General features: G+C 29.9%; 20 protein-coding genes and 1 long non-coding RNA gene across 43 annotated transcripts; 12 read left to right on the forward strand and 9 right to left on the reverse strand.

Annotated features, from left to right (window-relative positions):
• Nucleotides 1-2690: 2690 nt before the first annotated feature.
• On the forward strand, nt 2691-11695 carry LOC148232221 (anoctamin-2-like). Of its 8 annotated transcripts, none has more exons than XM_088191782.1 (21): nt 2691-2784; nt 3302-3358; nt 3649-3684; nt 3975-4010; nt 4301-4324; nt 5618-5893; nt 6002-6058; nt 6349-6372; nt 7272-7423; nt 7564-7768; nt 7833-8077; nt 8139-8296; nt 8572-8801; nt 8874-9233; nt 9302-9418; nt 10175-10204; nt 10275-10371; nt 10442-10647; nt 10714-10878; nt 10952-11077; nt 11136-11695. In XM_088191782.1, exons 1-21 carry the CDS (start codon nt 2767-2769, stop codon nt 11268-11270), a joined length of 2754 nt encoding a protein of 917 aa, XP_088047908.1. In that variant the 5' UTR covers nt 2691-2766; the 3' UTR covers nt 11271-11695. The 8 variants fall into 8 exon arrangements, with proteins under 8 accessions (XP_088047908.1, XP_088047909.1, XP_088047910.1 ...); XM_088191783.1 differs by having other exon boundaries at nt 2692-2784; nt 5627-5893; XM_088191784.1 differs by lacking the exon at nt 3649-3684 and having other exon boundaries at nt 2692-2784.
• A 4192-nt stretch (nt 11696-15887) lies between these two features.
• LOC148232222 (uncharacterized) lies at nt 15888-26857 on the forward strand. Of its 3 annotated transcripts, none has more exons than XM_088192386.1 (7): nt 15888-18784; nt 25150-25234; nt 25299-25456; nt 25521-25655; nt 25880-26087; nt 26161-26305; nt 26379-26857. In XM_088192386.1, the coding sequence occupies exons 2-7, from the start codon at nt 25150-25152 to the stop codon at nt 26578-26580; spliced, it is 933 nt and encodes a 310-aa protein (XP_088048512.1). In that variant the 5' UTR covers nt 15888-18784; the 3' UTR covers nt 26581-26857. The 3 variants fall into 3 exon arrangements, with proteins under 3 accessions (XP_088048512.1, XP_088048510.1, XP_088048511.1); XM_088192384.1 differs by having other exon boundaries at nt 15888-16045; nt 25131-25234; XM_088192385.1 differs by having other exon boundaries at nt 15888-16045.
• On the reverse strand, nt 26601-31918 carry LOC148232223 (arylsulfatase B-like). 4 transcript variants are annotated; one of them, XM_088192381.1, is made up of 6 exons: nt 31079-31918; nt 29008-29234; nt 28687-28942; nt 28471-28610; nt 28274-28409; nt 26601-28216 (listed from the first exon to the last, which is right to left on the reverse strand). In XM_088192381.1, the coding sequence occupies exons 2-6, from the start codon at nt 29230-29232 to the stop codon at nt 27486-27488; spliced, it is 1488 nt and encodes a 495-aa protein (XP_088048507.1). In that variant the 5' UTR covers nt 29233-29234; nt 31079-31918; the 3' UTR covers nt 26601-27485. The 4 variants fall into 4 exon arrangements, with proteins under 4 accessions (XP_088048507.1, XP_088048506.1, XP_088048509.1 ...); XM_088192380.1 differs by having other exon boundaries at nt 28471-28628; XM_088192383.1 differs by having other exon boundaries at nt 28032-28212; nt 28471-28628.
• Nucleotides 31919-32495: 577 nt separating this feature from the next.
• On the reverse strand, nt 32496-38916 carry LOC148232224 (arylsulfatase B-like). Of its 5 annotated transcripts, none has more exons than XM_088192379.1 (9): nt 38840-38898; nt 37277-37505; nt 35293-35452; nt 35008-35234; nt 34688-34946; nt 34454-34611; nt 34186-34321; nt 33492-34117; nt 32496-32718 (listed from the first exon to the last, which is right to left on the reverse strand). In XM_088192379.1, the coding sequence occupies exons 2-9, from the start codon at nt 37388-37390 to the stop codon at nt 32701-32703; spliced, it is 1698 nt and encodes a 565-aa protein (XP_088048505.1). In that variant the 5' UTR covers nt 37391-37505; nt 38840-38898; the 3' UTR covers nt 32496-32700. The 5 variants fall into 5 exon arrangements, with proteins under 5 accessions (XP_088048505.1, XP_088048504.1, XP_088048503.1 ...); XM_088192378.1 differs by having other exon boundaries at nt 37277-37555; nt 38840-38892; XM_088192377.1 differs by lacking the exon at nt 38840-38898 and adding an exon at nt 37721-37860 and having other exon boundaries at nt 37277-37623.
• An 18580-nt stretch (nt 38917-57496) lies between these two features.
• LOC148232225 (arylsulfatase B-like) lies at nt 57497-86472 on the forward strand. The gene is made up of 10 exons (XM_088193151.1): nt 57497-57754; nt 63399-63525; nt 67110-67269; nt 72323-72546; nt 77144-77258; nt 78176-78328; nt 80772-80929; nt 82045-82180; nt 85210-85590; nt 85719-86472. The coding sequence occupies exons 1-10, from the start codon at nt 57744-57746 to the stop codon at nt 85937-85939; spliced, it is 1686 nt and encodes a 561-aa protein (XP_088049277.1). The 5' UTR covers nt 57497-57743; the 3' UTR covers nt 85940-86472.
• A 6220-nt stretch (nt 86473-92692) lies between these two features.
• On the forward strand, nt 92693-122033 carry Grd (gamma-aminobutyric acid type A receptor subunit Grd). Its single transcript, XM_088192416.1, has 10 exons — nt 92693-92980; nt 111477-111701; nt 116525-116592; nt 117310-117533; nt 118855-118937; nt 119012-119179; nt 120055-120341; nt 120404-120643; nt 120709-120835; nt 120895-122033. Exons 2-10 carry the CDS (start codon nt 111521-111523, stop codon nt 121086-121088), a joined length of 1572 nt encoding a protein of 523 aa, XP_088048542.1. The 5' UTR covers nt 92693-92980; nt 111477-111520; the 3' UTR covers nt 121089-122033.
• On the reverse strand, nt 121945-124926 carry LOC148232227 (phosphoglycolate phosphatase-like). The gene is made up of 5 exons (XM_088192417.1): nt 124584-124926; nt 122996-123156; nt 122796-122933; nt 122382-122728; nt 121945-122318 (listed from the first exon to the last, which is right to left on the reverse strand). Exons 1-5 carry the CDS (start codon nt 124762-124764, stop codon nt 122132-122134), a joined length of 1014 nt encoding a protein of 337 aa, XP_088048543.1. The 5' UTR covers nt 124765-124926; the 3' UTR covers nt 121945-122131.
• A 1978-nt stretch (nt 124927-126904) lies between these two features.
• On the reverse strand, nt 126905-129574 carry Alg-2 (Apoptosis-linked gene-2). 2 transcript variants are annotated; one of them, XM_088191507.1, is made up of 4 exons: nt 129481-129574; nt 129112-129218; nt 128779-129047; nt 126905-127279 (listed from the first exon to the last, which is right to left on the reverse strand). In XM_088191507.1, exons 1-4 carry the CDS (start codon nt 129534-129536, stop codon nt 127178-127180), a joined length of 534 nt encoding a protein of 177 aa, XP_088047633.1. In that variant the 5' UTR covers nt 129537-129574; the 3' UTR covers nt 126905-127177. The 2 variants fall into 2 exon arrangements, with proteins under 2 accessions (XP_088047633.1, XP_088047632.1); XM_088191506.1 differs by having other exon boundaries at nt 126905-127492.
• Nucleotides 129575-130746: 1172 nt separating this feature from the next.
• Nucleotides 130747-136479, forward strand: LOC148232229 (uncharacterized). Its single transcript, XM_088191767.1, has 13 exons — nt 130747-130826; nt 130986-131232; nt 131299-131469; nt 131541-131798; nt 132414-132531; nt 132595-132889; nt 132962-133137; nt 133203-133352; nt 133420-133547; nt 133610-133757; nt 133828-134053; nt 135640-135827; nt 135895-136479. Exons 1-13 carry the CDS (start codon nt 130801-130803, stop codon nt 135963-135965), a joined length of 2202 nt encoding a protein of 733 aa, XP_088047893.1. The 5' UTR covers nt 130747-130800; the 3' UTR covers nt 135966-136479.
• On the reverse strand, nt 135829-139592 carry Exo70 (exocyst complex component 7). Its single transcript, XM_088191768.1, has 16 exons — nt 139525-139592; nt 139284-139449; nt 139101-139216; nt 138946-139020; nt 138758-138875; nt 138463-138695; nt 138338-138402; nt 138170-138270; nt 137715-137902; nt 137473-137652; nt 137275-137413; nt 136820-136936; nt 136634-136743; nt 136469-136575; nt 136298-136400; nt 135829-136233 (listed from the first exon to the last, which is right to left on the reverse strand). The coding sequence occupies exons 1-16, from the start codon at nt 139561-139563 to the stop codon at nt 135997-135999; spliced, it is 2094 nt and encodes a 697-aa protein (XP_088047894.1). The 5' UTR covers nt 139564-139592; the 3' UTR covers nt 135829-135996.
• An 830-nt stretch (nt 139593-140422) lies between these two features.
• On the forward strand, nt 140423-142087 carry LOC148232231 (polyprenal reductase). The gene is made up of 4 exons (XM_088193786.1): nt 140423-140827; nt 140892-141089; nt 141532-141830; nt 141901-142087. The coding sequence occupies exons 1-4, from the start codon at nt 140497-140499 to the stop codon at nt 141991-141993; spliced, it is 921 nt and encodes a 306-aa protein (XP_088049912.1). The 5' UTR covers nt 140423-140496; the 3' UTR covers nt 141994-142087.
• Nucleotides 142081-144944, reverse strand: Ostgamma (oligosaccharide transferase gamma subunit). 2 transcript variants are annotated; one of them, XM_088193783.1, is made up of 6 exons: nt 144803-144944; nt 143454-143744; nt 143249-143389; nt 142893-143184; nt 142295-142508; nt 142081-142229 (listed from the first exon to the last, which is right to left on the reverse strand). In XM_088193783.1, exons 1-6 carry the CDS (start codon nt 144875-144877, stop codon nt 142214-142216), a joined length of 1029 nt encoding a protein of 342 aa, XP_088049909.1. In that variant the 5' UTR covers nt 144878-144944; the 3' UTR covers nt 142081-142213. The 2 variants fall into 2 exon arrangements, with proteins under 2 accessions (XP_088049909.1, XP_088049911.1); XM_088193785.1 differs by lacking the exon at nt 142081-142229 and having other exon boundaries at nt 142239-142508.
• A 3337-nt stretch (nt 144945-148281) lies between these two features.
• Nucleotides 148282-162105, reverse strand: Nrt (Neurotactin). Its single transcript, XM_088192788.1, has 7 exons — nt 162005-162105; nt 151758-152056; nt 151514-151691; nt 151210-151451; nt 151058-151139; nt 150338-150491; nt 148282-150259 (listed from the first exon to the last, which is right to left on the reverse strand). The coding sequence occupies exons 2-7, from the start codon at nt 152034-152036 to the stop codon at nt 148852-148854; spliced, it is 2343 nt and encodes a 780-aa protein (XP_088048914.1). The 5' UTR covers nt 152037-152056; nt 162005-162105; the 3' UTR covers nt 148282-148851.
• Nucleotides 162106-164444: 2339 nt separating this feature from the next.
• Nucleotides 164445-172071, forward strand: LOC148232234 (protein OPI10 homolog). Of its 2 annotated transcripts, none has more exons than XM_088192233.1 (5): nt 164445-164756; nt 164930-165059; nt 171118-171240; nt 171301-171410; nt 171488-172071. In XM_088192233.1, the coding sequence occupies exons 1-5, from the start codon at nt 164715-164717 to the stop codon at nt 171683-171685; spliced, it is 603 nt and encodes a 200-aa protein (XP_088048359.1). In that variant the 5' UTR covers nt 164445-164714; the 3' UTR covers nt 171686-172071. The 2 variants fall into 2 exon arrangements, 1 of the variants encoding a protein (XP_088048359.1); XR_015810652.1 differs by having other exon boundaries at nt 164650-164756; nt 169576-171240.
• Nucleotides 172072-173503: 1432 nt separating this feature from the next.
• mRpL23 (mitochondrial ribosomal protein L23) lies at nt 173504-174328 on the forward strand. Its single transcript, XM_088192064.1, has 3 exons — nt 173504-173613; nt 173756-174035; nt 174103-174328. Exons 1-3 carry the CDS (start codon nt 173600-173602, stop codon nt 174262-174264), a joined length of 456 nt encoding a protein of 151 aa, XP_088048190.1. The 5' UTR covers nt 173504-173599; the 3' UTR covers nt 174265-174328.
• A 2303-nt stretch (nt 174329-176631) lies between these two features.
• TTLL1B (Tubulin tyrosine ligase-like 1B) lies at nt 176632-179194 on the forward strand. Its single transcript, XM_088191230.1, has 8 exons — nt 176632-176681; nt 176758-176955; nt 177020-177219; nt 177293-177479; nt 177544-177745; nt 178559-178722; nt 178803-178979; nt 179041-179194. The coding sequence occupies exons 1-8, from the start codon at nt 176632-176634 to the stop codon at nt 179192-179194; spliced, it is 1332 nt and encodes a 443-aa protein (XP_088047356.1).
• Nucleotides 179195-179201: 7 nt separating this feature from the next.
• On the reverse strand, nt 179202-190530 carry arr (low-density lipoprotein receptor-related protein 6). Its single transcript, XM_088192065.1, has 19 exons — nt 190350-190530; nt 189008-189219; nt 188687-188874; nt 188332-188622; nt 188075-188259; nt 187779-188002; nt 187527-187700; nt 187085-187454; nt 186863-187024; nt 186550-186691; nt 186350-186477; nt 186132-186285; nt 185790-186064; nt 185458-185709; nt 183190-183592; nt 181883-182065; nt 181644-181815; nt 181371-181570; nt 179202-181297 (listed from the first exon to the last, which is right to left on the reverse strand). The coding sequence occupies exons 1-19, from the start codon at nt 190432-190434 to the stop codon at nt 180334-180336; spliced, it is 4764 nt and encodes a 1587-aa protein (XP_088048191.1). The 5' UTR covers nt 190435-190530; the 3' UTR covers nt 179202-180333.
• Nucleotides 190531-193532: 3002 nt separating this feature from the next.
• Nucleotides 193533-195885, forward strand: LOC148232238 (uncharacterized). Its single transcript, XR_015810580.1, has 2 exons — nt 193533-193673; nt 195515-195885. It is a non-coding gene; the product is annotated as an uncharacterized LOC148232238 (long non-coding RNA).
• An 852-nt stretch (nt 195886-196737) lies between these two features.
• On the forward strand, nt 196738-198023 carry CRIF (growth arrest and DNA damage-inducible proteins-interacting protein CRIF). The gene is made up of 3 exons (XM_088191419.1): nt 196738-197235; nt 197463-197695; nt 197758-198023. The coding sequence occupies exons 1-3, from the start codon at nt 196908-196910 to the stop codon at nt 197953-197955; spliced, it is 759 nt and encodes a 252-aa protein (XP_088047545.1). The 5' UTR covers nt 196738-196907; the 3' UTR covers nt 197956-198023.
• A 1956-nt stretch (nt 198024-199979) lies between these two features.
• Nucleotides 199980-205807, forward strand: LOC148232240 (U3 small nucleolar RNA-associated protein 25 homolog). Of its 3 annotated transcripts, none has more exons than XM_088191414.1 (9): nt 199980-200512; nt 200576-201199; nt 201270-201512; nt 202023-202297; nt 202370-202525; nt 202586-202781; nt 203638-203814; nt 203892-204063; nt 204592-205807. In XM_088191414.1, the coding sequence occupies exons 1-8, from the start codon at nt 200063-200065 to the stop codon at nt 204054-204056; spliced, it is 2286 nt and encodes a 761-aa protein (XP_088047540.1). In that variant the 5' UTR covers nt 199980-200062; the 3' UTR covers nt 204057-204063; nt 204592-205807. The 3 variants fall into 3 exon arrangements, with proteins under 3 accessions (XP_088047540.1, XP_088047541.1, XP_088047539.1); XM_088191415.1 differs by lacking the exon at nt 204592-205807 and adding an exon at nt 204131-204145; XM_088191413.1 differs by lacking the exon at nt 204592-205807 and having other exon boundaries at nt 203892-204114.
• Nucleotides 204132-216139, reverse strand: inaF-D (trp-interacting inaF-D). Of its 2 annotated transcripts, none has more exons than XM_088191421.1 (2): nt 215677-216139; nt 204132-204462 (listed from the first exon to the last, which is right to left on the reverse strand). In XM_088191421.1, exons 1-2 carry the CDS (start codon nt 216002-216004, stop codon nt 204242-204244), a joined length of 549 nt encoding a protein of 182 aa, XP_088047547.1. In that variant the 5' UTR covers nt 216005-216139; the 3' UTR covers nt 204132-204241. The 2 variants fall into 2 exon arrangements, with proteins under 2 accessions (XP_088047547.1, XP_088047546.1); XM_088191420.1 differs by lacking the exon at nt 215677-216139 and adding an exon at nt 207536-208963.
• Nucleotides 216140-217023: the final 884 nt, after the last annotated feature.

Here is a 217023-nt window from a genome sequence, read left to right on the forward strand (position 1 = left end):
ATATTTTACAAATACTTAAAATAATATAATAGTAAAGTTTCTTCGAAGAAAATTATTGCATATTGAATTATATATGTATAGTTTTAATTATATTTTATAGATGGGTAACTCCATGTACATGCTAATGGCGCTTTAAAATAGTATGTTTATAAACCGGTAAATGCATGAATACTATTTATGAAAATATTCCATTTATTAAATAGTTATGATTAAAATTAAATCATTTCAATACACATCTTCATATCATTTTCATTTATTATTTACCGTTATATATTTATATATATTTATAAGGTGTAAAGAATATTAAGGGTGGCATTAACAAAAGCTTGTTTATAGAAAACCGTACAACTTATTAAGTCAATAAAAAATAATGCAAGCTGTCTTTACTTTACTTTACCTATAGTTAGATAAGATGAATTTGATTAGTCGAAAATGTGACGAAAAACTACTATCACGGAACGAGCTCAAATATATTTGCTTTTTTCCCCCCTTAATATTCTAAACCTATAGCATATATAAATTTATAAAAATATTTTTTTACATTATATTATTATGTAATATATGTTTATGTGTCTATATAAATATTTTTATACTTTAATAAATTGCTTTAAATTAATATTTTATATTATTGTGTTATTTTTAATTCAACGGCAATGTACGTAAATTGATATAATAATATAAATATTTACTTAATTTGTCTGATAATTCGATACTAACGTTATCATGTAAATATCCATGTATACCTAGTTTAGTAACTTTAGTTTGCACAGCAGTAGATAAGGGCGTTTCCAAAGTTAATAGTAAAATATTTCTTACAAGTATTATTACAATTCACGAATTTTCAATTAAAGAGCTTTCCTTTAACTTTCAGCTTATATAGACTCTTATTTATTATTTCATAACCTAATACTAAATCACGGAGTTTCGAAGCGACCTTAAATCAAATTGCCATAAAATAAATTGTTTATACTTTGTGTGAAAATTATAGAGGAATCACTATTCTAAATGCAATATAATTAAAGAAAATGAATTTCAACCGATATTCTTACACTAAAAAGAGAAATGAAAACCTATTAGCAAGACGAGAGATTAATCTCAGTCAGGTGATCCGGTCTATACCAAAGGGACGACATTTATATTATTATGGACAGCTGAATGACTTCAGAATGAAACATTCAATTTGAGAACGTGTACGCCAACGGACGATGCTACTTCCGACACTGTCAACTTCAGACACTTCCTCTCCCTAATATTGACGCAGACAGCTCGTGAGAGAATATTACGAAACCATCGAACTTAAGCGTCCACTTGAACGAAGCTATCGTGAAAAGGAACAGGCAGCTATAGACGATTTTGCGATTGGCCATAAATTCCCACGTTGATTAAATATAAACTTATACAGTAAATAAATTTGTATATATACAATCCCATCATGCGTCTGTTTTGTTGGTCACCACCTTTTTTGTACTTGTTATTAACATATACATCCGTGCACCACTATTGTTGGTTTAATTCTGTAAGCTAGTGATTTCAAACTAACAGTAAATACTTAGTCATAATGAATCTATGAAAAAAAAAAAATGGAAAAAATAGCCATTAACATCGAATCCTGTCAGCAAGTATGTCCGGCTATGCTTCGAAAGTAGCACCAAATATAAGTTAAAACCTTCCTATTTCAACCGTAAGAATTGGTCCCGTCCAGCTGCCACCTTTGAGTCACCACGAATTTCCTACAGATTCAACGAAGAGCCACACCATTAACCAATCATCAATGTATCTTTATCTGAATGTAAATTTACTGTACACATTCGCACTCCCAGAATAAGAACTGTTGTGACATTAGAGTAATTTATATTTGATCTAATATCAACTTAGGCGAACTAATAAAAATATAATTTCGTTGAATAAACTAGACCTGTGGTGGTTATATTTTATTTTGTACAGTTGTGCTGGTCTTCTCGAAATATTTTTAACTCGAGAAAAATACTTATTTCTCAATAAATCGCCCAAACACTTTTTATTGGCTCAGCCTCTTCACATGTTGTTATTAAAATGTTTTTTTTTAATTATTTATAAGCTATCAACAATGAAAAATAACTATTGTAATCAATATCATTTTATTTGTAATACATATACAATATTTTCTTTGAGCTGTATTATCTCATTATTTTCAATACCAGATATGTACGACACAGCTCGATTTTAATTAATCATCACGATATTCATGTGGGAGATTAGGAAAATCTGGGTAAACCTGATCTGTCATGATAGATCGGAATTTTAATTATATAATAATCACTAATTACGATCTCTCAGATACTATAGAATTTTTTTAAATCACAGGTCCGTATGGGATTCGAACCCAGGTCTTTCAGGTCAATAATCAGACACTTATACCACTCGTCTAATTTTAGATGATTGAAAATTATATTATTAATTATATAATTCTACAATTGTCGCTCACGTGCTTTACAATATATCGATTTAATTTGTCCTTGAAATAAAAATGAAACACGTGAATATCGTTATTTCAAGTACAGTATGTTTGTTTAAAAAATATATTATCAACGTATTTTGTTGACGTAGCAATTTAAAATGTAGATATCAGTTACTGTTGTAAATCTTAGATTGATAAATAAAATAGGGGAGATAAGTAAAAGCACTGTTATAGTATAAATATAATGTGTATGCGAAATTGTTATTAGTTAAAGTTAGGATCGTAGTTTGGGAAGAAACAAGGCGACATAAATATTAAGATTCAGAACTATGGTTGTACGTTTGGAGGTATGTTATATTTTAATATTTATAGGGTTCGAAATATGCCAAGTGTGATATTAAAGGACACTGGTAATGAAACTATTTGTTGCATGTGATAGATTAGCAGAAAACTGATTGCGGATTATTACTTGAAAATCTAATTATGTTTTTGCTTAATAATAAAATACTTATTTATTACAAATTGGGAGTTCAAATAAAAACAAAATTTAAATCGGATATTTTTACGTTTTCATTCAGTTCGTGCGGTACCCATTGGTCAGGATTTCCCCTGCTGAACTATTGGATTACTAACGTCTAGCTTTTGTTAAATCTTTCAAATTGTACTGTATTTTAAATAATGCATACAGTTGGTGGTTATCAAATGGAGATGGCTGCTCATGACTTATTTCTCTCCTCGTCTTTGATTTAATTTAATAAGCCAATACTGTAAATAATACTACATTATTAACGGAATTCGAAAAATAAACTTTAAAGTCATGTTTAAATAAATACAATTAAATGACGTATTTTTCTACCATTTCAGATTGAACCAAATAAGAAAGTAGTTGATCCTTTGGTTCCACTAAATGACCAAAAAAATGTGAGTAAATGTTGATTTCTTATGTTATAATTTTTTTAGACTCTCTAGTTCATATGAAATAATCTAGAATCTCAATAAAGCATTTCTTATTGATAAATGCCTGGGATGTACAAGAAATTTATTTTATTTATTTAATAATGCCACGTGGATTCGCTTATATATATTTACCATCTTGCTCAGATAATGATTTTTTCGAGAAATCTAGAGCACTTATTGAATAATGCGTGTCAGTGTTAAGAAATGAAAATAACATTAATTTTTTTCTACCATTTCATATTGAACCACATAAGGAAGCTGAAGATTTAATACCAAAGAACCAAACAGGAGTGAGTAAATGTTGATTTCTTATGTTATAATTTTTTTAGACTCTCTAGTTCATATGAAATAATCTAGAATCTCAATAAAGCATTTCTTATTGATGAATGCCTGGGATGTACAAGAAATTTATTTTATTTATTTATTAATGCCACGTGGATTCGCTTATATATATTTACCATCTTGCTCAGATAATGATTTTTTCGAGAAATCTAGAGCACTTATTGAATAATGCGTGTCAGTGTTAAGAAATGAAAATAACATTAATTTTTTTCTACCATTTCATATTGAACCACATAAGGAAGCTGAAGATTTAATACCAAAGAACCAAACAGGAGTGAGTAAATGTTGATTTCTTATGTTATAATTTTTTTAGACTCTCTAGTTCATATGAAATAATCTAGAATCTCAATAAAGCATTTCTTATTGATGAATGCCTGGGATGTACAAGAAATTTATTTTATTTATTTATTAATGCCACGTGGATTCGCTTATATATATTTACCATCTTGCTCAGATAATGATTTTTTCGAGAAATCTAGAGCACTTATTGAATAATGCGTGTCAGTGTTAAGAAATGAAAATAACATTAATTTTTTTCTACCATTTCATATTGAACCACATAAGCAAGCTGAAAATTCAGAATCAACAGTAAGTTAATATTGATTTCTTACGTTATAATTTTTTTAGACTCTCTAGTATCTAGTTCATATGAAATAATCTAGAATCTAAATAAAGCACCTCTTCTTGATAAATGTGTGTGTAGGCCAAGATTAATATTAATTACTTTATTTTTGCCATTTTCGTGGTTTAGAATCATGGTTTAGAATAAATGAGATTACTTTATATATAATTTAAAACAGTGTTGTCATCTTAAAAATGCCATCGATTTAAAACTCATTGTAGTTTTTAGGTTCAAATTGTAGAATGTTTGAATTATCAGTTCATCGGATTTAAACTCTCGTTAACAATGTTCAGTTAGTCTACGAGCAGTTTGTATAATTATTATTGTAGCTTTGTTTACGTCTGAATTATCCAGTCATCACCAAAGATCAGATAAAAAGCTGGATTCCGGACGTCTTAGCTGGATAAGGTTAAGGCGTAGAGCTCGGATGTGTTCAATTTGGAGAGCTCAGGCAGAAGTTTTTGATAAAGTGCCTTTAGAAGCATATTTCGAATGGAAGTGCTGACATAAATGCTATGTATACGATTTTATATTTTTGGTCTACCTAACCTTGTTTTCGTTGCGTTACCGCTAAAGCTTAAACTGGTGGAAGATCTAGTTACCTATCAACACGTATTGCTTTTTAATCTACTGGCGACACGTGTAAGACGCACCAATGGCATTTGTCGGACAAAGGCCTAATAACTTCCTGCATATTATTATTAGGATTGATTTGATTTGCTAACACGGAGCTACTTTTTGTAATAATATCCGATAACCTAATTATTTAATATAATTATTTAAATCGGATATTTTTACGTTTTCATTCAGTTCGTGCGGTACCCATTGGTCAGGATTTCCCCTGCTGAACTATTGGATTACTAACGTCTAGCTTTTGTTAAATCTTTTAAATTGTACTGTATTTTAAATAATGCATACAGTTGGTGGTTATCAAATGGAGATGGCTGCTCATGACTTATTTCTCTCCTCGTCTTTGATTTAATTTAATAAGCCAATACTGTAAATAATACTACATTATTAACGGAATTCGAAAAATAAACTTTAAAGTCATGTTTAAATAAATACAATTAAATGACGTTTTCTTGTGAAAATTAGAACTTAGAACACATAAAACCACATTTATTTCCCCAGTAACCCAGTATAATCTAAATTATTGCTTTTGAAGAAATTTTGATACCAAGGCATGTGTCTTAAATATTGTTATACATTATTACAATTATTATGATATAATATATAAAATAGTCTTTATAACACTTAAGATTTCGCAGGAAGATAAAAGAAAAGTTGACTTTGTGTTGGTGTACAACCAAACAACTGAAAACAACAACAAAAAACAACAAGAAACAGCAACAACACCAACAATTCCTGACTTTGAGCAAATAAGAAAAATATTTGAGAAAAATATTATTAATGAAGGTTTATCGATATTGTCAACAACGAAAATTAAGGATTCACCGACAAGTTTTGTGAAAATACATATACCTGATAAAATATTATTTAAATATGCAGAAATCAAAAAGATCAAAATACAGATGGTAAGCATCTTCTTATTGATTATTATTAAAAATCTTGAGCACATCTTGAAATATGCGTGTTAGTGTTAAGAAATTAAAATATAATTAATTATTTTTCTACCATTTCAGATTGAACCAAATAAGAAAGTAGTTGATCCTTTGGTTCCACTAAATGACCAAAAAAATGTGAGTATATGTTGATTTCTTACGTTATAATTTTTTTAGACTCTCTAGTTCATATGAAATAATCTAGAATCTCAATAAAGCATTTCTTATTGATAAATGCCTGGGATGTACAAGAAATTTATTTTATTTATTTATTAATGCCACGTGGATTCGCTTATATATATTTATCATCTTGCTCAGATAATGATTTTTTCGAGAAATCTAGAGCACTTATTGAATAATGCTTGTCAGTGTTAAGAAATGAAAATAACATTAATTTTTTTCTACCATTTCATATTGAACCACATAAGCAAGCTGAAAATTCAGAATCAACAGTAAGTTAATATTGATTTCTTACGTTATAATTTTTTTAGACTCTCTAGTATCTAGTTCATATGAAATAATCTAGAATCTAAATAAAGCACCTCTTCTTGATAAATGTGTGTGTAGGCCAAGATTAATATTAATTACTTTATTTTTGCCATTTTCGTGGTTTAGAATCATGGTTTAGAATAAATGAGATTACTTTATATATAATTTAAAACAGTGTTGTCATCTTAAAAATGTCATCGATTTAAAACTCATTGTAGTTTTTAGGTTCAAATTGTAGAATGTTTGAATTATCAGTTCATCGGATTTAAACTCTCGTTAACAATGTTCAGTTAGTCTACGAGCAGTTTGTATAATTATTATTGTAGCTTTGTTTACGTCTGAATTATCCAGTCATCACCAAAGATCAGATAAAAAGCTGGATTCCGGACGTCTTAGCTGGATAAGGTTTAGGCGTAGAGCTCGGATGTGTTCAATTTGGAGAGCTCAGGCAGAAGTTTTTGATAAAGTGCCTTTAGAAGCATATTTCGAATGGAAGTGCTGACATAAATGCTATGTATACGATTTTATATTTTTGGTCTACCTAACCTTGTTTTCGTTGCGTTACCGCTAAAGCTTAAACTGGTGGAAGATCTAGTTACCTATCAACACGTATTGCTTTTTAATCTACTGGCGACACGTGTAAGACGCACCAATGGCATTTGTCGGACAAAGGCCTAATAACTTCCTGCATATTATTATTAGGATTGATTTGATTTGCTAACACGGAGCTACTTTTTGTAATAATATCCGATAACCTAATTATTTAATATAATTATTTTGATGTAGATGTAGAACAAAGTAAGCAATTTTTCGGAAACTTGCCTGTGTAAAAAAATATTTACATTACTTATATAATTTTCAGAGTTGTTCAAGAGCATTAGAAAGAATACGAAGCGTTTTTAAATCGATTACTAACGCTTTGAAAAAGCCAGAACATATAACGGAAAATAATGGTTCCAATCCAAAAAAGAATGAATCCCTCATGGCTGAATTTCGCACGGATAGAAAACATTTGTAAATACATACATATATATTTAATAAATGAGAAAGAACCCACCTCTTATATTAACAAATTTTGACCTATAGCATTTTCTCAATAATTTCAAATAAGGTACTAGCGATTGCTGTGATGATATTTTTGTATTTAATTATAGATTCGAGAAAGAAGAAGAACTATTGTTTTTAGATTCTGTTAGAATTAATATTACGCACTACATTTTGGAACGCGTTAGTTTTGCAAACAACTATGACCACAACAAATCCCAAGATACAACCGAAAACAAAACATCCAAGTTTGACGTTGGTATCGGAAAACTAGTGAGCGATAAAGTATATGATGCCGCTTATCCTTTACACGACGTAAATATTTTTTTTTATAAATTCGTTTAATTTATATAAGTTTAATAATTTAAATTTGTTTAAGGACTTTAAAGAAAATCTCGAAAAATTCGAAAAAAGTGATAGAAAAAAACTGTTAAAGGAATGGGCTGACATCAAACATTGGATCTACTATCAGCCCAAAAACGAAATAAAAGACTATTTTGGAGCCAAGATTGCTTTATATTTTACCTGGCTTGGTTTTTATACTAACATGCTTATTTCGGCTTCTGTTGTTGGACTTTTTTGCTTTTTATGCGGTCTTATCAGTTTGAGCTCAAACCAACTAAGGTTCGTCGAATATAATTAATCAATATTCATGAATTTTTTTATAATTTCTATATAATTTCAGTAACGACGTATGTGATCACACCTTGAACATAACCATGTGTCCGACGTGTGCAAAATGCGATTACTGGAAACTTGAGAAGTCTTGCACAAAAGCTAAAATAACGGCTCTCTTTGACAACGATTTTACTATATTCTTTACCGTGTTCATGTCAGTTTGGAGTAAGTTATATTTTTTTAGAAATATATAATAAACAGTGGCGGAACTTAACTCTCTTTTCAAAATTAAAAAAAAAATATCCAGATTAAACAGTTATTTTTGATACTCAAATTCATCGATTGCATTTGAGTAGCCTAGTTTTTTTTATATTTAAATAAAATAATTGAATTATTATAAATATGTATTTGTAATTAAAAAATCGCTACATCCTATTCTGAAAACTTTTCAATCGCTCACAATAAAGTTAATTATCTAAACTTTATGATTTAATATCTAGGTACGTTATATTTATCACTTTGGAAAAGATACTCCGCCAAAATTATACACGAATGGGGCCTGACTGATTTTGACCATTACTCTGAACATCCGAGGCCCAGATATTTGACCAAGTTTGGCAATTGTCCTATAACTAAGAATCCGGTTACGGATAGGAATGAACCAAAAGTATCATTTTGGATTAAAGTTTTACCTTTCAGAGTTATAAGTTTTTCAATGGTCATGTTTATGGTATGTTATTATTTTATCATATCGATAAACTTTTAATTATGCTATATTTATTTAAGATTGAGTTAATTTTAGGTGGTGATCGCTAGTGCCAGTATTTTTTCTGTGATACTCTTCAGAATGTCTCAAATGACTACTGATAGTCTTTTAGGCGGTTCAAAATACTCTACCGTTATTTTGTCCTGCAGTACTGCTTTAATTGACTTGTTACTAATCTCACTTTTAAATATTTTATACGACAAACTTGCGGTGAGACTGACGGAGATGGAAAATTTACGCACACAGACCGAATTCGACGATAGTCTTAGTATAAAAATTTATTTTTTGCAATTTGTCAATTATTATTCGTCTATATTTTATATTGCCTTCGTGAAAGGAAGATTATTAGGTAGTCCAAAGAGTTATAATACAATATTTGGCATCCGACTTGAACAAGTAAGTCTTATGAGTTTATTTTGTATTATAACATCGTAGTATTATATAAAAACAACATTTTATCATAGTGTGATCCGGGCGGATGTTATGCAGAATTGTTCATTCAACTTGCAATCATAATGGTCGGTAAACAAACTCTAACTACATTTCTTCAAATACTACGACCGAAGATAAAACTATTATGGGTATGGTAACATTTTAAATGTCGATATCTCGTGAACTTCAAAAAAATGCATTTTAAGCCTGTTCTGTTGATGGAAGCTTTAAAATCAGATTATTGACTATTCCAAAACTCTAATATATTAGTAAATATTCTAATATTCTATGTAGGATCTTAGGTGTATAAAAAACTCTTGTAGGTGTAAAACTCTTTCTTAAGGTAAACTTAAAACCACAAAGAAAAAAGCCACGTGGACCGAATAAATATTTTCCTCAACACTTTTGAGTGAAAGTTTCTCACTTAATTCAAGAGTCAACATCATTTGTAAGAATGCAATTTTATGGGTTTCAAACCAAGGTTTTTCTGGTATTGGTACACTACTGGTCTATTACTGTCTTGGTAACTTGATTGAATAGGTGCTATAGAATATAAATTTGAATGAATTATGTATTCGCTCTGTAGATATCTGAGAAACTTTCTACGAATTCTCTTTAAAAATAGGGAGTACATATTTTTGCCCAAACTATTGAGGAAGCAAACTTATTGTTCAGAAAAAATAATGTTGAAAGTTAGAACCTCGTTGACTATTTTGGGTGGGAATACATATAAAGAGCTCTTTTGTAATTACAATACCGAAAATTATTGACAATACTGGTTATATTAAATTACAAAAATAGCATTAAATTATATTTAACGGTTCACAAGATATCGCCATTTAACCTTATGTTTTGTGCTATCCAGTATATTAATTGTAAAACTAATAACAAATATTTTAAAATAGAAAAAAAATATACGAGAAAATTGTGAAAATGTAAGTTATGAAATAATATTTCCATATTTAGTTTATATTATTAATTATGATTATACTTATGTGCATATAGTATAAAAGGTGTGATAAAACGACGAAACAATGCATTGATGATTATAATCTATTAGAATGGGATTCAAGAGGTTTGATCAATGAATATTTGGAAATGAGTATGTTAATAATAATTTGCAAATAATAATAATTAAAATATTGTTAATAATTATTTATGTCACATTTCAGTAATACAATATGGATTTGTAACTCTCTTCGTGTCAGCTTTTCCTCTCGCTCCAGTATTTGCTTTGATTAACAATATATTTGAAAGTAGATTGGATGGAAAAAAATTTCTTGAAAATTATCAAAGACCAGTGCCTCATCGTGACAGTAATATTGGTGTATGGTATTCCATATTAGATGTATTGGGTAGATTATCTGTTATTATAAATGTATGTTCAGATTTATATTATTTTAACATATTATAATTAATCAATAATTGCGTATATAATTTTCAGGCATTTATGATAGCATTTTCGTCAAATTTTATTCCTCGTTTAGTATATAAATATACTGTTAGTACTGATCATTCAGAAGCAGGTTTCTTAAATCATTCATTGGCGTATTTTAACATTAGTCATTCTACTAACATTACACCAACATCGATTTATAAAAACCTTACGGTGATTATTATAAAATGTATATGTAATCATACGTATAGAAATAATAATAATGATTAAAATCATATTTTGACAGATGTGCCGCTACTCCGACTATAGGTATCCTAGTGGATATCATCTAGGAGAAAATTTAGAATATCAAAGACCTTTAATATATTGGAGAATTATGCTAGCGAGACTTGCATTTATTGTCCTGTATCAGGTATATGAAAATAAAAACAGATTAAATATTTAGAATATTGATTACAATTATTTTTTAGAACGTCATTACTATAGTGAAAGTTATAGTCGAATGGATACTACCTGCTGTGCCCCAAAAGCTAAAAGACCAAATCAGAAGAGAAACTTATAAAACAGAAGATATTTTAATAAATGAGGGCAAGAAAAATACATAATAATATTAAAAAAAAATTTTTTTTAAATAAATAATATCTTTTGAATCGTAATATGTATTTTTAGGTACAAAAAAAGTAAAGATTTGCCTAATATTTAAATGTAAACAATTAATTTTTAGCTTGTAAACAATTCGTTCTTTACTACGTAGTATGTACTATATATTAATGTTTTTATTACAATAAAACTATATAATTATTATTATATTAGTGATAAAAAAAGTTCAGAAAATGAACTCATATTAATTTTTAATGCGATGTTTACTTTTTACTTACATATAAAATGCTAGTTTAAATATTGCTTTAAGCGATACTTATATTTAATCTGTATTTTTTATTTTTAAAGCATTTATTAATATAGTATTTTATATAATGATAATTGTATATTTGGTGATTGGAAGTAAAGTATAATAAAATAATAAAATAAATTATTTTTTTATTTTAGAATAATCTCTTGTAAATAGTTTTATTTTTAACTAGTATACGTTTCGACCTTCAATATTGGGGTTAAAATCTGTTGAGTCTTGATCTTATTTCTTTTGACGCAGAAAAATTATTTTCAGCTTAAAAATAACAATTTCTACTATAGGAAAATCGTTCTTATAATGGTTTGGTTCTTGAAGGACTACAATCTGATAATGGTCATGTAATACATCAGACTCTCCTACGTATGATTAAACTTGCATCTAAAATATGTACGTGTTAACTACAATTTTTGTTGCTGTTTATGTGAAATTAAAAAAAAATGCTACCCAGCAAAAATCTAAGATTGTAAAACTTTTACTTATAAATTAGTATTTATTATTAAAATTGGTTTATGAAAATTAATATTTTGATAAGGGGAATAATGTTAATAAAAATGCAAGGCCCTTTAAATGTTAATTTTAAATTGCAAATTATTTAAATATCAGATTAGATATATTTAATATACGTGATTATTTCTATACTAGATTATTATTACTACATCTTTTCGTACATTTTATACGGAATAGCGTATTTGTACACGGAATAGGGTAGTCCGTAACTTCTCAGACTAATAACTCTGAAGTTGCGGGTTCGAGCCCCGGCAGCGGCACTCGAATTTTTATCAAAAAAAATGGAATACAGTGTAGGAAATATATTTAATTATAATAATAAATAATAATTAAAATAAAAATTTAATTTGCTTCATTGCTTACCGAGGCACCGGTAATGCATTTTGTTGTTTCGACCAATACAAAATAAGCATTCAAATATAAAACAAGATGGCCGACATCAACATGACAACAGTTTTAAATAATTATTATTTATAACAAAATTTTGCTACGCGACGATAATTTCCATTAATTTGTCATGTGCGTTGTTCGATTTGACTGAATATAAATATTCGGATTGCAAATTAACTAGGTATGTTATAACTAGGAAAATTAAATATATTCATAATGTGTGTAAGGATTATAATAATACATTGATTAAACTAGATAAGCAATCATGAAACAGTTTTCGTAATGAAATTTTCAAATTTTGAATTTCAATCAACGGGCTCCGAAGCCGAAAAGTGAGTTTTTTCTTTTATAATATATAAACATTATCATTGCTTATAATTTAAAGCACATATACGATAGATTTGACTGAAATAAGTACGTTTTAAACGTGAACATGTAATATATACTTAGTACGTATGAAGATTGAGGTTAATGTCGATCAAACTATATAAATGCTTATAAAACGTATTTTTTTGACTATTGATATTTGGGGATACTATCTTTTGTATGTGTAGTTTCTTGGATGTTATCTAATAGACGACATTTCACAATGATTATAAATATGTAATTGCATACCTGGAATAATCGATAATCAAAATATCTAAGAGTGGCTTTTTAATATGTATTCAAAATATGTTTCTCAACCTTAAAAATAATTTTTATTTTATTATGGATTTCAAATATTTAAAGTTTATGATAGATTTTTAATATGTTTAGTTTATTATAAATTTAAAATACAGTGAAAACTTTTTGCACTTATTAATTATTAAAATATATAATACTGAGCGTAAAATACCTTTACTGTAAAAAAAATATAAATCAAAATTTTTTTTAAATAAAATAGTCCATGATCTCAAAATTAATAATATTTTTAAAGCGCATCTTGTGTTTACTGTCCACTTTTGGTCTAAAGCAACGGATTATGTGGTTGATATTTTCAGTTTATTGTTACTTTCTAATAAGTCAATTTGATTTAAGCTGGTTTTTATATTTACACATAAAACATATATTTTTTTTATTATTATAAAGTAGCTTATGGTATAACTAAAAAACATTCTTATTACTAACATTTAAATGATAAAATTGTGTTATATGTAAGTTACATTCTACTTATATCACATAGTAAAATAGAAAACTATTTTTTTATACTGATATATTAGTTATTCAAACAAAAAAACATTTCGAAAAAACGGGCCATCAAACCCTTGAAATACGCAAAAACACAATCAATGACTTATAATCGCTCACATTGCACCAACTGTAGGTAGTCGATTGTGTTGTAGCGTCAGTAAGATGTAACAAAATATTTTTTTAATATCATATATTATATATAATAACATATCAAAATAAACCTTAATAGACTAAATATTTAAAAACGTAATACAGTGAAATCTCTTAGTAACGAATACCGAAATAATGAAATTTCCACTTTAACGAATCTTCAATTTGTTCCCGTAAATCTTTCATACAAAATGTTTTATTGTAGTGAAGATTGATCTCAGTATACCGAAATATTTTGATCCGAATTTAAGAATGACGTTACAACTTCACGCAATATTTTTTCGAATTCATTTCAACCTTGACTTGGAGTGTGCTGGGTGTGTTCACAAGCAACAGTCAAGGTGTTTTGCCGACCAACAATTTTTTTTTATAAAACATTTTTTTAACAAATTTAATTGTGTTCATTACACTATCCTTACAAATGAACAAACAAAAATTCATCTGTCAATCTTATAAGAGGTTATATTGATGTTGTAGTAATATGGTAATTGAATATAAAATAAAAATATATAATTTTCCTTACATTCAATGTAACGAATTTTCAGTATAACGAATTTTTTCTTCGGTACCGTAAGCTTCGCTATACTGAGATTAACTGTTTTATTATTATCTAGCTAAGTTTTAAACCATTTGGACTATCATTGAAAATCCCAAATATTAATGTCTAATTTTAACCATTAAATTTAAAAATAGATTCAAAATAATCTGAACGAAGCAAAAATAATATTTAAAATCCAAAAAGTTGAAGGTCCGGTATTCGTACACTCGTTAGCTTCGACTTCACCGACAGCTAGTTATAATGATTGAATTAAGTAAAATAATAGACTGAAAAAAGTGATTAAAATATTTATTTTTAATAATGTATTGTGTACACAACAGATATTTATGAACAATTTTTATATCGTATTGGTGTTACTATCATTCATACATATCTATATTTCACAACTAAATGAAAGTATAGCGGTATGTTAATGTAAAAATTTGCGATTGACGGAAAGCAAAATAAAACCGCAACAGGATAAATATGTGAAGGAAAAACCCGATAAAGATAAAAGAAAATGGTTCAAGGAAAATGCTATATGTAGTACAAAAAAATAACGCGACAATAATAATATATTTTGTGTCACAATAATTACAAAAACATATTTTTGCATTCTGTATATCAGGTGCCTTCAAACTTTATCATCAATGATTTCTAAAGCAAAATTTCTAAAGCAAAAACATTTGGTGCGTCTCTTTTGCCTAATATTTTGTATATCTAAAAATCATTGCTAAAATTTCTAAACAATAAGTCCAAGTGGTCCAGCTCTAAAAGAAACTTTGTCATTTTGGATGTTATCATGGCTATATCGATTCAGTATTTTAGCTGCCTAGTTTTCATCTAGACTGTATGTATATATTTTTTATTTCGTAGAACTCCGTTTACGTAGCAAGTGTAGTCATGTATTTTATATTTGCACAGCCTGAAAAAAATGTTTTTCTGATGTCAAAACTTATTTCTGAATCATAGGATAATTTTGTGTCACTCCTTGCCTTGTTATATCTTTTGAAAATGTATCTCTTATCTAAATTTTAGCATGTTGTCGTGAGTGAAAATTTGTGAAAAAACTTTTTTGTTTTTTTTTATATCTTTATTTTATTGATGTTTTGGATTCAGCTTTTTTATTATAACTGTTCTTCTTACTTCTTTCCCATTAAGTAAATTTTCATCTCATGAACTTATAGGCGATTATCGCTAAAGAGCTCCTCAGCATTGTTAGATTTTTAATGATGAGTTATATTAAGTTAATTTCTCGATCGTTTATGTCAGTCTCCCTTTTTTCGCATAAATGTTTTGCATTTTTTTCTTGTATAAATAAATTTCCTTCTCTAAAGCTTAAAACACCTCTAGCTGTGTTTAGTAATGTAGTGTTTTATCCATAAAATTATAAAGACTTAATTAAGCTCAATAAAATAGTGTTATAAAAAGAATGCTCGCGAGCCGCACTTTTATTTTACTTCATAAATATTTCTACACAATACGATCTCTTTTAAAGATTACATATATACATGTTTATTTTTGTCATTCGTTATTATTATGTGACACGTTGGGTCAAACAGTTGTATGTATTCAAATCAAGATATGTTTCACGTGAAATAAATTAAATAAATCACATTATTATCAATATCCAGTATCGCTTGAACGTTAAAGCTCATTGTGTTATCGGATAACGACGACGACAGTTGTGTGGTGATTCATTAACCGCTTTAAAGGTAATCTAATCTTAGCTAGTTTACATTTGCAACATGATTATACTGTATGTTAAAAAAGCGCCAACGAATGCGCTCAAAAATGAATAATCTATAAAAAATATGTTTCCAATCGACGTCATTGATTCAAACGACATGACGAACCGCCTTATTCTTCTGAGCTCTTTGTCGTTTTGTTCTTCTGAAAGTAATCAATATTGTTAATAATGCGTTTTCATTCAATTTGATTAAAAGTAAGAGTAAACTGTACATAGACTTTTTATAAATTATCTATCAAAAACTAAATGATATAAATAAATAAATGGATTTCTTACTTGCTTTTGCATTTAAGCATCTCTTGAATATTATGCATCTAGCTTCTTGGAACTTAGCATTGAGTGTTTCGTACAGAATGGCCACTGATACCATTAATACCATTTGATTGATACCCCACAACGTGTTGTTAAACATATTAAAGTAAAATTCACTTTTAGTCATGACTGTTAAAATTTTCGCCTGAAAAAATCCATTGAAATTATATTACCACACAAAACCTTTTGATTTTTAAAATTTATTATGTACAAAATAAAGGTTCAAGTGCAACATATTCTTGGCCCTTTATTCACATAGTTTTCGCCGAAGATACTAGAATGGCGTCATATGACTCAGCCTTATTCTCAGACATAATTTATTAAGTATGTTCATGAATAAGAATAATGCTTTATTAGCTGGTGGAATCATTGGTCCTTATTTCTTTTAAAATTATGCCGGACAGAACGTTACAGTCGATGATTACTGCTATTTTTCGTTCACCAATTTGATGGCATTAATGTGGTGGTTTTAACAAAATGGCGCAACATGTCACACAGCGCCCGCCACAAGGAAACATTCGATGAACGCATAATTTCGCGTAATTGACCTGTGATTTGGCCTCCAAAATCGTGCGACTTAAAACCTTTGGATTATTGTCTGTGCGCATATGTGAAGTCGCTAATCTACGCCAGAGACGATGAACGACTTGGAAGCCAACATTCGCCGCGTTATTGTCGATATACGGACCCAGCTGTTGATCGAAAATTGGACTTCCATATTGCGTTTTATTCGATCCAGTCGCGACGCCATATGTCCAAAATCATATTTAAACACCAATGGAATTAAAGTACTTTTCCAATAAAGTTAATACCATGGCCATTACCACAATTTATATGTGTTTTATTACATTTTCAAGTTCCATATCTCTAAAAAATCACACTTTATTTGAGAGTTTTTTGAGTCAATCAAGTTCTACTAGATTTAAAGTTTTATTGGGTATTGACGAATATAAACTATGTTTAGTAAATTAGTATTTTTTTCAAATATCATGGTTTTCTTCAACGATATTGAATTTAGTAATTATATTTTTTTAGTAATTATAGATCTTGATATTTTGGTATACATTTTAACTAACTAATTTTTTAACGGCAAATACGATTTTCTATCAGTGACATATTTTTACGACTTACAAAGACCAACTATTAGTTAAACAATTTTTAATTTTTAGGCCTACCTACCGCTTTAAGAAATCCTATAATATCATTGAATGTATGTGACGATTAAGTAAGGAAATCATTACGTGGTTTAGTTAATATTATACTCGAAAATATTGTTAATAACGTAAATCTTAAAAAGGAATTTTGGGTTACGTTAAAAGATATTGGTTTTGGATTCAAAAACAAGATTTAATTCAATTAGCACTGCTTCTATGGATATTTTCCTATCAAACCTCATTAGGAAATGTCCACAGCTCGATGCAATTAATAGCTAAAATGAAACGTAGGGTTTGTACTCAGTTTATGAAGAGAAATTTTGATTGTAGATAGGTATTATAGACATTTTATGAAAAAATATATACAATTATACAAACATGATAAACCAGTGGTTTCAGTTCATTACAGCTGAGGTTTTCCTAGATTTAATCGCAGAAAATAATGTTACAATAATTAATAAAAAATTAAGCTAGATTAGGCATAGTGATATTTATTGTTTGTAAGCTGCTATAATAGTTTATGATTATTTAAATAGGTGTCACTGATTTACAGACTTAGTAGTTGTTGATTGTGTTAACTTGCAATGCACTTAAAGATTTATATTAAATAGATAAATAAATTACACTTACTCTTGATGATTCTTTTAAGAACAAGACGCAAATTAAAATTTCAAAACCTAAATTTCCCAACTGGAAGAAAAATAACTGAAAATATTCAACTTTTATTAACTTAAAAAAATATATAATATAATATATTACATACCGTCACAACAACCATCGATTTAGACAATCTGAAGTTTTCTACAATCGTTAAGTAGTACTTCAATACGTCATGTAAATAATTAGTATCGCTTCTTTTCTTGTGCATATTAATTAAATTTAATTCAAGCAGTTTATTCAACGTGGAAATATTTTGGTTGATTACGAACATCTCCGCAAAAAATTTTAAGACCGCAACATTACCCACAATCGTCGCAAAGTATAAGGTAATAAAGGAAAAATAATTACCGGTGTTCATAAATAATTGGATCATTAGCATTCCAATACTGAACGAAAATTCAAGAGCGCATATTATGGTAACTAATTTATCACATTTACACGTCTGGTTTTTTGGTGCGTGTGTCATAATAAAAACTTTACATCTTTCGTCGTTATTCAAGAATCTCTTGGAAATCAAAGAACGGTCGAAGATAAGAGAGTTCATCCAAATGTGAATTCCTGGATATAATTGGGATACAGTTAGTAAGCCCTTGATGATTAGTTCCATTGCTTTGCTTATTTCGAATATTTGCCATAACCTGAATATTATATAAGACAAATTTGCAAAGAATAGCAAAGAGCCGGAGAGCAAAATCAGCTTTCTTATCTTAGAAGATCTATCTTCGTACACCGAACAATTCAGACCGTAGTAGTAAAAATATCTGTATAACTTTCGAAGCGGGCTTTCTACGTTAGGGTACATCCTAAATGACTCCCGGTCAATACATTGTCGATGAAGTAAAACAAACATTTTTTAGTGATATTAATTTTCTTGTTATATTAGAAAAATGATACATTATTAATTCCATTATCGACATACTATTGTCCTACTTTGCTTTGCGGTAATGACTTGTACCAATTATTTTCAATGTCATGTGTGTACAGGAGTTTTCGTACATAAAAATCACGTGGAAATTGACTATCAAATATTTATACAACATTTTAATTAACTAAAAACGTCGGTATACCTTTATATATATATAGAAATAGTTTATCGATAATGACTTGAAAACAAATATGTTTTTTTCTTCAAGCAAAATAGAGTAAATGTTAAACTTGAATTACGAAATTATCGGCCTACAATAAATTCTAAGAAATGCTTCCAAAATTTACATTTGGCAGCCGGTCAAAAGAGCGTGCGACAAATGAGCGTGTGTCAAAAGAGCGCTGCATTATAAGAGCGCTTAACAAAGTAGCGCTGTAACAAAATAGCGTGCGTCAAAAGCGCAGAGAGTCATATGAGCGCTTTAAAAAAGAGCGCACGTCATAAGAGCGCAAAAATACTTGAGGAATATCAAGTAATGAATATTTTAGGAATAAGGTATATAAAATATAAGTAAATTGTGAGAATAATACATATATTTTGTACTAAAATGAAACGCTGATTTCAAATTTATCATTAGATTTGTTCTGTAATTTTACATTAAATTGACAAATAATTATCGACTGGACTTGCAATGAATGCGTACAGTTATAAGGCAGGTATATTGCCCGCCAGACCTTTTTTTTGCTATTTGACGATAAACAAATAGCAAATAAAAATATCGTGAAACTTTTTTCAATAATATATTTTTTAATTATATGCGATAAATAAAATACAATAATCAATTTTTACAGCATCACGGTTAGATTTTGGGTTTCATTGGTTCAATGAATTTTTGGAACTTTTAATTGATATATTTTATAATTGTTACTTACACGAAGATGTCACGAAACCTAATTCTGATCATCTCAGAAGGCGGGCACACGTGAGAATACATGCTTTTACATCAGCGGTTTCCAACCTTTTTATTACCACGCCTCCCCAAAAAAAAAAAAAATTTCCGCGCCTCCCTTACCTTTTATTTTTTTAATAGATTAAATAATATAGACACGTTTTAAATAATAAAAACTTTATTACAAAAATAAACTGAAAACCACAATTAACAGAATAATAACAAGGTTTAGTTATAACATACACATACGTGTATATTTATTTTTATATATAAGTTTTTTTAAACAATTAAACCAACTACATCTATCGCATAAAAATTTAATGCGACGGTTGTTGTTGTTTATTAGCACAAAGCTTATCAAATTTTGGGGGCAATGTGGAGAGTGCCACTCGTATCTCTTTTTCGACTACTAACCTGTTGCGATATTTAGTTTTCATTGCAGCCAGTGCCGAAAAGCCCGTTTCGCATAAATACGACGTTACAAACGGTAGAAGCACTTGCATTGCTTTGCAATACAAAGATTCATACTCTCCTTTAAGATTCATCCAAAATTGAATTAAGGTTTCATTTTGAAACTTTTGTTTTAGTAGGCTATCGCATGATAATTCTATAAGTTTTTCCTTTTCAATGGTTGTCAGCTCAAATTTGTCGTTTTCATCGTCGATAAATGGATTCTGTACCCACAAAAACTTTGAGAAATCAAGGTCTTTAAAATAATTTGAAAAATGCAGCACTAGACCATCCAAGTGTTCAATAAAAAGATTCCCAGAAATCTTTTGACAGTGAAAACATGTCCAACTCATTCTTTTGTAAATTTGACTTCCATAACTTCAACTTTTTAATGAAAGCTTTTACTTTGTCTTTTTGAACAAGTGGATGCATTTGTGATCCCTGCATTGATTTATTCAAACTGCTCAATTTTCCAAAAATTTCAACTAAATAGGCAAGTTTAACAAGGAAATTATCGTTCGTCCACAAATGTGCCTCTTCGTGGTGATTTTCTTCGAGAAAGGCTGTTATTTCTTCTTTGAGTTCAAATACATATGCAATTAAATGGGCATCTTTAGCTATATCAGTTGCCTCATCTACTTGTATGGTGAATTTCGAAGTACGCAGCCGAGAAACTAATTGATCGCAAATATCTTCAGATATATCATTGATTCTTCTTTCGACTGTATTATCAGCAAGCGGAATTTGTTGCAACTGTTTTGCATATGATTCACCGAACATTATTCGAACCATATCAATAGCTGCTGGTAAAATTAGAGTTTCTCCTATTGTATGTGGTTTCTTACATTTTGCGATTCGGTAAGAGACATGGTACGAAGCCAATAATGCATTTGGTGATACAGAAAGAATATTTTTGAACGTTTGCTTTTGATTATTAAGCTCATCCAATTTTCTTTCAAAATATTCTATGGACTTATCAACGTATTCAGAATGTAGAGTTTCTCATACTATCTGAAGCCAAAACTTTCGAACACAACAAACACATTGGTTTTTCCAAGCCATCTATAATGACACTAGTGAATCCTAATGATAAATAGAATGAACTGTATTGTCTTTTCTTGGTAGCTTTACTTCCTTGTACTTTTTTGATTTTATTCCCACTAGTATCAGCATCAGTATCTTCATTATTGTTGACTTTTCTCTTGTAACCACTCAAAAATTTATCCATTCGTCTAAAAAATATTTTATTGATATAAATTAAAATCAATGATAGTTTTTCAAGAAGAAATCACGTCAGAAACAATTAAAAAAAACAATATCACGCCCTGCCGACACGAGTGACATTTAAATTTGAGGTTATTGTTTTATGCAACTAGCGGTCGTTTTGTGTATTACCGAAACAGAGCGTTTGCAAACGCGCCATTTTTAAATTTCTCCGCTCCAGATAATTTTTTTAATAGGAATTAAATATATGTAAATGTAAAAAAATGAACATTCATGCACTGAATTTTCACTGTTACGTTAATATATCAAGTTTTATTCATTTGTAGATATTATGGTATAAAAAATAATTCATTAAAAAATGTTGGCGCCTCCCCTGGCAATAGTCCGCGCCTCCCCTGGGAGGCGCGCCTCCCAGGTTGGAAACCGCTGTTTTACATATAAAGCGCTTTTATGACGCAGCGCTTATAATGCAGCGCTCTTTTGTCACACGCTCATTTGTGACGTTGCCATATTTTCATATATTTTTTTCTCTTTATTTATTTTTTATTTTATTTCTCTTTTCTTTTTAAAATTTGTAAAAGGTTTTATGTGTTTTTTCTTAAATTTAGTAAACTTCCGTATAATTTATTATTCTTTTTTATGTTATTGTATAACTTTACTAATTGTAAACAATGGAAATGATTATGAATCAGTATTGCGCATTTAATGTACTTTTATAATAAAAAAATGTTGAGGTTACAGTATTATTTATTATTACTTAAAAGATCATGTACCACACAATATATTACAGTGAAACTATGAGCTTGGCGCTATCTTTATAAACAACACTGCCTTGTCAATATAATTTTAAATTAAATTTTTATTAGAGATTATATAATATTTTTAATTAATTTTGATACAGTTTATATGTGTAAAAATAAAATTAGAACCAATCGATATAATAATGAGCTGTGTCATAAATCAATTAAGCTAATGGTTATATGCACCAGACCAAGGTCAATATTTTATTTTATTCTGTCCATCCCGATAGTATAGTAAGACTGAATCGTGTCTTATGAGTGTTTAATTTACTCTGGTAACGTGATCAACGAAATAATTTCGTTCCAAACCATAATTTTGCAGCATGATAATACTATATGTTAGTATAGTACTGATAAATGTAAATATGAAGGAATAATCAACAAAATACATATTTCCTATAGAACTCATAGAGTCCCAGGACATGCTGAATATTCTGATCCGTTTTAAATATCCTCTGCTTATTTGATCTAAAATGAAATTTAATAAATAACTTTATCAGTTTTTATAAATATAATTTGTTTACTAACGTGTTTTTGCATAAATACATTTTTTGAGAATTATAGTCCTGGCTTCGATAATCTTTTCTTCGAGTTTTTCGCTTAAAGTTGCCGTAATAAACAACATAAGAAATTGATGTAAGCACCATATAGAATGATACAATGCATCTATGGTTGTCACTCCAGTGTTTGCTGGCTAAAAACATATTTTTTATTAATAATTTTATCATACAAAGTGTGTCATAAAATAACTTACAAATCCAGAAAATCTATGTAGTATGGAATAAGCGACTAGTACAGAAAATGATAAACTTAATGTGATGAAATATATGAGCTGAAAATAAATATTCAAACATAACTACATTAATGCGTCTGTAGTCAAATCTATTAAAATACTATTTTCCAACAAGAAATGTAGACTTAGTTTTTTAGATATAAGAAATTGTTTACGAGTACCTACCAATGAAGCTACCATAGATTTCGATAACAGAATATTTTTCACAATACACGAGAAACACTTCATTATAATTTTTATGTTGATGTCATAATGTCTATGAGCATCATTATTCAAATTACAATCAAGGAGTCGATTAAGGATTGATAATTTTTCAACCACTATGGTGATTTCTGTTATGAATTTCAATACCGATGCGTTCATCATAATGATAACAATAAAAGGCATAACCATAGACATGAATTTTACAGGGTTAAAATATAACTGGATAGATATTAAAAATATTGAAAAACAAAGTTCAAATACGTTGACAACTAGCAGAAATAATATATAATCAAATCTAGTAGATTTTCTGTATTTTTTTAGATAAAATTCGCACTGCTGGTCATTTTTAAAAAACAGTGAGCTTTTGGAACTGTCCATAAACGTCAAATTAAACCAGAAGTGAACACTCAGAAAAAAAATCGTTCCGGTAACGATTAGTCTAGTTATTACGATTAAAGTGCCATCTTTGGAGATCTCCCAGAATTTAAGCACGTATAACAAGTTTACAAAACTATACATAACCATTAGGATAAATGCCGTAAACAAAATTTTCCTAGCACGTGACGGCTTAGTGTAATTTATAAGACTATTAATGCCGAAGAAATAATAATATTTGTACAGAATCTCAAGAATGTTGTCTATGAAATTCATCTTAACACTAGAAATGCTCTTTAGATTGTGATCTATGTATTGAATATTCACAAAGTAATATATTAATATGTCCTATATTGTATACATTATTAAGCTATATCAAGTAATTGATTGATTTTTTCACTCTTTATTAATGAAAACGTTAGTATACATGTGCTAGAATAGCTTTGATAGTATAATATTGATTATCAATTAAATACAGTGCTTGAAAGTACTTTGACATTAAAGTTATCATTATTATTTATTTAATATATAAGTTCATACCTTTATTTAGATTTGTCGTTCATAAAATTTAATGAAATATTGGGTAGGCCTTAAGTAATTTCACTTTGAAAATTTTGTATGATAATGAATGTTAATTTCACTAAAAGAACATAATTTGGTAAATCATGTCTTAAAAATGATGTCTTGGTTTTATAACACTATGACACAAAGCGCATGGGATCTCTTGAGTTTTCGCTTTATGTTGGGTTATTGTGGCTGATTTATTCTATTTAACGCGACTTTTAAGATAATTCCATAAAATATAACACATTGACTCACACTGTGTAACAGGCGTCGAACAATCACATAAGAATCGTTGTTTTTGTATAACTGTTTTACGCAGAATGCAAGTCGTTTTCCCGTGATGCGATCCATTGCGACTAAATTTCCAAGGGCCAAACTCACGCACGCGTCTCCCGCGCCTCTCCTTTGCGCGGTTGTGTATAATTGTAATAAAAATATAACGTATCTATTTAGTATCATTTTTTTAAAAGTATTATAAGGTTTTTTCATTTAGATAAATGTTCTGGTTTATAGACTATAGTATAGTATATATGTTAGTACATATTATGCCGCATCTTTTTTGCAGTATATTATAGTAGTATTTAGTTAATTATTATCCATTTTTGCTACTCTTACTTGAACTAATATTGATTTCAGTTTAATATTATTATATTTAAATTATTTAATTGTTGTTCTTTTGTCACATTATTTTTTATTACAGAAAAACAATTTTTTTAAAGATGTATAAAAACTTACTGGATATGTCCAATTCGGAAGCCTATACATTTCTCGATTCATTCGATACAATCGTAGCGGATATTAACGGTAATTGTTTATTTGAACGGTTTATAATGTTTATAAATATTTTAATTAATGAGTAAATTTACAGGTGTATTATGGAACGTCAAAGAAATACCTGGTGTCAAAGACACAATGTTGAGACTCCAGGAAATGGGTAAAAATATACGCTTCGTATCAAACAATAGCAGTTTTACTGTTGAAAGTTACAAAAAACAATTTAAAAAAATCGGAATAGATTTTAACTCAGTCAGTACAATATGAATGATTTATTTTTTAATATGTAATGTATTTAATCTTATTAATATTTCAGGACGACATCATGCACCCAGCTGTATCTTTAATTGACTATTTAAAATCTATCAATTTTAACCAAAAACTATTTTGTATAGCATCTGATATTACAATGGCAACACTTACAGATGCTAAAATCCAGTGTAAAACTTTAGTGAGTGATTTCTATGCGATGATAATTGAAAGACATCTAAAAACAGTTCTTTCTTTAAATATAAACAATTTGATGTTTTTATCACTATAAGGATAATCTTGAAAAACGGTTTCATCAGAGTAGAACTAATTTTTAGCGATTAGTTTTAATTAACGAACAAATCTTTTTTGAAAAATTATATTTACCAACTAAAAATAAAAAAAAATTTACTTGATTTTTTTCAGGAAAAGCACACTGCTCATTCTTTTCAAGAAGTTTTAGAAGAAATATCTGACGATCCTGAAATAGGAGCTGTTTATGTGGACGGGGACGCAGGAACAAACTATTTGAAAATATCAAAAGTGATAACACTTTTGAAAAGATCAGATGTGAAGTTATTCTATGGTGCTACGGATAAATTTATGCCTATTTCTTCAGACAACTTCATACTTGGTAAAAAAAATAAGCAAGCAATTTCATATTTTGAAAAATATCTATACTAAGAATATGCTATTTTATTGACTAGGTCCTGGATATTTTCAAGATATAATCACCGAAGTTTCAAAGAGAAAACCGATTATTTTAGGAAAACCTAGTGAGAATTTAAAACCGATCATCATGAACAGGTTCAACATAATCAATCCGAGGCGAGCAATATTCGTCGGTGATATGTAAGATTTTTTTTTTAATATTTTTAATAAATTAATACTATTATATATATAAAAAAATAATTTGAAATTTTAGGATTGAACAGGACATGTTGTTTGGTAGTATTTGCAATTTTCAAAAAATGCTAGTGCTATCGGGGGTGACTTCTTTAAGCGATTTGAATAATATTAAAGATCCTAAGCTGTTACCAGATTATTACATTACTTCATTAGGAGATTTGACAAAAGTCATGGATAAAGCTGTAGATTCTGTACAAGTTCAACAAACCCAGAGTTAAAATTATTTTTAAATAATATAAGGTTAATAGTATTTAAAAATAGTTACCAGCTAACAAAAAGATACCTATATATAAACTGAGCAGAAATCTAACTGCTAAAATCTCAATCGAATTTTTCTCTATTGCTATACAGTATAATGCTTGTGACACTACAAATTTATTAGATCAACAACTGTTTAATATAATGTACTATAAAGTTAAAAAATAAAAGGATATACTTACATGCCATAGTAAAATTATATTATAGACGTATCAAAAAGTCTCGCGATTTGCAAAATTTACAAATCATAACATAATGATAAAACGCTTTTCTTTTAATGGCTTTCGCTACTTATCTAAAATGTACGTCTGGATACTTCAAAAACACATAAATTATTCACTTTATTAAATAACCTTTAAAATATGACAGTATTTTGATGATTTTGTTGAAATTGTATCGCTTTAAAGTACTCTCATTGGTAAAACAATAACAAATAGTTCTATTCAAAGAGTTACCAGATAAATCGGCTAACCAAGCTTTATGCCAATTAAATATGTAAATATCACAAGATTATTGTAGTTTGATATTGAAAAAGTTCGATATTTTAATGTTTTTAACTAATTTTATTACTGCTATTACTCCTAAATTATATAATTTTAAGTTTAGTTTATTTTATAAGCTAAACAATAAATATAAATCATTGGCTTACATTTAATTCAATGATGTATTATATGTAGTTCTTAGTATTCCTAATTTTGTGACAAAAATTTTTTTTAATGAAAAATGTAAAAATAAAATATCGGTCTGTAATAAATTACTTGATTTATATTTTAATAAAATTATTTATTTACATTATTTTTAATTAAAATAATAATTATACATGGATAAAAATGTTAATATATGTTATTAAAATAAACATTAAATTTTAATTAGTCGGTGATTTATTATTATAACAAAATTTAACACTTATAATAATTACTATAATTATTCCAATTATAATAAAGAAAAACTTGCAAACTCGTAATGTATATGGTGAAAATAAATCGAAAAAAACTTTTTTTGCTTTAATACTTTTATCCAACCAATTAACCCAAGCTCCTCCAAAGTTTTTTGGATCAGCATCGAGATCTAAATTTACATTATTAGGTTTAACTGTAGACGATTCAAATTTTGTCATTAAACTCATTAACATTTTATATTCTTTTACTCTTTCGTGTGCAAGGTTTTTCTTCTCGCAAGGATCTTCCTCCAAATTGAACAGGCATGGTGCTACTTTTAAATCACACTTGTATTTAACTTTAACATTTTCAGGACATCTAATAGTTGCAGACTTTCTCAGAGATATAATATCATTCCACTGCAAAGTATCAAGTCTTCGGTAGTATTTAGAAAACGATGAGAAAGTCTTTGATTTTAGAATAGATTCCACATTGTATGGTCTTGTAAAGTTTTCAACATTTCCATACCATTCATTGTATAATTCAGAATAATTAGAGCCTTTAATAATCTTCCATTTATTTTTACGAACAGCTGCATATCCATCACTTGCTGGATCTATATTATAGACAAATTCTTCTCTTGGCGAAGGTAAATTGTTGTTCAAAGAGTTCCAAACACTTACACCATCAATATCTCCCAATTCTTTGACATCTCTACCTTGAATTCAAGTAAATGGTTAAAAATAGTTGATGTTGAAATAAATAAATCTCATACCAATAGCTTCCCAAAAAGTAGGCATCCAATCAGTTATATGAACCATACTGTTATAAACTCGCTTCATGTTTTTAAGTAGAGGACTCCATATAGATGCAACTCCTCTGACGCCACCTTCCCAAGGCGAATCTTTTTGCTTAACATAAAATAATTCTCGAGTCTCTAAAGTATGCATAGATAGATAAAAATATACCTACTCCTCTCAGCGGATAATTTGATCCTTTAGTTGAATGAATACCGAGCGAAGGAGCCCCATTATCACTGAAAAACAGTATAATGGAATTATCTAACATTTTCTTCTTTTGCAAAGCTGAGATTACCTCACCTACTCCTTTATCTAATGCGAACAACATTGCTAAAACATAAGTATAACATAATAATAAATACAAGGCGATGAGTTACAACAAATATACCTGCATATGTTCTTCTTTCAGGGTCTTCGATATGGGGAAACATAGCAATCAAATCATTAGGTGCTTGAAAAGCATTCCCCTCATTACCAGCGTGAGTAGCCAGATGAGCCAAATAAAGAAACAACGGTTTTGAATCATCATGCTCTAAAATCGTTCTAACAGCTTCGTTTGTATACAGATAAGTTGAATAGTTACCCATAGATTCATAGTCTAATTCAAAATCTCTTCTCAGATCAAAGCCTATCATGTTATTGAACTAAAAAATAATTTTAACACATTTATAAGAAATTTATAAAGATCAAATTGGATGATACTGCATACTTCTGATTTGAGGGTTTGATTAAAGTAGTCCTGATAACCGTTCCAATACCCGTAATGACTATGAAATCCTCTGTAAGTGGGCGTATATTCTTTATTGCAGTATCCCAAATGCCATTTCCCAATGGCGTGCGTAGAATATCCAATGTTTTGCAAATATTGAGGCAAGAACTTCTCACTCAATGGAACGCCTCGTGGTTCTATTTCTAAGATTACGCTGTGTTGCATACCTTAAAGTATATTGTAGAATGTTAAAAAGCAATTTTATTTTTAAAATGTTATGAAGCAATGTTTGGACATTGCATTTTGTTATATACATACATATGTTATGTCATAAATAAATAAATTCAATATTTAATAAATATGTAACAATTTAAGTATAAGCTAATAAATAGCATTCGTAGATAGCGAACTATGAGAATAGTAATATTTAGGAGATTTTCTCAACTTACACATAAAATCCATAATTATGAAAGTGGTCTAAGTCAAGACATCGAAAACAATTAGTTTATTAATTATTTCGTGTTACACTATTTTAGATTAATATAATAATATGCAAAATATAAAGCGTTATACGCAGTGTATTGTTACAATATTCAACAGTATTTCGCTAATGTTTATTTTGATAGTGGACTAAGTCAGTTTTCCGCATGTCAGTTTCCGTGACACAGTGCTTGTATCATTGTTTTTATCATTACTTGCAAATCTGAATTTGATTTTACATTATAATCAGACAGTGACTCAAGTAATTAATATATATATTAAATATTTATCACGTATTTATATTAATAAACTTATTTTTTATGTGGTTTATAGACATACGACCACTACATTTAAATACCCCGTCAAAAAAATGGAAACGAATAAGACAGGTATCGTCTTCTGATGAATCTCATTAAGATGCTTGTTCATGCCAAAATTGTAACATCAAAATGGCAGTAACATGGTTTAAGATACTACATTTTTTTAATAATAATATTAACATTGGGACATTCGCTTTTGCCAAATGATTGTAATTTTGGTTTGATAGAAACGAGACTAAAAAATGAATTACTTATACATTCCTGAACAGTTTTATGGATTAATAAGACAATTTAGTAAAAACAAGTCATTTTCGATTTAAAGAATGTTGCAAAAGGATTTTATTTCGACCAATGAGTTAAAAGAATCAATAACAAAAAGAACTAAAAATACTGCCGGAATATCTGTTTCTTAGCTAAAATTACAATGAATACGTTAAAAAAATGCCTCATATAAGATGTTTTATGAAACTTATTTAGAAGATAATTGCCATATAAGCTGACTGCCATATTTTAGACCTTTTAATATCTTGAAAAGAAAGAAGCATGACTTAGTCGACTTTCATAATTATCGGCACATATGTCTTCTGTGTTTTTTCGAATTTGCTAAAGTCTAATTTTGCTACATACACTAAAATGTATTATTTTTAAAATGAGGTATGTAAATTCTTTATTAATATTTAACACTTTTATTATGCCATATACTTCTTAATACCGTGATTATTTTTAATGTGACAATAATGATAACGTATATCTGAGTAGATTCAATTATTTTTTTTTATCGAGAATAATTTTCTGAGTAAAGACGATTTTTAGAAGATTTACGATTAATCAATTGATGAGAAATGCTAATTCAGGACATAGTACTCAATAATTTCTACGCATCGACTCTTCGACGGAGGTAAAAAAGGATATTTTCCTTTAAAAAATACAGCAAATTTCTAAAATATCGGTTTAAAAATAATAGGAAATTAGAGTGATGAGCAATGAACCAAAATTGAGCATGGCTGTACTCCAGTAGAGGTATTATATCGTTCCGAATATGCGTTTTCCTAGCTTTTCTTACGGATAAATATCGTGAAGAAAAATTAAATTAAAATCGAGCTAGATTATGCATAGTAATATCTATTAATTGTAAATATTAAAGTTAATAATTAATAATAATATATGTCACAAATTTACGGATCAGTCTGGTGTCCCACTATTTATGTACTTCATAAGTGTTGTATTTACGGTTACCATTTTACAACGGAAGCTCTTAAATAAATATTTACCTGTGTGAATGGGATATTTTCCAGTAAGGAATGCAGATCTCGATGGCGTACACAATGCCTGGACATAATGGCTGTTTAAAATGACTCCACTGTATGCCAATGCATCAATATTTGGAGTTGATAATTGGGTCGTTCCATGGAAACCAACATCGTTCCAACCCTGTAAATATAATCCAAAACATCTTCATAAGAATCTATTTTTATTTATATTTATTTACATATCTATTTAAAAGTTTTTATTTTAACTTTACAAAAGTACAAATAAAAAAATATATATTAGAACTATACTTTTCATACTGTTAACATTATTGTAAAGTCTACAATGAAGATCACTTGTTTTTAATAATAACAGAAAAATAATAAGGAAATGAATTTTAGTTGTTTCATATTACTCTCTAAATAAGATATAATTGATACTAGGTTTTATACATACAATTATAATCTATTTTTTCTGGCACTGCTAGATATAATTTGACAACGTTAATTATAAACTAGTGGATCTATGCACATAGTGTATCGGCCGTTTAGACGTATTATAAAAAAAATCTGCCACTTAGCCGTTATTTATCCATCATCCGTGATAATTCAGTACTCCCTGATCAATTCAGGCGCTCACGGTAAGATACGTTCCCTTTCGCTCGCTCACGCCCACTTCTGCTCACTTACAATGCGAGCGACCGAAAGGGAATGTATCTCATCGTACGTGCCTATTCGCGGACCGCATTAAAATAGGCAGCGGGCTGGATTTGGCCGTAGTCTATTATAATAAATTTTTAAACTGCAATTTAAAATAATTTTTATTCTATATTTCTTTACATAAAGGGTGCAATTCGTGCAGTGTATTTTTTATTCTATTAACTTACCAAATCATCTGCTATTATTGTAATAATATGAGGTTGTTTTTTTATTGGTTCGCCATTAGTAGACTTAATTAAAATTATGAGCAGTAGTAAGTAGACAAATCTCATAATAAACCACATGTTAATAAAATATTTTATTGAAACTGGTTCTATTTTTAAAGAAAATGTTACTCGATTGAGATCGATTTCAAAAGTGAATAAAAATTTAGCATTCAAGTTGCATTTTAATTATTTATTGACTGGAAAGTAACATTTATGTATAACTTTATCGCTATTCAATTAATTTTTAATTTTATTACTTATTGTGTTCATATGCTTTAATAAGTAAACATAACTGTGATACAAATAAAGCAAAAGTTACGAAAAATATTATATAAAAGTAATTAACGTTTTTAGTAACAAATTTATAACAAAATTATCAATAAATAATTTATGTATAATACGTATACAATTATTACCTGAATTTATTTTATCATATGTTCATTAATTCTGCAAATATTATATTATATGTTTTGTGGTGTTTATATTAATTTTTATGTTAAATAAAACACCAGATATTTAATATCATGCTTATTTTATTTAAAAAGTCAAGTAATTTATAGAAATTATAATAAAAATATGAGAATAGTAAATTTTTTTATTTATGAGGCTAAACAATTATTGCGATTGTTTCTTATAATACATAAGATACGATGGAAAAATTAAAACAATAAAACTAAATAAAAAATATTAATTTTATTCCAATGAACTTCCATATCGATTTCAATGCTGTGAAATGATCTGAAATTATTTAATATTAATTATATTTCATTCATTAATTTATGTTAAAATATTGACATACGTCCCTGTTAGTAAAAAATAATTTATTATTTAATGTTACATCACATTAATAGAACAACTATAAATATAATATTAAATGTATATTATATTCTAGTTATATTTATATAAGATATTTTACAAGTCCAAACTTACTGTCTATAAAAACTAGTTATAGAGACAAAAGTTGTGTTGAAGATATAAGTATAATAAAAGTATAATATATACAAGACATCATTAGGAATATATTTATAATAGTATTTCATAATACTTATAGTTAGTAACTTGAAAAATGTTTCTCAATATATCATCTTAAAAATATAAGTTTTAATTATTTTCTATATTTTACTTTATCACATAAGCTTATGGTACTTACTAAAACATGACTTATAAATTGAGAAACACTGTGTATAGAGAATATATATTTACAGAAAAAAGCACAATTAAACTTTGTTAGAATCCTTCAAAAGACTGTGATCCAAGTCTTCAAACATCACTACCCTTTGAGCCACACTAACTGAAGGAATAATGAGATTTCTATCTCGGCTTATCTTACTTTCCAGGGTGAAATTTCTGAAGAACTTCTTTTCACCATAGCTGTCGTTTGCCCTTTCGCAACATTTCATCTTCAAAATTTGAGCAAACACCACGATAGACACAGACAAAGCGGTTATGACGCAGAAGGCTTTGAAAGCTGTTAAAGCAGTTGGCGAGAAGTCATCGAAGACACTACTTACTTTCTCTTCTTTTTCGTCTAACCAATTCACCCAAACACCTCCGTATTTCTTAGGATCAGCTTCCTCATCAACCATCACGTTATTAGGAACAACTGATGTTACTTCATATGATTCCATCAAGTCCATCAAAACCTTGTAAATTTCCCCTCTATCGTTTATTAAATTCTTTCTCTCGCAAGGGTCTTCTTTTATGTTAAACAAGCAGCGCGTCAGATCGCATTTATATTGATCTTCCACTTTTTCCGAACATTTTAAAGTGGCTAACTTTTGAAGAGACAGCAATTCTTCTTCTAGCAATGGTTTCATATTAAAAGTGACATTGTTTTGAATGGATTTGATTTGATTCTGCGTAACGAATCCAGAAATCGCCGCTGACGTCTTAGACGTGAGAACGCTATTAAGGTCGTACTTTTTGGTACTGTTTCCGAAATTACCATACCAATTGTTGTACTTCTGTGAATATTTGAAACCTTGTATCATTTTCCATTCGTTTTTGCGAACCGAAGCGTATCCGTCGATTGGGTCGATGTTGATCACAAATTCTTCTCTAGGCGATGCCAAATTATCCTTCAATGCATTCCAGACACTTATTCCATCAATGTTTCCCAACTCTTTAACGTCTCGACCTCAAATTAAAAATATTATAAAATTAAATCCATTGTTTTAAATATGATATACATAATAAAAATTATACCGATTGCTTCCCAGAATGTAGGCATCCAATCTGTTATATGAATCATTTCATCATAAACTCTCTTCATGTTGTTAAATAAAGGACTCCAAATAGCTGCTACTCCTCTAATACCACCTTCCCATGGAGAATTCTTTTGCTTAAATTATAAGTAAATTTAGATTTTAGTATCTGTATTGACTTGTTATAAATGACATCCTTTAATTATTTCTCTGTCCAACTATCAATATTAAGAAAGATATTTTAGAAACATGGTGTAAAAAATACTTACTCCTCTAAGCGGATAATTTGAACCTCTATTGGCATGAATGCCATATGTAGGTGCACCATTATCACTCATAAAAAGAATGATAGAGTTTTCTAACATTCCCTTTTTTCGAAGGGCTGATACTACTTCTCCTACTCCTTGATCCAATGCTGAGACCATCGCTGAAACAATAAAGAAAAAGTAATGCAACCATCATATGTATTATAAAATTAAATTCAAATTAAATAATCTATGAACCAGCATAAACTCTTCTTTGAGGATCTTCTATATGCATAAACTTTGCAATCAGTTCATCTGGAGCTTGAAAAGCATTTCCTACATTGCCAGTGTGTGGCGCCAAATGAGCCAAGTAAAGAAAGAGTGGTTTTGAATCATCGTGATCTAATATATTATTCACGGCTTCGTTGGTGTACAAATATGTCGAATAGTTACCACTGGATTCATAATCCAAGTCAAAGTTTCGCCTCAAATCGAATCCCATCATAGAAGGAGTAAACTGTAGCACACATTTATTATAAAATATAATTTAAACTTGACTGAATTTGGTTGATACGTACTGTAGCTTTTACACTTTGATTGTAATAATCTTGAAATCCGTTCCAATACCCATAGTGACTTTCAAACCCCCTATAAGTCGGTGTATATTCTTTTTTGAAGAATCCTAAGTGCCATTTTCCGACGGCTCGCGTAGTATATCCGATACTCTTCAAGTGTTCAGATAAAAACTTCTCCGACAATGGAACACCTCTTGGCTCTGGTTCTAAAATGACGCTGTGTTGCATGCCTGAAAATCGATACTAGATTAATCTACCTATCTATGAGCAAATTGTGTATATAGATACCTGTGTGTATAGGATATTTTCCAGTGAGAAAAGCAGCTCTTGAGGGTGTGCATAAAGGTTGGACATAATGGCTGTTCAAAATTATGCCATTGTATGCTAGAGCGTCAATGTTTGGAGTAGACAATTGGGTTGACCCATGAAAGCCAACATCGTTCCAGCCCTGTAAATAGTTATATATAAATAAATATTATGTGATTAAAACAAGGTTAATATTGTTGACGATTCAAGTGATTGGACAATTTGTATTCGTGGAATTGTATGAACATTCATTATGTTAAATTTAGACAACAGGAAAATAACTGCTAAATGTTATTAACGAATATTTTTATATGATACATACAGATGACTAAAACTCTTCTGTATTGTTAATGATATAGATAATAAACTCATAACAATTGTAATAAACATAAAATTACTAAACTCGTAAAAATGGTATTTTTTAAAACAGTCGTTTAAATAAAAGATTCAGACATTATATAAAATTAATTTAAAAAAAATATTTTACAGAAATTTATCAAGTTTTTTTGTGTTTAATTTAATTAAAAATAGTTGCTATGGCAATGTAATGTGTGCTTCAAAGCATACATCGATAAAAATATATTGAATTGAGATTTTTCTGAATGCTTATTGATTGCTAGTTTAGAATTACTTTTGTGGTGGATATGTTAAGAAATAAATATATATGGTATTTTATCTTGAATTAACCATTTTTATTATTTTTTACAAAAAACTGTAGTTAATTCCAAAACAACAGCTTAATCATACTGCAGTGTGTAACTGATAAATAATTTAGTAAATTAAAAATACCTTATTTTATTAATTATAATTTAGAAATGTTTTAGACATTTTGTTAAAAACATTCAATGTAAATAAATTTACGTCTTATCTAAATATTTTACAAATTTATCTAATTGACACTGAAACTGTCTTAAATAGGTTGCAACATTTAATCAACAGCACATGTATGCAAATGATATACATATTTGGTTCCAATAGATAAGTGCAGTTACGTTTTACAAATTACGTATAAAATTATTTTGTGAGCTAATTCAAGAGAGCACATTAAAATTATTCTTGTAAATATTATAATTATTTTTTTACATACAATATATGTAAGTCTTATAATAAAAATTATTTAATTTTTTTGCTGTCTGATTTTATAAAATACAACAATATTCTTAAGCATATTAATCGATTGAACATTTTTTCACATTATTAATATACGAATATTATATGGCACTTTATAAATGTTTGTATTAATATATATGTTTTATGAATAAATTTCTGTGGGTATTAAAAATTAAAAAACTTTCGGTTAGTTTAATATTTTTATATAAATACTCTACGTTGATATAGTAAAGTTATAATCATATTTAATTGCTTACATAATTGCATAAGCATACACGGCTATAATAACCAGCTTGGGAATCATGACCGATTGAAAAAATAGTGTCAAGTTCATGTAAAAAAACAGTCTGACAGCTAATAAATATTATTTCGAATATCATAAATCGTTTAAATATATGTATTGTATAATGCGTTTTTCTGGCTATTAATTCGAAATTACATAACTTTTAATAAGTTCATATAATGGTAGTTGTATTAATAAATAAATATAAATATTAATGTGTTTTGCTGTTTTTTTATTTTATAGCAGATTACTCTATTTTTATTAACCTGATGCTGTATTTATTATAGTAGACATATTCCATTGAGCTCATAAATACATATAAAAGGCTCTAATGTATATATGTGCAGTGTTTCAATTTTAATCTATAATAATAATGATCCATTAAAAATCCGTTTATTTTTAGACCATTTAGATTAAATTTATCACTGTTTACTTTCATTGATAATTTTATGATATTAATGATTATTGATTCAAAGTAAAAACTACTATCTTTCATATAAAATTGCAAGACTTAAACAGCATATACACTAATAATTTTTATATAATATATAGAATACAACAAAATATACTTACTAAATCATCAGCTATGATCGTGATGATATGAGGTGGGCTTCTTGTCTCGCATGAAGAAAAAAGATGAGCTCCAAACATCAGATACACAAAGAACGAAATATTGTTTAACTCCATTTCATATAATCACTGCACGTACAACCATAAACAAACAATTACAAAATTTTCGTATCTAAATTATGGTTACAACACTCGATATCCTTGGCACTGTGTCTATATAGACGTCCGAGCACTATGAGGTAGTCTTGATAATATTATTACAAGTGCATCAATGTTGCGAAACTAAATTTTAAGAATACGTGATCCATGGGTGGCAAAACTTTTTCTTGTGACACAATTCACAGATAGTGCTGATTCAAACAAAGCATGATAATTTAATGTGTCAACATAGTTCAAGTGTGATATTGAAAAAAAAGGTTGTTTTATTTTAAAATGTCTTATATTTACAATGGAAATCAATGGTTGAGAAATGAGTCCTTGTTTTTTCATTTATTATTCCAAACCGCATTAGCAGTCATCTTGGCAACTTGAGAGGTTGAAGGTTTTTTTCGGTTATAAACCGGTTTTGCCAATGTGTTTGAACAATATCATTCTAGTGTGTTGGACGATGATTAAGGTTTATTTATCATAATAAAAAATATGTAAGCTGATGAATTTTTATGCAAATTTAGTATGAAAAAAATCATTGGACAGCAATTATGTCGTCATGTTTTAAAATATAGGTATCATTGTGTTAAGATATAAAGCAAAAATCGGTGTTAATGCAAAAGTTATATACAAGGCTATGAAGTGATACATAAACAAATTTAACCTTGCTCATGATATTCATAATGTCCATGTTATTATACTGGTGTTATGATCGAAGTTACATTGCAGTTATTTATAATCTTATATATATATATATATATGATTAAGTGTTTTTTATTATAAGAAAAATCTGTTTAGACTTATTGGAATGATTATGATATAGTAGATGCCCAAGTTATTTATTGGACCCTTGAGAAAACAAATATAATTATAAAAAGAATAAGCATAAATGGATCATTTGCGTACTATGAATGCTACACAAGATGAAATTAGTGTATTATAAAATGTATAGGTACGTAATTTAATTTCTAAAGATAGAGAAGTTATATAAAAATCTATTTATACTGGATATAAAAAATATGTTCATGGCACATATATGAATCAATATATTTATCTAAATTGCTGAAACAAATATTTATCTTCACTATATATGTATATACACTAAAGAAACTATATATGCGATAGAAAAAATATTTTTAATGGCTTGTAATGAAAAAATATTAAATGTGATTGCTTCATATTTAAGAATTTATTAAAATGGTTTTACTCGTTTTTTCCAGAATAAATTTTGATTTGCCTTTGAAAAAGTTGAGTGGCACTTAAAATAATAATGATAAAGTGAACATCAAATTTATGCACTGTTTTATTAATTTAATTGCCGACGGGTTTAAAACACGTCTTTACTCTATTGGATTTAAATTTAGACAAAATTGTAATAATGTCATCTAAATTAAATAATGAAAATATCGATTCACGCACAGATCAAAAAATGTAATTCACACGCACTCGCGATGCGCTCAACTGTCAACGCTTAACTGAACGCCGCAAAAAAGATCACCGACGTGACCGCCGTTAAGATCGAAACGGAGGTGATTTATGAATCAAAATCATAATGTCGATGCTTATTTTTTTTTAATCGATGGCCTGGACACGGTACTCGACAACCATAACATTGACGGTGAATTTCCTCGACGACGACAACCTTCGCGGCGCAAATTGAAGCATTGCAACGGCGACCGAAGCAATTGACCCCAGAAATGCGCTAATTTTGCATTAAATGTTAATAATTGAAAAAGCAATAATGCATTTGCTCAGAGTAATACAAGGTAAATAATAATAAAATCTGCAGCGGTGCAGTGTGACAATTTAAATTAACTTCTGAAACCTCGAAAGTCGGAATCATTTTTGATTAGAGTTTTCGGAATCTGACTATAGTTTTAACTAAAGATTTTTATAGTTGAAATCTAAAATATTAAATTATCAAGATACGGTTAGCTTAACGCATTTTTGCTCAATTATTTTTTACTTAAAATTTATAAAAATTTCAATAAAGCATAATGATGTTTGACACACAACGAAATATTTTCTATTTCTTACATTTGTGTTGATTTAATAAGAGTTTTTAGAAATGTTCCGAAATTGGAACACAATTAGATTATATAGGATATACAAATATAAAGTAATGTAAATATAATATATATAAACATAAAACTCGGTTTGCGTACAGGTGCGATTTTTGACGATTAGCTCAAATACGATTAAATTTCCATCCTTATATTTATTCAGAGCTGTGCCTAAAATTTCAACTGGCGATTAAAGAATAAATATAGAAGTAAAAAGGCGATTCATAAAAGTAATTAATTAAATATTTGCAAAATTCGTAATCTTTCAGCAATCAAAAGAATAATTAGTTTTTCTTTAATGACAGAAATGTGTAAGATATACCTGATATACCTGGGTTTGAATCCCAAATCGACATTAGTATTTTTTAATTAATCATTCCAATCAATCATCACAGATTTGATTCACTCAGATTTTACAAATCTCGTGGATTAATACCGTAATGATTAATCAATCTAGGTCATACATATTAGATATTGAAAACACTCTAATAATGACCTACATAGATAATACATTATGTATTCAAGAGTATATTTTACGATTACAGAAAACAGCAATTGCATTTCTGTATATTTGCTACACTATTCTCAGTTCACATCGACGCGATTCCTGTGAACTTGCAAATATAATGTTTAGAATTGAAATCGGATATGCAATTTTAAGAATTATTTATTCTTATTATATTAAAAATGTCTTTAGTAGTCATTTTACGTTTATAAGTTAATAACTGTATAGTTAAATATATACGCCACTCAACAAATATTATTTGTTAATGATGACTCTTTTTGAGAGTACGTTTATTTTTTCCCGTTTTAAACATTCTAAAAAGAAAATCAGAACCAGATTTTTTTTTCATATCAAAAGTGGAATTTTTATATTTTATATCATCGTAAGTTATTTAGCCACACAGCAAAAATAATTACGAAATTTTAATAAAGCTTGCTCAATAAAATATTCTGATTTTTTTCTTAATAACCCTTATTAAATAACATAAATTATTTAAGCTTGCGCTTACAATAAAAATTACATTATCTATTTGACTATCTTGAATTTATTTAAATTTGGCAGACGTTTAAAAGATTTCGTCACTGACCAAAGTTTAAAAGACAGAAATTTGAGACTCTTGATGTAATTTAATGTCTTGCAATTCACATATATAAAGGAGTCGGAGTCCATTTTATATATATTTGTTCAAACCAACTTTATCTTAATACAATTTTAAATATACAAGATGACTAAAAACCGACAAATTAGCAAAAAAATCTATTTTTTCTATCTATTCTCATATATTTAATAAATATTAAATATTATTTATGGCAATATGAAGTAAAAATAAAATTGAAATTCTGTGCTTGACGATGAGATAATTTAATAATATTCAGAGGCCATTATCATTTTTGTAATTTTCAATACAATACTTGTTTACTTATTACTTTGCGACTAATAAGTGTTAAACATATTTGATTTAACGTTTTAGTTAAAAAGTCAAACTAGTGATTATTAGTAAAAATAATGATATGCAAAAAATAAGTGGTTTCTAAATATTTTTATATATCTATTGTTGCTGAAATTGTACATATGTAAAAAATACGCATTAATTTTTTTAATATATGCCCAATTAATTATTGAATGTAAAATTATGAACAAACGTAACATTGTGGTTTTTAGCAACGAAGTTAGCATTTCGAGAAAATAAAATGATTGAACAAATCACTATAAATAGTAATAATACAAAACAATGATACGATTGAAGTGAACTTTAAGTTGCATTGTAAACCGCAAGATTGAAATAGCAACGCCTATTAAAAGTATTAATTAGCGAAAATATAAACTAAAAGAATTTCAACTATGAGGTTACATTGACGAATTTTCCCATCGAAATGACGTACATTTCAATATTTTCAACTATGCACTAATTGTATGACCTTTGGTTATAAAATAGAATGGATCAGGTTACATTTTTAATGCGCCACTTATTTTAATTGGGATATACAAATAAAGTTATTCATAAAAATGTACACGGTTTCGTAAAAATAACATTTTAATGCAGTATTATAGTGTAAATACAATTATTTCTTAAGCTTTCGGTAAAACAACTATGATGGAACAATAATTATTATTTTCAAAGAAGAGATGTATCGATGCGGAAATTTATTTAGTAAACTAAACATTCGTTCCTAATCAGGCTAGCCCCGAAAAGTCTCGGTTAGAGAAGGCCATTATGGGCCGAATTACATTCGCAACGATTGCAATAGCTCCGTCTTAAAATCATTTATTTTCATGCGCCTAACAGCATACTCTGTATTGTTCTGTTGGGGCGGTGTTTTTTTTATTACCTATATTTATGACTTAGACCTTGAAGAATTACAATTTGGCCTAAATATGCAATACCCAAGACTGATAACGCATAATGGTTGCACGCATCATTTACGCAAAATGTATGTGACTGTTGATTGGATTATTTGCATTGCGATTAACGAGAGCACCACTTTATAAAAAGTTAAGTTTAGTTTCTGGCAGACATTTTAAGAAAAATAATCTTTCGCTAGATAACAAAGTGGATTAAATACTTTTCAGAGTTTAACATAAAAGATTATATTTTATTGTAATTTTGTATGTAGCCTTTTATATGGAAAATTCGGCTTTAATTGTTTTCGAATTATAAGTTTTTTCTCGAATTTCCTCAAGATTATTAATCAACTCTTCCATGGCTTTGTATACAAACACATTCATTGTGTTTGATATATTCTAGAAAATATATTTTCAAATAACTTATTGATTTCATTTTTCGAAGCAAGTGAAAATATAGTGGATCTATATTTAGTAATATTTCGTGGATTTTGCAAGTATAATAATAAAGTTAGTAATACACTTCTCTCTTGAATTCGTTTTTAATGGGATTTAATAATTTGAAACTAATTTTGTTTAAAAATAAGGCAACCCAAACTTGCCATCTCTTTCACAATTATGAATATTAATGAAATTGATAGTTTTTGAACTGACTCTGTTAACGCAAATAGGTATACATATTATTTTATTAAAACTAAATTCGTATAGAAAAATTATTATCGACACGTGTTACAAATTAATCAAATTTTATGTAATTAATTATTTACACATGTTGCGCATTAATGTACCATTATGGTAATTTACACGTGTATCGAATTAAATATTTACTATCAATATGGAGTAATTTACAAAAATAAATAGAGTCACTAGAACTACCGTCTATCATTTTTGGAGCATCTGTTTCCGCCTTCACAGCGACCCCTTGGAGAGTAGAAGCTAAAGTGGTGATCCACCGACGTGATCTGGACATGAAAATCTAATTTGCGCCTTGCCGTTTTCTAGGTTCCGCTAACAACAGCGCCCATCTGGAGGACGGGCGCTGTTGTTAGCGGAGTTTAAGAAATCGGTTTTCAGACTATGAAAAGTTAGTGAAAAAACGGGTTTTCAAACCTAGTTTTAAAAACCGCTTAGACTTCACTATGCACGACCAAACTCGATTTTTTTCTTAATTCATTTATCAAGATATTTATCCGTGAAATTAGAAAAATCCAGAAAAAACAAATCTGTGATGATCGATCAGAATTATAATTATATACTTATTTCTATCTCCCAAGCACGATAGAATTTGAAAAAATGGTTCATAAGGTATTGGAACATAGACCATTAAGATATTAGGTAGCATACCACTGATCTATGGACTGATGTATTGTAACGTACAACGTACTATGGTTTGACAAAAATGAAAATCCAATGTGTATCGTAAAACCGAATTTATATAAAAATTTAAATTATGGTTTGTGCTCGATATAATCCACTACAATTACAATTGAGAATTACCGTGAAAAAATCAATATAATGTACCAATTAATATGGCATTTGGTCCCTGCAATCTCTTAACTAATTAATTGGCAAAAATGTCTCGAGTCTAATGGTGTTTATTTTAACTTATAAAGCTAATTATTAGCTGAGAAAATTGTATATGAATTTGAAGGTCATAAAGCGCAATTATGTTTCTAGCGACCTAATAATAATAATCAGTATTGTTTTAATTTGTAGATAGTTCTTAATCAATTATTTTGTGTAATTAGCTATTTATTGTATATAATGTATTTATATATTAAAAGTCATGAAATTAATAATTTTAATGAATAAACACTTATTATTTATTTGAATATGACGTATTTACATACTTAGTAAATTTAGTGCTTAATATTGGATTTTTATCTTAGTGAAATTGCATGTGTTATCCTCAATATTAAATGGCGCTAGTGTAGCAATTGCATAGCAATATATAAGTACTGGTAGTTTAAATGCATTCGCTTACGTCACTGTGCAGTCGTTATCGCTCTCTCCTACCTATTCTGTTGCTCTGCTATTTTACTTCGTTACACAACGGTGCGCAGTGAGACTAAACGACCTAAATCATGACAAAAATATATCTATAAAATAACATTCATGGAATCTAATATGTAATACTAGCGTGTTTATGTTATTTTAATAATTAAAAATAGCGTCCTAAATATGGGTGTTTATTTCATGATTAATGAAAAAAGTGATTAAAAATTATTTTATGCACTAAAAAGTGCAAATTTAAATATAATATATAACAATTAATAAATTATTCAAAAATATTTATTTAATTATTAAATGCATTTTTAACCTAAAAATAAAATACGCATACAATTATTATTTTTTAATTCGCAATCGCCAATAAAATAAATCACACCTAACCGATTTTCTGATATGTTCTTGAAAAGGTATTGATACATTTTTTTGTCTTTAGTATGATTTGAAATAAAGTAGCGCGTTATTAGAAAATTTTCCATACCTACCATACAACCTAGCTCGATTTTTTTAATCAACATGATATTCATCCATGAGATCATGAAAATCTAGTTAAACCTAATCTGTTTAAAATAATATAATAATCACTAAATCTAATCTCCCAGACACGATAAAAAATTATAGGTCCATAAGTGATTCTAACCCAGGTCTTTCAGATAAATAGTCAGCTACTAATACCACTTGTCAATTATGTCGTTAAAATATTAAAAACAATGGTCAGGTCTTGAAAATGTCATTAAATTAAAAATTAAGTAATGTTTTCAATACAATTTATTGTAGACATTCAATTAAAACCTAAGGGATATTAATTGAAATATATAAACAATAACTCAAACCAAATTTAGAGAGAATCGGATAAGAACAATGGCAAACTTTTTAAATAGTTATTATTCTTTGGTAAATAATAAACTTGTTATTGATCATTAACTTGTTTTTAAAATACAACAGCATATAAAAATAAAAAAATATTAGTAACACGCTTTTTTTTGATGTTTTGATAAGAACTATAATAATAATGCATGCACTTTAACACTTTACCAAACCAAACGCCTATATATTGCTTTAGATTAAAGTGAAGAAAATGACCAATACCTAAAAAATACAAATTCAGAGTTTTATTACTGAAACCATTACTGTAACTGACAAGTTATTCAGAAAAAAAATCGCGTACAAAAACTCTCCTGATAATGTATCAAGAAAGATGTAGTGCACAGTGCACACGTTAATATACACTTTTGGTCTTAATATATTTAATTTGATTTAATTAATAATTTGTTTATTATTAAAACAATATGCCAATGCTACACAATTGATAGATCCAATTGCAAACGAGACATAAAAATGTAAATTTAAGTAGAATGAATATATGGAAATCAAATAAAAAATCAAGGACTGTTTTGTTTGTAAAAACATTGAAAAAGACTGTAGATACATTTTAAAACAAACGTTATAAGGATTTAGAGACCATTAATTAAATTTGCACAAGCACGTGATTTTAAAGTCTTACAAGAGCTATCAAAACGACCAAAAAATATTACCACAAAAAGGTTACATGTTAAAAATAAAAAGTTGAATTTATTTTAAGCTATGATAAAAGCTTATAATTAAAGTAGATGTTACTGATTTACAGATTTTGAGAGTCTGATGTCTCATTACTTACTCAGTGGTTGTTTATTGTGCTTTCCATGTTGTAACACTTTGACTTGCTCCTGTCATGTTGCAACATATGATTTACAAAAAATAAATAAATGAATATATTAAATATTTTAAATAAATCGCGACTTAATTATTTTTAAAACAAATAAATTATTTTATTTAATATGACAAATATGGTTTATTTTAAGCAACTAAGGTTAAACTATTATTGCCTATTTATTTTTTTAAATTTTTAATTAAATGTTTTTCAATAGTTTCGGAGATAATATTTTTCCATGAAGTAGTATTTTAACCGTACTGTGCGCTGGGTGCACATTCCGGCGCATGCTCGTGGCAGAAACGATACGACGGAATCCCATTGGAAATATGTTCTCCTGCTCTATATTTAGGGGTGGTGGCGCTGATGTCACTTCTGATTGATATCGCCTCTTTCTCGCATCGTACGTCACCTAAAAATCAATAGAAGGTATATCCGCAATGCTGTGGTCCTGATGCACTTAGCTCGGATTCGCTATTCAAACCAAGTTACCAAGTTTGTGCTTTAAACAATTAAAATTAAAATTTAAAAGCACACTTTATTTTTTTTGCACAAAAATATGGAGTTATTTTATTTATTTAATTGAAATTTTTTTAGATATTTTATAAAATATTTTTTTAATATTCTGATAATAATTACATAAATAATTTTAATCCAAATACTAACATATTTATAAGTACTTCTACTTTTAAACAGGGAAGGGAGGAATTGGGGGCATTTGCCCCTCCCCCTTAAAATTTCCAGAAAAATCGATGTCATTTTATGAAATACTATGAATCTTAATGAAATCTAAATAATAAAAAAAAAACTTTTACCGCCCCATGGAAAAATCTGAAATGACGTCTCTGGTTCTAAACCAGAAATTATTTTGTTAATCCTCAAAGTTAATCCAAGGACATCATTTGGAGGGGGCAGATGGAGGCATTGCCCCACCCCCTGGCGAGAAAAATGCATATCATTTAATGAAATCGAACTATTAAAAAACAAACCCTGACTAGCCGACTTTTGCCGCCCCCCCCCCCCCCGCAAAAACCTGAAATGATGTCGCTGATTCTAAAAAGTAAAAAAATTTAAGATTATAGATAGATACAGAGTATTCAGTTAACATAAAAAAGTGGCTGATTCTACGACCTTTTAAAGTTAATCTCGGTCGATTTGGCGTAACTCTACTTGGGAAATGTTCGGGTAAACTCTTGATAATTTCAAATCAGAAACAAAGTAGTTTTTCTGTCCTAATCCTTAATTTTTTTTATTAAATTTTCAACCAAATAAATTATACAAAATTAGATATTTATGATTTAGTTTAAAGATGGAAATTATGAATAACAGCAATATTACATATTTTTTATATGGAATAAACCGTTTTAAATTCCGATTCGAGTTTTATAAGTCATTTGTTAACAACAATTGTTATTTCATATTTATTTAAAAAAAAATTAAACCTTGAACCGTAAATATGAGAAGCTTTATGGCACAGATATGTGCTCACTAGATATTAATTTAAACTTTAAGGTGTTATGAGCACGGGTACAGCATCTACAATAATTGAAAATCATCGTCCATTGTCATGAACTAATTGTTGGTAACTCAATAAGAAGCCTAATTAATTAAAAAATATTATTGGTTTTAATTGACCCAAGGTGAAACAGCGACTCCGGGTGAACGGATGACCGGCGCTGGTTTTTTCCTTCCTGAAAATGCTTCGAACTCTGGCTTCGTGTACTATAATTAAGCGGATCCGTGTAAAATCCGCATCTGTTAGACCAAGAGAACAACAATTAGATATAAAAAACACGCATACACACAACAATAATCAATCCGTTTAATTGTGGCTGGTAATTAATTTCAACAATGCGATCGATGTTCGGTACAATGGCACCACAGCCTTTGATATTTTTGTTTTATTGTGCGAAGTGTTGAAAAAAAATCATTTCATAATAACCGTTTGACCTTACGAACGCCTTCCATTATGATTGTTGACGATCGCTGTGATTGATGCGTTAGTAATATTATCGCGTGTAACGTTCGCAAAGCTTAACATTTACAGTATGAGTTTGAACGATCAAACAAGAGATGGCAGCACGATCTTCTCTTGATCGGTAAAATAATCAACTGCTTTATCGGTAAAACGTTTTTCAGATCATATTTTTTAAATTTTTCAAACATTATAATAATATAAATAAAAATAATGAATCAATAATTCAATCATTTAATCGTTATGCTAAAACTAAATTTCGTTCTTTTCTTTCACCTAAAAAAATCTTTAGGTATATATTTATTCAATACATGTATAATAGTTGATTAAACACTAAGAGTGATATATATATATATATATATATATATATATATATATATCAATAATAATTTTAGGAACAGTTTTAAAATTATCTCCAACGAAATTTGTAGTTATTAAATTTGTAGGAAATTAAATCTAAATTTGTTTTTTCCAATAATCACAACGATGTCTAATATTTGCTTTAATTCACAATATATCGATTAGGAATTTAATATAAAGCATGGGCTTAGTAAAATAAAACTATCAATAAAACCTGTTCCAAACTTCTTATATTGTAATAACTTCATATTTTGCTATAAAGGGTAATGAAAAGTCATATTAAATCTTTCCCGTTTATTTTTTAGCTTTATGTTATATGTATTATTATTTTAAAAAGATATATTTTAAATTACTGTAATTAGTATATCGTTTATCAACAACACAAATTAAGTTATAAATATTTTACTTTCACCAAACTATCAACATTCACTACAATTTGTTGAAATTAATACTCAAATTACGCAAGATAAACGGACTTCGAGAAAGTTTTTGATAAAGTAAACATAGATTGATCCATCTCGGAATTTTAAATGATTTAAAGAAGTTCTTCCACCGCTATTTTTAAAAATTTTTGACAGTACTCAAAATACAAGAAAAATAAATTTTCTCTGCTTATAAATTGTATAAAATCAGTAATTGTTTATTATATGTCTTTACAAGATGATTAAGATTTATTGTAAAGATGGACTTCAATTAATCGTTTGTAGTAGAGGTTGGCAATTGTTTAAGAGGGCAGGCTGGATTGACTATTTCTTGGGCCAAAGCCATAGTCAAAAAATATAAATCAGCAACGTACTATTTTTAACGTGCTGCAGGATTTTTTTTAAATTACTTACAAAATTTCAATTTTTTTTTTGTTGAAAATTCTAAATTCCAAAAAAAATTCTAAGAATTTTCTGAAATGTAAATTTAGTATTCTTAATAATTAAATCATAATCCTCAATACGCTGGCAATACACATTGAACTGTTTAATGTTAGCTACGAGGAGCTGGTCCAGTTCGTATCGTTTAATTTTGATATTTTATTTTATTTTATTTCAGATTTATTAATTTATGGATATGCGTTCATTAAGAAACTGATCATACGACCTAATTAAATATCGTGATAAACTCTTTAACGATTTATTAAAGCTACTCACAGTGAACATATATAAATTACTAGCACGATATATCGGTGGTGTATGTTGTAACACATTGGGTTTAAGCCTATCATATTATAACAGTAGATTTATATTAAATAAATAACAAGAACTCGGCCTTTTCGAAAACTTGCCACTTAAAAAACTACTTCGAATCTCTCGCATTTGACACCGCCGCCCGATACTGACACCTTAAATATCTACATAAACATCAGCCACACATCATATACTTATTAGCAATAAAAAATATACCAGACGGACTAACCAAGCATCTTAGTGGCTGTCAAATTCATAACACTACTATTTTATTTTTATTTAGTATATACTTTGCTATAAAATATTATACGCATGTATTTATCAATAAATAAAGATATGGCATATAATCAAATGTAAGATAAAAATAGTACTATATATTTATCAATATATTTGTTCAAATTCGTTAATCTAAAGCTGTTTTTTCATTACTATGTGAAGCGAAAATTGAACCAAATATTGTGAATCAGTTTTGGGTAGATTTGCAAACGTGTTTTATTCAAATAAACTGTATATGTGTCGATTCTATTCTACCTTTTCCACGCTACACACATTTAAAGTGTTTTTGGTTGAGACTAGGGATTCCAATCCCGGGATCCCGGATCCCGAGATCCCGGGATCCCGAACGATTTTCAATACCCGATGAGTCCCGGGATTATAAAACATAATCCCGAATTTTTTGGATTGATTGATTTATCAAGCACAATCGAATTATTATTGACAAAATCGTTATATTTCGTATACAAACTTGCGCGAGTTGCACGTGTCATCTGTGAATCTTTGAGGCTGTGAGTCTGAACGTGCTTTTTCAGCTGCAGGCTGCTTAGGAACCAAAATCAGATCAAGGCTAAATGATGAAACGCTTGATGCTTTGATGTTACTTCGTGAGTTTTTTCCAAAATAATGTTTTCCATTAATTGTGTCTATGAATGTACATATGTACATACATTGTCAAAAGTTCATTTTTTATCTTCTCAAATAAATAAATAAGACCTTCCCTTTTTTATTTTTATTATATTATTTTCTATTTTAAGTCCAAGACTAAAATTATACGTACTTTATACATTGTACGTTATAAAAAACGGATGTAAAAAAATATTGTATTATTCATTTTAAATTATTTTTATCGATAAAATAACATGAAAATTATCCCGGGACTGGTCCCGGGATCCCGGGATCGCCTAATTGCAATACCGAAATCCCGGGATTAAAATTTTGGCCCGGGATTGAAATCCCTAGTTGAGACAAATGTTATAGCTTAAGGTAGGTATATTTAATTGCATTTTAATATTTTAAATTAAGATTTGCGCAAAAAAATCCATACATATAAATATATGTATATTTGCGTGCTCATTGAGTTTTAATTTACTTACAATTTTTATGTAATCAATATTTTCTCGAACGAAAACCATTTATCGCCAGCTGAATGTGCCACACAACCTATTTCAGTGATGTCTGCAGTGCATTATCAGTACAACCGAATTTACTCTCCAAGACAAAACTTGATACTAGATATTCTTAAGACTTATAAACGAATGTCGCATCGCGTGGATACTGTATATACATTTTCTTAATTGTCACTGACCTGTTCTAAATTTGGCCGTTAAATCACACAAATCCCTAAAAATAGACGTATAAATTATGTAAAATTAAAAGTAAAATATAAATGATATGCCACTATATTTATATAAATGTTGAATACCTAGATAACGTCGCTATTAAATAATTATATATTTTTTAAATGTTTACAAGACAAGATCAATCATTGGCACGCAACGATTAAAAATATGAATGGTTCGATTTGTTATCAATGAATCAAATAATTTATTTAAAAAGCTATGCGTTATATCATGCATTTGCATAAATGTCTAATCAATAAAAAATTACAAAGACACGAACGTTTTTTAGCAATTTTCGCAGCTTTTATCAATGGATGTCATCTCTGATTCTCTTTTGCACGTTGGTTTTGCATTAATGAATAAAATTATTCTATTATTACGAGGCACTTCATTCATAAAACTTTTTTCGAATTATTACTTATAATAAACACGTTCGACAGATAAATATTTATATTTTGTTCTAATTATGTTTTGATACAGAGATAGCGCAGTCCTTCAACGTTCTTTACAATTTTTCCGTTCTTTTCGGTCCTTGCCACCGAATCGTTTGAATGGCATTTAAATTAAATTAAATGTATTAATTGTGCGAACAGTCTTGAGTTTGTTCAAGAAAACATTGACACCTTGTTTAATGGTAAAATTTTGTTACCGTATCTCCTTGCATAGATTTTTTATGATTTACGTTCCGTCGATTTGAATTTAATATACATAAAATCTTTTCATAATATACGTTATCTATTATCCATTTTATTTTTTAATGTTAATATAACGAAAATACAACGATTATTGCAAAACAAGCTAAAATAGTCAATTTGTCAGGAACTATGTGCAAAAAATATAAAACCAAGTACAAACTAAGTGTCGTTTTTATCAATGTCGTGCAAAAACATATCTTGATTTACATGATAGTTTTGCTATTATCAAGCAGGGTTTTTGTGTTATTCCAGATATAATAATATAGAATTTAAAGTGTATATATTATCCTTAATATTTGTGTACCATTCAAATAATATTGTATTTTATAATAAAAAAAACAGTTGAATAAATAACATCAGATCAAGAAGCTCTGACAAAACTCATCAGTTCTCTTTGACTTTTATTGTAGAATAGCCAAGGTGTGTAATTGAGGCTGTTCTATATTTTTAGTGGCTTTCCATAGTGAATAGGCAATAGCCTCAGTGAACGATAGTCATTGCAGATAAACCTGTATCAATTCATTTCCAAGGTAATACAATAATTTATAGTATTTTTTTATTGCTTGGTTTAGTTTATTTTTGTGTTCGAGTACTCTACCACATTTTTGTGATTCGCCATATTTTAATTTTTTTGTATTTAATTCTTATATATAATGGATATACCTCTCGTGTTTCTAATTTCTTAGATTTTGTTGTGTTATTAGCAATAGTAGTCAGAAAATACTTAATTAATCAACTATGAAAAATATTTTTTTGTTTAATATCACAAAACAAATCAAAGACAATTGAATTGAAAAGTCAAATCAAAAAATTATAAATATATAATAGGAATTTTTACAATTTCTTATATATAGTTAATGCAGATTTTATGTACAGTATTTTCTGCAAATAATAGTTTTTAGTGAATACGATAGTGCAATTAAAATATAAGACGTTTAATGTTTGGGATGCCTAATGATTAAAACTAAACCAGTGGTTACATAAACAATATTTTTAAGTTCTTTAAAATAACGTAATTTAAACATATTTATGGTTAAATTACATTAGTTTGCGAATTATTTTTTCAGTTAAAAATATTATGTTCATATAAAACTCCTTCTTTAGAATGCAGTAAAATACAATACAGTGCACCAGATGTACACTAGCCGAATTAATAATAATATCAATTATCGGTTTTATGTTTTTTACAACTTTTGTAAAATGTATTCCCTTTTATCTTAATTTTTTTATAGAACAAATTTTTTGTATTTAATTTTTTAATGTCCAAGTTGTCACGTTCTCTTATTAGCTTTAAAGTTGGATATCTATGCTTCACAATATAGTCTTGTGCTGTATTAGGCTCGTGTGTCTTTGCAATTGCCATCTAAGTGAACATTTTTTTGTTTTTTAATAGGTAGTTATACAAACGAGTAATTAACATTTAATGATAAAATATAATTGGTTAATAAATTTAGCAAAGTTTAAAACTAACTAATTAAAATTGTTATTAGTTCACATTTTAATAAATACAAAATATTTCTATGACCACCTGTTGCAACAATTAGTAGAAAGGACTTGCTAAAAGTTTATATATGCTATATTTTTGTCCCTCAGACTTTACAAGATGGTTTTTCGACATCTCAGACTAGTAACTCTGAGGTTGCGGGTTCGAGCCCCGTCAGCAGTACTCGAATTTTCATTTATAAATAAATGCGCTATTATTAAAAAAACATGCCCCAACTGCAGTGACATCTATTGGTTATAAATTATATTACACATATTAATTTATAATAATTAAAATATGTAGATGTCACCAATTCCCCGACTTTCTGTTTGAAGGTTAAAACTTCCTTGTAGGTATTCATTATATCTGATTGGCTTACACGATTTGTACAGATTTCCCCCGTTGTAATGCCTTGGGCTTATGCCTGTCAAGTTACAACGGAAGATTTATTAAAAAATAATAAAATGGATGGATATGTTTAACGAAATATATTAATAGATTTAAAGCACTATGCTAAACAATGGCAAATTCAAAGCAGTGTATACCTCCCCTAACATGTATCAAGCATGTCTCTAATCCATATTACATAGAAATGAGACTTTTAAATCAACGTCTATCTAGATATTTATTAGACAATAACAAATAGTCTGGTTCGGCCCTAAATCATCACATTGGTCAGATGACCGAGAACTGGAAATGTCATTGGATTTTTCCAAATTCAGGCCAAAATATGGCCAGAGTAAATCTTTCTCACTTTAGAAACCTATTTCAATCACTGCGGTTAAACTCCATCCAAAACAGCATTTTCTCCGACTTAAAACAGACGGAGCTACGCCGAGTATCGACCGAGATGACTCTCATAAAGCAGCCGCTTTTCACTCCAACGGTCATTCAGCTAAAGTCCTGACAAAAGTAACATGTATACGTAAGATTTTAACTTATATACTTATACATCATGTATTATATTAAACGTATTAGTGTTTATTATACTTAAATAAGTGCTCGCATCGCCTAGATTTAGCACAATAGGATAGATCATAATATTAATATAAATGATATTAAAGTGTTTTTATTTTTTAAATATACTAAAAGTCTAGATTAGTGCAAATTGTAGGTTATTTTATTCTTGAATAGTTCGAAAAAAAACATAACGAGAGTGCCATAGATAAAACCTCAAAGTCTGAAGGTAACTTAGCATATGTTAAAATCTGAGCATTAATAATAGCAAAGATGTATTCATATATATGTATGTAAAAATAATCAAAAGTCTAGACCTCCAGACAATTTTAACAACGGCTTTAAAATAAATTAATGGATACAACTTTAACACGTAGTTAAAACCAAATATTACAAATACTTCACATCAAATTTTAAAATGTTTAAAAAAATTATCGTATAGAAAACTCTAATCTCCCAGTAATTGAGATTTAATTATAGTATATTACTTATGGTATTTAAATATCTTTAAGATAAGGTGTTAACATACACATATTTTTTCATTTTAACATAACTTATGCAAATAAAATCATGAAATTATTTTTTATCATTTTGTAGCATGTGATTTAGTTATTCACAATAACTTAAACCATAGACACATTAATATATTTGCATGTAAAAACCTGATTTACTGCTATTATTAATGGTTGGAGGAATATATATGATAAGTTAGGTGTAAAAAAATATTTTTGCTAGTACATATCATAGATGTTTTTTTTAGTATTATTTTTAAAAAATATGTATATATTATAGTAAAATCTTTTTTTTTATTATTTACAAAATATTGTTCTTTCGATTCCATAATTATCCGTGCTTCTTGAATTATGTTTTCATTTAATTCATAAACATGTTTTTAATTTCGTTTAGCTATATTGTTCAAAGAGTTAAAGTTCAATATGATTATATCGATATTTTTTTTAATGTGAGTTTCTTAAATCAAATTTATTGTGTTTTGTTTTAGAGAATAAGATAACATTCTTATTGTTATTTTTAACTTAATCTATCGATTTTTTTCCCGGTTCCTTTTAACTATTGTCGAAACTTTCACTGGAAAATCTCTATATTGTTGATTTTTTTTTCAGTTTTCATTTATACAATATATAATTGCTTAATATTTATATTAGACAATTATATGTTGCAATAAATGTCTCTTTTAACGACCGGACTCATAATTAACAACGCAAATTATTTGCTTCGATTTCGCTACCGTTGGGAATCGAACCAAGGATCTCTTGATCAATAATATCAGCATTTATCAACTACAGCAAATACCGACCCTAAAATGATCACCAGTTAATATAGTGCCATATTAACTGGTAATTTTAATAAATTTTGAATCTAGGCCTTGGTAAAACAATGATTCCGGGCCTCATGACAAAAATTCCATTTTATATATTTTTAACATCGTAATATAATTTTTTGAATAAATGATTATTATTTTCTATGCTACAAATAAATATAAATATAGACCACCGTTGCGACATATTTTCTGAATTCATATTTTATGCGAAATATTTTAATTAGGGATTAAAAATTATTAAAAAAAATCTACTTATAATATTTACTTGATAATTAGTCATGTTTTCTTTGCTGCTCAGTGTTGTATATAGTGAATTTCTAGTCCAGGTCAAAACTAATAAAATCGTGCAGTTTTTACTAGCACCAGCCAGATAATTTATATTTTTACTAGTAAAAATATATATCTACTGTTAAAAATGTATTCGGATATAATTTTTCTGAAATTTCATATCTTAAAAAATATGTTAGGAATAGATTTAAAAAGTAATAAAGTCAACAATAATTTTCAAACAAATTTTAACATCAACGGAAGCACGTAAAAAAGCTACAATCTGTCCCTTTGAATAATAATGTTTATTGTTAAACTACTACTTATAAAGTGGGAGCTTTTGAAGGCAATGTTCCGCTCCTTTTATTTGTTGTATGTATACAAAGGGCTGAAAGAACTTATATCGGAAATACATCAGTACATACATCTCAAACAATTGTAGTTTAGTTAAAATTCATTATTTGAAGTCGGTTTTTACTTTTATATATAAATATATACTTGCTATGTTTTTTTCAAAGTCGGGCCCCGGGAATTTGTCCCTTCCCCCCCCCCCTCCCTCTCAGCAAACATAGGTACAGCCGATTAATAAAACATATACAAAGACAATGCATCGAGATTGTGCTTGTGATTAAGTGCAATTTTTTTATTTTGACTAATTATATCTAAGACTTTTAATGTCAGGACAAATATATAAGTATATACTATGTTCGACAAAGTAAAGCGAATTTGGCAAGGACTTAATTCTAATAAAAATATATTTTCACTGGAATTTCACTGAAAACATATCGGAATATGTTTTCACCGGTAGATATATATTTCTTAAAGTGAAAATACAATTTATTTGATAGGTGTAAGCGGTTTAAGCTGTCACTTAACAGGCAAGAAACCTGTAGAAAAGTGACGTAAATGATGGTCCTAAACTGAAAGTTACGCCACCAGCGAATTAGGTTTCCAAAAATAGTTGGAGGGCGAAACATTACTTGTTAAGTCCAAAATGCTCCAGACGTACCTGATAATTCGCATAGTAAATAAATATTGTTTCACTGATGATGCCATTATTACCGGTGAAAATATAAAACAATTGTTTAATAAATCTTAACCAGCTTAATAAGTAAAAATATAACATCACTTAAAATACACATTCACTGTAACAGTTAACCTAACCCAACTTAAACCAAGGGAAGTTTTAAAATCAACTATGGTTTTGTAACTTTCATTAGGTTCATTTGTATATGTTAGGTTTGGGCTTGAACAGCAAATGAACGTTTTGAAACTGTCAAATTGAGTTTTATAAACATTAATATTCATAATATACTGAAAGTGCTATTTTGTCACATGATTTTAAGAATAGATTTAAGAAACTATAGTTGACTATAAAATTTAAGACAAACTTGCAAATTTAATGTAAGGAATTAAAATCAGATGTACAATTTAATCAATTATTTATATAAGGATTTTTTTGAACTTTCATAAGTTATACCTGCATAAAGAAAATACCACGCACATGGTTTCTCTTTTGGAGATTTAGTATATGTGCGAGGAACTATTTTTCTGTATGAAACCTACAAAAAATGTAGACGAACATTTTTTAAATATATCGCTACTTCTTCTATTAAACCAGATGTGGATTCACTACTATTTAAAAAAATAGTTCCTTCTATTGGTTAAACGATTTACTTAAAGGACGCAAAGGTATATTATAGAATAGGGTATTGTACCGATTTGTAACCTTTGTTCCGCCACTGGTTTGATACTTGAACCAAAGTCTGAACATGTTCGGAGGTCTTAAGCCCAGAAAGTCGACCATGATTATAAGTTTTATGAAACACCCGAGTTTCAGCAAGACCCCACAGTCCCTTTCGGCAGCGGCCCTGAACGCTCGAAGACCTCGCCGCCCGATAGATCACATCGGTTCCGCCCAGTCCAGAAACGCGTACGATTACAATCCACAAATTGGTAACAATGGCCACCATTTTTTAACGATCGTGTGAGAACGAGCCGACGACGGACGGGCGTGCAGAAAACAGTCCATTGTGTGCGAAAAACTCTACCGACGAATCTGGTGGGAGGGCGCACGTATATTTACGCGACGTACCAGTGACTCGGACCTCACATCGTTCTGTAACCTCTTCGGTCGCGAATCCGTGTAGTGGTGTCGTCCTTTGCCCGGAACCGGATTTGGATTTTTTCAACGCTGGCCACACTGGCGTGACGCGCCGGAACCAGTTTCTGGCGGAAAATCCGGACTTAGTGGCGCGCGCATGTTCTGTTCTGTGTTGTTATTGTTGTGATTGGTAGGGGTACATCGTCAAAATACAAATCTGAGTGACTGAACAATCGACTGTCAAAATGTTTCCAAGGTAAATAAATAGTGAAAAATCACTATCATTTGTGATACCAAAATAGTGCACCATTAATGATTATAATAATGGCAATATAATTTAATGAGCTTAAGTAAACTTAGTGTGTGATAAAAACCTAAATTAAAAACAGTGTCATAAATCTTTTCTATAAAAAAAAAACTTTTATAACCGTGGATTTACAGATTTTTATCTATTTTTTGCTATTTTAATACAAGAACATCGTAGTGCATTGTTATAACAAATATGAATTTTGCTTATAATAATAACACTATAACTTAATTATTATTTATATAATTACACGATGTTTTTAAAAATAGGTTTAAATCTATCATACAGATAACCCTACAATTTTTCAAATACAGTAAGTTAAATCTTGTCAATTGTAATCATAGTGAAATAATTAATTAATTTGCGCGTAAACTTCATATGAGTTTTTAATAACTGATTACAAATAACGCAGATAATAATGAATCGTTTACTACTTTGTCTAATATTTTATTTCAAATGTAATTTCTTTTATTGCCATTTACACACAATAAATCATATAATAAATTTAAATTGACTAACTGAAAAAGTTACACTTACTAGCAAAAATAAAATTACAGTAGTTGCTACAATAATAACAACTGTTATGCAGATTATTTTATTCTAAAGTCCATTCTTAAATGTACAAAACTTATTAAATTATTAACTGTTATATAAATTATTTGCGAATATGTACTAAGTAAATTCACCATATAAAATATAACAAACTCAAAATATTATTTATATAATGTAAACCTTTGATGATTTACTCCTGGCCTACATGGTCTTAAATTAATATTTTTATATTCACTGATCATTTCCAATGTTATAACTATTATAATCTGCAATAAGCTACTAAAATTATCTTTTAAAAGGTCTGTCCAAAGCATTATAAAATGTTTGTCCAAAGTATTACAAAACGATTTCAATAACAAAATCGCGATATCAATAAAACGAGTGTAATTTTACATATTGATATAGGTATGTAATATATATAATATCTTTGCGGTAAAATAAAAGGACTATAGTAACGTAATCTAGTTTCAATAATTGCAAGCAAACTGGTTTAATTTTATTATACAAGTATAGAGATTAAACCTGCTATAAAATATTATAATAAACTATTTTATATAGAAAATAAAAAAAAATTGTAAATCCAAGATGTACCTAATAAAAATATTTTATTCAATGTAAAATATTGTTTTTATAACCGTAGATTTACCATCATAGCATATCAGTGGACGATTAAGTAGAAAAATGTCTACTTTTAGATGAAAATTACTTATTAATGATCATTCAACATCTTCATAAAATTGAATATTTCTATTATTAAGTATAAAAAGAACTACTAGAAAAAATAAAGTATACGTAGTGATTTATTAAAAAAAATGATTAATATAAATAAATTTAGAAAACTATTTTAATGGCCCTTCATTCATACTTATTCTAAATTGACAATTATATAATATATTATTATATGGACTCGTGTTAAGTAAATTCAAATATATTGATTCGTTAAAATCATCTATAGTTTATCTTATGAAGTTCTGGAATATTGTAAAATGTGATACTATTTTAATATAGTTGTAGAGAATTTAAATACTTCTGGTATGTATCATTCAAAATAATAACAAGGCATTGTTAGTCTAATCCACTGTAAGATTAACATAAAAAATAACAAAGTCTGGCTTCTTTTAAAATCTAAGAAAAACATATTTTGCAACATATTCAAGGCTTAAATAAATTTGCATTTATTTTACAACTTGATTGTCATAATATTTGATAGTTTTTCTGATTTTTACAAATTTGTATTTAAAGTTAAAATCTATTTTTATTTAGAAAAAAAAATTTGTAACATACAATAAATGCATTAAATACGTATTGTAAAAAAAGATTGATAGCTAGTATTAAAAATGACTGTTTTTAAGCAATTACACCAATGAAGTGTCAATTTAAATATACTTTTACGTTTTAATCAGGTGTAGTGTTGAAATTAAAAATTAAAGCAAACCTGATTATATGTTTAAAATTAAAATAAAACTAAATAGAGCAAAGAGATAAAAAATTATATATACAAGTATTTCTTTATATCACGTTAAATGAATGGTTAATAATTAAACTTATCTTTCGTTTTAAATAAATACTGTTCTTGTTTATCAGATATTTTGGTAACCTTAATTACCATTATAAATGTGTGTGCATACATAATGTGACTTAAAAGATGTGATAGCATATTATTATTGTTTACTTTATGTTTTATATAAATACGAGTAACTATCAAGTCGCCGACTATTGACCTAAAAGACTGGGCCAAAAATCCCATATAGACCTTGATCGTGTCTGTGATTATTACATAATTATTATAATGATCGATTATCACAATCTTTTCCTATATCTTCTACATCTCACGGATGAAGACATATTAGGTATTTAAATTAATCTAATAATTGCTTATTTCAACTCAGTGAAAATATCTTAAATGTATTTGAAAAAAATGGTTATTTTATAAAATGATCAGCAATGTAACTTGAATTAGTAGTATGTATTAAAAGAAATCAATAGAGTATGTAATCATAGGTATTGATTAGGTAAACTGGTAATTTAACTTATTGCCTAAATTTTATGAAACCTATTCTAATGCACTTATTGTAATCGACAATACTTTCATTATATATTTTAGCAATATATAAAAATGACGATAATTGACCAGTAAAACTTACTATAATACAAATGTCGTATATCAGACACATAAATCATGTACAATTTTTAATAAATTATATTTGATACAAATAATATATACGATTGCGAAAATTTATTATTATAGCACACCAATCAAACTTAATAGCACATATAACTCAGATCCGTGAGAAGAACATTCCATGAGGAAAATCCCATTTTTTGCTACCACCCACCACGTGTTGAACGATCTAATTAAATCTGAATATTTAGAGACATCTAAATATTCTAAATCAACGTGAAACATAGCGTTGTTAATTAATTAAAAAATGCTAAAAATTAATCACAAAACCGAGTCATTAGATTCACCATAACTTAATTGCATCGATAAGAGTGTTACTAATGAGTCAATTAGTATGTTTTTTCATGGTCGCCGTTGCAAAACACACCTCTAGCATCCTTTCAACAGCTTTTAGTTGAAGGCATTATTTTGTTTATATATATACTATATGTATATTTATTTTTTATTCTTCGTTACGCATTATCTTTAGATCTTCTCTATTGTTCGTTCATTAGCACTACGCAATTATCGCTAATATAATGGACAGTTTATTCAAATTATCTTCGATGTAAGCATATACAAGCTCATCGGCTATATCTAGTCTAACAAATAATCTGGTCAAAAAGTTATGATACACCATAAAAAAATAATCAGTAATTTAAAATTAAGTCAAGTTCATACAAATCTTTATTACTTTTTTATTATATTATTTATTAAAATATGTTATCATTGTGAATAACAAAAAATATTACATTTATTACGAATTGGGCTAATGCATATGGTGTTACATTACTACTTAAAATAATAATATATATAGATACTATAATTTAATACATATCAGTATCCGTGTTGATAATCGTGAACGCCATAATAAATTAATATATTGAGCCATAAAATAGGCATGAATTAAAAATCAAATTAAGTTAGTGAGCAACACTATAATTTAAAAATACATTGAAAGATTATAAGTACATTTTTTCAGTTTTCTATGTACTATTATTATATATTAGTAATAATAATAGGTTTGTTATTATTAAACTTTTTATTCATGGACTTTTTTTTATTTTATTAACGAATTAATTAAAATACCTAAATTATAAAAAAGACAGAATAATGCAGTCCGTAACGTCTCAGACTAGTTAATCTGAGGTTTTGGATTCGAGTCCCAGCAACGGCACCCGAATTTTTATTTATAAAATTGCACTATTATTAAAAACTGTACCCAGTTGCAAATTACATTATACATATTACTTTATAATTAATGATGTATAATTGCTGTCACCGATACTCAGACTTTCAGTCTGGTAGTTAATACTTACTTATAGGTATAGGTATTTATAATGTTTGATTCACTTACCCAGTTCATACAGATTTATCCCGTTGTAACTTATTGCGCGTACGCCTGTCAGATTGCAACAAAAAAAATAATAATTAATGTGAGTTTTTCATTCATTGATTCAAACGTCATATAAATATCATATCTGTTCTCTTTTATTGAATTTTTGTAGAAATAAAAACAGTTACACAGTGCATTAATCTTTTTAACTTTTTTTAATAGATACAATAATTAAAATCCTATGGATGACTTTAATAATAAAAAAAGTCGCTTATTCCTATTTTAAATATGATGTTTAAATACAGAAATAAACTAGGTATAAAATTCTACGGTGGTTTTTGCTTTCTCGTAGATGAAACAATTTGCAATTCGCAATCCTCTTTATACGAAACTCATACTTGGTGAAAATATTAATTATTACGGCTATTTTAGACACACCGCAAGCACAACGTTAAGGCTCTGTATTTAACTCTAATACAGATCATAGCTGAAACGATTGCTTAACGAATAAAAAAATACTTAATTTTTAACAAATCTTTTAACATTAACTTGTTTGGTGTTTAAAAAGAGAATTTATGAAATATTTTTTTTATTTAACCGTTTGAATGCCGTAAGGACACCGGTGTCCGCTTATGAACAACGTGAATGCCGTTTGTAGTTTTGTATTTTATTTTATTTTTTTATATGAAATAAAATTAAATTATAATTTTTGTTATGCTTTATAAACTAAATTTAATTTTGTTCCTATAATAAATAGTGGTTCACATAAAAAAATCTAAATTTTTAGAAATATTTTTTTTAAATATATAATATTTATAAAATCATCTATTTTGCCCAAAAAATGCTTGGCATTCTAAGCATACACCGCCTAATTTTGCTTGGCACTGAAAGGGTTAATTAAAAACTGCACAATAAAAAATAAAATAAATATGCACATAATTATTAAATTTAAAACTTCTTAAGGTGGAAAATAATAATAAAATACATAAAATTGTTGAAACAATAAACCATTACTAGCCTGATGTTTTATTTTTTTATAATGGCTCATTAGTTTGCTTATAAAACAATGCTAAAGTAATAATTTCATTGATTATTATTTATTTTTAAGTTCCTATTTGAGTGATTGGAATTTATAGTAGTGCTAATTAATATTTGAATCAAGATTTTGGTAATTTTTGATGAAGTTTATATATTTTGTTTTTGTTGAATACTCACAGAATAATATATTTAATCTAAAGTAGCTCATTATTAAATATTTATCGATAGCTCGATTTTAATTAATCATCACGATGTACATTCTTGAGATTTGGAAAATCTAGGTAAATCTAATCTGTGACAATTGATCGGAATTATAATTATATAATAATCACTAATTTAGATACACCAGACTAAATTCCATATGGAAGTTGAACCCAGGTCTTTCAGGTCAATAGTCAGCGACTCATACCATTTGTCTATCTGGCTAGGCAATATTATAGTTTAATAGTAACTTGTATCGATGTCTTAATAAGTATTAAAATTTAAAATATATTTCTTGATTTCAGATTACAAACAAATTCAAGAAGTACAGCATGTTTCCTGATAGTCGCCGCCTTGGTGGCAAAATTAGGCGACGCTATCACCACAATCACTGGACAACCACACATAGTAGTGATAATTGCCGATGATTTGGTAAGTCAGCGACCGAAGATTTAGTATCGTGGGAAAACGGCTGTAACAATAAGATGTCGGGTGCTAACTCCATTGATAAAACATTTAGCTGCGTTAGAAACAATAGCAATAAAAAAATGTTATTATCTAAGTTATAGTTTTTACATAGTTATTTGTGGTATGATTTTAGTCATAATTATTATTTGAAGCAAATTATATTGCATGGCACTCGAATATTATTTTTAAATCTTACATATTTCTAAATCTTAGAGAGGTAATTTAAGTTGAAATTACTATCTTTTTTCCCAAATAATATATTTTCATTGGACGCCTTTAAAATATTAAACTTTGTTTTTTTGATCAATTAACATTTTCTAATATTTTATTAATGAAAACTCTATAGCAAAAAATATTTTTAGTATTTTTTTTAACAAAAATAAATTACATATAATATTGTGTTTATTATTTAAATAAATATAATCTCATTGCTTACAAATTAAAGATACACTAGGTAAACATCATAGAATCTAAATTAAATATTTGCAATAAGACGGTCTTAAACTAAACACATTCTACTCTCAATTTTTATGTCATTTAAAGAGTGTCATGCAAAAATGCATCTAGAACTTGATTTTTTTTTTAAGTAAAAGATTGCCACAGAAATCAGTGTTGTTAATAGATAGTGCTTATTGTTATCCAAATCAAATCTTATTAAAAACGAACGAGTCTTATGGTTTAAAATTTTACCACCTAAGCTTAATTCAATTCATATCATCAATGAAACAGCTTTGTCGTTCTGGCCTTTTCAGAACTCTTGCTGAAGAAGATGATTGCTAATTCTATTTCTGGGAAAATCTTAGTCAAAAGTAAAGTCAATAACACTTGTTCTACCTTGGGAAAAGTTTCCTTCTAGCATAGAAATAGCTACATTGAATTACAAAGAGACTGAAGCAATTAATAATTCTAAAATATGTAGATTCATATAAATTATAAAATTCTTTAAAAATGTCGTTAGAAAAAACATTAAATAATGGTTTGATCACGCTTCAAATTATCCAGGTTTTTAATGCTTGAATGATACGGATATTGTTTCTATTGTTGTGAGTGATAGTGAGAATACAAATGAAGAAGATACTAAAAAATCATTAGTCATAAGACGGTACAGACTTCTGTTGAAACTTTACTGGACTACATTGATCAAAGGGAATTCGAATATAAGGATATAATAGCTGTTGTAAAAATCGTACTGATATTTGAAAATTATTGAGATTTTGAATCACAAATTTTATTAATAAGTAAAAAAATATAGTTCAGATTATCTGTGTTTTTCAATTATCCGTGCTTTCATCTCCAGCATTAGTTCCATCCAGTGTTTTGGCACCAATTTTTACAGTATTTTTAATGTTTAAAAAACATTGACAATCTGCGTAACGTTTCATTTCTTTATTTTTACGTAAATATTGTATGACGTTATTATTTTCATTTTACTTATTTTTAAGTGTAAATTTTAACTCCATGTTTAAAAATGAAAGAAAATTTCTGTTATTTCTCAATCTCCGATCCCACTAAAAAAGGAACAAAACAATAACAGATACGACGACAGAAATTATAGAAATATTGGTATGATAAGAAGCTATTAAAGTATGGATACAAAATATGGAAAGTAAAGATGCTACAATTTAATTTACGACGTTTTTACAATATTACGATTTTAAATATCTAAGAATATCTAAACTAAATTTTGAGCAATAGGAGAGTGCAAAAACCAATTATCCTTTCTCAAAACTCAGAAATCCACGTCAAACGCAATAAAATCGTGCCATCGCCGACACAATTTTATTGCTTTTGACGTGAATTTTTAACTTCTGAAAAGTGATAATTCTTTTTGCGCCCTCATATTGACCAAAATTCGGTTTAAATACACATTGATCAATACTCTCATATCATAATTTTTGAAATAAATTAATCTCTCATATCATTTTTTAAATTTTTTTATGTGCTTCGTGGCATAAGAAAAGCTGCTTTAAATTTAATATAAATGATATTTGAGTATATTTATAGCTTCGGCACGTTAAAAAAAGCCCTGATAAAGAGTATACTGCAGACGCGTACATTGACATATATTATCTTTCACTCGCTCGCGTCTTAAGTGACGAGAGAGAGTGAGAGATAAGGGCGTGCGCTATCTGCGTTCCGCACGCTCACTCAACGTACGCGCCTGGATACTGTACTTTAATTAGATTTATCATCTGGTTCTAGATTTGTATGTGTTATTTTTATTATCGAAAAAACTTTTAAAAAAAAATAAAACGGTTGTTTTGGCTTATAAATATGTAGAAGAATTTGGTAAGACGTAAATTTATTTTCATTAGTTTTCATATTTTATCAAAAAATATTATTTTGAGTTCTTTTTGCATATTTATTTATTTTAAATCTTATGTTGTAACATATATTTTTATAACTAAAAAAATGATATTATCATAGATTACAATCAATCTAGCTCGATTTTATTGTAATTATTCATCACGATATTGCTTTATAAGTTCAAGAAAAACTAGAAAAGCCTAAAATTATAATTATATAATAATCACTAATTTCGATCTCGCAAAAACATAGTTCATATTGGTCTATCTTCAAACCCAGGTCTTTCGTGTATTAGTCGCCGACTATATTTGGTCTATCGTGCATGTGAATATAATTAGCTGTTTTCAATGAAAAGTTCTCAAAACACATTACAGAAATATAAACTCAGTTGTCTTGAAAAAATATTATTTTATATTTTCGTCCATTTGTGACGTTTTAACAACTTTAAACAAAGTTTACATCAAATATTTTTTTTCTAAAGTTTAAAAAAATTAGGATGCGATTAATATTTTTAATATGACATAGATACAAAGTTTATTGAACTGTTTACTCGTCTGTCAAAACTTATTTTTAATGATCTCGTATTCAAGATTGTTAGTTGTAATCATAAGTATTATGTAATTGGTTAATTAAAAAATAACACAGTTCTGGATAACATTACTACTAATTAGTTTTTCCATTATTCATATTCTAATAACGATTTGTCTTAACGGTCCAATAATTAATTAACAAACAACCTCGACAATAAATCTAAAAATACATAATTAAAAAAGCAAAACTACGAATATTGATTTGATGAATACTACAATGAAGAAAAAATCAAACGTTTTATAATTGCCAAGCGTCCAATTGAAATCTTGTGCTTCTGGTAACAATGGAGGCGTTCAGAAATTAAGGAAACACACCGGCGAGTTTCGGCGAGGCTAAACGTAATAGGTTTCCGGTTTTTAGGCCACTGTTCTACAAGCTATCTGCCAATTCATAAATATTTGGACGTGTATAATTAATTCACACAATCCCAGCCTTTCGACTGCAATTATTGCAGTTCCTTTTGACGAACGACCAAATTAAAGTCGCTCCTCGTTTTGTTTCGTTTTAAATTGCTACCCATTTTAGTTGCATTATGCCACTTTTCAATCTCGTCCCACTCAAAGTTGTAACTCTTTATTACATTTTACTCTTCGTTATATCTTATATACGTACTATACTAATTTATTAATGAAATTTATTTTTATTTATAGGGCTGGAACGACGTCGGATTTCATGGATCAAATCAAATCCCAACACCAAACATTGATTCCTTGTGTTATAATGGGATCTTATTAAATAATTACTACACCAATCCAACATGCACACCTTCCAGAGCATCATTAATGACAGGAAAATATCCAATTAAACTAGGTAATATTTTTTATTTATAAATAGCATCTTAATAAATTAATTTTATTTAAAAAAGTATGCTACAATCATGTGCCTTTAAAAATAGATGTAACATCATATTGTATTTAACAGCAAGATAATAGTTATATTTTATTTTATGAAACTTTTCATAACTTCCATTTTTCTTTATCCTATATCTTTTATATCATAACTATATGCTCAAATTTTGCTAATTACTCACAGGATTAACGTAAACCTTATTAACTTAAAATATATTTTTAATGCTTTATAATTATCCTTTCATTCTCTTTAATGACCTAATATTATTTCAAAGGACTTACTTAATTAATAATTATTTTATAAAGGATTAAGAAACATTATTTAAAATTGAACTATATATCAGAAGAACACTTGTTATTCTTTAAATTCGATCCTTAAAAGATGCTATAGTTATATATAATCTAGGAATACAGCTTCGTTAATCAACGTTAGTAAATAATGTTAAGTAAATAATCTGCAAACTAGAGCGAAGAAAAAATAAAAAATAATCGAGACGCATCTGTCAATTCTTTGGAGTGGAATCCCTGTGCCGCTGTAATTGAAATATGCAAATACTACTTTGGGAACATCTGATTGAACACATAATATTATATAATAAAATTTACCACTCATTTATTTTGCTCATGAATTGATTAAATGGCAATTTGATAGTTTAATATATTAAATATAGATAGATTAAATGCCATATTGATAGTTTAATTGCTAAATAGTACTATTTAGCAATTATTATTACATATAGGTAATTAATGTATCTTTAGATATTCAGAAAAGTATGACAAAAAGCTGCTGTCAAATTCACTTTTCATTAGATAATACCTGTCTCTCTATATACAGTAATCACACATAGCGTCGGTGTGTAGGTATATAAAAAAATGAACAGGACGCATCTGTCAATCCTTTGGGGAGGAAAAACGGGTGCCGCCATAATTTAAATATGCAAATGCTAAAATTCTGTACATTGCTAACAGATTCGCTGGGACAGAGGTTCGCAACATTTTTTCCACACTTGCAGAAATTAGACTTTCCGCGCGGCTCGGTTCGAATCCATATGTACACATTACCACAAGAAAAATTATGCTTTAGGCTGTCAAAATTTAAATTTATACTGATTCATTTCAAGGTTCATGTATAAGCAAAAGATGCTGCGCCACAGATTTAATGTTAACGTGTGATATTAGTAATACCACACGTTTTATGCGTGCTCTCGAGGATTTCATCAGAAGTAATTTTTTATACTGCTTCGTTTTTATTTTATGTGTTACACAATGCATCAATTGAATTAGCAAATGTCACACAAAATAAATGCAAACGTGTGGAGATTTTTTATCATTTTATTTTAACTGGGGCATTATCGTTTTAGATTTGCCTGTAATTAATACATAAATTATGGCGAATAAATAAAATTTAATAGAATAATACTTTTTGTTCCAAACAAAATATTTACCACTAATTTAGATTAAAATCTATATTAGTAAAGCATTTGAAAAAATCATATTAGTAATATTTATTTGCTCCTTCATCATTGGCATTGATAAAATATTTTTAACATATCATATACTATTTATTTACAGATGGAAGGTGACAATTTTCTAACTTATTTTTTTACTAGTTTTTCTCGCAACTCAATTATTTATTAACATTTATGTTGGATTACCTTTTTCTTTTAAATATGCCACAGATGCTTCAGAATTATCCAAAACATAAAAATTATTTAAAACCAACTCTTAATGTCATGCAAAATTAGTAAAATCGAAAGCTTGCATGGACTTATTTTTATTAAAACCTTTGCAAATGAATATGAATTGCCAATACGATAGACCAGTGGTGACAATAGTTGGTGACAAATACCCAAAAGATCTAGGTTTGAATCCCATATAAATCTTGGTGATTTTGAATTTCTATCGTGTCTATGAGATTAGAATTAGTAATTTTTATATAATTTTAATCGATTATTACAGATTATGTTTTCCTAGATTTTTCTAATCTTTTTTAATGAATTTTGTGATGATTAAATCAAATCAAGCTAATTAGTACATATTAGGTAAAAAATTCTAATCTTGGGTTATTTCAATTCATAGAAAATATCATATACATATTTATAAAGAAATCTTTAATACTGCCATGTAACATAATGAGCCCCAAAAATAATTGTAATGCTATTTTGAGTTAAACCTAATGATAATTTAAATTCTCAATACAAACAACGATAATTTAAACAAATCACAATGTTGAATTTAACGGACCAAATAACTAACACAATTTTTTCTTCTGAAAGTCGCAGATTATGCTAAAATTTACAACCTCTAACCAACCAACTTTGAACTGTATTTTTTCCTTTCCTTCTAATTTTTGGTTTAAACATTTTGATTAGCATAACAGCATGAAAATTAATTTTCAAATGATATTGATATGATTGATATGAAAATTATACTTATAATTTAATCTTCCCTTTAATCGGAATTATTTTATATTCATAAAATGTTTATACATTAATCAAAACACGATAACTGTTTTTATCAATCAATAAAAAACGTATGATATTATATCAAATACCAGTTTAAGCTACCCTTTAAAAAAGTTCTTAGATATAACTGCAATATGTACATAATAATTTTTTATATATTGTTTATTTCATATATTAGATTTATACGTGCACATGACATGTAATGAAATACTGGTTTATAACCACTTTCTTTTTTACAAATAAGTAAAATACAATAGTTTTTTTGTAGATTTATTTTTAGTTTAAGGATAAATAAAGTATTAAAAAATGATTAGCAATAAAAAAATATTACAATTTTAAGTTAGTAAAGCCAAAAATTTAAGTTGGTATTTAAAAACACTAGGTCAAATTAATTCGTGAACTGAGACTATTATTTTTTCTGTTCAAATGTCCTAAAGAAAATGTGTTTTGGCATTTTGTGTATATATTTAAATTTAGTCCTTTTTTGTCGTAGTTACCAATACTAGATATTGGTGAGTTAGTATTTTATCGTGAAATATTTTTATAATATTTATCCGTGTGATAATAACTATGATCTTTTATTGTTGGAATTTTATATTTTTTATGTATCTTTTTAAGATTTTTATTTTTAATTACCTATTACTCGTGTGCTCCATAACAGGCATAAGTATATGTTAAAACCAGTCTAATTAACTGTTTATAAAGAAGAATTTTATTTTTGGTTGTTAGCGCACTTTTTCTACGAAATATTAATCGATGAGCAATAATTTATTTTATAGAGTGCACCATTTTTATGGCCAATGTTGTAAATTACTCTATTATTAATAATAAAAAATTATTGTTTTCAGAATGTGAGTGATCTGTGAAAAACTCATAAAAATTCAAACATATAAGAGACAATAAAAAGTTAATATACGATCTTATGCTATAAAATTTATATTAAGGAGATCTAGTTTAATTTTAAATTACTGTAATTATTCAAAAGAAATAAAATTCATATTATCCTTATAATTTGCCTTCTAATGTGAAACGACTGGTTGTACTCTATTCCCTATTAAGCTTAATATGTAACTATTTATGTAACATAGTAAATCGCAACCTACTGAAAAAGGCAATGCCATATATATATTATTAACATATTTCACATAAATTAATGCTCTATATATAGATTAAATTTTGTTGTAGTAATCTGTTAATTTTATTTCGGTCCATTATTGAAACAGTTAAATCAAAAATATACATTAAACCCAAAATTATAAATAAATAACATTTTTCTAGAATTTTAAATTTTATAAAACTACATATTCATAAATTTAAAAATAGTATTACAACACCAATCAATAAATGTGACAAACAATTATACAGATATCAAATAATCTTCGAAAATATTCGTCACTTAAGCTAATAATGATAAAAACAGATATTTTTTAGAGCTTTTCATTAAATAAATGTTGAAATTCTAAACTCAACTTCATTCAGAATTTAAGCTCCTGTGAGGTTTACATGGTATTAAATACATAATATCCTGATCAGTAAATTTGAAAAATTAATGCTTCTAAAAAGAGGATAGAGGATATCGTTTTTAATTGCCCAAATTTGACAAACAACTTTGCTATATTGCTTAGTCAATGCACCTGGTTATGAAAAAACAATCTGTAAATTCTAAACTAAGCACAAATAACTCTTTGATTTATTAACGATTAAACTTGTATCTGTACCTGTTAAAAAACACACCCTTGAATTTGTGTTTTATATCGGAGCAAATTATATATTATTTTATAAATTTTTCATCAGAAAATAGTTTTTTATAGTTGGAAATTGTATGAGTCATACTAACCGTTCTATTATTATTTAATTCACTTAATGAAATAAATTTGAGTTGCATTTTTTTCTATTTTTCTCTCTGTGGATATGTGGGATTGATTTGCTAAACTTTGCTGTAGACGGGTATATATTTATATACTAATCATTGAATGAGGTCAATATGTTTTTTGACAAAATACATATAAGTTATGTTCTCATGTTTGATATCATTACACAAATTAGATAATCACAGAAACACGCTGTATATTTCAGACGAGCTTAATTCAAAACAGTGAAGTAAAATTTACATTTCCACATCTCATGTTTAATTGCATTTGTGCATAGCCACTTTAAATGTCCGCATTTTGAAACTCAACTCTTCTGTATTGGTTAGTATATTAAGATATGTTAAATGTTGATGACATATTTTTGGAACGACTTATCTTTGCGGTTTGAATTAATATTTATATATGTTTTATTGTTTGACCAACATTGAGGATAATATTATACGTTCTCCTCGTAACAGATTTTTCGCCGAGGGCGCCCGAGCGTGCAATGTTTGGAAGCGCTGACTCATGCCGATTGTGCACAGAGTTAGCATACACATCACGGAGCCAATTCCGATTTTCGTCATACCTTCTCTTATTTTTCTTTCTTTGAACGAATACACACATATGCCTAATTCGACGCAGATGTCTATTCGTATGTTAATAAAGGCTTCGATTTGAACGTGTCTCGATGTTTCAGGTTTACAAGGACCGCCGTTGAGCAGTCTCAACAAGGGCGGTCTACCCTTGACTGAGAAGATTCTACCAGAGTACCTGAAAGACTTGGGATATTCAACATATGCTGTTGGAAAATGGCATCTAGGCATGTCTCGCACTGCCCACATGCCGACTTATAGGGGATTTGACGCTCATTTTGGATATAGGGGTGGAATAACCAGCTACTACGACTTTCTATCTGAAATGGTAAGTAATTTTATATTTAGGTGTCTGTTATAGTCATTTTGATATCATACTGAATAACATACCATTAAAGCAATATTTTTTAAAGAAAATAATCTAAGAGATTAGATGCTAATTATTTATAATGCAACTTAGGTATATCTAGCAGTTTTATTTGCCTCATAGATCTCATGATTTACTTTGGATGATTATTGGATGAAATCCTAGCATATTGAATCAATTTTTTTCCTATTTTGCAAACACACACATCTTTATTTTGACTAACCTCTTGGTATAGTCATCTGATTTTTGTTTCATTGCATTACATTTTTAAAAGCTTTACACTAACTCTCTAAAAAATATTAAATCGTAATTATGTTGTTCTATTATATATAATAATATTGGTAGTGTTTCTAATAATATTATCATCCACTCTGGCATCAAAATTTGTTTGCTTTTCTATCTTATCTGTTCTCACAGATACATATTAAGAACGGGATAGCGTAGTCCGTAATGTCTCTGACTAGAAACTCCGAAGTTGCGGGTTCAAGCCCCGGCAGTGGCACTTTTTTTTTAATTTTATATATAAAATAATGTGTTTTTATAAAAAAAAACGGCCCTAGCTCTAGTGACAACTAATGGTTATAAATTACATTACACATAATAATTTATAATAAATAATATAGATTTTCAGTCTGATGGTTAATACTTACTTGTAGGTATTATTTAAATCTGATTGACTTACTCAATTGGTACAGATTTTTTCCCCGTTGTAACTCATTGGGCTTACAACAGAAGATTTAATAAAAAATATATATAACTTCTTAAAAGCGGTATACTCATGAATCATTATTTGAGTATCTTTCTCTGTCTTAACATATTCAAATTCATCAGATAGATAAATAAAATATTTTTTTTTTTAAAAATCCATTTACTTTTTTGGAAACGCTGTAAAAAATCTGTTGCTTGCTTTTCACAATTTTTATACTTTATCGTTTATTTTTTTCTTAATGCATATATTAATTGCCGCATAATTATTTTTTGGAAAAGTGTATTTATTTTATTCAACTCAAAAATACTTGATATTAAAAATAAAATAATCTAATTTATCAAAATATTTTACATTGCGTTGAAAAGGCGATAATCAAATGGCATTAGATCTAAGAAATACGTTAATGGATTCTTAAAGCTCAACGTTTTTTACGGCATTATCCTTGTCACCAGACGTAAAGCTTGCCTTTCACAACCATCGCTTTCTTTGAATAAGATGTAATTTTATGTCGCTATCTACTAGCTTTGCGGATTGTGGATATTGCAAATATTTGTTCTAATCTATTAATAAGGTTTACATAAATTATTATTTCTTACCAATTTATTTTGATTAGTAATAAATTAACTTATATTTTATATAATTAATCTGATTATCTGATACAATTATAATTTGTATTAAACAACTCATTTTTTTATGTATTTCTAATCATATAGATCAAAGGCACATAACAAAAGTTGAGCTAATGAGATATGATTATTACAAATACGTATTTTTTACAATTCATTACATAAAAAAATCAATATTTTGATATTTTTTATTGATTTTTATTTTAAAAACCTTACTATAAAATTCCGTAATTATAACCTTAACCTTACGTTATATCCATTCATTGTGATGCCATATCATTATACTATGAATATAAAAAAGTGTACTTTATAACATTTTTTGATTATTTCATTAAAGCAAAAGTTACATATTATATTAAACTACGAATTTTAAAAAGCATAATAAAAAATTTATAAACTAATTATATTTTTAATTATTTTTATAAATAAGAATAGCAAAGTGCCAAGTATGTTTCACGCATAAGTAACGTTATTTTTTTTAAATAATATATAGTCATATGATATATGATACTAAGCATGTTTCTTACGCGTATAAAATCACAATTTAACTCACGATTTCCATTATCAAATAAAAGTATAATATAACACGTGCACACAATAAGATCACAAGCTTGACAATGCAAATGGTATCTGATTATTCCGACGTTGTGAATATTCATGTGAGCACACACGAGTGAGCAAATTTGGCTTGAAATCGAATATTCCCCAAAAAGGACGACGATTATCAACTTTACTTCGATTTTGTACAACTAAGAAACATCTGCTCGTTTAGAGAGTACCAATGAAAAAATTATGTAATAATATTTGCATAAAAAGTAATATTGCGATTATTTTTTCCATATATCAAGATGTCGTCAATCCGATAATCTTCCCATACTAATTAGTATCGCCGGCGATGGTGATAAATTTGCATTAAAAGGTTAAGCTGTGGTAATTGCTGATGGTTAATTTTGCTCAATTCGTTCATTGTTTTAGTATTTTATTACACCGCCCTTGACTTGCGGACCGACCTTGTAATAGAAGAAACAATGATCCCTTTGAAAGTGACATTACACGTCTTCGGAAATTTTCTCACAATTAATTCGAGTACTTCGCATTTTTTTAAGATAAGATCTACGCGTCCATTGAGCGCGGCGAAAATCAACAGAAGACGGTTTAGTGTAATTTTTAGGGTCACGCTAATTGTTCACACGATATTATGAACAAGCGATCGCTACTCGTGTTTGCTATAAATTTCGAATAGAACAACGTGTCGAGTTGTCAAAATTTGAAGGTTAGATCACAATAGGTAACTTTCTTGGAAATACTTGAGATTGAGAAACACTAGCTATAGTTCTGATAGCACGCAATTATTGTATATTATACTTTATATGTTACATATTTTCCCGTTCCTTATTATATATTTTAATATTAATATTTGTGGTCCTTAAATATACTTTTTATCTTAAATATCTTAAGCAATTATTATACAACTTTTACTATATTTCACATATATCTATATCCCTTCGGGAGTTCCTCAAGGTTTCAACCTGGATCCTTTGCTTTTCTCTTAATTTATTTATGCCACAAATAAAACAGTTGCTGTTGATTTAAAATTGTTTAAATGCATAAATGATTCTCTCTATATAGTGATTTAGATTCTCTATGGAGATGGGCTCCCGTCAACCTTCTGCCTTTTAGTATCGAAAAATTCCATATTATGTAATTTTACCAATATCATGTTTGTAGTATTCTTAAATCGGGATTTATATTTCTCGAGTGACCAAATACTCTCTTAATTGAAAAAAATCATAGGATATTTTATATTTGGTATTATCCATTCTTACATAGGGTGTATTTTTAATGCTATATTTACTTCCACTTAATAGTAGAGGTTTTTGATTAAAGTTCAATTTTTAAATACCGTAATTGAGCGTATCCTTGTCTGGGTTCTTAAGATTATTTTGTTAAAACTTAAAAATAGATTCTTATATGCTGTCACAATTATAAAATCAATATCGCTTGAATGGTATCCTCCCAGAAGAGTTTCTAATATGAAACGACTCATGGCAAAAGCTTTCACACACATCAGTACATCTATTCTATAAATACACATTATTTACACACACTCCGATCTCATTGTAACGTCTCAAACGAAAAGCTCGCTGACAATTGCGCGTTACGCTATTGAATAGCAGGGGCTATTCAATAACAATGACTCATAATAATTAATAAACGAAAAATATCAAAGCGATAGGCTTTCAATGTCGTCAGCCCCGACTAATTGCCACAAACAATGAACTGCTAGAGGAGCAAGCGGTACCAAGAAAATGGACTGCCGGGGAAATATGGCGAGGAAGGTCGAGACTATCGTCAGTTGACCGACCAAGTCCTTGGCTCTGGAGTCTCGAACCGGAACTTGACGAAGACCACCTTCTTGCCAATCGACACAATGAATGCTATACAGTCAATGACGGTAGAACGCAGTGTAATTGAACGATGAGTAATGGATTTACCTGAGATGCTTTCCGGAACTCTCTGATCTCAGTATAGATCAGAGATATTCATCGTCGGTTATCGCCCTTGCTTTATTTTTATTTTTATATTGCGCAAAATAAAGGCAAGTCAATGCGACAGTTAGATTGATTTTTATTATGTATGTGTAACTTTTTAAATTTAACTATTGTAAATAGGTAAATTTAAAGGCATTGACTGTAGCATTTAAGTAAATATATATTATTTAAGAAATATATTAATCTGCCATTATTCGATACAATATATAAAAAAAAAGAATAACCCCTAACCACTGCTATACATTATAACTTTCTGTACATATTATACTACATAATTTATATTTAGTACTTTAGATCTTTATCTGACATGCTTGTCATAAGATAATATAATCATAAACAAAATGTCAATATTTCAAAAGGGCGTTTAAATTTATTAAGGCAATAAGTTTCAAAGTTTCAATTTGAATATATAATAATTTCCCTCGTGGTGTTTAACTTTTGCGCTCTATACTATATTATATATCAAAAAGTTTTAACCCTTATTACTAAATTACTAGTTTATATCATTGATTAATATTTTATATTTATGTAACATATGGTTTATTCATTAAACATATTTTTAATGAACTTTATAAAATCAATATGTTTTATTATTTTATAAAATCGGACAGTATGTATATAAATATTGAATTCTTATAAAAGGTTAACACTCATTAAATACATTTCTTTAGTTCTATGACGATGGATCCTCAGCATACGGATTCGACCTCTACAGAAATCAAACTCCATCTTGGGAAGACGTAGGTACATACGCGACAGATCTCTACACGAGAGAAGCTATCAAAAGTAAGTAATATATGCAAATACGTATTAAAATTTCATTCAATGAATAGAAAACGCCATTCAGACAGGTTGTCTAAAGTATGGGTCACGACCCGGGAAACAAAAACTTATATACCGTGACTAAACAATTGGGATACTGGGTCATGAACGACAAAAAATGAATGGAACCAATGAAGCGAAAAGTTTCCTAATCGAAAAAACACACAAACGTCCGTTTTTGTGTGGTATTACAATGGGAAATTGCTAGTTAATAAAGCTCTGTTTAAGTGCAAGAAGATGCTTTTAATTACAATAATTTTTAATAATTAAAAATTTATTTGCAAAATAATTTTACTTGAGTTATGTTTTTAATGATACTTGAGTTATGTTTTTCAAGCTATAAAAAATAATTGTCTTATATCCCCAATTTTTGCAATTTTTTTATTTCACCTCACACATGAACCGGAATATCAAAAGATTTGTCTCACATTTTATTTGTATATAAATTTATTAAATTATTTTATCAGATATAATTTATCCTGAGAAAATATACCCAATAGATTTAGCACCTCTGGTCTATAGATTCGGTCCTCTTTCGTATAGCAAGAGGCAAAAATACACACAAGAGATGCGTCAGCGTGTTCGATCGAGATACCGATCAAACAATCAAACAAGTTGCCGGTTAATTGTGATTTGTCAGGCGTTAACCGGCTGTGTTCGTGATTAATGACAATGCCATGATGCAATAAAGGCACATGCCATCGAATCTGTGGAAACTGGCACAAGTTTAATATATGACTTGGTACCCACACTTCGAGTCAGCGATATCATCTTTATCGCGTCTCCTCATTTTCCCTTTCATTAAGCCGTGACTGATTAAAGATGCTCAGGTAATTGTAAAGTATATTTTTTCAGTAATACAATTGATATTTTTATTACAGACATCAGGAATCACGATCCTAGGACACCGATGTTTTTGTATCTATCGCATTTAGCAGTTCACGCTGGCAATGAAGGAAAGAATTTGGAAGCACCACAAGAGACGGTCCAAAAGCTCAGTTACATCGTTGATGGCAATCGAAGATCATTCGCAGGTAAAATAAAAATTGATTAGCTAAAAAGTATGTGCTTTTTAATTACTTAAAATAATAAAATACGTTTCTATAAAAATAATATTAAAATAATCAATCTTTGTGATACGATAAAAAATTAATATACATTTCTATAATAATGATTATTTAATATAACATAAATGTTTTTATTATGATTTACTCAACGCTAATTTAAATAATACTATTACTTAATTGCGTATTCTCTAAAAAATATTTTTGAAGTTAGAAAGAAGAGTTTTAACTACAGTTCTAAATAAAATGCGAAGACAAATACAATTTATTTAAATACTTTCTTATCAAAACAGGATTTTTGAAACATAAAATCTTATCAATCTTAATCAGATGGTGCTCCACCCATGGTCGAGAATCGAGCTAGCTTTGTTACCTTGTGCTAGAATGATAAAGCAATGTCAAGTTTTGCCTAAATTTTAATGTATTCTATGCCAAATTATGCTAAAAAATATCTAAGAATAAATATTGCAGCTAAATTATTACAAGATAATTTATTATAAAATATCTTACAACAGAACTAGATCAATTTTTTAATTAAATAAAGTAAAAATTCAGTCCAAAATTTAAAGTAAAGCTATGAAAATTTTAACACGTAATTGTCAAATATTTTGTATGAACTAGCTAAATAATTAAATACTCTTGGAATAGTGTTTTTATACTTGATCAAAATAATTGAGGCAATTTATTAATAATGTGTGCTTAATTAATACTTTTAATTTTGTAAAAAAAAAGGGTAATTATTGGTAAAATAGCAAAAAATGTATTACACGGCCAAATATACTCATACTAATTAAGCCTTGCCTCTTTTTAAAAAAAGAGTTTTTATTATAAAATAGTCGCTAGTAAATTTTGACATAATAAATACCTACTAGTAAGTATTAAACCCTCAGTCTTTTCAATAAACAAATTGACATAATGAATAGGAATTTGTGACATTTATATAATTAATTGTAAATTATTGTGTGTATTATAATTTATTATTTATAGAAACCACTTTGCAGCTGGAGCTGTTTTTAATAATAGCGCATTTTTTTGCTGCCGTGGCACGAACCCGCGACCCCTGGGTTATCAGTCCAGACCTTACAGAACTTATATTATCATACATATTTTTTTTAAATATTAATATAATATAATATTTACTGAAAAATATTTATTAGTCTACATTCACGTAAAACATATTTTTATCGATCCTCTTATTCAACATAAATCAAAACTTCTTAACAACATATAATATTAATTGCTTCGGTTTTATTTATATTTTTATGGAATAGCTCCTAATTAATAAAGTTATTTTATGTTCTATTTGATTAACCTATCAAATATATTAATCACATGTAAGATTTTTATTTGACCTTATACTTGGCTAGCTGTATATTAGCAATAAACTTATTTTAGCTAATTTAATAAAAAAAAATCCATATGTATAAAAAGCATAAGTTTAAGACGATCATTTTTTTAAATAAATTATGTCTTTTTATATTTATATACATATTAATAACATTAGATATCATTATATACATCTATTGAAAGATCGAATCTTATATTATTTACACAAAACTGTTGCTTAATTTCACTTATTACAATTTCAAGGCGCATAGGATTTAACAATAATTTGGTAACTGCCAGCCAAATTGAATATAACCATAAAGATCCCGATGCGAAATAACGTATGTCTCAACAATGGATTTGGTCAGAGATGAAAACAAAAAAAAACGCATAAAGTCAATTTCCGCGTATTGTTGCCGAGATTTTAAAAATTTCATCTTCCGTAATATGATCGCGCATCTGACAGGTGAGATAGCGTCTCTCTACGTGAAATACCCGACGGCTGCTAGAGCAGAAAAATACAAATTGCCGACAAAATGAGGAGATAACGATATGACCTTTGTAGCAGTAATATTAGAGAAAGGCTCTAATATGTGTATATATTTTTTAATAGTTAACTAATGCAGCCTTTTATCTAATCTCTCTATGATCATGAATATATTAAGATTAAACATTAAAATACACAACAACAAAAAAAAACAATTTAGTATAGTATTAAATAAAATGATTTTAAATTATAAATAGCTGTAGGTATATTAAAAAAATATAAATAATGAAGAAGCAGCTATGTACTATACAGATATAAAAACGAATTAAATGTATCTTTTGGATGTGTGAACATTTTTCAATAATACATTTTAAAGTTGAAGTTTAATTGGTTTTCTGAATGAAATAAAGAAACACTTTCTTTATATAAAATACATTTTTTATTACAATTATCTAATATAAATTTCATTATTTACAATATATTATGCTCATTCGGTGACAGTTATTTTTTATTTATTTATTTACTCAACACAGATTGTTTATATATGTATGTGTCTAATATATGTTATTTATTTCAATATTATTGTTATTTTTATTATAGCTATGGTGTCAAAGTTAGACGAGAGCGTCGGAAAAGTAGTGCAGGCGCTTAAGGATAAGAGCATCTTGGATAACTCAATCATCGTGTTCGTGTCTGACAATGGAGCTCCATCGGTGGATCTTTATAGAAATTGGGGGTCCAATTATCCTCTGAGAGGGGTTTGTATTTAAACATATTAATTAATTTAAGAATCATAGCATCAGCTTCACTATTCATTTTTTGTTTCCCACGTATGGTATAAGCCGCTAGTTATTGACCTAAAAGACCTGTGTTCGAATCCTATATGAACCTTATTTTATTTATAAGATCAGAACTAATTATTATAATATAATCATTTTAGATTTATCTAAACTTTCTTTACCTTACGGATGAATAATTAAAATCGAGCTAAGTCGTACATATTAGGCATTGAAAATTCTTGAATAATGAGCTATTTTAACTTAAATCAAAACCAAAAAAAGTTAGCTAATTTAAATTTAATTATGTTCTACGATGCATATATAAATACGAGAGATCTAATAAATGCTATAAAATCAACCGAAAAATTACACAAAAACTTAAAATCAATAAAAGTCCTTACTTTCTAAAAACTTAAATTATATATGTATGTAATCATGAGCTATCGTATATATCATATAAACGGCTTTCAATAGCATTCAAAAGTAAGTTAGTTGGTCACAGATATTAGGTATTTTAATTAAAATATTTTTTAATACATTAATAAACAGTAGTTTTATGACACTTTTAAATTTATTAGATTTTATATCACAAGTAATTTGATACATTTAATTCTGATTCAATCAATAAATATATTTTTTTATTTAAAACTATTATATATATAATTAGGTACACAATACTCCATTGCGTATTTATATGCTATCGGTATTATAACAGCTTATTTATCATAATAATTAAATATATAATTGACTAATTAACACTTGAAGTAAATCGTTCTAATTGTGATATATTTCAATCATTTTTTCACCATTCATTTGCGTAATTCGCAATGCGGGCGTTTCCATCGTATTACAGACATATTTTTCTACACAATATTACAACACAAGATCATTTTTCGAAGGTATCAATTAGTAATAGTATTATGTATAAGATTAGCATCAGCGCTAATAAAACAAGGGACTCATTAACCGAAAATGAAACAATGGCGCTCTTAAGCAATCCCAGCGTATAATATCGTATCATCATTGACCGACTTTTCGGGATAAACCCTCTTTGATATACCACTGACTATAAGGACAAAACGTTAATTTTGCAGATAAAAGCTACTTTGTGGGAAGGTGCCGTCAGGGTGCCGGCATGCATGTGGAACAGGAACATAAGGGATGCTGGAAGGGTCTCTCAGAACATGATACACGTCAGCGATTGGCTACCGACTCTTGTATCAGCCGCTGGTAATTTTTTATTATTAATAAAATAAAAAATATATAAAAATACGCTTATAAAACATTTTATGTAAAGTGTTTTTTACAAAATATTTTATAAGCATGTATAGTGTATTTCTGTAGCTCTTCATAATATAAATCTTTTATTGTGTCATTACAATGAGGTAACAATCAATACCAATAAGTAATTATTGCGATATATTAGATTGAAATTTTTGTCTACAAAAATATTTTAATAATTATAAACTATCATCAGAGCTTTTAATTAATAGATGCCACAATGCAGATGTGGTTGGTATTTTTATAAATAAAATAATGTAAAAATACAGGTAGAAAGTATTATTAGCCCAGCACCTTATGGACTAAATAATTGTAGTTAAAATTGCTAATAGTTAGTTTTTACTACCATTGGCAAAAAGATCAAACTTGACTTTTAGTTTTTTTTATCACAATAACTGAATCAATAAATATGTAAAATTATATGTTGATTGTTCAGTATTATTCTCAATATCCTAATACAAATTTAAGATAGCATTCTAAAATAATAACAGATTTAAAATTAGCGCATAGCTATTAGATCTTCTACAATCGGTTTTTTGTTGTAAAATGTTATAAAAATCAGCTATGAATTAAATTTTTTTTTTGGGTGGATGGGGCGGGCCACCCCAGGCGGCACTTGCTTGGGGGCGGCATGTGGTAGTGTGGTTCTTAACCCTAAATGCACTAAAACATAAAAATCCACCAATAACAAGAGCTTAATAATTACCAATTTAAAATTTTAAGAAATGCTGATTTTATGACCCTGCAAAAAATGTATGGGGGATCGCCCTGGGCGGCACATACTCTAGCTACGCCACTGATTAACTGTGAAGTTATATTTTTATTAATAATATAATTTCAGTAATTCAGCAAGTTAACACATATTAAGCAATTGATTAACAATTTTACTACGAACTACCAGTAAAACTATTTGTTCATTAACGGATGATACGATCCACATAATCAAAGACTCAAAGAATTGTGACATTTCATCGTTCGACAAAATACTATAATATTTAAAAATTAAAGCTAAACGATTTAACTTAATAAAAGTTCTAAAACTATAGATACTTTCAAAACTTTAATTAGGTCAAGTTCGTGTAAGTGGGGTTTGGGTTTGAACAGCAAACGGACGTTTCGCAATTGTCAAATTAAGTTTAATAAATATTTCAAAACAGCATAATTTTTTTTAGCAGAAATTTATCATTGCAATAATTTATTTTATATTGTTAATTACAATATCATAAATTTTTTAAATTCGAATATTTTTGTCTTTTCTAATTTTTTTTTATAAGATTTTTTCAACTTTTTCTGAATGAAAGTTTGAGGAAAAATTCATAAATGAAATTATTGAATAACGATACATAATAAATTATTTTGACCTATAGGTCTCGTTATTTAGATATCATATATTTTTTTAAAAGTTCAGCTAATAACTACATTATTTTTTTTGTTAAATAGATTATTATATTTAGACCAAATTGTTAAATTTTAATATTTTAACAAAATATGCGTTAATATGAAATATTGAGTAATATTGTAATTAGAAAATATATTTATTTTTGGATTGCCATTATTACTGGTGATAGCTGCAAGCGAAGTTTTAATAACAAAGATATTAATCATAAATTAATAATATGAATTACCATTTTATTTTACGATGACAGAAAATTTACATAGAAAAAGTGAAATTTTCTGTATAAAAATGGCTACAAAAATACTCGATATTTTTTTGTGTTATATTTTCACTGTTTTTCAGTGAAATCATATTTGAATACATTTTTACTACTAGACATGTTTATACTATAAAAAATATAATTTAACTTGTGGGCGTTTCATATTAACGATAAAAATTCTCATAACAATTCAGCTAAAAGTTTTATTCAAGTTTGTTTTATTCAAAGGCAAAAGTGATCAACTTTTAAACGAAATTAAATAAGATCTAAAAAACATTTAAAAAACCATTTCATAGGTCTGTATCTTTGTTTTAAAACAGAAATTATCAAAATTATTAAAAAAAATATATATATTATAAGTTCAGCTTAGATAGAAAACAATACTTTTTTATTTTACCATTAGATTAAATATATATGTACTAAGTATATAAAAATCAAATGTAATTTACAAAAGTTTAATAATAATTTTAAAAACACCGATTAAATCTAAATAACGGGACGTATGTGAAAAAATTAATTTAATGGTAAATAATTTTAAATAAATATACAATAATTTATTCCGCCTAAAGCTTCCATAGCAAAAGCTATTATAATTGTTTTAGTTAACGGCAAAAGTCACTTTACCAAAATTATGTTAAAAATCATAAAAAAGTCCTGCTTATTACTATTTATATTTGTTTCAAAACAGAATTCTTAAAAAATATATATACAATACATCAGAGCTTAGCTTAGATTCTCAGACCTAAACAATTTTTTTTTTTTTTTATTGTAAGTGATGGCTGAAAAATTATGTTAGTTTTAAGCGATTTATTATCAAAGATATGAGACTATATTAAAAATAGTGAAGCTATAATCATAATGTAAACAGTCAATAAAATCTTAAAATTAAATAATAATTAACTTTTATACCTATTGAATAAAAAAATCGTATAATTAACTGGCTAAAAATATAAAAAAATCTTAAACATTGGTAATGGTAGTGTATTTATATATTTTGCTACAAAATTTTAACCCTGTTCCAAATCCCATTGCACATAAAATCATAAAAATATACACAATACATATTCCAAATACGTCAAACATGATATTTAAAGCGTGTGAACCATCAACGGTTTATAAAATGTTTAAATTACACATTTTATACCAAGGTCACATTAAAATGATGTAAGAAACATCATAATACAACAATGAGAGAAATTATGAAGGTCAATTCATATTATATATAAGTCGGATATCATTATTTTTTATTGTGCTTTTGGAAAACCTTGTTTTGGAAATACCAATGTTATTTTTTAATTAATTAATTAATGTATCGAATTTTAGGTGGATACAGATCGAGTTTGCCATATAACACGGATGGAATAAATCAATGGCACACCATGCTCGACAACGGTCCAGCGGTTAGATATGAATTTTTATTGAACATTGATGAGAAGACGAGGAACGCAGCGTATAGACAAGCACAATGGAAGATGGTTTTAGGGCAAGCTCATGAAGGCGATCTGGATGATTATTATGGCGAAACTGGTTCTAGGAACAAATATTACGTTCCATATGACTATCGAAGTGTAGCTACGTGTGACGTGTCCAGTTCTTTAGCAACTATCTCTCCAGTAGTGACTGCTGGTACTATGTCACTACTCAGGAGCCAAGCTACAATCAGATGTCCTCTGACTCCTTCATCCACCTGTCAATCAGCGCCAGGTAATCCAATAATCCAAAAAATCAATTACATGGCAATGACAATCGATTAACAGACAATGCCAAGCGACTGATTAACCATGAGTTTACACGCCAATGATTTTGAATTGTTCAATGGATTTTATTTGCAGGTAAAATTTGCTTGTTTGACATCGAACAAGATCCGTGCGAGTTAACCGATCTATCCAAACTCTATCCCCACATCGTGAGACAGTTGAAGTCCAGCTTAGTGTACTACAAAAGTCTGCTGATTCCTCAGATTTCTGGAGAAGTCGATCGAAGAGGAGATCCTTCAAACTTCAACTTCACTTACAAACCGTGGTTGGATAATTGTATTGTCAACTGTGTGTAAATATTAGATATATTAGCGTGAAGAATCTGAGAATGTATTATTTCTAAAATCTCAGATCCTATTCCTAGATGCATCGTACAACTATAATATCAATTGGAACTGGTTACGGCATAATGAAATTTAAATTTTATATATTTTTGTATTAAACAACAATATGTGTGTCATATGTTTGAACGAGTATAAGAAATAATAATTTAATATAATACATTTAAATTATTAATAAATTTATAGTCAATATATTATTTTATACTGTAAATATTTTACTTTTAATATATTATGTATACACATACATTAGAAGTTTTCAAATACATACGAGAATAAATAAAAATCTCTTCACGATCTATAGTAAAATTTCATTGAAAACCGCTGATGTATATATTAATGAGAATACCAAATATTTATACTCTGCCAAAGAAAAAAAGTATAAAAAGTGTTCTTAGTTGTTATAATTATATTTAATGATATCCAAAAATTTTAGATTTGTATTAAAAAAATCCATAGTATTATTTGTAAACCAAAATAAAAACACTAAAAATGCAAAATGATTTTAATCCATATTGTTTTTTCCCTATCCTTGATCAGCTGCGTAAATTAGGAAATATATATAATATATCTAACGTACGAACGATCGGTTAAAATAAAGAACAAGATATATTATCGTGACTACAACAAAAAACTAATTGGTAAACACACACTTATATTTATATAAGAAGACTAATGATAATATTTTCCTGTTGATCTCACCTGAACCATATATTTTTTTCTTATTATGATTATCTAATCTCAGAAAAACAACGATTAACTTATTATTTTCTTTTCGATAGGATTAAAATTGTTATTAATCATTCGCGAAACAACTCAAGCGATTTATAAATAGAAGTAATAAAATATACAGGATTGGCCAAATAAATGTGAGTTCAGTATTGAATTTCAGAAAACACTACAATAAAAAATAGTAATAGACATTTAGTTGACCTTAAAAATTAATAAATCTATTTTCCCATGTTCAGTTGACATAAGTACATCTATTAAATACTACATATATTCCGAGCGTTTAGCATCCCCTTTTGACATTGACGTGCATGATGAAAAAAGCTAGAGGGTATCGGGAAGTGGTTTGTTATTCCAACCGGCCGATCGGAAGTAATGGAGTTTTAATCTGGCTGCTCCGAGACACAAGCCACTACGGTATTAGGGTAGGGTAGGGTAATTGCAGCGACGTCAGGATAAGCCCGGAACCGCGAGAGACGTTAGCGTGCATGGTCCAAATTTAATTTGAATCTGTGCCACGCACTCAGTTATCGGAGCTAAATTGAGTTAAAACTCAGAGCTTTCAGATGAATGTCTGGAATGGTTTAATTTGAAGGGATGTATATAACTGTTTTATATGTAGTTAAAGTGAGTTTGTAAACGTGACCTTAAGTTAATTCTTAACTGCTCGAAGGTGACTAATAGGCTGGGCCAAATCCGACGATTGAACAGAAAAACATCACTTTGAGAGTATTTTTTAATAAGCTATGCCGACGAACATTTATTATAAAATCTCTTATCAACTTTCGCAGATCGCATATTGTTGCGGAACAAAACTTGTTAAACCAAAATTAAAAAACAGTATAATAAAAATATATTCATTGTCGCTGTAGTTGCGCTACTTCCTTATAAACATATTAAAATATATTAAATATATTAATTAAACATATAACATGCAATTTTTAATTTGCGGTTGTTACACGACCGAAGACAAATCGAAACCGACCTGGAGTTAGATAAATAGTATCTTCTTTTAGGATGAAACAAAAAACACTTTTTTCAATGAGTCTCCTGAATGAAATTATTTTCCATATATTAAAATTAACTAGGCACCTAATATTAACTTTTAAAAATATAGTGAAGATTATATTTTATTTTATTTTGAATAAGCTTATGTAATTACATCGTCACGTTTATATTAATTACATATTTAAAAACGTGTTTTAAACTTCACTAATTACGTTTCATTTTAACTCTTTTACGGTTTCGTACCAATGGTATTGAAAACGTGACTTATGGCTAACGAATGAATTATATTCAACTCATTACTGTATAATAAGTTGCGTAATATCTGTACCTACAAATTACATCAGAGGTAAAACCTTTTTGTATGTAGGCAAAATCATTAAACGATACACAATTGAACGAAAGTTAGAAACTTGAAACTTTTTGTTTGTAATTATAAAACATTTTACGTCAGCACGATCCATCAAAATCAATATACTTTTTTCATGAAACAAACAGAAAAACTCACAATAAAATTATATAATTCCTCCAGAGCATTATTTGTATTTTCGACAAAATTGAGAATTATATATTTATTTTATACAACAGTTATAAACATATAATAAAGGTTTTTCAATTAAGAAATTTACATTACAAAATCTTATATAAGATGTATTGTTTGTATGGCATAAATATTTTTTTAAAACATTTAATAAATCAAAGTGAAAAAAACATCACTACACTGCCCCTTTTTAAATCAATGACGTAATATTTAGAAATCGACCGACACATTTATAAAATGGAATCCTCTGAAGTTCTGTACAATTCAGTTTGTTTTTTAGATATTTTCATAAATTTATTCTTACTGGCCCACTCTGTATAAATTATTAATAAAGCTGTATATAATACACCCTTTTGCGCCAGTCTTACCCAATTAAGCAATGATGCAAAAGCTTCGATTTATAATCGGCGGAGCAAGTTTAATAATACAATTAAAAGTTTCACTTTGTCGATCACAGGTAACAATAGATTAATCTGTAAAGTTTAAATTGCTCCGTTTGTTCTTGAGGTCCTACACCTATAGTGACGTAGGAGAGTGACAAGTCCATGGATAAGGTACTAGACCCACGGGGCCCTTTAGCTTTGACATTTTATGCTTCATCTGTTTGAAAACATAGTTGATAGCCGTTAATTCTTGACTTTTAACGAGCTGAACCCAAACGGGATTCACAAAGGGTTCGGTTAACCCTTTACTTTGATTTTAAAATCTACATATCATACTTAAGTACATATACAATATACATTGCTCCAATATGCTCAATCAAGCTAAGCTATTTTCAAAAAAAGTTAAAAATATGAATATGTGTATTTTTACTAATAAAATATGTATACACAATGAGCCTTTTTGCATAGCTAAATATATTTTTAACTTTTAATATAATTTACATATTAAAAGATTTGTTAAACAGCAAAATGATAATTGCGCCACTAACATATTTACTATTTTTTCTAAATAACTATATTTTAATTAAATAAATTAAAACGTAATAGTTCGATATATATTGATTTAATATAAGTTTTAAAAAAATCTATTGAATAAAATAACTGTTATAATAACTTATAACGAATAATGTGTTCAAATATTTTGTAAAGCAATTCATTATTTCTTCATATATTAAATGTTAAAGGTATGATTTTTAAACATAATTCTGCTACTGACTTCTTATTCATATGAGTCGTCTATTCAATACCTATTATTTTTATTACTGCAACCAATATCGAGTCCTATACTAATATTTAAACCCTATCGGTGAATCAGGGACGGATTAGCGACCTGAAATTAGTATATCAAAAAGGCTTTCCTTGTTTTTATTGCATTATTAAATAGAACTTGTATTATTATAAAATACTGTAGGCGCAGAATATTAAGGAATTATTTAGTATTTATTTTTTATAACATATTTTTTAAACAAACTTTCTTAAGCAATGTGTATAATAGTAAAATTATAAATAATAATATAGTAAGCTGCAGTTAAAGATGAAGCCAAAACATAGTATACATAAGTATGATTTTTTTACAATTCGTACAATTTTCTTATTGAAAAAATGTAATAGATTAACATTGAAAATAAGTTCTTAGACTAAAGTTCGTGTGTCTTTAAAAAGAACACACTCGACAAAATAGTTAAAACTATCAATTGAAAAATATGTCAATTGAACTTTTTGTTAGAGGCAAATATTATTTACGGCAAGAATGTGTTAGAATACTCCTTTCTTAGTAATATAGTACAATCTCTTCCGACAATATTTATATGGCAATAACAGGTAGCAATATTTGTGTAACACCTTGTAAGTCAATACACGTACTATATACAATCGATATGACCTTTACATATTTTGAACAACTTTACAACATAATAATGTTAATTTAACTGGACTGAAATCAAAATCTGTAAATCAATAGCAGCTATTTTAAAAATTATAAACTATTATTACAGCTTTTAATTAGTAAATGTTACTTGCACGACGTAGCTCAATTTTATTTTAATTATGCATCCGTGAGATAAGGAAAATTTATAAAAACCTAATCTATGATTATCCATGATAATCCGTCATTTCTTAACCGAGTTAAATACATCGACTATGGAACAATTTTATTATGTATATGTGGAAAAAATAGCAAAAACATGTATATTTGTGAGAGGTATCAATTTTTATTTAGAGATCAAATATTCCAAGCGCGTACGGTGAGATAAATTCCTTTCACTCGCTCGCGTGTTAAATGACGAGAGTGAGTGAGAAGAAGGGGGCGTGTGGAACGCATGTAACCCACGCCTTTATCTCTCACTCACTCTCGTCACTTAACACGTGAGAGAACGAAAGGAAATGTATCTCACCGTACGCGCCTGATATACATACATGGCCTTTTTAACAATGAAAGAGAGATCATAAAGACGACAATAGCTTTTTCGTATGATGAATAACGACAAAGAGTTTGCTTTTAACAATGGATATATAAAACACAAGATTCCAATCTGGGTCCATTGCTCTTTTTGGTATTTTACTAACGAAATGTATGCCGCAACTAAGAATATTGATTATATGCTGACGACCCAAAAATGTTTCGGAGTATTCACACAAATTCGGATTCACTCTCTTTACCTGAAGTCCTGGAGTCGCTATAAAGGTGGTCGATCTAAAATTGACTACCTTTTAACATCACCAAGTGTCAAGTTGTCACATTATCTAGATCCCCTTGCCCGGTCGAATTTTTTTACAGTTTAGGCGGAGATGTTTTGAGCATAAATATTTCCGTTAATGACTTGAAAGTAACGTTAGAGCATTAATGGAGATGGAATGGAGACGAACAAATTTTCTGAGATATATCTTTAAGAGCAGTATTTGTATTCTAGTGTTTTTTTGTTAGGAGCGTTTGGATACAATTTATTGCATTATTGCCGTAGCGTTCACGCAATAATGCATTTTTTAAAGTTTCTAAGGGGCGGTGTCAACAACCTGTCGGTGCTATGCCAATGAATGCCCTAGAGAGTTTCAACCAGCGCTTGAAAACGTTTCTCTTGCACAAACTATCCAGCTTTTACACATGCTTGCCAAACACAATGATGTTTTTGGCGATAACTATGAGGAACTGAAAAAAATATGTAAGATGGTGCTCAGTTATTTTACGTGTGCATCGAAACTGTTTTTTTTATTTTTTTTAATATTAAATTGTTTAATTGTTGTTAATATAAACACGATCATGACGCATTAGGAAAACTTTTCATATCATAAAAGTCAGATTTGCAATAAAAAATAAATTACAAAACCAAAAAAATACATGATATACATATTTCGTGTATGACACGTAGTATTGCACAATAACCATAAAACTCACAACCACAACATGAAACCTTTTTAAGTTTCGAGAATATAATGCGATTAGTAATGGACGTGCAAAAATATCATAACCTCAAAAAATCATATGAAAAATATTTTTAGGGAAGTTATGCTGTGCACTTATTTTACAAAAATAACGTTTGATATTTTATAATAAAATAAGGGCTGTGTAATTTTAAAAAAATATTTATAATGCCTACATCTACTATTGAACAGGAGACTTTAAATTACGATTCAGTTTTAATTTTAGAAGTATCTACAGTTTCCTTGTAAAAAATATAAATAAAATTATATATACGTATTTTCGTTGCTAATTTTAAGAATATGAATCAAAAGCATTTACCTTACTATCACACGCTTTGTATTATTGATAGCACAAAAATTATATATCATTATTTATGAATGATTTTTATAAATAGTCAAAAATGAAGTAGATATATAGCTATATTATTATTTTTTTAAGACTACTGTTGAAACAAGGACTTTTAACACTAGTAATATATTTTTTTATTAATACATAATTTTCAAAAAATATTTATATATAATATGTCTAGTTATAGTATATGTATTGTCTGTTATTTAAAAATTCTCGCTGTTTATTTAATTATAAAAAAAACAATAATGAATTTCAGGCTGTTCATAATTTTGTAGGATTAGATTAAATTTTGTTTTAATGAGAAAACATTTTTTATCGGTAATAAAATTAGTTTATGATCAATTTATACTAATTTTATGTACTCTTAATTGCTTTTTCAATGGTACATTATTATTTTAAAATGTATCAATACCGATTAAAACACCGAAATATTATTATTGAACAAATACACCAAATAACATTTAGCGTTACAAATAATAAATTATATTTTTTTATTTATTAGTATAACGCAACCGATACTCTATTCCTTATTTTAATATTAATAATAAGTTACTTGCGCGAGAAACGACCGAGTCAAGTCTATAGTGGGACAGATTGCAACTTATCGATAATGAAGGGCAATTGAAAATCGAGTACATGGAAAATGGGACAGGGGTCGTAAAAGGGGGACTGATAGAACTTCTATCCGCGAATCTTTCGTCACAGTTGGCCTTTAGACGCGGCGCTGGTCGCAACGTGCAAAACCACTGCAAAATAATACGAGAAAAGTTTTCAACAACCACCAACACATACGAATAAAAACAAACATAAAAACGAAACACCATAAACCACTCACCCACATAACAAGACACAAAAGTTAGGTAACAGTTATATTTTATTGGAGGAAATAAAAATATAATATTAACACTGACATTCGTTAAAAATAAATCTATATAATAAATGGTTTAATAAAAAAAAACAAAGGAATCAAATACGAGTTTTCAAGATCATCCTGGATGCATAGGTAATTCAAAGTGAGTGTTCACATACTATATAAATAATATTAAACGTATTTACGAACATGTAATATATATTTTATTTAGATTAATATAATTTTTTATTTAATTAATATTTTAATGTAAAATGAGTGACAAAGTAATTTAGTGAGCTTTTTTTCTGAAAACATACATATATATATAATACATAAAAAATGATAAAGCAATATTATAAATTGAGCCAGCTTTTATTAAAAATATTTATATAATATTTAACATATCGATCTAAAAAACAATATAGTTTTTATACTAATGCTAGTATATAAAGTACGATATTTTATAACATTAGGTAATAAATTGAAACTTTTACACTTAGTAAATTAATTTAGTTATAATTTTAATTACAATAGATTAACTCAAATTAGGTTTTTCTAAATGTCAAGGATAGGAGCTAGCTCTTTATTCTATAAGTGCGATGTGCAAGAATAAACATATGTAGAATGTACAAATAAAATACAGCAATATTTGTATAATAAAAATTCAGCACATCATTGATAGTTGCTATACAACATAATCCAAAAACTTAATAAATCATATCTTTGGAAAAAAAATTAAAACGATCAATTTTTAACTATGTGCACTATTTGTATATCGTAATCTGTTAAATTGAAGCAGTAAGATTACTTGTGAAATTTGCTCTTAAATATCACGTGATTTAATTATGAAAATATTTAATATATTTTTGTTTGTTTATTCGTATCGCTATGTTTTAATAATTACGCTTAACGTTCGTGTATCGAGAGCTAAGCGATTCAAAGTACTCGAGAATTGATTAACAACCTCATTGCTGTGGAGCTTTTGGAACTTGTGGAACGCGAAAATGGGAGTAAGTCAGATTTTTAAAATTGTTCACATCCGACTTTTTCCTTAGTATGCCATATTTTTGCATGCATTTGCCTCTTGAATCGTGAGTTAAACTTACTCCCATTTTTCCTTGTCGTCCTCGTACATTTTATCTATAAACTAATTAATTCACAATTTTGTATGAATTGATATGAATAGTTGAATACATAATTATTTAAATATTATTGTCCAACTGAATTATGCCGGATTGTCAAACTAATTCCCTATTTTACAACTACGTGAGAAGTATAAAATTCATGTCCTTATTGCTTATATAAACACGAGGTTTTTCGCGCAAAAACAAAGAGAGGTACTATACGAATGCTAAATAAGCAAGCCCAAAAAGGATAAAAGAAAACCTTTTTTCAGCTTCTGCGTGAATAATAAAGATTTTCTCGCCATATTTTACTAGTTAATCGAGCCCCTTTAAAATAGGCAATTAAATGTAAATAGAACACGCATTATTATATAACTTCTAAAATCGATAAACTTGGTGTTGCAAAAAAATAACATTACCAAATTGTCTCATCGTAATGGAATACGAATTTATTATGTGGCACATTTATATTACACTGACGTCACATAATGGTGGTGCTCGCTACGAAAAAAATGTGAATAAATTGCCAAGAAGATACCATGAATTAATTTAAAGGATTCGACGGCTCTCTGCTGATTCATGGCGACGATATTTATTTTATTCTGAATTAATTATTTCAGGCAAGCTATTGTGTTTAATTATATTTCTATTTATACGTTTTGTAATCGTACGCTCAAGTATAGGGATGAAAAGCGATATTTTTATTATCAAATCTCACCCTTGCAAGAATGGATTAATCGTGTCTTTCAAAAAGGATTTTTACAAACTCCCTCGGGAGCCCCCCAATAAACATTCGACAATGGCTTTAAGTGGAAACATAAATACCGTTGAAAAAAAAATACGCTTGAATCGTCGGAACAATTGGCTGAAAAGAAAATTGAAATAATGATTTGCGAAATTTAATCGTCAAAACAGTGCTTTTTAAACTTTTGTTAAGTCAATCATATTTTTTATAGTAAAGTTTTTATGGCAATCTAGCAATACCGACGATGAATAGCAATAATAGTGGGGCATGTGCTATTGTTTTGAAAAAAAATACATAGACAACAAATAATTTTTACCTAATTTATTTACAATGCTTTTACTTATAGCTGCAATAATTTTACTATAAATTAATAATTAATAATTGACAAAAACACTACATCTACAATTTTTCTCACAGCTTAACTTATTCTGTAAAATATATCACAAATGCTTAAATTAATTTAGGTCTAGTGATTTTGAAGCACAATTTTCGTTTGTACCGTTTTAATAATATTTTTTGAAATATATCCATTAGAATACATTACAAAATTGCGTTTCAGGTATTAATTATTCAAGTGACTTTTGCATGTACTACTTACCTTAATTCTTATCCTTAAATATTGTAATGGAATCTCACATCATAACGCTAAAATAAATAATACCAAAAACTTCATATTAAAATTATAAATTCTATTTTAAATATTGAACTATACAAACAAGGGTTAGTTTTATCTTCAAATGTATATTCACAGGGATGCTAAAACATATCAGCATTTTATTTTTATATCAGCGGTTTTTAAGAATCTTAAGATACAACATGCACTATTCTTGGTCAGTGTCCATTTGTGTAATTCTAGTTCTGGGCAAACCCTTATTTTTTATTAACTGATGCTGCTGTGATTTATTTAAATAAAATTATATTTGCTTTTTGACTTTTAGATCATTAAATTATTTTTTTAAGTAACATTTAGTCCATAATAATTCGTTATATCAATAGAGCAATTTACGCATATATTTAATAATATGCACACAAAAAATTAGCCAACAAATTTGGAATGATTTGATCATTCTAAAAAAGAATTGAAAAAAGTAAAACCAAACTTATATTGTACTGCGATCTTTTTTCTTTCAATCATAAAACATAAAAAGTGACCAAATAGTTCGTATTATATCAGAATACGATATATATTTTGGTCAGATTTTGCATTTATTAATAATCATGCTACATTTTATAATATGTTCTATTTTTATAAATAATCCTATATATTGAGTAGCATTGAACTTTTATATAAATATCTTTTAATCAATTGGTTCAACATTATCTCAAAGATAGATTTATCGGTCCAGATGACTTTCACCCAATCTCGGTGTTTTCAGGCCCACTCTAACCTATAACTAAAATTATTGGGATCATCAGGAGATTTTGATGTATGTTTGTGTGTGTGTATATATATATATATATATATAATATACATACATATGTATATACGTAATACCAAAAATGTTTTCATTGAAATTTATGGTATCACACTTCTACGAATTGAATATTACGTAAGCCATGTATAATACATTATAAATTCGTGAAAAAAAATCTATAGATATTTTTTCAACATATTTAATTCGTTCCGTTCGCTTAACATTTTTCTTAATAATTCAACACACCTCAAAGGCGTCACTTGAATAAGCGATGCGTGAAACGAGCCTGATTGTCGCCAATTATTACAATTCGCACTTGCAAATGGACCCCTTATTTACACACCATTATTTAGATCGATACGCTGCAGACAATGACATCTTTTTTTCCAAATAAAAAACCTTTTTCGCGACCGTGAGGAGCCCCTCGAGCCGCGGCGCCTCGCAATTGCGTGAGCGAACAACGGAGCGGAAAGAATGTGGAAGAAGAAACAAAGAAACTTTTTCTCTCCTATGGGCTCTTTTAAGGCCCATATTACACGCAGTATAAGCCTAATCTCCGATGTAATACTTGGAAAATAAACTATTAAGCACGTGCTGGCCGGTGTAAAAGGATTACGCCTTCTGATTCGTAATGTAATCATAGCATTTTTATTTTTTTGTGATACTGTATTATATTATATAATAAATCAAAGGAAAATGTAATGCATTAAATTAATCGCGATTTAAAAAGTATGTATTATATATATTATCTATTCTTTGATATCTACACAGAATAATAAAATAATGATTTGCTAAATATAGTAGATGTATGTGTGACTAAGACTCGAAGATATGCTAAGTAGACCGTATGAGAATGATCGTCGAATGAATCTGAAAAGCCTTAAAAATAAACCCAAAAAAATGCATATTAATCTTTTAATCTTATTAACATAAAAACAACCCTATTTTTTTCATCCCATGGCCAGAAAGCCAAGATATATTTTTTATGGTAATTTATAAAATATCTAGTTGATGTTGTTTTATCTTGACATTTTAATACAAAAACGTCACTCTATAATACCGTAATAAGTGACAATTTAAATTATAATATCCAAAAATTTCACGCTACGGTTCTAAATAAGTTTCGCTTAAATAAATTTCGCCTAATGTGTCTCGAAAGTACTATTATTTGAGTGTATATGTGAAATTACTGTTAAATATACATATATGTATATTGTCGTAGATTTAAGTAGAGCGTTAAGTAGAAGTTTAGCCATGCCTATACATGTAACCTTACTATTTAAAATTTATATAACTTTTTGTAGTTGTAATTTTTTACTTATATTTTATATAATATATTACGTAAAACTAATATTTTTTAATATACATAAAAAATAATATGTATATTAAAAAATAAATTTGAACCAATTAGATGTTAACTATCAATTATATTTCAGACATCAATAACAAATTATATAATATAAACATCAGTAGTATTTTAGATTGAATTATATACAGTGGTACTTCGGTTTTCGTCGATAATTCGTCTGAAAACAATCGTTGAAATCCGAAACCGATGAAAACCAAGGCAATTATTTGTAATATGTATTAAAATTACGGGGCATATAATTGTAGTATATATTAACACTCGCAATCAATAAAAAAAAACACAAAAACACCGAGGAAATCCGAGGCAACCGACGAAAACCGAGACAAAATTTTCGCGGAAAAAATCGATGAAAATCGAAAAATTTAATTTATTAAAAATATACCTCTGTATATTTTTAATAAATTAAATTTTCCATGAACTATAAATATAGTTAACATTTGGTTATATTATATTATTACACTTTAATTGTTAAATTTATTGGGAAACAGCTCGATAACGTAAACGGTGATTCTTTATAGTTATATTGCATCGTTAAAAAACAAGGTTAGATTTTAGCATGAGTACCGTACCTAGTGCCATTCAAAATCACCTTCACATAATCAAGATTTGCGCTCAACCTTCTATCCGTTTTTAAAACAAAAATGTATCCGAAGCCAAGTTATAGAGCTCTCCATAGAAATTAAAATTAGCTATAGACCCCCAAAGTATGATACAATGAGTTTTTCTATGATTTTAGGTGGAATGTCTTGAGAGTGAAAGACTTGAAGGAATGAAAGAGTGAAGAAATTTTTTTCAATAATATGAGGGAATAATTTATTTTTATTTTCATGCTTCTTTACTGCATAAATTGTATGCAAATGTTATAAAATAAGTGACGTATTATTATTTAATCGTTATTTTTGGTAACTATTGTATTATATCCAGTTGCTCAAAAATCAAATTTCGGATCACCACTGTTTCTTTTTTTAATCAATGACACAGAAATTGTTCACTTTTCCATATATTATATTTTCGATTTTTTTAAGTAATTACATCTATATAATATGCTTTGTATCAATTGTGAAGATGAGCTTTGATAAGTTCATCATTAATAAATGCCATGTAATTATTCTTTGAAAAAAAAATCTACAAACGATATTGTCATTTTCTTTATTAATAACTTGATTAATACATCACTTAAGTATGTTTATATTTTCATTTCAAAAATAATACTAACTGGAACCCATTCCACTATATTGTTTTATAATTAATAATAATCAGCTAAACATATACATTAATATAATAAGCTATTTTAATCCAATCACTAACGTGATTGATAATCGCACCGTGATAATCCCATTGTTTTCAACGACAGATGCAGATTTCATCCATACAATGTGGTTGATATATTTATTGACATATACGTAGTATATACGTAGTCAAACTGGACTAACATTTACAATGGATCGACAAGCGGCACACGTGAAAATTTTACGTGTTACCTAAGTTGGTTGCGTATAAAGTTCACCGACAGACGATAGAAGAGCAGAAGTTCAAAACTGTGGGCCTCGTCGAACGAATTCGGTCTTGGCGTGTCATTATAGACTAGAAATGTTCGGATCTAACGATCCGCAATATTTCATTGTAACAAGGCACTAACTTGCCGTCACAGCAAACTGAACCAAAATTGTCGCTCGCGTCCCCTAAGAAATATACAAAATCATTATAGCTATTCATAATAAATAAAATTAGGGAGGGTTTTGAACCAAATAGATGCTTATTGATAACGCGTTTATTTTTATTTATAAATTATTATATTATTATAAATTATTTTTAGTAACAACAATTAAAATTCATCCGTAAAATTTGCGTATTGAATTGATAATATAATAAATATATATGACGCGTCATTTATGCTCAATCTATGTAAATATGACAACTAGACTGAACCAGATCTGACAATCGAAGTAGAAGCGGCTGGCTAAACTCTTGTATATTCCAAGTCCGAAGCGAAGTGGTTGTCCAAATTATACTTAAGTAGGAGAACAATGATCTTCATTGACAAGTCTCGATAATTTGTGGGGGAAACTGAAATCTCTGTTTTTATCTTTTTGATATCTATTAAATGGGTACTTCTTATGAGTTACATTAATTCAGCAATAGTGACACTTTATTAGTGTTACAAATAAACAGTTTCTATCAATGTTGTGTTTATTTATGTAATAGTCGTAACATAATCTTTAATTATTTGCGCTGTTTACAATAGATACATTGGTGTGTAATTTGTTATTTTTGTGCAAGCCGCTAAAACGCTGTTATATCTGTATCTGCATAGGACGAAATACCCTTTTAACAAATCTTGTTTAAGATGATTGCAATGTGACGAATATGTATAGACACTAAAAACAATTGATTGACATCAAATTAAATAATATTACCTTTGCAAATTTGATTATACTTTTATAATTTGCTACAAAAAATGTGTTTCTAAATTTATTTTCGCTTTTAACATTCATTTTATGCAACTGTATTCTATTCAATAGTAAGTTACATATTTTTAATTAAAAAAACTATATTTAATACTTGTATAGAGAAGCATCTTCTCAAATATTAATATAAGATTTAATCTCATAATCTCTCAAACCATAATCATAAATATTCTTATAAGATTTAATTTAAATAAAGACATGTCTAACCAATTTTTTTTTAACATGCACTCCTCAACCAGTTTTTTATATAATAAAAAAACATGCGCAAACCTACAGAAACATAGTTACTATATAGTTTAACACATTGTTGCCAAAATTTGTTATTTTTTATTTTCAATATAAATTAAAAAACTTTTTATTGCCTTACATTGAAAATACTACAATATCTATGGGTGTTTATTTCAAACAGGATACAGATTAAAGAATAATTTTTAAATACAATAAGATAAACAACCACAAAGGCTAATCATGTCCATAAGTTTTAATTTATTACAAATTTAACTGCTACAAACAGCATTTTTTAAATAAATAAAAAATAATGCAAATCTTTATATACGAATTTTTATTTTATGTTTAACCCTTAAATGCATGATTTTTCAAAATTAAAAAAAAAATTATACTAAAATTAGGTCGAAAATGACGGCAAAAATAATTTTTAAAATATTTAGGTTTATTTGTGGATTATATTTACAAAAAAAAATGCTTGTAAATATGCAACATCACGCAGAGCGCGAATAAAGTATATTAAAAATAAAAATATACAAAAAAAATTTAATAAGTGAAAATTCTTAAGACAATTTTTCTTATTAAAACATACCACACCACATTTTTTACACATTGTTTGTGAAATTCCATTGCATTTCGGCATTTTGCATCTGTTCCTCTTGGTCAATATGAGCCAGTGCTACAACTATTACAAAAAATAGAAATCAAAAATAAATAAACAATGGTAGACTAACCTTTATGGAGTATATAAATTAATTTCATTACTTTTTTTATCCCCTAGCACTAATGAAAACAAATGTTGAAATTCCCAAAAATGTGACACATTTGCACCCAATATTTTTTTTTTAAATGGCATTATCACGCGTACAGAGACATCTATCGGAATAATTTGAAAACACAATGGCTCGGCGTTTGTTACACATATGTATCATTATGCAATAGTGTTCCTTTATTTAAAGTTGACTAAGTTATAAGCGCTTAAATAAATTGTTGCAGATTTGCAACACCGTGCATTTAAGGGTTAAACCATAGTCTGCATTTGACATCAATAGCGATTCTATGACAACAAAACCCACAACGTATATAAAACTTCACGTGGAATATTTTCCACACGTCTAACTGTTATAATACATCACAAAGATTTTTTTAATTTAAATGTAAAACAGACTTAATAATAACAGGAGTGAATTTAATGAATCAGATTTACTATATACAATAATATATCCATACATATATAACAGGTATAAAATATATGTAACGTTATTTGCTCAGCACATATCGAAGTTTAAAACGTTCTGCTCGTAAAATTGCGGCATAAAATTAACTATGAGAGAAGCATCATCTCTCAAATAAACTTCTTAAACATTGAGCGACGTAACTATATATTTATTATCAATAGAAGATACAATTTTAATCATGAAACAGTTTACTTGTATATTTGGCGTGCCATTAAACATTTTAAATTAAAACTTTTTCTCGTATTGGAATTGATATAAATGGTAACAAATAAATACTGTATATTCTATTAATTTTATTGAGGTATTCTAAGTCTTAATCATAGACATAGTACATCGTAAAAGAGTTTATCAAAACATATTTAGAATCATATCCTCAGAGTTGTATATCTATATATAAAAACTACCACTATAATACAATCCTATGAAAATCTTACATCTTAGAAATAGCTATTAATCATAAAAAATGGACTATGTTGTCACTAAAATTAACAATGCAAAATATGTAAGGGTCTTACTAAAACTTATTTTTAATTAAAAAACGTATATTCTTGTTGGGGATTACGAAGTATAATAATAAATGACAGTTATTTAGTTATCAGGACATATACACATTTTACTTCTTAATTTTAACTCTATTGGCTGAAACTATCCAGCACTCCAATATATAAAATCGGACATGTATGTAAATTAAATTGTTTCGCAGTGGATTAAGAACGATTCACACAATTATGCGCAAACAGATTAATAATTGAAATTTGACTACATGATTCTGCATTAATGAAGTTTCGCATGTCCATATTCAATTTCTATTATAACGGCAAAATCAACGGGATGATCCCCTCCACTGATGGCGTTGTTAACCATTTGAGTGTCGAAACTGCTCGGGATTCATAAATAAGTCATGAAACTTTCATCGCCGAACGTTTCAGGCGTAATTCGACAAGGAAGCGATACCGCTTTTTCTTTCTCCCATCCCGCATTAGACTTTCAGATCGGTGGTCTTCCATAACGGCTTTCGCTTAACGAGTCGTGTCTCTTCAGCTTTGGCAAGGATGTGCTCAGTTATCTGGCGGTTTCCAAAACGACGGACACACTAGACGATAAGCAACCATTGTTGGGTGTCTCTCACCTGGTCGCAAGTTTATCACAGGTTATGTGTCGATCGAGGCCATTTAAAGGCCGTTTTGTATAATCCCTCACGTCGGAACGCTTTTGCCATACGAGGTTTTGCTTCGTTATGTATTATTGGTGGGTTGTTATTGGAGCGTTTATTTTTATGGGTATTACGAGGGATATTCGGAAGGTAAAAATATAAAGTCAAGAAAATATTTCAGAAGCATTTTATTTTTCGATATAATTATTCTTTACAACACTGTTCGACTAATTTTTGATATTATTTACTGTGCTTAATTGATTTTTTTATAGAGCTTATGTCGCAAAAATCATATTAAAACTATTTTTCTAGCAATGTTCTTAAATAAAGTATATAAATGTTGGCAAGAAAATAAGATCTTGTAAACCATTTTCTCCCTATGTGACACTATAAAACCAATAAATTATATACTACATATACGTATATATCATATATATGTATAGTACTTAACTAAATTAATATATTTGACCTACTTGCAAATCGGAAAAATTGATCGTAAATATTAATGAAATATATTATACAGAATATACAAAAATCTACCGCAATTCCTAAAGCTCAAAAGTCAAAACCTTTTGCTTACAGCTTTTTATAATATTTTCGTCGATAATTCAACGCATATGATTATTATATTGGAATTAATGATATATATTAACATCGTTACATAAATAAAAAGATAAATCTTACATGTTAAATCGAATACGATATGACAACTCTTCTCTTGGGAAATATGTTCATATATAAAGGGTAACTTTCTTGAGTATACTAAACTAACTGAAAGCACATTTCATTGGAACATAATATGAATATTAGAACGGCAATATAGCGCCATATAATTAAAAGCAAAATAAATAAAAACATATAATTCATATTAAAGTTAGGCGCTTTACTAGAGAAGGAGTCGGATATTGCACAAAATTGAAACTTTCCTATCCAAGTGGATATATTATCATGCTACACAAGAAAGACCGGAGATTTTTATAATGAAAAATCTTGCGACGTACAAAAGGGTGCGTAATAACGTCGCTAAAAAATTAAGTCGGCGAGATTATGAAAAAAGCGCCCTAGGTCGTCTAATTAAAGTGCTAAGCGCCTAGCTTTATAACTCGATAGCTATTAATAAGTAACCTTATGACGTAAAATTGCGTAGGTATTTTGTCGTTTACAAATATGTATTAACAACCACTCGTTCAAATGCCTTAATACACATTAGGCATATTTATGATCAACATTGTATAGAGAAATATTAAATACCCCATTAAATGAGTAATATCAATAGCTGGTTTTGAAAGGACCCCAGTTGATGTTGACAACGGTCTAATCGGGTTATGAAACGTTAATAGCACTCGAATATGATGTTTACATAATTATTTGCGTTCGACGTATAAATTATATTTGCGTATATTTACAGGTATTGTAGTACTAACATCGTATCCATTAAAAATCAAACGAGCCTTTTAAATATCAAAGTCAACTCAATCAACAATACGTTAAAATATATTTCAAGTACAAAAACAATTTATTGTAAAATATGAACAAAAAAATCCAGTTATTGATTTAAATATTCAACAAAAAAATACTAAATAAACTACATAGATTTTGTGCTAAACGCTTATTTTTAATATAAAACTTTTGTTTATTATTTTTATTTATATACAGTTTGCCTAATTGTGCTAAAGTATGCGCAAAGTTTACTTTACCGTGTAGAGTACGCTTGGGATAAGGATGCCGGCTTGTTATTGTGTGCGTGTACTTGTATATGAGAGTGAGAAGCGATGTAGCGTGTACTTCATTGTCTCGCTCTCTTTTAAGGACAGTCGCTGATTCGTCAACGCTGGTATTCGTCATTAAAGTGCAGTGTGGCACAGAAGTTCGATCTTCTCTAGTGATTTATTTTAAATAATTTTGTGTTGATATTGGTTTAACCCAGATATGCCCACTGTCCCATGGGTAGGTCACTAAACTCGTGCCACTGCTTTTTATTTATAAATGAAATTTTAAGAGAACAAAATTTCTTGGGCATATCTGGGTTAATTGATATCAAGGCTTCAAATATACACTGTAAGTTATTCGTTCTCTTACCCGTGGATTAAAATATTTTAATTATTTTTCCAATAATCCGTACGTTGTTGGTTTTTTTACACTATTCTCTGTAAGGCTTAAAAAAGTTATTATTCTTATCGTTGCGCCAATGATAATTTTTTAATTTATTCAATGGATTCTAATGATTTAATAGAGTCGTCAAGCCATTAAACAATCTGCGAATAATTTCTTTCCCCATTTTATATTTTTTTGCTATTGAAGAATATCTAAAGACTTTTGACTAGTGAAAGATTTTGAATTTTGCAAATATTTAATTGATGACATCAATGTCTGGTTTCTTCGATTATATAATATATTTTTAATTGTCCGTTGAAATTTCTAACTTAGCTCAGATCTATGTATGTTAAATAAACATATATTTTCTTTTAAAATAAAAAAAATAAATATTCTGAGCGAAATTGTTTTGAGCCACACAGTTCACGCACACAATAACAAACCGGAATCCTTATCCCGAGCATACTCTATGCATCTGAAGGATCCAGCCTCTGCGGCGGATTGACGTCGAGCTGGACCAGGGTTGACGTGAAGAGGGAAGCAGTTACTACTTCGATCCTCTCCGTCTGTCTCCTCTTAATTACGAGTTCGTACAAATGCAATCCAACTTGAAGAGTTCTAGTTGAAGTTCTTAATGATGTCATGACCGTAAATTATCATTTGGCTTTTGTGAATCTGTTTTTATACACATTGCTAAGCTTGCTATATTTTGTGTTAAGAAAAATATAAGCAAAGACTCCATTTTATTACTTTTAAGTTTTTTGACTATTCGATATATAAATATTTGTCAAATTAGGGGGATATTTTTATTTATTAATTTTTAAAAACACAAAAAACTGTACTGTGTTACATCATTTTTTCTGATGTACCGCTATGTCATATTCAACCCAGTTGTTTTTATATCAAACGTTTTTATAATTTAAATTCTTATTTTTATGTTATTTAGAACATCCGTGGCAAAAACAACTAATAGCCGACAAACAAAACAATGAAGAAAAAAACATTGTGTAATTGCCGAAATTCAAAAAATAACTCATATTTATAAGTTAATATTGTGCAGCTGTTGGTATAGCTTTTATATTGATAGCTATAAATAAATACTCTTGATGCTATAACGTAGAATCATTAAACTATTTTTTTTTTCGATTCTTCATAACTACGAATGTATTAGATTATTTTATCATTTGCTATTCGGTACTCGAATAATTGAAAATAACTATTTTTTAATAATAACTACTCATAAGCCATAGCTATCGGCGAATAATAACCTTTTCAGATGCAATGCGTAAATTTTGACATATGGTATACAAATTTACCCATTTCAAATATGAATATGCTAGAGAGATTCCAGTGCAAGTGCCTTAAAATGAAAATAACCCTTCTATGGTATGTAATTTATTTATTTATTTATTATTTACATACGTTTGCATAGCATAACAGATGTTTTACAATAATAACACTAATGGCTGGATCACAATGCGTCCACAAACTGCGAATACCTGGTTGAGAACACATTTATACTATCCGACAGATAAGTAAAAAGTCAGATAGATGTTCAATACTCCTGTTCTTGTATGCGGTGCTTCAAAAATACCCGGGAATTAGATGCCACACAATTTCTTCCAGATCTTTCTATATAATTCCTACCAGCAGCTTTTTTTCTAAGTACAATAGTTGACTCGAATCAATTTAAATATATCCCAGCATACCTTGTGGGAAATAAAAATTAATAATATTTATATTTGTGTATAGGTATCTGAAATACGTTTCTTGCACGTTTTGTATTATTTAGCAACCAGACCAGAGAAGCATGCTTATGATCATACAAGGCACACAGTTCCCTTAACCTCCTTAATTAATGCGTGTATCGCAAGACAAATTCCAACATCTTAAAGGCTTTATTGTATATGTTTTTATATGCTGAAGAAATCTTAAAATAAGACGGTTAGAACTTCTGTGCGATGAAGCACATCGTCATCTATTTTATAATCTAAACTAATTTGTGATTTTACTCTAGAAAATGTCATGGAATGTCATTTTTTATGCTAAATTATTAGCGAATGATTATGCACTATTTAAAGTAATATTTAAGATCATCAGTGAAAAGTAATAAATTAGAATTATTAATAACTTATTAATACAAGTGTATTAAATGTATCGAAATCGACAACTGAGTCGTTATTTTTATATATTAGGGGTCAATGGTACAGCCTTCATTGGTATAAATTCACGGTTGGTGCAGAAACGTGAAAAGCAGCGTTAGCTCACACCCGGATGAACGCCCGATACCGTCGCCGGGAAAACCCTGAGTTTTTCCATCCGTTGGATCGGTGGGGGCCCTCTCCCCGGCATTGTCTGTCCGCTAATGGGGGCCCCCATCGCACTTTGAGGCCTCGCCAGGCCACTCGGCGTTTTACGTGATCAAGCACATTTTTGCTTGGCCTAATGGGCCAGTCATCGATAAGCCGCAGCGCGACAAACGAATTATGACACAATTCTCGACTCGTTTACGTCCACGGCATACATACACACACACAGGACAGGTTAAAAGTTAAAAATTGAAAATTTACATATCATAGAAAAACGGTTTTCAAGCTAGCCCAATATATATAGCTTTATTATTTTAATTGATATTAGTAAAAACTTGCCACATCATTAAAAGATCCTTGTACTTTAAAATTGATTTTCTAAAAATAATTAATATTTAAGCATTGTGCAATAAACACTATACATCTTGGTATATTAGGTAATTGTTCAATTTAATATTATAATATATGTTTATTTATTCTGAAATGATAACAGCAAAAATGTATGCAATAGCAGTGATTTTTTTACAAATTAACTAATACATTTATTCATTCCAAAAATGTAGTCTGTTCGCTATGTATATTTTTATTTAATACTTTTAGAGGGGACTAATGTGCACCATGTCCTAGCAGAGTCCTGGTACGAAGCGAGCGCCTTTCAGTCGATAAAGTGAATTAGGGCCAACGATTCAAGCGCTACTGCCACTGCGAGCTTAAACCTGCGAATGCAAATAGTTTATTTCTGCAAACAAATTTGATTACCCATTTGAACGGTGATACGAATAAGAATTTGTGATTGATTAGATCTATAGAGCGTCTTAATATTATTCCATCATTCGCTGAAGTTTTGAATGAACTTCAAAGCAATATATCAATAGAAGGAGATATATACGACCTATACAAAAGTTGAAAACAACCGTCGGTCTTTTATGTGCCAAATCTAGATTTAGGCAATGTAAAATATCAATCACAGATGAAAAATTTCGCTCATTCTCAGTCTAGAGCAGAATAATTAAAAGTTTCCCTGTCCCTGCACATCCAGAATATCCTGTTATGCAATATTTTTTCCGGCTTTCGCGTGGCTGATGAGAGGTTTAAATTTAAATTTTCCGCTTGTCGTCGCTCAAGGTGGAGTGTGAGTTCGGAAACTTTTTTTCAAGCTCCGGATTTCCTTCCGCCTAGGTACTGGAACGTAAGAGTAAAATACACCTTAATATATAGGGTGAAGCACTGAGAAGCGTTAATAATAAATAGTAAAAAATCAATGCAAAATAACTTTCTGGAACAGAAGCAAAAAATAGTGGTTTTAAATAATCAATATTTATATATAATAATAAATATATAAATATAATTAATACTACTCAGACACACTTTTTGAGTTAGATGCAAATATACCTAATGAAATTGATTTGACCATGCAGCATGATATTTTTGGATAGATAGTTATGTATAAACAATAAATCATATTTTTTTTACTTATTGCCTGTTTTTTTTTAAATGACAGTTTTTCTCTATAAATTGATTTTTATATCTACGTTGATAGATATTGAATACAGGTAATCTTATTTGTCCTATTTTAGAAATATTTAAAAAGGTAAATTATTTATTAAAAATAAATTAAATCAAAATATATTTGTTATTTTTTTCCTGCTAAAGCTCATGAGGATTGAAAGAATTAATTAAAATAAATCCACCTTATCCAAAATCCTTAAAGATAAGTGCTATAATTTTTGGCAAATGTTTGATATAGACGAGATGAAATTATTCCGGGAAAAATTCCTGTACGTACGTACTTGAAAATTAAATTAAAAATTAAGCCTTCTGAAAATATATTAACATTGCTTCTTAGTGTAAACCCAACTGGTGATTTTAATCTGTGCCAATAATAATATATCAAAATAAAAAGAGTCAACAATTAAAGACTGCTAGAGAAAATTATATCCTTAAATGATAATTGATTTTGTGATATTCGATTATTAAATTAGTTAATAATATGAGTAATGTTAACAACAAAAATAATAATAAGTTAATGGATATTTTTGGAAAAACTTGATTGTTCTACCATTGCGATAAAACACTTTCGGGATTCTGACCCTAACTGTGACTTTGCAGCCAGTAAGAAGCAAGTGGAAACTAGTGAGAATTTTATTAGTTAAATTTTTATATTGCGACTAACTATGATTGACGAGATCGTTTTTCTCCGAGCGGTAGTGGAGAAGCTGGCGGAGGGATGAAGTCAGTGGAAGATCCTTAGAGTTCTGATTGCTGTGGCAGCGACAGTATAGGGAAGGTTGATCCCTCTCTGCTACGGTGCTCATATGGTGGAATCTGTATGTATGTTGTCTACGGGCGGGCCGAATCTGCTCCTTCGAGTGTCTGCCATTGTCTTCCTGGATCACATTGGAGACCAGCCTTATGTATTCAATGCTGCAAAGCTTGCTGACCAATCACAAGCCAATCGTTGCACTTCCTTCTTAGAACAACAAAATAAGTATACGCCACGGTTGTGCAGCTTTGCAAATTGTGCAACGGGAATATTATGACCTTACGGTGCTTTTTGTCTTCCGGTGTTATTTTGTTTCCCGTGACCATTTCCTAGCAATGCATCGGAAAATCTTTCCGTGCTATTTATGGGAAACACTTTTTTCTAGTCGATACGTGGTCCTTTGTGTGATCCCACTATTGTCTAGTTTATCCTTATTGATGAATAATCATTTTTGGTCAGAGATTTTAACGCGAGTTTCAAGAACAGGATCCCCTACAACACATACAACATAAATAGCTAGCACTTGAGCAGTCAAGAATATATAAAAGCATTTATTCATAATTGTTATGACCATTCTAGAAGAATGTGTTCGGTGAGGAATTTATGGTGATCAATGAGATGTGAACCCGAAGATATATATTACCTAAGTAATTTTGATTCGGTGACGATTGATCCCGACAGTTCATCCCCTGACAATTGATCTCCCAAAATTTCTTCAAATATTTATAATTGTAAATACCGGCATCTATAAAGATTATAAATATATAATATTATATTTAAATTGGATGAGAGCAATTTTTTTAATATTTCTATCGTACAAAATTACATTTTATGTAATTAAAAATGTTTTTATATTTATGAACCGTTATGGAAAATATAAATTTTAATTTAATTACGCATATTTTTATTTACAACTTATTTTTATTTAAAACTGTAATTTAATTTAAGATGAAATTTCTAAAAAAAACTAGGAAAGTAACATCATTTTTTTATTATCTGCACAAATTTTACTCTAAATAGCTAATAATAATATTTCCTGTCAGTAGTTTTTAATTGAATGCACATTGGAGATTATATTTAACAATTTTAAAATATCTATAAATATAAGTTTCAATTTAATGTAATATTATAATTTTTATAAGGAACGCATAATTAACATAAATATATTTTCAGAACTATGAATTAAAAAATAATAATAAAAAGGTACAATTTGGCCTAATGTTTAAAAAATTAAAAATCGCACAATCCTGTAAGTAAAATAATCGATTTAAACCAGTAGTAATTTTATATGATCTGCTTTTATCTATATAACCGTAGTTTAAATACCTCTGATCTATGACGCCGCAGCATCTTCGCCAGCCTGTCCCTTAATATTTATTTTATTTTAAATTAATTATTATTCTATTTACATAGTTACGGTATTTAGTTGTTTATTCAATTGTTCTTTGATTGATATAATTTTTATTTAATATAATATATCTTTACAATTTTTTTTTGTTTTGCTTTGTTGTTTATTTGTTTATTTATAAATTTGTGAAAATCATTTATTTGCTTCCACTATATTTAAATAAATTCTATTATATTTGTAACCTTTACGGATGCTGGTATTTACGAATATTTGAAGAAACTTTGGGGGATAAATTATCAAGGGGATCAACTGTCAGTGCGCTGTTAATTTGTTTGTCTTTGTAGTTCGGTTATGCAGTGTGTTGTTTAAAATGTGTTGTCAATGATCATTAAATGAAGCTTAAAGAACATTGAACAGATATACAAATGTACTAGAACCGAATTAGGAAAATAATATAACTTTTATTGAAAGATTACCTAAAAAAAAAAAATTTTAGGGCTACTCGAAACGCCATTTATCGGATAATTTTTAGACTTTTAATCCGGAACATTGAAAATCCTTTTCAATTAAACAAACGAGGATGAAACAGCAGTTACACGATGCAACAACAATTTTATAAAATAAAATATATAAATTGATGTACATAAAAATGCAATTTAACGATCCCGAAAACTCGGGACTGCAGTTTTGGCTCGCAATTGGATTCCTTATAACGAGCTGTGATGAAATAAAGTACAAGAAAAAAAATTGTGAATGTGACTTCATATAAAAATACCATTTTATTTGTAATATTTTTTCAAACCATATTCATTATATGAGCCGGAGAAACCCTGTCTCAATACGATCGTATCATATATGTATGGGTATCTAAATGTGTTTGTAAACTTTAAATTGGTGGCTCTTTGCAGATTTGTCGCTAAAAGCAGCAGACGGGGAGAAGGTTTCGAGAAACATGAAGCGTGAAGAAAGACTCCTAGCTTGCGCCGCCATCGTCTTTGTATCAATCGTATCCGAGCCAAGCATGTCCCAATCCACCAGCACTTCATCTCAGATGAACGATCACAAGAACATTTCGGACCTTCTCGACGGACTCCTCAGGGGATACGATAACAGCGTGCGACCTGATTTCGGCGGTAAATTATCTATATTTTGCTAATTCCCTTGGTTCGTACTTATAAAATAATAATTGCTACTTATTACGTTACCTAAACAAATTCATAACCATAAGATATGCTATGTAAGTAAATCAGATAAATAACATCTACTAGATTTTGTGTATAATGAAACTCAGTGTACATTATCCATATTTTAATTATTTATTTTTTTGGTTATAAAAATTAGCTATTACAAGAAAACATTACTATCTTAACATTTTATTTTTGCAACTTAAATATATTTAATTGAAAATTAAATATATAATATCTAAAATTATATATTCAACAAATTAATTAATAGTATATTAGATTGAGCAATTACAGTAATTTTTACAATAAGTTCTGTAAGCACTTAATGTAAAAAGTGTTGTACGTAGTGTATCTTGTTGAGAATTATTTCGTGAAAATTTCTCAAAACTAAACGCAAAATCAGGATTTCTTATTTCTCAAAAAAATATTATAAAAATTAAAGTTATTAAAATATTTTAAAATGGTTTACAACCGTTGGATTTTTAAGACGAATATTAGTTGAACACACAGCTGCATACAGTGCAGGTAATGAGAGCGGTGTATCAAAAAGGACAAAAAACTCCGATTAACACTTGCTTGGCCATATTAGTTTTATGTCCGACTCTAAGAATTAGATAAGCAAACAACTTTTCATTCTGACCTCCTCGAATATTTATCGGTGAATAAAAAAATAAGAATTCAAGGATTCGTTCGCCGGCTAAATAAAACAAACGTCAGTGGTTTCGTATAAATCATACGATACAATTATGCCATTTCTTTGCAAAATACGACAAAAATTAAATATGAAATTGATCCAAACTTCTAATTTAGATCAATTTCTCATTTTTAGAGAAATAAAAAATATCAAGAAAGGATCAATATTAATCAATTAAAAATACCGGATTTGTAATGCATGATTCTTATTTTGATATAGTGTTGAAAATATTACAACGCGATAAAAATTATTTATCATATATGTATATAGATATTTCGTTAAAATATTTAAATAAATTTATTTTAGGAGCCCTTGATGATATTAACTGAGATTATATAATTAAACATTTATTAATAGTACTTATTGGCATTACGCATTGTTGTACCATGTTTGAGTTATTATGAGCTGTATTTTTTTGATAAGATAAAGATTGTCATTAAATAATAAATATGATATATATAAATTAAGGAGTGCTGTCCCTAAGTGCGTTCGTAGGCTGCAGGCGTCTCTGAAGTGGGTTTGCTCTGAATTCCAAAGTTGAGCTGAACCAGTGGATGCGAAGAGAGAAGCGGTGGCTTCTCCTCTTTTTTGCAGTCCAAGCGAATTTTCAATTGTGAATGCTAGTCTCTAAGTCAGTGGCAGCCCGTAGGAGTTTATAGTGTAGAGGTTCAGCAAAAGAAAATATTCTAGACAAAAATAGCTGCAACTCTGCAGCCCGTATGGACGAATCATTACTGATCAGAGTAAATCTTTAAGAGAAAGTCCTCAGATGAAATTTCTGACTGAAAGTGATTTTTGGTTTTTAAATCCGTGACCCTTTCCGTGAGAAATTTTGTTGTCCACGCCTTTTCGGTGGAATGATCAATTGATTTTTTTAGTGATTTTTTTAAATAAATTTCTGATGGTCACTAAGGCATATTAGAAACAGCTGCGCGCGTTATATGTTCTTAAGGCGACGGATATTTTAATCCTTTCTAATTAATAGCGTGTATCTTGTGACTTCAGCTGTTAAAAGTTTTTTCACGGTGATGTACCATTTAAACGAAACACCTATTTTTTTCTTAAACGGTTATAACGCTTTATCGCAGACCGAATTAGCCTTTTTTCTGACCTAACAGCATTAATTGATCTCTTAAATTTTTAATAAAAAAGGATTCAATTGATGAACATGGCACAACTAATGATGCACAGAAACTTGAAACGCTGCGCAACCATTTAATATTTGAACCTTTAACGTACATTCAACGTACAAAACCATAAAAATTGTTACAACATCCAGAACGGGATATAAAATAACCATATTTAAATTCTAATAATAAAGAATTCATACACGTTTCTTACTTGTTTTTATAAATTTTAATCTTTATTTTCGATAAATTTACACTATACGAAAATTTTGTGCTCAACGGACAATTACTAATTAACATTATTTTCATAAAAAAAGCAGTTAATGGTCTAAATATGAATGGCTTTAAGCGGTTTTATTTGTAAGTGAATGTCGTTTGTACGTTAAGTTGTTGACCCCTGCACAAATTATAGTTACATACATATTTTTACAAAATATATAAATATATGTACACATACTTATTAAATTTATTGAAAAATAATTTTAACTCATTTCACATATCCCCACAGAAAATAATGATCTTGTAAGCTCTTCAAAATCTTCTATAAAGTTGATGAACACAGCTCCAATTGCTTTGAACGATGACGAATCGACTCATTCTGGTCCTCCTCAATACTATGCTCCACAGCAGAAACAACTTCTTTGGTACGCACTGTACGACGTCTCTGCGGATGCGTATTATAAATTAGAATATGCGCGATGCAAAAACGATCCATGGTAATTCGAATTACTTTTTAGTTTTTCAAACTGAACCACGATTTTCGAAATAAATTTGCATAATTTGCAAGCGTTGTTTTAACGTAAGTCTATTCATAATAAAATGGTAAATCAAATTGAGCACAAATCAGCTATCCGTTGTCCAATTGACTGTAGCTAGAAAAAGTGTTGCCAATCAAAAAAAACATCTTTATAATGCTGGATCTCGTGAACAAACGCTAGATTCTTAAATTTGTTTGCATTTCATATTGTGTTTTTATTTCACTTACATAATAACACAAATTTATTATTATACAAATTATTCTTATGAGTTATATTTGTGTGAGCAATTGATGATTGAAGGACGTATTTTTACTGTAGTCTTTCATAAAATTCAGCCAATTGACAGCTGTCAAGACGTTTAATCGTAAATTTACGCTTCGTTTTGCAAAAGTCAGTTACATTGACAATCAATTGACAGGTTAGTTTTCCTCTACTATTTATTGCTCAATTACTCGACACCAAACTTAAACCCGTATCACTCTGATAGAAATTCACACTGCTAAGATAATTGCAAATATTTTATTTTATAATAAAGATTCATTTATATTTTAAAATGGATTAATATGATTGTACAAATTAAGTTCAAGATCACTTAAGAGAGGAGCAAAAGTGTACAAGTTTATATATGCGAATTGTGAAGAGGTGATGTATTTTAGTCAAAGATACAACAGTGGTTGCAGTTTTTAATAACAATCTCAGCTTAAGAATAAGACAATTGCTATTTGAAATAAAAATCATTAGAGTATTTTTATATTTGGATTTGTTTCCACATGACCTACTAATTTTACTGGTCAATAGTCCTGCTAAAAAAATTGTATTGTAATATTATTTTTAACTTTCATTGTGACTTAAATATGTACAAATATGGTAAGCCAATCACACATAATGAATACCTACAAGTTAGTAGATATTTAAATCATCAGACTAAAAGTCTAAAAATCGGTGACATCCATCAATAATTAATTATAAATTATTATGTATATTTAAATGTATAACCAATAGACGTCACTAATCAGTTAAGGCAAATTTTTAATAATAACGCATTTTTATAAATAAAACTTCGAGTCTGCTGCCGTGGCTCGAACTCACAGCCTCCGGATTACCAGACAAGAACGTATGATCTTATATATAAATAAATAAAATTTAAATATTTTACTGAAATACTGCGCATCTTTACGTGTTTTTATTTTATAATTTTATCTTATATGTTATTATTTAAAAAATAAAAACAGCAATATACAGAATATTATACACTTATGTATCTGTTTTTTTCCGAACAGGTTTTGCTGTATTTTTGCAGAGAAAATTGACTTGTATTTGTGTAGCATGCTACTAAGTTAAAATATATAATTTATTTTCTTCCCCTTTGGGATGTCGAATGTGTGAAACCTCGTAAAAAAGTCGCTGCAGCATTAGAATCACAATGCAACTTCCCTTTCAATTGGCGCAATATAATAAGTGTTTCAATCCCCGTCTCGTGCAGCAGAGGCTGTGTCTGTATGCAGAATAAATTTGCACACATAAACACATATGATAAAAACTTGGTCTATCCTTTCCGATCGAACGCATTCGAAACATGCACGAGGTATATTTGCTTGCCGTCGCTCGAAGCTGTTCTCTCGTGGGCATTCGCGTTTCAGATTTGCACCACGAATGCTTCTCTTCCTTATCGCGAGGATGTTTGGATGAAAATACGAAATGGAAAATAAACACGGACCGGTGCGGATATTTTTTTATCTAGTTTTTCATACTCGAATTGGCACGAACGAAAAAATTGGGCTCAAATAATTTCTATAAGTTCATATAATAATATTTTTCCATTCATAAAATAATATTAATATATTTGTTAGTACTGTATTAATTACAGTTATAATATAATATATTTAAAATTTCAGGTTGCTATCAAATGTGAAACGTGTCTTTGAATATATTGACATAACGGGGGGGGAGTTTTTATATCAAGATCAATGACGAAATAAATGATAAGAAATATGGGTTTATCCGTAATGAAGAGTTGTGAATAATAATTTACCTAGGCGCACCGAAAATCTCTTTTTTGCTCCCTGAAATGCGGTGCAATCCTTTCACTAATTTAAAATTCGTCCTTCGCCTTCACGCTGGCTGCACATTTTTCTTTGACACTTTAAAATATTCAAGAGAAGTAACCTTTATGATTGAAATTCTAAATTTCAGGACCTCCGGCCGTCATAGAGGTAGACATCATGGTCAGGAGTATGGGGCCAATTTCAGAGGTCGACATGGTAAATATGAAACGTATATAACGGTGTCCCATAAATAAATTAATTTTAATATACAAAGACGAATTAAATTAAATCTTTAAAAGTGTTATATATAGACTGAGAAGTGACCAACAGGTAGCACTAATATTCAGACATGTAACACGAAGGCAAAGCAGTAGCTTTAAGTGGTCACTGCACTTTCAACATATACCAAAGTAGAGCAGCACTTTGTCGTTCGTCTTTTGAATAATAGTAAAATAATAAACACCATTAAACGGTGATGCATGTTTGTCAATTCAGTGAATGTATGAGTGGACTAAAACATTAACTTCTCTAACACTCTTTTCGACGAGACATCGTAAAGAAAAAAATTCGGGAAAAATATATTTACAATTTTGGATAGAATATATGTTTAGTATAACTACAAAAAACCAAACTATATAATAATTAATATCACATAATTTTTAAATAGGTCAATAAGAGTATTATGATATTAAGATAGATCTACTAATTGTGAAAGATTGAAATTGATGTGGTATTTCAATAGTGTGGTATGTGTAGGCTTATCGAGTTGTAACAATTTAATTAGATTTCTAAGGTAAATAAAAAACACGAAAACAATATTTAATTTATTTATGGGACACCTTGTATTATAATGAAAACATATTGCTTGTATCGCACATTATGTTTGAGAGTATTCCTTTGCGATTTTATAAACTGCTTGTACAACTTCCACAGACGTATTCCATGGACTGTTACTTTCGCCAATCTTGGATCGACAGGCGATTGGCGTTCAGGGCCGACGCGAAGGAGACTCTAGCTTTGAGCATTTCCATGTTGAAGAAAATATGGAAACCTGACACTTATTTCTACAACGGTAAACAAAGCTATCTGCATACGATAACGACGCCGAATAAGTTCGTCAGATTGTATCAAGACGGAAGGGTCTTGTACTCGTCGAGGTGAGAGATGCATATTCACATTTGATTATATAAATGTTTAGATCTAAATTTGTGTACATAAATTGATTAACTTATTTGAAAAAATGACTCACTGAGCTCCTGTAGAAATGTTTTTTTTATGAAAAAGCAAATCTAAAAGGGAATGAGGTATATCACACACTGTCCTTCTATACTTGCTAAAGTTCTTCGCACAGGACACACTCATGCATTGCAATCTAGAATATCATTTCGACCCATCTTCGTGAAATTAAAATCACCAGTTAATTTACCTTTAGAAAGCAGTCCAATTACCGAATAAAATATCTGCAGAAATATCTTTATTTAAAACATGATAAAATATGATACATGAACATTATAAAGTAGTGAGAATATCTGCGAAGAACGATGGTATCTAGAGATTAATTTTACATATTTTTAACGTCTCTCATATTTAAGATGAACTTACAAAATATTTTTTGGCTTTCACAAGTCGATTAAGCAACAACCGCCACGTAATCGAATAAACTGGCGAAAAATTGACCTAAATGGATTTAATTAAGTGCCTTTTTCCGCACACTTCGGCATCTGTGAAAATTTCATTCTCGTAACGAGATCCCACTCCACGTAAGTGTAACATTTCTGGGGAAACGTGATCGCTCAACCCTAAGCGGGACCACCAGTCCCGTTTCTCGGGACTAATCCCGAAATTCCCGTAGTCTCGCGACCGAATGCGTATGGCCCTTGCATTAAATTATCGTTTTCTACCTTGCGGATTAAGAAGGCAGGGAACGGACTCAACAATTGATTGCGTGGCGCTTTTCCCTGCGAAGGTCAGATTCTAGATAAAAATCTGATTCGGCAAACGTGTCAAAATGCAAATTAGCAACGTTTCAAAGAACGAGAAGAACTATTGTATGTTTTATAGCATATTTTCTATCAAAAAAAAATGGATCTGAATTCTGATGCCATTATTCTATTAATTTCAATCAATTTGCTGTAATTGTTCTCATGTAATATTAAATTATACTCTCATCAATAACTCGCTCAAAAGTAATTTATATTTTCTTAAATGAATTTAATTCTAAACTTAAGTTAATTCTACGATTTCGTCCGTCTTCGAAAGGCAAACAGATTTCACTTTAAAATTGCCAAACCATCGACGCTTACGAATTTAACTCCTGCAACGTTAGTCCTTGGATGTGTACACGGCCTTAGCAAAATGTAAATAACTTTACCGATTGCACAAACACACACACACTCACCCGTAAGCTCTCAGAAACTCATTAAATCACTCCCGAAACCTCATTATAGAGTTAATTGAATGTAAATCGATTTCTTGCAGGCTGACTATCAAGGCTGGGTGTCCCATGAACTTAGAAGACTTTCCAATGGACACACAGAGATGTCCTTTGAAATTCGGCTCTTGTGAGTTATTCAATCAAATTATATACATATGAGATTAAAGTATTATTTATTAATATTTTTATTTATCATTTTAGTCGGTTATACCTCAGTCGATGTGCTCTATCGATGGAACCAGAATAGACAGGTCGCCATAGCTGAAGACATGAAACTATCGCAATTTGATTTGATAGCCACTCCAGCTGCTAATCATACAGATACAGTAGTCAAACTGTATCCCAAGGATGAGAAGAATCCATACATAAGTATGAATCAATCAGAATATATTAAAGAACTTTAAAACAATTGCTTTGCAATATTTAAATTTTCTAAATTACTACACATCTTAATGTTTTAGTGTAACAGTACATTAAAACCATTTCCAAAATTTGTTATAAAGATAAGACGTATAAAAATCTGTTCTATGTTTTTTTAACTATGTAGTGCTAATTACAACACATTAATCTTTAATCAATAAAATCACCTATGCAATATATTAATTGTGACAATTTTGATGGTTCGATTTTATCGTATTCAAGTACTGCATTGGGATAACTTGAAGCATCCGTGTTCAACGGTGATTATGAGATGGTCCATTTATAACAATACTGATAGAATCTTCATTCAGACTTCTGATTATGGTCGATTACTTAATACAATAGCATCCAATAATTTTGTTCTAGTTAATTTTAATTTATTGTTATGGTTTATATGATAATAGATTTTTTTCGGTGTACTTTTTAATCATTCATTGGTGATAACTTGTTGGTTTTATAGTCTTAGTCGTGCTTCATCCTGAAAATACTAACTTCACTCCCGATTTTATTCATGAAATCTGTTTATATCAAAGCATACGTAAGTTGGAAAATAACATCTACCATCAAAGCTTTGAAATCAAATATGTAATAAGATAAATTTGGGTCGAATCACAGATACTTTTTAATGCATGGATACTTATACCTGACTGCTATAATTACAATAAAGTGAATGAAGATTATTTAATTCTAGTAGCTAGGTTTAAAGGTCCATTCAGTTAGCACCTAAAAACATGCATTCCGATGCTTAATAATAATTTTTTTTATGTGTGTAGTACAAAGCTGTATATATTTCCATTTATATGTTTTATTATTGAATATTTCAGGTGAATACTCCATGTTATTAGTCAGCTTCCATCTTCAAAGGCATATGGGAAATTTTCTGATTCAAGTGTATGGGCCGTGCATCCTGCTCGTGGTCTTGTCATGGGTGTCCTTTTGGCTCAACAGAGAAGCGACCGCCGACCGCGTATCCTTAGGAATCACAACCGTCCTGACAATGACTTTCTTAGGTTTAGAAGCAAGAACTGATCTGCCAAAAGTGTCATATCCAACCGCTTTAGACTTCTTCGTATTCCTCTCCTTTGGATTCATATTCGCTACAATTATTCAAGTAAATTTGGGATAAAAATAATGAATTTATTTTAAAGGATTAACACTTTTTTTATGTTATAGTTTGCTGTAGTGCATTACTTTACAAAATACGGTTCAGGCGAATGTTACTTCAGCGCCGATCTGAGTTCGGACTCCAGCAGCGAAGAAGACGAGGCCAAGACTAATAAGACACCTAAGAACAGCGAACATTTATTGCTGCAACCTGAGCCTAAACCGTGCAATGAATGTTTACCAGGAAGCAGTCGAGATAATGGAAATTATACGGAGAGAAAAAATGCGAAAGATGTGTTTCTATTAGAGGTAATTCATGATTTTAAAATGCTTAATTTTCAAATTGATATATAATGTTACAATATATTGAACAGGTAATCCCTTTGAGAGCTTTTACGATGCCTATGATATCAACGAGAAGAACTTCTCTCAATTGGACCGGTATTCCGTGTTTTGGAAAACATCAAATTCCTCCGGAAAATACCATCAATCCGCCTACTAGTAATAAAATTTTTTTTTATAATTTATTGTTGAAAAAGTAAAGCAATATATTTTTTTAGGTCATCGATTATCATTACAAGTGTGTAACAGTAACAAGAAAAAGAAGAAGAGGATGCCTCGTTACAACTCAGTATCAAAAATAGACAGAGCTTCAAGAGTCGTATTCCCTTTATTGTTTCTAACTATAAATCTTTTCTATTGGTATTCTTACCTGTCAAGAAGCCAAAGAATAAAATCAACTTACAAATCATAATTTATGTCTTGAAGCCATGTCAGTAATTGAAGTAAAGTATAACTAAAAATGATTTTTTAAAGATTATTTTTATGATTCCTATTTCTAAAAATGTATCATAGGCAAAAAATCATAAAAAAATAGAAATGTGACATTAATTTTAGACTCATTATTAATTAAATTGCGTGTATATATTTGTTCACAAAATGCTTACAAAAAAGTTGATTACAATATTATAATAGATTTATCAAATAACATAATGACTAAAAATCTATATATTTTTTGAATCATTATACAAAAAGAAGAGGTAAATATATTAGGAAGCGAACTTACTATTTAAAATGTAAAGCTTTATCGAAAGAATATTAAAGCAATAAGCTAGAGAATATTCATTCATAGTCATAGCGAAGCATTTACACATTAATTGTTTTAAAAATATAGATGTACGTATTAAAAATATTTCTAAATAGAATTAGAAATGCCAATAGTTTTAGATTGGTCTTAAAATCCAGGATGTAGAAGCTTAATAATCCAGACTATGAGGACTACATAAAATAATTTCTTTGATGGATGAACTTGTTTAGATTCTGACCAATTTAGAATGTCCCGTTTGTCTCAGAAAAGTTATATAGAATAGTATATGTATTAATTTAATTATAATAGAATTACAGCTTCAAAATGTTAGTATAGTGATATTATTTTTTAAGATCAGACCAATATATTGGGATTCTGGAATGGGAATCAATAGAACTTTGCCAAAATTTACGAGCTAATAGTATACTATATTTCTAATTACTGATATTCAAATATTTATGAATATCAGCTAATTGTATATATTCTTAAGTTAAATAATTTTGTAAATATAAAACTGTTCATATTTTAAAACATAGTATATTTTAATAAATAATCAATTAACACGGTAAAATTGACTTTCTTCAAAATAAATATAAAAATTATATAAACTTCACTAAACATTCATGGTAAATATTAAATATTTGCATTAACATATCACAATTGATCTCATGGTTTTTTTCTCTATATTTTAGCATCACAACAAAAATAAATTAATTCTTCTTTAGATACGGAAGCAAGTCACCGATGCTGTTCAAGTACACATCGGGCAAAAATGTCTTGTGTTCTTCTTTCGAAGAACTTTGAAAAGCTCTCAACGCTTTCAAATCAGTGACACCGGACATAACGAGCATGGTTTTAAAACCGCAACGAGTACCCAACAGAATATCCGTATTACATCTGAAAAATATTTATAAACACATTACAAATTATACATAAATATATAACAACAATTATAATTACCTATCTCCAATCATCAACGTTCTTGCAGGATCGACTCCAAAGTTTTCTTTAATGGCTTCGCATATATACTTCTCCGGTTTACCGACAATGAAAGCCTGCCTCTCTGCGCACGTTTCGATGGCTTTCACCAAACTTCCAGTACCGGGTACCACAATATCTTGTTTCGGAAACCGTTCATCAGTGTTGGTGCCGATAAATATACAATCAGGATCGTTTAAATAAGTAGCTGCTCTTAACATTTTGGGATAGCTGAAATGCTCATCGAATCCGACAATCACTGCTCCAACGTCCGGATCAGGAATGAATTCTTTCTGGACGAATTTAGCTATCGACGACATAACATCGGGCTATAAAGCAATGTTTTATTAATCGTAATAATTTAAATAAATGAAATACAATTATAATATAACTTACACCAGTACCGATGTGCGGTATACCAACATTATCTAATTCATCAGTGATGCCCTTTGAGCCGATGATGTAAGCTTTTTTATTGAAACCAATACTTTTGAGGTAATAAGCAGTCAAATAAGCAGTCGATAAAATGTCTTCCTAAAATATGTAAGAAATAAAATATGATTGAATTTATAATAAGTAAAATTATCTATTATTACCTTATTGGCGATGAACCCCATTTCGTTGGCTTTCTTAACAAATTCAGACCTTTCCTTGGTCGAATTGTTGGTGACGAAGAAGACTCGCTTGCCCAATGTTCTGAACATGTTAAACACTTCAGACGCTCCGGATATTTCGTTGTTATCGATCCAAATTACTCCTATAATAACAATTAAATAAATGATAATAATGTATATTATTAATGATAATATTATATCAAAATTAATATTTGCCGTTTATTTCGAAAGGAACTATTAAATTTTTACTGTAAAAAGATTTTATAATATATACAATAGTAAATTATTTATAAAGCAAATTATTATAACATAACAATATTAATGACGGCAATAATATTTATTATAAATACTTGCTATGCTATCATACCAATGATAAAAATTTAATATAAAACAAATTTTAAAACTACTGTAAGATGCCAACCCGAAGACAAATAAGTTTGGAAGATTGAAAGTCAAAGAAGAAGGAAATAAATAATAAAGACCAAATAATAATTAATACATATTTTTCATAATCATAATAAAATAATATTAAAAAAGTTAATTACAATAGATGAGAAACTAGATTTTGATAAGAAAATATATTATTTAAGTTTTTGTCATTTTGCACATTTTCTTAATGTTCTGACGCATTTTAACAGTTTCTAACATTTATGTTGAAATCTATTTAATAGCAAGTATGTTGTTCAAAACACAAAAAAGATATTGAAAACCTAAAGCCCGAAGAATGATTGTTAAACTCTGCGATCATTGCATTGTTAGCAAACCTAAACAATTCTACGTCTCTTTTTTCTATTTTGCAAAACCGATTTAGAGATTAGTAAAACCCTTCCGGGCAACGATTCAGTGCTTCCAAGAAGTCCGTTAAAATCACATCTGCAAACAGAGCAGATAGTGATAAGCGGGGTATCGAAAAGGTAAAATGAATTATGATTAAAATTCAAGATAATTCAAAATCCAGGATATATAATATTCGTAAATTTGAACTCCGGGTCAGCATATAATCGTTGACAAAAATTACCCGGATCCTTTATAAAAATTAGCCGTGAACCGGGTAATGAATTTGGGCGGGTATTTAGATGCTCTAAGTCCAACGTATATTGCAAAAAATAGAACATTTGTTAACGGATAAAAGATAAGTAAATGTCAGACAGACAATTCTAATTTCGTATGTTAAATTTTATCTAACAAAGAAATGCAAATATATTTTTATCAGCGTTATCGGTGCATGTATAGACTTATGACTAATCATATATGAAACATTCGTGTTATATTATTGTTAAACAAGTAAATTTTGTATCGAAAAAAAATTAAAATGGCGCTGATGAAAATTTTGTTTTTTTTCGATCTAAATAAAAAAAATATTGTCCATACACTTGATAGCTACGACCTTTTCAAGGTGACAACTGTCATTACACTAACCTTAACCTACATGCAATTCGTTCGCATAATTTGCAATTATAAATGAAACGAGCAATCAAACCTAAAATTAAATCAAACTGTACGATTACAACACAAAGGACGTCGTTAAAGGACGACATTGATTATTTTATTAGATAACAATCATATTCACCATCACAATCTGTGAGCACGGTGTCGAACGAGTCTAAAAATTCATTCACGTCATCAGGATCCATGGGCTCAGCTCCCGTGCCTTGGAGCTTGAACATTTGCGCTGTCATGCTTTCAGCGGTGGAAAAGGATCTAGGACGAAAGCCTCCTAGCCAAGGGATTGCACGTCGAAGCACCGACATGGATTTCCGGCTGTTGCCGGCTTTCGGTTCTTCTCAATCTACCTTCTCCTGACCTGTCTGCAACGTCAGACCTTCGGAAACGCGCGCCAAGCGGTTTGTGTCAAACTGACGGCTTTCAAACTTTGTCGGCGTCGACGCCCATTTCACAATCTCCCCCCTTCTACTAATTAATAATAAAATAAAATATGATTTTCCCATAAATTATAATATCTTCATAAATTATTTATATTCGTCACTCTTACGTTTCCCTCCTTTCTCGTTGCTTCAAATATTTTTTTAATAATAAAAATAGTTGTTTTACCTAATCTCTTCAAGTGATAGCTGACATTAAAATTACTTAGATAAATATTTGGTAATGTATGGTGACAATAAGACATAAATTAGCCATTACAAATATTTTAATACTATTTAAGATTACATATGTAGTGAAGCTTCAAGTCCCCTGCTGCCGCTCCGCGACAGTGCGGCCCAAATATATCCACCACAAATTTAACGCAATATGAGGGCTATAAAATCTATTTCTCCTAGCCTCGAGTACTTTAAACTCGCGTTTATAAATCAGTATTCTTATTGAGTCATTGTACAAAATTATTAACATTTTTTAAAACAAATATCACAAAAATATCTAAGAGATGCAAAATCCAAAAAATACATCTAAAGCAGTTTGTTATTGATGTGCTTGTAATTTAAAATTCCGTTATAACACCCATCTATTTATTTTATCAATCAAAATGGACAGCAGTTGATGAATTTTTAATCCAGTGGCATAAACCTCTTGATCATCTTTCTCTTCTATATTCTAATTTTTGGAAATGTTTTTGTAATAGTTTGCTATTTACATTATAATCTACCGAATAAGATTTTCTGCCCCCTTATTTAAAAAATATTATGTTATGTGACAGACGTCTGGAACAAACTAGTATGTCTTAATTAGGTGCAATTGTAGCTGTTCGCACATTGCTTTATTCCACAAATTAGTTATAATGTGGTATTTACAAAGTTGGCTTTCTACGGCAGCAAAATTTAAATCAAAAGCGTTATCTAAGCATTTATTAGGCGATCTGGGTAGATTGGTGCCTTTTCTATCTGTTCGCGCTGCCCGTTAATCTCTTTTTATTGCCCTTAATAATCATTCTTACAACTTAGTGGATAATATTCATACAACATATACTAGTGAACGGTGGACGAGGCACCAACGGCCGTTGTCTTCCGTCGAGGTCCGCCAAAAGAATGTGCTGCCCTCTGCCGCCATCACGTCAGTGTTACCAGAATGCCGCCAATTTTCTGCCATAATTAATGAATAAATAAATAGATAAATGAGCGCCGCGCCGCTTAAAATCCACCGTTTTATTCCCCAACAGCGTGAGGAGGAAAATTGTGATGTTTTTTGGAGGCCCGGAACGAATTAATACCATTTCAATGGGAAAAATTGATTTGACATACGAGTAATTTGAGTTCCGTCACGAAACGAATTAAACTAGTAAATCAAGGCACCACTATACCCTAAGCTCTCTGATGCTGAGTATTAGATTTATTACACATCTGTCATTAATAAATGTGTTAGATTTCCGTAACTTTATATAAATTATTCCTCAAAAGTTCTTAGTTTAATATTATATACCAAATTAGTTTGTAAATAAACATTTCATCATGATATTCAGGAGCTATAGTGATTTGTAGAAAAGTATTACTTCTGTGACAAATGTTGATAAATTTTCATTAGATATTAATTTGACCTAATTAAAAACATGGTCTGCAAAATTGAACTATGAAGCGTGTTGATAATGACATGATTCACCACGTCTTTGTGAAGAATTATCAAACATGACTCACCCTCGCTCGCACTTTTGGGAATTTAACATAAAACCTAGTAGTTTTTGATAATTCTTATTATTAAAAATAAAACATAATTCATAGCGAATAGTATAAAAAATATATGTATCAGAAAAACATTTTGATTTTTTTATAGTTTTTATTTTTACAATTTGCACTTTTTCAGTTTACGTTGGCACAGCAATAAAAAAATAAACTATAATGTGTAGCCCTAAAAAGGGGCAAAATATATATACTATATTTGTATAAATCAATTTAAACTCTGTTTATAAAATTATGATACACTTTGAAATGATTTACTCGTTGATAAAAAATAATACTTTATTATACAATAGATCAAAATACACATACATATATAAGACACTTTATCTTCGAAAACAATCAACCGATTCACATATGTTGAAATGAACAAACGTTTTAGCTGTAGATTAGATACACTAACAATTATAATTATTTATTAGAATTTAACAATAGTATAAAATGAAACGCAATACAATGTTTAATACTCTGAAAACATTATATATATAGCCGCATAGTTGTACAAAAGCAAATATATGACATTTATAACATTGAAGTAGACTTAAGTTTGAAGCGAAAACACCATCCACAAAAATTGTTCGTAGTGAATGGTGATATATCCATCTTGGTTTGTGTCGTAGTGACGGAATGATTGTGTTAAAGCCTGTAAACAATTTATACAGGTATACTATCGTAAAATTTAGGCACAGTTGAGAATGGCGATGCTTTTCAAAACCGAAAATTTTCAAAAAAGCTTTCGTTCCCATCATACATTTTACAAGTTCAAACTGAAAACCATCCCCAAAAATTGTTCATAATGAATTGTGATGACTCCATCTTGGTCAGTATCGTATTGTCGGAAGGATGCTGTTAAGTTCTGGAATATTAAAAACACAAACACAAGGTTGGTTTAAGAGTAATTTTAATATGCGTCTTATTTAACACTACTTCGCATAATGTAGTATTAAATAAAACAAAAAAACTTCATAAACAAACAAAACATGCGATTAACAAACAGGGTGTTAATAAAATAAGGAATAGAAAATGGAATTCGTAGGTTATTCCATTATTCTGAAAAATATTGAAATGATTATATGTACTTATGTTTAAATAAAAATTATGTGTTTAGTAGAATAATATTGAATGGAAATAATGCTCTTTATTTTTGTTAAGCGAGTGATCTACAAATAGCATGGACTTTTCAATAATGCACAAAAATCTTTGTTGCTTCAAAAGTAACTATAGAATAGAAAATTTTTTGAAATAGTTTTACTGGTGAAACATGGGTTTATCATTATGACTCGACACAGGAGCGTAAGAAATATTTTTTTAAATATAATCTATAATAGTATCGATGATTATGAAAGTAAAATAATATTAAAATATACTTAAGTTCATTATGAACGAAATAAATCCAAATATTGTAGGGCAATGTTTTCGCTTCACGATAACCATAAACAATTACTGTTGTGATTTAATGCGAGTTCTACAACTACCTACCAATATTGCGATCGACTGAATGAATATATTACGTTATAATATTACACTGAATTTCGATAGGTAAAAAAATCAGGGAGGATAGTAGTTATTTAAAACATATTTAGTCCTTTCACCGCTGATAGCCATCAGGAAAATCGCCAGTATGCATTGGGCACCTAAGAGTTATTTTATATAATTTAAGGCTGGAAATCACTTCAATTTATTGAATTATAGTATTTAAAGAATTTATGGCATGAACAGGTGCCCACCGTATATTAGCAGTGTGAAATAGCGTGAAAAACTAGCAGCCGCGATGAAATGGTTAAGATGAATGCAAATTACATTTTTGAGAAATTATATTTAAACATAAAAACCTTCACCTACACAACAAATAAAAAGTAAGTATTGCATTAACAAAGGATCAAGGATTCACAATTCAAAATCAATACTTTAAGAAGATGGTTTGTGTAACGGTCAATAATTGTAATTTAAACCGTTCCCTTTACAAATTAAACTACGCATTCATGAAATGTCTCATTCATCTAAGTCAGTCTTCCAAGCCTTCCAAATTGTTTGAGTGTAAGCATCACTCAATAAATATGAATAATTTCCAGGAATTTTGAAAGGCTTGGAAGTTTCTGATCTAACTATTTAAAACGTGCATAGCATTTTAATTATACTCACGTGTAGAATAATGCAGCATTGTATGAAGTCGTCGAATAGTATAGTTCCTCTGCCGAAACGATCGAACTTTCTTACGAGCATTCCGACTATATTGTCGGAAAGCCTGTATCCGAATGCTATCAGGGCGTTCTTTAACTCTTCCTTGTCAATATTTCCCGAACTGTCACGATCGAAAGATCTGAAGCAATTTTGCCAATCGGTGACATATTTCCACAGTGCTCCGAAATCTTCGAAATTCACAGTGCCTCTATTTTGCTTATCGAACATACCTTTTAAAATCAATATACATTATAAATGGTAATAAATTCATACTAAAACACATACGATACATACCAATCATTAGACGTACAGTTTCCGGATTGAACGGATTCCATGTTCCGTTCGATAAGGCTACTTGTAATTCATCTGCGGAAATAAAACCACTTCTATCCTTGTCAACTCTGAAATATTACGTCAGATAGTATATCATATTTCAGTATGTCTTCAATGTGTTTATTATATGCAAACTTATAGATAGAAAGTCAACTCGTATAAGTATCGTCATTAAAAATAACACATTATTTACATAACTAATATTGGTATTTCAGATGAATTTCAAATCACTCGCGGATGAATCATGTTCGACCGTTTGTGGTCAGGAATCCCAAAAATGTGCGACCAAAATATGTCATTTACTCGAGGGCAAAGTTATAGAAACGTTACCTTTGAAAGATATCCCAAAGAAACTCTCTACCGGGCATTGGCGAAGAAAACGACATCTTGCTCGTGGGTGCGCCGCAATTGACGTGTGACTACTATCTTAGAGATGTTCCGTACAAAGTACAACTACAATTAGGTTACTATTAACTTATCGTTCTCTAAAAATAACAATATATAATAATAATTTTTAAAATTATAATAAAGTTTATCGTTTATTTGACCAACTTTGACTTATACATGATTATACATAAGGGACCAGATATCATAGGAGGACACTAAAAATAAAAAGATCTTTTCATTTTTTTTTATAAAATTCATCTCGGAAGAGGTAAATTGGTATTGGAAATGTCATGCTTGTAGATCATGTACATGAAAATTATCAATAAATTACAACAAATAATATCACTAACATTTCTAAGCTCCAATGACTTTTTTAGGCTTGCAATATATTTTGTAATGCATTTATCTAATATAAATTAAGGCACAGTAGTGTTTTGTAAGAAAACTTTTTGAGTGCTAAACATATACAGCTTTGGCAAGAAATGCACGATGCTTGAAAATGTAATAGGTATCAATGGCACTGGTGGATCCAAGGGGGATCCCCCCTAGAAAATTACATATTGTATAAATATACGAGCAAATTTTACGCTTAAAAATATGTACACATTAAAATTTCAAACGTTTCAACATAAATCACTGTTATTTTCGCACATTATATTATACCATTCTCAGAAAAAAGTTGGTAAACATACTTGATGCCGACAAGAACTGAGGATTTACGTACGAGGCAATGTCATTAACCGTTTTCCGATGTTATAAACTGAAAAACGCAAAACTTTTATTTAGTATGTACAAAATAATCTCTTTCTAAGAAATATTTGCTAATACGAAGTACGTGTCGAAGCAAAAGATTTTTATTCCTTTGGAATGAATTATGAATGGCACCAACCTGGCAATTTCATCGATCTACTACTGATCAATGAAACATTTTAATTAATTCTTATTTTTTGTTCTGTAGCATAAACTGATAAGTATGTGATAAAGTAGGATTTTTAAAAACATTTTAACAATAAAAGATTAAAAAACTAATGTGTATTTAACATGTTCGATATTACCCCGTTAAAAATAAAATGTTGAAAATAAATCTATATTTACTTTAAATTTAGTAATTTTACTACATTTTCTTTTTAAAATCCCAATTATTTAGTTTTAATAAATTATAAATATATAATCAGGTAATATCTTTTATTTATAAATGTTGCCAGTATTAATCTTTGACAGCTAGAAAACAGAAATCGTGTTCTTCGTTTTATTTATCACAAGATGGAGCTTTTGAGTGATATTGATTGGTAAAATCGTGTTTGTTATTAATATATTTAACGCATAAAACTAAAATATATAAAATGTCTAAAACATAAAAAGTGTGTTTCTATTGTAGAGAAACGTTACCTAGTTTAATTTTATGATATTATTTCAATTATTTGATACTAATAAGTAAGCTTTTTTAGGAGCTATCGAAAGCCGGATGCCAATAAGTTCATAGAAAACGACTATGACTTGGAAAATTGTGTGACATTTCAGTTGATCGAAGGAACATATAAGAATCCATCGCTGATCGAAGATGACTCTATCGAAGAAATGCCAATTTATGAGAATAAAAATCCACCGAAAGAGAAACTCAATTATGAAAAGAAAAAAAGAAGCAAAAAAAAGAAACTGAAAAACGTTGTAACGTTAAAAAAAGTCGAACAAGTTGTAAGTATAAAATGATACACGACACAAAAAAAATATATTTAATTATTTTGCTTTTTATTTAAAAAGGAAGGTACTTTCATGCCGGGCAATAAATATGTGCCGTTATATCCAGAAATTTCAACGTTAACAAAAGCGCAACACCAAATATGTATCAAAGTTATACAATCTATGAATAATTATGACGTCTTAAAGCCTAATAAGCCTACTGTTAAAAATTTCGAACTAGAAACTTATAATGTGAGTTTTTTACATTTTTTTTCTTCCATTTATAATATTTATTTGATTAATGATTTTTAATATGCTTATAGAATCTGATTCCTTTTATTAAAGAAGAGCAAGAGAAATTCTTAAAATTCGTTAAAAATGCATGGTTATCCAAGAGATGCATACGATACATAAGAACAAATCCTTGTTTAGACAAACTACTGCAGTGTAGAAAAATAAACACTTACAAAAAATATCCACAATATTATACTATGACCTGTATGTTGCCTCTTGTATATTCAAACTCTGATCTTCCGATAGAAATGCAATTTATTAAAAAATTAAATGATTCGGTCAATGAGGTAAATATATTAACACGTAATTTTGCGCGAAAAAACACACGTACATATTATTACTAAAACTACGCTACTGATAATTATAAAAATTGATGTGGACACTCACCAAATACAATATAAATGAGGATTTTTCGGTCGTAAATATTCAATTTATGCAAAACCTTTGTCGGCCTTTGCAAAATACCACAAACATGTGTGAATATCCTATAATTTGTCGTCATCGATTCTAAATGAAAATTCGTTATGGTGTAACATTTATATAAACCGATTTAGGATAATATACTAGGATATTCAAAAAGATTTTTTTTATAAAATCTGGAACCACTAATTATTTTTTAATTATTTAATTTGGTATGGAAAGAATTATAATAACGACATCTGCTAAAAGAATATTCTATCTAAAATATGATTAATCCATTTTGGTGATCTAAAATATTGAAAGATGTCAATATTTTAGAGTCTGTTAAAGATCGAATTTCATAAAAGCGTGCTAACACATGTCCGACTGTACGATCGAGTCCCCAAAAAGCATGTTAATTGGATTCCGGTGCTTTAAGTGTTAAGTTTGTGTTTTTTTTATTGTAGTACTATTAAATAACATTTGATTATATGTACATATAGGAAACACTGCCAAAAATATTTATACCTTCTCTTAAAAAGAAATTTATCCTATCAATGCAATATAATGCAAATATGATCAAAGCTGAAAATTCATTAATTAATGAAAAGACCAATTTAGGTAAGAATTTTTCCAATATACGTCAATGTTAATAATAAATATAATTTAAAAAAATACTTTTAGTTACTGAGGATACAAAATGTGAAACGTATGCCATTGAAAATCAAGTAAACGTTGTAATATCGTCGAGTGGTCTCAAAACCCTCGCCCGTAATCAGCAACCGTTTGATGAAGATTGGAGTTTACCTTTATTTGTGAAAAACTACAACACTACCGACCATAAAAGAAACAACATAGTGCATACAGTAGCATACATCGATAAAGCTTTGCCATGTCCGTTACCAAGTCACCATCAAAGTAGACTATGGTGCTACAAATACCTCTTAAAAACAACTTTCCTCAAATACTTACATGAATCGTAAAAAATATTTTTATATACGTATATAAACTTAAAATTATTCAATCTATACATATTTCCTGTTTATTTCAGGGACTGTAAGTCAAAAAACACATCCACGAATGATTTAGAATGTAACTGTAATGAAAATATGATTGAAAATGATATCACCGAAATGGAATGTTCCGAACCTGAAAATGTTAACATGTCCAGTGATTCCGAAGAAGAGAAGCTCATAATTAATGACAGTGTTGAAGAAACAGAGCATAGTATGTTTAATTTTGTCTATCTAATACTTAAAGAGTTGTATAATGTGTGTTGATAATTATTTAAGAAAGGGTTACAAGGGCAATGAAGCGGAAATCATTATCTCCTACTGTACATAAGAAAAGTGATGAAGCAGCGCCAATAAAAGATGAAAACAAAGTCTGCCCTTGTAAACAAAGCAAAAATGATCTAAAAACCAATCCGCATATATCTAATGGTAATAAATTATATATAACGTGTAACAGTACCCACGAAATGTTAAAAATTATTTTCATTAATTTTAGTTCCGAGTGTGAAAAGGACAACTTATAACTTATGGAAGCTAGGACAGTCTAAGGAAAAGGGTAAATTTTCAAAAGAAATCGAAAAAGATATCACTCTGTTGGTGAGATGTAGTCAAGATGGATATATGGTAATCATTATTTTCTTATAATTATTTAATTTGACACATAAAAAGCATTTTTTATATTTCAGATTGATAAAGGCAAAAAAGAACAAGTCGTTGCAATCGAACCCAAATTAGAATACCAATACGAATTCGGAGCCGAAGTGACGTCTTCGAACGAAGCTGCGAAACAATGGGCAATGTTGAAGTTCAGACCCGGATCCGATCTATTGAGAAGTAATAACTTGAAACAGAATCATATTGATGACATTGAATTTTATACGCTAAATCTAATGTTATATTTTAGCTAGAATACTTCCATGTAGTGGAGAGATTATCATGGTGGAAAAAATACCACTTCACGTAATTCAAAGCGAACTTTACAAAAGTTCGACCTGCAAACCTGAAAATATTCTCGGATGCTATTTTAATATATTCTCTAGAATATCAAAACTTCCACCGGGACAATATATGTTATGTCACAAAGCTAAACATCGTGCTTTTGTTGCGCTTTATAGTACTACAAATGAAAAGTATGTTCTTAATTATTTATTCCATATTTTATCATGATTTAATATCAAAATCAAATTTATTCAATTTGTTGTTGTCAGTATATAATAGCACCCCAATATGCTCAGTTAATTTTATTCTTTAAAAACTATTTCAAACAAAGAATTAATTGACAATTGATTATCGGTATAATGCAGATACCGAATCATTGTGCGTGTTTATATTCTTTTCCCATAACATTTGACAATGTAAAACCCACTCAAAAATTGGATTTTTGTGCTTCAAAAAATGCTTCTTTTGGATTCAGATTGTAATTTAGACATCATAAAACTATCACTGAATTATCACCGTTATTTGGTGGAGAGAAGTGGATTTTTGAGAAGCAAAACACTAGAATTGAATGACTCGAGTCACTCATCTTTTTTATATGGTTCTTAGAAGCGGTTTGCTGTTGCACATTATCGCCACAACTAAATATAAGAAATGTTGAAATCATCATCACTATCACTTTTATTTAAATTGTTTTTAATTTTAAATTGGGCTTCAGACAATAGTCGGCCTACGAAAATAGTATTTATTGATTATATTGATCTCCGCAACTATTTATTGAAATCATTATATTTTTAAGGTTTGAGAGTCCTAAGGGATGTGACTTCGTAGCCTCTTAGACGCTTGGTGGAATCTAGAAAGTTTTATTAATATTATATTACAATTGCGACAGACGATAAATGGCAAGATGTTTTCTCCGAGTGGTGATGAAGCTAGGGCAGGGATGATGTCCGTGGGAGGTCCTCAAAGATCTTGTTGGTGGCGTGGCAGTGACAGTATAGCGAAGGATGATCCCTCTCTGTTACGGTAGTGCTCGTATGGAGGAGTCCCTCTCGGGATGTGAGCGTTCATTACAGTATGTTGTCGATGAGCGTCTGCTGGTCTCTTCGAGTGTCTGCTTGTGACTGTCTTCTCCTCATCGGAGTCCAGGCTTTAATATCCAGGGCTAGGGCTGCAAAGCTTGCTGACCGATCATCCAGCTAATAGATGTACAGTGGTACCTCGGTTTTCGTCGATGTTTTCCGCGAAAATTTTGTCTTGGTTTTCGTCGGTTGCTTTGGATTTCGTCGGCGTACGCGACTCACGCGCTGCCTAGTGTTGCATTGTTTCTCGTTTCTTAGAACAGCTAAATAAATATACGCCTTTAGAAAGCGACATTTGCTTGATGGGCATTGCCCAAGGTCGTATACTGCAACGGGAATCTTGTGGATCCGTTGATTTATTATATCCGTGACCATTTCGCAACAGAGAAATATTCTTTCAATGATAGAGAATATTTACAGTAAGAACACTTGTGTTATTTTTTTCTGGTCGTAACGAGGGCTTGTGTGCTCCCAATCATATACGCTATTGTCTTGTTTCTTTGTTGATGGATGATTAATTTGGTCACAGTAAATTTACATGAGTTTTGAGAATAAGACCCTTTCAAACGCATCTGTGTGTGGTCGCCACGGTGTGATGATAATTTTCAAAATATCAGTAATCATTTGTCACCTAGATAAATCATCCATCTATTATTATTGTTCGATAATCACCTCATTAATCTGACATTATATTTTAGTGTTCAAGGGGGATTGAATTTAGAAGAATTCTATAAAAACGATGCATCTTTGCTCAATGAAACTGCACCTTGGTCTCCGATTGATCCTTCTATGGTGACACCCAACCACATACATCATAAAATAATGCCTTGCATGTTCAACTATGACAAGGGAAAATTACTGAAGGATTTTAGAAATAAAACAAAACGTAAGGGCATATATTTATAATTTAATATATTCAATACGATAATAACAATTATTTTATTTTATTTCAGCTTTTCCAATAAACAAAACTAAACTTAAGAAGATGAAGAAAGAAATTAAAATGAATAAAGGAACAACTTAAATTTCTGCATTAAATATAACATTTACTATAATTATGCAGCAACATCGAAGAACCTATCCAAAATTGTGGCCAGCTGTGATAAATTATATTTAATATATTTCTCTGGGTTTTTAGAAAATTGTACTCCTGAATATACTTCACAGAAATAATTATATTTCGGCAAAACTAATTCTTTATTGTCCCTCTTCAAAGATTCTCGTAACTCTAGATCGGGAATGGAATATCTCCTCTGAACTTTTACACACTCGTCCATGTCTTTATTAAAGCTCTGAAATATTAATTAAATCATATTAATATTTAAACAACTAATTTAATAAATGTTAAAAATTTACAGAAAATTTTTCTTTGATCGCCGCTCTATCCTTATCTTTCAATTTCTCTGAAACGTGATAGTCTTCATCGCGAATAGTTATATGTGACAAGATTTTGTTCCAACTGAATTTATAATATAAACATATTATTATTGTAGTTGTGATATACAAATAAAATTTGATAATAAAAACCTTTGCAAATAGCTTGTTTTGTGCTCATGAATCATCTCTCTATAATTTTGCTCGCAATTGGGTTCCGAAAGAGTTAAAACTTCGAGTAGTTGTGTTCTTTGAAGACCCTGAAATGTTTAAAACAATGAGATTGATGATAATAATAGGATAATTGAAAGGACAAACCATTAATAAATAATGATTGTTGTTGAGTCTGAACAAGGCACGAAGAGCAGAATCACTATATTGCTCGCTCTTACTACGTAAAGTGAGATTCAACTGCACTAAAACTTTACCTAAAACATATAAATTTAATTAAATATATTTTTACGAAATACATAAATTACAGATAAATACATAAAGACCACTTACGAACATAAATAGCTAATAAGGCTCTAGCTTTAGCGTCTTTGTTGTGTGCTATTTGAGTGTAACACGGTAATAATGCCAAAGAATTGACATACACTGTTTCTTGCGATAAAACGCCGCCTAAAACATAAAAAATGTGCTAGCGTTTTCTTTTAAAATTAATTACATAGTTGTAGTTCTTCATTATAAATATTTGATTTTACATGACCTATCATACTCTTAAATAAGATCTGCTGCGGAGTTAAGCAAGTCACATTATCAAAACTCACTTGAATTTATTTGATAAAAGAACTTACAATACCCTTTCGACTAATACTAGGATGGGTGATGAAACGTTGAGAATCCGCTTCCGCTCCATTTAATAGCAATTCGTATCCGTGTTAACTCATACATATTGAGACTGTTTTCTGATATCTATATTCATGGTCTTATAAAATATACTAAAGACTGTAATATACCTATAGTATCAGCGTAATCAAGCAATTGATCTAGAAACACTAGACAGTTTGTGGTCAATTCGTGCACCGTACCGTCAACTGGTAATACTCCACTATCAGATTTAACGCCTTCTATAAAATCTTCGAGAGCTTTAACACCCTAAAATAAATATATAATTAATAGATGTATTTCAATGATATATCTTATAAAGTGCTAACTGTAGTGTGTAAGGTGGTTAATATCGATGTAAACTTGGATTTGACGTTTATGTCGCAATGCTCGACAGTTCTCTCGAATTCCGGCTTCAACGCTAGCAACTGTTTGAGGATCGGGAACACGATCAAAACTGATCCAAAGTCGTGTCTTCCCATGCATTTTTTTGCACGTAATGCAATGTTCTATAAATGTATCATTATATAGTAACGATATATGTAATTATAAGTATTGTCTTACAAATTACCTCTCCGTCCTGCACTACCAAATCTAGTGCATCTCTTACGATAATCTCAAATACGACGTGTTGCTCGTTCAAAGGCACCAAACCGACCAATAGCATCTGTTCGGCTTTCATAAGACGATGTAAGCCCATTACGAGCTCTAAATACTGTTCCATATCTTGTTCAGCTCCACCACTCCAATCATCACCCTCTGTATTATAATTTAATACAATCGGTGTTTAATCCATCAAAACATCACAATTTTTTTATTGCTTTATTCAAATACCTCTGAAGTATTTAAAATAAGTAAATAAATTTTAGTAAAAAAATTGGGTTAAGTCCAACTGAAGCCAATTATTTGGCCTCCCGTTGGTAATGTGTAAGAATTAAAAATATTGACTATTTCTGGTTTTATAATGTTTTTTCGTTGAAACTGTCTTTTATTAAACATATGACTTAATATTGTAAGAAAACATACCTAAATGTGAAGCACTTCTTCGAGGTCCTAAAGTCAACCCAGTAGATTGTTCCAATGTCAGCGATGCCTTCAAAAACATCTTATTAGCACGTTTTTCTAAACTGCAATATTAAACTATATTTTAGGATATATTATAATATTTGGCATATTTTTATAAATTAATATTACGCTTTGTGTATTCTGCTAGATGTCTTTCGTGCCGTACTTTCAGTCCTGTGTATCAATTTCGTTCTCTAAAACATACATTAATAATATATAATCCATTTTAAGCAATATTATTAATAAATAATTACCGGCATCGGAGAATGTGTCATGAACGGCTTTTGCAGGCTTCCTCCGCTGCACGTTCGTTGGTGTTCTTTCAAGGCCAATAGCGATTTTTTAACAACAGAACTTCTGATCGAACCTAAAAGGCTGATGTAGGAATTCTTCGATGCATTATTCAACCACTGACAGATTGATCTCAAATCTTCCAAAGCGGCCATCGGCATACCAAGACTCGGCGGTGCACTGTCCACGCTAGAATCTATAAAATAAATATTTATAAACATGAAATAATAATATAAATATATTTAATAATATAAACACCTTCATCTGCAGCTATCAAATCAAGTAGAACAATTGGCGGTAATGGTTTACTATGTTTTACTAAAAGATCGTTCAATTCACTTTCCAATTTAGCAACGCCGGTATAATACAACGAATTCTATAAATTATAATTTTAATGATTAATAAATAAGTAAATAATTTAGATAACATACATATTTGATACATACAACATTTTCCAATTCGACACTCTGAGGATTATTCTTATTGAAATACAGCTGTGCCTCAGATAGTTTGTTCATCGCCTTAATAAAATGTGATTAATATATAAATTAAGGCAATTTATTATTAACTAAATATATATGTTTTATATATAGGCACACACCTGTAAAAAGTTATTGAGGCTGTCGCCAGGTCCAGCATTGACGACATCGCTTACTTCTTGAGCAACAAAATAAAAGCTTATAACATGATCCAGCGACTGTAAAGTTCTTTCCATATCTGTTAGATTAAATGATTCGTTGAATATAAATGCAATACTACACAAATTAAAAGGACTGATACATACTCTGCTGTTTCTTTTGAAGTTGTGCCGTATCATTGTATACAGGAAGTATCGTCTGCTCTAGTTTCGCAAGACGCTGTTCGAATGAATCCAAAATGCCCGTAATTGAGCTAGTGAGCTGTGAACTTTTATTCAATCGTTCTTTGAGCAAATTCAGATTACTCGTTTCCTAAAAATAATATTACAATATAAAATTATAACGTTTATATAAAGATAATTATGGGGCAAGCGAGTAAAATATAACCTTTTCTAACTTCATTTCTATGTTCGATTTGGCATCCATGTTGACATCGCCATACAAATGTCAAATGTAAATGTTGCCAGTGTAATGTAATGAACTGTCATTTAATATTATTTTTTTATTAAATACAATATATATATATATATATATATATATATATATATATATATATATATATATATATATATATATATATATATATATATATATATATTTATATATATTTATAATTCGTATTACAAATTACATTTAAATATGCTACAAGAAAACAAGTACATAATAATTTTACAAATAGTTAGTAATATCAGTGATTAATGAAAGGAACCCCTAACTTAACATTCCCTAAATTTAGTTTAAATGAATTAGGAAATTGTAATTAATTAAGAGCCTATAATTTTTAAAATAAAAAACATATTTATAACTTTCAAGATAAATATAATATAAAATAGTTATAACTTTCAAGATTTTTATATATACGCAGAACCTTAGTTTAATTAACAAAAGTGTATACACAGTTGAAAAATCAAGAAAAAAGAAAAAAATTAAGTTTATTTGGTGTAGTAATATTTTTGAGATTATAAAATTAATATACTTTGCAACGCATGTCATAACACCGGGAATGTAAATTATTACTATATTAATAGTTCATGACAAAAATGACGTCGAAAATGTGTATGTCTATGATTTTGTATATGTTTATGATGTATATAAACATAGATTTCATGATGTTAGAGCTTACCGTACAAGAATCCTTGTTGCTCCACACAAAATTCATATTTTCATCCATATTAGCTGCACAAATTTTTGTTAATTTCCGGTGTAGCTTATAAAATAAATACATATAATTTGTTATAAGACAATAAAAACTGTGCTATGGCCAAATTTTTTTATGAATGATCGACACGAAGTCGTTTTTAGGGCATATCTGAAGAGAAAGCTCATCTTTCGGCGAAGGAACACAGAAATACAGCCAAGATGCTGTGCGTGTTAGACTTTATATTTTTAAACTTGGCATTTACACTATTCCTAATCGGATTAGTGATGAACACAGTCGAAGATTATCTTCCATTATTCATAAAAAAAAACTTTCGCTACGGTAAATTCGGATACGTCGGCGAATCGAAAGGCATTCTGATACTCCCAGAACTTCCTAAATCATACTTCAGACACTTCTACTTGTCTTCCACGACTTTATTGACAATCACGTTGCCGTTCGTTGTAAATTTATATAGCAATAAATCAGCTGCACCGTCTTGGCTCGTATCATTCTTAGATCTATGGTGTGGATCTAATAGAATACCTACAAGTAAGCTTAGTTTAATTCATGCATTATAATTAATATAATATGCATTATATACATTTTATTACAGTATCGCCAGCAGCCACAGTTTTATCATTAACTTTAATAGCAATACAATGTTATAAAAGGCTCTATGAGACGTTCTTTTTGCAAGTGTTTGCAAAGACTGCCAAAATAAACATTTCCCATTACATCGTGGGAAATTTCCACTATTACGGATGCGTTATCGCTATATTAGGACATTCCGTCGGATTCACTTCATCACAAAGTAATTTATTTATAAGTGTAATCGAATGTGTTATGTTACAAAACAAAAAAATAATTAATGTGACATAAATTATGATAAACCAACAAAACTAAAACAAGTATGTATAAAAGAATTTATTGTACAGATTACAAATTAAGAAAGAAAGACAGAATACAATTCTGGAAAAATAATGAATTCAATTTTGTACAACAAAGCATTAATCTGCAAGAGTTCTTACAAGACTACTCTGAGAAATCCCTAATTATTTTGGATGAAACATACCATTCTCATACAGCAAAATAGTGTAATATTTTATTTCTAAATTTAGTTTCGATCAATTTTTTAGTTGACATTAAAACTTATTTTATAATTGTAACACAGAACCTTCATCAACTGACATCTTTGTTTATGCTAAAATATATATTTTAGATTATTATTATAAACTGTTTTTAATTATTTTCAGGCTATGAAAACGAACACTTAATTGATATGTCTACATTGTTGATGGCGATGCCGGCTATATCTTTATTTTTCTTCGCCTGGATTAATCAATTCAGAAGCAATAAAATATTAGCTAATTTGAGGAAAGATGATTCTAAGAAAGTCGTGTCTCAAAAGTATTTCTTGCCTAAAGGCGGCTGGTTTGAATACATATCGTCTCCGCATTTGTTGTGTGAAATCTTGATATACATCTCATTGACACTTTTACTGGCCAAAAATACATCTTGGTTGTGTGTTTTAGCTTGGGTAATAAGCAATCAGGTATAATATTATTTTTAATATTTTTTTATTTTAAGATAAACATATTATATTAGTTTTGTTACTATTTCAGACTGAAACTGCAATTCTTTCGCATCAATGGTATAGAAAGACATTCCCAAAATTGCCAAAGCAAAGAAAAGCATTAATTCCACAAGTTCTGTGATACATTTTTTTATTGAGTAACTATCTTATATAATTTTATAAATAGTGCAATATACTTTCCAGGCTATTAATAATAAAATACAAGTAATTTTTAATTTTATTTATTTAGTAACTATTTAAACCCGAGAAATAAGAAATTCTGAAACACGCTAATTATTACAATAAAATTTTGTTCACACCGTTTATCTCTTACACACAACTCTTTGGTAACTCAACAACGCTTATTTGAAAAGGAAACTGAAAAAATTGTATGATATTAATTTATATCCAGAATTTAAGAACTTTATTAATTCAATAATTACCTGTAAGGATACCCTTGAGCTTTTGTTCTAAACACTGAAAGAAGAAGCGAGAAGAAGACGCACACCAGCGCCAAACCGATCACGGCTAGAAGTCGCCTCTTGCTTTCGACTATTGGAGTTCCGGTCGAATCTTTAGTCGATGCAGTAGTTCCTTGAACCTTAAAACCTCCACCGGATTCGGCTAACATTACCATTCCGAATACGATAGCAGCATCTTTGATTAATATAATTAAGGGTAATATTGCATATCATTGTTACACTTCATAATTGAATACACGGAAAGCAGATTTAGATTTCTTCCGCTCTTTCAAATGAAAGCGTTCCTCGAAAACTCCTAGAATATGTTGAACCAGCGAATGAAAAACGTTAATGATTATCGAAAATGTAATAGTTTAGATGTTTCAACACTTTTCTGTATTTTTTCATTTCCCATATTTTTTTATAAAATAATTATCGTTAATAATTTGGAGAAAAAAAATAAGCAAAAGAATTAGGTAATGTGAAATTATTTGCATTAAAACTTTTTTTAACGAAAAAATATTATAAGATCTGAGGTAATGGCAATTGATAATGTCATATTTAATGTTTCAAAGGATACTTAAACTCATTATTATATAAGTCTCCAAGATGAATTGTCCTTGAGATGATCCATGAATGTATGAAACTCCTCCGTTCGGACCCCTGTGTACGAATGGAGGTCCTCGTATTTGATTCCACATTTGCCCGGAGACCATAACGAAGCAAAAGAAAACGGCACTGATGGCCCACATTTGCTTATTGTACAAGAAATCCAAGTTGTTTCTGCGTAAATAAAGGAATCCGGCACACAACAGCACCAGCAAGACGACGGCTACAGTTCCGGAATAATTTGGAGGTCTGAAAATACGAACCTAAAAAAAAGATACAATATTACAATAAAATCTGATAGATTTGCAGTTTACAGCAAATATTTACTTGAATATCAGTGCGCTCCTGGATCCATTTAGCAATAGCCTCGGCCGATATTCCCACTCTTTGGAAATCGATAGTGTCGGCTGGTTTAGGCTTTCCTTTCGGTGGGAAGTGCATAATGACCGGAGCGGTATTTAACCTTAACTATAATATTGATACAATTAGTAAATATTACAGCATTGTTAAATATTGCATTTGATTTACTTACACTTTGGAAGACATCTGAACCTTCGTCAAAATCGACCATAGCGAAAAAGAGTTGATTGGAGAAGGTCTGAGAGTAGCGGAACGAATTTGCAACGATAGTGAACTCGTCGTGCACATTTCTGCATATAGCGCACTGTCGATTCGGCGCCATGGCCGTGAAAATAACAGCGACTGAATAGTTTCGCGGGACGGACTTCACATAATCACGAAATTTGTTTCCATTTAACCTAATAATTGTTTTTTTACTCGATAGTTCATTGAGCTGTTGTACTTTTAGCTCGAGGCTCGATGGCTGAAAGGAAGAAAAAATATTGTTTATATTAAAAATGAAAAATTTTCACATATGATTTCACATTATTTTAATTTCCTAATAAGTATCACATACTATTTAGCGGTGAGTATTAGATAGGTGAAGATTTATTGAATTTGCTTATTTGCTTATATTACTGAATGGACACTATCGCCTTCATTCTACGTATATCAGTTATTAGTTATTTTTTGTATGTTAACGTATGCTAACAAGGCATAGAGCAAAAATACAATTATTCTTTGAACAATTGTCATTGTGGAAGACAATATTCCATTTGGTATTCAACTTCTGTGTAAAAAGTGCGCTTTAAAGTACCACGACTTTCACATCATATCCAGACTAATAAAATAGCTCATGATCATTGAATAAAAAAAATTAATCTTTCAAATGTCGAGCATAAAAAAAACACACAAACCAGTATATCCGTCAGTTACACAAAAAAAATATAATGCGGACATATCCGCCATTTTTTCTGTGCATTGACATTGATCTTTATAAATATATACGTCATAAACTAAGTTGACCAGATATCCTTGAACAAAAATTTCCAGTGACGTTTTCTTTGAGCTCTCGTAGTATTTCTCATCAAAACATCTCGACGTATTTCTCATCAAAACAAAATTTTTAAAATGACGTTTTTTAGCTCTTGCAGCAAAAAAAAAATCCGAGATGAACTTTAAACAAAAATTTCCATGTTGATATTTTTTTGGACCCTACTACAGCAATGTCGTTCTTTGTCCTCCTCGAACAAAAATTTCCGAGATGGCCTTTATATTTATATCTTCCTTTGATATTATCAAAATCTGGTCACCTTACATAAGCATATTAAGGTTTTAAGTAAGACTTGATATATTATATTATACATACATTAGCAAAGTGAATTTTAACACAATATTTTTATATTACTTTTGATAATCGATATGAAATTGTACAAATTTGGCCGATTGTATGTGGCAGATAATATTTTATATTGCACTAATGCAAATAAAAATCGATAAAAGAAACGTGAAATAAATTAATGATATTTGGGGGGTATTTACCGATTTGGTCCTTTGTTGTGCAGCAACGTAAACGAAAATCGCAGCTAAAGCCGCTAAAATAAGAGAAAGACGCATTTTGCACGACAATAGTTGACGTGCAATATAAACGTCAACCGAGCCGGCACTTCGTGCTTAAGATCGTAACAACAGGATTTGCGGCCATGTTAAATTACGTCCACGTCAATACTACTCGACCGCAAAATGATATAATATAATTTTCTGACAAATTTTATAAATTTATAATTAATAAATACGTGCGTTTTAAATTAATATTTATACAAAATAAAATCTGGCATTTTTCATATAAATAAAAACAAAAATTTACCATAAATTATGCTAACGGAAAAACCTAGAAGTGTCGGAAAAATCATCAAGAAATGGTCAATAATCACTTTTATTTTGTACATTATTGCTATTTATATAATATATTCAAAGTGAAAAAAAAATGTACAGTTTGTGAAAGCGCATCCAAATTTACTTTTCTTGATTCGTATTTCTTCATAATAATCGAATCGCTATGATAAATTTGTCAAATATTTATTGATATTATTGCGCAAAAAAAAAAAAAAAAGGAATGGAGGACTTTGATATATCAAAGTCCTCCATTCCTTTTTAAATAATATCCGCCAAATTGAAACATGTTAAAAAATCTGTTTAAACACGACTTTCGCATGATTTTAGTTTTCGTTTCAACTCGTATTGACTGTAATTGCAAACAAGACGAAATTCTTTTTTGCGTGTATTTGTTAAGATCATTCAACATGTTAAAAATACCTGCCAAATAGGCTAGCTTAGCTATCCAGTTTTTCGAATAGTTCTGACATTTGTTGATTGTTTTGTATTAGAAATACAATGACCTCATTCTTCAGCTGAAATACTCACTTCATTGGCATTTAGCTTCACTGGCGTACATCCGGCATGAAGGCCAAATATTTAACTTCTCCTTTTGAAGAAAAGTAGACGTTATTCCTATTCATATGTGAACGCTTACGCAGCGATATAACGAAACACAGTGTACAACTCCGCGGAGCGATAGACAAGTGGTGTAAGTATCTGACTATAAATCTAAAATACTTGATTTTCGAATCCCACATGGACCTTGGTGTTTTTTAATTTCTATCGTATCTGGAAGTTACTGATTATTATATAATTATAATTCCGACCGATCATCACAGATTAGGTTTACCTAGATGTTTCTAATCTCACGGATAAATGTGAAGATGGTTAATTAAAATCGAGCCAGGGCGTACATATGTATGTACGATATTAAAAGGCTTACCGTTGGTCCAGGTTTTATCGGGTTTGTCCTGGTTTCATAGTTTCATACCATTAGTCCTGGTTTTACAGTTTCACAGCTGTCCCGGGTTAAAGTATCATAAATATCAAACAAGTAATGGTTTGTTTGACAAATTTAAAACGAGGTATTCTTTACATAATATTAAATTCACTAGAAAATTGGCTGATGCGGATAAAGATGCTGCAAAAGAATTTATTTTCTCGTTGTCAAAAATTATAGTAGATGAGATAAATATTCAATGTAGACGAGACAGATTTAATTTGAAAAAAGTGCCTAATCGTACATTTATATCGAAGGAAGAATCAGTTGCCTTGGATATAACCCTTCTAAACACCGATTAACATTGTTTTTTTTGTGAAAACTTAGCTGGTGATTTAAAATTGAAGCCAATGTTAGTTTATCGAGCAGAAACTCTCAGAACATTGAAAGCAGGGCCGGCCCGAGGGTCAGGCAGTACAGACAATCACATGGGGCGCTAGATTTTGTGGGGCGCCGTGATACCAAATAAATGCCCAATATTCACTTAAAATTATCAAACAATATTGTCAAGGAATATAATCTGATATTAGTTTTTATAAACTACTGTGTACTCTTTGAATTATTTCACACGTAAAAATCACAACAAAAAATAAATTCTTAAATACCCACAATCGCAAAAAAGAGCATGTTGTCAAATATAATATATTATTTATTTAATTTGAATTATATTTTTGCGCTCATCAAGTATTAATAGGGGGGGGGGTGCGCAAATTTAGCTTTTGCCTGGGGCGCCAAATAACCTAGGGCCGGCCCTGATCGAAAGGGAAAGGGATAAAGAATAGCTTCAAGTCATCGGAAATCAAATAAAAAAAGCTAGGGATACTCCGTTAATATTAAAAGATTGATTCACTTTTCATTGATAAATAAATATTTTTTTATATCCCTCTACTTTCGAACATTCAATCAATTAGTATTTCTTAACCATATTAGTGATTGGCAACCCCTTGATTCTTAAAATTAATATCTTCTTTTATTTAGGAAATTACATTTACTACTAAAAAAAATATTTATTGAAAAAAACATACATAAATTTACAAATATGTACATAAAAACAATGTCACATTATTTAGTGACCTTTAATTTAAATTTCACAAGTTTTAAAATTGTATGTTATAAATCCAAAAGTTGAACCTATCGTTACCACCACACTCTAGATTAATAAAAACTGATCGACATAGTGTAATACAAAACATGTCATTTTAATGTGAAATTCAACTCTCAAACAAGGTGGAAATTTAGAAAACTGTTATTTTTCCAAACATTCTGAAGTCAATTTGATTGAATAGAAAACAATGAAATATTTTTGAACAAACATTTATTACAAACAAATCCAGAGTGAGATTCATTTACAAGCATAAAATACACTGATATTGTAGTACACGTTTTTTTATTATAAAAAGGATTTGGTGCTACTTTTTTTGGGAGAATGGAACACATAGAACGTTGTATACATATTTAATCAATACTATAAACTAATAAGTTGTATCAAATATTATAAAAAACGCCTTATGATTATTAAGTCTTTGATAAAACCATAAATATGGTTGGCAAAGTTGTACATGTTTCATTTTAAATATGCGCATATTGGCTGTTTTCTTTTTGTATATTATTACATATTAAAAAGCTATTGTGTATGTATATATATATAAATATATAAATTACAATATAATTAATGTATTTATATAAAAATGTAAAAAATGAATTAATCATTACAATTACAATTAAAATATCTATTATATTTATAGATTATCATTAAATAATTTATCTTTGGCTGTTCATTAGAAACAATAAGCGGCAGTAAAACTTTTAAGTAACCCTCGGTCAAATTTATACATTCAAACATCACCGACATATATTATATAATAAATACAAAAACTAAAACACTAACTAATATCGTAATATTATATCATCACATTCGTTACGGGATAAATGTATATAATATTTTTGAAATACAAAAGTATTTATTAAAAAATTCAAGAAATCTAAGAGAGAAATTTATGGTCCGTAATCTTTTGCACTTTTTTTTCATAAATACCATAACTAAATACATAATTGCAATATTCTAAATACATAAGTATTAAAAAATATATCAAAAAACGAAAATCAGTCTTAGAATATACAATCAATCGGAGGATCGGTTCCATTTTGTGAAATGAATGACGATAATTTCAGTGATATGATTTCAATCAATTGAGTATTTTTATCGTCGTAATGTTACGTGATTATAATAATTACAAGATCACGATAAATAAGTCGTTAATGTATATTTAAAAAAGATTTTAAATATACGCAATAAGTTTGATTAAATATTTGTATTGTATAAAAATCACAAAATCTCATTTATATAAGTGCTAATAAAGCAGAAGCTAAATTCTATTATAAATACACAAAATATGTTAATTTGTCGATATTTTAAAATTAACTTACACATAAAAATATACATAATATAAAAAAGGATATTGACACTTTGCCATTTACACAATATGCTACAAAAACATTCATAATGTATAAAATATCATATACTTATCATAAAATACGTTCATATCGGTGGTTTAGTTGTTACGTTGCAATCTCTTAAATGCACACAAAACTTGTGTTCAGTTACCAAAAATATTTTCTCATCCGCTTTCCATAAAACAGTAATATTTTATTATTTACCCCTTCGTTTCGATTGAATTAAGAAAACATGACATAGATTACATCAAAACCCTCTCTAATCTTGCTTTGCATACCTAGGTACGACGTCTTTTTCGAGCCAAAAGTCGCAATTCTCATGTTTAGACATCGGTAACACGTCTTGTGCTACTTCTAAAATCGACGACTTGTTATTTTTCATCTGAGGCACCTCTCCGTGCCACACGTAATGATAGAAAAATTGTTGCATGGCTGTTACGTAACGTCGCTGCTCGGGAGTCTTCGGCTCATACCTTCCCAAGATAGCTGAGATATCTGAATCTACGTCTGTGATATTATTCTCGCCCCCCACTTGAGTGACAATATAAAATGGTATGCCGCTCTTGCGTTTGGCGAAATTAAGCAAAGGACAAACTGTCCTTATATCCGAAATCATGGCAGCCAATCCTTGATAAGTAGTGTTATATCTTTTGAGAGCTTCTTCGGTTAATCCTAATTTCCCAATCATGCTGTCTTGAACGTGTTTAGTAACCATCTCTGGCGTCCACAATGTATACTTCATCAATAGTTTGACAGACGAACTTTCATGTGCTGTCGTTCCGATGACGATCGGAATATCTGTTTCTAAAATAGCATCCGCTATAGGCTTAGTGATAATCTTTCCGTCGATTACCAACCATTCGTGTCTCTTATCTGGGACTTCATCTCTATCGGGCAAGTCTGGCGAAGAGCTCCTCCAAGTGTCCGGGATAGCGTTGACTAGTTCGTCGACACTCGCTTGTTTTAGACAATCGTTATCTTTACATTTAATCAAATCCATATAAACATCGTTAGCTTTCTCGTTCTCTTCCATTTCTCTTCCTGGGAACAAGGCCGAACCGGAAGATACCCAAACTCGTGCGAATAATCTCTTCGATGCTTTATGACTGAGCAGAGATGTGACGAGAGTTGCTCCTGCCCGATGACCGAATAGTGTCACAGCGCTGGGATCTCCACCGAAATGTTTAATATTGTTCTGCACCCATTCCAACGCAGTCAAGATATCAGATAGACCATAATTGCCACTTCTTCGTGGATATACCGCTTGGGACAGAGAGTTAGTAGCTAAAAATCCCAAAGCGCCGACTCTGAAGTTCGGTCTGACGAAAACAACATCTTTCGATCGTGCAAAACGAGTCGAAGGTCTCAATTTACCGGGAGTGCCACCAATTAATGAATTACTGCCAATTAAAACAATTACCGGTAGAGGATTATAGTAGCGAACTTCGGGAGTTACGACATCGAGGGTCAAGCAGTTTTCCACTCCGTCGACAGTACCGTTGCCATAAATCTGAATGCAAGGAGGTGTAGCATTGTGAGTTTGCAGAGTCTGGTTCCAACAATACTGAACTTTGTTCAAAGGTTGTGCGAAATTGAAACGGTTGTCCTCTGTAGGCGGAAGCGAATAAGGGATTCCCCTGAAAGCAATAGCGCCGTCTTCCAATATTCTACAAAAATATATTTATAATCATAATAGATTTTTATCTGCAATAATAATTTTTAAGTTATAGGATAAAAATACGAACCCTTCAACGTAACCACAAGAAGTGACGGCATCTACAAACTGGCCATCTTTGATTGGTGATACCGTTGGAATTCCACCACCAGAAGCTGACACAGCAATTATTATGATCAATAATAAAATAAATACAAAAATACCTCCAGCGACTGCTAAATCATCTAGAAATTAAATAAAATTAGTTATAAATATATAAATATTAAATAAACAGTCTTGCCCATATTAGTGGTTCACAAGTGCATTATGCAACCAGTGTTCTCAAATTATTTCAATATAAATCAAACATTGCGAATCCCTTAGAAAGGGCTGAAAGATGTCTTCCGAATTGAGTTGTGTAATTTTTCTAGTCAATGGCCATTCATTTTATCATAAATGGTGAGCAGAAGGTTCTAAGAATTGGATCTCAACATTTTTCAAATCTTACATAGAGTGGCTTTCAAAAAAAAAAAAACAGGAATGTTTAAATATCTCGCCAATTGAACAATATGCAAGCATGAAGCTACATAACACTGGCAGGTATAGGAATTATGTAAATGAGTAAGTCGCATCTCAATGGCAAAATATTTCAGATCTCGATGCATACTACCAACCAATTCTAACAAGACTCCTTGAAAGATTAGTGCTTGGTTTGCATTGAAGATATAATCTTGCTCGTTTTTTAAAGATATAGCATATTTATTAAAGTGTCCCACTATTTTGGCAAAGACTGTATACAAAATTAATATACCAATGATAAATTTTTGCTGCCTAATTCTCTCCCGCCAATTCAATTTTTCCTTTTCTTTTTCTTCTTCGCCTTCAGTTTTATCCTAAATGTATAAATATCCATATAAATATGATAAGCCATATCAAAGCCGAACAATAGAAAAGCAAACTCACTTCTACGTCCAACTTCACAGTTTCCATACCGTCGTCAGTTTTGACATCCTTATCAACCCTGTCCTTGTTATCGTCCAATGTTTCCATCGACGCAAGCTCAGCCTGCTTTGAACTATCCAAGCCGCCTTCGGCATCAGTCGGCCCTTCATGTCTGCGCAACTTTTTAGGAATCATATTGGCCAACGGCAAACGTATGGCATTCAGCAAGCCTTTCTTCTGTCCGGTCTGAGTCTGAGGATTTTCTGTAACATAAGCAATAAGATTAGCACGTACAATATATAAATCAACATCCCATCGATCATACCTGCTGCTTTCTCCCCATCTTCGGTGTTATTAGTCTGATTCGATTTGGCAAATGGATTCGGTATTTTGAAGTTAAATTTACACTTCTTCTGTGCAATGGCATCTTTTTCTTCTACATTTTCTTTAGACTCCTCTGTAGGTTTTTCTAATAATTCACCTTGAGCTCCATCATCTCCGTCCTATAATAATTCATATTAAGTATAATCTTTCTCAAATTAAAAGCGTTCATTTTAATGATATCGTACTTTGCATTTCTCTTTGGACTTGCTGCGCGTGAAAAACCCAGGCATTTTTATTCCTCCGATCGGTATGAACTTGGGCTTAACTTCGCGTCCTTCCTCTGTCATCGGTTCGATTATAGGTTTAATCGTTTCGGTGGTTTCACTGTCTATTTTCGGCACCACTTCTTCAATTGGTTTGTTCTCCTCGTTCAACATCTTTTCTCGCTCTTCCACCTCAATTTCCTTCTTGTCTAAGCTTTTCCTCTCCTCCTGGATGACAATGGCTTCGATATCCGTGCTCATCGCGAAGCCTTTCAATGCACCTGAAAAAGTAATTGATAACGACCATAACAGAAACTGTGTGGGGCACAACTACTATTAATTCTATATATTACACAAATTATATACACATTCCAAAATAATTATATAGATTATTTATCGACGAACCTAACAATATTCGTCTTAAAAAATAAAAATACACCTTTCTCAGGGATATCAAATTTGATTGTTGAATTGTTTTGTGATTTTATGTATTCAGAAATTATATAAGAAATTGAATAATTCAACCAAATAACCAGCAGCCTTTTCTTCATACATAATAATATCAATTGAGTAAAATGATCATGCTGCTACTGGCATCATCCTTTAAATCCTTTAATCGAGAAAGATATTTCATCGACTTTTACATTGATTGGCGCAAGTATATACTTGAATAATTATTTATTTTACGTTCCAAAAAAATAATTTACCAACTTTGATCATTTGTGCAACAAATCTAACTACATATCTACATAATAAATATGTATATCTCCCGTTTAATCTAAAGATTTGTTTTATGCGGGTGTTCCAATTCAAGTTTCCTATATTGGCAGCACTGTAAATTAGACAGCTGTCAATAATCAGATAACTGTGATTATTGACATACAATATAACTGATAGGCGGCAGTGAAATTATATGCTGTTCTAAAATGTTAATGGAACTCAATTTGACAGTTTCGAAACGTCCATTCGCTATTCAAACCCAAACTTAGCCTACACGAATTAACCAAACGCAACTTGACAATGAAAGTTCTCAAACTATAATTACTTTAGATTAACTATCATTATGTTAGGTTTGGATTAGAAAAGCAAATGGACGTTTCCCAACTGTCAAATCAAGTTTCATAGACACTTTAGAACAGCATATAATATCACTAGCGCATATCAGTTAAATTATATTTTCGCTAGTAGAAATATATATTTACTGGTGAAAATGTATTTGGTGAAGTGTGAAAATATAACTTCACTGTAACATTTATATATCGCATGTATATAAATAATGTTAAGTATGTAAATACATATATTACTATGTATGGAAAAGTTGAAATCATATACTTTTACTAGCACCTGCTAGATAAATAATATTTCTACTAGTAAAAATATATATACGATACTGGTAAAAATGTATTCCGATATGATTTCACTGAACTGGCTTATTTTAAAAAAAAAATGCGGGATAGATACAAAACTGTTCTCTTAGATTTTCTTTGAGGGATAAACTGAGAATTTCTGGTTTAGGACGATGTCAAGGACGTCATTTCAGCTTTTTCCAGGGAAGGGGGAGGCAAAGGTTTTTATATAATACATTGATTTCATTCGAATGCATAGTATTTTATTAAATGACATGCATTTTTCTGAACAAATTCAAGGGAGGGGGGGCAAATATCTCACCCGCTCCCTCTTAAATTACGTCCCTGCCCACTGAGCGAATAATTCGCAACGTAGTGAAAAAGTGTGGCCGAAGACCCGGAATTATCGATTCGTCGGCGCTCGTAGTTTTTGGGCTATTTTTATAATTCCCTTTGAGGCATTTTGCAGCTGGACACAGGAACTGAAGCCCAGAGACCATGGACAGAAAAGAATTTACGCAAATTGGATGTTAGAGCAGCAGGAATTTGATGCTGATTTTTCTAAGAAAATCTTTTTCCCTGATAACGCACATTTCCACCTCTCTGGGTATGTTAATAAGCAAAATTGCCACACATGGGTCGAGAAAGATCTTCACGTGATTCACGATTTATTACGTCCATTACGTGCCCAAAAAGTGACTGTTTGGCGCGCATTGTGGTCAGGCGGCGTCATTTGGCCTTTCTTTTTTGAAAATTATGAAGGTTGGACCGTACCAGTCAATGGTAAAAGATATAGGCGCATGATAAGCAATTATTTTTGGCATTTAAATCAAATCATTTAAATTTGGCATATTCATGTGTAAGACATGTGATTTCAACAAGGCGGCGAAACTTGCCACATATCGGGTGCAACGTTGGAAAATCATGTCTACGCAGACAAACCCAAAACATTGAAGCACCTAAAAACCAACATCCGCCAAGTTATAGCCGAGATACCGTCCGAAACGTACGAAAAAGTCATCGAAATGATCGATTGCTGCAAAAAGTCCAGAAGCGATCATTCAATTAATGAAATACATTTTTTAAAAGTACAGAAAATGAATTTTGATCATTCTCACTAAAAATTAAACTGTTTTTCTAAGAAAAGTCGGGAAAATAGCGTTACTTTTTTTATCATATTTTTTTAAATACGAGCAAGCCCTTGTCTCTCGTGTCCGGTCTTCAAGACCAAGATAATTATTCTGCCCTGACAGAGGTTGCAAAACCAGATCTTTTCAGAGTATCGGACGAACAAAATTACGTGCCGTTTACAATGGAAACCAGTATTAGTTACTTGAATAGGAGAGCTAGCTACAGCACCATCCTATGCGAGATCGCCACTGACCTCGTACGATGCTCATTAACAAAAAAAAACTTCCGACGTAATTGTAGCACAGTCCCAAGCAACGAAAGCAGCACTAGGGTACATTGCCCTAGTAGCAGTACACATCGAACTTTTTTGCTAGAAACTCGTTTACTGCATGACTTGCTTCGAATCTTCTTTTGAAGCGATCTGCGGTCAGTACTTCAAACATTGGCAATCTATAAACAGACGATTGAAGCAAGAGCGCAAGAAAAGCGCAAGAAAAAAATTAAAGGAATTTTAAATGGATTATAAAGAATATTATAATAAAATAGTCGGACCGAGACCTTGAGTAAAGGGAACTAAGCCAGAAACGTTAATTGCTGGCGCACAAATTATTATTCTGACATCACACATTAAGTAAACTTAAATTGAAATTGTCTAACATTCCGCCATAGTGCGTCACGTAATATGTTTTTGGAAAAATACAATAGAAAAATCGGTACCGTAAAATTATAATTAGGGTAGATTTAGTAAGGTTTTTTTTTTAATTTTAATTACATAAAATTAAATCTATCGACTTGTTTTTGCTCAATTAATTTTTAATCTGGTTAAGGTTACCATTTTTGCCTCACTATTACCTAGTAGCTAAAGAAAAATTTCTTCGAAGTAAAATATTACGAAATATATTTGAAAAATAGACAAAAAGTTGGTTGTCCGTAAAAATTGTACATCAGTAAAAATTCCTGACATTTGCGAACATATTCTGACGTCTGGTAGCCCTATTTCAAGTTACTTCCCCTTGTCTAGAGAGTTCAACATATTGATAAGGTGAGTGACCTAACTTCTGGATGATCCATTAAAAGTTTTTCTAGATAAAATTGATTTTAAATAGCTTTTGGGTGTATGATATTGTTGCGTGAAGGAATTCTGTATTAGATTGCCTTATTAATACGACTCGTGAAGTAAACGAGAGGTAAAAAAACGATTTGCTCCAACAAAATTATTCCATTCGTAGAATGTACAAAAGCGTAATTTGTTTGTTTGATGTAGCTTCTAATAATATCACTGGTTGTATGAAGAAATAAATAACAAGCATGTGATTTCGCGAGAATTGCTAAGAATGGTTAATATTATTTCAAGTACTGACTATAGGAACATATCCCTATTATCATGCATTTAAAAATATGCATGATCATATATTACAGAGTTTTATTTAATTGTAACAATTACCAAACTTCAATGGATATAATCTAAGTTTGCATAGTTATCCTTTATTCAGGACTCCTAAAATAAATAAATAAATGAGCATTACATAGAATTCCATATGTTCCAAAATTTACACAGTTGCACCGTGGACTAGTTTCAGTTTCTGTCAGAATCAGAATTTTGGTCGAAATGCCTTCATTCCACAATTATTTATTTGAAATCTCATTATGACTCATAGCATTCACTAAATTGAATCAAATAAGTTTATTTGCCTTGTGTGGCAGTGTTTGCTTTTAGTAATACAAAAACGCTCTTGCAAAGAAAGGGTTAAATCGTACAATCTAAAAATACACAATAAACACACGGCGTATGTTAATTTTGTTCTTGATTCTGTTACTGGGCGAGCATTCATCACCCTCAATTACACTAATGTGTCGTGCATACGAATTGTGTAATTTTATTCATATAAATAAGCTAGTATAATATCTATATATCATGTATATTGTATAGTCCTAACGAATTAATCTCGCAGTGGGCAACTGAAACAGGTCACGCGTTAAGCTGTGTTAAAACAGCAGGATATCAAATTAGTATAGAGATTGAGACAAGTTGATCGCTGTCTACAAAGGTCAAAAATGTTTTTTTTTCATCTTTTGCTTTACTAATGGAGTATCTGAATCACCAAGTTATAATTAGGAATACCGAAACGTAGCATTTTGTATTAAATATAAAGCACGCTATCTATGGTTATAAAGCTGACTAAGGTTTCTTTCTCAAAGATATTATAGTCAAAAATAAAATAACATCACAAATTATCGTAAGAGGAAATCGAACTAGTATTATTCACTTTATTGACAAATTTTATTGACATGTCAAATTATTACTCAATGGTAATTGTGGTACAAATCTGTATTTTTTTGTTAGTAACGTTAGAGAACCATATCAATAAATTAAATTATGAAGATACATCACAACAGAATTGTAATAATATATTAATTCACTTCATTGTAGGTATTTGTAACATATTTTAAATAGTTTGTGTTTAGAATGACGCATATATGCGTTCCCCGGAACTAATAAGCTAATGTCAATAATTGCGAACTTATTCTAAAGATTTAATAGTACAGTAAATATAAATACAAAAGTACTACCAAAAATAGATGCGAAATATCCGTAGCTGTGTTTTTTAGACATTTAGAGCAGAGGTGCTCAACTTCTGTTCCGCTTGAAAGATGTATTCATCATGATCTTTTTTCAGTAACGTACTACCATACGTTGGAAATTGAATTAAAAATTATAATGTGTTATATTTTTATTACAAATTATTGTCATGTTGTACTATTTTGTAATCAATAAAACAATTCTATTGGTATTTTTATTGAATATTATATTAAACAGATATTCAACCTGGAGAGTGATTCCAAAACTGATATCGTGTTTTTGACTGAAATATGTAAAATAAACAAAATAAGTAAGAAAGTGATATTTTACATTTTCCTCAACAAATTAAATTAAAAAAGAAAAAAATAATTGAACGTGTAATTTCACATGGTCATTCTATTATATTTCTAACTAATAATGTGTCGATGAGCGTCCACATCTTGGACGGACTGTATGTCATGCCCAATATAATTAATATTTTCTGAAGCCATTTTCAGTAACTTTATGATAATTCCTAACCATTTTACCTGAAATTGTCAAATTACTAAAATTCGTCGTAAAATCAAATTAATCGATGGAATTTGGAAAAAAAAAATTAGACCAGTCTGTGCCAGCCGCACCTCGATTATACCGCGTTACCGAGCGTTCGCACTGTGACGGCGCCGACAAGATTTTATTGCCTTTGACGTGAATTTTTGACTTCTGAGAAGTGATAATTGTTTTTGCACCTTCCTATTGACCAAAATTCGGTTTGAATATACTTTAACCGATACTTTCATATTAATCGAAATGCAGTCAAACTGTGCAGCAATGTGCGAGATGCGACATCTGTCTGTACTTAGTCTACTAATTTTCATCTGAGAAATAACTTGATTTAGTTTGTATTTTGGACTTGCACTAATGAAAGTTCTAAAACTATAATTAGGTCAAGTCTAGTTTAGTTTTAGAACTTTCATTAGGCTAGGTTTGGTTTAGAACAGCAAATGAACGTTGCGCAACTGTCAAATTGAGTTTCATAGACATATAAGAGCATATAATTTCACTAGCGTCTATCAGTTAAATTATATTTTTAAATTATAAATGAAAATATATTTAAAGTTCACTGAAAAATACACATTCACTGTAATATATGAAAAAGTTTAAATCATATAATTTTACTAACACCTGCTAAATAAAATATATTTACACTGGTAAATATATATATCTACCGCTGAAAATATATTCCTATATGATTTCACTTAAATTACATATTTAAAAAAAATATTTTCGGGATAGATTTGAGACTGGTTTTATTAGATTTTCTTTGAGGGATAACCCGAGAATTTCTGATTTAGAATCAAGGACGTCATTTCAGGTTTTTAATACTTCTATTTTATTAAGATTCATAGTATTCGTTAAATGATATGGCCAAATTTAAGGGTGGAAAATACCTCCCCCTCCCCCAGTGACGTCCATGCTTTTTTATTACTTGCGACCTTCGAACGTATTATGAGGTTTGCCGACAATACTTGGACCTAGGCATACCACCGGTTGGTGAGTCAGATTTACAACAGTATCAAAGTTGAACGGTCGCGCGAATATCGCCATGTAAATCAACCGTTAAGTGTTAAAAATAAATAAATGATTGTAGTTTGTATTTCGTAAGTATTTCATCATCGTTTTGCCATAATCTGTATCGTTTTTATTTTTAAATATGTATATGTGTTGATTCTAAACATAATTTATTTATTTATTTTATTGGTACGCGATCCACATTTTGACGTTTACTGATTTACTATTTGTGAATATAAAAAACGATCATTACGAAACTGTATTTTAAATTTGACGTTAAAACGTTAACTAATCGAAAAATAATGATGGTTTAAAAAATAAGTTTAGGTTCTAATTTTGGCAAATAAGCCCAGCCGCATGGCTGCATCTAAGAGATAATGCCCAGTATGCAATGTGTTAAAAGAACTACAAATACATCGTTGCGTAGCCTGGTTTATCATGGCAACAATTTTGAACTAAGTAAACACAATCATTTACATACCCAGGATTGTTAAGGAGGGAGATGATGAAAGAAATGTGCCAGTAGACCGTGAAGCTGAAAATGTCGCCCACCTAGGCCTAAAGCGTTTTTAAAATTTGGGTTCCTAGAACTAGCTCGACACTAATTCAGATTAACAAAAAGGGATTGTATACCATTTAAATCAGAGGTAACGAACTTTTAACGCTAACAAAAGAAATTATTTTTGTATAACCGCGTAGTGTTAATGTTTTTTTTTTAAAAAACTGATATTCATAATTTTGTTGAACTTTTGAAATATTAGTCATGATCATCACTGCTGCACATATCTTCATAAAAATTGCGAATAATTAAAAAGCCAAGTATTTTTTATTTCATCGGCATTTTTTTAAAAGAAAACATCTAAATGTTTACAACGATACAATTAATGTTACGTTTAAAGACTTATCATACGGTAGTAAGGCTCATTTTCGCTCGTCTGCATATTGGCTTACGTATTACTTTTCAATTTTCGAGACCATCGACCACAGCCCTAAATTTTACCCAGTTAGCACGTTCGAACGATTCATCAACGAGCAAAAAAATAATGTGCCATATTGATCGCAAAAGGGCGTAACGCGTGAACTGTCGTTTCCTATGTTTTGTGTTCGAAGACCATGGCGGAATTCCATGTTGTTGGAAGTTGTAATTATATCCGAACACATATACAGGTACACATGTATTTTGTTATATTTAAATCAACGATTCTCAATTCCATATTTCCGGCCGTTATATCACTCTATGAAAAATCTGATGCACCTATGACTAACAAAACATTTTTATGGTGTTATGGTTGTGAGCTTATGAGTAATAGTAACACATATCGGTTTATGCATTAGTAGACGATAATAGATTATCTGTCCAATTTACGAATGGTAAGAAAAATAAATTGTTACGGAGGAAAAGGTATGGGTATGGTAATTAGGTAAATTTACTAGACCGTAAAAAGCAGGCTGAGAATAAATTTAATCAACGCGAGAGTTCGGTGGTATATTCTCATCTTTTAAGAACTAGCTTTATTCGACAAAACTAAGTTTACAAAGGTGCACAGTGAATCTTGTCATTAGTAATACTAGTAACAGGTTAACAAATACTAACTGAGAAAACAATTTATACGCTTGTACTATTGATCGTTGGCCTTTTTTTGAACATTTTCAGGTAAAGAAATATTAGGCCAAGTTGTTCGGACTATAATAGCATAACTTTGTGTCTGGCAATACTCAGCCTGTCATCGTAGCAATGTGAACTAAAACTTTTTTCGAGAAAAATTTTAATGGCCATGTTTTTCAACACCATAAATCAGTTTTCTGTCAGTTAAGTGAAGTTTTCGGATCATTCTAAATGACTAAATTTTGTTAACTGATATTATTTTAAAATTTAAAATAACGGACAGGTAAAAATGTAATTTTTAATTCAATAATTAATAAATAATCAGTTTCGCGTTCTTCGTAAGTGGATGTAGGGTGATCATCGTTTCATATTATTACATAATTATATATTTTTTGTTTTCATAGTGGGATTGAATTCCATATTTATATAATACATGAATTTACACGAAAATATTTTAAACTAGTATAAATAAATATTGTACAACAAGCTAGTTGGTCAACAAGCAATCTCTTAAACAGGATGTTTTACATTGCCTTCCGATTAGTCGACTTGCTCTCCTTATGTAAGAAATAACACATAATTGCGCTCCTTTCAAATTAATCTAAATTTTCGACATCGTCTAGAATTATTCACGTAATCATTATCATTTCACTATTGTAACAATTGCCAAATGTTATTATTTGCTTAACTACCCATTCTGCCATAATCGAACTGGTGAATATGTTTGATATTTCATTTGTTTTTAGAGGATCGCATACATGCAGTTAGTAACCAATTAATAATTATTATACAAACAAACCTAAAACATAAACATCTTAAATTTTGAAAAAGCTTGTTAGAAAGATTCGCTTGTAAAAATTAATTTGTTTTAATATATGTATTTGCATATAGAAAAACTTAATATTTCATACACATATATTAATAAAAGCACAGTAAACATACATAAATTTATTACTAAGTTGTTGCATTGTTCCCGTTAATAACCACATTTCATGAAAACTATAACCATATTAATAATTTTAGAATAATGTTGTGATAAATTATAAAATCAAATATATTTAAATGAGTTTTCGCTGTTGAACATTTGATGTCAAATGTTTTATATAATATTCATATTTCAATACATTTTTATTATAAACACGCCAAAATAGATTCTTAATTTATAATATTAATTAAATTTATTTTATAAAAAATATTTAAGAAAAATGAGTGGAAGAGAAAACTGTTTATCCATTGCTATAAATTGAAATGTGCAATATATAAAATAATTGTTCTATAAAACGAATTGCTTGTGCATTAGTGAACATCTTATAAATAACTCTACATCGAATCCTTTTCCGAAGATTTACTTTACATTAAATGCACAAGCAAATCGTTTTATTAAACACAGTATTTATTTAACAAAAAAAAATAGTTCGAAAAAAGTATTACGATTCTGTTATTTAAAAATGCAACATCAATGAAATGAAACTTAAAAAAATGGCCAAAAGTTCGGCATTAAATGGGTAACATTTAAACCAGAATCGAATACATGATAGTATGTAATTACACGAATGTATAATATGAATCGATAACATATAAAGGCGCATAATACACGAACACTATTGGACACAAACGATGACGGTCGTGGGAATAAAAACCGAGTATAGGGAAGGGACAATCGAGTCGAGATATAATATAATAAATCACGGAGGGGAAGTAGATGGTCGTTAAGTTGCACGTTAAGATCAAATAAATTGATCCGGATCGATCGATGAATTTGAATTGAATTATCGTAATCGCGTCGATAAGGGTTGTCAACCTTTGAAAAAAGTGAGTCACGAACAACAACAGAGGAAAGAATGCGAGGGGTAGTTGGGGATCGATGGTGGCGACGCCGACGCCGTTTTCGCGGATAATTCGCAAAGATAATCGATCGATATGAATATATCGTTACGAACAACATGTCGGCGGATCGATTCGAAAGGTAGAAATGTCGATAATGCGGTATATAGTATCACAAAGAAGTACTCACAGGCGCTAAGGGAGGGAACCGACGAGAGGAAGCGACCACGACCGGCGACCGGCAGCGTCTGTAAAAGGACTTCCGCTTAGCATCCGCGCAGCGGCGCCACTGGAGCGCTTCTCCCTTTCGCGCCAGATTTCGAACAAAATTATAGCAGGGCTATTATTTAGTTCGAAGCGCCATTTCAATTTATCAAATCTAACTTTCATTTTATGTGTTTTCTTCGCTTTATATGTATAGAAAAAATATTTATACCAACTGCGATTACCGGGATGACAACAAATCAATACTAATGAGGAGTTGACCAATACACATGTTCTTGCAAGCGGTAACATTAGCAAGCGCTGGTGGCTAGTACTTTTATGTCACACAAAAGTTTCTTCCCTACCAGCAACTTAAATAAGTGCTTTTCTAAATATACCTATAATATTTATAATCTCTCATATACAGGTATCTGAAAAATCCTTTTTATACATTATTAAAAGTGAGTAGGATGCATAATTTGGCAACCAGCCCAAAAATAATACAAGGCATACAGTGCCATCGAGATCCTCGATTGATGCGCGTATCACAAGACAGCTCCCGACATCTTAGGGGCTTTATTGCATATGTTTTCAATACAAGCGTATTGAAGTCCGCTTGAAATATACCCCTTATGAACGATAAAGCACACTGTAATTTAATTTATAATTAAAAAATATCTATTCGAAATCATTTATCGCTATATATTTAATTATCAAACTATTACAGCTTTAGAATAACAAGATAACGACTAAAATAAATTTAACGAAAAAATGTAAATGTGATAGCGATGACGAAATCGAAACAGACGAAGATTTGTTAGGTTTAAATGGAACTTTCTGTAATACAACCAATGTTCTCTAGACGTAGAGAAAGTAACACTATAAATCAAAATCCATTAACAATTAATGGCAGTGAAACAGTAACTAATATTATATGAGAGAAATTGTCTTTTTATTTTTAACAAACAAAGATAATCAGGGAAGAGGATCGAACATATTTTACTAAAAAGAAGCATGCATTCATTAAAACAATTCTCTCATTTTACACAAATGGAGCACGCAAACTATCTATAATAAGTTAAAACTCCCTTTTCAGACATATTTTGCTGCAGCTATGTCGCAAGTTGTTATTTGACATATTCAGTGATATCCGGTTTGTTAACAGCGAAACAAAGTAGAAAAGGTTTCATGTATGGGGGCCAATATAGATTTGTTATGGCCAAAACTGGTCGGCGCAGAAGTAGCGGTGTTGTGACTGCTCTCTCTCTCTTCCGGCAAGCTTGTAAGGGTTCGGACGCGTGCCGTTGTGCGTCCGCCCCATTCTTATAATGTAAACCGTCAATCTTCAATAAATATACTACTGCAGCGGCTCAATCTGTGTCTCATTGCCACCCGCCACCACCACAGTCCCTAAACATGGTTCTGGCAATATATTAGAAGCTATAAATAAAGTATGTATTTGATAAATTTGTAATTTGGATTTACACAAACTACAACATTTGTATCATATGTGCCGAGTAAAATAAGGTAATCATCGTCAATATGGCGCTACAGTGCGAGGTGGGCCTAGATCTCGTCCACTCCACGATTATTTTATACCTCACCTATGCTGGGTCACGTTGAAGAAGTCACTGACGCCAAGCGTTCGGAAATTCGTCATTATACCATCCAGCCAACGCGGTTTTGGTTTCCCTACGCACATTTTACCCTTCAGCTTTGCAGGCTTCGATTACAGACCTACATAAGACGTGGTCTTTAATCAGGGCTTCGAACCGTTATTTTTTCCATTTCAGTTTTCGTTCCAGTTTAATTAAAATATATATATCAGTTCGGCTTAGGTTTTCTTTCTGGAAAAATAACGTTTTATTCGGTTTCCCGTTCAGCTTTGGGTGATATCTTTTTTAAATTTTTAAATGTTTTTATTTGTATTTAAAATTTATTTTCTACGACAATTAAGAAGCCTTGATTTTAATATACTTAATGATGTCAAGCTCCTGACTCATGATATTATCCGTATAGTTCGTTGTTGTAACGTTGTTGTGACGGCACCAAGTACCGAATATATGTTTGTAAGATTGGAAAGGAGAGTAACTTTCAGGCAGCAAGAAAGGTTTGGAATATCACTACTCGAATATTATCCGATTTTCAAAGTCATTTTCATTACACTTACTTTTATTTATTACGTCTCAAGGTCAGTATCTGAAGAGAATGTGTCCCGATGTCCAATTTTTGCATTTGCTCGTTTTCAGTACTTTAGTCACAATAATTGTTTCGAATTAATATTAATATTTCAAAGCACTAAGTATACTAAGTGCAATCGTGCAAAAGTATAAGGCGGCTTCCATAAATCACAGATTTTTCGTGAAATTTTTACACCCCCTTCCCCCCTACTTGTCACAAGATTTCATTGAACCAGACTTTTGTCTGTTTCACACTGTCGAAATGCCGCTGACATCCCTTCCTCTGGTGACAATTTATTGAAGCCGCCAAATCTTAAATGTTATATGTGACAACTTAATAAAACGATTAAAATATATCTAGTCACGATGTAACGAGTTTTTAACGAAATAATATTTATCTAGAAGAAAATAATAATTGTAAATCTAGAAGCGCCTATTTGATTTCTACCGTGGCAACACTGTACTCTTGCACTAACTTCATTGTTGTGCCGACGTGAGGCGCTACGATACAGCGCCATGGCAGGCGGTTCTCTAGGCATTATCGTCTCAGGAAGACTGGTCAGTCGTTCTTTTATAATCTCTACGTTTTCAAATAGACCTTACCTCGCAATTGCCCAATAAGCGAGATAATAAGCATGATGTACAATCGTTTCGTTAATATATATTACCTATTGTGTATTATTTTTAAACGATAAAGTGCTAATGATTACGTATTTATGTTCCGATTTCAGGTGCAAACCGATTTTTCCCAAGTAGGCGAAACTCAATTTTTAATAACAATACCAGACGCAGACAACATCAATCATGTAGTGGTGTTTTTAACAGGCACTACGCCGCTGCCCGAAGGCACTGTGGGAATGGGTATGGTTATATATACATTTTAATACGTACCTTCTGTTCCATCATTTTCTACACCTTCGGTTCTGCCATTCTAAAGCTGAGAATATTAACCCTTTGCAGTCGAATTTAATTATCCTTCGTCACTCGTGGTCTCAAAAAATGTCTGAATTCACATATGAAAAACCACCCGAAACAAATACAATTAATCACTTTTGAGACAAGGAAGGTCATATTACTTGATGTGTGAAAGTATTCGCAAAATTACACAAAGACAAATTTCAAACAAACTTTAATTTTTTGCTATCATAATACAATTTTTAGTATTTCAATTTATGATAATCTTGAAGATCTGAGTGAATGAATTCCTTATCATTTTATTATATCACACGTTATTACAGCGAATTATCGGTTATTCATAAAAAAATAAAAAAAAGTTCAAAGAAAATGGAATTTAAAAGGTTCACAGATAATGAAAATAAAATTATTATGAATGTAATAAAGGTGGCTTACATTTTTAGATGGACGCAGTGGTGTCACCCTAAGGTTTCCATGGGTTTCCGGAAACCTGTTTGAAATCAAAATTCATATAATTTTTATTAAAAATTAAATTCTAATTTTTATTAAAAATTGAACGATTCTTTTAAACTTATTTTCGACAATTACAACTTTGAAAACAAGTTATTATAGATTCACAATCGAATACACAGCTTGTAGGAGGACCTATGTGTAAGGGATGTTAACTGTTAACCAATTCAGTGTGAAATGCACTCAGTCCTCAGTCCCAGTTGAAAGTCATCATTATTGTCCAAGTTGTAGGAATAACGGAACCCGAAAACTAGTGAATATTTCTTTTTGCACATGCAGACTTACTTCATCTTTTAGTTTGGCATATTCTTTGAATCAAAACAGACGTATTTTTATTTTGGTTTTACTTGTTTGAATTGCTAGACTTTATTTTCATTTATTATAACATTTTTAGATTTAAATTTAGATTAAGACTTAGACTTTAATTTTATAAAATATATTAAAATATTTTAATATTCACTGTATTTATTAGTGTAATATCGATTGTGAAGGAGTATTATTTGTAAGTTATATTACATGGTATTTTTTTCCAATATTTATTGTTGTTTTACCTAAGTTTCATCATTTTTTCTTTATATCATAGTATATGTTAATTGCATGATTATATAAACATATCTTCGCTTTTTGTTGAACATTGGATGTAAAATAGTATATATTATCGACTGTGACGACGTAACTCATACTTCGTTTCATTTAACAGAGTCACTTTGAGGCTTATCTCGTATTTCACAACACTATTTCATTGGTTCACTTGCGCCGAGCAAAGTTGGTATATACGTTCCAACTACTTCAATGTTAGTTGGTCATTTTTTGTATATTTTCAGGTAAAAAAACTATACAGTCATACATAGATTTGCACGGTAGATATGTTCCGCGAAATTTCGTGTAAATCGAATTCGCATAAATATCTGCATAAATCGAGACTTATACATTCATATGTACATTCTCGTATATTAATACAAAAAATGTAAGTGTGGTAAAATTATTATTTATTATTACTTTGTAATTAAATATGCACATAACTTAAAACGGGATAACAATTTTAATATTGCTCTTTGTCGCTGTTGTATTCTAATCTAACCTGTTTTTTCATTAGAATTAGTTCAAAATCATTACTATCAGTCATATCTAGCAGTAGATTATTCTTAATTTACCCTTATGTGAAATAATCTGTTTACAATTTTTGCGTTTAAGTTTTTTCAAATCCTTACAAATTTATTGATACTGCCAGCAAATGATTTTTAAATCTCGCTGAAAGTTAACAGCATTTTTTTAACCACCTTAAAGTGAAAAAAATGTGGATATATCGAACACCCATTGTTCCGAAATTAGATGTGAAATATAACATTACGAAATTGCTTATTTTTTATAGCAAACGATTAAAAAGTATTGACTTTATAAGAAATAATCCTTCAATAATATATTTTGCATTGCAGGGAGGGTAAAATTAATTGTATTTGTATATAATAAAATTTGCAGAAGTTTCGCAATAAAAGTACTTTATTATTTTTGTGTTGTCAACCTTTTTAAAGTATGTGTGAAATTTGAAATTTATCGAAAGTGCTACTTAATTTGTTGCCACTATACTGAAAATACACACAAAAATGAAAAACGCATTATTGCTTGAATGGTCGTTCGCGTGTTGCGAAAATTTACATAGTAACGAAGGAATGGTCTTTAAAATTAATATTTAATATAATTTTTGTCCTATTTGTTATACTTCTCGAGGAAATATCTTATATAAAGGTATAGTAGAAATAGCCAAATCAGAATTTCCATTTATTATATTTTGATCAATTGTTGACAGGCTGACTTTTTCTTGTGTGTGCGAATATCTGGCGCCGTTCCAATTTTTTTGTGAATGAATTTGCGTATTAAACAAACAGGAAAGAAAAAGCAGATAACTAATGTACGATATTCTCTTACCTATATGCAAATTTGGGTTGCTCTTTTCAAGTGATTGTTCAAGGAAAATATAATAACGTTATTTATATTAGCTTTCTAGAAATCCTGCCGCAGTACATCAATGTTAAAACTTAGTAATGCGTGATTGGCATTTTATGAGAATTTTTAGTGTTTCATTGAAATAACTAGCAACCATAGTTTTAACCTTTTAAACACCACAAACTATTAATACGGCTGTGCACTACAGGCCGGAAATTTTCTAGTAAAAACAAAATTTATTGAAATTTGTTTTTTGGAAAATGTGTCGATGGTATATTATGACGACGTATAAAATAAATATACAATATCTAATATTGACTGTCATTTACAAAAAAACACAATATTTTTAGGGTTATCACATTACAAAATATAAAAATAAATTAATATAAAAATGTTATGAAATATGTATAAAAAGAAAGTTAATTTAATACAGAAGTATAAAAACAAAATGCTAGGGTTGTCTCATAGCAGAAGCATTAGAAACTAATAATAATAATAAAATTTCGTAAAAATATATTTACATATTTTCAAATATATCATATATACAAAAAAATATGTATTAGCAAATTTAATGCAGATGAATAAAAAAATATAATTTCAGGGTTATCACATTGGTTTTAGAAAAATAAATACAAAAAAATATTGTAAAATATAAAATTTAAGAAAACATTGTTAAAGTACATTAAATATAGACATATATAAAAACATTAAGCCAGCATTGTCACATAGCTTATAAAAAATAAAACTATAGTAAAATCTAAAAAAATTATGAAATATAAAATAACGTCAAATACACGCCAAGCGGGAGCTACAAATGATATTGATTATTCTCGTTAGTAATAGAAAAAGCCTGCGTGGCACAACCCTGAACAGCGAATCTCATTGAACGTCAAACTATTACTTGCAATTTATTCCGTCCAACTTTTTTTTATTATTTTAATATATGTCACTATGTGTTAAAATATTTTACGTCACACAAAATACTTAATATTAACTAGTAAAATGAGTACACAGTGAAGCGCGTTAACACACTTAAGGCGCATAAAGGGTTAATCAGATTTAAATGATTTATTTTATTTTAATCTTGACTGGAGAATCGACATGCATAAAGATCTGCTCCGAAAATTACAATAGTTTTTATAAAATTTAATTATTATCATTTATACACTTATTAAAATAAAATGTTTACGCTAGCCTAAAAAAGTTTTGTGCAACATCATATTGACACTTTATACCGACGCATCAAATATAACTAATTCGCAAGTCAAAATTTTAGGCGAAAGAAATATTTTTATGTATAATGCATTCTAGATGTGTATCAAGTCGCCAATTCTATTTATAAAAAAGTGAATCTGTTAAAAAAATATTTATTATATTTTTGTAGTGCATATTCTTGTTAAAAGATTAGGTACAATTCTTTATCTTAACCCTGAGAAATAAACCAACAGTATATTTATTTTCAACAGTCAGTATATAAAAACATTGTTCAACGTGCTCTTAATTTCTGCCCTTAGATTGATCGGTTGTCCTGAGGAGCGATACTGGTATGTGTAAGTGCACAGGGCAGTATTGGTTTGTTATTTTCGAGATTATTATCTTATCGTTCCTTTCACTATTGTTTTAGTTATATATGTTTTAATTATTATAATCCTTGCCTTGATCTATCTGTATTTTTAAGTTTTATTTGTTTTAATTCAGTCCTGTTCTCAGCGATCAAGTGAATTCTGCGTGAATTTTTTTTTGCACTCTTGAGGGGGACAAAAACATTTTAACTAATAATAAAATTTCCAAGCATAGAGAAAAAAAATTAGCTTCTTCTATTTTGTGCATAAAAGACAAGAGAATTGATTTGTCGCTGCTGACACGTCAGCGGTGTGTTCATTCGTCTTGATCGCACAATATCATAAGAGCTATATTTCGCCTAGCCGTAACTTAAGGGTTAAACTTAAAATTAAACACTTATTTTATACGTTAAGAATAAAAGTTTTTTCACATTTTTTCCGCGCAGGTTTGATTACTTGACCAGATTTGTCCAGCTGAGCTAAACAACAACTGTTCACTGGCGATGCTAGTCGGCGGCGATGACAAATACTTACCTACAACTGGTCGGTCATAGTAGAGGGTATGGACTGGAATGCCAATAAGCATATATGTCAGCAGCATGTTGCAATCTAGGCTCATGCATAGAAGTATTTTTTCTTCAGGTAAAGCCTCTGCAATGGTAGCTGTAGAGCTATCATGATATTTCCATACACATGAATCAACTTGACCTAACTTGCCTTGATCAATTACCACTCCTCAGACCATTCAAGTCTGAGGAGTGGCAGTTGATGCAGGATAGTCGCTAGGATGCGAAGTTGCTGCTGCTATCATAAAGTTTCAGTTTCAATCTTATTGCCATTAAAATATTTTATAAAATAGTTGATGATATGCAGAAGCTTGTAATTTTTCTTTAATTTATTCCACTGTCTTCTGTGTCATCATTCATTTTTAACATTTTAATCAATGATTAGAGAAATGCATATATCATCGACAGATATCTAATTAAAAATTTGTATTTATTAAATTTCAATCTATATTATGTGGCAGTTTTATCTTGGCTTTTTTGACGCTATATAGACTTTGAACATTCTAGCATTTCATCGTGCTTCTATATTTTGCTTTAGGTCAGGTATCATGGCACTTGGGTAAATATCTACTTGCTTGCTTGACCTATAATACAACTTTTCTGCACTTTAAAATCAACTTAATATTTTACTGAACTAAAATAGCATCACATATCGCAAGCCAAATGTGTCAAGCAACACAGCAGTAAAGTTAATCCAGTAGCATTACCAATATTAACAACATTGTCTCGGATTGTGAGGTAAATTCTTTACCTTTACATTAGTTTGTGATTAACAAATGGATTTCAGAATTAGCTCTTGAGACCTCGTTTTAGGTCCATGTTATTAAAACATAATGGTCTCATTTAAGCATTAATCAATTTTGCAAAATAGCTACAAATTTTACCAGTATTAGGTTTTAGTTGCAGTTAGTTGTTTATGTATTGTGTAAAATTTTCAAGAAGAATCTTTAAATTATGAATCTTTAAATTATGAATTCTCAAGAAAAAGGAAAAATTTCTCCATTTTTATAAGAATCTACAATTTCATTTAAAAATGGAGAAATTGATAAAATTCTAACAAATTTAATATAATATTTAATAACTTAAAATCAGCATTGTTCAAATATTCATTAAATGACACGAATACTCCAGATTTTTAATCAGATTTTGACAAAATTATATACTATTTTGAATTGTTGCTTTGATTGAATTCTTACTTTTTATATTGTTCTTATTATTTATCTCGATCATCGTCTTTTCCCATTTACTTCTCTGAAACATGAAACTCTTGAACTATACTCCCAAGTTGAAATTTTTAGACTGCGAGAAATATGTGTAAATTTATTGGAATGTGACTGATGAAGTTTGTTTATTATGGTATACCAAGTTTTGGGACAGAAGGTGTAGAAAATGATTTAAAATAAGTATTAATGCCTGTTTTAGTTTATTTCAGTTGGCCCGATCCTAACGCCCCTCCAAATTGGCAACTATTAGGACACATATCGAACGGAAAACCGTCGGCAATATTTAAAATATCGTCACTTAAGAAATTAAGCGAAATGGCCGGTGCGTAATGAAAATAAAATTCATATTATAACAAAGATCCTGAGGGATATAATTTTTCAGGTGATAACGGATTCCTTCGAACGTTCGGCCAGCAACAAATTTGTCATAGTGCTCAGATCGGAGTTTCAATAGAGCCTGAGATCAATGCTCAAATGCAAATTCCAGCCACAGTTAGTATAGAATTATTAACATTTTAAAAAAAATATTATTTCTTACTGATTTATGAATTTCTACTAAATTATTTTAGCTGTCCACCGTTTCTTATATAACATTCGGCCAAAAGATGTTAGAGAACTTTGTCAATTTCATTGCCAGCTTTGCGGTAACCCAAGACCAGATGCAGTCCTCTCCGGGGATCAGCTTTGTACCATTGAACACTGTACAAATGTGGTACCAAAACTTTGAAAGGAGACTGGAACAAAATCCAAACTTTTGGAAGTCATAAATGAAGGATTTTTTTTATAGCTTAATACATATTTTATTTTATTTTTTATTTTTATATGATACATGTGTATAATATGTTATTAAATTTAGCGCTGATAAGATTGTACTAACTTTAAAAGACTGAAATATATGACACTGTGATGAAAAAAACACGATATAAGCCAATTTTCAGTCATTTATAGTAAATTTTATGTAGCTTAAGAACCAACACATTGTTGATTATAAAATATTTTGAATTAAAAAGTTTATAAGCTGCTATGAATTTTATCAATTAAATCTTGACAGCAAATAGTGAAATGAAGTTGTATGATTGATTGTTTTATATAATTAAATTACTTACATCAAATATGTTTTATTCTTACCACAATAAAGCCCATCTTAAGTCAATGGTGTTTTCTTTGTCTTACTCAAATGTATTATTTTAACGAATTAGTTTATATATGTTATGTAAATACATATGTTAAAAATCATCATTATTTATAAACGTAAAATATACTAATTATAATCTATGTACATATAGATATGTTTAATTAAATGAAAACTTTAAGTGTGATTACTATTCAAAATGCCGCTATTGTTACATACAGTTTCAATAGTGAGAGTACGAATCAGGAATTCAACATATAGCAGTAGCTTGAAATAGCTGCCACTCTTACAACACAACAAAATGTAACAGTATACTAGTCATTAGTTTTTTTAATTTTATACATTCATGATATTCTAAATGAAGTAGCTCATTATTAGAATTCTTATACTTAATATGTACGACCTGGTTCAATTTGATTTAATTATGATTTTCATCCGTGAGATTAGAAAAATATAATCTGTGATGATAGATGGGAATTATAATTACATAGTAATTATTAATTCCGGGCTTTCAGACACGATAGAAATTAAAAAACAAAGGTTCATGCAGAATTTCGGGCATTAGAAATCGATTATAACTAAGGTATCAAGATTTTAAAAATATCAAAGAACACTAAAAATAAAAAGATTATTGCCGCGGAAGCTGCAAAAAATGTCATTTCGAAAAATTTTTTGAGCTTGAGAAATTGCTACAGGAGCTCTAAAAAAGGTATTTTTGGAATTTTTTGTTCATGGAAGACAAATTTTTTGAAGAGGATGTCTGGTCACCTTATTGTAACACTGGTCATAAGCGTGCTCCAATGTATAAAACCGGAGTCTTTGGGTAAACCATTCGCCATTCATAGTTGCATAAGGTGCAGGATTTCTTGTCTTTGAGCAACTACCAAGTAGAGTGTTACATCGAGACGCTGCGTGTGGACTAATGCTCCGTTCGCTTCCTACCCGGACTGTCGTTACAACACGGTTAGCCAAACCCGGTGTGAATTTATAGATGGAAGAGGGGAAGCAATGGTCAGTCGCACTCTGATCTCTCCAGGGGAGAGAATCGATTAAAACGTAACCTAAAACAAGTTGTTCTTTATTTAAATCACTTTTTCCGACAGAGGTTGGTTTAATAATGACAGATAGCTCTAAGAAATAACATGTTGCGTATGGGTGACAAAATCTTTCGAAGTCTCGAAAATTCAGCTTGGAATTTCGCGTTTCAGTAGAAGGATCTTGCTGAGATAATATTACAGGTGTATTTTTAACGGACACATATTTCTGGAAACCTCGAACCAAGAGCAAGTTGAGAAAAAGAATTAAAATTAATTAAATCGATGTTCAATATTACCCATTACCATGAAAACAAACTATAAATAATGGCAATTTGGAGACAATAATTCACTTTTTGAGCACCGACTTCTAAATTCTGTCATACCTACTTATTTAAAAGAATAAAATGGCCAACAATAATATTTTGTGTACAGGCAACACTGATATTCTTCGACATTTGTATTTGTTAGGTTATCGGAGTTTCTTATTATTTATATAAAGCTTTGAATAAAAAATGTCGACAAGATGGTAATTCATATGAATTAATTAATGCAATGTTACTTTTTCTTTAATGTTTCATCATTGAACTCGACGATTTATATTTTAATGTTTTTAGGTTAGTTTATTTGTACAAAAAATATGTAATTAATTGTTTTCATGTATATTCTAGGTATCCCATTTACCAAAGAGGCAATCCACAGCTAAGAGTATTCATGCCAAATTTCTTTTTAAAATTGGTTCGACCAGCTTTTCCTCAACGCGAAAACGTCGTTACTTTTGCCTGCTCGATGGAAATGACTCAATTCGATGTTAAAAATTACTTAGAAAAAATATACGGTATTCCAGTGAAAGAAGTTCGCACAAGAATAGGACTCGGAGAGTTTAAAAAACAGCAAGGAAAAGGATACATAATCAAAGACGACGATATCAAATATGCATTTGTCACTTTGGTACGTTTTCATTGCTTTGGTACACAAGTATTTTTCGATTAGAAAAATAAATCATTTTTTGTTTTAGCCTGAAAATGAGAAGTTCGTTTTCCCAGATATATTCCCAGAAACCGAAACGAATAAGATGGATAAAGAAAATCAGAAAATGAAAGAGTCGAGAAATTCCTTCCAAGAGTTTCTCGATAAGAATAAGAAGAGAGCCGGTTTACCTGGATGGTTCTCTATATAATTCGTTGTTTTTGTAATTAGTTGTTATTTCGTATAATCGTGCCTAATAAATAGTTTATTTAAAATATCTATATACTTTATATGCTTTCATTTAAATGGACTTTGGGTATATGTAAGAAAAAAAAATCCAATTAATCATCAAAATAACTTATTTCACTTTCCTTGAACAAAAATAGTTTTGTTTCAAAGTATAACTAAATATTTTGTTATTAATTAAAATTAATAAAAATCGTATCATACAAATTGTGAAATTAAAGCTTTTCCTTGCTTTAGCAATTTGGGTAATGTATTTATTTACCAATAATGTGAAAGACTTGTGGTTTCAGTTTAAAACGAATAGAAAACTAATAAAACGTTTTATCTATTGAGAAAAACGTTTAATTCACTGTAGCTCCGGTTATAAAATAAAAAAGAGTGGCATTTCTTTGGGAATATCACAGATTATATATAACGACAGAAATTATTTATTATTTAAAAAGCATCGTAAAAATCTCTATGATTAGAGAGCAAAAAGTAACAAAAATATAAAAGTGCATCTTATACACACAGTGTAACCCAAAACGATGAAACTAAGCAATTGTACAAAGAACTTTTATGTGATTTTTGAAATCACTAAAAAACAATAGATATTGTTGTCAGCCCTTTCTATGGATCGCAGGGAAAAGCATTCAAACAGACCATATAACGTATTAAAGAACACTAAAAAATCCTCGTTAATAATTACCACATCTATAGGAACAGAATTCCACATTAATGGTACGTGCAGACAGAGGGTGGTCAGGCATTCCGTGTTCAACTGACTGTTATCAGTTCCATTCAATATGCGTTACGATAGCACACAGACGGCGGTCAAAAAACAATGTACATTAAACATGTTGCTCAACAATTCATCTTCAGAAGACGAAGCTTTACTTTTGTGGAGCCTAGAGGTGTCTCAGACCAAACGAAAGTACTGGGTTCATCCAATTAACTCGAAGCGAGAAGAACAAGGTGAAATGTTATTTTCACTGAATTGCTTTGCTAAGTTTAAAATAGTACAAAGTTTTAATACTACTTAAGTTAAATTTGTGTAGATATTATCATCGTTATCTTCAATAGTAATTGCTATTGTCTCATAAAATTTAGTTTAAATTGTAGTGATCGGCTGCGTTTTGTCAAGTTCGGTTGCTGATACACAGGGCCGGCCCTAGGTTATTTAGCGCCCTAGGCAAAAACTAAATTTGCCCCCCCCCCCACACTAATAATACTTTAATAACTCATTACAAGAATGCAAAACTATAATTCAAATTAAAGTAATTTAATATTACATATATTTGACACCATACTCTTTTTTTGCGATTGTGGGTATTTAAGAATTTGTAGTTTTATTTTCGTCGCGATTTTTTACGCGTGAAAAATCTAAAGAGTACACAGTAGTGTATACAAAAAATATCAGATTATATTCTTTAACAATATTGTTTGATAATTTTAAGTGAATATTGCGCCTTTATTTGGTATCACGGCGCCCTACAAGATCTAGCGCCCCAGGCGATCGCCTGTACTGCCTGCCCCTCGGGCCGGCCCTGCTAATACAGACATATGATCGATCAATGAATCCCGAGATGTATTTAAATGTTCAAACACGCTATTGTAAGGAATTGTAATAGTTTTTGGAATAAATTTACATTGTTCATATTTGATTTTTATTCGTTTTTAATTTTTAGGTATTGTAATACTTTATCAGTTGGGTCTGCACGCTTTGATTTATTTATTTTCTTAATTTTGCGTTTTGAATTTTAGGAACAGAAATTTGTGATGCATCAAAAGACGCATATATTTTCTGTAATGAAACGATGAACATATTGAGAATCGCTTTGATCAGTTTTTTGTGAACTGTCTTGGTTTGAAATATTACTTCCAGTTGTCCTTCTATTATTGAAATCGTCTAAGAATCTCATTTGTTCAGCCCAAGGTCAATTTTTATACTTTTTATAAGCTTGGCCTGAGGAACTTGGAGCTCCATTGATTACTACAAAACAATCGAACATTCATATTGGATTTACAACTGTTGGTGTAATAGTAAAAGGAAAAAGTTAAGCAATTTGGAAAGCAATACAACCAATATATGTATATGGCATTTCCCACGGAAACAACGTAGAAACAGTCAAGCTGGATTTAATTCGAGATGAAGATTTCCCATTGTATTGGGAGTATTGATGTAAAATATGTTTATTTAAAATGCTCCGACTCCACAGTCCTGAAAATTACACAATAAAACAAACTCATTTATTCATGTTTTCATTTATTGATCATACAAAATTATTTACATTAGCAACTATTTTCCATAGTAACCTCTGACAACATTGTCATAGATTCAGAAGTATTTAATATGAACCCTGATTTAAAAAAATCCAATTACAATGTATCAATGTATGGAAGGTAACTATCGTAAAGATTAACAAAAGATATTTTGAAAATATACTTACTTCAACTTGTAATCGGTTTCAAATGGAAGAATTGCTCTTCCGGGAATTGAGCGATCTCGTGTCGCCTTCTGCACCGACTTGGATAAGTCTGTATTGATCAGCAACTTTGAAAAACGAGGATGGGCTCAAGTCGGACCGGACGACGAATGGAACTTCTACTGGGCTGGCACTCAAACGTGCCGTAGTTTGTTTAGCGTAGATAGCGGATATAGAATGAATGATAATCAGTAAGTAAATCATACAGTGATGTGAAAAATATAAAGTAAAATTCTTAAAATAAAATTGACTTAGGATGATAAATCACTTTCCGAACCATTACGAGTTATCGCGCAAAGATTTATTGGTTAAGAATATAAAGAGGTATCGCAAAGAGTTGGAGAGAGACGGCAATCCGCTGGCTGAAAAAATTGAAGTTACTCTACCAAACGGACAATTGGGTAGCAGATACATTCATCTAGATTTCATACCTGTTACGTTTGTACTACCAGCTGGTAAATTATTTCCCTATTCTTGTGTAAATTCAATCATAATGCAATCTATTTTTGCTTTTGTATCGTATGCTAGATTACAATATGTTTGTGGAAGAGTACAGGAAGTCTCCGCAGAGCACGTGGATAATGAAACCGTGCGGTAAATCTCAAGGAGCCGGAATCTTTTTAATAAACAAACTGTCTAAATTGAAAAAATGGTCGAGGGAAGCGAAAACTGCATTTCATCCACAATTGTCGAAGGAGAGCTATGTGATTTCGAGGTTGTTCATAGTTAATAATTATTTTTATTAATTAGTTATGATTATATTTTTATTTTTTATGTAGATATATTGATAACCCTTTGTTGATTGGAGGGAAGAAGTTTGATTTGAGGCTCTACGTTTTGGTCACATCTTTCCGTCCGTTGAAAGCTTATTTGTTCAAGTTGGGCTTTTGTCGTTTTTGCACCGTAAAGTATGATACTAGTGTCACAGAATTGGATAATATGTACGTTCATCTGACTAACGTCAGCGTTCAAAAACATGGAGTAAGTATACAGTAACAAAATGGATGGTCCGCTTGTTTTGCTTTTATATAATTTTATTTCAAAAGAAGCGGTTTATCAAACTAAAGTTAAAGTCTTCTCTACTGACAGAATTCTCCAACTGTTGTCATTTATTGCTGAGAGATGAGTTGGCTAAGTTTGTATTTTAGATTTGACCGAATGAAAGTTCGCAAACTATAATTACTTTCAGAACTTTCATTAGCTTAGGTTTGGGTTAGAACAGCAAATGGACGTTTCGAAACTATAGAATCGAGTTTCATCTACAATTTATAACAGCATATAATTTCACTAGCGCATATCAATTAAATTATATTTTCGCTAGTAGAAATATATATTTACTGGTGAAAATGTATTTGGACTTCACTAGTAAAAATTTAACTTCACTGTAACATGTATACATCGCATGTAAATAAATAATGTATGTAAATGTATATATTACTACAAATAGAAAATTTGAAATCATATATATATATATATCTACTGGTGAAAATGTATTCCGATATGACTACATCGAAATAATATATTTTTAAAAATATTTTTGGGATAAAGTCAAGACTGTTTTTTAGATTTTCTTTGTTTTTTTGGTTTAGAATCCCTGAAGGCATTTCATGTTTTTTTGATATTTCTGTTTCATTAAGATACATAGTATTTAAATAAGTGACATGCATTTTTATGCCTAAATTCAAGGATGCAAATACCTTATCACATTATAGTAAAACAACTTGTGAGCCATCAGTAATACCATTATATAATGGAAAATTATTGGTATTTTAATGAATTATTCATTTACATTAGGGAGAGTATAACAACATACATGGAGGAAAGATGAGTGTTCAGAATTTAAGGTTGTATTTAGAAGGTACGCGTGGAAAGCCAGTTACTGATAAATTATTTTCGGCTATACAATGGTTGATCGTGCATTCTCTGAAGGCAGTGGCTCCAGTTATGGCTAACGACAGGTTTTAAATTGTCCAAAAAGTAAATGTTCATACTCTTTCCTTTGTGCTTTTGAGTATATCAATGTTTTATGAATTTACAGACATTGTTTTGAATGCTACGGATATGATATCATTATAGATAATTATTTAAAACCTTGGCTTGTGGAGGTGAATGCCTCACCATCGTTAACGTCTACTACAGTAAACGATCGGATATTGAAATATAAACTGATTGATAATATAATATCAGTCGTTTTACCGCCAGATGGATACGCAGAGTAAGCATTATAATTTAATATATATAAATTATTGATTATTTATCTCTTCTTTGTATGATAGCGTTCGGTGGAACAAAGTCCCATCACAAGACGCCATGGGTAGTTTTGAATTGTTGATCGACGAAGAACTAGCTGCTCAAGACGAAGCGAGCTCGAATGCAAATCCTAACATACCTTCAACGAGCAGGTTAAAAACTCATAATAGATGGAAGTAAAATGCGATTTATATAAAATTAAATTTTATTATACAGATTTCTTGTCAAGTTTTTGTAAAAAAATTTTGATCAATAAATTATCTTCTTATTATAAGTAGTTATGATTATCACCAACAATAAAATATTGATATGAATGCGTACATCGAGTATAACTTTTGTTTATAAGCTCTTTATTTATATATAGAAATATTGGGGCGTAAGTAATGATTATCACATTGTATTTTTTTTTATGAATTATACAATCCCATAGTACATTTTAAAAATATTTTTTGTGTACACCAAGAAGTTAAAAAAATTATTGAAAAAAGGCAATCTTTCTTTTGAATAAACATTTTTATAATTAATTTTAAATCGACCCTTTCATACCAATTTTTTTAAAGCAATCATTAATATAATTCTTGAGTTGACCCTCAAAATTATTCATTGTAACATATAATTTATCAAATATTTATTTACTTTGAACCGTCAACTTAATCTAATATATACAATTCAAAGCACCTTTATGCCATTTTCAGTCTTCACTTATATTATTTAAAGTACATGGCAAAAGACTCGTCAGTATATAGAACAGTGTTATTCAAATTAAATCGAAAACACTGGCATTGTAGACCCGTTATAAAAAAATACTCAAAAAGTACTATTGTCCGATTTGACGAATTAATCGATGGCAGTCTGACTTTGAGCCAAACAATTATCTTAAACTATTTACATACAATTTACAGTCACTTAAATTTAAACATATAATCTTTTCATTTTTAAATATTATTTACAACCTAAACCTATAGGCACAATTTTAGGCAATTTTAAAATTACTACATAATATAATTTATAAAATATAATATAATATCCTAATGTATAATTTCATATATGCTATTGCATACATATATTAATTGCAATTACTATATAGAATGCTTCTTTGGATGTTTGTGTATTGATTATGATTGAAAAAATGATATAAAACGCTTTAAAGTAGCATAGGCTACACGTATGTATAATAATATAAATTGCTACCATCTCATATATTTCGCCTAAAATGCTTATTATTTTAATTAAGGCAAAAAGCTTATTTTATTAATAAATGCTGTGTATAAAAACGAGTGGTTTGATATAATAAATATGGCGACTGCCTTGATTAAATGCTATGAGTCATAATGGGGAGGCACTGGAGACGGAGGAGGAGGAAGAGGAGAGAAATATGTCGATGAACGCGAAGAAGGCGATGGAGGACACGGCGTCGGTGGTGGCGCTTCTAAATTCATTCCGAACCCTCCTAACATCATATAGGACATGGTACAATCAGATTCGTCGCATACGTCTGTCGAGCAAGGAGTCGGCGGCGGCGGTTGATTAATGACGCGATAATGCCGATAAGGCCTGTGTCTCAAAGGCACGCTACAAGAAGGAGCAGTCGTCGCGGGACTGGGAGGCGGATTGAGCAACTCCCGAGGATATCTTCCTATGAAGCTGGATCCGTTGGTGGCCGAACTGGAAGCTCCTGTGATGTGATTCCTATCATAGCTAGAACTGGATCCGTTCAATCCAGACATTCGCATCCCTTCCATTAATTTTCTTCCCATCTTTGCCGCCTTCGAATTATTGCTAGTGGACGGACAGTTCATTACAGATACATGCGGATGAGGAGCTGGTTTCGGACTCAGAGGATCCAAGGCTTTATCGTCAGGCAGGAAGTTATTGCTTTTTGATAACATGTGTTTCCGGCAATAGAAGAATCCGGATAATGTTACTATTAATACGGCTAGTCCAACTAATCCGAACACGTATGAATTCCTAACGTTTGAATTAAAAGAATCCACTTGGGTTTGAGAGCATTTATCCGGAGATTCGTCAGCGCCGTCTGAGCAATGCTCGATCTTGTCGCATAGATAGTGAGCGGCGATGCAAATACCAGAGGTTGGGCAGCGGAAATTCTTTAAATCGGAGCAGCATTGAGCTTCGTCATCTCCTCCTGTACAATGATTTATGCCGTCGCATACCTGGGAGCTTTCGATGCAACGGTCGTCAGAGCATCTGAATTTACCTTCTAGACATATTTTGCAGTTAACTTCGTCCAAGTCATTATCACAATCGCTTTGACCATCACATCTATAAAAACAATTTTGTGATAAGAATAAAATATTTTCTAAAATTTGATAATGAGACTTAAAAAATAGATTACCTCCAAGATTTCGATATGCAGTGCAACGTGTGTGACGGTTGTTTAGGAACACAAGCAAAATGATCTTCGCCACACGGAGGCGGCAAACTACAACGTCCTCCATTTCCTTGTGATAATAATCCGCGTACACACCCACATTTCCCATCAGCTAGACAAACCCCAGGACAAGTTCCATCCATACACGGATGTTTTGTATCAATCTATAACGAGTGTAATTTGCATAATTGAAATAATATTCCATAAGTTTATATGTAACAAAACCCTTCAATATACCTTGTAAACGGCAGTGACGTCGTAAACGTGTTGCACTCGTAGAGCTGGTCTAGCCGGTGCATCCTTTTTATTCAACGGTAGATGCATCAGTTGTTTCTCGCTATCGATCCAATACAGCATGGATTTTAAAACAGCCAGTGATGTAACGTTTCCACCTTGCCATATCATTCGTCTAAAAAATAATATAATTTAACCCAGACATTACACACACACACATACGTAGAATCATTAAAACATACCGATTATTCCCACTTATTGAAGCAGCATATATTTGTTTTGAATTAGCCCAATACACTGTATCTTTATATGGATCGAGAGTCAAGGCACTAATGTTCCGTGCTTGAGCTATTTCCGTAGTTTTAGAGCCGTCCATCAATGACCTCATCACTAAACCGTTTCCAACGTCGGCCCAAAACAATAATCTAAAAATGTATTCAATATAATATAGTGATTTAATGTGATTGATGTCTTTTAACACATTGTTGTCGGGTGATTTCGCGCATTGTTTCAAGCCTGGCGCGGGCCATTTTTTAGCAGCCGCGGAATTTTTCGGAAACGAATAATTTCCGCGTTTTTTTTCGGAAACTCGCCATAACTTTTATACTATACAATATAAAATTATGAAATTTTAAACATAGACTTACCATAGACAGTACTATCAAATGAAGAAGAAACATGGAGGTTGACAGTTTTATATTCACTGGAAACTTGCGTTTATTTTGTACATAAAAGTACTATAAAAATGTATGTAATAAAAAATCGAATTAAACACTAAATAAAACTAAAATATCGCACAATCTGTTTTTATGAATAGTTTTTCAACGTATGATATCTCTAAAAACACGTACCTCTGTGTAGAGGTATGTCAAAAGATACTTAGCTACACTTTTGGTCCAATTATCAATAATCAGATAAATTATCCACACAAAATTCATCGTCAGATTTATTTTTATCGGGTGAAAACATTTCGGGGTGTAAAACTATTTTTTAGACAACCGAACGACCGAACATTTACGCCTAACTGTAATGATGTCTTTTTTTCTATAACAAGTCACAGATGTCGCAATGACTGTTGCTTGTTATCTACCCCAGGTCAAGTTTCATTGGAATTTGTTTTGTTTTCTCACTCCCAGCCATCCCTTCTTTTACATCAGGTAGAAAGTAATTCCCCGAAGTATCTTGAATAGAATTGAACATAATAGAAGATATTTGGGATAACAGGAATTGTTTATAGTTCGTTATTTAATTTTTTGTACGGAATAAAAATTCAATATCAAAATTAGTACAATACATTTGGTGGAAATGTAATAAATGCGACGACGAATAAAATAATGTCTTTACTAAATATCAAAGCAGTGACATCTAGCTGCTGACAACAAAAAAAAAATGCAGTTCAAATTACACGGATAAACACGTGAGCCGACTTCTAGCAACAGACTACAAAAAACGGATTTTTACGGGTCCCGCAATCCACCAGCAGTTCCGCAAAAACGGAAAAATCCGTGTCCCGACAACAATGTGTTAATAATATATGCAAATTATTTACCGTTTTGTCTGATGTATAACTATGTGTCTAGGTTTGACGCCTTCGCCGTATACAACCACGCCCACAGATGACGTGATGTTGTCCAATCTGGTCACATTGATTGTGTTGCTCTCCGGACATGAAAAATAAATCACCCTTCCGATCGTGTCTATGGCCATGTCGACGGACAAATCTACACCTTTAGCAACCACAGACAGTTCTCGGCCGCCGTTTTCTGGCAAGTATCTGATTGAATGCGTACGCCCATCGACCCAATATATATTCTTGTAAAGAGGATCGTAGCTGATTGCCCTCATTGACTTCAATCCCAAAACTGGTAGACTCGCATCAGGACAATCAGGTCCTCCGGTTATCATCCTTCCAATTCCATTGCGATGACTGAATAGTATGAATTCGGTGGGAGCTGTTAAAAAAAATATATTTACAATTATACACATATTTTTTATGTAATTGGGAGTCTCTGCAAAACAAGGAAAATATTAAAATAAAATACGGGGAGCGTTCTCTTTTTAAGACAATGATTTACAAATGGCATAAATTTTTCAAATATGGATAAGAGTTAAGAAGACGATCATCATCCTGGAAAATATTTTAAAGCCACCATTTAACAAAACATAGAAATTTATACAAGAAGATGCCAAATTGAAGAAGAAACAACTTGCTACGTTTATCAGAATTTTTGATTTTGCTATGTTGAAAATTCTTTACAAATATTTAGACATATTGAAAATCAATTCAAGGTTATCAGGGCTTCGAACCAGAACTGAACCGAAAGCTGGAAAAAATCGTTATTTTTGTCAGAACGAAAACTTATACTGAACCAAAAAAAATATCGGTTTATTTCGGTTTGGTACATGTTCAAACACACAATCACAAAAAGTGCAAGCTGTGCAAAACATTTAAAAATATTTGGAACAAATTATTTTTTTAGAGAAAGCAATTTCAATCACAAATAAATAATCACAATCATCTAGTGAAACGTCTGATGAAAAGGTAGACGATTTAGAGGATTTTTTAAGAAGTAAAACATTGTCAATACACGTAGATTTCATATTTTTACAAACGTGGACATTGAATTCGTATTGAATAATTTTAACCATGTACAAAGATTAGATTTATTAGGGGAAAATAAATATACATATTCTCATTTATACAAAATTGCAATGGTGGTTTTAGGAGCTTCAGCAACACAAGTTAGTGTTGAAATTCTTTGGTTTAAAGTTTATTCTATGAGACGATAGAAATAGTTTAAATGAAAATACATTGAAATATATTTTAATAATTAGAGGTAACTATGAATTTGTTTCGTTTAATAAATCATATTATCATATATTATATACTTCTAGTTCTAATCATTATACCTTCAAATAATTATTATAATTAATATTATATTATTGTATCAATTCATGTACAGGAATATCCAATTCGAATTTATGTTGGCAGCACTGTAAAAAGACAGCTGTCAATAATCATGCACGTCCAAAGTGTCAAATGTTTGCAACAACACATTTATGAAATGAATTGCTTAGCCACCAGTCAACATTTTAAAATTATTTTTAATGGGAAGATTATGATCAATTTCATCGTACTACTGAGCGAACAATTCATAACGAAGTGAAACCTTTGAAGAGATTGGAGGCATTGGAGATAGGGTCTATGCCTATGCATTATCGTCGTGCCCATTGTTCTATAGAAATAACAATTCCGTACAAATCGTGTGTCGAAGTTTACAGGAAGATTATGGGCAATTTCATCTCTTTGCCCTTTGGCGCATTTTGCATCTGGACTTGCACCTACACCCATATAAAATTCAGATAACACACGAAGTTCAGAGACCAAAAAAGTCATTGGGACTTACTTTTTCAAAAAAGTAAGCCCGCCAACAACATACTATCATGGACGTTCACATCCATACGAGCATCGTAGCAGAAAGAGATCAATTTCCACTATACACCAGCTGCCACACCACCTACGAGAATTCTGAGGATCTTCCACTGACAACATCCTTGCGCCAGCTTCTCCACCACTGTTTGGAGAAAATATCTCGCCCATCATTGCTGTCGCAATATGTAATATAATCTAATAAAATTCTCACTAGTTTCCACCTGCGTCTTACTGGCTGCGAAGTCACGCCCCTTAGGGTTACAAAACCTAAAAGTGATTGACAGTTGTCTGATTTACAGTGCTGCCAACGTAGGAAACTCGAATTGGATCAACCTGTATATAACCCTGATACATCAAAACAAATTTAAAAATCTGTTAACTCACCAGAACATGTACGATTATCTTTGTTCAACGTATAGTGAGTAGGACAAGCGCATCTGTACATCATCTGCTTGTTTTGTATTGTAGCCGGTATAGACAAGCACAAATGCGAACATCCACCGTTATTGACTCGACATGGATTGGTTTTGACTTGACGCGATTCGTGATAGATCTCCAAAGCGCAAATATCTTCCATGTTCTTATAAAGAACTGTTCTATTTGAACCCGAATAATTTACAGCGCTACTGACATCGCCTAAAAATAAATATACCATTTTTAGATATTACAGATAAACAAAATAAAAGCAAAAAAATATAAATAAAGATAAATCATACCAGTATCCCAGTCCGCCCAATACATGTAATCTTGATACAGGGTCAAAGCAAACGGCATTTTGACACTGTCGACGATTAACTTTTTTCTATTGGTTCCGTCCAAATCGGCTGATTCTATCATAGCCGGATCGATCGTGACCCAAATCAGCTTTCCTTTCTTTTGATCGATGTTCAACGCATTGGCTCTTCCGACTTGATCAATCAGAATCAATGGATTTGAACCGTCCATCTCGGCACGCTTTATGCTCTTTCCCCAATCTGACCAGTACATGTATCTAAAAATGCGGAAATGATGCTCATTAAAGATCTATCTACGATAAATAATCAAAATTAAATACATACCCTTTAATTGGATCCAAGACGATACTCGACGGCTTTCTAAGACTTTGCCAAATCAACGTTCGCCTACTTGACCCGTCTAATTTAGAAGCCTCGATACGCTGTGCATTAGAATCGGTCCAATATAAATTATTTCCACACCAATCCACCGCTAGGCCTTTAGTTATAAATAAAAATCATATTTATTTGATATATTAGATAAATAATTTAATGAAACTTACCATTCACTAGATTTGTCCAGTCTATAACTTGTTCGAAATTAGATCCGTTCACGGCGCATCGTCCAATGTTATGTAGTTTAGAATCGGCCCAGTAAATGTGACCCTCAGCCACGTGAATTGCCAATGCACTGTGACAACAATTTATTAGAGATTACTATGTTTTTTAGGCACACAACGGCTTTAAAAGTCAAACCCATTACCTCGCTTGCTTGACGTTTGCCAGTGTGAACGCATTGTCATTGGAATTTTCAATACTCAACCGGCCAATCTTATCTTTTCTGGCGTAGAGCAAAAATGCGACCGGCTTCACACACGTCCTATTATCTTTACCGAATTCGAGCCCTTAATTTGAATAAAAATAATAATTAGGATAGTAAATAAAATCATTCTACTTTAAACACAATCCAAACCAAAAGTTCATTATTTTAATTTACACCGTAAGTGTCAAATGACAAGGTAATTTCTTAACTGAAATTAGAATCGACTCTTCTGCATTAAATGATTAGTTCATACCTATCGGACAGCCGCAAGTGTAGCCTATAGGTCGATTGAAGCAAAAATGTGAACAATTGCCATTGTTGTAAAAGCAAGGATTCAGCGGCAACTTTTCATTCAATTTGAAAGCCTTCAAACCCATCACTCCATGAAATTGATCTGAGATGCCTTCTCGTTCGCCTGTATAACACAAATGCATTTAAAAATGGTCATTTCAATACAAGACTAACAGTCGCATACCTGTAACTTTATGTACACGACTGAGACTCCTCCTTTGCCAGTCGGTCCAATAAATATAGTCTCCGAGAATAGTCATTCCGAAAATGTGAGGCAAATTATCTCCGAGAAGTTCTCTTCTATCAGAACCGTCCATATTGGACACTTCAATGTTGTGATTTTTACCATCTCCCCAATATATCTTTCTTTCTTCGACATCGAGAGCAATTCCGTTTGGCCATTTGAGATCTTTCGTTATCAATATGATTCTATCGCTTCCATCCAGGGAAGCTCGCTCGATGACGTGATTCGACCAATCGGACCAAAACATCCATCCCAAAGACGGAGCCACCGCAATCGCTCTAGGATCCGATAGGTTCGCATTGATCAAAACCTTAAAATATAATTAATTAAATACTAAAATAGTTTGTGCAATAGCTTATTAGATTAATTGTGATATTATTACTTTTCTGGTGGATCCGTCTAGTCGGGCGACCGTAATAGTATCCATTAATGGATCTGTCCAATAAATATTTCCAGCTACACTATCGACAGCTATTCCATCAGGACTGCCAAGATTTCCTTGTATTACCACAGACTGATTGCTTCCGTTGAGCATCGAACGAGATATTGTAAGCGCCTGTGTAAAGTATTTTAATATTAATAATGCATTTTTATACATTATACAGCCATAGCTTTAATACGTGTAAATATTTACCTCACTATCCGTCCAATAGATATATTTATTCACTGAATTAAAGTCCACCGTTACAGCACTCTTTATATCTTTCAAAGGTAAAATAAAACTAGTGTAATCAGGCGAATCCAACGATATGCGACTAATTCCAGCTTTTTGCACTAGCATCAATTGCGATTGAGGTCCATCGGCACATTGGAAGTTGTTGATCAATTTTACTCCGGTTGGACATGCACAAGAGTAACCTATAATAATAAAATTGAAATTTAAATACACAAATATTTAACAGTACATAATTACTCAGCAATAATAACGACCTGGAGGAGTAGATGATAATAGGCAAAGATGAGAACAATTTCCGTTATTCACAAGACATGGGTGAGAACTGTTCGGAAGTGGCTGTCTTTGTGGATCCCACACTTTTACGTCGGTGGGCTCGTTTTCAGATCTTATAATTTCTTTAACGGGTCCTTTAGTGGTTATGTTCCATGAATATAAAAACCTATATAAATAAAAATTATAAAATTAATTTTTCACAACCTTTTTATATAAATTACACATTGAGAATATATACCAAGTTTTCCAGTCCGCCCAATAGAGCTTATCGTTGAACATGGTCATCGAAACGGCATATCCTAATATATCCTTCATTATTGTATTCCTACCGCTTCCGTCGTAGTTCATCACGTCTATAAAAAACAGCTTGGCATCCAACCAATATATTTTTTTAGCTTGATAATCAATTGTCAACGCATTAGGCCAAAATATATTGGAGTCGATGATCACTACTCTAGATTTTGGATCGCCGTTCATCGACGCTCTTTCGATTTTAGCAACTTCGCCCCAATCGGTCCAAAATAATAATCTAAAAAATTATATAATATAGTATTTTATTTTTATATAAACAAATAAGAGTAAATAAGCTATACCCATCCATTGGTGCTACTCCGATGGCTCTCGGCTCGTCTAACTCCGACCAAAATAGCACCTTGCGATAATTATGCGTTAAAGAGGCAACCTCTATCCGATCCGTTTCTCTATCAGTCCAATAGAGCTTTTCGGTATACCAATCGATGGTTAATCCATACGAAACGCATCCAGGAATAACAAATCCACTCTACATTAACCAATTAAAAATGAATATATTCATAATTATAAATATATTTTATTATTACACAGTCTTGTCATAAACACTGTTACTAAAAACATTTTATGACAGGAGTATGTACACATATCATAGCTATGCATACTTTATCGTTGACTTGTGAACCGTTGTGAGACATGCACTTAATTTTCTCTAGCTCGAAGTCAGTCCAGCAAATCATTTGGCCTTCGTAATAAAAATCAAGCGCCAAGCCTTTCTCTAACCCTTTGGCAATCGTCGACACCTTGCCAGGTTTCGACACGTTGGTGATACGAACTTCATCTTTGGTTGTATATAATAATAATGATCCATCATTTCCTAAAGAATAAAGAAAACAATCATATTTATATTAAATTGGATAAATATCGACATATTTCGTTGATTTTTCAATTGGAATTAAATCAAGTTATTTATTTTATGCATGTTACATGAATTTTCAATAGCGATGCAACACTATTTAACTCAACACTTATCACTTTATTTTTAATAAACTCAGTCACCGTGACGTGACAGTGTTTCTGATGAGATTACAAAAATAAATTTGTAACCCTCATCACTTTTCTTGCAAATATCAACTATTTGCTATAAAAAGTTCATCCATAAATGACTCATAATCACACGCAGACTTAACCATTCCCTTAGTGTGCTGTGTAATATATACACATGCAAAAATAAGTAATTTCAAATCAGTATATTCATAAATATCGCTTTAATTGTTTATAATTGAGAACATGTCATCAAGAAGATTGTCCCAGTTTTGAAAATGTTTTGTTTAGTTATCTTTTACTCTGCAATTAGTGAAAACTCTGATTGAAAGTCCGGTTCTATTATGAGTGGTGATTGCATTATCTTTAAATTAGACATTACGACATCGTGGGAGTATGAATAACGCAAGAATATGTATATTGCGGTTTTAAAATTTATTTATATATTAAATTTTTTATGAACATATAAGGATGAATTTTTGTTACAAAAAAAGAAGATGAAGGAACACATAAATTGAGTTATGCCTTGCGTATCAAGTTGTAAAACAACATCAATGTTATGCATCTACTGACTGCAGTAACAAACTGATATCAAAGTATAAATAATCAGCCAGAATCATATCAACAATTTTTTAGCGCTTTTGTTGCACTTCAATTAATATAAAAATGACTATTTGTAAGTTGTGAAGTTCTTCTTTCACTCGATCGTTATATCTATATAACGAACAAGTTTCGACTAACAAATTTTGTGACTTATATAAAGATAATGGTTGCTAGCAGAAACGAGTAAATAAATGCACTTTTATTTACTTTGCGCAATTTTTTAACGGATTACTCGTTCGCTCGTTAGCTGCTAAACGAGCTATAAATAAACTCGGGCGAGATCCAAACAGATACCAAACGCAGGAGTAATAAACAAGTTAGTTATTGTCGAGTTTGTTTGTTGACATTGCGGCAAAGTACCTGCTATGGCCAAAACGGGGCTCAGCAGCAAGGCGAAAACGGGGCCCAGGATGCGCAGGACCGCTGCGAGGTCCGGGGGGCGCATGACCGACGGCTAGGGCTCCGATTCCGTCCAACACTATACCGCACGCCAGCCCGAGCAGTGCTGCCACTTTCCCCCGAATACCAAAGCTCGCGATGTCGGGAAAATTTTCCCCACACGATGCGCGCTCGAGAAATTGATTCCCCCATTATGTTTTCTAATAAACCAAATAATAGCTTAAAAATTGATTTTCAATCATTAAAAATTTAAATATTAAAAAAAAACACTAATTAAAAAAATTACTCTAGTATAAAATCAATCATTTATTTTGTTTGCCGCCAAATTGCTAAAAAATCGAAAGCTGATAATTACTTATTCTGAGTTTGACATAATATGTTTAGACTGAACAATAATGATTAGCAACAATAATATATTAACATGTCTCTAAAGGGAGTGACTGTAGATTCAATTACAGAAAATATAACAAGAACTGTACTTCCCGTTCATTTTATAAAAAATACGGTACAAGATAGAGAGCTGATGAAAATATTATAACTGTTAACGCCTGATTCGAATGTCGTGTATGTTTGTGAACATTGCCTTATCACAAAGCGTTCAGGCGACAAAAACTGACGTTTGCGCAGTCCCCCGCAGTCGGTCACCGCCAGAAAAGGTCAGTCGTAATTAATTTAGGGTATATCTTGTACCTTTTCAGATGTGAGACCACTAACTGTCAAAAATACTTAATAATGCTCCGCTCTATGCGTTGTAAATAGTATTAAATATAAATGCGTTGTAACTATTTTCTCACAACAAATAGCTATCGATAAATTATTAATAGCACATATATTTATGTATGTACATTACAATTACTTCCATATATTTACATACGTGATGTTTGGTTATATTTGTCCATAGTATCATATTTCTCGAAGCCGTTTTCGATCACATGCCTTTAGATTTCTAAAGGTTAAGTGATGAAAATGAGTAAATGACTGAACAGCACAATTATTATGTATAAATGCAGAAATTTAACTTACTAAATATTTATTTACAAAAATCAAGGTGAAAACTATATAATATTAATTAATGTTGCTGGTTACACAAGAAGCTTTCCTTATCTGATCACGCTAGTTCTTGTTTTATAGGACTACAGAAATGAGCTACGCTAATAAACCGATTATGTTCTTAAACGCAATGAGAACTGTGGTCGCAAAATGGTGCCATTGCATAGAAAAAAAACACTAGTATTTGTTATTACATAAAATTGTCATACCTCTTTTTGAATTAGATGGTATTTCTTTTAGCCTCTTGAATAATTTATCATTCTTTTCCCCTTCTTTAAAAACACCCTTATTTAAGAAATCATTCTTCCACATTAGTATGTAAATCGTTGGTTGATTTTTCGTGATAACTATATGTATATATCGTTGTTATTTTAGAGTAGGTATGAGGTCTGTGCATATTTAGCCAAAAAATCATTCGCATTCCGTGGCTAGGTTGTAAGTATTAATTTTATTGAATTTTCATACCCATTTTATTTTAATACTTTTTAATGTTATCAACATTAAATACCTCGCAATACTTATTCATTTATTTAATTGGAAAAGCGTTATCTAGTTATCTAGTCCCGCATTTCAAATACTAGGAAAGTGATTACATATTTGTATTATATTCAAACATATTTTTTTTAATTACTCAAGTACTTAAATATATGTGTATGACGCATTAGGAATATTAGGGCCTAACTCAACAATTACTCGTTTCGGTATTAAACTCAATATTATTTAAGCGTTTAGAAATATAAATTAAGGGCCAAAGTCATGTCTCAATGCAAGTTCATTTATTATTTTATAGCCTTTATTTTTTATTGAAGGCAACTTAAACGAGCAACATATAAAATAATTGTTCCATAAAACGAATCGTTTTATGGAATTGGCTGCAATTTGGCACAATAAACACATAATGAATAACTCTATGCAGCAAATTTGTTTCTGAAGAAAAAATCCGAAGATTTACTTTACCTAAATACACAAACAATTCGTTTTACGGAAGAAACTATGGGGGCTAATTTAGATTTGTTATGGCTAAAACTGGTCGGCGCTGGAGTAGCATTGGCGTGACGATTTTCTCTCTCTCTCCACTGGCAACCTTCCTGGCGTGCGGACCCATCTTCTCGCGTCCGCCCTTTTTACAATGTAAACAACTGTAACCGTCAATAAATAAACTACTGCAGCGGCTCAATCTGTGTCTAATTGCCACCCGTCACCATCACGGTCCCTAAAAAACTATTTATTTAAATGTACATATCTCTTGAAATAACTTCCTTTTTAATGGCACCTTTTGTTCTTTTGAAATCGATCTTTTATTTTACTTTATAATGTGTAATAACAAAATATTATGAAGTACATATATGACATCGCTTTCTATCTAAAATTCTCAATACTTTACACTTAGTATTCAATATCATTATTAAAGAATGTATTCCTAATGACTATTCATTAGGAATACATTCTTTCGATTTTTACGCGACTTTCTTCAATATTGGATATTTCTTTAATATTGGATATTTCTTTAGATGGGTTTCAAGAATTAGAGAAACAATATTACCATATTTGATCAGTGACATGATGATTGTGCCTTAAATTTATACATGTTTTAAAATAAATTTATTACAGTCGTCTCTTTGTGAGCTAGTAGTACGAGATTATAAGCGCGTAACTGAAATATAGTTTTAAACTATATTGTTATAAAATTTCATTCCCATCGCTGTATAAAATCTACAGTATGAAGAATAAATGGAAATACAATTCTTATTATTCTTTACAAAAATATTATTTTAAATTAAAAATATAATCTTTCGTATTTTTCATATATTGTCTGATATAGCCGATTATCACCCAATGCCGCCTCAAAAGTTACTTTTACACAGATTACGCTGGAATTTTATCAATTTATGTAGTTCATTATACTTTGACTTTGAACCAGTAGTATTGAAAACGCATTCGAAGTGAAGTGTTATTAATTATTTACACAACAATAGTAGTATTCTTTGTCATATTAGTAATATATCTACACTTATTTTTTTCCTGTAGTATTTTGTAACACAGACGTGACCCTGTTGCGACGCTGGATGATAAACTATTATCGTATTTGTTTGTTTGATTGAAATGCAATTCAGAGACAGTTATTATTGATACACCTATTGGAGAGTACGGATTGAGTCTAAGTGCATATATTGTCGGGATACCATAACGACATTCGAAATGAATTCGAAAAACGCCTGGATCGTATGCTTGACAGTAATTATATATTTATTATTAATAACTATGCTATTAATTAGAATTAGAACCATTTTCTACGTTAAATAATAATTTTAAATAGCGGCCTTTTCTGTTTTTATTTACACTTTGTAGATCATTATTATGAATTTTAGTTAACGAACATTTTGTTATATATTAAATGATGAGCTCACACAGTTATTACTTTCGCGGCTTATCTAAATACGCGATGTTTAAATATATTTTATTTTATTTTAACTTTATTACTTTTATATCTGAAGTATAAGAAGATACTCAATACCTTATTAGAGATATTAATAAAAATCAATAAAGTTGCATATATTATTGACCAACATATATCAGCAATTTACTGCTAAAGTTGTACAAAAAAATCAATGCCTAAAAATATAATTCAAAACAAAATCGAAGTGTATTTACACTTTTGTCAAAAAATCATCACATGGTTCAGAGCATACCAAGTCTTATAAAAGTATTGAAAATTGTTTACATTACATAGCAAGTACCTGAGAGGCTTAATGACAAGTGCTTATCTCTATCTAATCAATGTGTCAGTTTATATAATAATAATTCCTGTGAAAATTGACTATAAAGCTTATTTTCGCTCGCATAATTGTTTATATTTATAATTAAGTCTATTAAAGAAGATTAAAATAATACTATTTATTGCAATTTATTAACACAATTTACAAAAAATGTTTTAAGAATTACAAATAATAACTTTTTTAATTAACACAATATGAAAGTTAATATGCTTCAGATAATTAGGGTTTTATTCGATATGGCATAATTCAATCGAAACATTGTTTTTTTTCTTGTTTTATACGTTCATCCTTGGAATGAAATTAAGCTAATTACGGCTTTTTCAGCATATTATTAAAATATATGTAGGATCTAAATATGTTTGTTGAAATTAAGATTAAATTATTTGTTTTTGATGTTTCATTAGTCCATAACTGATTTTTTTGGCTTTCCCTGAAAACAATCTCATCTCATCTTATCTTTTATTGCATTTTTATTTTTCATCGTATAAGTTTTCAGGCTTCATTTATAAATTAAGTACATATGTCTTTAAATTATTTTAGTTGCAATAAATTATTAATTAAATATAGTCTAAATATTCTTACTACATTATTAGTTAATGTGTAAAGGACACACTCAAACAAATTGGAAGGCTTGGAAGATTCTGAATTATAGTCAATGTAGTAACAACAAATGGCAAGATCGATGTTAATATTTCGTTAGTGTTAACTTCTAGCTACTTCTATAAAAACTGTATTTTTCAATAGAAATTGTTGTTTTATCATTTAAAATAGATTCGTCCAAAAATATGCACAGAAGAATACAACAAATATGTCAAAAAAATGACTAAGATATGGCAATGTACACGCAACTTAATCCATTTTATAACTTTTAAAATAAAAATATATTTTAGAGTGCTATTCCATTTACTTGTAAAATAGTCAACGTCAACTATTTAACGCATACGGTTGTATTATGATGAAATATGTTAATAAAACTAATTTCAGTAAAGATAAATAACGTTCTAATAACTAGATGGAATAGAAAATGATTTAATTTAGATTTTACTAATAAGTAATGTTTTTTTTTATTTTGGCTGTTATTGTATCTAGGTACAGGTGTATGGTATTAGTAATTTTCGAGAAAACAATAATTATGAGTATTACACATACTTAGATAAGATACCTACCTATTGAGCAATGAAGATTACACACAATTCAAATCTATTTCAATCAACTACTTATTTTATTTATATATTTTAAAATATAGCATGGTATTTATGTACTAACAATAAACATGTTAATTATTCATTTTTTCCACAGATACTATGCTGTGCTACATTGATCTCCTGCGATGTAGGTTGTAACGAATGTAACAGTCTTCAGGTGAAATGTGTCAGTAAAAACGCTGTACTCTCCTGTCCTACACTTGGTCAGATGCCACATTTGGTCAGATGTCCCACAGGGACGTTTTGCAACGTGAATAATTTGCCATGGTGTCACAAGGATCACAAGCCGCTGTGTTTAAAATGAAGAATACTAAAATGCACTATAAATATGTTACCTACATGCTTAGCTGCAGTGACGATGAAAAATATGTCACCAATATAGTTCTTTGATTGCTTTGTTAAAATTGTATTATTATATATGTAAAGGAAAATTATTGTTTTTATAGCAATAAATATTAAATTTTTTATCTTTTGTATTATTGAATACATATTTATATATAAGATAAGTCGAATTAATAATTAGTTATTCATATTTCATAATTAAAATACATTAAGTAATCTATATTATGACTGTATTAGACGTTTTAGTCATAGCTAAAAATAATATTTTAAATATATGTAGATATCAAGTCTCAGTGAAATATTAGACATTTGATATATAAGAGTAGGTCTGATATTATAACACTAGTGAAGAACAATGTAAATATTAACAACCAGTTAAATATTAAGTAAAACAACCAGTTGGATAGTAAGGAATTAATATACATATTTGGAATGCTATATTAATTTCTTCTACTGATGAATCGAGCACTGTGATACTAATTCGTAGGCATGCAAAAAACTCAGTTGTAGCTTAAAATATCTGTCATACATGCACAAAATAAGAGCTGCGCTCTGTCATTTGTTTTCGAGAAATGCAGGAGTAAACTGAATAATATATATTAAAATATGAAAGTTTGGTATGATGATTCTTCTCAACTAGTTCAGGCACATTTACAAGTTAAATGCATCGTAAATAAAAATAGTCGAGTAACAACGAAGGAAACCGTCTCACTTGAACTAATAAACTCTGCAACGCTACAAAGTGTTTGAAAGTTGTGTACCCCATCTCGGTATATTCATTAATCAAGCTTTTTCGCCATTTAAAATAATGTAAGAAATTTAGGTTCAATTTTTATAAATATGTTTTTTTATTTTTAAATATTATTATTTGTCAGGAAAAATGTAAAAAAATATATTATGTTTTATTGTGAACGTTTGAGAAGCTGCGCGTGCTTGACGTCATTGGGTCTGAGTAGGAAATGCGTTTGTGTGCGTGCATAAACAATGATAAAAAGGCATAGCATGGTCTCGTTCTACGCTCAGTTAACAAGAACTACATGAGATGCTGACTTTTATTGACGCTGGCAACACTGGTTAGAATACTGTCATTTTGTTGCCAGGTTATGTCCGATTAGTACCGCGACGTTTTTACTTTCTATAAACTGATGCTGTGCCCTACGATGACTCTGAGTCGGTTAAGAATTTTGCTCGGCGTTGATCGGAAACTTTTGCCTCTCAGACATCTTACCACCGAAGTGAAAACAGACACCTTCGCCGAGGATAAACTAGAATTAACCAAAGAGGAAAATGATGTTGTCGAAAGAGAATTAGAACTCGAACTCAAAAGAAACAAATCGCGTCTGTCGCCGTCACATTATAATGTTATGCACGGTAGACAACCATACCTAGAACCCCAACACCGAATTCATTTCACTATAGAATATCAGCGAAAGATGTTTGGCAGATATGGTTTGAAATCTGAATTCAATCCTGGTGAGTTCAATTTAGGGTTACCAACCGTTTTTTAGTACTACTGTTATTGTCTTTCCATGGATTTAAAAAAGATGCCTTATGTCTATAAAAATAAAAAATATATAAAAATTCGTTTACTTCGGAGAAAAAATCGGCACTACAAAAAGCCGAAAAGCTATTTAGTTGTTTTAATGAAATTAAATGTTCTGGTGCGTTTTAAAAATACATCTAAAACTTTTTTATTTTAGGCTATTCTTTTATGACGCAAGAGGAGCTTGCAAGCAAGAAGGAATATGAAAGTTTAATTTCATACAATATACTGGAGGCTGTTGAAACAATTAAAAAAAATAAAATCGAAGAAAAGAAAAAGATACTGCAACACGACGAGGCAGTTGCGAAAAATATGTCAAAAATGGGTCAATGGATGAAGGAATTGGATATAAAGAAGCTAAAAAAGGAAGAAGCCGCTGATGAAATTAAGGTGATTTATATACATATTACATTGGAATGATTATTGTATTGATACTTCTCTTATGATTGCAGTTGAAAAAGGAACGGCTCATAGAAGAGATCAGAAGACATTTCGGTTTTAGAATCGATCCAAAGGATGAGAGATTCATGAAGATGTTAGAAGAGAAAGAAAAGGAACAAAAGAAAGCAGAAAAAATAGCAAGAAAGGCTGCAAAGGAGGCGAGAACGTTATTACGTTTACAGAAGATGAATGCTGAAATAGCAACTTAAACATATTATTAGTAACAAAACGTTAAATGTATATTTTTATTTAGTACTACAATAAACCATAGATAAAATATTGCTATCTTAATTATTTTTTTTATACACATGTTGGCACTATGTGAATAATGTAGAGATGTATTTGAATTGTAATACAGCAGTCAGTTTATAAAAGTACAGCAATCTTGGACGGGAATGAAAAAGAAGATTAATTACCTCTTTAAAGAATTATTTTTTTACATTGTTAATAAATAATATGAGGCGAAAAGTTCCTTTTTCGCTGAAGCAAAACCAAATTTTGCGTATCATTAAATCTCTTCTTAAAATTGAACAGTCTGATATTGTACACTAACACTTTCCCCAAGAATATATGATCATCTTTCTACATAGGTTTGTTCAATTGAGTTGAACAACTGTTAACAGGTGATTTAATTAACAATAACTAGTCGTAGGATTTTTTAAATAATATATTATATAAACTTCTATTCACATAGAAATATGTATTCTTTAGGTAAAACCTGTGCTATTTTAAAATTATAAAGATAATTTCATCAAACAAATTCCTTTAATTTTGAACTAAAGAGCGGAAGTTGATGTTGATGGGAATAAATAGCTAGTAAATGTTGTTTCTGCTGCTATTTTAATTGAGTCCTTTTTATAAGTAGCAAATTGCATATCGTTTTCATCCATTTTAATATAGTTAAAATAGTTAATATGATAAGATTAAATGTATTTTTCATCTAGGGTAAGCTTATTCGTAGACGCCTGATATTTTTGAATTAGTTTTTTTAAGAAAATATCGAGTTACGTAATGAGGAGGTAAACGAAAAGAAGTCGCGAAAATAATATCTCAGCTGCAACTCATAAAAATAAAAATGAAACATACAACTGCATGATAATTATATCACCGAAAACATAACGCCGAAAATATAATATAATAAAAATGATTATGTTTCTGATCAGTAATATCAACACCAATGGGTAATACAAGTGACAAGTTAAATATAAATCACGACTTTAGATGGAAAATCTGAAGCATTTCAGATTCTATGTTGATAAGAGTTGCATTTACTAACTGCAAAGGTTGATACTCTGCCCTGGCTGAACTATAAATATTACAAGTGACTTTATTGTGTCACCACTGAGTTTATCGACAAACAAGTCGATGACCCCATATAAAACGTATTTTATAATAATTATTATTACTTAATTAGGGTTAAGTTAGTTTCTAATATTATTATATAATTAGCGTTCCTTGGAGAAATTATAAAAAAACAGTTTTTACTTTTAGACTACGGATGAAAGACTGAAAACTAGAACTATATCTATTTGCGTTAATACAGTCAGCTCGAGAACTATACATTTCATCATTATCCATAATTGAGAAAGAGATCGTGAGTTTGGGTTTGCGCACCTACTATCAGCTCTTAAGCACACGATACGGATATACTTTCGATATACTTATTATAACTTCTGTTTATATTTTGAAAAAAATTATATAAATTAAAATCATTCCTATATTATTTATATTTATCAATCAATTGGAGTAATGATAAGTATTTCGAATGTATATTCGTATCGTGTTTAGTTAGTCCATCATCGTGTCTTTGTCTTTTAGTTTATCGGCTTACCATTACTTTCCTCTTTTGTTCAATGATAGACATAATTTGCGTGAATTTAAATTTTAACAAGTAATGGTCTGAATCAGTATTTTCTCTTCTATATGTTTTGACATCTAGTATGGTATTTGCTCTTCTTTTAGATATAAGCAATGATAATGAGGTGCTTACTGTTCTGACCAACGCTCATTTGCTACTGCTTGCTACCCGACCTGCGTAAATTTTAAAATAAACGGTAGCGAGCGAGTGTTGGTCAGAACATTGATGTATTTAAATAAATAAAATGTATCAACATATTAATAAATATTTTTTAGAATAAAATTGACACCTGAAAACAGTAAAGTACCTCTTTACTTATAGCGATATATTTTTTAATATTATTATATAACTCGCATGCCTTAATTGAAAATATTTGCAATGGCAACATTGATAAAATGTCATTGCATGTATTGTAGGTTATGTTTACTATTGTCATGCGGCTGTAATCCGCAAAAACAATGGCGATGGGAAAGAACCATAAAAATAATAAACCAGGCCGCGGAAAAGGTTTCAAGTCGAAGAATAGTAAGAATGACAGAAAAGGAATTAACAAAAAAAGGAAAGATATTAAAAAGAAGAACGATGGTGGTAAACGTACCTTCTGTTTCAATCGGTACAGAGACAAAAATGTAGCAGAGGAACTGTTAAAACAAAAGAAGTTGCAAGAAGATAAGTTGAAAGAGAAAAACGAATCTAGCGAATCGGAAGAGGAATTTGAAAATCCAATCGAACAGCTGATGTCCACGTTCCTCAAAAAAGACTCTAAAGCTTCGGCTGTAGATAGCAGTGATGAGTCAGAAGAGGATATAAAAAGTGAAGACGAAGGTATGGAATTTTCTGACGAAAGTGAAAATAGCGACGATGTATTGGAAGAAAATATCCCAGAAACCATTGAAAAAGTTACTGAGGTAAATTTTTAATTCATATTAAAGCTGTTTGTTATATTTAACTTTGCAAAATAATATTTTTAGGTTGCGACAAAAAGCAAATTAAATGTTTTAGATGTAGACGAAACAGAATTAACGGAGAACGATTCATTCACTAAACATCTCAGAGACGATATACACGAATCATTATTGAAATCGGTCACATCTACTCCTCAAACATTGAACACTGCTCAATTGAATTGGCCGTGTCTTGGTAAAATAGTCGTTCAAATACCTACATCATCTCCAGAATCAGAAGAGAAGATTAAAACGAAATTCACTTTATTAGAAGATAAAGTGTACGCTAAATCTGGTGTAATTCCAGACAGGATATCAAATGTAAACTTAGATCAAGTTCATATTAGAAAACAACTGCAGCCTTTTATAGCAGCGGCAAATAAAGTTAATCTTTGCAGAAAGGAGTGCGAATTATCTGAAGTTTTAACGCCGTTGCAAAGAGAAATGTTTTCTATTATAAATAACTATCAAGACTTTTACTATCCTCATAGAGCTTTTAGTAACGGAGAAGAAATTAGATTTGTTTATTGTTTACACGTCTTGAATCATATATTAAAGACAAGAACGAAAATTCTTCATCATAATGCAAAATTGACAAAAAAAGACGAACTTTCCGATGAGTGCAGAGATCAAGGGCTCGTCAGACCTAAGGTCTTAATTTATTTTGTTGAAGTTTTATTTTTAATTATTGTAAAATAATTTTTATAAATTTATAATCTAGGTCCTTATAATTGTTCCGTTTCGAGATTCGGCTTATAGGATTATAAACACGTTCATAGAACTCCTAGTTCCTGATGATCCTACTAAAGTCATAAATAAAAATAGATTCGAAGAAGATTTCACTGGAAATGCACTACTGATGCCTAAGAAGAATCCAAAGCCGGAAGATTATGAATTAACCTTTGCTGGAAACAGCGACGATACTTTCAGAATTGGTCTATCCGTCACTAAGAAAAGTTTGAAGGTATATATTTACATATATATATAATTTTTTATCGACTTGGAAGAAGACTCGTAATATATAATTAATATCGTCGTTACGATCGCATATGGTCCCGACACATTCACATATTGATCAGAATTAATAATAGGAATAATTTTTTTTGAAGGGATGGAAAATGGCGACCTGCTTAAGGTTCTTCTTCTCCTAGAAAATGTGCGGTCAACGACTTAAACTCTCCTCGCCAGGGCGTATCTTAAAACCGTTGATAATTCTGGTGGAGGGAGGAGGTGTTTCAAAAACGATTGAATCACTGAAAATTTTTTCGTCACACTTACTATTTTGCTATTGTTGAAACCCTTACAGATTACTGACATTTACAAAGAGTCGAAGCAAACTTTCAAGTTACGCTCTTACTCAGAATTTAACCGTAAAATTGTATACTAATTATAGTATAAATTGTGACAGTATTCTTCCAAACCGATGCTAAATTTTACTATGTACATGTTGATTTAAATCACTTTCCTTTTTTAGTTATTCACTGATTTTTATTCTTCTGATGTTATAATCGCATCACCACTCGGATTACGTGTTATCGTTGGAGCCGAAGGAGAAGAAGAGCGTGACTTTGACTTTTTAGCGTCCATCGAGTTGCTAGTGTTGGATCAAAGCGAAATATTTTTGATGCAAAACTGGGATCATTTACTTCATATATTCGATCACTTGCACTTACAACTAAAAAAAACCCACGGAACCGACTTTTCTAGATTACGATCGTGGGCAATCAACGGCTGGACTAAATATTATAGGTATATCTTACAATTAAATAATAGTTCAGATTAAAAAAATAATATACTTACTCATCTTCATATTTTTTGTAGGCAAAACTTAATTTTCTCTTCTGTTTCACTGCCTGAGATTAATTCTTTATTTAATAAGCGTTGTTATAATTACGCTGGGAAGTTGAGAGTTCATAATCCAATTGAAATAGGCACAATCAGAGAAGTTGCTGTTCAAGTACCGCAAGTTTTTCGCAAGTATGTTACTGTTAATTTATTTTGAAGAACAAGCTCTTTAATTTTGATTACATTTTTTAGAATAGAAGTCAAGGATCCAATTTCGGCACTAGACTTTAGATTCAACTGCTTCGTCACTGATATTCTGCCTCAATACAAAGATCAAATTATGGCTCATACAATGATATACGTTCCAAGTTATTTTGATTATGTGAGATTAAGAAACTATTTCAAGAAAGAGGAAATCAGCTTTGTTCAGATATGTGAATATTCAAAGGTATATTTAAAATTTATCTATTTTTTATTAACACATGTACGCCGGCAAATTCGCAACATTTTGAAAAAACGTTCCGTTTACAAAAAAACTTATTTTTCAGTGCATCTATAAAGACAAAACTAATAGAAGTTGTCGATCAGTATCTTTTCTAAATTTAGAATGTCTAATTTTACAAAAATAATATTGTCAATGATACTAAACAGTTTGCACTGCATTTGACTTACGATCTGTATAGACAGGGACGTTATTTCATCTTTTTTCAGAGGGGGGGGCAAAAGTTGTCAGTCATACATTTTTTAGCCAAATTTTGACCCTGTTTAGAATCACGTCAATAGCAATAAAATGGTACCGTCGCCGTCACAGTGGGAACGCTCGCTACCGAGCGTTGCGCCATGTTGACGTGAATTTTTGACTTCTGAAAAGTGATAATTGTTTTTGCGCCCACCTATTAACCAAAATTCGGTTTGAACATACTTTGACCGATACTCCCATATCAAAAATCCCTATTAATATCCGTAAGGATAGCTATCGTATTTTTAAAACATTGTGTAATATCGAAGTGCAGACAAACTATAGAGCAATATGCGAAATGCGTCGTCTTTTTGTACTTCCGCTTATTTTCTGCCATTTTACTGCCTGATAAATGGCAATAAAAAATAGCACGAAATTTAATATTTTTTATTTTATATTTTTCAAATTCTAATAGTGACGTTTCTTAGCATTAAAAAATATTGAAGCGCACATATGTGAGCGAAGTCCGGCGTCCATGAGTTAATGATGCAATGGTAGTTGATATCTTCAAGAAAGTACTTATCAGTAAGTAGATTATTGATTCAATATATTTTTATTTATGTAGGATGCCAAAATAGCTCGTGCCAGAGATATGTTCTTCCATACAGAAGCTCATTTTCTACTGTACTCGGAACGTTTTCATTTCTTCAGGCGGATGAGGATCAAAGGAATAAGGCATATAATATTTTATCAGCCTCCAGTATTTCCACATTTTTATTCGGAGTTGTGCAATCTTTTGCAGGTGATTATTTTTATAATATTTGAAAAGCGATTTTAATTATATTATGTCTATTTTTATTGTCATAATGATTATTTCAGGAGGCAAATCAAAATAAATACGGTGGAAGCGAGAGCAACATGACTGTCACCGTTTTGTATACAAAATACGATTTACAGCAGTTATCCGCAATCGTCGGTTCAGAAAGAACTGCCAAAATGGCGCAGTCCGACAAAAACATACACATGTTCATGACGGGAGAATAAATTTAATGTAATACTATTTTTATTTAATAATAATAAAAAACATTAATATTGTGATAAATATTTTTTTATTGTAGATACATATATTCCTCCTAAATATATCTTAAATCATAACAATTCATTTACACTATAAAATATTTTTATAATAAGAAATAAATAGAGTATTAAATTAAAATACATTTATAATATTATCGAATATCAGATTTATCATGCTTAGTATCATTGCTAATTTTATTTAATAAAACTTGAATCATTTTTGTGCTTTTCGCTGAAACGGTCGAGTGCTCTGTTTCGTTCATAATCAAAGTAGTGTCAGTATCTTCTCCCGTTGCATTATTATCGGAAAGAGCGTTGTCTAATTGAAACGGGAGTGCCGTCGTAGTTTCTTCTACTCCAAGACCATGTCGAGCTGAAAGAAACAAACGAAACATCAGTTCAAAGCTCATAACGCACAATACAAAAATGGCACCACAAAGTGCTCCTTCATGTATGTATTTCGTTATACAAGACTTTTTATATGTAAGTTTTTTTCTTTTAGCCTCAGAGAAGGTCAAGAACCGGCAATAGAAGAAACTCGACCTTATCCGCAAAGGAGATATGAAAAGCTCGCAAGCGAGGAGTATCTTTATACACATAAAACTAAACATGTACAAATGTGATTTGGCTAAATTATTCACACGTGCTGTGGTGCAATGTGATTGTAAATTGTTTGCATTAATTTATATATGTTAGGAATCGACAATGGAGTTATTTAAAAATAGCGACTGTGCTCTGTATTTCATAATTATCTTGGAAATATATATATATATATAGATTGTGCTTTTTACAGAGAATTATGAATTCCTCGTATGACGCAATATGATTAACATATTTTTTTCTCTCTAAAAAGTATGTAAAATTGAGATTTTCTTTAGTAAAAAATATTTTTTTTTTGTATAATATAACTTCAATTTACCTTAAAAAATCTTTCGTCATTAATGGGTCAGATACATTAATGGTATAAAAAAGCAAGAGTATAATGACATTATTTTTTACTTTTAAATAATACACATGGAGACATTCTAGTGTTTCTTAATCTATAAGTAGTATTCACCAAATTCAACAAAAAACAGTAAACTTTGAACAATCATTAAAGAAGAAGTTTTACTAAAAATAATTCAATGCCATTTATACAAAGACGTTTTTTACTAGCGGAAAAAATATAATTTGGAATATTATTTTTGTTGTTAATACTTATTTCGTGACGTCTAGAATATCAGGCATGACACATAACACTTTTGAAAAAAATTTCATACAAGCAAAAAAACATCTATTTTTCATTATTTTTTTTTATAGATATTACGTCAAAAGCTTTAAAGTTAATGAAAAATTATATAGCATTATAATATTTTTAAGAATTCACGTATTAGGGTAATGCATTGTGGTAGAATCTTATGTCATGATGACCAGAATTCGAAATTTATATGAAATTTAAAAATAATATCTGAAAATTAAACTTTACTCTCGTTAATTAACAAAAGCAAAATTAAATAAACAATCGAGATTACAACCTGTGGTGTTATAGAGACAGTCAAACTACACAGTGTAGTATCTAATTATAGTTTTTAATAAAAAAATATTCGAACAATTAACTAGTATTATATACATTTTTTTATTTAAATTTCTGCAGAAATAGTAAATAAACCATATAATATGAATGTAGAAAATTGATGTAAAATCTACTTAAATACAAATAAAATGTAAATTTTACAGATTATTTATATTCTTTCATATATAAAAAAGACCGTTTAAATAATGAATATGTCTGATATTGATGTAACATTTTTTGAAAAAAAACATACTAACAATCATTTATCACTTTGTAGAATTATCAAAAGATAAAACTTTTTAGGCCTTGTTAAATATTGTTAATTTAGTTAAATACTATATTTACGTTTTATACAGTACATAAAATAAGTTTTTAACATGGACAAAAAAAGCTCCGTTAACACTGGTTTTATTTATAAAGTCACAGATTTTAACTTTGGAAAAATACAGAAAAATTCATTGATTTTCAACACTTGCCTATAAGGTATAAAATATTTTTTTATTATCTTGTATATCATACCAAAACATAAATAGTTTAATAGTTCATGATGGAAATGACGTTGCTAGGTGAAAATATATGCGAATTTCATGACGTCAGAACTCACTGTGCAAGAGTATTTGCTGCTTCAAACAACAAATATATTTGTGCTTTATAGTTAAGATTATGATATACTGTGATACATAGTAAATTTTAAATATTTTGAGCTCTATCATCACTAGAAAAGGTGAAATTTTCTATAAAAAAGTTTTTATTATTTTAGCTATTAGTAAGTATGGCTATTTGTATTGTGATTATACTTCATAATGTTGATTTTTATCAAATAATAATGTATAGAGGTACCTACATGATTTCTCGCAAAGAAATCGTAACATAGACAATAATTTAAGAATTGGACTTTTACAATTAGGGTGCTTAGAGAGAAACGATAAAAACAGAACATTCATGTTAATTTATGGACAATAAGTCATTATGGCTGACCACCTCTCTCCAAAGGCAAATGATATAAGGTGTCTTGATTTTAAAAATATCAAATCAGACACTAAAAATAAAAAAAGGTCATTATTACCGCGAGAGCTAAAAAAAGGTAATTGAGAATATTTTGTACAATAATTACTTTAAATAATACATCATAATAAGTGTATAAAATGCTAGTCTTGAATAAAATTTTGATCCAGGGTCGTATCAAAGGGAGTAGATCTCTTTGAAATAAACCCACACATGGCTCCTCGAAAAACATTAATAAAAGTGTCATTTCACTTGAGCTTCAAATGGCGATAAGTTCGGATTTACTACTACAATCGACACAGACAGCACTAATCTACAAAAAAGACAGATTGACGAATCGTCTCATTGGGTGACAAGTCACACACTGGACTTAAAAAATATTGACAATTAAATGAAGCTGTGACAAAAAAAGTTGGCAAAAAAATATCACTTAGTCAATAATTTAGGTTTAATAAAGCTAAATGTGTATTATGTATCATAGTCTATTATAAAAAAACGATTTTCTAGTATTTTGTCAAAGTAAAAGTTAAGAAAATTTTCAACAATAAAATCGACGACATCTAAGCAAATGATATAACTGAAATCAGTGTGTAGTTTACATATAGCTTCCGTTATCTCATCTTTGTTTAAAAAAATGGTTGAACACTGTATAGAGTTGTTTTAAAGATAAAATTGTGTACATTGAAAACAAAAAGTATTATTTAATGCATAAAAGCAATGAGCGAAAATAGCGGTGACATTCTTCGTCGCCGTCGTTTTTTTTTAGTAACAATTTTCACGACCGGCTGTAGCTCTTTGTCAAAGTCGAACATGTCGCAGACTCCATCGTCGATTCCGGCGTACTTGCATGTGTCTCGACGCAGTTTATGCGCGATGTCGTGAAACCTACCGAGATTCTCTAAGCATCTATGCGGTGCGGTAGTATTTCTATTAGTTACGTTATCGTCGTCGCGCAGCCCGACCGACTCTTGTGCCATGTCGATCTTATGCGCCAAGTAATGAGGACCTTTGGGATTCCAAAAGAACACGTAGTACAAAGACAGCATGATGGCGGCCAGCGACACGGAGAATATGTAAATGACCACCGTGAGCACCCGGACCATCTTCTTGTTCTGCTTGGGCTCGTAGAGCCTATCTTTGGAGTCGTCCCCTGCGAATTTCACCTTCTCCTCCACAGAAGGAGTCGAGTGGAGCTTCTCGTGGAGACTGTTCTGGCGGTAGGAGCCGCTCGACCTGATGCTATTGCTCATGATGCTCATCGTTAGCGACTGAACACTCTAAACTGGGTTAACCGGTGGCCTATTTACGAAGCTATCGATTCTATGCAACGATGCATAGCTTTTCAGCCGAGTCGTGCACCTTAACGAGGAACAGCTCGGGCGTTACTGTCGGTTGTTTATCAATTCCAGACAGCCGAGGGTGCTATTTTTGGAATCTGGAGCTTTTTCATGGGTCGGCTAGCTGTTGTTTGCTCGGATTGTTTGCACACAAGCGGCGTTGAATGGGTTCCAGGCGCGACACATGACGAGCTCGTTAACGTGACGGGAAAACTGACATTATATTGTAAAGCGTCGAAGGTTGGCGCCAGCTGTTTCGGTTCCAGTGGGAGAAAATCGATAGTGGGATGAACACGGTGCGATGCGCAGCTGCCGGAATTTTCTCTCCGATAATATCAATTAAACGAGTCTTTATACTTATTTCGTATAGGCAGTCTCTTAAACACAGACATGAGTTTTCATTAGTAATATTTTGATGTAGTTGTGACTAAATATTAAGATTACAAAAATGTAAAATTTGGACTCTAGCAAAAAAATGGAAAATAACGAACTAATTTTAAGCTATACGTAAACAATGTACTTACAGTGTCCAAGAACCAAGTGTCACATCTTTTATAATGGTATTTTGAGAAAGCTTAAACGAATAGGAGAGATACTAATTTATAATCAGTCGCGTTGTTGTTTAGCTCCACCTCCTATCCATCCCTTTAGTGAAAGCCACTTATGGCGATCAGCCTAAAGTTAAAAAGGATGCGGATGCGAGAGCATTATTATTTTTTTAAATGCGTCTCAAAGTCTATTAAGAAAACAGTTTAGTACAGTAGCTTTTGAAAGTCCACGTGGCTATTATGCAATTATATAGTGTTATGTTTTATTCAGCTAAACTTGTATAATGGCTTTCTTAATATTGTTTGAAGTTGAACCCCCACAAAATAAAGTGTGACACAACTTCCATTTTTTGCCCTTCTTTAAAAAATCACACAAATTCAAGGATTCTTTTTAAAATGGAACATATGATGTATTTAATTAATTATGAAAAAAAAAAATTAAATGGCCACCTCTGGACCTTTTGCAGCAACCGATCCTTACGATATAATTTTCAATAAATTTTTCGTACATTTCGGGCGGTATCTCAGCTATAACTTGGCGGATGTTGCTTGTTAGGTGTTCGAATGTTTCGGGTTTGTCGGCGTAACTCCACAAAAAAATACAACGGCGTTAAATCGCATTATCTTGGCGGCCAGTTGCCGTCACAAAAACGTAAAATAACGCAACTTGGGAACTTATCATGCAAAACATTCAATGTTGCACCCACATGTTGGTAGCTTGTTGCTTGTTGGAACCACATGTCTTTCACGTCAATATTTTTGATTTCGTGCCAAAAATAATCGGTTATCATGCTCACCGTTGACTGTTACAGTCCGACCTTCATCGTATTCAAAAAAGTAAAGCCCAATGACGCTGCCTGACCACAATGCGCACCAAACAATCGCTTTTTAGGCATGTAATGCTCTCTCTCTCTCTTGAATTTTCTTAAATTTCGTGAATTACCTGCTACTTTAACACCCAATCTGCGAATATTCTTCGCTGTCTATGCTCTCTGGGCTTCAGATCTTGTTATCTGAATTTTATACAGGTGTAGTTAAAGTCAAAATGCGCTAAAGGGAGCCATAATAAAAGACGAATCGACAATTCCGGGCCTTTGGCCACACTTTTTCTCTATCTTAAACGCTTCCAGTATCTTGCGAATTGTTCGCTCAGTAAGACGATGAAATGAACCATTATCTTCTCTTTAAAAACAATTAATGTGTTGTTGTAAACTAACATTTGACACTTTGATCGCGCCTGATTATTTACAGCTGTCTGATTTACAGTGCTGCCAACATAGGAAATTCGAATAGGATTAACCTGTACAGCATATTTGTGCTTAAACATCCTGCATAAAAAATAATACATATAAACATAATACATAAAAACATTCATTTATATACAATAATGGCTAGACCATAATGCGTTCATGAACTGCGAGTACCTGGATGAGAAGAAATGAATACTATTTGACAGATGATTGTAAAGAATTCGGATACAGCAAAGTTAATTGGATGCTTATAAGCAATGATATTTTTTTATTAGGTTTAACATTAAGTATGGTTTGAACTTTTGTCTAAAATTAATTTTGTTAATAAATTATTACACTTTATTTTGATTTTAGTTTGATAACTGAAGCTGAAAATAAAATACTTCATTTAAAATCACAATTTGACATTTTTTAAGTAAAGAGAATAGATGAGTTTTATCAAAAAAGGAAAAAAAGAATGTGATGTATTAAGTTTTCACGGGAAGTTTTTTAGTGAGATGTTATTTTCCCTTTCTTGATCTGCAATTTGTCTCTAGCGAGGATAATAAGCAGGTTTATGTTAAACTTATTTGGCTCGTGGGAAGAAAAGCTCACTAGCTATTTTAGTGAGATATAAAATGCTGTATTTAATTATAAAAATGACAATAAATAAATCATTTTTTTAGCAAAACCAAAGCATTCGAATAACCCGGTAATTGTTTCGATATAATTAAACTATGTTAAGTATCTGCAAACGTTGTTTAGTAAGCTTATGCTGTAATATGTTGTTGAATGTTAATGTATATTGTGGAATAAAAACCAAATATTTAGTTGTAGACCTAAATTCCTGAATTCTCTGAATGAAAAATATTAATACAGGATAAACTAACCTCAAATTCTGTGGAATAATATGCAATAATATATTTCCAGAATCACGTTGCTTCAATAGTCTTCGAATACAATAAATAAATCACAGACTAGAGAGATGAATTTATCATATTCAGTTTATGTCGCAATGTCACGTTCGAAGAATCCAAAACACCTAAAATAATATTATTCAACACCAAGCATCAGCTATGATCAAATCTTGAAACGTTGAAAGGATAAAAAAACACCGACGGAACCGCATATTAAATCACACAGGTACATTCGATTGTATTTATCTATTAATAAAATTGAATATTCAAGTACTATACGTAACACATTACGCGTTAAATTGCCAATAGCGACTTTATCGCGATTATTATCAAACGGTCGAATTATCGGTTAAATAGCTAAATATATTACGACTTTTTCAACTGACATATTAATATTATGAAATTCCGTTAAATCCCTTGTTTCAGGCTTGAACAATGTGATAATGTGATAAAATATCAGCCGTTGTCTGATAAATATTACAATAACGAAATAAACGTACATATGGTATTTTGACGAATATTAGCTAAATTCGATTTGCGTGTTGGATATAATGAAAAAGAATATGTTTGAAAAATTCACGTCAGGGATGTTACACGAATACTAAAGAGATTAGTTTGTTGCATAACGAAGTAATGTGATTTGGTAGCATAAAACGATAGAAGCCCCCGTAGTTCACCAAAATGTCATAAGAGATCATCCCACGCGACTTTTCAGCTAATTGGAAAACACTTTCCTAAATATTCCAATTTACATTATGGTTACAAATTCATTTAATAGTTTTGAAGGTACATAAACTAAACTTTTATTTTAATTTTAATATTTTTAGAAAATAAATAAGACGCATATGTAAATATGTTTTAGAATAAATTCTATACTGTATCTTCACTTTCAAAATATACCACATATTAAGCGCTACTCTCATAAGAAGACAGCTATACTAACTATTTGTTTAAAACATTTATAAATTGAAGAAACAACTCAACGTTGATTTTTGTATTACATCATACATGCGAATTGAAGACACGATATATTTGTAAATCATTCGGTGTTTCATGTCAAACAGTGATTAAGTGTATCATTCAATCTTCACAAATAAATATGCAATATGATGGAGAAATCTGCGTAAGAATCAAACAATTCGTTTTAGAAATAATAATGAGCATATAGACAAGAGAAACTTATTTTTACATATTGTAATGTTACAGTGAATGTGTATTAGCAGTGAAGTTTTATTTTCACTAGTATAAATATGATTTAACTAACTCAGCCAGTTGAAATATATCAAACTCTTATTTAATTACAATTCTGATAGATTATTTCATCTCTCGCAAAAAAATATGAATAATTAAAAAAAATCTTGGTGTTTTAAAGTGTTAAAAATGCAAGAAATCTGATGAAGTGATTCACTAAAATAACTTACACTTGTATGATTTTAAAAATACAAAAAAGCTTCAAACACTCATTTTGTTTATTGAAGTTTCGAAGAAAAATCGTAAACTCGGGCCTTTTGAAAGTGCTTTTAAAAATCTCTACATGTGTTTTTATTTTTTTTTTGCTTTGAATTCAATCGGGAAAACTTACCATTTATTTTCTATTTGCCTTGAAGTTGACAATAGAGTCTAAATATATAACGTATTCTAATGACTTTTCCATTGAATATTCATCGTAAATAAGAAAACGCGTTTCTAATGCACTTGAAGAACAGATAACAAAAAAATATATCGAAAACCATACGTTTCTATAGATACAAAAATAGAATAGAATATGTGTATGATTTATTTTGCGATTAATTTATTTAGTTCCATTCCTCGTGGTTGTGGATAAGTGCACATAAAACCGAACGGGTGCGAATTGATACATTTAATACTTGTGCGTATTTATAAACTTTTCCAATAGTTTTTAGACACATTGCTACTTTTACAATTTATGTATTTTCAGTCACACCCTACATTTGGAGTCGGCGTAAAATAAACTCAGCGGCTTTCGTATTGTTTCGCCGTCGTAAAATATAATCAAACTAAATATGCTTCGTATATACGAGCGTTGAAAAATATCATTCGTCTCAGTTTGATTGTTAGAAAAAAAGCGCTAAGCTGATCAACTACGTACGTAAAAAGGGGAACGAAATGTAAGCATTTGCTGGCACAAAAATATGCATAAATTTATTCACATGTAATTATACTAATGAGTGAGCCGAAAACAGAAACCGTTATGGGCCGAAATGCATTCATCGCAATTACGCTGCTACTTAAAACTGATTAATTACAGTGTTCTCGATTTTTACATCAAACTATGTTTTGTTCTATTGGGCGCTGTTTTTTAATCTACATTTTATGACCACTAAATATGCAACAGTTAATTATATATTCATTATTTCAGCTTAGGCGGACAAAAATACTAAAATTTGAGTTCGCGACCCATTATTAACTTTTCTTTTACTGTGATGTACACCGAGTGTACATAATATCTTATTATTTGAATATAAGAATTCAAAACAAATTCAAAATATTATAACAGACAAAAGGACATTTGGTAAATATAGAAAAATTTATTAACATAAATTAAAAAAAAAGATTTATTATCTACCTAAATATACTGAAAAATTACGATTTCTACCTAAACATTAAAATAAGGTTAAATATTTAAGCTATTCAATTCAATTTCATATAACATTATAGGCACAGCAAAATTATATAATATTATAGGTACGGAAAAAATAAAAAGCATTTTTATATTTTATATAGCATTGATTTTTCAACAAATATCAACATTTAAAAATCATTCAGAATCCATTATTAAAAATTTGGTATTGCGTATCATTTTGTATTATTGAAAAATTGACAAAATACCATTATGTACATAATAAAAAAAAGTTTTTGGATACATTGGGTACAGTCGCGTAGCGAGAAATTTGCCTTTTAATTATAAACTTAAGTTCAAATTAATTAATTTTTAACTCCATTTATATATTTTATAATCATAAAAATGCAAATAAATACAAATATTATTTTATCACAATGAATTTTGCATATAAAAAATAACGATATCTAAAAAACCAGGAAAGAAACTATCAAATTACAATTTGACAAATAATTATTTGTGGCAAACGTGTTTTTTTTATTAATAATTCTGATATTCCGAAATTGGTGCTCATGTGGATTTAAGCATAATTAGTAAACAATGACTATTTCAGAAATCATAGCTGTCTCTTTCGGCAATATTACTGCGTAATAAAAAGAAGGCTCAATATTTGAGTAACACCCTTATAATGTACATAGCAATTCAAGATACAAATACACAATCGATACGATAGTCATTACTTCTTTTAATATTTAGAACATATTAATAAAAAATAAAATTATTTATCATTATCTTTCCTTTTTATTGTTTATCTGTAAAGATAAGTAAAATATTTTCTTATTAGCCGTATATATTTTGAACAATGGTATAATTTTAAATAATATATATTTGATTTTTTTAATATATATATATATATATAGTGAAAATTGTGAAAGTGTAAAAATATTTTACAGGTGAGTAAAATATTTTATCTTCAGAGCGATAAAAAAATAATGTATATTACACGTAAAAAGCTTAAATAATTGATATGGTAAAAAACAAATACATTATATTTTAATATAAGAAACTACGATTGTTCTCAAATATGCACATTTTAAAACGTCTTATCAATACATTAAATAATTTCAGCATGTTAAAAAATATATAGTCTATGCCAAGTTCATACAAACTATATTTAAGGTGTGGTGGTAAATTACGTTTATTGCATTTCAACGTTTATTAAAAAGTAGGAGATAAAAGTGCATCTGATGTACCAGTATGTTTGAATCACTAATTTCTATCTAATTAGTGATTATTGTATACTTCTAATACTGAGAGACTATCACATATTAGATTTTCCTAATTTAACGAATGAATATCGTTACATATATAATAAAAAAATAGAGTTAATGACTTGATTGATTTTAAACTGTAATGTTAGTTTATAATTAAAAAATAGGTTGTTGGTTTTGTACCCCGTTATAATGCATTGGGCTATCGCCTATTATGTTTTTTATAAAATAATTTAAAAAATCGGTGAAAAGAATCGGTATTCTCAAATATATACATTTTAAAAAAAAATCTGTACAATAAATAGTAAATAGTTAAAAAGTGTATTACTGGTTTATTCGACGAAAGCGATTATATTTTTTATATATTATACATATCTATGAGTTGAAGTAGCTCAATATAAGAGATTTTTAATACCTAATTTGTAAGACCTAATCTGTTTTGCTAGATGGAAATTATAATTAAATAAAAATTATTAATTTCGATCTCCCATACGATAGAAATTAAAATAAAACCATAAAGGTTCATATGGTATACGAACGAGTCTTTTGGGAATTAGTCATTGTTAATGTAATGATATCTTTTTGAATGCTTTTGCTAAATACTGTTATGATTTCTGAACATAGTTCTTAATCGTTCAATAATAATATATTTTTGTACTATTACTAACTACATTCCTACTGATGAAGTATTAAAAAAAATTAAACTAATGGCTAAAATACTGTATCGTTTACAAAATATACACATGATTAAATAATACCAATGCTATTGAATATAATGTTATTCTCCCGGCAGTGACTGCAAGAAACAGGTAGATTTATGTGTGCAAAAAATAAATTATGCAGTTTTTTTGCATTGAAATTTACTTAAAGTAATAATTATCTAAAATCGACGAATCCAGTACAATAAAAATAATCAAATATACAATTAAAGAAATTTGCACACTAATGATTTACTAAATAGTTGAATGCTTTTATTCGAAGCGGCTTGAATATTTACTGCCGATTTTTACTGCTCCGCTGAAACCGAATCGTACTCTGCTATTCATCACTTTTCATATAAAAATCGCCACAAACGAGACCGACGCGAATAAACGACAAAAGTAGCAATAAAACATGCGTGTACACAATTTGTGTTTATCATACTCACTGGTTTCGTTTACTTTGACCATCATCATGGGCGCGTAGAGAGCGTTGTAGTCGGGGGCCCGGAGAGCGTTGGGGGGTTCCGGTTCTTCTGGTGGCGACGAAGGCGCCGGATCCCACAGGAAAACATAATACAGAGACAGGAGAATGGCGGCCATGGAAACCGAGAGGATGTACGCCAACACTGTTAAGATTCTAACGCATTTACTGACGTTTTTCACTTCGGACAACTCTTTGCTGGTCATCGGATCTTCTGGTTCTTCTTGATACAGTAGCCCCTCTGGAGCTGTCGAAGGAGAGAGAACTCCGGTGTTCCCGGTGTGTTGTTGCATGATTGCAGATTTAACAATTATTATAAATATTATACACTGATTCACACAAATTTATAATAGTACAATTAACCAGCGATGATCATGGTTGATTTTTTTGGTGACCAGAGAGCGGCAGTAGACAATCGCGAAGCTCCAAAGACGACCCCCGTCTGATTTCCTGACAGAGACGCGCCACCGCGCTTGCAGCCGCACAAAGAATGAGCTTTCCAAGCAAATCTATAATGTGACTACAAGTTTAGCGCGGACTCGACAATGTTTCCGCGTATTTGTATATTTAATCATTACTATTTTAAAAGTACTGAAGAAAATTTAATATTCCAAGTAGGGATACCAGTCATCCTAAGACATTAGATTTGAAAATATATAACAAATTATATAAAACAATAACAAATAGATGAACACGAAAATTTTATGTAAAATTAAATACTTTTAAAATAAATTGGATAGTCTTAACATTTGTATTAAAAAATAGTTTTAGTTGAAGAAAGATTACTAATGAGTAGAGGTATTATTTATATATTATAAACTATTTATTTATTGCTGTAATCCAATAAATAAACATGTTAATATTTTTCATATATTTAAAAAAAATACACATCAAAATAAAATAAAATAAAAATTAGATAAGAAATTAAATAAATATGTATGTATAAACAGAATCGGCCATTTTTTAACAGTTCGCGAATATATAATATTATATTACTTAAATGGATGGATTTATCGCGATTAAAACTTACAGTAATTGCAGTGATGCACCTACCACGGTCACGAATTAAAAAAAAGTTTATTGAAATGTTCATATTCTATTTTATTTAAATTTAAATGAGCACTTTTTTTCTGTAGACATATTTTATAAATATATCTCACTAAGCTTTAAATATATTAAGGAACATTTGTAGAAAATCCACTTTCTAGTTCTCATCTACAAATATATTTTTGTTCTTAACTTATTTTTATTTTTGTAAAAATGCCAAATACATATTCATCGTATTTGACATATTTTTAAATATACGTAATTC

This window comes from Plectrocnemia conspersa, unplaced genomic scaffold (genome assembly GCF_051122295.1).
Source record: "Plectrocnemia conspersa isolate PC_06_02 unplaced genomic scaffold, ASM5112229v1 ptg000009l, whole genome shotgun sequence".
Classification (NCBI taxonomy): Eukaryota; Metazoa; Arthropoda; class Insecta; order Trichoptera; family Polycentropodidae; genus Plectrocnemia; species Plectrocnemia conspersa.

Coding starts and splice junctions, on each gene's coding strand:
- LOC148232221 (XM_088191782.1), top strand. Junction 3,359..3,648: donor CACTAAATGACCAAAAAAAT/GTGAGTAAATGT, acceptor GAACCACATAAG/GAAGCTGAAGATTTAATACC. Junction 4,011..4,300: donor TACCAAAGAACCAAACAGGA/GTGAGTAAATGT, acceptor GAACCACATAAG/CAAGCTGAAAATTCAGAATC.
- LOC148232222 (XM_088192386.1), top strand. CDS start 25,150: ATGTATAAAAACTTACTGGATATGTCCAATTCGGAAGCCTATACATTT. Junction 25,235..25,298: donor AATCGTAGCGGATATTAACG/GTAATTGTTTAT, acceptor GTAAATTTACAG/GTGTATTATGGAACGTCAAA. Junction 25,457..25,520: donor TCGGAATAGATTTTAACTCA/GTCAGTACAATA, acceptor TTAATATTTCAG/GACGACATCATGCACCCAGC.
- LOC148232223 (XM_088192380.1), bottom strand. CDS start 29,232: ATGCAACACAGCGTAATCTTAGAAATAGAACCACGAGGCGTTCCATTG. Junction 28,410..28,470: donor CAAATTATCCGCTGAGAGGA/GTAGGTATATTT, acceptor TTTTATGTTAAG/CAAAAAGATTCGCCTTGGGA. Junction 28,217..28,273: donor TACTTTTTGGGAAGCTATTG/GTATGAGATTTA, acceptor CTTGAATTCAAG/GTAGAGATGTCAAAGAATTG.
- LOC148232224 (XM_088192375.1), bottom strand. CDS start 37,390: ATGGAGTTAAACAATATTTCGTTCTTTGTGTATCTGATGTTTGGAGCT. Junction 35,235..35,292: donor AAAATATCCTATACACACAG/GTATCTATATAC, acceptor ATCGATTTTCAG/GCATGCAACACAGCGTCATT. Junction 34,947..35,007: donor ATCAAAGTGTAAAAGCTACA/GTACGTATCAAC, acceptor TGTGTGCTACAG/TTTACTCCTTCTATGATGGG.
- LOC148232225 (XM_088193151.1), top strand. Junction 77,259..78,175: donor CACGAGAGAAGCTATCAAAA/GTAAGTAATATA, acceptor TTTTTATTACAG/ACATCAGGAATCACGATCCT. Junction 85,591..85,718: donor CACCTGTCAATCAGCGCCAG/GTAATCCAATAA, acceptor TTTTATTTGCAG/GTAAAATTTGCTTGTTTGAC.
- Grd (XM_088192416.1), top strand. CDS start 111,521: ATGAAGCGTGAAGAAAGACTCCTAGCTTGCGCCGCCATCGTCTTTGTA. Junction 120,644..120,708: donor AAGATGTGTTTCTATTAGAG/GTAATTCATGAT, acceptor TATATTGAACAG/GTAATCCCTTTGAGAGCTTT. Junction 120,836..120,894: donor TACCATCAATCCGCCTACTA/GTAATAAAATTT, acceptor ATATTTTTTTAG/GTCATCGATTATCATTACAA.
- LOC148232227 (XM_088192417.1), bottom strand. CDS start 124,764: ATGTCGGTGCTTCGACGTGCAATCCCTTGGCTAGGAGGCTTTCGTCCT. Junction 122,934..122,995: donor TGGGGTTCATCGCCAATAAG/GTAATAATAGAT, acceptor TACATATTTTAG/GAAGACATTTTATCGACTGC. Junction 122,729..122,795: donor TACCGCACATCGGTACTGGT/GTAAGTTATATT, acceptor ATTGCTTTATAG/CCCGATGTTATGTCGTCGAT.
- Alg-2 (XM_088191507.1), bottom strand. CDS start 129,536: ATGTCGTTTTCTTCGCCAATGCCCGGTAGAGAGTTTCTTTGGGATATC. Junction 129,048..129,111: donor AACTGTACGTCTAATGATTG/GTATGTATCGTA, acceptor TGATTTTAAAAG/GTATGTTCGATAAGCAAAAT. Junction 127,280..128,778: donor AATGCTGCATTATTCTACAC/GTGAGTATAATT, acceptor AATTGTTTACAG/GCTTTAACACAATCATTCCG.
- LOC148232229 (XM_088191767.1), top strand. CDS start 130,801: ATGGAGCTTTTGAGTGATATTGATTG. Junction 132,890..132,961: donor CTCAAATACTTACATGAATC/GTAAAAAATATT, acceptor TGTTTATTTCAG/GGACTGTAAGTCAAAAAACA. Junction 133,548..133,609: donor GTAGTCAAGATGGATATATG/GTAATCATTATT, acceptor TTTATATTTCAG/ATTGATAAAGGCAAAAAAGA.
- Exo70 (XM_088191768.1), bottom strand. CDS start 139,563: ATGGATGCCAAATCGAACATAGAAATGAAGTTAGAAAAG. Junction 138,696..138,757: donor TTTGATAGCTGCAGATGAAG/GTGTTTATATTA, acceptor TTTATTTTATAG/ATTCTAGCGTGGACAGTGCA. Junction 137,414..137,472: donor TAACCACCTTACACACTACA/GTTAGCACTTTA, acceptor TATTTATTTTAG/GGTGTTAAAGCTCTCGAAGA.
- LOC148232231 (XM_088193786.1), top strand. CDS start 140,497: ATGCTGTGCGTGTTAGACTTTATATTTTTAAACTTGGCATTTACACTA. Junction 140,828..140,891: donor ATCTAATAGAATACCTACAA/GTAAGCTTAGTT, acceptor ATTTTATTACAG/TATCGCCAGCAGCCACAGTT. Junction 141,831..141,900: donor CTTGGGTAATAAGCAATCAG/GTATAATATTAT, acceptor TTACTATTTCAG/ACTGAAACTGCAATTCTTTC.
- Ostgamma (XM_088193783.1), bottom strand. CDS start 144,877: ATGCGTCTTTCTCTTATTTTAGCGGCTTTAGCTGCGATTTTCGTTTAC. Junction 143,745..144,802: donor CACAACAAAGGACCAAATCG/GTAAATACCCCC, acceptor TCTTCCTTTCAG/CCATCGAGCCTCGAGCTAAA. Junction 143,390..143,453: donor GTTCAGATGTCTTCCAAAGT/GTAAGTAAATCA, acceptor TCAATATTATAG/TTAAGGTTAAATACCGCTCC.
- Nrt (XM_088192788.1), bottom strand. CDS start 152,036: ATGAGCACGGATATCGAAGCCATTGTCATCCAGGAGGAGAGGAAAAGC. Junction 150,492..151,057: donor GCAGCAAAAATTTATCATTG/GTATATTAATTT, acceptor TTTAATTTCTAG/ATGATTTAGCAGTCGCTGGA. Junction 150,260..150,337: donor TCTTGTGGTTACGTTGAAGG/GTTCGTATTTTT, acceptor ATATTTTTGTAG/AATATTGGAAGACGGCGCTA.
- LOC148232234 (XM_088192233.1), top strand. CDS start 164,715: ATGGCAGGCGGTTCTCTAGGCATTATCGTCTCAGGAAGACTG. Junction 171,241..171,300: donor GAAATTAAGCGAAATGGCCG/GTGCGTAATGAA, acceptor ATAATTTTTCAG/GTGATAACGGATTCCTTCGA. Junction 171,411..171,487: donor AAATGCAAATTCCAGCCACA/GTTAGTATAGAA, acceptor AAATTATTTTAG/CTGTCCACCGTTTCTTATAT.
- mRpL23 (XM_088192064.1), top strand. Junction 174,036..174,102: donor AATATGCATTTGTCACTTTG/GTACGTTTTCAT, acceptor TTTTTGTTTTAG/CCTGAAAATGAGAAGTTCGT.
- TTLL1B (XM_088191230.1), top strand. CDS start 176,632: ATGAACCCTGATTTAAAAAAATCCAATTACAATGTATCAATGTATGGA. Junction 177,746..178,558: donor TCAGCGTTCAAAAACATGGA/GTAAGTATACAG, acceptor CATTTACATTAG/GGAGAGTATAACAACATACA. Junction 178,723..178,802: donor CCAGTTATGGCTAACGACAG/GTTTTAAATTGT, acceptor ATGAATTTACAG/ACATTGTTTTGAATGCTACG.
- arr (XM_088192065.1), bottom strand. CDS start 190,434: ATGCGCCCCCCGGACCTCGCAGCGGTCCTGCGCATCCTGGGCCCCGTT. Junction 188,623..188,686: donor GGAGTAGCACCAATGGATGG/GTATAGCTTATT, acceptor ATAATTTTTTAG/ATTATTATTTTGGACCGATT. Junction 181,571..181,643: donor ACGTCACTGCCGTTTACAAG/GTATATTGAAGG, acceptor CACTCGTTATAG/ATTGATACAAAACATCCGTG.
- CRIF (XM_088191419.1), top strand. CDS start 196,908: ATGCTGTGCCCTACGATGACTCTGAGTCGGTTAAGAATTTTGCTCGGC. Junction 197,236..197,462: donor GAAATCTGAATTCAATCCTG/GTGAGTTCAATT, acceptor TTTTTATTTTAG/GCTATTCTTTTATGACGCAA. Junction 197,696..197,757: donor AAGCCGCTGATGAAATTAAG/GTGATTTATATA, acceptor TTATGATTGCAG/TTGAAAAAGGAACGGCTCAT.
- LOC148232240 (XM_088191414.1), top strand. CDS start 200,063: ATGGCGATGGGAAAGAACCATAAAAATAATAAACCAGGCCGCGGAAAA. Junction 201,200..201,269: donor AAGGGCTCGTCAGACCTAAG/GTCTTAATTTAT, acceptor TTTATAATCTAG/GTCCTTATAATTGTTCCGTT. Junction 201,513..202,022: donor TCACTAAGAAAAGTTTGAAG/GTATATATTTAC, acceptor TTCCTTTTTTAG/TTATTCACTGATTTTTATTC.
- inaF-D (XM_088191420.1), bottom strand. CDS start 207,905: ATGAGCATCATGAGCAATAGCATCAGGTCGAGCGGCTCCTACCGCCAG. Junction 204,463..207,535: donor TAGATGCTTAGAGAATCTCG/GTAGGTTTCACG, acceptor TGTTTCTTTCAG/CTCGACATGGTCTTGGAGTA.